Source organism: Podarcis pityusensis (assembly GCF_964106645.2).
Source record: "Podarcis pityusensis genome assembly, chromosome: 8".
NCBI classification, from domain to species: domain Eukaryota; kingdom Metazoa; phylum Chordata; class Lepidosauria; order Squamata; family Lacertidae; genus Podarcis; species Podarcis pityusensis.
In genome coordinates, this window is record NC_138033.1 from 86,664,559 (window position 1) to 86,952,062 (window position 287,504).

The 287,504-nt window shown below is 45.9% G+C and overlaps 6 protein-coding genes, 1 long non-coding RNA gene and 1 pseudogene across 20 annotated transcripts; 6 read left to right on the top strand and 2 right to left on the bottom strand.

Annotated features, from left to right (window-relative positions):
• Window positions 1–4,013: 4,013 nt before the first annotated feature.
• On the bottom strand, window positions 4,014–13,437 carry LOC308483577. Of its 2 annotated transcripts, none has more exons than XR_013989694.1 (2): window positions 13,096–13,437; window positions 4,014–9,043 (listed from the first exon to the last, which is right to left on the bottom strand). It is a non-coding gene; the product is annotated as an uncharacterized lncRNA (long non-coding RNA). The 2 variants fall into 2 exon arrangements; XR_013989695.1 differs by having other exon boundaries at window positions 12,902–13,437.
• Window positions 13,438–26,261: 12,824 nt separating this feature from the next.
• On the top strand, window positions 26,262–31,019 carry DUSP2 (dual specificity phosphatase 2). Its single transcript, XM_081017483.1, has 4 exons — window positions 26,262–26,664; window positions 27,945–28,087; window positions 29,177–29,396; window positions 30,098–31,019. Exons 1-4 carry the CDS (start codon window positions 26,277–26,279, stop codon window positions 30,310–30,312), a joined length of 966 nt encoding a protein of 321 aa, XP_080873609.1. The 5' UTR covers window positions 26,262–26,276; the 3' UTR covers window positions 30,313–31,019.
• Window positions 31,020–45,786: 14,767 nt separating this feature from the next.
• LOC308483150 (astacin-like metalloendopeptidase) lies at window positions 45,787–51,572 on the top strand (the record flags this gene model as incomplete). The annotated part of the gene is made up of 6 exons (XM_081016735.1): window positions 45,787–45,845; window positions 46,643–46,824; window positions 47,228–47,309; window positions 48,012–48,157; window positions 49,193–49,281; window positions 51,504–51,572. The coding sequence occupies 6 exons, from the start codon at window positions 45,787–45,789 to the stop codon at window positions 51,570–51,572; spliced, it is 627 nt and encodes a 208-aa protein (XP_080872861.1).
• Window positions 45,787–57,561, top strand: LOC308483149 (uncharacterized protein; the record flags this gene model as incomplete). The annotated part of the gene is made up of 8 exons (XM_081016734.1): window positions 45,787–45,845; window positions 46,643–46,824; window positions 47,228–47,309; window positions 48,012–48,157; window positions 49,193–52,822; window positions 53,848–53,970; window positions 55,628–55,755; window positions 57,436–57,561. The coding sequence occupies 8 exons, from the start codon at window positions 45,787–45,789 to the stop codon at window positions 57,559–57,561; spliced, it is 4,476 nt and encodes a 1,491-aa protein (XP_080872860.1).
• Window positions 55,830–56,708, top strand: LOC308483635 (large ribosomal subunit protein eL30-like; annotated as a pseudogene). The gene is made up of 2 exons: window positions 55,830–56,111; window positions 56,565–56,708. The product of its transcript is annotated as a large ribosomal subunit protein eL30-like (transcript).
• Window positions 57,562–75,115: 17,554 nt separating the features above from the next.
• Window positions 75,116–175,397, top strand: ADRA2B (adrenoceptor alpha 2B). Of its 4 annotated transcripts, XM_081017457.1 has the most exons (3): window positions 75,116–77,715; window positions 97,944–98,126; window positions 99,433–100,940. In XM_081017457.1, exon 1 carries the CDS (start codon window positions 75,818–75,820, stop codon window positions 77,150–77,152), a length of 1,335 nt encoding a protein of 444 aa, XP_080873583.1. In that variant the 5' UTR covers window positions 75,116–75,817; the 3' UTR covers window positions 77,153–77,715; window positions 97,944–98,126; window positions 99,433–100,940. The 4 variants fall into 4 exon arrangements, with proteins under 4 accessions (XP_080873583.1, XP_080873582.1, XP_080873585.1 ...); XM_081017456.1 differs by lacking the exons at window positions 97,944–98,126; window positions 99,433–100,940 and adding an exon at window positions 173,750–175,397; XM_081017459.1 differs by lacking the exon at window positions 97,944–98,126.
• A 19,832-nt stretch (window positions 175,398–195,229) lies between these two features.
• Window positions 195,230–267,985, top strand: GPAT2 (glycerol-3-phosphate acyltransferase 2, mitochondrial). Of its 8 annotated transcripts, none has more exons than XM_081017355.1 (21): window positions 195,230–195,284; window positions 213,869–213,982; window positions 215,427–215,500; window positions 218,734–218,844; window positions 224,799–224,939; window positions 228,268–228,367; window positions 230,738–230,874; window positions 233,609–233,708; window positions 244,073–244,282; window positions 245,953–246,063; window positions 246,231–246,316; window positions 250,014–250,132; window positions 254,894–254,964; window positions 255,833–256,094; window positions 257,022–257,170; window positions 258,054–258,131; window positions 258,796–258,927; window positions 260,391–260,511; window positions 264,962–265,027; window positions 266,503–266,558; window positions 267,518–267,985. In XM_081017355.1, the coding sequence occupies exons 2-21, from the start codon at window positions 213,869–213,871 to the stop codon at window positions 267,632–267,634; spliced, it is 2,355 nt and encodes a 784-aa protein (XP_080873481.1). In that variant the 5' UTR covers window positions 195,230–195,284; the 3' UTR covers window positions 267,635–267,985. The 8 variants fall into 8 exon arrangements, with proteins under 8 accessions (XP_080873481.1, XP_080873478.1, XP_080873476.1 ...); XM_081017352.1 differs by lacking the exon at window positions 195,230–195,284 and adding an exon at window positions 199,265–199,383; XM_081017350.1 differs by lacking the exon at window positions 195,230–195,284 and adding an exon at window positions 199,652–199,697.
• Window positions 267,986–268,557: 572 nt separating this feature from the next.
• Window positions 268,558–284,162, bottom strand: LOC308483499 (oxaloacetate tautomerase fahd2, mitochondrial). Of its 2 annotated transcripts, none has more exons than XM_081017512.1 (8): window positions 284,077–284,162; window positions 277,160–277,449; window positions 275,549–275,765; window positions 274,700–274,759; window positions 273,587–273,749; window positions 271,476–271,584; window positions 270,175–270,262; window positions 268,558–268,996 (listed from the first exon to the last, which is right to left on the bottom strand). In XM_081017512.1, exons 1-8 carry the CDS (start codon window positions 284,125–284,127, stop codon window positions 268,934–268,936), a joined length of 1,041 nt encoding a protein of 346 aa, XP_080873638.1. In that variant the 5' UTR covers window positions 284,128–284,162; the 3' UTR covers window positions 268,558–268,933. The 2 variants fall into 2 exon arrangements, with proteins under 2 accessions (XP_080873638.1, XP_080873637.1); XM_081017511.1 differs by lacking the exon at window positions 284,077–284,162 and adding an exon at window positions 278,940–279,044.
• Between the last annotated feature and the right edge of the window lie 3,342 nt (window positions 284,163–287,504).

The window sequence follows — 287,504 nt, forward strand, 5'->3', positions numbered from 1 at the left end:
TGCTTCCTCTCCTGCTCCCACTTTCCACTCTGTCAGCTGAACTTGTCCTTGCACTACAGCCCTTCTGTCTCCTCCAGAAGATGGCCCCCTCCCCACTTACAAAAGGGCTCTGGTAACTACGGCAACCAAGGTAAAGGTAAAGGTACCCCTGACTGTTAGGTCTAGGCACAAACGACTCTGGGGTTGAGGTGCTCATCTCGCTCTATAGGCCAAGGGAGCCGGCGTTTGTCCGCAGACAGCTTCTGGGTCATGTGGCCAGCATGACTAAGCCGCTTCTGGCGAACCAGAGCAGCACACAGAAACACCATTTACCTTCCCGCTGGAGCGGTACCTATTTATCTACTTGCACTGTGTGCTTTCGAACTGCTAGGTTGGCAGGAGCAGGGACCGAGCAACAGGAGCTCATCCTGTCGCAGGGATTCGAACCGCCGACCTTCCGATTGGCAAGCCCAAGGCTCAGTGGTTTAGAGCACAGCGCCACCCGCATCCCTTTACGGCAACCAAAGGGATACACTATTGATGAAGGGGCATTAGGATGCTTCACTTTACCTCAGAGTTCTTGGCTTCTTAGGGCACCATCAGACCTGGCTGCAAATGAAGCAGAAGGCTTTATTTCTTGTTGTTGTAGGCCTTCCTTCTCAGAAGTATTGCAATTTGGAAGGGCCTGAGGAGAGCCATAAGGAAATTGCCCATTAATATTGGGCACAATCCCCTGGGAAGTTTTCCTGCATGAGCTTTGTTGAAATGGAAGTAGCTTCCCTTCAGTGGGCTTTACACAGGAGAACTTCTCAATGTAGATGTGGATAGTGTCACTAGGGCTGCGTATGCACTATATATTTAAAGCAAATGACTCCCCCCAATATATATATATATATATATATATATATATATATATATATATCCTGGGAGCTGTAGCTTGTTAAGGGCACAAGCTCTTCCTTGTGTTTTAAATGTCTAGTGAATACGCAGCCCAGCTGGCCCTAGATGTAGATGTATCTGAATGGATTGGGGAGTTCCTAGAATCTGTTGTTATTGCAGGAGAAAGACAATAAAGCTGTTGTCTTGCTTCCTGTCTGGTATGTCATCTAAGCCAGGATAGGAAACCTGTGGCCCTTCCGTCATTGGATGCCAACTCCCATCAGCACCTGCTAACAAGTCAAATGTTCAGGGATGATGGGAGTTGGAGTTTAAGAACATATACAGTAGGCCACAGGTCCCCCATCCCTGTGGTAACCTTTCATGATAGCATCAGTTAAATCTTTTCGATTTCTCACTCTGCAAACATTTGGCTGGCCATCTGAAGGGCTGTCCAACCTAAGTCCAGTCTAAAGAATCATAAGAAGGGAGAGCAGTGGCCTTGAAATTGTCCATCAAAAGCACCTGGACAGCAGACAGGGCAACTGGTCACATTTACCCACTATGGAAAATTATTTTTAAATAACAGTAAATTTGAATCCATGCATGTAAATAATCATATGTGATTTTTATGCATATGTATCATTTTTTGTCCTTTTTTTCATGTGACATGTAAGTAGGAATGGTGGAGAACGTCACAATAAACAAACTTGGTTCCAAACTCTTCAAAGGTAGCTTGAGCAACCTGGTCAGTTTCCATATGAACCCTAGCAATCTTGAATGATTCCGACCCAACTCCACACCATGCCCACAGTTTGATAACATTAACAACCGTGTTTTTGAGCCCCCAAAATCCCTAACAATAATTCCTTATAATTCCTCTGTTTGTTGTCATTGCTTTGGATATACCATTAGATAAGATGCGCTGAAATATGTTTTCCATTGACTTCTGTTTTACTGTGGTGATGATGGTAGCCATTGACATTCATTGTTATGTTTCTTCTCCTGTCTTTATACGATCTGAAGAGAAGCCAGGTTATTCTTCTCCTGTCTCCCTCCCTACCTCTCCATTAGATAATTGTGTATTTGTGTGTAGGTTAAGGTAATAATGCTTAATGGTAGTAGCTTTTTAAATACATAAGCAAAAACAATTCTGAATGTCATACATATGTGATATAAAATGCTTACTTTAAATAAATGATTTATTGATTTCATTTTCCTTCTTTGGTATGTGTTTTCATAATCTTATGTTTTGGGTTCCTGCAGTAATTGCTAAAGTGAATTGTATTTTTTCCAAAGATAAGTAAATAAAGCAAGCTTTACAAACCTTTTTAGCAATTATGTCTGCATGTGTTGTGCCCTCCTTGGGTCTCTCTCCCATAATTCAAAATAGTGGTCATTTTTAAGAATACTTCTGCTCTCTCTGAATTTTGCAACTTGCCAACTTGTCTTCTGCATGAGTCCATTCACAGCTTTTCAAGGCGAAAGGGAAGGAAAGATGAGGCAGAATATTGGATTTATTGTTGTGCTTCAGTGGTTGTTTCCCATTGGGGATATTTTGATCTGTGTCATTTACACAAAGACCATGAATTTAAATCTTTCCTTTCCCCCTCTAATCAGGTGGCAGACCTGTAGTAAGAGGCAACCATGCCATTCATGCCATCCATTAGGTAAGAGGTGATAATGCCACAGTTAGCAGAACTGGAAAGAAATGTGTTGTTTTTGCAAAATGCCATACCAGGCTAAGATCATGCAAATTTAACAGAATGGAAACCACAACTGGACTGGGCTTGAGTATCAATAATGTGATAATAATGTGCTCAAAAGATTAACAGAGAACTTCATCCCAATGTCTAAGTGGCCGTTAAACCCACAATTAATTGTACTCTCTCATGCACAAACTCTATTAAGGTAGGCAGAAAAGTTGTCCTCAACACCAATGAAAACGGAAAGGTGGAGGGAGAATAGTTATCAAGTCTAATAATTCCAACACTCTCAAAATCTCTGTTACAGATTGGACAATGTGATTAACTGTTTTTGACTTTACTCATAGTACATTTCTTACTCATGGACTGTAGAGAAATGATCCTGACCTTCTCCCCCATGCTAAGCTCCCAGAGTCAAATATTTGTCTGGTCAGTCATGCCCCGAAGCTATTCTGCTTTACACCAGCAAGGAATCTTGTGTACCCGGCTTCTCCAAAGAAATACCAACACCAGTGTCAGATCTTTCACCCACAAGTTCCAGTCGGCTACCTTGGTTTTCCATAAGCTTTGTACTAGAACAGTCTTCCAGTCCTGAGGAGTAATGGCCAATATCTGCTACGATGGTGAGCAGGAGGGGAAGTGACTGGTGGCGAGTTACAGAGCTTTTTGAGGCAGGGTGGTCCAGTCCAAATGCACTATTTGTACACACATTTATGATCACACTGCTTGCATTCCCTCAAACTGGGTTTGCACCACCTAAAGAAATGGTCTCTCTTCACTGCCCCTCCTTGCGCAGACATATTTTAACATGTGCAGGAGCATAATCAAGGTAACATTTGAAAAGCTCCAAATCTGATGACTTTTAGGAGGGTATTCTGTACCGATTAATGTGGTGATCTAAAGCCTATCCTGAGCTATATATTATTCTTGCCATGTGGTGATGACAGGGCCTTGAGGCAAGGTTAGGCAGTTGCCCCAGGGCGCTAGGCTCTGGATTTCTGAGAGGCAGAAATCTGCCTCTTGTGCTTGTTAGCTGCTGGTACCACCTTCTCGTCTGCTGTGTGCCCGCTGCAAGCCAATGTGCCCACTGCCAGGTGGTGGTGGGCAGACAGGCATGCAGCAGAAGGGGGGCAGTATTCTCTGTTTTGCCTCTAGCCAGCCCTGGGTGGAGACCAGCTTGTTGTGGTCTCCCCACTGTAGCATTTTTCTATACATTGTTCTTCTGTTTTGACTAAAACACGGAGGTGCTCTATTCCAGAACAGGTCCACACACTCACAATCCTGTTGTCACTCCATCACCACCTCAAGATATTTACACTGCAACTTGCAGTCCAGGCCTAACAAGCTGCTGCTTAACATTTGTTGGTTTTTAGTTATCATCTTATGGTGCTTTGGTTAATTTTATATCATTTTGTTGTATCTTTTAAAGTTCCCATATTGAATTTGTAGAGAAGGTGTTTTGTTTTTTCAAAGCATACACAGGAAAATGCAGAAAAGACAGATGAAATCACCATGGCCTGTGTCAGTTTTGTCCAACTTGTAAAAACCTCTCAACAGTATCACACGCCACATGAGGCGAAACAGCCCTCACTCATGCAGATAAGAAAAATGTATGGTTTTGAAAACCCAGATGTTTCACTTGTAGGTTTCTGATTGATTCACTTATGTACACATTCTGGTAAATGTGAAAAACATTTACAGAATGTGTAACACAAGTACAAATTCATTTTCATCTGCTCAGTCTGCCAAGAAGTCCCCTTGTGCAAGTTTCTCTGCCTGAATAACCAAATGTTTGTTATACTGAAAAAGCATATAAATGGAAAAGATGGGTCATCTATTTCCTACGCTTAACAGGGGAGGCCAGAGTACAACCACGCACATGGAGGGTTCTGGGGTGTTTTGTGGAGGGGTGTGTGTGTATGCTGTGGGGCCATGCCAGAAAACAAGTGTGGGTCTGGCCCAATGGTAAAGCAGACATCTCAGAAACTGCGCTGACATGGGCAGCTACCTAATCTTCCAATATGACTGATCTGGCCTTGCTAGATTCTAGTAGGTTGACATATGGCAGCTTGATGGTGTTGCTTCTTTAAAGGGCAAGGGGTTTGATGCTAAGGTGTGCCTGGGAAGACAAATGCTGAGGTGATGGCGGCAGTCACATGGCGACTGGTCAGCTTTATCCTGCCAGTTGTTTCGCTACTCAGCTTCGCACACACTCTTCACCTCCCCTTTCTTTCTTACAAAAGCTCATGCTAAACCCTGAAGCTTAGTTCCTGGAGCCCCGGGGTTTGCTATTGTACATTAATCCTTTTGGATTTTTTTTTTTTAATTCACTTTAGTGTTTCATTAGTTTTCATCCCCAATCCCCTGTGTATTATTTCCTTCCAGATTCAATTAAACTGGCAGGCTGTGCCCTGAGCCAGCAGGGCTAAAACGGGAGCGTGTATTAGTGCTGCAGGCAAAACAGGCGGCTTCTGGGCACGGAGGTCTAGTTGGGTTTCATCTAATGAGCCTTTAAGCTACAAGGCACATGGGTGGACCACGGGATTGGCCATCTGCAATTGTCCTGCTTGACCCTCAGAGCTCCGTTCAGTGACCCACTTGAGGGAGGAGTGGGGGGGGGGGTTCTCTTTGAGCTTCAAATTGGCGTGATAGCAGTAATAGTAGGTCTGAATTCTAATGCTCTTCACAAGCAGTTCTGCCTGATATTCTCCCCTCCCCTCATATTCTTGTAGTTTTCAGCATAAGATTTCGTGTAAGAGGAACGTAGAATCGCATTATTTCCAAGAGGCCACATTTGCACCATATATTTAAAGCATTACAATACCACTTTAAACAGCCACGGTTTACCCCAAAGAATTCTGGGAGCTGTAGTTTGTTACAGGTGCTAAGAGTTGTTATGGGACCCCTATTCCCACCCCCTGAGCTACTATTCCCTGAGTTCCATGGAAGGGGGCTTGATTGTTACACAAATCTGAGAATTGTAGCTCTGGGAGGGGTCTCCAAAAATGATCAGCAGCCTCAACAAACTACAGCTCCCATAATTCTCTGGGAGAAGCCAGGTCAGTTTGAAGTGTTATGTGTGAATGTGAGAGACCTTCCCTGCTTCAGTGGACATTAGCAACATTAAGGGTTCTCTTGAGTTTCTGTATATCTTTTTTGTCTTTTGCCAGAGAACTCTATGATGAAAGACAGTTATCAATCTGTAACTAATATTCTGAGGGAGTTAAACCTTTATAGGGTTTTTCTTGTTCTGTCAATCTGGGCAGCAAAACAAGCTAATTCACTTTTCCCTCTCAGCACAAGGGTGGTGTAGAGAACAAGCAGCTTCTGCCTCTCCTCTTGGGCTGATGGACTAAGCAGAGAACTTCTCCTCTCCCATGTCTACTTGTGAGTCAGGCACAGTTGGGTGAACTACTTAGGGAAAGGTTTGGCTTGTCACAACAGAGTCATGAGTAAGCATAGGTATGAATCTTCCTGGTGTCAGTTTAGAGTTTATGTAAGCCGAATAAAGGTCTAAACAACAGCAAAGCTGGACAAGTTGATCTATAAGGAAACACTCTAAATTCCACGATTGGGCCATACCTGTATCAAAAAGAAGTCACTCAAAATGTGGTGATGCATGGTGTACATCTGTCCTTGGTGCTGCCACTGTAAAACTCAGCAAGGAGCAGGATGGGGGCAAAACCAGAATTAGTGGCTCCATCTGCCACTGATCCTGGCTCCACCAGCCATTTGCTCTGGCAGCCCTTACTTTTCATTCCTCTAACTTCTGCCCTAATCAGTCCCATGAGCACCAGCCTCTACCAAGAAGAATTTAACAGATGTGGTATTAAGCAGTTTCCTATATTCCTCATATTGTAAACCTGAACAGTGGCTGGCATACCATAACCTAAAATGCTTCCTGCATGTTATTCTGAGGGGACTTAGAAATGTGGCAGGCTGACTTGGCAACCTCTACCTTGCTGAGGCTCTTATTCCCATATGTTTATTCCTGATCTCCATTTATCTGTGGGAGAACTAGAGGCTTCAGATGATTTATCTCTATACTTGATGAGACATGACATCCTTCACATACGCCCATTGGTGAGCAAAAGCTGAACAAAGCCATGTAACTGTCTTAGGGAGTGTGTGAAGGGTAGGTCTGAAAACTGGCAGCAAAACACACAGAACAGGACAAGTTCCATGGAGACAGTTGATCCATGGAACGTAGTCATGCCTGCACATGAAGAGTCTGCAGTTTGAGGTTTGCCGCACCCTTTGAAGAAAAGATATTTCATATAGTCATCCATAGGCACCATATTGGTTTCTCTAACTCAGGGATAGCCAAGTTAGTGCTCTCTGGATGTTGTTGGACTACAACTCCCATAATCCCTGACCACTGGCCATGCTGGGTAGGGTTATTGGTATCTGGAGTCCAACACATCTGGAGGGTGCCATTTTGCCTTCCCCTGATGTAATGACTCAGCCAGATTACTTGCAAGTATTAGGGGTGCAGTTTCACTGCCAACTTGTGGTGAAGCATCAACTCACGATACTCCCCATAAATTTTCCACACAGCTAATAGAATCCAGCACTGGTGTCTGCAGTTTACATGGCTGATTTCCTGAGGTTACAGCATGTCTTTTTTTGTAGATCCATCTTATTCTCTCAGCAAAACCAGGAATGCAAAAGGCTATCAGATGTATGAAACCCTCCAGAGAAATTACCCAATTTCAGTAAAATGTTTGGCTTTCCCATTCCTCGAGGAACCTCCAGAGTCACTCCAGGGTATTTCTTGAGATAAAAAATTCAGTGCCAGTTGTAAGCAAGACAACATCCCTATCACTAGCTCTGTTTTCTTTGTGAGTGAGGAAGTTGATGAACACATTTCTTAACCTCCACCCTCAACCCCTCAAGAGACTGAAGTGAGACATTCTTTCCAGTGCCCTCTGGCTGACTTTCTCCCTTTGGGTGACATACACAATGTTCACATTGTGGTGTCAGGAAACGTGTTATGCAGTGTACTTGTTTTGCTCCATATGTGTGGTTTCAGTTCAGACGGCTTCCCCAGTCCCCTCACATGAGGAACCCAGGCCCATGGACCAAGATACGGCATGATGAGGAATGTGAACATATGAAAGTAGCAGCGTCATATCCTGTTTGCGCCCAGCTTCACGTTCACTGTCATGGCAATGTCTGAGCAAAGCCACAAAAACCACAGAATAACCGTCAGAAGCTGGGCCTCAGTTCAGGTACGAGAAGGTCAGGAATCAAGTGGTTGTGATGACACAACCGTTGCCCTCTCAGTAACCTCAGGAAACATTTACGACACCAGTTCTCCTTTGATGAAGCAAGGCAGGGGCTCTCCTCAGTGCAGGGCCTGAGGTGGAAGCATGGCCACCAGGTTAGCATAACTGCCCCTGCTTCCTTTACATTTCTGCTGCATGATGACAACGGAGTCAGTGGAGAAGGATGGCTGTCACTGACTGCAGCTGAACAATCAGAGCTGTGGTTTCACTCCTGTGGAAAGTGGCAATGATGTCACCACTTTCTGGTTTCTACATCAATATCTAGACTTACCTGATCAGAGTTCCTGGTCATGTGGCTGAACTGAGTCTCAGCACATCCACACTGTGCTATGTTAGGTTTTTTTAAAAGAAGTTTTCCCTTTAGATGAATAAAGTGTGTGGAACCATTCCAAGGTTTAGGTTTATCATTGATAGGGAGGTCATCTGAACCATCTTTATATTGATATAGGGATGCTTCCAGGACGCCAATCCTCATATATGTCTGCTGGCTGTGTGCATAGCTGTCTCCAACGTCTTACTTGTAAGCTTTCCAGGGTCATTGCTCTAGGAATGTGCAGGAACGCAGGTGGAACAAAGGGTCCCTATGTTCTTATTGCTGAGCCCAGGGCCAGCTCCAGGTTTGATGGGGCCCTGGACAATGTGTCCTTTTATGGCCTCTTTCCTCCATAGGTGGTCCTCCTCCTCCATTGCTGGGCCCTGTTGGGCTTTCTAGGTGGTGGTCAGTGATAAACAGTGCTCTGAGGAGCTCCAGGTAGCAGCATTTAGATTTCCCACAATGCCCCAAACAACTCTATGCTAGGGGTATTGTGGGAAATTGAAATAGTGACTTAACCCATCTACCTGGTGTGGTTTAGAGGACAGGGAAAATGCTTTAAAGGTGGACTGAGGGCAGGTGTCAGTGATGGCCCCAATAACTGTCCATAACTGTCCACTACTGGGTGCTGGTAGTGGCCCTAGCTGAACCTGACCCTCAGTTACAAGATGAGAGCAGCACTGGAAGCAAGGAGTTCTTACTTCTTACCATCCTTATGGCAAATGTCAAAAGGCTTAGAGACATTACATGGCAGGTAGCCCTTTTATGTCATCCAGAACTCTGCAGCAGCTGAAATCCTATTGTTGGTAATGATAGGCACCCACATATCCTATTTGACTTCAGGGAGCAACTTTCTGATATTGTATAATTCCAAACTGCAGCTGAAATGATATAATACATAAAACTGAATTTCACCAAATTTCGAAAAGTTTAAAGAAAAAGTAAGAAGTCGAAATGAGAGTTCCACTCCTAAAGCACACCCAGTACTTGCAGCATTTTTCAGATATATAGAGAAAATCCTGCTGTATTTTTTGGACGGTGGGGAAGTGGCAAGTACAGCTAGTTGCATAGGAAAGAGAAGTCCTTTCAGCCTCTCTGGTGGGCACCATTGCGGGCTGGCATTCCCCCATGCACCAGGATCCGATGTGGGAAGTACTGTTTCTTAGGCAGCAAAGGAAGCCTCTGGGTCAAGCTTGCTGCCGGGTAATTGGTCCCGCCCACTCACCTAATCAGCAAATTGTGAATGGGCATGGACCACCAGGGGCGGGCTCAACCAACCCCTCCAGAATATAACATAGGCCTTGCTCTGCAGCCACTTTTCACTAGATCTCCCACCCTTTATATATTGCTGTTGTTCTGCTTGACCCACCGTATCCGAGACCAGGCTGGAATTTTCCTAGCTGGCAAATTGGCTCCAGCCCTCTGGGTTTCACCATCCTTCTAGCAAGTGTCACAACTTTGGTGGTTTAGGCAATGGATAAGCCTAGCCTTGGTTGGAGAGGAGGTTGTGGTCTCTGCCTGGTCCCTCTGAAATGGGGTGTCATGTTAAAGGGGTACTGGGGAAATTCTTTGGTCCAGATGCCCAGGCAGGAGTGAGGGGCTACAGCACCCCCCAGGTGCAGTCCAGTGGTGCTGTTACTCCTTTATGTAGGTCAGCAATTCCTTCATTTTTGGTTGATCCCAAAACACAAAGTCTTCCAACAGGTTGGCTGGAAGGGGTGGGGTCTACCCAATGCCTGTGCCAAACCTCTTACATATGCTGTCAATAAAGTTGGGGCCTGATTTTGCCTAAATATTGGTTGTCATTTCTCTTATTCTTGGTATTGGGGAGGACCGAAGGGTAAGGGGGGATGCCTTGCTATGCAAAACCCGGACCCTTGAAAGCCTGCTTCTATGCAATCATTAAAATAAAGGAGCACTCCTTTGCATCAGAGCTCTCCAATGATTATTTTGTAGTTGGCTATTTAAAAAAAAAAAAGAGCTTTTTGGTGACAGGGCCCTGCCAGCTGCTCAGGTTGCTCACAAGCTTGCATTAGCCCCATTTTAGAAACCACTTAATAACAACAATAACAATACAAGCAACAACAACAAAGGAACTGCTTCCCCCAAAGTGTGCTGCATCTTGATTGGAAAGCACTTGTTTAGATGAAGCCAAAAGAGCAGCCCAGCTGAGCAGCAGCCCTCAATTTCCTCTGGTCCTCTGTACACCTACCTGCCTCGTGACTCTCCAGTGCTTCCAATCGCCAGGAATTTCAGGGACCTCAGCTGCTAGTATCAGGGAGGCGGAGGGGGAGGAGTGAGTCTGGTTTCATGAACAAGGGACGCTTTGTCCTGCAAGAGGCCCTTCCTGAGTCGTATGGCAGAACACGGTGCAGGATGCATTCCAAGAGGTTTTCACACAGACAGGTGTTTCAGGAAGATTCACAATGGCACACTGCCATCCTAGGAGCCCCTTGAATCAGTCCTAATCTTATAGTGAGCTCTGATCTTCATTACACAGTATAAGTTGTGATAGGGGAGAAATCTGATTCAGCTTGTATTTAAAGGCAAATCTACACAATTCACACTTTCCAAAACAATATGGGAACAGAAACACGGCCAGTCTTCGAAATTTGAACTTTCCAAAGTTAGCAATGCAGTTCTCCAGCCAAAATGCATACACCAGTGTAAAGTGTCCTTATTTTGAAAATAACACACAAAAATGCATTGTAATAGGGAAGACTGCCTTGCAAAAATGTGTGCACTGGGCAAAATTACATACAAAAATTGTATATTAGGAGAAATTCAGACCAAATTTCTGATGAACTTTCATGAGGCCATTTAAATCATTTTTAAAAATCACAAACTGATGTGCAAATGTGGAGAACTGATCTTGACTGGGAAAAATGAGGAACTGAGAGAAACCAAAATGGACAAATTCATCCATGACTTGTACAAGTACACTGTTCCTACCGATCGCTACATTGCTTTCAGACAGTAAAGAGTTCCTGTTCCCACAGAAGTTATGTAGAAAGGAGAATTCCCAACAGCACACTTTGTCTCAGAGATGAGATAAGCTGCCATAATCTCCCTTGCACAGAAATACTAAAGGCACTATTCCTAGTCAGCTTCCTGAAATCCAACCCCCTTAGCATCCCTGTCAAACTAGTGCTAACCAAACCAAGTCATGAACACGGAACAGGAGACTCCAAAACAACAAGCCAGGTAAAGGATCCAGTGTGGGAATGCTCATAGTGAAAGCCTTGCGGGGAAATGGTGACCGCCAGTCCCTTCTGCAAATGCAAGGTGGCATGATCCGTAAGGGTAGCAGACCCCAACATAGATCCTTATTCTCTCCCCCTCCTCTTCTTCCTGATGTATCTCTTCATTCACCCCTTTTCCCTGGCGGTGAGGGGAGTGCTATTTTGTGGTTTGCCTCAGATGCCAAAATGTCTTGGGCCAGCCCTGGGAACATGTAATCAGGATGGAAATAGTGGAAGTGGATCACCCGGCCCAGAAGACCTCAACTCATGACTAAAACAGAAGTGAAATGGACAAACATAACAAGGTGAGGGGGAAGGGCATTGGCAAAGGGTTGGCTCCACCTAAGCTATACTCAGAGTAGGCCCATAGAAAGCAATGATCTTATGTTAGTCATGTCCATTAATTTCAATGGGGCTAATGAAGAATTAAGTGTGGGTTTGGCTTCTCAATTCAGTAGGTGCTCAACTCACACACATCCAGAGAAGAACAAAAACGTGTACTCATATATATATATGAAAATATCCAATATACAAACACCTATATATGCACAACACATGTGCAAAGCGAGCACCTATATTTAGCCCAAAGTGTGTTTCATCTTTGCACACTTCTGTAGATATGCAAGCAATAATTAAAAAGGTTATGAAAGCACACGTAGATGTGCACACACAAACCCAGGCATGCATACTAACATACAAAATAGGCATGTGTGCAATGCTCACAGAGATATCTTATGTGCACACACACGTATGGCCAAGTACAAGGGCAAACACACAAACATTTGTGGACGTGCAGACACAAACACATCACATGTATGTATTCAAACCTGTAAATACGTACATGGATTTGCAAAGCACAGATCTAGATTTCTACTGCAAATGCATGCTAAAAGTTTTGTACATACATGTGCAGAAGTGAACTAAACACACAAACACATGAATGTTAAAACCTTCCGTGCATATATAAAGCACAGACATGCACAACACAAAAGAGAAAATAATAATTGCAAAGCCCATCTCTCTAAAGTCCTCTAAACTTTGGACATATGCAGGTATATATTGCACATAGCGCACCAGAATATATGTGTATGTATGAAACACATGCTAAAAGCATATATTCAGAAGGGCACACACGTGCAACACATACTTGGATTCACAAAAGTGCATCCCCACTATATACAATCATGTATATTTTGCATGCACAAAAGTGCACGCAAGTGCAAACACCTATGAGGATCCAAAAGCATGCAGAATCATACAGAATATATGTGTGCATAACATTTCACTCGTCTGCTCTGATAAATACATGCATGTGTGCAGAAGTAATCTTGAAAATCCTGCACTGATCTTAAGTCTGCTACAAATGGGAAGGTTTCTTTTTAACCTCCCACAGCTGACCCTTCTAGTGCATGCATTTGGCAGCTCCAAAATGTCACGCTGTTGCAGCTTCCATAGACTTTCATAATATAAATTAAACAAAATTGCAATTATCCTCACCATGGACAACCGTGTCCATCTGGTACCTCTTTCATTTGGGCACATCAGACAGACACACCTCGGTGGCAGCATAAAAAGCCAGAGCTCGTGGGTGCAGCAGGCATTGGTTTCCCCTTGCACTTGGAACCCAATTTTCCTGCAGCAAATTCACTTCTCCTTTTCCCTTGAATTCCCCGATCCTCCAGATGACGCACCTGCATTTAGCGAAGTGTCTGTTGTTTGCTCTTCCACATTGTCCCACCTCCGATGGACCGACAGCATTCCACTTGTGATTACGGCAGGCTGGGCTCAGCACCGACAAGAACCTCTCTCATTAGCTCACACCAGTTTCTGCAATTACCTGCTGAATTGTTTGCGAACTCGAATGTGGAAAGCAATTATATAACGACAGCATTTTCACTGGCACTGTAATTATAATTTCCAAGCTGGTGTTGTGCAATGCAAACTACAGACCCATCCGTGCATCTTGTGCAGTGCTGGGAGGTTTCATGTGACGTGCAGTAAGATCTGATAATAAACAGTATACCATTTCGCTTTGCATGGGGCAGCTTCTAAACACGTGAGTTCCTGACAAACTAAGCAGCCATTCCCAAACAGGTGCAGTGGTTGTTCCTACGCCAGCCTCTGTGCAGGATGGGTGAGTAAAGACCTTGGATGCTGTGAGGGGCAAATAAAGTGGCCAGCTTTTGATTTCAGGAGGACATCTAATCCAACCCATGATGGGGCGGCCAGCTGCTGCTTAAACATTCCCAGCAAAGGAGAACCCGCCACCTCCCAAGGTGGCCTGCGACACTGTTAAAAAAGTTCTTACCATTAGGAAGTTTCTCTTAATGTTTAGTTGAAACCCGCTCCTGTGCAGTTTACACTCGTTGGTTTCCCCACCCTAGGGGACAAAAGGAAACCAGAGTTGCTCCACCTTCTGTATGACCTCTGTCATGTGAGGCCACCATCACGTCTCTTCTCCAGGCAGAGTGTATCCATTTCTCATGTAGGGTTGCCATGTTTCAAAAAGTGAAAATCCAGACAGAAAAGCTACACTGCCGTTATCGGTTGACGTACGTCTGGATTTGCCTGGACGTTACTGCTTTCGGATGCAGTAATCTGTGTATGTCCAGTAACTTCCAGACGTTTGGCAACCAAGCCATAGAATGAACATCTCTCACAGGACTTGGCTTCCAAGCACCTCCTTGTCCTGGCCACTCTTCTCTGCACAAGTTCCCACTTGTCAATAGGCCTGAACAGGAAATACAGTATTAACCTGTATAGGAAACATGGGGTCATCCCCAGGGTTCTTGTATAAACCAGCAACTCTGCTTTACCAGGGTTCCTGAGTGAGTGGTGGTTTCTGCTCTTGTGAATGTGGATAAAGAGCCGTCTTTAGACTTTCCCCTTTTAACCTGGGAAGGTTGGGAATGCGCAAGTGGGGTGGGGGTTGCACAAGCAGACCCATGCCTCCTAAGCAGGTTGACATCACCTGTTCAGGTACAATGTCTAAGCAGGGCTTATTCCCATGATGTGGATTGCATTAGCCTTTTCAACAGCTGCACCACACTGCTGGCTCGTGTTGAATCTGTGACCCACTACAATGCCTAGAACCTTTTCACATGTCCTGCTGCTACGCCAGGTCTCCCCCCTTCTATACCTGGGCCTTGGATTTTTTGTACTGAAATGCTGAATTTCATTTTGTTGGTTTCAGCTCAATGTTCCACCACACTACAACTTCCTATACAGTGGGGAAGGAAGATGGCAACCCATATAGGAAGCTGCCTTATTCTGACTCAAGACCATTGGTCTAGATAGCTCAGTATTGTCTACACTGACTGACAGCAGCTACCTAGGGTTTCAGACAGGGGACACTGCCCCAGCTGCAATCTTATGCATGCAAAGCGGGTGCTCCACCATGGAGCTGTGGTCCTTCCACCCACCTGGAAGATGCAATTGGAAATGGAGTCCCCAAGGGTATACACTGAAACCCACATGGTTGCTTGTACCAGCAATATTTATACCATTGAAGCAAGAAGTGCATCCCAGGAGCTCTTGCAATCTTACAGAGAGATGAAGCACCAATAAAGGTTGTACCCCTAAGCACCAGTTGTGGTTATGACCCCTTCAGACTGGTGTTTCTGCAACAAGATCTAGACACAATAATAGTTGCATTTATGGTTCCCCAATGCAACTGCATTATTGTTGTCTGGAGGGGCTGCAATGCAGAAAAAAGTGGGACAAAAATAAAGCAGTTGCATTTATTTATTTATGAGATAAAAAATATGTGAGATTTCAGCAAGAAGTTATAGGGTGTGCACTTATAGGAAATGAAGCAGTGTGACTACACCAAAACCTTTTCAGGCACCAACAGTAATGAGAGTGGGATTGTGTCTAACTGACCCGATAGCATCATGAGCACAAATAATCATTAATGTGCAATAAAAAGGAGAGGCCTTATTTTATCTGTCAATCAATTTATTTATCTATCCATGTGGGTTGCACAATTAAGGTGAGCATGTTGCGTGATGTGCACGCATGGCCACTGTGGATTTTTTGGGGGCCCCAGACAATTCTTGACAATTTTGGGGGGACAGTCAGGCTAGATAGCGCCTATGAACCAAGGTTAGAGAGGCGGGGGTAGCGCAGGCAGGGTGGGCCAATCCTAGATAGATAGAGGGGATGCCCACCCTCTGTCTATTGTGTCTGTCTGTCTGTCTGTCTGCAGAACAGAGGATCTGTTTCGTCCAAACCTCTGAATCAAACTACTCATCACACTGGGTGCAAGGGAATAGAATGTGTGGCTTTCTTTTAGAATTTAAATAGCAACTGCAGGAGAAGCAGTCAGATTAGGACCTCAGGACATGGGGCTTTTTAAACTCTGCCCCTGTCATAATTTCAAATACCCCTGAAGCGGATATGAGCCCTGGGAAGGAAGTCTAATTGGGGAGAGAAATGGGCAGGGGAGGATTGGAGCAGGAGAAGCACACATACCAAAACCTAGACTCACTCCCCTGGGGAAGGCATAATGTTACCCCATCCACAGGGCTGGCACAGAGAACTTCTCTCTCACTGGACTCCATGGAAAGAAGGAATATATTTGATTTTTTAAAAAACCACAACAGGATATGGTGGAACTCTGCACACAGTCCCAGGACACCAGCAGCCATATATAAAACCCATTCTAGAAGGCTAGAACTCAGGTGCCAGGGTGCCTGGAACAGAACTGTGTCTTCCTAACCTCAAGTCATGCACACTTATGCCCTAAACCATGCGATGGAGGTGCTTTTTAAAAAACTTTTATTTATCTATTGAATTTATATACTGTCCTATACCCGCAGGTCTCAGGGCAGTTCACAGAATAAAATCAAAATATAAAACCACAAAATACATAATCAAAATAAAAACAAAAAGAACCCAGTAACACCCCCCCCCACACACACCAACTTTGCACCAACAGGTCACATTTAGGAGCTTGGCTGAGCACATCACCACTAAGACATCTCTTCTCAGATCCCCAGCAGGAAACTTGCCTTACTACTCCTGGCACAAACATCCAACACCAACTTCACCCCCAGGACCAGGGATTCAAGGGGGGTGAAAGGAAAGGGGGCAAGATGTGGTTGTCCCCCATCTGCCCCCCCCACTGTCATTTGACATATGTGGTTACTGAGTCTTGCTAAATTATATTGCTCCAACAGTGGGGGAGCAGACACAAGGCTGCCCCAGCCCATCTAGTTGAGCGGAGGACAACCAGTCAGGAAACCCCAGAGCACATCAGAAAAGCCTGTTGGATGAGGCCAATGGCCCATCTATTCCCACATCATGTTCCTGCAGGGGCCGACCAGATAAATGCCTGTGGGGAACCAGCAAACAGCGCCCAAGCACAAGAACTCTCCCTCCCACTTGTCGTTTCCAGTAACTGGCATACCACCCAGAACTGCTCTTTCATGTATACATGGTTTTATATTATTTCATATGTGATTTTATATTATTTTACTTTGCCTTGAGCTTTTAAATTTTGTAATGGTTTTTTGTTTTGATACTGGTTATTGACTGTAATACAATGCCTTGACTTGACAGCAACTGGTAGAAGCACGGCATGAGCACAATCGCCCTCTCCTGTTCTTTGTCCCTCCATCAGCCTTCCCCCACCAGGTGTCCTCCAGATGTTGTCTGACTGCAACACCCACCATCCCCAGCCAGCTTGGCCAATGGCCAGGGATAATAGGAGCTGTGCACCCCTCTGGTTTTCAGAGGCGCAATGCTTCTACATGCTTTAGCTCTCTTGGATAACCACCCCATGATCCGTGAACTTATCCAATCCTTAGACAATAATCTACAGAGGTGTTTTTTCGATGCATGCTCAGGACATAAAAAGGCTCCTTGCGCATTCTTAACCCGTTCAGTGCCCTGTGGCTACACATTCCCCCTTCCCTAATATTCCCTAACCAGAGTGGCATGCAGTGAAGTAAACACACCTCAAGCGAAGCCAGCACCGCCCAGGTCAGGGAGTTGCCCCCGACTTAATTGACTTGGAATGCTTTGCTTTTTGGCTAGGGAACAACACGGCAGCATCCTGGGAAGGCAGATGCAAAAGGGAAACAAAGCCGTCTGCCTGGCACCATTCTTGCCACAAGTGCCTATTAGTTTGTGGGCTTAAGCCAGCCTCCCTGGAGGAAAGCACCTCTCACGTGGAACTCAGCACGAGTCACCTCTCCGAGTTGGCCCTTCCAGGCTAGTGAGAGGCCCATTAAAGCAACATTTGGCTCCTTTGCTCATCACAGGGTAGGCTGCCTTCTGTTTCTGGGGAAATGATGCACAGTGGAGGAAAGAGACAACAACAACAACAAGATAAATAGAACACTGCCACCACAATACAGGAAGCCATGGCAGGCCTCTCTCTGTGCAGATGAGGAGGGGCCCAGAGGAGGCAGGGAAAACAGAGGAACAAGATGGAAACCTGTGCAATGAATGCAGAGGTCTCAGGATTTTACAGTGCAGTTGTCCAACCAAAAACTATGTACAAAAATGTGTATATGAAGGGGAAATGTGCATAAAAATAACATACAAATCCACATTATACTAGGGAGCATTGCTTGCAAACATATACATAAGGCAAAGGTGAATACCAAAGCGTGTATATTAGGAGGAGAAGCGTGCATTGAAATGCAGACAAATTTTAATGAGGAAAATTTGCAAATGCATGTGGAAACTTAAGGGTGGAAACATGAGAGTGAGAGAAGCTGAATTTGGCAGATTCACCCACCCTTAGCAGAGGCAGAACTAAAATAGCCCCTTATTTTCCAAACACGTATCCTCCAACATGGTCCTCCCTCCAAAGATCAACTGAATGGAGCTGAGGACTTTTGGGGCTCATCCACACGTCTCTTTGTACCGTGATTTCTAGTCACGGGTCTGAGAGGTTTTTCTTTTGTGTGCTGCCACTTTCCCCAGGAAAACTTGCATTCGGATTTCTGCGGATTGATGTTTGTTCAAATTCCGCAGTGAACATTAGGTTTTCCTGGGGGAACAGCAGAAAAACCTCTCAGATCCTTGCCTAGAGATCACAGGACAAACTTAAGTGTGGATGAGCCCTTGGTCCTGGCTGATTAACCAAATTATTAAAAACGTTGGACGTTTTCGTCTCTACTTGATGTCAGGGAACGTGCTGAGGGGGGCTGCACTGAGGAGGAACGGTGGGAGCCTCCCCCTCCCCTCCCCCTCCCCTCCCCCTCCCCCTGCTCCGGATCCTGAATCTTCCCAGGAGCAGGAGGACAGTATAGATTTGGAACACTGGTTTGCAGAGGGACATAGTTCAGAAGGCAGAAGCTGGGAAATACTGGATGGGGAACAACTAGGAGAAGAGACACTGGAAGAGAGAGGGTTAACAGATTCACCGCCTCTGGACAGCATTCAGCCCCCTTCTCCAAAGAAAGGAGAGCTCAGAAAGTGTTAGAACAGAAAGCGCAGTGGGTACAAGCTCAGATTACAAGACCTAGGAGTTACGTAGCTTCATAGGGATGGAAGCGGGTGTGATCCTTAACTGGGAGCACCGCCATTCTTTGTTCTATCACTGTGATTATTAAAGTTTCTAACTGGTAAGAAGACTCCTTTTCCTTTGTTCTGCTTATCTACTGCCATGGGGGGGGGGGGGAGCCAATTCCCTGAAGCCTGACACTTGCTAAGCAACCGTGTTCAATTTATGGTGTTTGGATTTGTTAAGCTATGCAGGAGGTTGTGGATTCTCCTTCATTGGAGGTATTTAAGCAGAGGTCATCTATCATGGATACTATAGAAGTTCTAGTTACAGGTAGGTAGCCGTGTTGGTCTGCCGTAGTCAAAACAAAATTTTAAAAATCCTTCCAATAGCACCTTAGAGACCAACTAAGTTTGTTATTGGTATGAGCTTTTGTGAAGAAGTGTGCTATAGAAGTTGATATTGCATTGCAGGGGGTTGGACTAGATGACCCTTCGGGTCCCTTCCAACTCCACAACTCTATGATTTTACACTCTCAGCATGAAGGGATCTAGCTTACATAAGACAATGGAACTTTCATAATGCTGAATTAGGCTGACTGTGCTGGGCATGAGGAAATCCAAATTAATGACAAGGATCAATTATTCCAATTCAGCTCAGAGGTAGAGTGGAGTTTGGAATCCCACATTTTGGAACCTTTTGCACTTTAAACGACACTTTGCTTCCAGAAAAAGTTGGTGAGCTTCTCTTGTAACACGGGGACATACACTTTGTGCAAAAAAAAGAAAGAAAAGAAAAGAAAAAAGGCCATCAGGTTGGCAAAGGTTGACATGTAGTTAATGGAAACCAAGGGGGTGGGGAGAACTATAAATGGCAGAAGGAATTTATTTAAAATTGGCAGTGGAAGTGCTGCTAGCAGGAAGCAGGTGGGTAAGATTAATCTGAAAGCTGCAGAGGCTGGAACTGGGTGGAAGTGCAAGAGAGTCACTGCGGCTGTGAAAGAAGGAGGGGACCGGAAGGAAACCACAAGCACAGGTGGTACCAGAGATGTATTTTAACTTGGCAGTGGGGGCGATGAGACGTCATCACTGGAGTTTTGCATTTGAGCTGCTGCTCTCTGCCCTTTATCTCTTCTCTCTGCTTTTGGGGGCAGTAGGATTGTTTTTCATGGCTGAAGTGTTAAAAAAAGGTGGAGCACAAATGTTTTAAACCATAAGTAAACAAGCAAGCAAATAGGAACAGAGACAGCCCCTGATATTTTCCAACCCTATCCGAGAACAACACCCCCCCACACCGCAACCCCACCTCATTCCTGCTCCTCTTACGAGTGTCATGGAGCTGGCTTTAGAGGGAACATAACTTTAAAAGAAGGGACATGGGTGGCACTGTGGTCTAAACCACAGAGCCTAGGACTTGCCGATCAGAAGGTTGGTGGTTCGAATCCCCGCGACGGGGTGAGCTCCCGTTGCTCGGTCCCTGCTCCTGCCAACCTAGCAGTTCAAAAGCATGTCAAACTGCAAGTAGATAAATAGGCATCACTCCAGCGGGATGGTAAACAGTGTTTCCGTGCGCTGCTCTGGTTCGCCAGAAGCGGCTTAGTCATGCTGGCCACATGACCCAGAAGCTGTACGCCGGCTCCCTCGGCCAATAAAGCGAGATGAGCACCGCAACCCCAGAGTCGGCCACGACTGGACCTAATGGTCAGGGGTCCCTTTACCTTTACTAACTCTAAAAGACTACTGGACAAATTCATGGGAGAGGGCTATTGACAGCTACTAGCCGTGAAGGCTCTGCTCTGCCTCCACTGTCCAAAGCAGAAATGCTTCTGGGTGCCATTTGTCCAGAAAACACAGGAGGGCAGAGAGTTCTTATGCTCATGTTCTGCTTGCTGGTTTTCCACAGGCATCTGGTTGGCCACTGTGAGAACAGGGTGCTGGACTAGAGGAGCCACTGGCCTGATCCAGGGGGCTCTTCTTAGACTCTTAGCATAACTAGGCAGTTCTGGGCCTGGGAGCCACATGTACACTTTCATGATTGAAGAAAGGCAGGATATAAATGTAAATGAATAATGAATAAATTAATCTAGTTGGCCATTGTTAAGAGAGTGGCGGCTGGACTGGATGGAATTTGCTTGGTCAGCTCCAGAAAGAAAGAAAAAACATTATTAGTCCTTCCAACGTTTCTGAGAGCATTGGCTTGTGCCATGTGGATCACATGCTTTCTCATTGGCACCCAGAAAAATATTGGTGCTCCAAGCAATGCCTTAGGTTGGCTTGTGCAACTGGAAAAGGCCCAGGTAGCTGGAATATTATAATAATAATAATAATAATAATAATAATAATAATAATAATAATTCATTTATACCCCGCCCATCTGGCTGGGCTTCCCCAGCCACTCTGGCCGGCTTCCAACAAACAGTTAAAATACCGTAATGCATCAAACATTAAAAGCTTCCCTAAACAGGGCTGCCTTCAGATGTCTTCTAAAAGTCTGGTAGTTGTTTATCTCTTTGACATCTGGAGGGAGTTCCACAGGGCGGGTGCCACCACCGAGAAGGCCCTATGCCTGGTTCCCTGTAACTTGGCTTTTCGCAGTGAAGGAACCGCCAGAAGGCCCTCGGAGCTGGACCTCAGTGTCCAGGCAGAATGATGGGTGTGGAGACGCTCCTTCAGGTCTACTGGAACAACTGGAGAAGGCCGGGTGCAGGGGGCCAGGAGAGAATGAAATTCCATTCATGTTTCATTTAAGCCAAATCGCTCAAATGTGCAGCACAGGCCTGAGCAACTTTTCACTTGTTCCCTGCTTTCTAGGCATGGGTCTGAGCCATTTTGTATTTGCCCTGCAGCTTTCCCCTAGAAAACACACTCTTTACAGCTGAATTGGAACAAACAGCAATCCTCGGAAAACCCGAATGACCTTTGCTCCAATTCAGTGTAAAGACTGGGAAAGTGTGCATAAAAATGAATGTATTGGTGAAAATAGCACACCAAAATGCATTAAGTTAGGGAAAGTTGCTTGCAAAAAATGTGTACATAAGTTAAAATTGTACATAAAATGTGTTTATTAGAAGAATTTGGTATTAGAAGAATGCTCATGAGTTTTCATGATTATTTTTTTTTAATAACAAAATGTGGAGAATGAATTTAGGACTGGAGCAATTAAAAACTGAGAGGACCAAAATTGACAGATTCTTCCATCCCTTGCCTGGACTGAAATGACTCAGGGTCAGATTAGAAGTGGCATTTTGACACACCATTTCCCCTTGTATGGTAGGTTTTGTTTTCTGTTTTTTAAGAAATAGGCACCAAGAGACCTTTTCTCCACATAGTGAATAGCTGGTGCTGAGCAGAGGGACTGTGGTAGAGACAAAGGTTTAAGCTTGCCCTCCCCAGGCCATGGTCCTTATCCTGCTCAATTTCCTAACTCCACCATGTGACAGCTTTTGTTTTTTTTGAGGGCAAACTATAAGACATTTCACCCCCTGAGGCAAAGGGCAAGATGACAACTTCCCATGTACAAAAGTCAACTGAACTGGTAACTGCATCTTCCTTCCGTCTCTGATGGAATAGCACCTCCCACCCCATCTATAGCAGCCACTGACAGCTGGTTTAGGGTGGCCAGGACAGGGGACAGCAGAGGGGGCCAACCAGGGAAGAAAAGCCATGGGGCTCTTGCCCTGGATAATGGTCGGGACAGTCCTAACTATATGGCAGATGTAACATAGTGTTTGGTCTTCAGGGGCATTCAAAATGACTCTGAATGGCCACTGGAAAACACAGATACAATCATAGCTCGGGTTAAAGACGCTTCAGGTTAAATCTTTTCAGGTTGTGTCCTGCAGCGACCCGGAAGTAACGGAACGGGTTACTTCCAGGTTTTGCCGCTTGCGCATGCGCAGATGCTCAAAATAACGTCACACGCATGTGCAGAAGCGGTGAATCATGACCCGCAGACGCAGGTTGCGTTCTGCTCAGGTTGCGAACTGGGCTCCGGAACGGATCCCGTTCACAACCAGAGGTACCACTGTGTGGCTTTATATTTGGCTCTAGGGTGGCCAGTTGAAAAGTGATTTGAATTTAGCCTCACAGGCTTGTTTTGAGTTGTGTGCATTTGCCCTTCCTTAGGCACCAGGTTCATGCTCTTCCTCAAAGGCCACTGTGTAGGCCTGTCTTGAGTGTTCATTCAGTGCATCACCAGCTTCTCAGGGAAATCAGCTGAGCATCCATTCACGTGACCTTGTGTGATTCCTCAAAATGCATTTTATTGTCCTTGCTTAGTCCGTATTGCGCAGACCAGGCAGACGTTTAAGAAGCAATATAAAAAGCAGCATCAGCACCTGATCTAAAAACACGGATCTGAAAATATTCCAGTTCATGATCCAGTTTTGCTCTATATCCTAATTGATTAAGAAAAATGAACAAGGAGTCTCCATTCTGCAGTTTCAAGTTGTGTTTCCAATATCCTAAATGCTACTGTGGAATTCCCTATAAAAGTCAGAGGCTGCTTATTAAATGGTACTCAATACGTACGATATTTATAACCCTCATCAAAACCAATAAAACATGTTGTTTATTGCCGTCAGTTTCCGGTATACAAGAGTTAAGAACTCCACACTGTAGCTACCAGTTTCACCTCCTTCTCTTCTCTGGGATGATGGAATTCACATTTGTTCATTAAGTCTTTAGCTTAAGCTTTTAGTTCTTATTCTCAGCTGAAACTCACCCTCAGGACCTGAATCTGCTCATATTCCTCCCTTCTATTCTGTCCCTTGTTGACTGAGCCCCACCTCCCAGCAGATTCGGAATAGGCTTCAATACAGCAATTTACAGTGGAATCTTGCACTTGTCTACTCAGAGCACCTTTGAGTTAACTGGGACTTACACCCAAGTTAATTGTGCCCAGGGCTGCAGTCCATTACTGTTTACTCAGACTCCAGTGTGCTCCCCCACTGGTGTTTGAAGCAGGGACGCGGGTGGCGCTGTGGGTTAAACCACAGAGCCTAGGACTTGCCGATCAGAAGGTCGGCGGTTCGAATCCCCTCAATGACGGGGTGAGCTCTCATTGCTCGGTCCCTGCTCCTGCCAACCTAGCAGTTCGAAAGCACGTCCAAGTTCAAGTAGATAAATAGGTACTGCTCTGGTGGGAAGGTAAACGGCGTTTCCGTGCACTGCTCTGGTTCGCCAGAAGCGGCTTAGTCATGCTGGCCACATGACCCAGAACCTGTACGCCGGCTCCCTCGGCCAATAAAGTGAGATGAACGCCGCAACCCCAGAGTCGGCCACAACTGGACCTAATGGTCAGGGGTCCCTTTACGTTTACCTTTACACGTAACATTTGCCACAATCCGTGTCTGTCCTGTAGTTTCTTATGGAATACAGTCATACCTTGGGATAAATACACTTCAGGTTGAGCGCTTTCGGGTTGCGCTCCACAGCGACCTGGAAGTAACGGAGCGTGTTACTTCCGGGTATCACTGCTTGCGCATGCGCATATGGTAAAAATGATATCACACGCATGCGCAGAAGGGACAAAACGCGACATGCGCAGATGTGCTGTCGCGTCTTATGTCCCGTTTGGGATGCGAATGGAGCTCCAGAATGGATCCCGTTCGCATCCTGAGGTACCACTGCACTGCTGTTGGATTCTTTTCACCTCAGACCAGCTTTTATCTGAAATAACAAAACATAAGAAGCCACATTCACTTTGCAGTTAAGCTGAGGTGTGTACATTTGGGACACAGCTGTTCTGTATGTTCAGATGGCACAGCTTCATTGAACAGGAGTTCAGGAGGGCTGCAGGTTGGGGAACACAAATCAGGTAATGCATCTCAGGAGAGAACATCCTGGATTACTTTGCGACACTGCTGTGTCTTAATCTCTCGAGAAGCATATCCTTGAATGACTGAATCACTTAATGACTGCAGCACTACCTGCTGGCAAGAGGAGAGGATGATCCTTTTTGCTGAATTCTTTCTTCCCATGGAGCCTGTACAGTGGTACCTCAGGTTAAGAACTTAATTCGTTCTGGAGGTCCGTTCTCAACCTGAAACTGTTCTTAACCTGAGGTAACACTTTAGCTAATGGGGCCTCCCGCTGCAGTCATGCAATTTCTGTTCTCATCCTGAAGCAAAGTTCTTAACCCAAGGTACTATTTCTGGGTTAGCGGAGTCTGTAACCTGAAGCATCTGTAACCTGAAGTGCCTGTAACCCGAGGTACCACTGTATGTGCTAATTTGTTATGGCAAAGCAGACAACTGGCGTAGGTGAGGAAGGGGAAATAATTCCCAAGCATAATTTTTAGATGATTGTGATATGATGGAATGGATGGAAATAAATTTGATGGACATCTCTCTCTCTCTCTCTCTCTCTCTCTCACACACACACACACACACACACTCCTTTTGTGTGATCAACTAGGCCCAGCACACCAAAAGGAGAAAAGAGACAAGACTTTATCAGATTTCTTGACAACAGTTCAGAATCAAGTAAATAAGTAAAAACTAACTATCCAAATATCTGAAGGGTTGTCCCATTGAAGACGGAGCAAATTTGCTTTCTGCTGTTCTGAAGGGTAGGACCCAAACCAATGGATTCAAATTGCAAAAAAGGAAATTCCAACTAAATATGAAGAATGTTCTGAGGCTAGGAGCGGTTTGACAGTGGAAGGGACTGCCTTGGGAAGCCGTGGACTGCCCTTCATTGGAGGTTTTTAACAGCGGTGGGGGTTTCTTAGCTGTGATTCCTGCGTTGCAAGGGGTTGGAACAGAGGACGCTCGGGTCTCTTCCAAGTCCACAGTTAATTGATTCCATGATTATTGGCTGCTAAATGCAGTTCACCGAAAAGAACCCTTTGAGCTGAAGGAAGGAAATATGCAAAATGTTTCTGTAGTGTATGATGCCTACAGTGGCTCATTCACACATACATGTAGTCCTTTAGAGTTTTAAGGGAAATATTAGGCGCAGATTCCCGTTCTCAGGGGCCAGGCTGATCCTCTTAGCAGGCGAGTCTCTAACTTCCATCTGCGGCTGCTTTGAGGTCTGGTGACGGAAGAGATTGGCACGGAAAGGAAACAGTTCCTCCCCAATATGGGCCAAGGCGGATAATCTCATTCCGTCTGGCTGCCTCCGGATCCACCGCCGCGGCCCGAGCGCGGCTCCACGTGAGGGGGAAGGGCCCGGCCTGGGAGTTCCTCGGTGACGCACACTTCCATATATGGCGGCCCGGGGAGGAGCACCACCCGCGACCGGCGCGGTACTTAAGCTCCCGCGCGGAACTGGGCTGCAGACTGGGACGAAAGTAGGATCCTCCGCGGGGTTGCAAGAGAGGCATCGCCGGGACTGTTGCGCAAAAGCTCGCCTCTGTCTTCCCCCTTTATTACTATTGTTTGCCAGGATTTCCTGGGCCGGCGCAAGGATGGTGATCGAGGAGGTGGTGCCCCTGGCGAGCTCCGGCCTGGCCGCGCTGCTGCGGGACCCCCGGGAGAGCGCGCGCACGCTGGCGCTGGACTGCCGGCCCTTCCTGGCCTTCTGCCAGGCGCACCTGCTGGACTCGCGGCCCGTGCACTGGAACGGGCTGCTGCGGCGCCGCTCCCGCGGCCGGAGCGCCGTCAGCCTGGACTGGCTGCTCCCCGACCGGGCGCTGCTGGCCCGGCTGCGCAAGGGCGAGCTCAGCCACCTGGTGGTGCTGGACGAGGCCAGCTGCTCGCCGGCCGCGCTGCGCCCCGACAGCCTGGCCCGCCTGCTGCTCAGCGCGCTGCTGCGGGAGGAGCGGGCCGGCACCTCGCACATCTACCTGCTGCAAGGTGAGCACCGCCGCCAGGGGGGCTTCCGGGGGAGGGGGGCGAGACACGACCCTCTCCCAGGAGAGGGAGGGGGGAGTCTTTGGGATGGGGCTTGAAGGAAGGCAGGGGCCCGTAGATGGTGGCCCCCGGAAGGGTTCAGATCCCCACCCAGGACTGAAGCTCGCTAGGTGACGGTGGGTCAGTCACAGCCTCTCTATTTGCCCACTCTACATGGACATACATGATAGGTTACATCAAATGCTAGGCCTACTCGGAGTAGACCCATTGGAATTAATGGACATTACTGTCTTAGGCCTATTAATTTCAGGAGGCCTGCTCTAAGTAGATCTTAGTCAAGAGGCAATCTATTTATACTTATTAAACTTTTATCCTGTGCTATTTTGGGATGGAGGGCGGGATAACATTAATAATTATAATTATTTTGGGCTGAAAGGAGTTGCTTCAAGTTCAAACACCCCGCTTTGACTTGATAGGGGGGAAAAAGCCTTGATGTATTACGGCAATCTCTCTAGAGGCTTAAACTTGCCAAGACAAGTTTACACTTAGCTGAGTTCCTCACCTTTCCCCAAAACCTTTGAGTCCAACTGCATCTTTAATTGGGAGAACTGAAGAAAATTCAGTTTTAGGGGGGATTTTTTTAAAAAATTTAATTAGGAGGCATTAACATAAAGCCAGGATAGCCCTGGAATAGAATTGCTATATCCCAAGCAGACTCATCCCAGCTGTTCCCAAGGTTACTTGCAGCTAAGTCTGGCTGCTGTAGTGGTAACTAAATTGGAATTAAAGCAGTGGATGTACAAATCCCTTCCGCAATGGCTGCCCCGGCACTAAAGTGTACAGGTCATTCGCTAATCTGATTAGCACCTTCAGTATTGTAACCATGTCTGCTTTTGATATTGCATGCAGCGCCATATCACTCCTGCTCTGTCCCATACTATAGCACCTTCATTAGGCTGCATGAACACCAAAAAACAACACCAGATACCAAATAAATACATTTGTTACTGACAGCAGTAAATCTGGGCCCATCCATGCATAAAATAATCAATCATACAAGATATCAGAAACACAAGTTGAAGTTTGTGGCCACAATAGTGGTGTAACTGCAGGTACTTTTTAATGAAAGTGTATTTTAAAGGCACTATTATGAATAGATCTGAATGAAATGTGTGGTCACTATAAACTATTCTAATCTGATATGTCCTTAGTGGTTGCATCTGTATAACATTCATCCCCAACTGGGATACACACTAAAAACTCTCCATTCGTCTGATGTTTAGGTGGCTTTGAGAATTTCCAAGCCAATTTTCCAGAACTGTGCTTGATGTCGCCAACACCGGCTACATCGCCTCCGTCTCCATCTCCTGCTCTCCAAAGCCCTGAAGACAACAGCACAGAAGCAATTACTCCCTTGTATGACCAGGTAAGCTCATGTGAATCTGGAGACCAAAGCAGCAAGAAGTCAAAATACCAATTCCCCCCTCCCCCATATATTACTCTAAGCAGATATTTTTTTAAAATTAATATTCTGGGCCATTTAATTGCACTGTCTAGACTTTGCTGTGTGAGTAATCTTAGTAAAATTACTGCTCACATGACAAAATACAGTTGAGACTGCATAAAGGTATATTTATTCAGGTGTTCTTGTCCACCCTCTCCCTGAGGCTTGGAGCTGGAACCACCAAGGCTGTCACCTACTTTAAGGATTTCACCTGATGCACTGTCTGTCTCAAGTGCGCTGCCTTGCCCCCGCAACTGAGGGGGCCGGTACCACGTGACGTACGCAAGTAACACCGGCATGTTGTGTGATGTGCTGATGTCAGTCGTGCGACATGTTAATGTGTTGTGCACAGGCTCCATGATTAAGGCAAGCATATCACACAGCAAGCGCACACGGCAACTGCAGATTTTTTTTTTAGGCCCAGCTCTTAAGCATTTTGGGGGGGCCTTCAGCCCCCCTTGTTGGTGCCTGTGGTTTGTCTAGTAACAGATAAATTAAAAAAAACCATAAATCAGTTATTCTTTTTTACGATTGCATATTACCAAAACCTCAATATAGATGGTTGTGAAGATATCCAAGGAAGTCCAAGAGTTTATAGTTTAATCAGCAAAAGTTTTGTTAGAAGGAAGGGCTATCTGTAATGTTTCTTTCTTTCCTCCCCTTTGCAGTAACATACAAGACTCAAATAACCTTTTTTAAAAAAGCCAAAGTGTCTTCATCTCAAAGCTCTTGCCCATTAACCAACTAAATGATAGAATCATAGAAATGTGGGGTTGGAAGGGACCCTGAGGGTCATCTAGTCCAACCCCCTGCAGTGCACGAATATGCAGCTGTGCCATACGGGGACTGAACCTGTAACCTTGGCATTATCAGCTTCGTTTATTAATCTGCTAATAAACCTTGATAGCATAATAGTAACAGTACTTGATTCATCCCTACAATATTCACCATCAATCCTATTTTGGCACAAAGGCTGATGGGCGCACTCTCCTTGTTCTTTCTCTTCTGCAGGGGGGCCCAGTGGAGATTCTGCCATTCCTCTACCTGGGCAGCTGCTACCACTCCTCCAACCGGGAGGTTCTGGAGTCCCTCGGAATCACTGCTGTGCTCAACGTCTCCTCCAGCTGCCCCAACTACTTCGAAGGCCAGTTCCTGTACAAGAGCATCCCAGTGGAAGACAGCCACATGGCTGAGATCAGCGTGTGGTTCCAGGAAGCCATTGACTTCATTGGTAAGTGCAGGCGGCCAGTCAGGCAAACCTTTTGTGCACAAAGAACTCTCGTTCTCTGATGGTGAACCTGGTTGTCTGCACCATCTTGCCACTTTGTAGGGAGGGTTTTGCCACAAACGGGGGCAGGCGTGTGGTAGAGAAACTGCCATCCATACCTGCCTCATATTCCAGAGGATTAAGTTATCCCTTGTGATAGTGGAAGAGATTTGCTATTCCCATGGCACACTGATACGCTTTGAACCTCTATTTTGCTTAATGTTGTGAGTGGCAAGATGGTTTTGTAGACGGTTGGGGGTTGACCTCCAAAGCTGTACCACACAGAATGCCAAGCAAACACACAGATGCACACACCCCCACCCTTCTTTTGAGAAGTAACTTGGTAGAAGATTCCCCTTCTTATAGATTAGGAAAACCAGCAAGCTGCCTCATGTTGGCCCATCTAGATCTATATTGTGTACACTGGCTGGCAGTGGCTGCAGCCCTCCCTGGAGATGCCAGGGATTGAACTTGGGACCGTCTGCATGCAGAGCAGATGCTCTACCACTAAGCTACATCCTCCTCCTACCATGCAGGCAACAAAAATGGCCCCCTTGCCCCATAAATGCACTTGCTCCTTGGATATGTCTGCTTCTGGCTCTAGGGCTGCACTGCTCTTGTGGGCTGTCTCTTATGTGGCTGTTCTTGCTTTTCTCCTCCTGCAGATTCGGTGAAGAACAGCAGTGGGCGTGTGCTGGTGCACTGCCAAGCTGGCATCTCCCGTTCGGCCACCATTTGCCTTGCCTACTTGATCCAGAGCCGCCGGGTGCGGCTGGAAGAGGCCTTCGACTTTGTCAAGCAGCGCCGTGGGGTGATCTCTCCCAACTTTGGCTTCATGGGGCAGCTCCTGCAGTTCGAGACGGAGGTGCTGTGTCATTAGCCCAGCCGCCCCACAGACCCAGCTGGGAGGGTGGGGCAACCTTCCTCTCTGCAGACAAAAAGACTGATAATGTGTGTTTCTGTTTACATCTCCAAGCGGGTGCTGCAGCAAAGGACAATGTTGTGGTTTTTGTTCATTTGTTTTCTATTGCACTAAATCCTGACTTCAATCTCATGACTACAAAAGCAAAACAAGAGTGTATCAGGAGTGAAGAAAAGAGGGTGGCTCCAACTGTGTGTTGGGAAGCTGTCCTGTCCCTTTGTTGGGGAAGAGCTTTAAGGCCAGATCTCTTCAGGTGATGCATTCTCACCTTCTCTGCTACAGTCCAAAGCCAGTGCTTATTGATCATTACTGTCTACACCCACCCCAAACGCAAATAATTGCAGCTTAACGCTGTGGCATCATATCCACGCAATGGTAATGCAGCTGTGCTGCAAACTCCTGATAGGATTATCAGAAGGTTTTCTTTTTGTGAGGTTGAAGCTACTTGGGGAAGTGGGAACTGATTATCGTAATGCAATGATATTGTGCTAATCCAGCCTTCAGCAGCCTGGTGTTCTCTAGATGTTTCGGACACTGTGGGAGTTGTAGATCTGGAGGACACCAAGTTAGCAAAGGCTGGGTTAAGCCATTGTACCCTATATGGTATGCTGATGTCAAAGTGAAGTATAAAATGTGAACAAGCCAGCGAGAGGCTTATAGTTGGATAGCCGTTGCCAGTGTATATCTCACCCTTCCTTTGTGGAGCTTAAGGTGGCATGAACAAGACTCTTCTCATTTGATCCTCGCAACAGCTTTTGAGAGAAAGGTTAACCAGAGAGGGTGACTGGCATCTAGACACCCTCTAAGTTCCATAGGCTGAGTTGGCCTTTCGGAACCTGAGTCTGCCTTGCTTGTGTCCCAACAGTCTGTTCACCATTGTGCCATCCCTTCAGCTGGTGCACTGGGAATCACTGCTGGGTTGTGGCTTGGCCAAAAGGACGAAACAAGTATGTCCCTCAATGCTTGTTTGGACTTAAGGTGAGTCCCAGGTTTGAAAAAGCTGAAGAAGACTTAACTGCGACTGGCCTAATTCTCCCTTCAGCCTGAGAATTCAGGTTGAATGGAGGTGACTTTATAGTCCTATGGCTAAGGCACTCCAGAATCCCTCCTTTTCTACATCTTGATCAGCTGGCCCTATGCAGGAATTGATAGCACACTTCCCCATTTAAAGGCTTCTCTCTGCCTTCTGTCAGAAAAAGTGAAGCTGTTTCACTGAAGCTTTAAAGACTGAGTAATATGTAAGTGAGAGGTCCCTTTTAAAAGAAGCTTGGTTGGCTATCTTCACCTGACTATCCTCAAGTCAACTGTAGATCAGGTTTTATTTTAAGCATAGGAAGTAAGATTATACACTTGAACTACTCTATCTCCATTGTCCAAGTGGTATGAGCTGCTTGCCTCTGGTCTCCAGCCTTATGCAGGTCAGCCATAGATCACCAAGCTCCATCCGTAACGGATTGCTCGTTATTCATATATGCTGTGAAACTGGGAGTCGATAAGCTTTATTAGGGTGAGAGTTGGGTTCCGCATCCCCAGATCAAGAGGGGAGAACTCACTGCCAATTGTACAGCTGCCCCCCCCCCCCAGCCCTGGAGAAGAACAGACAAGTATCCTGCCTTCTGGTATGGAGGGGCGGTAGGGGAAGAGAATGGACAACACCCACTGCAGCCAAATAAACCCCTCCTTCCCTTCCCCAGGGTGTTGTCGTAAACTCACTGGGCTGTCCTGTGTACCTCCCACTCATTTCAATGAGGCTTGCACAGGCAAACTTTCTGGGGGATTGTGCCCAGTGACCTCTTTCTGCCCCCTCCCCCGCAATATACAGTTTGTACATTTGTGGAAGAAAGAGAAGCACCTCTTTCTTGACTGACATTGATCGTAAATGTCTTTTGCACTTTATATTTATTATTACCTGTTGCAATAAACAACCAGTTTTTATATTGCTTCTTGAGTCTCTTTGAGACTGGCTCAGTCTTTTCCTTATTTATCATGGTATTGGTTTAATAGCACCTTGCATCCCAAGGATTGTTGATGTTGTTGTTGTTGTTTAGTCGTGTCTGACTCTTCGTGACCCCATGGACCAGAGCACGCCAGGCACTCCTGTCTTCCACTGCCTCCTGCAGCCTCCCACAGTTTGGTCAAAGGAACAGGAATCCTCGGTATCAGGAGATCATTTCAGCCCTCTGAGCCACAGCCAGGATGGAGAAGCTCATGCCTTTGGGACTTGGCTCGTTCCCAGCTTAGGTTCCTGGCTGCCTGCTGCTCCCCATCACCCTTCCCAGTCTGCTTCCAAGTATGCAGAGAGGTCACTCCCAGAGCAGACCAGCGCTTGCTCTGTCCCCTCTGTATGTTCCCTTGTTGCCAAGGATGACTGGCTTGAACAATTTCGATGTCTGCGCTGGAAAGTCAGTGAGCCAAGGCCAAGACATCTGTATAGGTGTAGCCCACTTTTATCTTCTGGAACACAAGTAAAACCAACAGAGGAAGAAGGTAAAACAAATACAAGTTTTTAGACATGTTGAACAAATATATAGCTTGATGTTGTACACACACACACACACACACATTTTGCCCAGCTGACACAACTTCTTGAACCCTGGAAGGCAAGGCCAACCTAACAGTCTGAAAGCACGTCAAAGTGCAAGTAGATAAATAGGTACCGCTCCAGCGGGAAGGTAAACAGCATTTCCATGTGCTGCTCTGGTTCGCCAGAAGCAGCTTAGTCATGCTGGCCACATGACCCGGAAGCTATCTGTGGACAAACGCCGGCTCCCTCGGCCAATAAAGCGAGATGAGTGCCGCAACCCCAGAGTCAGTCACGACTGGACCTAATGGTCAGGGCTCCCTTTACCTTTAAAGTAGGATGCATCCACACTACAAGTGGTCTCTTTTTTAAAAATAGGTAAAGGTAAAGGTACCCCTGCCCATACGGGTCAGTCATGACCGACTCTAGGGTTGTGCGCCCATCTCACTTAAGAGGCCGGGAGCCGTCGCCGTCCGAAGACACTTCCGGGTCACGTGGCCAGCGTGACGAAGCTGCACTGGTGAGCCAGCACCAGTGCCGCACACGGAAACGCCGTTTACCTTCCCGCTATAAAGCGGTACCTATTTATCTACGTGCACTTAAGGGTGCTTTTGAACTGCTAGGTGGGCAGGAGCTGGGACCAAACGACGGGACCTCACCCCGCCGCGGGGATTTGAACCGCTGACCATACGATCAGCAAGTCCTAGGCACTGAGGTTTAACCCACAGCGCCACCCGCGTCCCTTTTTAAAAATAAAACCCTTCAATTTGTAAAAAGTTCTCATCAGTCATGTCACCAGTCCTAAAGAGTTTATGGCTGCAGTGATGTAAGCTTTGAACCCAGGACTCTAGCTCAGATGCTTCATTGCTGTTCAGCGCTAGCTGCTTAAAATAATACTGGTGTTCCTTTGGTACAGAACTTTGATTTGATTACAGAATAAGCTCGTGGAAGCTTAGCTGTGGCCATGTGGCTTGACCTTACCTCTGATGTTTTTGTCAAGGCAGCTGGCGGAGAAAGATTGATGCCCCCTTCCTCGCAGAGGCCGAGAGCTGTAGTTGACCTCTGCTTGCCCTCAATCAGTCCATCTCTGGATCATGGCAAGTTGCCCTGTCTAGACCAGAGCCATCCCTCTGCGGGGGAGTCCAGGCTGTGTGTCAGCAGGAGGAATTAGCTGTGAGTGGCAGGTGGGATATTGAGATGGAGGGGAGGAGGGGGAAAGAGTACATTTTCTAATCCTTCCCTCTTCCAGGGGGGAAAAAAACTGATACAGGACCATGCGCATATCACAGACACCTGCCACTAGCTGATCAGCTGAGTCCAGCAGCTAAGGTCTGGTGCTTTGAAAACCCACTGACATCCTACCTTGTATAGAGGCAAAGCTACACCTGCAACCTCCATTAGTCTCTCAGACATGGTTTAAGATCTCCTTCCCAAATCTGGGAAAGCACTAACTAGGCTTTGGGAAGGAGGTGGTGTTATAGATAAAATAGGGGGATTGGCTTTTGCTGCCCAAGGGACTGAGTCCCCTAAGTCCATGATCAGTTAGAGACGAATGGATGGAGGCAAGATCCATAGAAAGCAAGGCAGAGCTTTATTTTTCTGTCACAACAGAGTTCCCTCCCCTCCTTACAAGGAGGTAGGAGAGACCCAGAACAATGGTGCACAAGCCCCTATAAAGACTTTTGAAATTGCTCACACCTCTAAACCAAGGCCACCCCCAAAAACATCATATATACATCACTGAAGGAGGCGGTCTCCAGCAGAAATCTGAGAGTGTTGCTTCTCTTAAATCTGCCAGGATACCTGATAATACCTTACAGTCATACCTCGGGTTGAATGTGCTTCAGGTTAAGCGCTTTCTGGTTGCGCTCTGTGGCAAACCGGAAGTAATGGAGCGCGTTACTTCTGGGTTTCGCTGCTCGCGCATGCATTCAAAAGGACGTAACACGCATGCGCGGAAGTGGCAAAACGCAACCTGCGCACGTGCAGATGCGCCATGGCGTCTTACGTTCCATTCAGGATGTGAATGGGGCTCCGGAACGGATCCCGTTCACATCCCGAGGTACCACTGTACTTGGTTGCATTTTCTGGGTAGCCTGGCCATTCCTTTGAGATGGTAAATACTTTAGTTCCTGAATCTCTTACCCATATTGATAGTTTTCTATCTTAACAGATACTTGCCAGACTGTATTTGCAGGGAGGTGTAAGCAGCCCCTACAGTCCAAAGACAACTGGAAAGCTTTTCCCATTTCCTTCCTCCTTGCAGAGAAATATTTGAGGTCAATTTGGGAGAGTCAAAATGGCTTCAGTGTTGGTCTTAAAGGTGCTACTGGAAGGATTTTTTTTATTTTGGCTTCAGGATTGCTCTCCTGTACTATTTCAGATATGTGATTTATATACTTACATGTCTGTTTGCTTTGTACATTTATGAACATTTATTCTATATTTGAGAACTTAGAATTCTTATATCAGCAGGATAACTCTAGGACCCTTGCGCCTCCTTCCCCAAGCCCCGTGCCTCACTGACTGGGCTTGGGGGGCATCAAATGTTACCAAAGGCCATCAAAAAAGGCACCTAGGGCCATGCCTTTGTCTATCCTGGGTTAGAGTGTCAAACTATGCCTCAGAGAACAACAGGGGCAGCACGTCCTGTTTCATCATCTGAGGTGAAATGGGAAGTGCCACATCTGCCACTGGTGGAAGAGCAGCACTACCATTGGCACCAATTTTGGGCAAGATTGTGCCAATTTGGGGTTTCCATTTCCTCCCCTGCTTTTTCCTCCCCTGTGCCTTTTTAGCAGCAGCATAAGTGAGAGAGAGATTAAGATTAAGTACCTGTGTGTGGTCTTTCACATATCTTGCCAGGAAGCGATTCACCCATTTAAATTCTGTATGTCAGATTATAAAGGCACAGGGTCAGGGGCAGTAAAAGAAAATAGTTAGCAACCCTTCTCAGATTTGGGAGATCAGAAGTTACAGTCAGGGTAAAGAAAAGGAAAGAGCACCCTAGAACCTTCTCAAGAACTTTCATTTATTGCTATTTCACCTCTATCAGAAATACCAATGGACTCTGTCTCTATGTCATAGGAGCCAGCTGTAGGGGCTGTGGGGGCTTCAGCCCCTGCAATAAAATATCTGAGGGGGCTGAGCCCCGACAAAGTTGATGGGCATTCTCATTCAAATGGTATGTGTACACCGTGTAATGTGATTGATTTTTGTGCAGGACTTACCTGGGCCCCCACAATATTTCATTCAAGTTGGCACCCCTGCTCTATGTGTCAGTTACTCCCTCCTCCCCCCCCCCCACAGCCAGAAACATTCTGTTTGCACTAAATTTACCCAGCAGCATTACTTCATCTCAGCCCACTCACCCAAAACAGCCACGTTCAGCTAGAAAATCCCAGTCACAGATGTTCACTCACTTGTGGGCACCAACACAGGCCCTAAAGATAGCCATGGCACATTCAGATATTCTTTCATGCTGGCCTGCTTATGCATGAATGCGTACACACAGTCCATTGCCCTCTTGTGTGCACCTGGCTCCTATTTCCCTTGAAGGCAGTAATAATATACAGTGGTACCTCAGGATACGAATGGGATCCGTTCCGGAGCCCCGTTCGCATCCAGAAGCAAACGTAACTAGCGATGGCACGTCTGCGCATGTGCTCGTCGCTTTTTGCCGCTTCTGCGCATGCACGCAACGTCATTTTGAGCGTCTGCACATGTGCAAGTGCGAAACCCGGAAGTAACGTGCTCCGTTACTTCTGGGTTGCCCCGGAGCGCAACTCGAACACGCTCAACCCAAAGCGCATTCAACCCGAGATATGACTGTATTTCAAAGAACGTTACATACCACATCGCGATCATTTTCTCAACCACACAAGGCCAGCATTATAAACCTCCATGAGGGTTTGAGACTGATACAACAAGGCACTCCCAAAGGCTACTGAGGCAAGTGAATAGCTTAGGCGAAATTTGAACCAGGGACTTGTGGGATATACAGTGGTACCTGGGAAGTTGAATGGAATCCCTTCCAGAAGTCTGTTCAACTTCCAAAATGTTCAGAAACCAAGGCGCAGCTTCTGATTGGCTGCAAAAAATTCTAGCCATGCCAAGTATAGATAATATCAGCTTCTTTAAATGTCTTACTTTTCTGATTTTGTCTAATCTCCTGTTAAAAACAATATTTGTTCTTCATCTCTTTGTAATATTTTTTAGCACATCAGAGAGGGAACAAGGACATTTGGGTTAGTATGGGGTATGTGTGTATGTGTCTGTCCATTTATATTAGCCTTTGCCAACCTGGTAACCTCCAGATGTTTTGTTTCAGACAGCTGTGCTGGCTGGGGCTGGTGGGAGTTGGAGCCCCAAACATGATGTATAGAAGCATCTGTTGCACATCCTCTTTGGTTTAGCTGAGTCTGACTGCCCCCTTGTGGCTAAATGCTGCTTATAAGAGCAGGAAAACAGCGACACGGTGCCTCCTTCTTTGGGCTGTTCAAAACCTTTGCACTGAAGCAGATGGACTTATGGCAGTGCAGCTTGGAAATGAGGAATGAGGGCTGGGGGTTGGCCTTGGGCAAAATGCCCATAGTGGACACTGAGTGGGCTCACTTCCTTGCCACTGTCGCCACTGGCCATCTGCTTGCCCTCTCCATCATGACCTAATCCCCATACTTCTCAGAAGGAGAGAGTAATGCCAGTGAAAACAGCTTCTCCTTCTCCTGGCTGTTGATGATGTGCTTGGATGAGGCCGGCAAGCAAGCAGCAAGGAGGAGAAATAAAGCAGACCCTCCAAGTGTCCCTATTTTCCAGGGACATCACTGATTTAGAGACGCTGTCCCAGTTTCTGAATTGATTCTAGATTTGATTCCACTTTTCCTTAGGACGTCCCTATTTTCATTGGAGAAATGTTGAAGTTATCAGACCCCGGAGCCATCTGAAGGCAGTCCTGTGCATAGGGAAGGTTTTTTATGTTTAATTTTTAAAAATGTTTTTATATATGTTGGAAGCTGCCCAGAGTGGCTGGGGCAACCCAGTAAGATGTGTGGGGTATAAATAATAAAATTATCATTATGGAATGGGACGTCCCTATTTTCTTCGGAGAAATGTTGGAGGGTATGAGAAATGGGGGAGTGAGCACCAGCAGGTCCCTGACAATGCCAGCCCCAGGCCCTGATCCCTAACCTCAAGTTGCACCTGCTGAAACGCTCCCTTTTACGCCCCCTACTATTTATTTCTATAAATAACTATATGTTTGTTTGTTTATTACATTGCTGTGTCAGTAATCCAAGCACATAATCTGGGATGTTTACATGAACAGTGAAATATAAATGCAATTCACAATAAGTACACTAAAACCAGAAGCGAAAAAAGCTGGGCTAGGGGGCCTGATCCAGCAAGGCAATTCCTGAATGGGCAAAACGTTTGCTATCAGTACATCTCTGTAATGTTTCTGGGCACCAGGAATGAGGAGCAGTTTTATAAAAGAGGCCTTATTCAGAGGAGCCTCTAAGACCCTCTGCTAGAACTGAAACTGAAGGCAGGCAGCTCAGTTGGCTAAAGCACGGTGCTGATAACCAGGTTCGATCCCCATATTGGCCGCCTGTATATTCCTGCATTGCAGGGGGATGAAGGGTCTCTTCCAACTAGAACTAAGAAACACAGGGCAAGTCCTCCAACTGCCAAGTCCTTAGCTTTAAGGGAGCATCACCAAATCACATGCTCTGTCATTACAATCCCCATGACAGGAAAAAGCTTCACCTGCTAATCTTCAAAGTGCCAGGCTGCTCTTAAAGGCCCAGGAGCAGATCCAGATGGGAAAAGGTGGCAATCTGATCTGTATTGGTTGAGTGAGCTCTTCAAGCTGTAGACTGTAAGAGGAAGCTGCAGAAGGGCTTCGTCACACAAGGGGTTAAACTGACCTCCTAATGAAGAGGCTTTTGCCAGGTGTTGCCTTTTCACTGCTGCTCTATATAAAAGATCCAGGGGTCCCCTTTGTGGCTTAAGTATTGTTTGCAGTTTGTTTAGGGGAGATTTATCATACTTATAAAAATACACACAGTAACAGTGGGCTTTTTCTTTCGCTATGGCTGTGTTCCTTCATGTTTGGACTGTGGTTATAAGTGTTTTTTTGCTGCTTTCAGGTAAGGGCTAATTCTTTTAACAATGAGGCATTCGTGCGTCTGCTTGTAGACCTTGTGGAAGAGGAAGGGCATTGGCTCAGGGCTAGCTAGCCGCATGCAGAAGCTCCTAAGTTCAGCCCCTGGTATCACCAGGAAGCGCTGGGAAAGACCCACCGCCCCTTGCTTGAAACCCAAGAGAGCTGCTGCCAGACAGACCAATGCTCTGACTCAACAAAACACGGATGCCTTTGTTCCTAACAGTTTGCAACGCCCCACCACTTGGCAATCCTGGGACCCACGCTGCTCCTCCTCGGTTGAACCACTTACTCACTGGGTGGGTGGGGTCTGCTGCTCTGGAAAGTAGCATGCTTTGGCCTCACTTGGCCAGGGGCTCTCTGTGGTATCGCTCTTAAACCTTTTGGTGGCCATATGTTTTAAGCAAGCTGCTATTAAAGTGGGGGGGCTATCCTGGGGTCTGTCTCGGTTAGGTAGCATGTTCAGCTAGGCTGCTTTCACACTCCCTGCCTTCTGTCTGCACAATGCTCTGCTTAAGGATGACTGCTGCAAAAATAGAGTAATGTAGGTACTTGAAGCAGCAAAAAGTATGATATAAAATGCTCAGTAATCTGTCTAATTCAACCAGTGTGTTATTTGCAAGTTTGCCATCGTGTGGTGAAGCCTAGTATTTATCTTCTTGACAAATCAAACTGAACAGCAAAGGTTCTTTTTTGGTCACCGGTGGCAAGAGTGATTAGTAGGGATACCGAATTAAATTTACATTATGTTTATTGTGCTATTCAGCGCTGGCTGTGGTGCAGATCTAAAACTGGTTTTAAAATGGTCACAGCTTCCCCTTAAGAACCGACTCCCATTAGCTCACCATTCTCAGGACTTGTTAGAAGCCCTGCCTGTCTTCAGAAGCCCTGAGAGTAGCCATAAATCTGTAATGCCTTGGTCACTTTCACACTATATGCTTAGAGCACATTTATACCACTTCAAAAAGTAATGGTTTCCACATCCCACAGCCCCAAAGAATCCTGGGAACTGTAGTTTGCCAAGAGTGCTGAGAGCTATTAGGGCCCAGTTCCCAGCACACACAGCAAACTATAGTTCCCAGGATTCTTTGAGGTGGGAATCTATGTACTTTAAATGTATGTTGGGGATGTGAGTAAAGCATCAACCTAGGCTGTTCTGCGTCCTGAAACAGCAGTAGGAGGCATAGCTCAGTGGCAGAGCACCTGATTTGTATTCAGAACGCCCCAGGTTCAATTGAATGGTTCAGGTAACAGGTGATGATGGGTGAGATTTGGGAAAGTCAGTGTGTAGAAGTTGGTAAGCTAAATGAATAAGAAGCCTGACCTAGTGTAAGGCAATTTCCAATATTTATTGAATTTATATCCCACTTTTTACTTCAAAGAGACCATGGTTCTCCCTCTCAGTTAATCCTCACTACAACCCTGTGAGGTATGTTGAGCTGAGAGGCTGTGACTGGCCCACCTAGTGAGTTTCATGGCTGAGTGGGGATTTGAACCCGGGCCTTCCAGGTCCTGGCCTTTCCACCACGCTGGCTTCCTATGTGGCTAGCCTCCTCTTGGGTCCTTCCAACAAGGTGTGGATGTTGATGCAATGGGTGTCCCTCTCTCTAGCGCTGCCCGCGCATGGCCGGGGAGACACCTTCTACATTGAGCATGCCCAAGGGAGTGACTGGGATGAGGCCAGGGATCCCCCTGATGACATCCTTGACATTAACCAAGGTAAGTACTTCTGCTGACTCTGAAGAGCACCTGCCCCCACCCCCTGCCTATAAATGATGAAACTCTTTAATATGCTGATTTATACATTTTTGCCCCCATTGCCCTGGTTCAGTCTCCTGTTTTTGTAAGTTGCAAGGTTTGGCTCACTTTCATGAGTAAATTGACCAAAAACTAATAATCACTATCATGTTTCCCACTATTCCGCCTTGTGTTTCTTTTAATGAACTGCCCCTTAAGCAGAGGCTGCCCTGCCTAAAGGGGGGCGGGTTCATGGCCATGCTATATGCAGGGGTGCACTGAAACCACTCACTCAGCCCTGGTGACTGGGAACCTTATTTGGCCACGCTTTGGGCTTGATACTGCCAGGCATGCATTCAAGGATAGCTGCCAGTCTTGAGGGCTGGCACAGCTGGTGACTGGGTGGAACTGCAGCACTAGGGTGTGCTGGATTTTTCAGCTTTCAAATTCCAGAAATTCTACTCGAGTGCAGATCCCTGCTGCATCCAGCACAGATGGTTATTGGGACACTGTGTGCAACTTTTGTTCTCTTGCAGTGGATCCCATTGCATAGCTGTGGTTACATCCACACCACACATTTGAAGCCCATGCCCCCCCAATCTGGGAACTGTAGTTTGTTAGTTCTGTGAGAAGCAAACTTTAGTTCCTGGGGTGCTTTTTGGGAAAGCCATGCTCTTCAAACATATGATGTGGGTGAGATCTATCAAATGCAGTGTTCACCATCTAAGACCTCTGACGCTGCCAAAATCAATCCAGAGATGGAAAAATGTGTATGAGAAACCTGAATTTTGTTGGAAAAAGTTGCATCCAAAATGTGAGTGATCAAAATGGCAGGTCTGAAGTTAAAAACTGCAGCAATTTGCTTTCAGCTCTAGTCTGTCGTATTAGGCTACTTGATCAGGTAAAGGCTTCTGCCAGGTACTGAGTCCATTTTTCTCTTCCCAGAGCTGATTTTTCCAGGGGCGCCAGAAAGCAGTTTTCTGATCGAGGGGGATATCGTCAAAGCGGTAGGTAATTATGGCAGAACTGGTGCAAGAGACAGACTCTTTCCTAAGATGACTTAGTGGAAGATCTGAGTGTGGTCAGGCCGGGACATAGCCAGGATTTATTTTAGGGGGCCAGCTTTATGTTGGGGGGTTCAGAACCGAGTTATCTGCAACACAGTTGGGCAGTTAAGTATTTTTATATATTTACTTGATTTACCCATGGGCCTCTACATCAGGAGTGGCTGCATGGTGCCCTTCAGATTACAATTCACATCAGCGCCAGCCAGCAATCGCAGTGATCAGGGGATGATAAGAGCTGCAGCTCATAAACATCTGAAGAACACTGCTCTTGCTATCCTTGCTCTCTACATCCTGTTGCATCCTGTTGAATCCGGGTAACGCGAGCAGCTTGCTTGCTTACCAAACTACCCGTATGGTATGATTGCCATATGTCCAGAATTTCCCAGACATAGCTGGGATTCGGTTGTCAGAAAATGTGTCCTGGCGGAAAAGCCTGAAATCTGTATGTAAGTGTAGATTTTGGCGAATTTCCTTAAAAATATATTCTTTAAAAACCTCCTTTCCCCCTCTCTCAACAACTTTTGTGTCCGGATTTTCACATATTGAAATATAACAACCCTACCGTGTGGGAGAGGAGGATGGCTAATAGTTTGCATGAATTCATCTGCTGCAGTCCTGAGAAAAACTCTGAGGCTGCTACGCATTTGCACTGCTGGGAAGCTCATTCTCGCCAGCCCAGGGGATTTTGTTAGCTTTGTGCCCCTAGAAGACTGGTGCCTAAAGCAACCCTTTTGCATTTCTGTCCTGCCTGTTTTCAACTTGGAACTGTGTTGGCAGCCTTTGGCCCACAATTTGGTATTGCCTGCTGGGTTGCTTCTGTAAACTAAAAGAGTAAAAGAACAAGCAGGGCATAAAAACTGCTGTCCAGAGACCAATGAGGTCACTGCATTCCTTGGTGTGACCTCAGGAGTGTCCCTAACAGGAGAACTTGGCATTCTGTTGATAGCAAAATGGTTTGTGGAGGGGCTTCTGCAGCTCAGTGGGCAGACAAGCTGAAGGTCCCAGGTTTAGTCCCTGGAAAAGCTCTTCCTTGGAACCCTGGAGAGCTGCTGCCAGCCAGTGCTGGCAACGGTCTGGCACATTACAATGCAGCTTCTGATGTGAAAGTGGTGCTGATTCTCTTCCATATAGAGTCCTTTCAGGCTGTTCCCATCTGCCAACCCAAGATGGCCAAAGAAGAGAGGGATTGTCCAAATTCCCTATGTAATCTCCTACAAATATGGTAAGTAACAAACTTTGGAACCTCTTCCAGTAGGAACAGGGCATAGATGTTATGAATAACTTAGGTTCTTTTATCTGTTTAGGTGTTTAGCATAAATGAGATTCAGTGCATTCCAGGAAGAACACAAGTAAGCAGTCAGACAACCAATATATTGGAATTTCTACGTAACATTTATTGATTAACGATCATAACACATAACAAGACAAGGGAGCATGCACTCAGTCACTCACGCAAACATACTCACCGCCTCTTTCCTGGAAGCGATTAAGTTCCAGTAAGAGTCCTGGGTGATCAGACAGTGAGGCCCCAGCTGCGTCTGACACACAGACTCATCTGAAAAATCTCAGTCTTACGTAGTATTTTTGGTGTTCATCTGAATCTTAGCATTTCTTACTGCCTTTGGCATGTTCTTGGCAGTCCTCCGTCCTTAGCATGTTCTTGGCAGTCCTTTGTCTTTAGCATGTTCTTGGCATATCACAACTCTCATTGTTTGCACCTGGTGTTCTGTAACTTTCGGCACAGTACGATACTCATTGTTTGCATCCAGCATTGCTTGGTCTTTACGCTTCCTTGCAGGTACAGTACTTTAGCCAGAACATGAACAGTCCATTAGCTCTTTGATCAACATAGTTCATCAATTGTTCATTAACAGCACCCATTTTGTGTGGTGTTCTTCTGCCATCTTGCGGCCCATTCAAACATGGCATTTGTTACATAGAGATAGGGTAGAAACCTGATTCAGGACTTGCCCACACATTACCTTTTGCCCTGCTCTTTCCAGGCACAGTTCCACACTTTAAAGCTCTCTGTTTGAGAACCCCCTTTTTTTTTGCCCCAGAGCTTTCCCTGTGAAAACCTCTTTAAAGCTGAATTGGAGCAAATTGGAGCAGTTGGGTTTTCTGCAGATCGCCATTTGCTCCGATTGAGTGCTAAAGAGTGGGGGTTTTCATGGAGAAAGCTCTGGAGCAATAGGGCGGGCGGGGGGGGGGGGATTCGGACATGGAGCTATAAAGCATGGACCAGGGAAAGGTAAGTGTGGATAAGCCCACAGTTTGCATTTATAGGCAAATTTTGCTCATTAGCACTTTCCAAAATACACAAGCACATGACCATCCTTCAAAATTAGCACTTCTCTGACTGTTCAGTGCAGTTTTGTAGGCTGGTAATACTTGCAAAAATGTGTATACAAGGTGGGTGTGCATAAAAACGTATGTGCTTGTGAAACTAACATACAGAAAGACATTAAGTTGGGCAAAAGTGCATACAAAGATGTGCATTTTGGGAGAAATTAGCAGTGAAATGCTGATGAATTTTCATGAGCAGTTTTTAAGTCATAAACTGATGTGGAGAATTGAACTTGGGATTGGGACAGTGAGAGAATAAAGATAAATGGATGGATTCACCCAGCCTTGCTGCTGAGGGAGAGGTGATGGAGGCTGGATGGAGTCCAGTTAAGGAGCAAGTAGATCCAACTTCCACCTTTCTGGCAAAACAGCCTTCTCTCCCCAAGCAAGTGCTCTCCAGATGTTTTGTACTTCAGTTCTCACCAGCCTCAACCAGACATAGCCCACAACATCTGGAGAGCACTGGGCCTGGGCAATTCCAGGGGGACAGAGGGGCAACCACCCCTCCCTAATTGCTGGACTCCTGTCATTAACATTTACTGTTATTTTTCTTTCAGAGCTCTTAACAGCTTGTCCATCTAGAAATATACTTTGCCCCTTCTGTGCCCCCCCTCCATTTTTTTTTTCTGGGGCTGCTACTAGTGTTGGGTTGGGAGGCCAAGTTTTGAATGACCAAGGTGCTGAATAACTTAGCCCCTCCCCCCAATCTGCGCTATGCATCCAAAGCCCTAGGAACTGTAGTATTTTAAGGGTGATGAGAGGTGTCAGGAGACCCCTATTTCCTTCACAGAGCTGCAGTTCCCAGAGTTCCCTGGGAAAAAGAGAATGGTTGCTAGAACTATAGTTCTCAAAGTAGATCATGGTGGGGATTCTGCTTCCAACAACCATCGTGGCTACTAGTCATTGTTAGCCTTATACTCCATGAACTTGTCAAATTATCTTTTAAAATTATCTAAGTTGGTGGCCAATATGACATCCTGTGGCAACAGATTTCATGACTTAACTCTGTGGCTCTTTGCCGCCACTACTGGCTCCAGGAAATCCTTGTTGGTTCTCATTGGAATGAGAGCAAGCTACCAGGATAGCTTTGACTCCCTTGGATGACTATGATGGGGGGGGGGGCAGGGACGAGGGAAGGAGCTGAGGGTGTGTTGATGTGTGCAACAGGAGGGGACAGGCCTACTTAAATGTCTTGCATTTGATTAATGGTGATGAAAATAAGCTGAACTTGCTAAGTGCTCTTATTCTGAGTAAAAGGATTCTGCTCTGAGCATTCTGACCCTGCTCTTGCCTGTATTCTTATTGTTCCTGCCAGACGAATCCAGCGTGAAGATACTCAAGGGAGCATTTGAAGACTTTTCAAAGTTCACGTGCATCAAGTTTGTCCCTTATTCCAACCAGAGAGATTTCATTGCCATTGCCCCGCTCTCTGGGTTAGTAGTGACTTACAAGATGTATCTTACTGGGGAGTAATGGGGTGGTCTCCTAGTGGATGACCCACCTCCTGCAAAAGCTAGATTCTCTTCCTTCCAGTGCCTCTGCTTCCTCCAGTTTTGTTCTGCAGCTCAACTTCCTGGCCTGATATACTAGTGCAGATAACCATGCTGGCTGCAGATGATGGAAGCCGTAGTCCCAAATCATTTGGAGAGCACCAGATTGGGCAAGCCTGTGCTAGAAAGGCAAAATCAAAATTTTGGGATGGGCCATGTGCTGAAGAGGATCTTGGAAATGTTGACTTTTGGATATTTGCAGTTATGCTAGACATGCAATGACATTCTTCAATAATAGCCAACTCTGGGTAGTATATGGGAGCTGCTTTTAACAACATGTAATACACTTCTGTAGAAAGATTTTAACCAGTTGGTAGAATTTCCCCTTGAACAGATGAGGAACAATCAAATTTTGAAGTCCTGGTTTCAAATTCAAAACTTCATTTGGGGGTGCATGTCAAAAGTTAGCAAATTTGAGTGTTGGCTTATAAAGTTTTCTGTACTTCATATGTATGGACCTAATTTGTGGATCAGAAGTTGGTTATTTGCTGGATGTTGTATTTATAAAATATTCTGATTCAGTTCATGGAATATTTTTTCAGTGGTGGCACCATGGTTGTAGAATTTCCTCTCCAGCGACATCCAAAAGGCCTACCGCACTGATGGGTTTGAAGATTACTTCTCAATGTTACTAGAACATTGTGCTTTTTGTGGCTCTTGGAGTTTACTGGAGGGTTGTTATCATTTCAGTATATTGCTTTTCCTTTTTATTGCTAGACCTTCCTGTAGATTTCCAATGAGATTTTATGTACTGTTGTGTTCCCTTGCTTTTTCTACCACAAAACGGCTATCTATATTTAAATAGGCAGGCTGGTACCCTATGAGCCTTGGCTCCTTAGGCATGGGATAGGTTGTTTGGTTGCAATACAACTTCTTAACGCGTCTCTTTCACTCTCTCTCTCTCCAGCTGCTTCTCCAGTGTTGGGCGCATTGGTGGGATGCAGGTGGTTTCCTTGGCGCCCGCTTGCCTCCGCAAGGGGAAGGGGGTGGCACTGCATGAGCTCATGCATGTCGTGGGCTTCTGGCATGAGCACTCCAGAGCAGACCGGGACAAGTACATCAGCATCTCCTGGGACGAAATCTTGACTGGTAATGGTTGCTTCGGCTTTTCTAGCTGGCTCTGTGTGGCCCCAGGTGTATTTTTTTGAGGGGGCACGACCGAGCACCCCCACAACAGGCTGCCCCATTGGACCCTGGCTCCAGCGCATGAGGGAGGGAATACCCCCTGCCTGAAACCTGGAGAGCTGCTGCCAGGCTGTGTTTGGGGACCTTGTGCTCAGTGACCAAATGCAGTTCTCTGGCCTCTCTGCTGAGCTGCCAGGACTAGGGGTGGGATGGGGGGAATTAAACCCAATCCGCTTTTAATGCCATATCTATCAAATTCACTTGGGACTTCCTCCCCTGTAGTGGGACCAGGGACTCTGAATGCTTGTTATCCACTGCTGCTGAGACCCTCCTGCTTGTAGGCCTAATCCCCTTCTTGGATTCACAGGCTTTGAAATAAACTTCATGAAGTCTTGGAATACCAACATGCTGGTGGATTATGACTACTCCTCTGTAATGCACTATGGCAGGTAAGCAAACCTACAAGAAGGCTCCTAGGTATTATAAAGAAAATGTTGGGGACATGTGAAGCACCCTGTGCTGCCTCTCGTTGGCAGTGGAGTGGGGCCAGGGCAGGTATGTCCACATTGCCAAAGGGGTGTTGCGTGTTCTGGGTGACTGTCTGCAAAAGCAGGGACATTTCTAGTAAGGGCAGAATTTTCCAACCTGTTTGGAGCCTGCCATTCGTGCTCCTTGTTCTTACATGCATATTCTTTGGTAAGCCATGGGACATGTCTGAGTCACTGTCTGAGGAACACGACCTACACTGGCTATCTGATGGGACGGCTGGTGATAGGGACCCTTGTGGTGGGACCATGACTTGGGAGCAAGAGTGCATTGTTTGCATGAAGAATCCTGGCTACGGGCGATTTCCAGTTTGGAGGCAGTAATGCTTCTGAATGCCAGTCACTGGCTGCCACTCACGGGATGTGCTCTTGGACGCCAGCAGGCTCTTCTTAGGTTCTTACATTCCAGTTCAAAGGGTTGAGTAGCAGGTAAGACCCTTCTGTACCTGAGACTCTGGGCTGCTGCTGCCGGTCAGAGTGGGTGGTACTAAGCTTGATGGAGCTAGATATAAAGCACCTTTCTATGTTAAGCAGAACCAGGATAGTCCACCTGTGTATGTACAAGAGTGGCTCACACTGCTTTATCTTGCTCTTTGCCTCCACTAGGAATGCCTTCAGCATGTCTGGCTCACCCACCATAACACCACTCTCCAGTTCCCTGACCTTTCTTGGACAAAGGTGGAACCTGAGCAATTCAGATGTTGCCAGAGTCAACAAGCTTTATAAATGTTCTCAGGCTGCAGCACAGCCAGGTAAGAAAATGAAGACTCAACAAAGCTTGGTTTCCCAAATCCTATATTTTGAACGCTTATGCGTGCGTGCAATTGAGTTTTCCATATGTTGACCATTTGCTTTGATTTAGTAGTAAAATGCGGGCTTTCCCAGGGAAGGCACTGGGACAAAAATAATAAAAAACCCCAGACACAGAGCTTTAAAAGAAGTCTGCATGAACCCTCAGTTTCTTGGTTTCTCTACCCCACAAAGCTAAGGTTGTTTCTCACCTTAAATATCAAGGGAGTCGTAGGTTGGCTCTTGAGTGTCCCCAACAGAAGCCAGCTATGATGCTCCAAATGTGTCTGGCATGATAAACATAATTGTGTTCATGTACACATCTCTTTTGATGCACACAACTTAACAATGGGTGAAGCAGTGCTGTGCTAAATTTCTTATGCCTTTTAAAAAGCCATTCTCCCTCAATTAATGAGAGAAGGAACTGCATGTGCAGGTTATTAAAAGAGACTGCATGTGCAGGTTATCCATGTAGCTTTTCCAGATCAGGAGGTTTGAGCAGCCAGGAAGGCTGCAGACTGCTGAAGAAAGGTTTATGGGAAGAAAAACATTAACCATAACAAAAGTTAAGCTCAAAAACACAATTTCTGCCAAAATTCTATAGTGGCCTGAGAATGAGGGAGAATAATTGAGGGTTGTATCCAACTGAAATTAATGGAACTGAGTTAGTCATGTCTATGCTGTGTACATGCTATACCTTGAAAGCATTTTCTTTCCCTCAAATTATTCTGGGCACTGTAGTTTAAGGGTTTCTGGGAATTGTAAACTCTACTGTGCCCAGAATTCTTTGAGGGAAAGAATGTGCTTTGAGTATGTTGCATACACAACCAATGACTTCAGTGGGTCTGCTTTGACTAACACAGAAGCATCTTTCAAAGGAGAAGAAAACTTTCAAGAAATTGGGAAGATTTTGACACAGGACATGTGACATGACACAGGAACATGTGGCTGGGAACATGTATGATAAATGACAGAAGTTCTAATTGCTTTGTTTTCAGAGGCATCTACCAAGGGAGTCATCAAAGAGAATGTAATGGACTTCATGCCAAGTGAACCTAAGCCCCATACAACGCAAAACAAACCCAAAGTATCTACTGCCTGGAATCTCAGTTCTATAGCGTCTTCCAAGGAAATGCCACATCCGGTCAGAGAGCCTCTGGGGACCATCACACCATCAAGCAAGGTTGCTGGTGAAAACATTAGTACCACAGAAGCCCAGACAAGGGAGGTTTGGTCACCTGGGCCAAAGATGCAAATGCAAAGGACAATGTCTCAACATACCCCTGGTAAAGCAGAAGGGAGTAAAAAATCTCTAGTGGTTACAGAAGAGATGCTGCATCAAACCGTATCTGGAGAAATGGCAGTGAGTGGTGTTGCCCAGAAGACTTCTGAACCGCAAACTCTGCAGAATCCCACCAGTAGTGCAAGGGAGTTGAGAAGCCAGCCTCCAAGCTATGAGGAGGTCTACATACCAAGTGACCAAAGCCCCATAGAAGTAACGACAAGCAGTGCTCCGGAGGTGGAGCTTTCGCTTTCCTTTCTGACCAAAAGCCCAGACGCTTTCCCAATGAAAACGGTCCAGGGATCTGCCACAAGACTTGGTAAGAAAGCTCTGGACTGGACACCTTCTAGAACAAGAGCCATGCATATAGAGCATAGAACAGAACTGCCTACTACTATGGTGAGAGGAGAACTGTCTACTGCTATGGAGATTGGAAGCTCCCCATTAATGAGAAGCAGTGAGGCCGAGGATAGACATGGTTCCCCAAGCCCAGCTGAGGACCGCCCTTTCTCTGCGATGGAAAACCAAACTGGGAAACAGCTGGCTCAGCTATTTCTTCAGACCATAAGCATCTTTAGAAATGAAACAGGTAGCACTGCTTCTACAACCCCCGTAGTCCAGGCTGAAGCAGGGTCTTCATACACAACAGCCTCTCCAAGAGCCTCTAGGAACTTGATCACAGCCTCCGGTGTGGTGGGACTGGAAGAAACCAAACACAGTGAAGTGGAAAGCCTGGGAAGCTTTGGCACAATTGAGAGCCAGAGTGAGATTATGAAAAAGGAAACGGAAAGCTTCCACACCAAGGAAGGGAGCAGGCCAACCGACGTGCTATCTTCTAGCGGCAAAGAACAGTATACAAGACATAGATTGGAACCTGGCATGTTTGCTACCCAGGGGCTTCCCTCTCTTGGAAGTTCAGAGGCTCAGGAAAGCCACCTTAGTCAGGCAACTGCTGGAGCCCCATCCCCTTGGGCTTCTGTCATAGGCCCTCTTGCCGTTTCCAAGCTAAATGTAGCAACTTACTCAAAGAGCAACCAGACCCAAGTGGAACAGTTTGATCGGTCAGCTGCTCAGCTGGCCAGGAAGGGCTACAGAAAAGAGGCACTTACAACACACATACCACCAGGGCCTCTCTTAGTGCAAGTTACTGAACCTGAGCTGGAGGCTGAGGAGCAGACCCTTGTCCATGCAGAACTGCCAAGCCAAACTCCCACTTTACAGGATTGGGCTTCACTGGCAATGGAAACCAACCAGGCTATACATCCTACAGAGGGAACATTTCCTCTTCCTCTGTCCCACACCCCTAGACCCGCTGAAACAAGACACAAAACTTCATGGTTGCAACAACCAAGCAACACCAAAGTCTATGGCCCTAGTGCCCACGTTCCAGGATGGGGCCCCTTTGCAGATCTACACGGGGAAGAATTTGAACACACTTTAGAAACAGCGTCCATTACAACAATGTGGCCATCTACAGCACAAGAATTCAGGGTGAGCCATGAAAAAGAAGTTAGAACTGGACACTCTGAAGAAGCCAAGACTCATTGGAAAGCACCTTTGCTTTCCCCTGAGCCGTTTGAGGACCAGATGCCCACCCAACCTAAATACCGGGTGGCAGGTACTCCATGGCAGCGTTCTTCTACCCCCTCAGTAACAACTGGCCTCCCTGGTGTGGTGCAGATCAGGAATCCTAATGGGCCAGGAGCAGCAGCACCCCAAAGACCATGCAATGGGGAATTGGCAGGCTCTTCACCTGGGACGGAATATGGACTAACATCCACACGCGTGTTGCCCAAATTGGAAACTACAAGCCAAGAACATTCAGGATCAGAAAAGAGAGATCATAGCCCTACCTCCAAAGGGGACTCTCTGCCAGTGAGAAGAACAAGTCCTCCTCCTAAAGACCACACTTCATCAGCAATGGTGAGTCAACTGATGCAGACAAGGACCCCAAAGAGGACTGTGGCAAGTGATGAAGGATCTGTTACTGCTGGCTCTTTCAATTTATCCACCATTTTGCTCTCTAGCAAACCAGCTTTAAAGGGACCCCAAAGCTCTTCTCCTTTGAGGAGAACAGAACCTGTGATGAAGACTGAGAGCCCACCTACACAATTCTTGGAAACAGCCATGGAAACAAAACCTTCCTCTAAGCTTAATGAAACCCTTGCAGAAGGGGAAATGACTGAACCAGCAAATGCCACAGAAGACATGTCCCTCCATGTGATGAACTTGGCAACAAATCCTACTTGGAAAGCCACAGCTGGCAGAAATGGGGCACAATCTCCCTCATTAGATATGGAACCAACAGGATTGCCCCAAGTTGCTGCTGAAGGGACGGCTCTGCTCCTGACTATTGGCTCGCTAAAGTCTCCCAAACACATAAACTTAAGAGGACAGCCTACCAGTAGCCAGCCCAGGAAAGAAACCATGACATCTATGGCAAAGATTCTTGCAGTGGACATGGTGTCAGCATCATCAGCATCCAGTACCAGTCCTCTAGACACAAGGGGAAACCAGGCGACCTTGTTGACAGGTGCAAAAGAGGCTACAAGGAGATCTTCCAAGAAAAGTGGAGAAACTGCTCTAGAGATCTATGCCAGCACACCAGCTCCTGAATCGCACAAGACAGCTACAATTGGAGTTTCCACCCTGGGATCCCGTGAGGAGCAAGCTGTAGCAACTAAAATCACACAATTCCAGCCTGAACATGGAACCCAAAGACCAGAGGTGGGGTATGAACACAGTAGGTTTCCTCTTGTAGGAATGGGAAATGGAGAGCTACAGGCTCCCTCTACAAAATTTCCCAGGCACTCCTCCAAGACCCAAATTGTAGTGAATCTGGAGGAAATGTCTGGAAACCATACAGAGAAAATGAAGTCCAAGGAAAATGGGGTGCCCCCTATAGACAACCCTAACTTCTCCCACCGTGTTGGCAAGAGGTCTTTAGCAGAGATAATGGCAACTCCAGCATCTCTGAGTGTTGCTCTACCAGAGGAAATTGATCATGAATTTATAGGCCACATGGATGAGCCTTCCCCAGCTGAAAATGTGGCAGACAAAATGGAGGCAGCAAAACCATTGCCATTTGGAATGTCCAGGTTGTCCACTCTTCTCCAAGGGCTGCCTTCTGCTCTGAAAAAGGCAGAAAATAACCAAGTGGCCCCCCCAAGAACTGTCAAAGCTCCACGGCCTCTGACCACTTTTTGTCCCTTTGAGAAGAATTTGTGTGGCTGGGAGCAAAGCAAGGAGGATGACCTGGACTGGGTGCTTGAAGAGGGGCAGGAGCAGCTCGTTAGGACTGGGGGAGGTGGAAGCCCCCCTGGAATGCCTTGCACAACCTCAGGTGGTAAGTGACTCCTGTGCTCTCAGGCAGCGTCTGCTCCACTTTGGGGTGTGCTGCAGGGTCTTCTGAGTGGTGGGAGTTCAGGACAGACAAAAAGAAATGCTTAAGGGATTCACTGTAGCAAGATTGTGGTAGTGACCGCCAATTTGGGCAGCTTTAAAAAAAGGATTGGACAAATCCACGGAGGATAAGACCATTACTAACTACCGGCCATAGAAGGGCTATACGTTACCTGCGCTCTCAGTAAGTCTCTGGGTCCCAATTGCTAGGAGAACTCAAGTGAGAGAGTGCTTTTCACACAAGTGGGACTGGGTGCTGGACTATATGCACCTTTTGGTCAGATCCAGCAGACTCTTAAATCAGGAGATGGTGGAGTTTCCATATCCATTTCCACTATGACAAACACAGTGGGGTTCCCCCCTGCACCTGACTCTGCAATCCTCTCTGGAGGGTCAGGAGAGCCCCATAACAGCATGTGGAGGGAGGATAGGAGAGGTTAATAATAATAATAATAATAATAGATACCTCGCCCTCCCCAGCCAAAACCGGGCTCAGAGCGGCTAACATCAAATGTATAACACATTAACATAAAACCAGGCAATCAATTAAAATACATCCTAAAATCAGATCAGGATCAGAATAAAATCCAATCACAGGCAACCCCCAGATTAGAGTTAGAGACCTTAAATGCTCACCAGGCCCACCTGTTTGTGCTGAACTTAGATGGGCCTGTGAGAAAAATTCTATACGGCAAGTAGAAATCTTCTGATGAAGCAACTGGAAGTGTGTGGTGTTGAGTTCCTCCCTCTGCTGTGAGAAGCAGTTACTTCATTTTGCTTCGTGGCAGTGACCTCTGCTTTTGGGAACATTTTAATGACTGATGTCTCATTCTTCCTCCCATCCCATTTACAGGTTGTCTTGGGTGGGGGGTGGGGTGGGTGGGGGCTTCCCAACATCAGCTCCAGATTGTTAGTCTTATGTGAAGGGTCATGATGGTCCAAATTATACCTGTTTCATCTCTTCACCAGGTGGCTACCTTTCACTGATGCCTTTGGCCCACAATTCTAGTCAAAAGGCTGTTCTGGTCAGCCCAGTTGTGCAGGGCATCAGGTGCCTCAAATTCTGGTACAGCCCAGGGGACCTTCTCATGAGTAAGTGGCTTCTGTATAAAAGGGAGTGTGTGTGGATGAGGCTGCCAGTAGGCGGCTGGCTTGTCTGTATGCAACAGTTCTGGACTGCCAGCTGAGACCCTAATTCCCAGTTTCCCAAAACTGGGTGACCCAGAGTTCTCTAAGGCCCTAGTGCTGATGAGGGATTTTATGTTTGGAATAAATGAAACAAAAGCACCTTAGTCTGTAGGTAACCTGTTGTTGGCATCTATCTGTCTCAACAAACAACGGAGTGTGCCTCAGGGAGAAAGTAAAACTGCTGCGTTATCAGCACCAAAGTGACCTCCCTGGGGCACCATCCTAGGCGGTGTGTATGGAGGTCCTGGGCTACCCAGACAACAAGGCCCTCATCTCGGCCTCACTGATGTGGCCCAAAGGAAAGGAGAGAAGTACGTTTGGCACCAGCTTGGCTGCAGGAGGTGCTGGAAGGAAGCATACAGCCATTCAACCATCTTAGGGACTCCATTCCGGATTGGAGTAGGGTTTGCTCCTGAGCCTTTGCTTCTTCCAAAGATGTCCCACAAGGCAGCAGAAGTTTAGGATCAGAGTTGTCCTTCTCTTAGATGGGCTGTAGGTAGGCCACCTACAGCAAAAGAAAGAGGTATATTTTGCATATTTGCCTTCAACCTCACCTTAGTTCCTGTGGTTGAGGGGATCCTGTCTGGAAGCCTCAGTTAGAGCCATAATACAATGGGTTGTTTCCTTCATAACAACCATCTTTTTAGAAAACAACATTGCTCCCTGTATCTTTAAGTGAGATGCCTACATAGGAAGCTGCCTTATAGGGAGTGAGGTCATTGGTTGCTCTTTCTTAGAACTGTATACAGTGGTATCTTCGTTCCCAAACGGCTTGGCTCCCAAACAAATTGGTTCCTGAACACTGCAAACCCGGAAGTGTTCAAGTTTGTGAACGTTTTTCAGAAGCCAAACGTCTGACGCAGTTTCCGCGGCTTCTGATTGAGTGTCAGGAAGCTACTACAGCCAATCGGAAGCTGCACCTTGTTTTTCAAATGGTTTCGGAAGTCGAATGGACTCCCGGAACGGATTAAGTTCGAGAACTAAGGTACCACTGTATAAAGACTGGCAGTGACTCTCCAGGGTTTCTGAAGGGGAACATCCCCAGACCTACCTGGAGGTGCCATCGGGGGCAAACCTGGGGTTTTTTGCATAATTATCCACTTACAGTGGTACCTCGGGTTACAGATGCTTCAGGTTACAGACTCAGCTAACCCAGAAATAGTACCTTGGGTTAAGAACTTGGCTTCAGGATGAGAACAGAAATCGTGCGGCAGCAGCATGGCAGCAGCGGGAGGCCCATTAGCTAAAGTGGTACCTCAGGTTATGAACAGTTTCAGTTTAAGAACAGACCTCCAGAACGAATTAAGTTCTTAACCTGAGGTACCACTGTACTCTCCTACCTTCCCCGCCCCGCGTGAGTGAGTGCAGTTTCCCATTTGACAATCCTGTTAGATTCCCCACTCCTAGTGTGCATTTTATCCAAAACTGGAAAAGACATTTATAGCTTAGTGTTGAACATTTTGTGCCAAATCTGTGTGTGTTTAACTTTTAAAAATACTATTTGGTAGCAGTTTATCATTCAGCGTGACGCCTGTTTCTGAGGCGGGTGAAATCTTTGCAGGTGAAATCAACGTCTACATAATGCTCTGGAATTCCTCTGAATGGCACAAAATGTGGTCTCTGAGGGGGAATCAAGGCACTGGCTGGCATCTGGCGGCTGTAGCCATTTCAAAGACTTGTGAGCTACAGGTAAGTATTTATGGTCTGCCTTCAAGACACAACTGGTTGGAATAGCTTAAGAAGACCCTTTATGGAAAGTGCATCTCTGGTAATGGCAGAGTCGATGTGAGCTGACAGGATGGTGGTCGCTAAGAAGACAAAAAGGTCCCAGAGTCCATAAATTCTAGACTTCAGCTGGTTAAGAAAAGTGGTAAATATGTACTGGGATACAAACTAACTCTGAAAATTATCTCGCAGGACAGCCAGCTCTGTCCAGCTGTCCAGCTCTAAGGAAATCAGAGACTGAGTACTATGCTAAGTTGGTGAAAACTGGTGTGCCCCACTGTAACAATACTGATTTGGGTACAACTTGTGGAAAGTTAAAGGTAAAAGTAAAGAATGCTTTAGCTGAGATTCCTGCTTTGCAGGGGGTTGGACTAGATGACACTTGGGTCCCTTCCAACGCTAAGATTCTATCATTCTATGACCCCTGGACAGTTAAGTCCAGTAAACTTGACCATGGAGTGTAGTGCTCAACTCTACTTTCAGGCCGGTGTTTGTCTGCAGACAGCTTTCTGGGTCATGTGGCCAGCATGACTAAACCGCTTCTGGTGCAACAGGACACCGTGACGAGTGCCAGAGCACATGGAAACACTGTTTACCTTCCCGCCACAGCAGTTCCTATTTACTTGCTCTGGTATGCTTTTAAACTGCTAGGTTGGCAGGAGTTGGAACAGAGCAATGGGAGCTCACTCCATCGCATGGACTCAAACTGCCAACCTTCTGATCGGCAAGCCCAAGAGGCTTTGTGGTTTAGACCACAGCGCCCTTGTGGAAAGTACTACAGAGTGTATACACTCACCATCATTGACCCAGGTGATTCTGACATCACTAGAAGCATGCCAGAGCAAACCAGCGAGAAGCAGACACTGCTGAACTTTAAATTTTGTGTAATAATACTGGCTACAAATAAAAATAAATAAACAAAACAAAACAAAAAACCTGTCAACCTAGCAGTTCGAAAGCACGTCAAAGTGCAAGTAGATAAATAGGTACCGCTCCGGCGGGAAGGTAAACGGTGTTTCCGTGTGCTGCTCTGGTTCTCCAGAAGCAGCTTAGTCATGCTGGCCACATGACCTGGAAGCTGTACCCCGGCTCCCTTGTAAAGCGAGATGAGCGCCGCAACCCCAGAGTCGGCCATGACTGGACCTAATGCTCAGGGGTCCCTTTACCTTTATGTTTACAAATAAAAATAAAGCCCTTTACCAAATCCTCAAAGCTCTTCTATGTATGCCCAGCAGATAAAACAGTTGGGGAAATGAGTAGATTTGAAAGGCAATCCCACTGGGAACATCTCCTGCTGAAGCTTCTGCAACAGAGCACTTTCTGGTGGCATCACACTCCTGGAGTGCTGTTAGCCCTGAATGAGATGAGAGGCTGCTACTGATAGTGATGGCAACTTTCCTCCAAAGACAAAAAGCAGGGTTGTTTTTTGGGGGAGGGGGTATTTTCTGCTGTTGTGTCAGGACTGTAGTCAGGGCAAGGGTCTCAAAGCCTGGGGAGTGAGAGATGCTGCTGCAGAACTTTACGCTTAAGACGCACATGTTGCTGCATGCTCTTTGGCTCTTAATTCTAGGACTTTGAAAAGCTGCAGGCAGCTGAGCTTCTTCAGGTGGCTGAATGAAACTACAGACTCTGCTCTCTCTGCAGGTGGTGCTGGAAGGTGTCACCGGCCCCAAAGCAAGGCATAGTGCTGGGATTGATGATCTGCTTCTCTGCAGGAAGCCGTGTGGCCAATGTTACAGCAATACGACACGTTCCTTGTGCAACAAGTGAACAAAATAAACCTAAGTATTCTCCAATGTTGTGTTGAACACCGTTTATTAAAATCAGTTCAAGATCAGAATACAATGAAAAAATACAGAGCACATAATAAAAATAAGTGAAATCTGGCAATCATGCCATATTGCATCACAGCACCATGGGAGTGACAAAACATTTACAGGCAACTTTATCAAATCTCTAAGTAAATAAATATGTCTGTACCAGAGGCCTAAAACCCATAAGGGTTGGCATCTATCAAATCTGTGTATTCCACAGTCAGAGTGCCACTGTAGAGAGTGCCTCTTGCTGCATATCGCACCATCGGCCACTGTGGGCATCTCCACTTGGTTGCAAATATGGGGTGGTGTATAGGAGAGGAGACAATCTATAAAATACCTAGGTGCTACATATAGGACATCTCCACATTGGCAGAACACTGATACAAAGTGAAAATGGGGTGGAGGAAAGAAATTTGATTCAGTTGGCATTTAAAGGCAACTCTATTGAATGAACATTTTTGAAGCAATATGCAAACCAAACACAGCTGTCCTTCAAAATTCACACTTTTGGAGTCTGCTGGGGGAAAATGCTCTGTTACCACCTGTAGCTCTTTACAAAGGTCCTCCAGGTAGTGCCTGGGTGGAGGTGTTGTGAGTCTGGCTCTTAGCCTGTGACGTGAAGCCTGTGGCATCAAACCATGATCTGCAGAGAAATGAGCAAGTTACCAGCTGGTGATTATTTGCTGCTGTCACTACATCCCTTTCCCACTTTACCAGAAACATTAGACTTGCTGTGTGTGCAGTTTGGGGCTCTCAAAGGAGTACACTGGAGCTGTGTCAGAAGTGATGCTTTTATTGGGAGCTGGATGGACTTACTGGTCTGTTTGTTTGCCCTGGTTTTGCTGCCTTGCCCCTTCTTGGCAACCATTCTCCTCAGCGTAGCAATGCCTGGAAGGAGCATGGAGGTTGGAACAGCACAGAGTGAGGTCCATGTGTCACAGAGGCCATTCTCTTGAGATCAACATTTCTGTGTAGCCTCAGCAAATGTGTGTGCAGCACCTTCCAAGCAGAGTTAGAGGGAGCTTTGTAGGCAATAGAAGCTGGTCCATGTGGGTAGATAGCCCCCCTGTCTGCCCTCAGCCAGACCTGACCTGCTTGCCTTTTTACCTACAACTAGGCCAGGGGGGCAGCACTGGTTGTGAGCTTCCTCTTCTTCCTCTGTCTCAGTGTAGCACCTTGTGGAACTTGGCAGGAAGGAAAGAGGTGGGTGACAAAAGTAGGAGGAGTTGGCTCTGGCGCCACCTGCTGCTGGGCTCCCTGCATTCTGCCCTAACAGTCCCAATAGGCACCAGCCACCACTGCTTGCTGGCCATGTAGTATTAGTAAATTTATCACTTGCCCTTTGCCAGCACGTCCCAGGATAGGTTACAACAATTTAAAATTAAAAACCTCCCCACTCCCTGAACAGTGCAAGAGATCCAGAGCAGCTCCAACAGATGGCTGTCCAGTGTGAGTCCAGCTGAAGCCTGGGACTGTTCCTGCAGTTTGCTGAGGAGCTGTTCATGAACAGTGTTCTTTGAGTACAGTTTTGCAAACAACTGTGAGTCTGCCGAGCAGTATTGCTCCTCTGCCAAAGTGTGTCCATTTGTCCTGTGGTTTCTAGTCAGGGGCCCAAGAGACTGGGTTTTTTGTCCCACCTCTTTCCACAGGAAAACCAGCAGTTTACTGCTGAATAGGAAGAAATGTCAAATGGCAGTGTGGGTGGGGAGAGGGTGTCCGTGCTGTTTGAAGGATGGTAAAGAGCCATGAGCTGGAGAGAGAGCCTTGGAGGAGGGGCCCAACAATAGTTAGCATGTAACAGCAGATAAGTTCACTGAGTCACTGTTCCCCACTGATGAGATTTAAATTATAGTAATTATTTCTAAATTTGCATCTAAGCATAGCAAATGCAACTTCTATGCAAATCTGTCCTCGTTCATCCTCTCTTTAGGTGATGCGTAAGTGGACACTCCGATGATGGTGGGCATATATGGATATTATTTTAATGTTTGCCACATTTAGCTGCCTGAGGCAAAGGACAAGATGGTGCCAAGACCCCAATTCTATGTAAAGGATCCAATTGGACCAGCAGCTGAATTCCACTACCAACACTGGTATTGGGATAACATCTTCCATCATACCTGAGAGCAAACAGGTTTAGGGGGCCCTGGGGAAATGATTGGGAGGCTTCTGGTGCTGCTCTTGCATTTGCTGCCCGAGGCAGCTGACTCCCACTGCCTAATGGTAGGACCACATCTGGGTGTTATCCTTACAATAATGTTTGGATGTGAGAGAGTGATTGGCTCCAAAAGTTGTTATTGATCACCATAGTGGAATGGAGATTTGAACTCCTGGGTCTTCTCCATTCAAGTCAAATGCTCTTTTTTGACTGGTTCACAGAGCAAGGACAGAAGAGGGTGGATTTAGTTGACAGAGTAACTGAATCTCTTTTCAGTGAGGCTCACACAGGACAATCCATCTTCCCGGGGAGTCAGGGCTGTTGTCAGCATCCAGCATCCTTGGGCGGTGGGCAGGGTTCTAGGGCTTGGGATCTGAGAGGCGTCCATTTTAATTGCCCACAATGCCCTGGACATCAGGGACATTTAGGGTAATTAAAATGGTGGGCAGCTGTCACCAACCTCCAGCACGGCTCCTGCCAGTACTTAAGTCCCCCTAAGGTATGGCTATCAGACTTCCCAGGGACAGTCCCCAGATTTACAAATCTGTCCCCAGACAAAATCCATCCCCGGAATGTCCCCGGATTTCATTTAATGTCCCCAGATTTATATTTTAAGTGTTGTAGATTTATTAGTAGGGAATGAATGTTGTGCGATTGGTTCAACGACACAAGACACATCATATGGGGACTTCTGGCGAGGCAAAATGGCGGGCGCCATGGCAGCGAGCAGCTCCTGAAGCCAGCCAGTGCCAACTCCACTACCAGGCTGGCTCTGGGCTGCTGAGATTGCCCTACCACTGCCAAGGGGGAACCGGGGATGCCCGATGCATCAACTGGGGGGACTGCTGACCCCCTCCCATGACCCAAATTGAGCCAGGAGCGAGAGCGCTCGGCCACCCGGCCAACTGCCCAGTGGCACTCTGGGGCCAGGAAAGCCCCGGAGCCGATGAAGAGAGAAGGAGGAGAGGAGAAGGAGAAGGAAGAGAGAGAAAGAAGAAGGAGAAAAAAGAGGGGAGCTGCTGCTGCTGCTCAGGAGGAGAGATGGAAGGCCAAGGATATGTGGCCGAGCCCAGACCCAACCCGAGCCTACTCCACGGCGGCTAGCACTCCAAGAGAGCAGGCTGGGGCCCAGAGGAAGGCCGTGCAACAGAGGAGACCACAGAAGAGAAGATATTACTTCTCTTTTAAAAAACAACTTTCCCCCCTCTTTTTTCTTTAAAAAAGTGTCCCCGGATTCTTTGGAAAAAATCTGGTAACCTTACCCTAAGGGGATTGCCAATGTAGAAGGGGACACCCCAGAGGACACTTGCTCAGGGTTCCCTCAAACCTAGAGCCAGCTCTGCGTGGCATGAATTCAAGGTGGGCTCCATCATTAGGCAGAGTGAAGCAGTCACTTCAGGCAGCAGATGGGGGGGGGAGAGAGAGACATGGTGGAGAACAGCTGTGTGCGCCATGAAGCCTGTCTGGCACATCCGAGAGCCTCCTGCCCAGAGTTTCAGTGGAAGACATTCAGCTGCCAACTTATGTGGAGCAGGAGGGAGATGCCATCTTGTCATACACCTCAGGCACGAAAATGGTCGTTGGGAAGGGTGCCATTTTGAGTTTCCCCCTCATGCTCAAACCACACGTGACATGTTGGAATTTCTTATTATTATTTTCAATTAATGTCTCCCCCCTCCCCCAAAGTTGGAATCTAGAGTGGAGGGAGGGGCAGGCGAACAGGAAGGGTTGCATACCCCCCCCCCCCGTTTCACTGCTACTGCTATTCCCCTCTCTTCTACCCTACCCAGAGGCAGATATAAGTCCCATATTCCTCCCTATCAAAGACAGAAAAGGAGCCGAGGGGGGTAATTTGAAGCATTAAAAGCACCTGGTGGGGAAAAGGTTAACCAGCCCTCCCACAAATTGAGTAGTGGTAGTGATTAAAGGGAACATATAGAGAGGTACAGTGGTACTTCGGGTTAAGAACTTAATTCGTTCCGGAGGTCCGTTCTTAACCTGAAACTGTACTCAACCTGAGGTACCACTTCAGCTAATGGGGCCTCCCGCTGCTGCCAGAGCACAATTTCTGTTCTCATCCTGAAGCAAAGTTCTTAACTCGGGGTACTATTTCTGGGTTAGCGGAGTCTGTAACCTGAAACATATGTAACCTGAGGTACCACTGTACATGCATGATGCACTTTGGCACTCATTCTGGCTAGTAAACTCCTCAGCCAGCAGAGGGCGCTCCTGGGCCATTCTTCCCAGCCCATCTTCACATAAACTTTTCTTTTAAAAACAAGTTATATCTGATATTTTACCACAGTCATAGGCCACATAGATTTGTGATGAGGACTTCCTGGGTTGCTTTTTTCCTTTTTAAATATGTTGGGATCCAGACGGGAGGGGTGGAGGCATTGTCAGGGTTGACTCACTGTCTTCTCCATCATTTCTTTTGAAGCTGTTCTTTGCTCCTTGAGGGTGAGTTTTAACTTGAAAAATGCACACCAAAGAACAAGGGATTCCTATTACGCCACAGGGCAGGGCCCAATACAGTTCTAGTATTTAACCTGACCTGAGAGTGAGTCCCATTGAACTCGGGGGGGGGGGTGTCTGGGGGCTGGCTTACCTCTGAGTAAACATGCGTAGGATTGCAGTGTTATCTCCATGGGGCAAAGCAGAAGCTTACCTCTCCCAGTTCCATGAATAGAAACCAACTGGCCTGGCAGTGCCCCACTAACCCGCCCCCTGCCCCGCTGTAGATTGCCCACAACAGAGCTCTCTGCAGGGGCTGGACTCCTGCCTAGAGTATGGCATTGCCATTTTGCGTACTGGGAGAGTAGTGTTGTCATGTCTTGCTGACTAGATTGGATAGGCCAGCCTTCCCCAACCTGATGCTCTGGACTACAGCTCCCATCATCTGCAGTTAGCATGGCCAATAGCCGAAGGTATTGGCAGCCGTAGGCCAAAGCACCTGGACAAATTAGGAATTGCTCTTCTTGTCTGCTTCTCTCCATGTTATTTCCTCAGGATTGTGGGAGGTAGCAGTCAAACACAGAGGTGTCTTACCCATAGAGGCTAGTGGCACGGGGCGCCAGGGTGCTAAGTTCTGGAGGGCGCCAGGGAAGAGGCGGAGGCTGGATGCGGCGCCTCCTGGCATCAGCTCTCCGCCCTAGCTCGCCTCCACCATGCCGCGCTGAAGCATTGCCACGCCTGGAGCCTCCGTCTGCCATGGCACGAAGCGGCCAGCTGAGACGGGAGGTAGAAACCTCTTCCCCGCCGGAGGAGCTGCCCTCCAGTCGCTGTCCGCCTCCTCCAGCCCCGCTGGCAGTGCCGTCCTCCCTAAAAAACCTCTGGGAAGCAGGGTGGAGGGAGCTTTGCACCACGGCGCCAGGTATGCTTAAGTCGGCCCTGGTCTGTAGGAGTGCAAATATCCAGAGTGTGGGGTCAGGTGGGATTACTATGAGGAATTATAAAATATGCATCAAGCCATTGTGTCCACGATGAATGCATTGTGTTGACTGGGTTTGATACATTGACAATAATTTCTGACCAAATCCCACAACCCTCTGCACCTCTGGCCATTTCCTCTACTGCCCATTTCTCTTGCTTGACAAGGCACGTACACAGCCCAGTTGCTTTGCCAGGCATGCATCCTGGGCCATAAAGATAGTGGGCAATCTTCTCTGATGTAGCTTTTCTGATATGTTAATCTTAGGGCCAGGAAAAAGGTTTCACATAAAGGTGATAATGATCGCTGTCCTCCTGGCCATCCTTCTTATCATGTGTATTGATTGTTTATGACCTCCGGGGTTGCTGAATGCACTCCTTTGTAGTTTTCATTCATTTACCCAAAAGTATGCATGCCTAACTAGTGTTTGTAGTTTAACTTTGTCCCCATGTGGGGTTTGTTGAAATGCTCAGAAGAAATCTGATTGGTTCTTACAAACACTCTGTAAAAGTTCTTTTGTGAATAAAAACGACCTGGGCCGGAGGGTGGAGACAGAGATTATTATACTCACCCTTCCCAGAGTCTTGCTGGTTCAAGCATCTGTGTGTATTCTTATTAATCAGAGTTCAATCCTTCCTTTGCTTTGAGAAGGCCTCACTGGTCAAACATAGCTATGCCTGAGTACTTGTTAGTGCATGAAGGGGGAAAGATCTAGACTCAACTAGGTCATCCCTTGTCTTCTCTGTGAGGGAGGAAGTGAAGCTGCCACGTAACTGACCAAGGAAGACGTGTCTAAGCAAGCAGCAAGCTTAGAGCAAGTGCTTGAAGCTATCTTTCTACCAAATAGTATTCTGCCTGTGTTCTCCTTGCTGCTGCTTGGATAAATGCATGAATCTGCCCTTTGGAATGTTTTGTAATTAATTCATTTTAAACTTACATAACTGCGTGTGGTCTGTTCATTGCAAAGGGGTAGATGAAGGGAGGCATAGAACTTTAATAAATAAATAATCTGGAGCACTTTAGAGCTTGAAATTAATAGCTGCAAATTTCTTCATGTGAATTTGTATCTTGGTGCTTTTAAATTGTGCTTCAATCCCTTTTTGGGCATTTGGGATTAGTCAGTAATATTAAGCACCTGAAAAGGACCATAGACTTGTTTGGCATCTTTTGCTTATTTTCTGATGCATCAAATCTGAAGCAGCATAACCTGTCAAATACTGAATGTCGTCGTATGTTATCTGTCAAGTGGAATCAATTCTTTTTTTGAACAAATTTTATTAGAGTTTATAAAGAGAACTACAAAACAATACCAAATATCTTTTTTTATCCAAGATTAATCTGAATAAAATAAAAACATAGAGGAAAAGAGGAAAAGGAGAGAAAAGAAAAGAGAGAAAACGAGGAGATAGAAAAGAACTTTAAAGAAGTTCCAATTCTTCACTACATATAAACAAAAGTCCATTCATCACAAGGTGATACCCAACAAAACTACTTTCTATGAACCAATATCAATCCCAAATCCATTGTTTCATTTTCTTTTTCACACAAACAGTCTATGAGAGGTTTCCAGTCTCTAGTAAATGTTTAATCAGAGAAAGGTCATTGTTAGCATGTCAATTTTGTCATCTCAGCTAAGCCCGTTAATTTTAACAACCATTTTTCCATTGCTGGTAATAATGAGTCTTTCCATCTTTGTGTATACAACAGTCTCGCCACTGTAATCATATACAGTGGTACCTCAGGTTAAGAACTTAATTTGTTCTGGAGGTCTCTTCTTAACCTGAAACTGTTCTTAACCTGAGGTAACACTTTAGCTAATGGGGCCTCCCGCTGCCGCCGCGCGATTTCTGTTCTCATCCTGAAGCAAAGTTCTTAGCCCGCGGTACTATTTCTGGGTTAGCGGAGTCTGTAACCTGAAGCGTATGTAACCTGAAGCGTATGTAACCCGAGGTACCACTGTATTGAAACAAAGTTCTTTTTCTAATTGTATATCCATGGTTGGATAGTGTCTTCGAAGCTACAAACATGAGTCTGACTAAACTGCGGGAGGCAGTGGAAGACAGAAGTGCCTGGCGTGCTCTGGTCCATGGGGTCACAAAGAGTCGGACACAACTAAACGACTAAACAACAACAACAAAGTCCAAGCAGGAAGAATTCTGGTTTCAGTTGGAAGTTAATCTTCATAATTTTCTGCATCAATCCTCTACACTTGATAGTAGCCAAAAGGCTGAGAAGCAATAATTCTCTACATCAATCTATGTATTTGTAGCCATTTTTTTTTCTTTTTTACATGTCCACCAAGCATGAGAAAATGTACCTTCTTGTTCTTTACATTTCCAACATGTATTTGGAATATTTTTATACATTCTGAATAATTTATTAGGAGTTAAATACCAACGGTATATCATTTTATTAAAAAATTTTTTAAGTCATAACAATGTATATTTTAACTCCTTTGTCCACATATGTTCCCATTGTTCCATTTGTATGTTAAATCCAACATTTCTTGCCCACTTTAAAATTATTAAATGTCACTACATGTTGGTAGTGCCCTTGCTGGGGTTAATCCATGACAGGGCCTTTTGGGTGGTGGTTCCCCATTTGTGGAGTTCTCTCCCTGGCAAGGCGTGCCGGTCTCCCTCACTATTAAAGTTCAGGAAGAATTTTAAAACATGCCTGTTCACCTAGGCATTGGGTGGCTGAAAGATGATGTTCCCTGCCACCTTGGTGAGGCTATGTGATGGTTTAAAAATGCTTTTAGATGTTCCCAATGCTTTAAATGTCTTTACTTGTTTTATTTTTAATTGTGTTGCAATCAAATATCCAGAGAATAATGGGAATAATATTTCACATTTTACATTTGTGGAAGAGAATTATGAGGAGAATTTTGGGGAGCAAACTTCCTTTAACTCTAAGCGAGCCCTTTTGGCTGTGAGGCAAACAGTGTGTTCCTGACGAGGAAGGCGGAGGCATAAGAGTTGGCAGACAAGCATCCTAACAGCTTCTTAATGGAAGTATTTAAACCTTGTTGTTTCTGCAAAAGACAGGCACTGCGCTCCAATCTGTTTGAAAGCCAATAATGGATGGGAATTTACCTCTTCGAATTCTCTGTCTCCAAAATATGAGGCAATGTGGTGAGATGAAGAGGATTTGGGTCTGGGAGACGAGCGGTTACTTTATCAATTTTGCAACCGCCAGCCTCCCAGCCCCCCATTTCCCTTTCTTCGGCCTTCCCTGTCCTCTTGGCTCCATTTATAATTGTAAGCTGTCTGGGGCAGAGACTGTCTGCCTTTCAGCGTCTGCACTTTACAGCACTTAGCACAAACAGGCTTCAGTATCCCTGGGGACCTTTAATGATTATTATTACCATATTTCTGCTGTTCCCCAAACACTTCCTTTCTGCTTGATGGGGGAGAAAGTGGCTCTGAGAAAAAGGTTGAGCCTGGCAGAATAATCCTGAGCTGTATCTAGAGGTTGTGGGCTCAGGTAATTTCCAATTCTCTTTATAATTCACTGTGAGGTAGGAAGAGGAATCACCTGCTTCTTCCCTCACTGCTGAAAAATTGTGATATCTGCTATGTAAATAAACATCCTCCTCTATTGTGCGTTTGATATCCACCAACTCAGAGAGAGTGCACAGGAATCTATTTGCCTTGTATATTTTCAACAGTTTAATTGCTCTTATCAGTCCAGCCTCCTCCTCTGAAATATACTCAGAGTCGCAAAGTGATTTCATGCTCTTTATTCAGCTCATAGTGGTGAGGAGGAATGAATAAATGTCCCCTCACAGTATCTGCTTTATATACATTATTTACACAATGGGCTGCACATGATTGGCTAATTCTGGAATTCTACTGTAAGCCAATCAGGTTGTGGATTCACTTCTATCTGGAGCAGGATTGGGTGGTTCCTGCCAACCAATCATACTGCTGCATTGTTCTAGGACCAATCAGACTGCTGCATTCTGAATCCTATTGTTCTAGGACCAATCAGACTGCTGCCTTTTGGATCCTATTGTTCTAGGACCAATCAGACTGCTACAGTTTGGATCCTATTCAACTCAGTACATAACACCCCTCCCCTCTAAGTTCCAGTCCTGCCCGGGAGGTCGCATTCATAGTCCTCAAGGTATGCCGGCGGCCTACGTGTGCGTTGTGGCCTGGGGTGTTCCCTGGTCCGGGCTCCGGGTTCTGGCTCGTGTTCCAAGGATGCTGGCTGTGATGCGGCTGTTTGGTCTGGTGCAACCGGCTCGCTCAGTCGTGGTTCTGGTTCCGGTGTCCTTTCGGCCTCACGGGTCCTTTCTGTATTTACTGATTCTGCCTCTCCTGCTGGCCCCTCCTGCTCTATGGGCCTCACTGCCCCGCTGTTCCCTTGGGACTCCTCTGACCTGTCCTCCTCCTGGTTTTCTCCCGGGAATCGTCGCCGTATCTGGTCGCAGTGGCGGCGCCAGCATTGCCCCCCATCCGTTAGCACCTCGTACGACACGGGGCCAGTGACCCTGGTGATTGTGGCGGGTACCCATGCTGGGCCTGCCCCAAAATTCTTTGCGTACACTGGGTCCTGGGCCTCGAAGGTCCGGGGGTTCCTGCCTTCCCCCACCACTACCTCATCCTGAGCTCTATCGGGGTGAAGGCGGTCCAATCTGATTGCAAGGCGCCGACCCATTAGTAGTTCAGCGGGGCTCCGGCCAGTCGTTGAGCTGGGGGTGCTGTGCTGTGCTAGAAGGAATGTGGCAAGGCGGTACTCCCAGTCCCCTTGCGTCATGCGGCGAAGGGTGTCCTTGGTGGTCCGCACCATGCGTTCTGCTTGGCCATTGGTGGCAGGGTGGAACGGCGCCGAACGGATGTGGCGGATGGCGTTCTGCGCTGTGAAGGTTTGGAATTCTCCTGACGTAAATGCAGTCCCGTTGTCTGAGACGAGAGTGTCAGGGAGCCCGTGGGTTGCAAACAGCCTGCGTAGTACCCGGATGGCTGCGGACGTGGAAGTGGACGGTACCAGTGCGACTTCCAGCCATTTGGTGTAGGAGTCCACCACTATGAAGAATGTTTTCCCCTGAAAGGGGCCAGCGAAATCCACATGCAGGCGTGACCATGGTGCTCGGGCGGACTCCCAGGACTGGACTGGGGCCCTTGGGGGGTCTGGGCGGGATTCTTGGCAGGCCTGGCAGTGTTTGACCCAGGCCTCTATCTCTCCATCGATCCCCGGCCACCACACATAACTCCTGGCAAGGGCCTTCATTCTTACTACCCCTGGATGTGTCTCGTGTAGGGCTGTGAGGACCCTTTTGCAGAGGGGCTGGGGAACAACGACTCTGCTTCCCCATAACAGGCACCCCTTGTGGGCCGACAGTTCATGTTTGCGGGTTGTGTAGCTGGCGAATTCTGGCCCGGGGCTGCTGCTGGGCCATCCCCTCCACACCCAGTCCAGGACCCGGGAGATGACCCTATCTTTCTTGGAATGGTGTGCAACTTCTTGTGCCTGAATGGGGCGGTCGGGAAGCAGCTCCAGGCTCATAACCTCTTGTGCAGGTGCTGGATCAGGGCCTGTTTCCGGTAGTGGTAGCCTGCTGAGGGCGTCCGCATGGCCCATCGCCTTCCCAGGTCGGTGAATCAGTGCATACTGGTAGCTGGCAAGGAAAATTGACCACCTGAGGACGCGAGGAGACAGCACTTGGGGGGTCTGCTTTTCGGGGGCAAACAAGCCAAGCAACGGCTTGTGGTCAGTCACCACGGTGAAGGGCCGCCCGTACAAGAAATCATGGAATTTTTTTACTCCCTTTACGATTGCCAGACCCTCCTTGTCGATTTGCGAGTAGTTCCGCTCGGTTGTGTTGAGTGTCTGGGAAAAGTACGCCACCGGTACCTCTCTTCCATCCGGGAGTTGGTGCCCCAGGACAGCTCCAATGCCATAGGGTGAGGCGTCGCATGCTAGCACCACCGGCAGCCTCTCGTCGAAGTGTGCCAAGACCGAGTTTGAGACAAGCAAGTCCTTGACTGCCTGGAATGCGGCCTCCTGGCGCTGGCCCCACACCCAAGGGGCCCGCTTGTCCAGGAGTCTGTGTAGGGGCTCCGCTACCGCCGCCTTGTGGGGAAGGAAGGAATGGTAAAAGTTCAATAGTCCCAAGAAGGCCTGAAGTTCAGTCTTGCTCTTGGGCGCTGGGGCATCACAAATGGCCCGTACCTTGTCCCCAGTCGGGTGGACCCCTTCTGCGTCCACCATAAATCCCAGAAAGTCCACCTGAGGCACTCCTAGTAGACATTTTTCCCGCTTCACCTTGAGACCCGCCGTCTGGAAACGGTGCAGAACGGTGCGGAGGCGGTCCTCAAACTCCTCTGGTGTGGGGCCGGCAATCAACACATCATCGAAGAAGGGGGTGACGCCAGGAATCCCTTTAAGGAGAGAGTCCATTATATTCTGGAATATGCCTGGTGCCACGCTGACACCGAATTGCAGCCGCTTTACCCTGAACGCTCCTCTGTGCGTCACAATCGTCTGTGCCTCTGCTGTGGCCTCATCTACTGGCAGCTGTTGATATGCTTGGGCCAAGTCCAGCTTGCCAAAAATTTTCGACCCAGCCAGGGTGGCAAGGACATGGCTGACCACGGGCACTGGGTATGCGTGGGCCGTGAGGGCCTTGTTTATGGTACATTTGTAGTCTGCGCAGATGCGGACCGAACCATTAGGCTTGACGGGTGTGACGATTGGGGTTTCCCAGGGAGCATTAGGCACCGGCTCCAGCACTCCTTGCTCTACGAGTCGGTCCAATTCCTCGTCTATACGGGGTTTCAAGGCGAACGGGACCCGGCGGGCCTTGAGCCTGACCGGTCGTACTGCGGGGTCAAGCTGTAGCGCAATGGGGGGGCCCGTATACTGTCCCAATTTCCCATCGAAAACCCCTGGAAATTCCTTGCATATGGCGTCCACGTCCACTTGTAAACTAGTGTGGTTCACCCCGGTGACAGCTAGCCCCAGTGGTCCAAACCATGCCAATCCCAGTAAGCTAATGTAGGGGCCCTTGACCACAAGCAAGTCCAGTTGCCGCGTCCGCCCTCGGTATTGCACCCTGAAGGTCCCCACCCCCATTGTGGGGACCTTACGTTTCTGGAAGTCCCGGAGGGTGAATGGGGCCGGCCTGAGTTTGGGACCCCCAGTGGGACACAGTTTCCTTAAGGTCCTTGCCGAGATTATGGATAGAGTTGAACCCGTGTCAAGCTCCATGCGGCATGGGGCCCCCTCTATCTGTACCTCTACATAAATTTTCTCTACGTTGGGGTGGGGCAACTGGTATACCTGGAAGTCCGTGAGCTCCGTCGAGTTGCCTTGGTGCGTTGGGCCCCGGGACCTGGGGCTCTTGGATTGGTCATCTGATGCCTGGTGTCGGGTGGGCCGAGCCCGACACACCCGGGCGATGTGTCCCGATTTTCTGCACTGCCTGCACTCTGCGTTGCGGAAACGGCAGGTCCTCCTCTCGTGACTCTCCCCGCAGCTTGCGCAGTTCCCTCCTTCTCGTCGAGGCAGCTGTGGTCTGTGCGCTGCTTGAGTGCGCTGCTGTACTCGGTGCACCTCCTCCCTGTCGGATCCTGAGTCGTCGGTGAGGTCTTCATGGTGGACCCTCGGTTGGGATGGCAGGCTCGGCCGTGCCTCTTGGGTCGACCTCTCGGCAGCTTCTGTTGCCAGGGCCTCCTCCAGAGCGACCTGGAACGTTAGGTCCTTCTTAGCGTAGAGGCGTCGTTGCAGCTTCTCATCCTTCAGGCCACCGACGAGGCGGTCACGAAGCATGTTCTCCAGCTCTGAGAAGTTGCAGAACCGGGCGGCTTGGCGGAGAGAGGTCACAAACCCAGTTATGGTTTCCCCAGGGGCTTGCCGCTTTGCGTAGAAGGCATTTCGACGAGCCACCACTGAGGGCTGCGGCGAAAAGTGCCCCTTCAGCTGTTCCATTATTGTTTTGTATGGAACAGTAGCGACGTCTTCAGGCGCAAGGAGAGCCCGGGCGATTTCAAACGTCTCCTCTCCGCAGACGCTGAAGAATATCGCCCTCTTCTTGGCGTCTTCTTCGTCGGTGACCCCTTTGGCTTCTAGGAGGAAGGTGAAACGGGAGGCGTACGCTTCCCAGTCTCCAGATGCTGGGTTGAATGGCGAGAAGCTGCTGTTGGCTGCCATTCTGAGTTCCTTGTGCCCCGGAGCTGAAGCCTGGATACACGGTGCGAGGCAGCGGTGCGGCAGTTGGCGGTGCTGCGGTGCTGTGTGTGGCAGTCAGCTCAGCGGGATCCCACCTTCGTCGCCAGTGAAATATACTCAGAGTCGCAAAGTGATTTCATGCTCTTTATTCAGCTCATAGTGGTGAGGAGGAATGAATAAATGTCCCCTCACAGTATCTGCTTTATATACATTATTTACACAATGGGCTGCACATGATTGGCTAATTCTGGAATTCTACTGTAAGCCAATCAGGTTGTGGATTCACTTCTATCTGGAGCAGGATTGGGTGGTTCCTGCCAACCAATCATACTGCTGCATTGTTCTAGGACCAATCAGACTGCTGCATTCTGAATCCTATTGTTCTAGGACCAATCAGACTGCTGCCTTTTGGATCCTATTGTTCTAGGACCAATCAGACTGCTACAGTTTGGATCCTATTCAACTCAGTACATAACATCCTCACATGTACAAATGTTGTGCAGTGGAGAAGCAAACATGGAAAATTCAACATCCCCCCCCCCAATGGTTACATTTCACAGGATTTGTATGCTTCTAGGGGCACATTTGTAACTAGAGTAAGCAATTAAAGGGAACACAAAAACAAAATGTGAGGCCTCCTGCAGTGTCCATCAAGTTAGTTTGTGGATTTCAGACTTCCTTGTTCCGCAGGTTCTGGAGATCTACTCTCACTCTTTGCTGGCCAGGTGTCCTACATCACAGAGGACAGCCCTCTGTTTGAAGGAGTAGGTAGATTGGCATCTAGAGGCAGTGTGGGGTAGTGATTAGAGAGTTTGACAAGGACCTGGGAGAGCAGGGTTCAAATCGCCACTCAGCCGTGAAGCTCGCTAGACAACCTTGGGCCAGTCACTGCCTCTCAGCCTAACCTAATTCACAGGGACTGAGGGCTCATCCATACTTCTGCTTGTCCTGTGCCTACAAAGAGCAAGTCTGAGAGGTTTCCCCTTTCTCCACTCATTTCCCAGGGAAACTTTAGCTCCAAAGTGCAGCAAAAACCATCCATGGAAAACCTGAATTGCTGTTTGCTCCAATTGAGCGCTAAAGAGCTGTTTTCCTCAGAGGAAAGTAGCAAGACAAGAGGAAGTGTGGATAGGCCCTAAATGACGATGGGGAGAGCCATGTATGTTTCCTTGGAGGATATAAATGCCATAAAATAAATAAATTATTATTAGTTCTCTAGCTGATTTCCGGTATTTCGGCAAAGCTTTATGTCTGCCAACAGTTTAACAATGGCAAGGGAAATTGCAAAGAAAGCCAACATCATGTGCCTTGAACCCACTAGGTCTCTATCATCCTTGGTGTTCCCTCACCTGTAAAATACGAGTATTATTGGCTGCCTGTGACCAGGCATTGACCAGTATTCCTGCAGCTTTGCTTAGAGAAGTGAGTGAGTTACTGGTTTGCTCTTCTATATTCAGGTTTATATTCACTTTGCATTTGGCTCTAGCTGATCCTATGCGTTCTAGCAAAAAGGCAAAATCAGGGTTCAAAAAGCAAAAAAACCGGACACATTTGTAGGTGGGAGGAAGAAAAATAGTAGTAATAAGTAGGCACTGCCATTTTTGGTCTCCACTGCACTCTGCCGCCAGCCTGCCGCCAGTGTCACCACCAGGCCCACACGCTTCTTTCCTGGCCCGGGCTGGCAGCAGCCGTGGCGTGCAAAGTGGCGGGAAACATGGACTGCTCGACCCCTCCCCCGATCGTGGGTAAGACGCTGGATGACTGCCCATGCCTTGTCTGGCCACCGTCCCCCTGCGGGCCTCCAGAGTTTCCCTCCGTTTAGCCGGTGCGCCCAAGAGAGCTTGGGTGGTGGATGGGGCCGTGCCCAGCACCGAGGGACCCGGCATGCCTTGCCCAGCAGAGAGAGAGGCCCCACATGTTGACCGGAGCTTGCACCCACCCGGGAACAGGACGCAAGAGACCCGGCAACAGTGTGGCACTCCCACCTGCTGAGTCGATACTGGGTGGCTTTCGCCACCCATGCAAGCCTGGGAGCTTCCTGCGCGTCAATGGGCGGATGCCACTGGCACCCCAGGAGATGTGAGGCAGGCACCAGTGACAGGTCACACAGCTCGGGGGCAGTGGAGGGCAGCACTCGCCCACCCTCTGCCTGCCCTGCCATTCTGGGCTCTGGCGCTTGCCTGCCCGACATCCTGCGTTGGCGGCACGGGCTGGGAGCAGCTCTGCATGGCATAGCTGCCGACCCCCCCCCCCCGACCCTACCGTATCTGATCTTCCAATGGCTCTCCCCCTTCCGATGGATGCTCTGCATGCCATGGCCTCCGCATGCTCTCCTGTGGCCAAAGCGACTGCTCCACACGGCACATCCGTTTCCAGGGCACAGGAAATGCCACTCCCCCCCCCCAAGAAACCCAACTCCCCCCCCCCCAAAACCCAAATATTTCCTTTAAAATGCAAAAATCTGCCCGGATGGCCATGTCAGCCCCCCAAAAGAGGGCATGTCCGGGGAAACCTGGATGTATGGCAACCCCAAGGCAAGATAGATTACACAAGTCTGGAGTTTGCTGCTCTGTGTTTTATTTGAATATCTGTCTGGTATCATGTTAACAATTCATAAGAAGGGAGACCTTGAAATTGCTCAGCAGCAGCAGGCTGAGCAGGTGCACAGGTCACCCAGTCCCTGGTAACATTAATTTCTATTATTATTTCTAAATCAGCCTCTATACATATAAATTAGCATCTGCAACTTTGATTGAAATCCATATCCCCACTGCCCCTGTTTTTGTGATGATGTGTACATTGTTACCCTAGACTCTTCTCTCTGGACTTCTTCTCCCCTTCTTTTCACGGGGCTATTGCCTGTGCTCACCAGGGGGGCCAACTTGAACAAAAGGGGGGGGGCAGATAAGCCCTGCCCCACATAATCGATCACATGACATGGTCACACACACCATTTGAATCAACTTTGGGGAGAGCATCAAATATTTGGGGGGGGGGCAAGACCCCTTGGCCCCTTGTCGTTGGCTCCTATGTTTCCCACTCTCCTTTCCCAGGACTCCTGCTCCCCTTGGCCCTCCCTCCATCCCCCTTGCCATCCCCAATGCCTCCATTCCTAGGGACCTCTTCTTCTCCAAGACAGTTCTGCCTTCCTGGCTCCTTTCCAATATCAGAGCAGGAACAGAGAATGTGCAGAGAGGAGGTGTGAGGTAAGCCAGCAGCTGGGGGTCTGAAGAGCTTGAAATTCCCCCCATTAATCTTAGAAGTCCTTATCATTGGCTGGACTGGGCCCTGTGGTGGTCCACAGGTTACAAGTTCCATTGAAATCTGTATTATAATTGCAAAAGTAGATGGCCATTTATTTGAGAAGCATTGTACTAAATTCTTGTCCTGTTTTGTAAAGAGCATCCTTCCTGCTCTCTCTGTTTTTGTTTCTTTAAATAATAATAATTATTATTAAACAACCAAGAGCTGCAGTTCTTCAAAGTCCAGATCTCCCCATATCAAAGTTTCCAGAAGGGTAGATGAAACGCAGCAGGGCTCAGATGGAAAGCCGGCTGGTCTGAGTCATCATATACACAGCAGCTATCAGAGTAATTTAGTTACAGAGCAACCTGCATTGTAAAAAACACACTCGCAGGCCATGGTGGGCTCTCCTGGCAGGAGGCTAGACAAAGACAGAAGAGTCAGCTGAGTAGCTGGAGGGACTCAGTTGAAAGGAGGTGAGTGGCTCTTGGAGATCCTAGGATAGTCCTGACGGTTGCTAGATTGTGATTGTATGTGTGTATGTTTGCATGTTCTGCACACCCCTCTCTTGATTCCTTTCTCTCCCCTCCTGGAGCCTGACAAAAAGCTGAAAGACTGCATGACATCACATGTCAGAGATTCCTCGTGGAGAGAAAAACCCAACTCCTCCTGCAGCTCGTTTCAAAAGGCACTGGGAGGCTTGGTCTGTCCACGTCAAGCGAAGAGAGAGAGAGAGAGGCAGAGTGCAGTTCAGTCGCCAGGCTGCACAGATCTCTCAACTTTTCCAGCAGCGAAGAGGAAGAGAAGGAATAAAACTTCTTGGGTTATTCCGAGCCGACAGTGCTACAGTGATCAGAAGTGCCTGGGCATTGGAGGAAAGAAGCAAATGACCCGGAGAGGGAGAGAAGGAGAGAGGCATCGCTGTTGTGGACTGGAGGGAGCGGTGCTGTGAATTAGCAAAGAATTAGCATCCAGAGCAGTTTAGCATTACAGCAAGAGAAGCCTATGCTCCGGCTGGAAGAATCCCAGTATGGAAGAAGTACCAGCAACTCTGCCCTGGCAACTCTCTCCCTGAACTGCTGCTTCTCCTCTGACTCAGGTAACAATGGGGGGCTTCTGATCTGTAGACCCTCGGGCACATGTGAAACTGAGAAGGTGGGCCCCACATCCCACCTGGACCTGTAGGGCCACTCCTTCTAAATGATCATGGCTACCATGGGCGGTCATGACGGCTACAATATCCAAGCCACCGCCGCCATTGCAGCTGTCACCACCTTCCTCATCATCTTCACCATCTTTGGCAACATTCTGGTGATCATTGCTGTGCTGACCAGCAGGTCTCTGAAAGCCCCACAGAACCTTTTCCTGGTGTCCCTTGCGGCCGCAGACATCCTAGTGGCCACCCTCATCATCCCCTTCTCTCTTGCCAATGAGTTGATGGGCTACTGGTATTTCAGCAGGACATGGTGTAAAGCCTACCTGGCCTTGGATGTTCTCTTCTGCACAGCCTCCATCGTGCATCTCTGTGCCATCAGTCTGGACCGGTACTGGTCGGTGAGCAGAGCCATTGAGTACAACTCCAAGAGGACGCCACGGAGAATCAAGTGCACCATCCTTGTGGTGTGGCTGATTGCGGCAGTCATCTCCTTGCCTCCGCTGGTCCTCAATGAAAACCCAAACAATGCCAAAGAGGATGCAAGGAGGTGTGAGCTGAATGAGGAGCCCTGGTACATCCTCTCCTCCAGCACCTGCTCTTTCTTTGCCCCCTGCGTCATTATGATCTTGGTGTATGTTAGGATCTACTTCATAGCCAAGCGTCGAAACAAGCAGAGGACTCAAGCTAAGAAGCCCAAGACAAAGGCGGAAGAAGGGGTGCCCCAAATCATCGCCGTTCCATCTGTCGAAACCTCTCCCAAGCAGGACCAATCCAAGCCTCAGGGAGAAGGGGAGCCAAATGGACATCAGGTACCCACTCAGGAAAGTGACCAACCAGAGACCCATTGCCTCTCTACTGAGAAGTTTTCTCTTGTAAGCCAGGAGGAGAAAGACCCAGAGCCAGCAACTGCCACCAGCCCTTCTCAGTCCTTGCCTGAGAAGAAGCCATCATCTTCAGAGTGCTTTCCCCCTAGCAGCATCAAGCAGGGCAATGGACCCCCCCAGAGCTCCCCTCAGGGCATGGACACCTTGGCCACTGCGAGAGGGGAGGTCCTGCTGGTGAGGAGGGTGAAGACCCTCAGTGCCAACCCCTGGAAGAGGAAGACACACCTCAACCGGGAGAAGAGGTTCACCTTTGTCCTGGCTGTGGTGATCGGGGTCTTTGTCATCTGTTGGTTCCCTTTCTTCTTCCTCTACAGCCTCCGGGCCATCTGTCCCCCAGAGCACTGTCCAATCCCAGATAGCACCTTTAAGTTTTTCTTCTGGATTGGCTACTGCAACAGCTCCTTGAACCCTGTCATATATACCATCTTCAATCAGGACTTTCGTAAGGCTTTTAGGAAGATTCTCTGCAGGCAGTGGACTCAGACTGCCTGGTAAGAGAGGCTGGGTGAGGGCAAGCAAGCAAGCAATTCAGAGTGCATGGGGACCCTTGTGGAAATGGAACTCATCATGCTATTTAAACTAAACAAAGAAAAATATATTTATTTGTTGGCTTTTGTGTTTGTAGAAAGGGGAGTGAGGTGAGTGCTGGATAGAAACTGGCTTTTCAGGCAGTCGATTTTAGTTCAGCTATCTCTGCCTGTGTGTGTATAACACAGACCCACACCCATATGTTCCGCCAACATATTTTTTTCCACCAAAAGATTATGTGCCAATGCCAAATATATTCTGATTAGTTGGGTCAAAGGAACCTTTTTTCCTAAATCCTGTGGCTGAATGAGAGTGTGCTCAAGGGTTGCCAGCTTTGCAAACTATCCCTGTTGCTGTGCCTTTAACAGCAGCTTGATCTGCAGGGATTAGCAGGTGATAATGTTTTTGTCTTCATGCTGCAAAAAGCTTCCTGCGAGATTCCTGCAGACTAAGATGCTGTCAAGGCAAAGGAGCAACCCTGGCAAATTTCCTCGCCTCCTGACCACTTGGCAGCCTCCTGTGCCATCCAGGTAAGCCACAAAAAAGTAATCAGTTAAACAGCCTAAAACTAATCCATTTATATCTGTAAATGATGAACATGCTTCAGAAGAAATCTGCAAAGTGTCTATTTCTCTGCTCAGGAATCTAGGACTGAAAATTCTCTTTCAGGGGCATGTTGGCAGCTATGAAGGCATGATAGTCAGGTTGCCAACTGGCCAAAATAAAATGGATGGGACTGCTCCTGTGCCTTTGACAGAAAATTTGTATACAGGTGTCGGCATGGAAATAGTGTTGCTTGCTAACGTCTGCACATTGAAATGCTGTTCTTAAAGGCACAGTGCAGGCAGGGCTGGAAGCAAAAGTTGGTGGTTGAAATGGTCTGATTTTTTTTTTAAAGGGTGATTTGAGCCAAATGTTGATGTTTGTTGTATTTGATTGCAGCCAGCTATTGGGAAATTCCCTGGACGGTGTTTTTTGACATGGTAGGCTTGTTAACTTCTAAAAATCAGCTCTTCTCCTGTGCCTTTAAAGGCAGAATGATTTTGGAGAAATTTAGAAAGGCAAGCTTTTGTAGCTCTTTCGGTTCCATATCAAGAAAAACTTCAGCTGTTACATTTATGCAAGTTAAGCTGCTGTTAAAAGCACAAAAGCAGCCCTGTTTAAAAATAGCAGCAGCAAAGTAGCAACTTGGGTTGTTTTTATCGTGTTTCCTATTCCTTTGCTTCTGGAGTCCTCACAGATAACATCAAATATTTCTGCATTGGAGGTGGTTGGACTAGATGATCCTTGGGGTTTCTTCCAACTCTATGATTCTAAATTCTTCCCATGGAACATGTGCATGGAAGGGTAGGCACTGACTTCTAAATCAGGAAAGCAAAGTCCTCTAAGACACCAGATGCTTTTTGCTACTATTTAGGGTTGGCAACTGACTAAGAAGAAAACTCCAGTCTGGTCTGTGTTTTGACCCTCAAGAGCAGCTTGATCTGTAGAAATCAACAGACGAAGTCCCCTTGAGCTATAGACTGCCTATTGTACACAGTTTAAAGGGCTATTGAAGGCACAGCTGAAGTGGCCCTTTGAAAATTTGGCAGCTAGGTTACTATGTTCGGAGGAAGGGTTCAGGTGTGCAAAATTGGCCTGAGCTGTGTTATTGTGGAAGGAGGAAACGCATTCACACGTGGAGGTGGGCAGAAGAGGTGGGTTCCCACAGCAGCACAAAGTCCAGTTTTGTTGGTATGGGTTTGTAGTAGTCCTATTGAAATTAATTGACATGTCTAACTTAGGTCCATTAATTTCAATGGGTCTACACTGAGTAGAAGTTAGTTGGATGCAGACCTACATCCCCAAGGACTGCAGCATTGAATGGAAGCCTTTGACTGACTACTGCCCCCCAGTTAAAGAAACCATAGTTGATTAACTTATGAGTTTTAGTTGATCGCTTAATGAAAGCTGCTATATGTATGAGAAAAGAACAAAGTGCTTTTTTTTTTTTTAATACTGTCTTTGAGTTTGGAGCAGGTTTTTGGAAAACTTGTGGTCTTTCAGAGTTTGTTGGCTCTCCATTATCCAGGCTCCTGGGAACTGGAGGCCAACAAACTCAGGATGGCCACAGGTTCATCAACTTTGGTTAGTGGATGCATGTGTGGATCACAGCAGACTCCCTCATAAAGAAGGCCTTCTCCCTCTTCTCCCACACAGCCAAGAGCCTATCTAGTCCAGGATTCCATTTTTACAGTGGCTGGCTAGATGCCTATGGGAAGCCTGCAAGCAGAACAAGAGTGTGAGATTCCTCTCCACACTTGTGAGTCTCAGCTTTAAGCTTTATTCAGAAGCATCTTACCTCTGATAATGGAGGCAGAATATAGCCTTATTCTCATGAATTTATCTAATCCTCTTTTAAGGCTGCCCTCTATGCCCTGGGTCTAGTCCTGGGTAGTTGATACCAGTTAAAGAGCATATATGTGAAAGAATGTTTTTTTGTCCTACCAAGCATTACTTCGCGCTGGCCTACTTTGAAGTGCATTTGCCATTTTGCTTTTTATGTTTTGCCTGTGCTGAGCAATTAGTTATCAGCAAACTTTTCTACCTCACTGATCACCCTTAATTCTTGATGGTTTATGAACAACTTAAGAAGCACAAGTCCCGGTTCCAGTTCTTGGGGTCTCCTTTCTATATCACTCCATAGGGAGAACAGTCCCTGTATTCCTGCTCGGCTTCCTGTTTTGTTCTGATCCAGAAGAGGTCCTCTCCTCCTTTTCTACTATTGCTAAGCTTGCTAAGGAATCTTTGGTGACAGACTTCACAAAAATCTTTAGCAAAACTACACAGTGTTGATGGCTCAAGCACCTCACCCTCTAAGCTTATTGACTCTCAAAGAACTCTGAAAGGTTAGTGAGACTATTGCAGAAATCGTGCTGGTTTTGCTTCAGCAAGACTTAACTCTTCTATATGCTTGCCAATTCTGTCTCTAGTAATGCTCTCCACCAGTTTTCCTGAAACAGATGTTAATCACCCAGATTCCCCCTGGATCCCTTTTGGAAAATTAGTGTTACATTCTGAAATGGTGCTTGACACCTGCAGTATTTTTAAGTACTTACATTTAAATAATGTTTAAAATGTTAAATCTGCTGATCAGTTACATGGGGGACTCTGATTAATTAGAACATTTTGATTGATTAAAAAATCTAATTTATTGGATGCCACAATCTGTCTTTAAAAAGTGCCGAGATCACTTGGGGAACAAAATGATGATTGCAACGAGATGTGTGTGTCTGTGTATAATACACACATTTGAAAAAATGAGGATGAAATTTCATTCTCTTTTCCCTCTTCTACTCTGGAGGACAGAATGCCTCTCCTCAGGGTTGACCCAAGACATTTTGCTGCCTGAGACAAAGGAGAAGATGGTATCCTCCCCACACTTCCACATGCAGAAGCCAAACAGCACTGGTAGCTGAATCTTACTTGAATATTGGCAAGACTATAGCCGGTTGTGTGGCTCACACAGCTCTTGTCTCGAAAGGGGGCTCAGGAGGAGCAGCCATGAGGCTGCCCCACTGCCCCCCAGTATCTGCCACCTGGGACAGTTTCCTAACTCTGCCTCATGGTCAGTCTCAATCTTGCCTGTCCTCAAGTGCTTTTAGTTGATTAATCAAGGTCGTAGTCCTGTGCTGCCAGCCACGGCAGAGCTCAGTGGAGGAAGAAGCCAGCCAAACCCGGGGGGACTTGTCTGAAGGCAGAGTCCATGTCCAAGGTCCGGTCTATCTCAGTTCACATAGTCAGACGATCCAGGGGTCAAGAAAGCTGAGGTTCTGAAGTCACGAGAAGCAAGAAGCAGCCCAGTCTGGCCAGGAACAACAAATGTTGTTTCCAGCAACTGGCTGAGGCTGGAAGTCCTGCTTAAGAAAGCTGGAGCCTGCTGGTTCTCATCAGGAGCAAGGAGGCTGATCAGCAGCAGGAGGAGTCACTTCACCTTCTGCTCATTCAGGCTGCTGCTCAGCAGGTGAAGCCAACTCCTGCCATGACAGTCAAGCATGGTTGAAAGCATAAGCACACTTTCCAGGGAATATATTCCACTCCAGGATGGCCCTACCATTAGGCCGAGTGAAGCAGCCACTTGAGGCAGCAAGATTTGGGGTGTCACGAAAAGGCAGCAAATTGTTAGCTAATTAATTTATTATAATTGTAACTATATTTCAGGGAGAGGAAGAGGGGCTTGTAGCATTTTCTACCTCATGCGCCAACATTCCAGTGGGGTGGGGTAAATTTTCTGCTGTTCCTCAGGCAGCAAAGTGCCTGGCCTGAACCCATTGAAACCAATGAAATTTACTTCTGAGTAATACTTGCAATTGTACTGGAATATTTATTTCATCAGCTGATAGCCCTAATTTCTAGCTTTCAGTTAACCCTGAACAGGTTGCTGCTGCTGTTTTTTCAAAATGAGTGTCCTATCTCATTCCTATTAGCTATCAACCATTTTGAATTAAAACTCTTTTCCCCTGGAGACTTTCCTCTTTCGCCAGCCAGTTCCATGAGGGGAAGAAGTTCAACAGGTGCCCCTTTCCCAAACTGTACTGACACAGAATAGCCGTGCAGAGTAGGGGGGGAAGCCCTCTTTCCCCTTAACAGCGTTGTCAACTTTTTAATGGTTTTGCTCCTGTGCCTCTAAGGGCAACTTGATGTGGAAAAGTGAAGCCGACAAAAGCTTTTCCTCAGCTGGAGAGAGTGGAGGAGAAAGCTTTGCCTGCTTAATTTTTGTCCTGAGGTACAGGACAAAAGGTCAGTAAAAACATAAAAGGGTGGAGACCAGGCCCTCCTGATGCAAATGTAGGTTTGCCAACCTTTTTGACAAGGTTCCTTTGTCTTTAACAGATATATAGCATACAGAATTCCCCCCATCACAACAGGTCAGCCAAAAAGTTTCTCCTTCAGAGTTTGGGGGTGGTGGTGACTGAATGAAGTCCCAATGCCAATATTTTGCAATCTGAATTCTAGAGATTTGTACTTTTGACCATTTTCATTAGTCTAAACTAGCCTTCCGCAACCTAGTGCATTTCTAGTCTTTTTTTTGGACAGCACAGCTGATGGCAATTGTAGTTCAAGACTTCTGGGGTGGGGCAGGGGGCACCAGGTTGGGGAAGACTGAGCATAAGAAAACTGGAAAGCTCTGCTGATGAAGCCTAGCTTCTCTCACATTGTTTTGTTCTTTCTATGGGTCATTAAGAAAAAATTGAGGAAACCAATTTCCTGAAATACTTCTCTCACATCTGAATATATAAATTTGCTAACCGTTTCTTTCCAAAATATGTGCCTCATTTGTATCTGCATGGTTATGTTCCACATGGGTCCTATTGATCTTTTTTCTGAGTCCTAAAAGCAAGATTTGTACTATGGATCTGTCCCAAATCTCCTCTCCCTCCACCCCAAAAATAAATGCAACATTATTATTTTTTTCAAAATGCATTTTACATCTCTGATATACGTCTCAGAATAATTCTCTGAATTCTGTGTAGGAGGCAAATATAAACGGATAAAGTGATTTCTATATTCTAAATTGGGACTTTTGTGATAAAAAAATAGCTAGCAGGAATTTTTTTTTACAATCAAGGCCCAGCAGAGTTGGCTACTGTTAGAAGTGGGTCCTGAGACCCACAAAATAAATTCTGAATGAAGTTGGTGAAGCAGCAAAAAGTTTATTGATTATAAAATGTTCTTGCAGGAGCAGGTGTCCAGTAGGCACGCTCCAAAATTGGCAAAACACAAGCTTATATCCGGAAGCCCAGGTTCCCTCCCTTGTTTCCCCATTGGCTGGGTATGTGCAGGGTTTACAGTCTATCACGACCTCCTAATTCAGGGGTCAGCAACCTTTTTCAGCAGGGGGCCGGTCCACTGTCCCTCAGACCTTGTGGGGGCCGGACTATATTTTGAAAAAATAAATAATGAACGAATTTCTATGCCTCACAAATAACCCAGAGATGCATTTTAAATAAAAGCACACATTCTACTCATGTAAAAACATGCTGATTCCCGGACCACCTGTGGGCCAGATTTAGAAGGCAATTGGGCTGGATCCGGCCCCCAGGCCTTAGTTTGCCTACCCATGGCCTAATTAGACTACTAATATCCCCGCCCTTGTTGATATCTCCCATTACTCTGAATTCGATAGCCATCACCCGTTTATCTTTCTCCTTATTTGGTCCATGTCTCTACGTTTTTACACATTGACTCAAACGATAAAGCCACGTCCGGACCACTAACGAGTTCTATATCTGCCGAAGCGTACAAATAAACCGTAATCCAGCTGCAAGCTGTCCTATCTATGAGCACCCGAACCACAAACCGTTATAAAGATAAGTACAGTGGTACCTCAGTTTTCGAATGTAATCCATTCTGGAAGACGGTTTAAGTTCCAAAACCAAAAACTCAAAGCGGAAGCCTCAAAATGGAAAACTCAAGGCGGAAAACTCAAAACAGAAGCTGTGTTTCATGTTTGGCTTCCAAGGTGTGTTCGAAAACAGAGGTACCACTGTATAAGCAGGTCTGTGCTATCTGCGGTCATCTAGCAGTTGTAACATCTGTGAAAAAGCAACATTATTATTCCTCAAAGCTACACACACCTCCACTGTTGGAGGCAGTACAGTAGGCTTCTCTGAATTTCAGTTAATGGGAATCACAAGTGAAGGGAGTGCTGTTATTGTGCCTGGCTTGCAGGCTTCTCACAGGCATCTGGTTAGGGTTGGGTTGCCACCTTTGTTCTGGCAAAATATAGGTTGGGGCAGGACAGTTGGTGGACAATTACCCCCCATCTGGCGCTGAAGTGACTTCTGACCATCCATTACAATCTATTGCAGCCTAACCGGACTCTGGAATTTGTCACACACGCACACATTTACATGAATGTGTGAATCTGTCTGTGCTTTGGCTACCCAGAGCTTAACTACATGACCTTTCACACACCCTTTCAAACACAGGCATTTGGAGAGGATTCCTAACTTGGAAGACCTGAAATACAAGACAAAACTGTTTCAATACAGTTTAAAATCCTCCAAGGAAAGAGACCACTGACCAGCTCTCACTGGTGTTTAGTCGGAATCTCCCTTCTTGTAACTTGAATCCATTGGTTCATGTTCTACCCCCCAGAGCAGGAGAAAACAAGCTTCCTCCATCCTCTATGTGACATAATAATAATAATAATTATTAATAATAATAATTTATACCCTGCCCATCTGGCTGGGTTTCCCCGGCTGCTCTGGGCAGCTTCCAACAAAATATTAAAAATACAATAAAATATCAAACATTAAAAACTTCCCGAAACAGGTTACCTCAGATGTCTTCTAAAAGTCAGATAGTTGTTTATTTCCTTGACATCTGGTGGGAGGGCGTTCCACAGGGCTGGCGCCACCACCAAGAAGGCCCTCTGCCTGGTTCCCTGTAACTTCACTTCTCGCAGTGAGGGAATCGCCAGCAGGCCCTTGGAGCTGGACCTCCCTTTATATATTTGAAGATGGCTATCATATCTCCTCTCAGTCTCTTTTCCAGGCTAAACATACCCAGCGCCCTCAACCGTTTCTAATAAGGTTTGGTTTCCAGACACTTTATCATCTTGGTCGCCCTCCCCTGCATACATTCCAGCTTGTCAATATCCATCTTCAATTGTGGTGCCCAGAACTGGACACAATTGTGGTCTGACCAAGACAGTGGTACTATTACTTCCCTTGATTGAGACACTAGCGCTGTGGTCTAAACCACTGAGCCTCAGTAGTTCAAATCCCCGCAATGGAGTGAGCTCCCATTGCTCTGTCCCAGCTCCTGCCAACCTAGCAGTTCAACAGCATACCAGTGCAAGTAGATAAATAGGCACTGCTGTAAATGGTGTTTCTGTGCGTTCTGGCACACACCACAGTGCGCCATCGCACCAGAAAGAGTTTAGTCATGCTGGACACATGACCCGAAAAGCTGTCTGCAGGCAAATGCCAGCTCCTTCGGCCTGAAACTGGAGATGAGCGCCACACCTCATAGTCAATTTCAACTGGACTTAACTGTCCAGGGTCCTTTATCTTTTGTTGTTGTTGTTAAGTCATTTAGTGGTGTCCGACTCTTCGTGACCCCCTGGACCAGAGCATGCCAGGCACTCCTGTCTTCCACTGCCTCCCGCAGTTTGGTCAGACTCATGTTTGTAGCTTCGAGAACACTGTCTAACCATCTCGTCCTCTGTCGTCCCCTTCTCCTTGTGCCCTCAGTCTTTCCCAACATCAGGGTCTTTTCCAGGGAGTCTTCTCTTCTCATGAGGTGGCCAAAGTCTTGGAGCCTCAGCTTCAGGATCTGTCCTTCCAGTGAGCACTCAGGGCTGATTTCCTTCAGAATGGATACGTTTGATATTCTTGCAGTCCATGGGACTCTCAAGAGTCTCCTCCAGCACCATAACTCAAAAGCATCCATTCTTCAGTGATCAGCCTTATTTATAGTCCAGCTCTCACTTCCATACAACACTACTGGGAAAACCAGAGCTTTAACTATACGGACCTTTGTTGGCAAGGTGATGTCTCTGCTTTATCTTTACCTACCACTTTAAACAGTCACGACTCGTTCCAAGCAATTCTGAGACCTGTAGTTTGTTAAGGATGCAGAGAGTCGTAAGGTAACTCCTATTCCCCTCCCAGAGCTGCAGTCCCCTGAGTGCCTTAGCAACCAATTCTTCTTCACAGGGAACTCTGGCCCAACAGCACCAGAGAGCCAAGTGGTTGTTTTGGGCAACAGCATTTTGGGCAAGACCAGTGAACGAGAGGAAGCAAGAGACTTAAGTAGCTTATCCCTTGCAGAGGATGGGTGCTGCTCAGGATGAGTGTGCTTCACCAGTATCCATCTAGGCTGGCAACTTGTGGGCCAGCAAGCTGCCTTTTGGCACCGGGATTGGAGAACCTGCAGCTCTCCAGCTGTCACTGGACTATTGTTCACATCGTCCCTGGCCATTGGTTGTGCCGGCTGGGGTTGATGGGAGATGGAGTCCTACAGTGCTCCATCCTTGCCTTAGTAGGTCCAGTTTGGCCCAGTGGACAACGGTTGCCAAACCCTAACAAAGGAGGCTGTTTGCGCTTGCTCTTAAGTGTGACACAGCCAGTTAATTGTGCTGAGGACGAGATCTGCTGTTAGGAGAGAGCACATTCATTGGGCATACAGAGTAGCTTGGCATATCTGTTTATTTCTCGTTTCCTGCCCTCATCTACCAAGCAAGATGGTGATATAAGATTGTATTGCTATAAACAGCAGGGAATTCATTTCCGTTCTGCATCCTCCATCATACTTGTAGCAAAATCAGAAGTGTTCCGTACAAATAATGGCTTTCAGAGCAGACTATAGTGGCTGCAGTGCTGTCCCTTTCCAAATCTGTAGAGTTCAATGCACTTTACAGAGCAACATTCCTTGTATAATAATGAGTGATTGTGGCAGAAGTGTTTTTCCCCATGTCAAGTGTCAAGCTGTATAATCATGGCAGTTCATGCTATGTGCCAAGACATATTCTGAACCAAAGAAGCCTCAAAATTCTCTGCTCAGAGTAAACAAGGCAGGTTTGCTTATTTTCTGCAAACTTTGCTTGGAATTAAGTGGAAAGATTTGCTCTGGAAGTGCCTCGCTCTTGCTCCTTGCTAATGGGATGAGGTTGCCAACTTCTCAAGTGACATCTGTAGCTGTGCCATAAACAGTGGCTTGAGATGCAAGAATTTGCAGGTGTTTTTTAGGGCCTAGAGCCTGCTAATTTCTGCCTTTCAAGCAGTTGTAGGTGGCAGTCAGGGGAGAGGGGTCCCTTAGGGCAAGTGGGGTACCACTGCCCCACGAAACACTGTCTGCCCTCAATCAGTCACCACCTGCCTGCCTTCTTACTTGCACCCATTCCAAAGCAATGGCACTGCTTGTCAGCTCTCTCCTCCTTAGTCTATGAGTCGGCTCTGCCTATCATTGGCTCTGGCTCCTCCTACTGTTGGTTCCCCTGTCTTCTACCCTCCAAGCCCAAACGGGCAGCACCCAGTTGAGCAAATCTCTTTATGGTGAAGACTTTGGACGTAGAAGAGTGAGAGGAAATGAGAGAGGAAAGAGGGAATGTCATCTCTGGCAACAGGACTTCAGCAGCCAGCATCTTTTAGGAAAACGATTTACTAATGAGCGGCCAAGGCTGATTTTTAGGGAATTTGTGGGTATTTGCCTTGATTCTATTAATTTTGCATGCTTTACTCTATACATAGAATTCAAGAGGTTTTAGCATTTATTTTTTAATGGCCAGTGTTGTGCAGGTCATGTGACACCTGCAATGGAAATGGAGGTTGCTTTTAACAAGGTGTATGCAGGTGGGGCTGAAAGACAGAAAAAGATAGTGAGTGTAATGAGCTACTCTGCCTCCTGCTTTATTTGTGCATTAAAAAGTAAATGCACACTGTCTAGGTTGTCACTTAGCAACCTTAGGAGGGGCAAAAAAACCCCTCTCTCTTGCTTTAGCAGACATGGGAAGCTATCTTTCTGTGGAGGCAGCCCGTTGGTCCATCTGGCTTACTACTGTCCATATCAGCCTTTGCCAGCCTGGTGCCCTGCAGGTGTAGCTGGACTGCAACTGCCATCGGGGGGCCATGGGACTGGCAAAGGCTGACCTGTGTTGAGTGGCAGTAGATCCCAAGGAGTTTCAGAAAGGAGGGGGAGTGGTGGGACTTTGGTGAGAATGAGGAAGCAGTGAAGTGGCAGCCATCTCTCTGCTGCATTTACTTGGTTACAGATCACAGGGTAATCTTTTGGTTATCGCCTGGCCAACCCCCAATGCTTTTCCAATCTGGTACCTTTTCAGATGTTAAGGACTACAACTCCCTTCAGGCCCAGCCAGTGAAGCTACATGATGCTGGAGTTGATGGGAGCATAGCCATGCTGGCTGGGGATTATGGGAGTTGTAGTCCAAAACATCTGGATGGTGCCAGGTTGGCAAGGGCTGTTCTCATGGGTAATGGCCAGCCTGTACTTAGTGTATCTGCACCACAAGCTTAAAATGCAACGACTTCGTTGCTCTGCCACTGTATTCAAGGCAGAGAGGGGGCAGGGGTGTCTTCACCTGATGTGCATGACCTTTCTGGTACACCCCCCCCCCCCGAAAATTCTATCCATGAAGCTGTTGTCTGCACACATGCACTCATCTGAGCATGCACAACAGCTGTCTCAAATGTACACACTATCCTTAAGTAGGAAGTGAAGGGGGGTTAATTTTTCTAGTTGGATCGAAGCTGGTTTGAGGGGGGAATGCATCAAGCAGTGGTACTTGTCAAGAAACCATTATGGGATTGATATAGATTGTGGCTGATATTGCAATATGTGGTGGTGTGAACATACCCACAGTCATACTCCTTTGTTGCTCAGAGGGGACATTTGGTCTCTGAACTAAACACACCTGGAAAAATTATGCTGCCATTCAGATCATCCAGCCAGATCACCAACCAAAAGTCAGATCACTGAAAATAAGAGGAGACTCAAATCACTGCACCAGCTTTTGCCTCCGTCTTCACCTGTGTGCTGGAGAATGCGTAACGGTGGGGTTCTCTTAGCCCTCGTATGTACTCCGTGAATGTGATTTTTCTCCCACCCCCTTGTATGTACAAAAAGAATACGGGGAGGGGGGAGTCCTACAAGCTATTTTAACAATAAAAGATATTTTGTAATAAGTAAGTGTTGAGTCTCATTATGGGAAGGTGGTGATATTTGTCTCTGTGCGGCCGTGAGTGGCTCAGCTGTTTGGTTTAATATGAGGTATAACGCTTTGTGCCCTCTAAAGAGGAGTTAATATGAAGGAAATGTTTTTTAAAGTTATCTTTCAAATTTTCTTGCACAAATTAGAGTTTATTTTCTCTGAATGGGAATTGCAGTTGACAACAAGGATGGACAGTGAAGGATTTAAGGATTCTGGGTAGCAAGTCTGAGAAGGGAGGTACAGAATTTGCTAGGCTACTTCTAAATAATAATACTTTGCATTTACGCACCACAATTTTTGCCAACCTCATGTTCTCCAGGTGGTTTGGACCACAACTCCTGCCAGCCCCAGCCAGCCTGGCTGTATGTTTCTGAGTGTCTGAAGTGGGTCAGGTTGTGGGTGGCTGCCTTTCTGACTAAGCAGGGCTACTATGAAGGAAGTGGGAACTAGAACTCCATGAGTGTTCTTAGAAAATAGTTCAAAGGGGCAGAGAGAGGACAAAGCTGCAGGCACCTGAGGGTGCAAATTCAGGTTGCGCAAGTATAGGTGATTGGGAGTTCTTGCACAACAAACGTGCTTCCCCCCCCAAAATCAATTTTTTTGCAAGGCAGAAAATGATGGGGAAATGCACTGGAAAGTGTGGGATAATAACCCTCGCTTTGACACAACTCTCTGTAAGCAAACTGGAATGAATGCTCAATAAACAGGTCACCAGGGAGCACCATTGGTCTCTGGGGTTGGGTTTGTTAAGAGGTTGCAAAGGATTGCTAACTGGAGTTTCTGAATCCACACCAAATTATAACCCCCAGTTCCTTGGGGGGAATCATGACAGCTAGTGGATTGAAAACCAAGATACGGTGGTAGAACAACTATGCCTGTTAAATGGGATTGCACCATCACTATTTGTTTTGCTGTCTCTCCTGGGGAGACATCTGTACCTTTAGGACAGGACAACAGAACTTGTGGCTGCTGCCCCGGGCTGATTTCAGTCTGGTGACTGGCAGAAATCCAACAGATGCAACACTCCCTTACAGTGATGGGGGAAAGTGTCATTTGTTTTATTTTTGCCTGTCATTAAGCTGCTGAAAGAGCTCCTGTGGATGATGTTGACCACAGTGTGACGTGTGATGACCGGTACATGACCTTGCTTGAAGTCAGCAATAGGCCATAACCTGATTCCTTCATTGACACCCCTCAGATACTTTCTGGAGACCTTTCTGTTTATTTAAAGATAAGCACACACATTTCAGTTTGCTGATAACACAGCTCTGCAATGTAACATGGGAAGAGAGCCGAGAAGAATGCTTGCAAAAATAATAATAATTATATATACACATTTTTTTAAAGAACAGAATGTTTCCATGGTCAAGATGAGTTATTTATAGAATTAACTACGAGCATCACATTCAAGGAGCCTCCAAGCCTTGGATAATCTCAGAATCCAAATTGTTCTCAAGGAGCCTTGCATGTCAGCAGCTTGAGACCCAAGTGCTAATTATCTCTATAATCAGCGCTGCTCATTATCAGGGGTGGAGAAGCTTGTGTGGAGTGTCTGATACAGCTTTTCAGCACTTGGCTTCCTTCCTTTCCTTTTAACAGGCAGGGCATCAAGTTTCTAGACCTCAGGATTCCCTGATATATTTGGGCTGCATTCCTACTGATAAATAAGGGGGTTGACTTTTGCTGCCAAACTCCCCAGGCGACTGAGTCCCCTGAGTCCATGATCAGTCAGAGATGGATGGATGGAGTCAAGGATCCAGAGAAAGCAAGGCAGATCTTTATTTTTCTGTTGGAACAGAGTTCCCTCCCCTCCTTGCAAGGGGGCATGAGAGACCAAGAGCAAAGCATGAAGGAACCTTTAAAGACTTTTGAAATTGCCCACCCTTTAGCCCAAGACAACCCAAAAAGCATACATACATCACAGAAGGAGGTGGTCTCCCACAAAAACTTGAGAGTGTTGCTTCTCTACTGTCTGCCAGGATACCTGATAACGGTATCTGAATGCATTACCTGGGTAGCTGGGCCATTCTTTTGAGATGGGAAATACTTCAGTTCCTGAATCTCTTATTTACAAATTCATACCTATTGATAGTCTGCTCAGCTTAACAGAAATTGGCCATTCTGCATTTGCAGGTAAACCCACTAGATTCCATGCAATATTGTTAATGGGATTTGCAAGTGAAAAGACAATTGGAAAGCTTTCCCCATTTACTCCTCCTGCAGAGGAACATTTTAGGTCACTTTGGGAGAGTCAAAATGGCTTCAGGATTGCTCTCCTGTAATATTTCAGACGTGAGGTTTATATACTTATGTATGAGTGTTTACCTTGTGCATTTATGAACATTTATTTTATATTTGATACCTTAGAATACTTATAACACTATATTATCACGGAGCTGCAGGGTGGAAAGCAAAATGGTCAGCAGAAATAGCAACACACAGTTCAGGAAAACATGGCCACTTTAAATAGCTTCCAATCCGAGCCATTCAATGCCTGTCCCAAATAGAAGCGTATCTGGTGAACTGCCAGGGGAAGCAACTTCCGTAAACATGAAGCAGCAACAGGAAATGCCCGGGGTGGGGGGAGAGGGGGGCAGGTTCACGCAGCTTGAAGTGTTAATAAAAAATATGTCTTTTCCTTTCAATCTGAAAGATCCTAGTGGGAGGGAGAAGAAGCCATGTAGTGGTTTAAGGCTGTCTTCGGCAACCTGGTGCCCTCCAGATGTTTCTGGACTCCTCCTCCCGTCAGCCCCATCCAGGAAACCTGTTTAACTGTGACTACTGCCGAATTGAAGAACTCTGGGATTTGTAGTCCTGTCCTGTGAAAGGGCCTACCAAAAATCCCTGCACTACAATTCCCAGGATTCTCTGGAGAGCATTGTGATGATTAAACTGGTTTGAAACTGTTTTAGATTTGCAGTGCAGTTTTTTCCCATGCATTCTCCCTCCATGCAGAAAGCTGTGGGGTGAGATTGAAGGACAGGCTGCAACTGTTATTTTCAAGTTTCTCAAAGCAGAGCATGCATCCCTCTCAGGGGTTAAATCCTGAAGCTTGGGGGCTGGTGCTTTCCAGCATGCAACAACAGGCGCTATGGGAATATGTGCTCTGAGCAAGCAACAACTTCCCACACAGCTTCCCCGTTTTGCAACTCTGAGGGTTCCCACAGATCCTTGAGGAATCCCTTCTCCACCCCAGAGCAAAAGAGCAGCTGGCAGCACCCACTAGCTCCTCCAAGTCACCTCACTGCCCCAAAGGTGGGTGCCACCACTTGAAACAGGCTAGGGGCTGTTTTCTTGGAAAGACCTGAAAACCTTGACTGTTGTCACTGGTTTTTCCTTGAAATTGGGTGGCCTTGTATATATTACAGAGTGGGGGGAGGACAGAATAAGATACAGATTAGCATTTGCAGATTTATATGTATTGGTGCAAATTTAGAAATAATTACTATACCTCTTCATTCTTATGTCTGTTAATTGTGGGTGGACAAATTCAAGGCCCAGCCCTCCGAACATCTCCCTTCTTAGGGTTTGTCTTTCCATAAAGGTAAAGGGACCCCTGAACATTAGGTCCAGTCGCAGACAACTCTGGGGTTGTGGCGCTCATCTCGCTTTACTGGCCGAGGGAGCCGGCGTACAGCTTCTGGGTCATGTGGCCAGCATGACTAAGCCGCTTCTGGCGAACCAGAGCAGCGCACGGAAACGCCGTTTACCTTCCCGCCGGGGAACTGCTTTCGAACTGCTAGGTTGGCAGGAGCTGGGACCGAGCAACGGGAGCTCACCCCATCACGGGGATTCAAACAGTCGACCTTCTGATCGGCAAGCCCTAGGCTCTGTGGTTTAACCCACAGCGCCACCCGCGTCCCTTTATCTTCCCACAGAGGACTATTATCTGATAGTCCCTCTAACAGTGTCCTTTTAAAAGAAGGATCTATAGCCACCCCTACATTGAAGGGTTTTTAAATATATATTTCCAGTGCTCTTTGCTGCTTTGTTTGTTTGTTACATTTATATCTCAAGTTTTCCCTGAGGAGCACAGGGTAAGTACATATTCCCCCCCCCCCCCATTTTGTCTTCACAACAACCCTGTGAGATAGGTCACCCAGTGAGCTTCATGGCTGAATGGGTGCATTTGAACCTTGGTCTCTCAGGTCCTAGTCCAACACTCTAACCACTACACCACACTGCATCTCTTTATGGTTTTTTTGTTCTGGGCTGGATAAGATCTGTTTGTTTTATCATTGCTGATTTATTAATTTTTGACCTGTGGTTGTATGGAACCCACTTGCAATAGCTTTGAAATATTGCAAAGCTTATAAATATTATGAATGAATGAATGAATGATGCTGTCCCTGGAATTAAAAATCAGGGTTTCCTGCTGTTAAAAGGCGAAGGGTTCTCTTAAGTCGAGGACTATCATCACCAGTGCATCCACAGATGATGATGATTTATTAAATTTATATGCCACCCTTTGCCTCCGACCACAAGGCAGTTTGCAACATGCAGCACAAATGTCAGTACATAATAATATAATATCTATACAACACTAACATCAAAACAAATATATAAATACAATTATACAGCTCAGAATTATGAAATAAAATACAGATTATCATAAGAGCAACAGCATTAAAAATAAGGGAAGAGAAAGTCAGCAGCAAAATACAAAAAAAAGTTCATGAATACAGAATATTCTCTCAAAGCTGGCTTTGAATCCTGGCTCCTCACAGAAAACGACAGACCCTCCAGCTGGCTTTCTTTGCCCACCTCCTCACCCTGGGAGTTCTTCACTTCCCTCTTACTCAGGGTCCTTCCACCAGATATCTACCTGCCACTTTCATGCGAGTGCAGCCTTTGGCCCTCAATGGTGTCCCAGAAGGGCCAACAAGAGAGGGGTCATTCTCTAGAGTGTCTTCTCCTTGATTTGACTTCCACAAGCATTGGCCCATCAATGGGCAGGTCGCCACCAGCTGCAACATGACCAGCCTTTCTCTTCTCATCCTAAAACACACCCTCAGGGCGGGTTGAGTCCAGTTTGCCCCTTTCTGTGCAGGGTGCAGAATACTCTGGTGCCCTCCAAGCTCTTGAAACACCTCCAGGCCAGAATGTACATGTGGTTCCAGTGTCTCTGCGCTCTGCCCCTGAGGACCTTCCCCTGGATCTGGGCAGCCCTGGCGGTGCAGAGGTGGTGCACCCAGTTTCCTTTTAATACTCCAGTTGGCATTCCCTTCACACCCCTCCAAAGGACAATACCACAGCATCCTGAGGAACTCCTGACATCCTCTGCCTCCCTGTGTTTTTCCAGCCCCTATAAATAGATGGGTGTGTCTGTAATAACGGCACTTCTGAGTCTTCACTTCATTAACTTCAGGAAACAAAAATGATCAAGGGACATAAAAGGACTACAATGCACTGGGCAGCAGAACAAACACGATATGTGTTTTTGTGTGTCTTAACTCATTTTAACTGGATTTTGCTTGCTGTAGTTGTTATCTTGGCAATTGAGGAAGCAAACTCCCCAGCACAGATGGGCCTTTGTGTTAGATCCTGGAGGGCATTCAATTTCACCAGCATGTAGGAGCCGGGTCAATCACGCCATCTTAGGTACCCCAGTCATTTACCATGGTCAGTCCCTGGTGTATCAGCACAGCACCCCTATTTGCCTTGGAGGGTTGGTGGCTTCTACAGCAGCCTTCTCCATGTGAATGCCCTCCAGCTGTCTAGGACTACCACTCCCCAGTAGGCTGGAGGGCACCAGATTGGCAAAGAGAAGTTGGCTCTCAGAGTCCAGAGAAGTTGCCATTGTCTCTAGGGGACAACGCATGAGAACTAAGATACCTCCAGTGCGCAGCCATTTTGCATACTGAAGTTGCTGCCAAGGTAGATTGCCAGCTTTTCAATTTAACCTGTTGTAGGCCAGTTAACATACACAGAGCAAACTGTCCTTGATGCCATAACGTTTAAATCTGTGAGAAACAGGCAACCACACAGAACAAATGCAGCACATTGAAAATGGGAGAACAGCCTTCTGCGATTTGCAGCAAGGAAAGGCCTCAGGACAGTGACTAAGAATTGGCATGCAAAAGTGTCCCCATGTGCTTCTTTGAAAAGTTGGAGGGCAGGTCAACTTTTCATGAGCAGATGGAAGCAGGAGGGGTGAGTGGATCAGAGCACAGGCCTTGGCAAAAGCCTTTTGCTATCCTCTTTCTAGCTCAGGTTTGCATGGGAGGAAGGGCTCCATCTGACCTCCCCCTGTTTTCTGCATGGCACAGTTTGTAAGGAGGGTGACCATCGCTAGTGGAGACATTTCCCTGCCTTTCCTATGACTCTGTTTTGTCCTCACTGACCCACATTCAGACAGATCGAGTTTACAAACAGGATAAAAACAATTTTGTACTTGATAAACAATATGTAATTAAATCCATGGAGTGTCACAATATATATGGGGTGTGTGAATGTCTGTGTATGCATGACAGCAACCAATTATGGCAAGGCAGGGGGATTTAAAATGTTTTTACGTATGAGCTACTTTGTCAGTAATATGCAATGGGAACACTTTTAACCAGGTGGCTGTAAAAGGGATTAATCCATATCAGGAACACCTTTTCACATTTTTAGTCTAACAAAAATAAGGTTGAGGTAATTGCAAAAGGTGTTTTTTTAATGTTAAAAAAGCAAAGCTGTTACGATAGAGTACTCAAATAGTTTGGATGAAACTTAATTAGTGCTACAGATATTAGTAAGTGAAAAAAGCCATATGCCCAACACCTGACTTTTACCATTTTTAGCAAAGAAGGAAGCCTGTTGGATCCTTGTGCCAAGGCAGATGAGCCAGGTGGGCTTGGTGAGGTGGAGGGCTGTGGAAGATTCCCCACCTCCTGTACTGCAGTGTTGGCATTTCTGCAGTCTGGGGATCCTTATCCAGCTCATCCTGCCCATCTTTCAAGGTGTGCAATCACAATTTTGGGAAGATTCCATTCCAAAGGCTGGGGGAGCCAAATAACCAGGGTGCAGGTCAGTACAGGGCTGGCCCACCCAAGTGGCGAGGGGAGGTGACCGCCTCAGGTGGCAGGATCCACATGGACAGCAAATCCCAATGTAGATCTTTATCCCACCCCCTTGTTTCTGATGTACATTTTCAATCACCCCTTCTTCCTCTGTGATTAGGGGTGTGTGTGTCACCATTTTGTGGTTCATCTCATGTACCAAAATGTATTTGGCCAGTAGCAGCAAAATGCAACAAATCCATCCTGCACTGTCATCATAATTCCAAGTGTTAAGTTGTGGGTGAACATATCAGACGACACAGCGATTCTCCAATCAGCTCTTGTTTATTCACAGGTCAGAACAGAACTGAACTGAAGGGTTCAGCCAGCCTGCTTATATAGAGCTCCAGTACAACGTAACTGTAACAACTTTCTGTAACTATCCAATCACTGAACGTCACTTTCGATCCCTTATTTGCATATGTGGACCTGAACTATCTACAGTATCCCCCTGCTGGCCCATGGTGAGAACTTCAGTACATAACACCAAGAGACTGTGTGGTTGCCAGGTTTGAAAAGCTAGCAGCGGGGCCTGATGCTGGCTCCTATTTCCCTCTTTATAGGGCAGTTTGGAAGCTGTTTTACAGTGAGCCAGTGCACTGCTCAACCTAGCTCCATGTTGACTTGCAGTGTCTCTCCAGGGCTTCACACTGGAGACTTTTGCAGCTGTATTAGAAATGCTGGAGAAGAACCTGGGGCCTTTTGCTTATGTGACCCCTTCAACACCTCCTCCTGCTGTTTTTCCAAGCAGTGCATTCTCTTTATTATTATTTCAAGTTTTTTTTTATCTTGCTCTTCAGCATAAAATAGAAATGCTCCCATAGAATCGTACAAATAAATAATGATTAGAAGAAATACATGTTATCTTTGTATATCTGATAATTTAAACTGTCTTAAGTGTTCATTACACTTATTTTTTATTATATTTTTATTCCTAGTTTTTTGCTTTTGCTTTTTTTATCTTTAGTCAATATGTTTGTATATTTTGCTTTGTATTTGCATGGCAACTCAAAAAAAAAAAAAAAAAAAAAGCTCCCAGAGAGCTAACAAATGATAAGGCAGTTCCGCCTTTCGGGATTACATTCCAAGAGACAGGGCATAAAAGGAAAAGGAACTGGGAGTGAGGAGGAAGGGAAAGAAAACCATTTCTTAGTTACAGTTCTTGTAATGACCACCCGGGATGGAAATGTTTTAAGGAGAGGTAGAAAAGCCAAAAGGAACAGACTCCAGATTGCCAGTATTTCAACTCAGCACATACTGGAGCTTTAGGTTACTGCAAATAAAGTGAATTAAAGGGCTCTGTCTCCCTGCCATGACAAATCCACTTTTTTATTTTAAAAATGCTTTTATTCAAGATTTTCTTGAACCTCGAAAGTACATACAGTGTCTCTGTTTTCTGTTCATAGACTCTTCTACAGATCAGTTATATTTGATGTGTGAGCCACTAATGTTATACTGTATAAGGTTGAGGAAGATGAGAGAGAGGGTTGGGGTAGCAAATCCACTTTTTAAAAAAAAAAAAAAAAAAACAGACTTCTTGTGGTTTGTAAAGTGATAGGGAATGCATTGGAAAGTGTAGGGCGCATGAATGACTAATTGGAATATGTGTATACACCACACCAAGAAAATCAAGACGAATGCTTATTGTTCTATAACCTATAATTTAACCTCTGTGTAAGCTTTGTGCAAGTAAATTAAGAAGTATCTTCATTAATAACTGGTTGTCTGGAGAAGCCCCTGGCCTTTCAGCAGAGCTGATGGAGAAGCCCTCTTTAAAGTCCGCTTCCTAAGCTGTTCCCAAGTTGTTCCCAAGTTCCTCATCTCCCTTCTTCTCCTGTAGTAGCCGAATGGCTGCAGATGACAATTGAGGGAGCTGGTCTTCCAGCCCAGCAAATGGAGAGGCCCTGCAGTCTTAATTTTATTTTTGCTTTGCTATTAAAAATATTTGTGTTTCCTAGTCGAGTTCATGCTGTGCTGCCCACCCTCCCTTCTTCTCCAGGAATGTTCCTCCTGCCCTATGAGGAAGGTGGTCAACGAACTTTGGAGAAGCACTTCCCTTTCCTGCTGCCCAGTGACTTGCAACCATCTGTCCGTTCTGTCACTGGTTCTCTCTCCTTGACCTTTCTGGAGACATGAACAAGCTGAAGAACTTGGAACTGGTTCCTCATTTTGAGGATCTGAGGTCTGATTATATGGAGAACATCTGCAATACATTCTGATTGCAACAGCTTAATGAGCTACCATTAACAGGGATGGTTCCAGGTTGCGGGGGGACGGGGGGGGGGACGGGACTTTCTTCCTCAAAGCAAAATACATTTTGACTGGAATGGCAACCCAATATTTCCAAAGAAAAGCACCAACTTTAGTTGCCTTCTTCATTTCTTTGCCAACAGTATCATTTCAGAGGTAATTTGCAGGGCAATCCTAACCATATGCACTCAGATATTATTTCTACTGAATTCAATAGAGTTTACTTCCAGGCTAAATGGATTTAGGATTGCAGCCCTAATCTGCTATAGTAGGCATACTTACCTGGGAGTAAGTGTCACTGAACTCATTGGGGCTTTTACTTCTGAGTAGATATATATGGTAAGATTGTGCTATCAGAGGTAGAATTTAAGAGAGATACCTTATAGGTAAACAGAAATTCAAAAATAACCCACCAAAATAAAGTTTGTATCCCCTTCTGCAATTTATATTTGTTGCAACGAAGAAAAAAGGTTGCTTGTGGAACCTAGTTAGACTAACTCATCTCCCTCATCATTTCAATTCAAACGTGCCCAGAAAACTGTATCTCTTAAACTCTGTGTCCAGCATTGCATTCCTGTTACATCTCCTCTTACTTCCCTTCTTTTCATACTAAAAAGCATCAAATGCTTTAACCTTTCCTCCAGATATTTTCTGGATATTCAAACTTGTATATTTAGAAAGCCATAGACTCAAAAACACCATAGCAAATCAATTTTCAAATACAGAATTCAAATATGAACTCAAATATGGAAGGCCTGGGTAGCTTTGGGAGGAAGGGCGGGATATAAATTTAAGAAAAGATATACATGTCTGTTAAATGCAGCTATTAAATACTGTATTCTTTGAGAAGCAGATTTTGGCTAAACATCCAAAGACACTTTCCTAATAATATGTTCCTAATAATCAGACCCTTCTTTAGGTGCTGTCAGTTTTTATACCTATTATTGACAACTTGCGTTCCAAGAATTGCTTGCTTGACTGATCCACTCCAGGTGCATGCAAGACAGCCCAGGACTTCTGCAGCTATACAACTCCTTACAGGTTGCATGCAAATGAATCATAACTCCCTTAATACCTTAATAAAGGTGCGTATGCATTGCTATACAATGCTTAAGGCAGTTTTGCATTTCTATGATATAATAGCTAGCAGTACTCTCTCTCTTCCTTCCTAACATTAAATCATTAAGGTTATATAAGCACTTTTAGTATTAATTATCTTTTCCCTATCCTTTTTTCAGCCTAAAGATTCCGGAGCAGGAGAAGAAAAACACCCATTTCTGTTAGCTGGAGAGTACATGGAGTCCTGTTCACAGAGCATCTTTCTCACTTGGGAAAAGTTCCAGGGTTACTCTGTGTGTAGCAGAGGGCATGTGAAAGGGAGCGGCAATGTTACTAATGACACACATATTTATTAACACGCCTGCCCTTTTGCAATCCCACTGAATCTGGTGCAAGAGACTGTGTGTGCAGGATCAAGTCTCCCGTCCCCATCCTGCCCTCAAGGGTCACAGCTACTGTGCTTGCCAGGGAATTTGAACTCTGTCTAGCAGCCTCATCTGCCTTCTTCTGTTCCCCCGCTCCCCATTCGTCACCTCACTCTCCAGTCTGTCTCCGCCCTCCCCATATCTCCTTCCTTCGCTTATATGTTCCCATATCAGAGTCACAGGGGGACATAGAAACAGATACAAACTACAGGTGAAAAGAAAAACACCCTAAGAAGCAGTAATGAAACTCTTTATATCTCAGCGTTCGCTCATCTTGGTGGGTCTTGGACTGTGTCAAGTGGCCGGGGGGCAGTGGGGAATCATAACCCATCCCAAAATAATCCAGGCTCACTGGGTTAATAGCCAGGCATTGAGTGGAGGCCTGGAAAAACAATTGAGTAGGTTCAAATTATTTCTGTCCATAATTGGCAGGGTTCCGCCACTTCTAGAGATGAAGGAGGGGGGAGTCTTTGGATGGAATGTCATGGTGACTTGCCAGCATTTGTCTGCTACAGACTGCTGCACAGCGCTATACTACAGTCATTGTCTGGATGTAGCCTTAGGGCCAGTGCTGACACTGCAATTTGTGGACTCATGTTTTTGCTTTAAGATGCAAATAGAGGGTTGAGTTAACAAATTGCAAGCCTTACAACTAATAGCTAGCCTCTTCTGCAAACGTGGAATAGTATTCAATGGAGATTGCTCCATTAGGATAAATGGGGCTCTGCCCCACCAGTCTCAGTTTGCCTCCAGCGATCCCCGATATGTCTGCCTTCTTACTTACATCCAGTCCAAGGGGATGGCACTACCTAACAGCTTCCTTCTTAGGCTCAGTGTTGCTGTTAAGAATGAAGGAAGAGCCTGCAGAATCAGGCCAATGGCCCGTCTAGTCCAGCATCTAGTCACAGTGGCCCACCAGATACCTGTGGGAAACCCCAAGCAGGACCCAAACACTCTCCCCTTTTGTGGTTAACAGCAACTTAACCATCAAATGGCTAGTCGTCATCAACAGCTCTTGTAGAACTCCATAGAGAAGATGGGGGACTTGAAGACCTTGAACTTTGCACTCCTGGACTGTGTGTATGGACTTTGTTAATGGACTTTGTTGTGAATTAGATGGGAATGGATATTTTTCTTGTATGTTGCTTTGAGGATTGTAGAGCTAATTTGTGAAGCCTGGTCTGTCTTGATCTGCTTAAATTGTGAAGGCAGTAGAACTCCATTGCAGATCTCGTGTGTAAGGGCATGAAAATCAAAAGCTCCAAACTTTGTAGTTTCTGAAACACCTTCAAAGGTAGCCCCATGTAGAATACATTGCAGTAGTCTAAGTGGGAGATAACCAGGGCATGTGCCACTCTTGTGAGAAAGTGCAGTGTGCAGGCAGGTAGGGTCTCAGCTGGCATACCAGATGGAGCTGGTAGACAGCTGCCCTGGACACAGAATGAAGCCTCTGTGGACAGCTGTGAGTCCAAAATGTCTCGCAGGCTGTGCACCTGGTCCTTCAGGGGCACAGTTACTGCATTCAGGACCAGGGAGACCCCCACACCTGCCCACCCCCATCCCCCAGGGACAGTACTTCTGTCTTGTCAGGATTCAACCTCAATCTGTTATCTGCCATCCATCCTACAACCACCTCCAGATACCCACTGAAGACATTCACCGCCGTCACTGGTTCCAATTTAAATGAGAGGTAGAGACGAGTCTCATCCACATACTGGTGAACACTCAGCCCAAACCCCCTGATGATCTCTCCCAGCAGCTTCATATAGATGTGAAAAAGCATAAGGGAGTTGACAGAGCCCTGAGGCACCCCACAAGTGAGTGCCAAGGGGTCTGAACACTCATCCCCCAACACCACTTTCTGGACACGGCTCAGGAGGAAGACGCGGAACCACAGCACTACAGTGGCCCCAGCTCCCAATGCCCTGGATGGTCCAGAAGGATACCATGGTCAATGGTAACAAAGGGCACTGAGAGATCCAGCAGAACTAGGAAACAGCTTCCACCTCTGTCCCTAGCCTGCTGGAGACCATTGACCAGTGTGATCAAGGCAGTTTCATGATGGGGCCTGAATCCCAATTGAAAGGGATCCAAATGGTCTGCATCCTCCAGACATGCCTGGAGGATGCAGGGAGCTGTAGTGACCTCCTGCTCAATCACCTTGCCTAAGAATGGAAGATTTGAGACTGAGATGGGTTTTAAAGAAGTGGTTTAATAACTGCTTCTTTAAGGGGGTCAGGGAAGACTCTCTCTCAGAGGGAAGTGTTCACCACCCCACAGACCCCATTGCCCAGCCCTGCCTGGCTTGTTTTTATAAGCCAGGATAAGCAAGGATCAAAGAAACAGGTGGTCAGTTTCACTTGTCCAAGCAGCCTGTCCACATCCTCAGAGGCTGACTAGACTAAAACTTGACTAGACAGAACTCTGGCACTCTCCCGCTCTGCTCCTACTACCATGGTAGAGTCTACGTCTTTCTGAATCTGAACGACTTTATCTGCAAAAAGACCTTTGCAAAATCATTGCAGGAGATCTTGGGGTCTTTACCAGACCCTGACAGCAAAGTTGGTTCTGTTACACTACAAACCACCTGATGGAGTTTCCTGGTTTGTTTTCTAAAGATGCAATAGAGATGACAAAGAAGGTCTTCTTCCTTGTCACTATTGTCACTTAGTAGGCTTGACGTTGGGTTCTAACTCGTGTTCGGTCTAATTTGGAATGAGTTTTCCATCACCAGCACTCTAGGCGCCTCTGATTGTTTCATCACCTTCAGCTCTGGGGAAACCATGGGGCCATCCAGGCTCCATGCAGTTGGAGAGGGTGCTTTGGAGCCAGACAGTCAATAGCCTTGGTTAACTCCACATTCCAGTGGGCCACCATGGAATCAGCTAGAAGGCTATCAACATGGGATAATACATCCTCTACCACCCTTTGGTAGCCATTTGGATCCATTAAGTGGCGGGGGCAGACCATTTGAATCGGTCCCACCTCCCTGCATAGGGGCATGTATATATGAAAAGGTGGCTAGTCTAGATGCAGGTAGATCCAAGGGCCCACTTGCTGGATCATCACCTTGTTGTGGTGAGTGGGCTTGCATGTTCCTATGACCCTTGTGAGTGAAGCCGTTGGGAATCTCGTACTCCCAGCTGGGTCACCCAAGGCAGTAAGGTCAAAGGGAAGGAGCTAGACAAAGAATGATCCAAGAAGTCCTCAACGGAAGAACAGGCGGATGATAACAAGCAGTACGTTACAACGGCTGTGAAGGCAGATGAAGGCTGCAGCAGATAGGAATCTACTGGTTTGTTGTGACTGCTTCATGCCATCAAATCAGAGCCCTACTGCGAAGACTGTGCGTTGGTCAGTGTGCACTGATCTACTCACATAAAACAAATTCATACACAGGTGTCTTCCAAAAACCCAACCCAAACCCCAAATGTCCCATGGTGATCGGCAAATGGTAACGGGGGCAGGATCGTGAAATCTGGAAGCCCCTAGTCATGAACCAGCACATGGGTGGTGGATACAGATTCAGTTATTCTGACTCAAGGAACGAGGCAGTTGAGCAGCTTGGCAGCTGTATCCATGGCTGAACGGCCCTTTTTAGGATCCATTCTGCTACCCCAAAAAGGGGGAGGGACTAGAAAAGGTGCCCTAAACATAGTCTGCCTCCCTTTTCCCCTGACTGGATTACCGCACCCAGTGGGGTCACCACCTAGCGGTCGTAAAAGACAATTGAACTTTGGAACATGGAATATACAGACTTTGTCAGATAACACAGACAGCAAGCAGACTTTAGGGATGCCAAACTTATCAATCTCTTTAAAAAAGGTGACAGAACTGATTGTGGAAACCAATGAGGCATCTCTCTATTAGCTGTGGCCGGCAAAATTCTTGCAAGGATCTTAGCAAACCATCTCTTAACAATATCCGAGGTGACCCTTCCTGAATCCCAAAATGGTTTTTGGCCTTCTAGGGGGGCAGTGGACATGATTTTCACCGCTCGACAGCTTCAAGAAAAATGCAGAGAGCAAAACCAGCCCCTGTATATGGCGTTTATTGACCTGACTAAGGCTTTCGATACTGTAAATCGTAATGCCCTGTGGACTGTTCTTCTGAAAATTAGCTGCCCAGATAAATTTGTAAACACCATTTGACTCCTCCATGATAATACGACAGCAACAATTGCAGATAACAATGGCTCTCAAAGTGAACCATTCACAGTGGGATCAGGTGTTAAACAGGGTTGTGTTATTGCCCCAACTCTATTCATTATTTTCATTGCCATGATCCTACACTTTGTCGAAGGGAAACTCCCCACCGGAGTAGAAATCATATATTGAACAGATGGAAAACTCTTCAATATGAGCAGGCTGAAAGCAAAGAGTAAGGTTACCGTAACTTCCGTTATAGAGCTTCAGTATGCCGATGACAACGTAGTGTGCACACACTCAGAGGAGGACCTCCAAACCATCCTAAATATCTTTGCAGAAGCTTACGAAAAGCTTGGCCTATCACTCAACATCCAAAAAACCAAAGTGCTGCACCAACAAGTACAAAATAACCCCTCTGCAGCACCACGAATCCAACTCAATGGTGTAACATTGGAAAATGTCGATCTCCTACCTGGGCAGTCATCTTTCCCCAAGGGCCAACAATGATGCCGAAATCCAGCATCGCCTGAGCTCTGTGAGTGCGGCTTTCTCCCGACTGAAGAGCAGAATGTTTGAGGACCAGGACATTCATAGGGAAACCAAAATGCTTGTTTAAAAAGCTATTGTACTACCAACCTTACTGTATGCTTGTGAAACATAGACCACTTATAAACGCCATCTCCAACTCCTCGAAAGATTCCATCAATGGTGTCTCCGAAAAATTTTACACATCACTAGGGAAGATAGGCGAATTAATATCAGTGTACTGGAAGAAGCAAAGATCACCAGTGTTGAAGCAATGATTCTTCAACATCAAATTCATTGGACTGGTCATGTTGTGCAGATGCCTGATGATCGTCTTCCAAAGCAACTACTCTATTCCCAACTTAAAAATGGAAAGCGTAATGCTGGTGGTCAACAAAAGAGGTTTAAAGACTGTCTCAAGTCAAATCTAAAAAAATGTAGTATGAACACTGACAATTGGGAAACACTGGCCTGTGAGCGCTCCAGTTGGAGAACAGCCTTTACCAAAGGTGGGCTTTGAAGGCACTCGAACTCAGGACGCAAGGGAGAAATGTGCTAAGAGGAAGGCACGCTTGGCACATCCACACCATGATCAACTCCCACCCGGAAACCAATGTCCCCACTGTGGAAGGACATGTGGATCCAGATTTGGCCTCCACAGTCACTTACGGACTCATTGTTAAAACCGTGTTTATGGAAGACAATCTTACTTGGCTAAGAGGGATCACCAAAGAAGAAAGAAAGAAGAAGAGATCCAAGGGGATCTCAGCATGATAAGAAAAAGCCTTGTGATCCTGCAAAAGAGGCAAAAGAAGAAAGGGCTGCTACTTGAGAGTAAGGTGCTTCTGAGAAGATGTTTAAGTTCAGGGGCAGCATTTCAGTCTATAGTACGGTACTTTATTTTGATACTTTGCTCGATTGGGAAATTTGCTGGCTTTCTGTAACTTTTGAGTAAACTCTTATCTTGTTTCATAAACCTTTGTGGTCTCAGTTTATTGGAAACACTCTCTTGCCTGGAAGTCATAACCTGAGTGGCTTCAGGGAGATTACCCGAAGAGGAATCCTGGTTGAAAGAATTTCCCCCTTTATCTGGTGGCAGGGAGTTTTTTAAAGGGGGAAGAGTGGGCTGAGGACACTCTGTGTTAGCTGGGAGCACCCTCCCTTCAGGAGGCGCAGGATCCGGGGGGCTGGGAGGCAGCCATCACAGGGACAAACTAGATTTAGCTTGCTCTGCCTGTCATTGGCCCTGGCTTTCCCTATGGCTGGTCTCCTGTTCTCCAACCCTGCCAGTTACAACGGGCGCGGGTCACCACTGATAATATTCCTAGCCTACCTTACAGGACTGTTGTAATGATCAGTGAGAAAGGGTCTGAAACTCTTCCAACTCTTTGAAATCCAAGTGTTATTACAGTGGTACCTGGGGTTAAGTACTTAATACATTCCGGAGGTCTGTTCTTAACCTGAAACTGTTCTTAACCTGAGATACCACTTTAGCTAATGGGGCCTCCCGCTGCTGCCGCGTGATTTCTGTTCTCATCCTGAAGCAAAGTTCTTAACCCAAGGTACTATTTCTGGGTTAGCCGAGTCTGTAACCTGAAGCATCTGTAACCTGAAGTGTATGTAACCACTGTGTATGTAACCACTGTGAAGTGTATGTACCACTGTATTAATAACAAGTGGGAGCTGCAGCAAGATGTTGCAGTGTGGAGTGTGGAGTGCTCCTGCTCACAGTCTTCCAGTAAGTCCTGCCCTTTCCATTTCATTTCCATTTCTGGCTTCCATTTTCCTCGTCCCCATCTTAGGGTTTCCCGCCCCTGTGCAAGAGATTCTTTTGATGGGAGAGTAGCTCCCTTGAGCATGCTAGTGCCTCTGTATTGATTCTTGCTTGTTAGCACTCACCAACTGAGTTAGCTGTTACTATATGTGGTGTCAAATGCAGCCCATTACCTCCAGCTATAATGATGATGTATGGGCAATCTATCCAGAAGATATTTGTATTTTGAGGAGTTCTGATCTGACTCAGTTGCTCTCTTCCTGCCTCCTGTTCCTTCCACCTACCTATCTCTTGTTAAGCTTTTTGATGACTGAGAACAGCCTTTAATGTCCTAATCTGTTGGAAGGAAGCAATAGTGATGAGCACCTTTTTTGATGTTGAACATTGTTTTGAGAAAGTGAGGCATTGGGAAGGGGTGGACAGGTTAGCTATCTATAAATCAGATGGTTGTGGGCAGAGTTTAGAGAGAAGCTTGTGCACGGACTGACGGCCTCAGAGCCGTGTAAACTGAGGCTACCTGGGGGAGTCACTTCGCCACTTCCTGAGGACTTCCAAGTGGCAGATTGAGGTGCTTGCTTGGTATGTATATATTGCTTGCTGTTTAGAATAAAATCTAAAATCTCACTTGTGTTTTGTATTACTTCTGAGTCTCGTTTTAAAAGAACCACCTTGCATTTGGCAAGACAGATGGTTTTATTGTTTTACCCTAACAGGACTGTTATGCTATGGGATAATAGGTTCCTGGTTTTAAGCCACATTCACACCATACATTCAAGGGGCTATGATTCCATTTCGCCTAAAGAATTCTGGGAGCTGTAGTTTGTTAAAGGTGCTGAGAGTTGTTAGGAGACACCTAGTGCCATCTTAGAGCTACAATTCTCAGACTAGTTCAACAACCAGTCCCTTTTGACTGGGAATTCTGGGAATTGTATCTCTGGAAGGGGAATAGGAGCCTCCTAACAACTCTCAGCCCCTTTAATAAACTACAGATCTCAGACTTCTTTGGTTGTTTAAGGTGGTATCATAGAGCTTAAATGTACAGTGTAAATGCAGCCCTAGAAGCAGTCAGTTTTTAAATGCAGAGTAAGAAGGAACACAACAGTCTTATTTCCTTGGGTGGGTGTTGTATTTCTACCAGACATCTTGTCTTTTTTGCACTTTTCTTCACATTTCATGGTCGAACAAATTCTGTGTCTGTCATCTTTTAATTAATGCTATCAGCTGATAAATAAAGCTACTAATAATGGCATACCAGCAGCACAAACACAGCTTTGAGTCCCGGTTAAAGGCTTTGCTTTCACTCCTGCATGTGCTAAGTCGTACAGGCTCAGTGGCACAGCACACACGTGTTGCATGCAGAAGGTTCCATCTCCGGCATCTCCAGCTAGAAAGTCAGGTAGCAGCTGTTTGGAAAGCCTGTTCTCTTGCTCGGACCTTGCGGAGCCGTTGCAATTCAGAGTAAGGTTAGATCGGGGAAAGGAACCTTTTTTGGCCCGAGGGCTGCAGCCCTTTGCGTAGAACCTTCTGGTGGCCACATAACAGTGGTGGATGTGGATGGAGGCAAATCAGAGCAGAGCAATGCATGTGACTCTGACCTACTATCAAAGACAAATGAAACTGGAGAATGAAGGCATAATGCCTTTTGGAGCAGGGGGCACCTATCGAATCCCTCTTCTCAGCCATTTACTCCTACCAGAAAGGGTTCTGAGAGCCCCACACTTAGAAGCACTGCACCCTCCTCCTGTTCCTGTAAGAAGAAGGCAAGAATCCCTTGATGTACAGCTTCTTCCTCTACAGTTTTGCACCGAAGAGGAATCTGCATCTTGCCCAATTGTATGGTGTGGTTGATCTGAGATGGGCTCGCTCTAGCACATGGACTTCTCAAAAGGTGACTCAAGAGGGTTGCTAGGAGGAGAGAGCTAACTCTTCTGTCCCTAGCTGTGACTCCCCCTGCCCCACTGAAAACTCCCCTGGGCAGGGCTGGCCCACTCATAAGGCAAGGTGAGGCGGTGGCCTCAGGCAGAAGATTTGGGCCCGTGCCATTCACTGCCTTCTACATGGCTGCACGGCTGCCTTATTCTCTGTGGGCTCCCTCCCCCCAATGCCCCCTCTGAAGCCACAGGTGCCCCCCACAGCTGCCACACCCCCGCCTCCTCTGTGGGTGTTACTGCTGCAGGCCCCTGCCACTGCCTCACCCACTCCCAGCAGTGGGGGCATACCTGCAGAGGCGGGGGTAGGGGCAAGGGAGTGAGGGTGGTGGAGAATGCCTGTGCCTGCCGCAGGCCACAGGGGCAGCAGGAGCATAGCTGTCAACTTACAGATTTGAAAATAAGGGACCAGCAGCCTCGAAAATAAGGGATCAGCAGCCAAAATAAGGGATTTTCCGGGCACAGGTATGTTCAGCTTCTGAGCCCCTCCGAGCCAAAGGCAGAAAGCCCAGCCAGGAGCCAATCGAAGCCTCATCTGTAAGGGACAGCAGCGGGACATGGCGCTGGGATAAGGGACTGTCCCACCAAATAAGGGACGCTTGACAGCTATGAGCAGGAGGGGTGCCTCTAGTGGCCAAATGTCTCTGAGCTGCCATTAGGCTTCAGAGAAGAAGAAGAAGAAGAAGAAGAAGAAGAAGAAGAAGAAGAAGAAGAAGAAGAAGAAGAAGAAGAAGAAGAGTAGTTTGGATTTGATATCCTGCTTTATCACTACCCGAAGGAGTCTCAAAGCGGCTAACATTCTCCTTTCCCTTCCTCCCCCACAACAAACACTCTGTGAGGTGAGTGAGGCTGAGAGACTTCAAAGAAGTGTGACTGGCCCAAGGTCACCCAGCAGCTGCATGTGGAAGAGCAGAGACGTGAACCTGGTTCACCAGATTACGAGTCCACCGCTCTTAACCACTACACCACACTGGCTCTCTTCTGGGTATTTTCTGGCACCCACTCCCCTAACCTTATTCATTCTCTTGATATGCAGAGGCGTACTGCCTCTGACAGTGGATGGAGAACAGAGCCACTGGTATTTACTTCAAAAGGTAAAAACCAGGACACCCTGAAAGTAGTTGAGCTTTTTACAAAAACTCAACAAGGCTCCGTCTTTGAAATCCTGGGGCTAGTGGCCACTGTCCACCTTTGTCTCATCCCCTTTCGAAGTCATCCAAGTTGGTGGCCATCCGTGCTTCTTGATCATATTGAGGCAGTTATCAGCGATCCCACTTTCCATACAATTTGCTCCCGTTTGGGCCCAATATAAATCCAGCACTAATGCACCATTACTGTATCCATGACATGTTGCTGAATACAAACACACATGCAAGAACCCCAAGTCTGGGTCAGTGTCCTCACTGCTGCTTGGATATGGAAACATAACATGTTCTTCCCATAGAAGGATCTGGCAACTTCTGTTTCAGTGTATCTGAAGAAGTGTGCTTGCACACGAAAGCTCATACCAAGAACTAACTTAGTTGGTCTTAAAGGTGCTACTGGAAAGATTTTTTTTATGTTCTTCCCAGGTTTACTTCTGACCTGACAAATCCACATTCCGTGGCGCTAAAAGAGAACCTCACTAAACTCCACAACTTTGAGTCTTATTCAACACTTGAGGGATCCTTCTAGGTCAATTGTTTTCAACCAGCCTCTGTCCCTCTTTCCTTCCCTCCTTCCTTGGATGCCATCTCATGTTTCTGCCTCCCAAAGGCTTATGCGACTGTTGGTTGCAGCAGCCCTGGCTACAAGCTCCCCAGGCGAATGGTGTCTCTGGGGCTGGCCAGGGGGTGCTGGTTGCCGGGAGCTGAGGCAGCCTTGGAGCAAGCAAGCAAGCAAGCAAGCAAGCAAGCAAGCAAGCGGGTGAGGGAGCCCAGTCCTCCAGCTCTTGCTGTTGGGAATGGACAGAAAAGTGGGAGGCCAGGCAGGCAGGCAGGCAAGCAGGCAGGCAGCCAGGGACACACTGCACTAGCCTTTCTTGTGCTTGCTGTGTGCAATGCCTGCCTGGGAGCTGAGTGTCTGGCACCAAAGGAGAGCCTTTCCACCGTGCAGGCCTGGTGGCGCCTGCTGCTGCCATAGCTGCCTCCCACATGGCATCCTCTTTCCAGGCCCCTGTGGGACCACATGAGGAGGCTCCTTGCTGTGGAGCAGAGGGGTAACTCAGAGACCAGGGGTGGTGGCAACTGCTGCCTGGAGGACTCCCATGGACAGGGGAGGGGAGGGGAGGCTGAGGGAACACCACAAGGGAGGGGGCTAAAAAGGGGTGAGGGGCTGCCGGCTCTGCAGACAAGGGGGGACATAGCTGGGCTTCTGAGGCTTGAAGTGCGTTTCCACACAGGGGAGCCTTATAAGAAATGTAGTTGGTCAAGGGAGCCATGGTCTCAAAAAGGTTGAAAACCTCTCTTCTAGGTGAACTATGATGAGTTGAATGAAGCCATTTTCTCACCACCCAAACTCAAGATTATTTTTCCTTTGCTGCCCCTTCTTAGTAATGCTGACTGAAAACCGACATGTTTAATTCAAAAAGCGCTTTAGCTGTGAATAACAATGTCTCACTAGCCTTTTATCTCTCATCGCTTGTGGTTGTTTTGTTATTCACCAATAATTACTCTAAATGGTACATCTGTTGTCATGACAACATATTAACAAACCATTGTAAAAATTCTGGAACTGGAAGCCCATTTCCCTCATCTGTCTGCTTGTCTGTCTGTCTGTCAGCCTGTCTACAGTTCTCTCATTAATGTATTCCCATCAGTGCAGGGCATATTTTTCTCACTGAGCCATGCACCCACTCCCATGGCCAGACACAGCAGCGGCCCTATCATTGGGCAAAGGGGAAGTGGCCAGCTCTAGTCATGGGTTATAGGCGCCATTAAAGCTAGCCCAGTGTAAGCCATGGATGTGCAGCACACATTCAATCAGGAAGTTCTTTTCTGCCACCTCTACTGAAAGGAATAAGAGCTGTGCAAAACACGAATGTTCATTTCAGTGAAGTTTTCACAGGACAACTTCCCAGTTAATTGTGGTCAGTGTTAATAAATTTCAGTGGTTGAAGGTGATGGAATCATTGAGCTTTCATTTGAAAAGAAAACCACTGCTGTAATATGTTCCTTCCTGCTCACTGGAGATTCCAGTCACAGCATCTGTTATGATAGTTCACTTTCAGTCGTTAGTGAGAGGCAAAAGAGAGGCTGGTAGAAAAGATTTTCTTTCCTTTTAACCAACTCACAGAAAAATAAAACAAAACTTTTTTTTTTTTTTGCAAGATTTGGATCAGAGACTAACTAAGAAACAGTGGAACTGGATTTGGGACAACTTCCATTCCAATATAATTTCGGTAGCCCTAATGGAGAGGTGGTGGGCTCCCTTACAGGTTTTTAAGTAGAAGTTGCGTGGCCGTTGTCATGGCAGTGGCATGACAACATGGGGCCCACATGTGATAAGAGTTTGGCCTCATTATTGTGGTAGTAGTTCCAAAATTCTCTCATTCTCACAGCAGTTTGGAGGCAGAGGGCTTGGGCCAAATCAATAGAGAGATTGCTGAAATAAAAGCTATGAAACAGGTGTAGTCATCATGTGAGGAGGAATGAAAGCCTGGTGGGGTTTGTATGTGCTTGACTGCTAACAGCAATACTATACCGGGATAGGAAATGTCAGACTTAATGAGGGGAAATTATCTGGCGGTGTGAAAGCCTTCTCCTGGAGAGAAATCACTTTAATCCCTGTGGCTGTTATTGGTTGCAACCTACAACAACATTGGCTCCATTACAGTTTTGATTGCAGCGGGAGGAATATTGTGCCAGAGAAGCAGTGTGGTGTAGTGGTTAGAGTGTCAGACCGGGACCTGGCAGACTAGGCTTCACATCGCCACTCGGCCATGAAGCTCGATAGGTGACCTTTGGCCAGTCACTCCCTCTCAGCCTAACCTGCCTCCCAGGGTTGTTGGGGAGATGAAATGAGAAGAGGGGAACTATGTCTGCCACCTGGAGCTCCTTGGAGACCTCTCTTTGCTCGGCAACTGTGGCGAGATTTGTAACCTGTTTAGGCCACCCTTGGAAGTGCAGGATAAAAAGTGGGGGTTAAGATTTTGGTAACATGATAAAACAAGGGACGCGGGTGGCGCTGTGGGTTAAACCACAGAACCTAGGACTTGCCGATCAGAAGGTCAGCGGTTCGAATCCCCACAATGGGGTGAGCTCCCGTTGCTCGGTCCCTGCTCCTGCCAACCTAGCAGTTCAAAAGCACCTCAAAGTGCAAGTAGATAAATAGGTACTGCTCTGGCGGGAAGGTAAACGGCATTTCCATGCGCTGCTCTGGTTTGCCAGAAGCGGCTTAGTCATGCTGGACACATGACCTGGAAGCTGTACGCCGGCTCCCTTGGCCAATAAAGTGAGATGAGTGCCGCAACCCCAGAGTCGGTCGCGACTGGACCTGATGGTCAGGGGTCCCTATACCTCTAACATGATAAAACAGTATGTTGGATCCAGACTTGGCCATGCTTAAAGCAGACCCATTGATCTGGACTCTCCTGTGTGAGTGTCTGAGGGCCCTGCTCCTTCCTGCCACTCACCACCTGGCCCAGGGCGGGGCCTGAAGGACTCACAGGGACTGCTGCGTTCTGCTGCCCAGGAGGACTCTCCTGTGTGGGTGTCTGAGGGCCCTGCTCCTTCCTGCCACTCACCACCTGGCCCAGGGCGGGGCCTGACAGGCCTCACAGGGACGGTTGTTGTCACTGCTGCTGCGACCCAGGGGGATCCGGAGGGGCGCAGAGTTTGTTTTAAAATGTTCCTTTTCCTTTCATTTTTTTGTATATGCGGGGACGGGGATGGGGGTGGGATGGATGTTTAGTTGGGAATTTGTTTGATTTTAATGGATTTGTAATTTTTATAGTTTTTCATTTGTATTGTTTTTTGTTTTCTGGGGTTTTTTATTGTTTTAAGGTCTTATTTTGTTCTTAAGGGGAAGGGTCAGGGCTGCCGGGGAATGGGTCCCAGCCAACAAAATGGCTGGGGTATGTTCCACGGAGGGGGATGCGCTGGGACAACCGATCTCAGTGATCACGGGTAGGAGGAGGAGTTACGCTAAGACCAGACCATGTCATTACAGAGGAGGCAGGTTTAGTCGTTGTCTGAGGACTATCCCTGCCTCCGGGTCTGGTCCTGTCCGGACGGATACTAGAATCAGCAAGGGATACCCACATAGCCTGAAGGTGCTGCTGTGCAATGCCAGGTCAATGATTCATAAGACCACTGCCATCCATGACGTGATCATGGATGGAGGATTTGACCTGGCTTGTGTAACAGAGACTTGGTTGGATGAAGCAGGTGGGCCTGTTCTTGCCGCTGCTTGTCCACCAGGTTTCTCTTACGCACAGCAACCCAGGCCCTGTGGGCGGGGAGGGGGGGTTGCAGTGATTTTTAGGAAGTCATTAGTTTGCACCAGGCATCCTATTGGGAAGACCCAGTTCTCTGAGTGCATGTTCTGGAAGTTGGGCAATAGGGGCAGTACAGGATTCCTTTTGGTGTACCGACCTCCCCGCTGCACCAAGGATTCCCTGCCCGAGCTGCTTCAGGTCGTGGCGGATGTTCTCCTGGAGACACCTAGTTTGGTTGTCCTAGGGGATTTTAACATCCATGCCGACACGACCTTACAAGGGGCCGCTCGGGACTTCGTGGAAAGCATGGCCTCCATGGGGCTGTCCCTGAATAAGTTTGGCCCAACCCATAGCCACGGACATGCCTTGGACCTGGTGTTTACCTCCATGGATGTTGGTGTTCTGACACTAAGTAAAAGCGAAACAAAAGAAGTGCCATGGTCAGACCACTTCCTGGTGCAACTTGACTTCTCCGCGACCCTTCCCCTCTGCAGGGAGGTGGGACCGATTCGGATGGTCCGCCCCCGCCACTTAATGGATCCAAATGGTTTCCAGAGAGCGGTAGGGGATGCTTTATCCCATGTTGATGGCCTTTCAGCTGATTCCCTGGTGGCCCGCTGGAATGTGGAGTTAACCAGGGCTATTGACTGTTTGGCTCCGAAGCGCCCTCTCCGATTGCATGGAGCCCGGATGGCCCCGTGGTTTTCCACGAATCTGAGGGCAATGAAACAATCGTTGAGACGGCTAGAGCGCCGGTGGCGGATGACCCATTCTGAAGCTGACCGGACACAGGTTAGAGCTCAGTGTCGAGCCTACCAAGTGGCGGTAGCGACGGCGAAGAAGGCTTTCTTCGCCGCCTCTATTGCATCTGCAGAAAACAGCAGCAGGAGACTTTTTCAGGTGGTCCGCAATTTAGCGGAACCACCTGCTACATCGGGGCCCAATACGGGCCACATGATCTCCTGCAATGATTTTGCAAAGTTTTTTGCAGATAAAGTCGCTCAGATTCGGGAAGAGGTAGACGCCACCGTGGGAGCAGGGCCGGGGCGGGGGAGTGCTAGAGTCCTGTCTAGTCAAATTGTGTGGGATCAATTCCAATCTGTTACCTCCGAGGATGTGGACAGGCTGCTTGGAAGAGTGAAACCAACCACCTGTCTCCTGGATCCTTGCCCATCCTGGCTTATAAAAGCTAGCCGGGAAGGGCTGGGCGATGGGCTTCGTGGGGTGGTGAATGCTTCCCTCCGTGAGGGAGCCTTCCCAGACCCGCTGAAAGAGGCGGTTATTAAACCGCTTCTTAAAAAACCATCTTTAGATGCGGCCACGATGGCCAACTATCGCCCAGTCTCAAATCTTCCATTCTTGGGCAAGGTGATTGAGCGAGTGGTTGCTGAACAACTCCAGGCACGCCTGGAAGAAGCGGACCATTTGGATCCCTTCCAATCGGGATTCAGGCCTCATCACGGGACTGAAACTGCCTTGGTCGCACTGGTTGATGATCTCCGGCGGGCTAGGGACAAAGGTGAGAGCTGTTTCCTAGTTCTGCTGGATCTCTCAGCGGCGTTTGATACCATCGACCATAACATCCTTCTGGACCGTCTTGAGGGGCTGGGAGCTGGGGGCACTGTCATACAGTGGTTCCGCTCCTTCCTCCTGGGCCGTGTTCAGAAAGTGGTGGTGGGGGATGAGTGTTCAGACCCTTGGGCTCTCACTTGTGGGGTGCCTCAGGGTTCTGTCCTCTCCCCCATGCTTTTTAATATCTATATGAAGCCGCTGGGAGAGATCATCAGGGGGTTTGGACTGGGTGTTCATCAGTATGCAGATGACACCCAGCTCTACCTCTCCTTTAAATCAGAACCAGTGAAGGCGGTGAAGGTCCTGTGTGAGTGTCTGGAGGCGGTTGGAGGATGGATGGAGGCAAACAGATTGAGGTTGAATCCTGACAAGACAGAAGTACTGTTTCTGGGGGACAGGAGGCGGGCAGGTGTGGGGGATTCCCTGGTCCTGAATGGGGTAACCGTGCCCCTGAAGGACCAGGTGCGCAGCCTGGGAGTCATTTTGGACTCACAGCTGTCCATGGAGGCACAGGTTAAATCCGTGTCCAGGGCAGCTGTGTACCAGCTCCATCTGGTACGTAGGTTGAGACCCTATCTGCCCGCGGACTGCCTCGCCAGAGTGGTGCATGCTCTGGTTATCTCCCGCTTGGACTACTGCAATGCGCTCTACGTGGGGCTACCTTTGAAGGTGACCCGGAAACTACAACTAATCCAGAATGCAGTAGCCAGACTGGTGACTGGGAACAGCCGCCGAGACCATATAACACCGGTCTTGAAAGACCTACATTGGCTCCCAGTACGTTTCCGAGCACAATTCAAAGTGTTGGTGCTGACCTTTAAAGCCCTAAACGGCCTCGGTCCAGTATACCTGAAGGAGCGTCTCCACCTCCATCGTTCTACCCGGACACTGAGGTCCAGCACCGAGGGCCTTCTGGCGGTTCCCTCACTGCGAGAAGCCAAGTTACAGGGAACCAGGCAGAGGGCCTTCTCGGTAGTGGCGCCCTCCCTGTGGAACGCCCTCCCACCAGATGTCAAAGAGAACAACAACTACCAGACTTTTAGAAGACATCTGAAGGCAGCCCTGTTTAGGGAAGCTTTTAATGTTTGATGTATCATAGTATTTTAATATTCTTTTGGAAGCTGCCCAGAGTGGCTGGGGAAACCCAGCCAGATGGGCGGGGTATAAATAATAAATTATTATTATTATTATTATTATTATTACTCAAGGCATGACTGAAGCTGCGTACATCATTCAATAAATAAAATTTAAAGCACATTCCCCACCACACACACAACACAATCTTGAAACCTGCAGTTTGTTAAGGGTTAGATTCTTGTGGCAGAGAGGAAAAGTGCTTTAAATGTATGGTGTGTACACAGCCTAAGTCTGGAGCAAATCCTGAGTGTTTAGTATTATTTTGTTAAGCCGGGTTTGCCAAACAAAGCCTTCATTGGTGCCTCCAGACAGTGGGCCCAGACTCTGAGCTGTCATTTAAAAAATAAAGAAATAAAGTTGTGAAGCAAAATATGTATGTGCCTTTCTAAGCATACAGTGGTACCTTGGGTTAAGAACTTAATTCGTTCTGGAGGTCCATTCTTAACCTGAAACTGTTCTTGACCTGAAGCATCACTTTAGCTAATGGGGCCTCCTGCTGCTGCCGCCACGCCGCCACTGTGCAGTTTCTGTTCTCATCCTGAAGCAAAGTTCTTAACCCGAGGTACTATTTCTGGGTTAGCAGAGTCTGTAACCTGGAGCGTCTGTAACCTGAGGTACCACTGTATTCTGTGAAATGAAGCAGCCTGACTGCTCCTGTCTATCAGTGTTTTTTGCCAATGTGTGAAGTCAGAGCTGTGATATAAGTGAGTTGTTTGAACACCAGGCAATAGGATCCTAAAGGGCTGTCTCTTCCAGCAGACTTTTCTTGCTTTGCTCTCACATTCTAGTGCTTGGATCCTCCTGATTGCTGCTCTGTTTTGTTCTCTGCCTGCCAGGCACATGGAGCAGGAGGCAGGCAGCTACTTGAGAGCCATTTTTTTAAAAATTAAAAAAAGGTGTATTGGGGTAGGGGGAAAAGTGTGGGAATTGCTCGTTTTGCTGCCTGCTGGCCATGCAGAACAGCCATAAGGAAGCTGCTTGAGAAACATTTTTGAAAATGTGGGATGGGGAAAGAAACACAGGAATCCTCCCATTGCTACTGTCTTTGTTTTGCTGCCTGCCGGCACTTGGAGCAAGCAGCCTCAGTTGAGTACAGGTGGTAGCTAAGGGGTTGCTCTTCCAGAATAGTACAAACATTACGGATGTTGGACTCAAGCTGTTATGGCAACTCACAACTTGAGCAACTAAGGTGGAGTGTGTGTGGTGGGATGGGTGTGTGTACCATTTATATTATGCTGTCTTTCCTTATACAGTGGTACCTCGGGTTACAGATGCTTCAGGTTACAGACTCCGCTAACCCAGAAATAGTACCTCGAGTTAAGAACTTTGCTTCAGGATGAGAAAAGAAATCATGCAGTGGCAGCGCGGTGGCAGCGGGAGGCCCCATTAGCTAAAGTGGTACCTCAGGTTATGAACAGTTTCAGGTTAAGAACGGACCTCCAGAACGAATCAAGTTCTTAACCAGAGGTACCACTGTATTCCATGTTGCGTTGCATCGAGGTTGCATTGAGTTTGCTCTGAAGCAAACAATAATGAGGATGAAGCTTGCTTTGACTTGCCTGAGGCCCTTGGAGGTAATATGGTTATCTCTAAGCATGCTACTAAAGTGCCTGGGAAGATATAAATATCCCCAAGAGTCCTGTTTAATTTCAGGATCAATCTGCAGCACAGCCACTGAGAAAGGAAGTTGGTTGGGGGAGCAGGGAAGAGAACACCATGTTTTCATACTCTTCCTTGCCTTCCATAGAAGACGTTAGAATTTCATTCCCCTAGGATCCATCTACATACAATAGAATGTCCTTAATGTTTAATAACTTTGTCACAGTCTATTTGGTACCCAGTTCCAAAGGTTCATATTTCTTTATCTGACTTTAGCAACATCATTCTGAAGCAGGGATGTTGCCAGACTGCTGTTTCCATCATCTCTTACCATTGGCCAAGCTGGCTGTGGCTGCTACTGATGGCAACATCTGGCGGGTCACAGGTTCCTTATCCCTGTTCTAAACCACAGTTGAGTAACGTGTTTGGGCAGTAACCCTTTGCTCCATTCCCTTCTTCCAATCCAGTCCTTGGGTTGGGATAGCCCCTGCACCCAATTCAAGAACTGGGCTCGGGACAGCAGCAGAGCATCTGATTTGAATACAGAAGGTCCTCCCAGGTTCAGTCCCCAGCATCTGCACCTAGAGCTGGAAGAGACCCCTGCCTGAATCCCTGGAGAGTTTCTGCCAGCCAGTGGCAACAATACTGGGCTGGGTGGACCACTATAAGGCAAATTCGCATGTAAGCCATGCATGTAGTAGCCAGTGCCAGATTTTGGGCAGCGAGGGCAGTTCCCCCGTACAGGGGGCCAAGCAGAGGGGTACAAAACAATAACAATAAAAGTAACAGCCTATATTTATATGGGTACCTACTGAGAAGATCCATTAAAAGCAACTTTAGAAAAAGGAATTTCTGTGAAAATAAGAAAAGGGGCGTTGTCCATATTACTAAAGTTTGATCCTGCTTTGGCTAAGTACATAGGCAGAGTCTGCTGGATCAAACCAAAAGCCCACCTAGACCAGCCTCCTGTTCTCATAGGGGCCTGTGAGAAGCCCGCAAGCAACTGTGGCTTCCAGCAACTGGGATTCAGAAGCATTGCTCAGACATTGTTGCTAGTAGCCATCAGTGGCCTCCTCCTCCTCCATGAATCTGTCCAGTCCTCTTTTTAAACCTTCGAAGTGGGTGGCCATGACTGCCTCCTGTGGAAATGAGTCCCATAGTTAAAGATGTGCTGTGTGGAAAAGTACTTTCTTTTATCTGTCTGTGATTTCTAGTGTTATGAGAAAGAGAGAAGAAGTATTCTCTTTCTATTCCCTCCATGCCTTGCATAATTTTATGAACTTCTGTCATGTTGAAGCCTTATTTACCTAGGGATCCATCAGCCACGCCATCCCCGGACCTTGGAGGGAACAAAAGTACCAGGAAAGCAAAATCTTCTTTGGAGAAAAAGTTTATTGAAATCTGTGCACAGAGACAATATCTGTACACAGAGACAACCAGTTGGATAGCTCCTGAAAATATACTGGCTGTAAAGCAAGACACTTCAGCAAACTTTCTTATACTCTCTGAGCACTCTTCCCCCCTCCCATACCTTCTCAAATTATTCCCTTACGTGGCACATCTATATTGCTTGCTAAACACATTTTATTGCTTGCTAAACATTCCTCCCCTTTCCTTCGTACACGTGTCTTTTCTCATCTTTGCATTAGTAAGCATAAGACAGGAAGAGGGGCCTCTTTAGCAGGCCTGGTTAAATCTGCACTTTTGACCCGCCAGCCAAATTTAGTAGGTCTGGTTAGTTATTGCTAACAGCAGCGGTTTCTTGCTAGCTGGCTAGGCAGGAAACGAACTTTTGACCTGTCAGCCAAATTTTGCAAGCAGTCACTGGCGGTGTGCTAACTGTCTGGCCAAAATTTGCAGAAGTAAGATTAGCACAGGATTAGCACAGGAATTTACTGCAGATAGTATTTGAGAGCAACCTTTCTTAGGTACAGAGTTCTAAGCACAGAAAATATTGAGAGAAACCTTTTCCATCTCCCTTTACTCCCTCCTCTTCTTTTGAACAATCTATTACTTAGATTCGTTCTGGGGTAGGGGTCTATATTCTCTCATTACAGCAATCACGCGAGGTCCCATCATGCGAGACATCATCTTTCCCATCATATTCTGCAAGCATTGCATCAAGCAGGGAATACAAAAGCAAAAAAGCAATAGAAGCATTATTGGGCCTATCACCATACTAACCCTGTTGGGTGGATTGAACTCTCGTGCTGCCTCCCTACTGACCAGAGCATATGGAAGCTGAAATCCTGGGGTGGCAATTCTTACTGGCACTTGTTTAGCAATTTCAATGCACACCTGGTTAAGGCTCCCACCCCTGCAATATTTGCATTAAGATAGGTTCCGTCCCATCTAACGCCTGGATTAAGATTAGAACCTGGTCCATCAGATGAGGTTGGTATAGTAACCTCATCAAACCCCTGTTTCCAGTAGTCAATGAGCACGCCATCTCTTACCACCGGCAAGATGAACCAGTCGTAGCAGAGGCCAGCAGGCCAGTAAGGGCGGTATGGCTCGGTAGGGTCAGGGCTGTGGGGCATAGAGCAAATCAATACAGAATATAACAGAATAAAAGGAAAAGAGAAAGTCCTTATGAAAGTATTAAATGTCCTGGTGGACTTCCTGGATCAGTCCCGGCACGGGTTTTCACGTTGGGGACGCTGCCCGCGGGCGTCCCTCCCATCCATTTCTTCAGCTGTGCGTTGAGATATATCAGCAGAGCGGTCATCAGCGGAGGGTCTGGAGATGGTCAGCCGAAGGGGTTAATCAGGATTTAACTGCACAGTTCAATCTATAGTGGTCACTCTGGTGTGGTGGACCCAAGGGGTGATGCCGGCGAATTTCACGGCGGTGGGTGTGGAGAGCAGGACGGTATAAGGTTCCAGCACGGTTGTAGCTGCGTCCGTGCCCAATCGTTTACCCACACTTCATCACCTGGCTCGAACTGATGCAGCCAACACACAGGGGTTGCGAGCCTGGGTCCACCTGTCGAGACAAAAGAAAACTCGGAAGAATATCTGGACTTAATTATTCAATTGCATATCCTGACCAGCATGTGGGGACAACATTCTGACATATGGGACCGGTCTCCCAAGCACAATTTCAAAGGGTGACAGGTGGGTTCGCTTTGACGGGAGACTGCGGACCCTGAGTAATGCCAAGGGCAACATGGTCACCCAATTAGACCCGGTTTCCTGTGTCAGCTTGGACAGCTGATTCTTTAGAGTCCTGTTCATTCTCTCTACCTTTCCAGAACTCTGGGGTCTATAAGCAGTATGCAGCTTCCAGTTGATCTGGAGCGCTTTTGCCAGTCCCTGTAGGACTGCATGAACAAATGCTGGTCCATTGTCAGATCCTATGGACCTTGGCAATCCATAGCGAGGGATGATTTCCCTAAGCAGGCACCTGGTTACTTCAAATGCCTTTTCAGTCTTTGTTGGCCATGCTTCGGCCCATCCGGTGTAGGTGCACACTGCCACCAGCAGGTAGCGGTGTAGTCCACAACGGGGTAATTCAGTAAAGTCCACGACAAGATCTTCCATAGGTGCAGTTCCACTGTGCTGAACTCCTGGGGGAGCTAGTGGTCCGGCTCTGGGATTATTCTTTTGACATAGCAGGCATTTCCTGGAAACCTGGGCTGCCAGTTGGTAGAGGTGGGCTATATAGAAGCATTTCTCCAGCTGCTTGGTTGTAGCATCTGGTCCTATGTGGGTTGAATCATGGTATCTCTGAGTAACCTGCCGAGAAAGGGACTCTGGAATCCATATCCTGTCATCAGGGGTAAGGTACCATCCTTCTTTGGACAATGTCAGCTCCTGAGCGTCTGCAGTGTCCCTTTCCTGCTTCGTATAAGCTGGCTTGTCAGTGGTGCTTAAAATTTCTTCTGGGACCAGTGCTCCAATAACCGAGGCGGGGGCCAGTTCTTGGGCTGCTTCCTTGGCCACTCTGTCTGCCAATCGGTTTCTTCTGGCCACTTCTCCTGGTCCAGTCTTGTGTCCATAACAATGGATAACTGCCACTGCCTCGGGCTCCCATACAGCATCCAGAAGGTTCAACAAGGCTTGTGGGTGGGCCACCTGGCTTCCTCTGGAGGTAAGCAAACCTCTTTCTTTCCATAAGGCTCCATGGGCATGTAAAGTCAGGAATGCATACTTAGAATCTGTATAAATGTTTATCTTCTGTCCCTTTGCCAGGCTCAGGGCTCTGGTAAGCGCAGTTAGCTCTGCCAGCTGGGCCGATGTTCCAGGCGGGAGTGACTTTGCTTCGATCACCTGGTCTTCCAGGGCTACCACTGCATAACCTGCTTTCCGCTGTCCAGTCTCAACAAAGCTGCTTCCATCTACAAACCATGATGGCCACTGGGGGTCTGCTTCATCTTTAAGGTCAGGCCTGCTAGAATACACCTCATCCATTACTTCAATGCAATCATGCGTGGGCTCCTCACCTACTCCTACCGGTAATAGGGCAGCTGGGTTGAGGGTTGTGGTGACTTGGAATTTCTAACGCGGATGTAGTAGCATCTGACATTTCCTCATTTTAGCCTGGGAGAGGAAATAGGTGCCTTTCGGCAGATGGCACGCTGACTCTTTCCTAAGCAGCCTCGCCCTCCTCTTCTTCTTCTAACGGTGGACCTCCCGTCTTCAGGGCCATCAACTTCTTTGCCTGGTACTTCTCCTTTTTTCTTCTGGGCCTCTTCCTCTCTCTGATTATAAGTGGTTTGGGCTATTTTCTAACATCCATTTCAGGGTGTGGCCCATCTGGATTTTTCGGCAAATATCGGGCGCTGCTTGGGCTACAAAGGCAGTTTTTATGATAGGGGCATGGATATACTGGTGGTAGGCTTCCTTCAGCTTCTTTAAGTAGGCTCCAGGGGCCTCCTCTGTTCCTTGCACTATTTCTCTGGCCTCCACAAAGTTGGTGAGTTTTCTGGCTGCCCTCCTCATGCCATTTAAAACATTCTGGCGATAAGTGGTGAGGGTATTTTACCCTTCAATGGTCTGATAATCCCAATTCAGTGTAGTTTCAGGATATCCAGTTGCAACAGCTTGATCTCCTGCCCCCTGCGCTCTCATGTGTGCTCGGGCTTCAGCATGAATTCGCCTATCCTCCTCTGTAGCTAGCAGGGCATCCATCAAATATTGCACATCATAAAAAGTGGGGTTGTATGTTTTAAAAAATAAAATTCCCTCAAACAGCTTAATTATTTTTGGCAGGGTTTCCTTCAAATGAAGGGTTTTGGTTCTTCCAATTACAAACATCTGCACTAGAGAAGGGGACATGTTGAACTGTATAAGTTCTATTGGGCACCACCCCGTTAGGTCCCGTGGGGGCCGGAGGGTCATACACTCTATGGAGAGGCATCACTCTGGCCGCGCCCTCCTCCTGTGTTTCATGTGCCCTATGGAGGGTCACTCTTTTCACTGCCTTCCCCACTCTTTCTGCCACTTTCTTCTCTGTTCCCCTACACATCCCGCTGTTTTTAACATATGGGGACTGACGTCCACTTCTCCTGCATAAGGTTCCACATACTTTCTCAAACGTTCTGCCTGTTCTTATTATCACCTATCAACTTAACTAATCTTTTTACAAATTCCTCATCCTCACCATCCTCTTCTCGTTCCTCCCTTTCTCCATCCTCGCCCAGGTCTACCAATGCATTGTCCACGGGATTGGGGGCTGGGCCATCTGTTCCCTGTGGCGGGGGTGGTGCCAGGGCTGTTGCCGGGGCATGAGGTGGTGGGGCATCAAAACTTTTATCTTCTTCCCTCTCTGAATCCTGGAGGACTGGGGGGTTGTCCTCCTGTCTTCCTGACTGAGCAGATACGGCTGCCTGAGACTTTTTGGCAGCATGACTTCAGCCAGGGGGGGGGGGGGGTTCTGTTCCACATTGGTCTTCCATGTGGAAATGTAGGGGATTTGATCAGGGTGGACATTCAAAATGTTCTGATATAATGGATTAATGAGTTGCAAATCAAGGGTCCTGATGGACGGCCAATTTGTTATTTTGGGGTGGGCCAATCTAATTTACACAATGTCCTCATCCTCCCCTCTCATCAGCTTGAATCCCCAAAAGCATTTCAAAGGGGTACTTTTACTTTGGCCAAAACCCATTTCTTCCAGATACTTCACACACAACAGACCTACAATCGCTCGGCCAAGGGGACACTAAGCCCTGGCCCACACTTGACAATTCAGCCACTAGAGTATCTTGACATGCAACATACAACATACAAAACACACCAATATAATTTCAACATGTAACACACTAAACACACCAAAATAATTTCAGCATGCAATACACAAAACACACCAAAATAATTTTCCCTCCTTCTTCTGTTCCAAATTTTTGCTGGTGGCACTTTACTGCACAACCAATCCCCTTATTCCTGGTGGCTGGCACTCTACTGCCCAACCAATCCCCTTATTCCTGGTGGCTGGCACTCTACTGCCCAACCAGGTGAGGCTGATCAGACCTCGCCCCCCTTTTCCTTGGGGCCCATGCCCTTTCCCTTGGGCTTACCTTTTTTTCCGCTGCGGACCTGTCCCCTCGGCGCCGTCCTCTTTGTTTTTCTCCCTCAACAAGATGTCTCCACTGCAGGACAGTGTGGCTGGCTCCCCCCACGAAACAGGTGGGGTGCGCACGGGAGCCTGCAAACGCTGCTGAGCTGTTCACCTTGGTTGAGCCTGGCCCTCCGGTCCGTATTGGGGAGAGGGCTTATCCCGGACGAGCCCCCAAAGAAATGAAGCCTTATTTACCTAGGGATCCATCAGCCACGCCATCCCCGGACCTTGGAGGGAACAAAAGTACCAGGAAAGCAAAATCTTCTTTGGAGAAAAAGTTTATTGAAATCTGTGCACAGAGACAATATCTGTACACAGAGACAACCAGTTGGATAGCTCCTGAAAATATACTGGCTGTAAAGCAAGACACTTCAGCAAACTTTCTTATACTCTCTGAGCACTCTTCCCCCCTCCCATACCTTCTCAAATTATTCCCTTACGTGGCACATCTATATTGCTTGCTAAACACATTTTATTGCTTGCTAAACATTCCTCCCCTTTCCTTCGTACACGTGTCTTTTCTCATCTTTGCATTAGTAAGCATAAGACAGGAAGAGGGGCCTCTTTAGCAGGCCTGGTTAAATCTGCACTTTTGACCCGCCAGCCAAATTTAGTAGGTCTGGTTAGTTATTGCTAACAGCAGCGGTTTCTTGCTAGCTGGCTAGGCAGGAAACGAACTTTTGACCTGTCAGCCAAATTTTGCAAGCAGTCACTGGCGGTGTGCTAACTGTCTGGCCAAAATTTGCAGAAGTAAGATTAGCACAGGATTAGCACAGGAATTTACTGCAGATAGTATTTGAGAGCAACCTTTCTTAGGTACAGAGTTCTAAGCACAGAAAATATTGAGAGAAACCTTTTCCATCTCCCTTTAATGTCACCTCTTACTTGTTTTTTCTCGAAACTAAACTGAGGAGATCTGGGAATGGTAAAGCACCATTTCTCAAGAGACATCTTGTCCATGTTGCTGATGGGGCCCTCCCTTCTCTCCCCGCCGCCCTTTCTTGAGAGCGTTGAAGGAGAGCAATGAAGAGGTCAAGTCGGCTGGGGAGAGGGGCAGGAGTTAAGGAGGGGGCTGATCAGGAGCCAGGAAGAAACATGACCCAGGAGCAACACAATTTCTCCCTCCTGCCTAGAAAAACACACCCGCAGTTCCAGATGTGAGATTTCACAGGCAATTACCTAGTTCTTTTATTTTTAAAAGAAGTTGGTTGGTTGGTTTCCTCCACTGAATGATTATAATTGCAAGTAGCGACATAGGGTCGCAATTGCAAATTTGAAACATCTTGTGTGTGGATGTCTGAGAGAGATCTGATTAGGGTCAGGGCCTGAATATGCTACCATCCTTTTCTGTTGATTTTTTAAAATAAAGGTGCTAATTGCCTGCTTTTAATGCCCTCCTCCCAGTTCGACTTAAAGGAAGTTTTAAGAAAGAGTTGCAGATGGAAAGTCAGAAAACCATTAACTTTTTACACAACAGAATTAAACCAGAACTTGAGCTTTTCATCTTCCCCACCCCTCCCCCAGTTTAATTACGATATTTCACATTTATAGAGATCTTGGAGGGGGCTCAAAGTGCTTCCTTACAGAGATTGCCAAGAAATGAATGTCTTTTTTAACCATTTACAGCAGCCCTCTAAGGCAGGTGGATTGCTGCTGTTGCCCTCATATTGCAAATGAGAGGTTGAGCCACAGAGACTCAGCTACGGTATATCACAAAGACCACAGAGGCTGTTGTTGAGCAGCCCCTCTGTCTGCCACCAACCCAACCCAATGTAGCTCCTTCCTCCACTCTGTATCATTAGCTGCAAGGGAACTGCAGAACATTGTCAAGTTGGAATACGGACTTTGCTGATAGTTGTTTTGGGCAACTGCAAAGGGCAACTGCAAAACCTACTTCTAATTCTTCCATTTGAAAGCCTGGTGGTCATTGCAGACTAAAGTAAAAACAAAACGATTGTTTTTAATTGCTTCTTTTATTTGTTATTTCATTTATATCCTGCCTTTCCTCCAAGGGACTCAAGGGGGCATACCTCGTCTCCCCCCCCCCCCCCATATTCTTATCCTCATTTCAACCCTGAGGAATAGGTTAGAACTGTTAGGTTGAGAAACCTTGGACAATTTTTTTTAAATTTTCTTATATATTTCAAGGGCACCCAGTGAGCTTCATGGCTGTGTGGGGATTTTAACATATTCCTGTCCACTTCTGGAACATTCTAACAACTATACCACAATTATTTATATCCTGGAAGGAGACCTTTGGCTAGGTTTTTAACAGAATTTACAGTACATCATCATCATCATCATCATCATCATCATCTCTCTCTCTCTCTCTCTCTCTCTCTCTCTCTCTCTCTCTCATCCGAATCATATCAGACTTTCAAGCAGCCCCTGATCTCTGTGGGGGATTTAGCCTACAATTGATAGACTGTCCATGTGGTTTTTGGCAGAGCCAGCTGGCGTCAGAGAAGATAGACATCAGTTACCTGCTTCCCCAGCCCACTGTCTAGCGTAAACACACAGAGATATTAAACTCTGTTTCAGCCAACCAATAAATATATTGGTTTCATTTGTAGAGCCCCTAGTTCCTTCCTTTATTGTCTGTGCTGTTGCTATAATTAGTTTAATCTTTACTGGAAGGAGGACTGACAATGCAGGAGAAGGAAACTCTTTGTATATTCCCAAGAGAACAGAGCAGGTGATGTTGTTTGCCACTGCGGGAGAAAGGATGAATTGATGGGGCTATGAGGATGGATGGATGATAACAGATCTCCCCAGAATCAGGGCGGGGAAAATGGGAGGCTGAGCAAGGCGTTTTAGGACTATGTTGGGAGCTACAGTACATGGGGGGAGGGAGAACCCTGCAAGTCAAAATTAGCACCACTTACTCAGGTAAAATATTATTTCCCCCTCAATTCCTGATAGTATTCTGAAAATTTGGGGAGCATTGTGAAAAGTTGATGGTGCTTTCGTCAAAGCATTTTGCTCAGCCCTGTTTTCAGTGCGTTCTTTGCTCACACAACAGCAGCTGCCCTGCAGCATTCATGTAAAGTTTGCAGCTGACTTTTCTTCTATGGGGGACACGGGTGGCGCTGTGGGTAAAACCTCAGTGCCTAGGACTTGCTGATCGCAAGGTCGGCGGTTCGAATCCCCGCGGCGGGGTGAGCTCCCGCCGCCCGGTCCCAGCTCCTGCCCACCTAGCAGTTCGAAAGCACCCCTAGGTGCAAGTAGATAAATAGGGACCGCTTACCTAGCGGGAAGGTAAACGGCGTTTCCGTGTGCGGCGCAGGTTCTGGCTCGCCAGAGCAGCTTCGTCACGCTGGCCACGTGACCCGGAAGTGTCTCCGGACAGCGCTGGCCCCCGGCCTCTTAAGTGAGATGGGCGCACAACCCTAGAGTCGGACACGACTGGCCCGTACGGGCAGGGGTACCTTTACCTTTACCTTTTCTTCTATGCTTTGAACTAGCCATGATGAGCTAGTAATGATGCTTCCTCATTGGGTCACAAGTACCTAGAAGATGCTTGCTTGATGATGGCTGGATCTTTGGAGACACCATCCCTGCTTTCTTGGTGTGCTGATGATTCTTGCTTCAGGAGTAAAAAGCAATTAACATCATTCTACAATCATTAATTGATGTCTGTTTTAAACTTTTTTATATGGGTTTTTTCCCTTCACTATATAGTATTATGGATTTTTGTTGTAAGCCACTTTGAGCAGTGTCCACATAACAGCATATTTTTTAATAAGTAAATAAAAAGTTGCAGGAAACCAGCCACAGGACATGCACCCTTTGCAAATGAAGCAACACAGCCATTCCCCAAACCTTGCAGGCACAAGTGATGAAAGCCCGTTTGTGTATAACCACCCTAATCACATAGTGAGCAAAAATCATGATTCATGCTCAATAAAAAGGACATTTGGAGGGACTGCCAATGCTCTATTCTCTCAAGGAAACTTAAAAATATTGCCCCTCAAATTTCCCTCTCCTCAGGGCAGGACCCCCAAGAAAGACATTTTGCCACCTGAAGCAGCTTGCAAGTGGGGCTTCGCATTCACAAGTATTCATAAGATGCATTCATAAGATGCATTTTAGTCCTCAGGGATGGCCAAGTTATTTTGGCAGCTGAGGCAGAAAATCCCAGAAGCACTTCTCCCCTTTCCTGGCTTAAAAAAAATATTGTAATAATAAATTAAATAAGCAACAACTTGCTGCTGCTGTTTCATGACACCCAGATTACATTGCCTGGTGGGGACTGCTTCACCCTGTCAGCCCTGGCTAAGGGAAGTAGAGAACCTAATTTGGAATAATCCGTTTACTGAAGCATTGACTGTATTAGACAAGCAGAAATGAGGAAAACGTAACCAGCTCAGCAGAGCTGGCCTTTGCTCTGAATCCACCCATAACCAAGATGTAATTTCTATCTTGCCTTTCCTCCAAGGAGATCAAGCTGACATGCGTGATTTCTGCCCCGACCCCCGTTTTATCCCCCAATGACCCTCTGGGGTTAGGCTAGGCTTAGAGATGGCGACTGATGCAAGGTCACCCACGTGAGCTTATGGCCAAGTCTGGATCCCAGCCCTGGTCTCCCAGGGCCACACTGGCTCTCTGGGGATGTGGCAAAGGCTGAGAGTTAAGGAGGTGGAAATGAAGGCTGGGCGTCGTCAACTTTTGGGTGAAGTCTCCGTCATTTTTCTCTGCCTCCCAGTAAAAGAGCTAAGTAGCTACAACAGATCTAATTACATCAACATGTCTTACAAGGAAACAATCATCTGGGGGTGTGAATAAAATGCTGATGTTTTGTTTTCCATGGCAACGCTTTCTGGAATATTTTCCACTTGCTGAGCATCCCCTGAGATTGACTGGAGCACACAGGAAGTGGTGGCTTGAGTCCAGTCCATCATAAGGGACATGCCAGCTTCTGGGACGCACAGCTGCAGACGAGAGTGATGGACAGAGGCTGCAGAGTCAGCGTGAGAACTGCCAGGCACACAGCGACATGTATTCAGGAAGGGGTGAGCCAGAACTGAAATAAATGTCTCTCTATCAACCCCTCACAGCCCAATTCTCTTTTGTGAATATTTAACATTTAGCACCAGTAGATTTTGCATTCAGTTTTTTATTCGTAGCATCTAATCGGGTGGAATGCAGCAGCAAGCAGTGTTTGACAGCTGACATGCAACGGTGGTCAGTATTCCACAGTATCTGACAGCTGGCTTGCAATAGCATTTAATACTATTCATGTAATTCATTCACTTAAAAGCTGACTTTTAACCAATCAGGAAATAATGCCACTGAAAATGGGATAAACCCCAAGCTGTTATATTTTGAAATCTAATTTCAGTTAGAGCTTCTGAATATTGAATTTTGATGTCAGATTTTGAAAAGCAAAATCTGATTTGTAAAACTGGTCCATTTTTATCCAGATTCAGTAACATCCTGATTTGGGTAGGGCAAGCATTAAAGGACAGTCTGTGTACTTTGCACCACATCCAGTCCCAGAAACCCCATCACTTCTACCAGAAATAAAGCTGCACCTCCACCATTTATTCTGCTCCAACAGTTTCCCTATTCTTCTACTGCATCAATGCCATTTTCGCCTTTGTCTACTGGGTGGTCTTCCTGGATATAGTTGCAGGGTCAATCTCAGCCAGTTGGGGATCCCATGCTGGATGGATAATAATGTCGTGACTCTTGGGTAAACAGAACTCTAAGAAGACACAGTCTCAGCCCAATTTGGACAAACATGCCTTGTGTTGCATGGAATGAGCATGTTGTCCTCCACAACAGACCACTATTGAACTGAACTAGAAAGCACTTCCCTCGTTTTTTTACAATATACAAGCTAAGAGGACAAGGGGGAAAGATCAAGTCACCAAAAGAAATGCAAACCAAAGCTTCACATTTAGCAGGCTACATTTTTCTGATGAAATATATCGCCTGCAGTTGGAGTGCTTCCCTCCTCCTCCCTCAATTGCAAACTGTTCTCTTATAAGTGAATGTCATGGGCCTACTTTCCACAACTTTAATGGAAAAAATTGGCTGTTCAAAACTCTGTGGGCTCCCTGCCCCCCAAGGAAAGAACAGTTATTGTGAAATTACCCTAAAATCAACTTTATTGAATTTGGAAAGAAAAGAAAAAACCCTCAGATTAAATTGGAACTGTTGATATAGAACAGGTCTGGCTGTTTAAATATATTGGTGCCCCATTTCATAAGCAACGTTCTTGGGAAGGGCCACTGTGAGTCCAGAAGGCTCCAGGCTCTCAAAGCCACGAACGTTATTAAGGACTTTGCAATGTCTAACGGAGGTAATTATGCAAGTGCTTTCAGCTGTAAAGATTTTTTGAAACTAAACTACTTGCTCAAATGATTTATGGTGGAGACATATGGGGACTGGCAAATGTCAACAGCAACCCATTTATTTATTTTTATTTGAAATAGTTAACTATTTACATACTGCTCTTGAGGAGACTCTCAAAAAACTTTACGGTTTTACCTTTTTTAAACATAGGACTGCGCCCCCCTGCTTGCTCTGCAGACACCTAGTCATTCGCTTCTTGCCAGAGGAGTAGTGAAGGGGGCACCGGGGGGACTGTGGCCTTGGGCACACAATTTTTGAGGTGCACAAATTAGGTGTCCCCCTCACAGGCATCCCCAGCGCAGCCCGGCCTGGCGCTCCCCTCTGCCCTCCAAGGACCACGTCAGCCAGCCAGACTCCCCCCTGCGTGGGCAAGAAGGTGGCTTGGCGTGGCCCCGCTTTGCTTTGGTGAGGGTGGGGGTCACTCTAGTGGCATCAGCGATGAGGGCTGGGCTGATGTACCCCTACACAGCGCATGCGTGCGTGCGTGCACACCCCGGGCACCAGCAACCAATGCTACGCTGCTTCTTCTTGCTGAGTACGGCCTTTGGTGCTTCCTCCGGCCATTCAGGAGCCCAAACAAAGACATGAAGACACCAGGGTGAGCAAACCTCACTAGGCCAGCCCACCCAAAGGAGTGCCCACTCACTCCAGCCGCTTGCTGTACGAAGGCTGTGCCCACCCACCTGCCTGCTCTTAACAAGGAAGGTTCAGGAGGGGGGTGTTGTTCGTTGGATCCAGGTCTTAGCTCACACTTAACCATGCATTTAATCTGGTGCACCTGCTAATTATTGCAAACTGTAATGTGCAACATGCACCAATCTAATCTGAAAATAAAAATCTTTGGCAGAACCGGAGTTGTGATTTCAAGTTCTACAGTGGATGGGGAGGGTCAGGAGAAAAAGGAGCTTAGGGTGGCTTAACAACAGTTAAAATTACAGAAATGCTCACAAACTGTTACCAAGCCGTTACAACCCGGGAGACCAGCTTTCAAATTCCCACTTGGCAGTGAAGCTCACTTGGGCCAGTGATGGACTCTTAGCCTAACCCACCTCATATTATTGTTGTGGGAATTAAATGATGCTTTTCTTCTTATCTATAAGCAGTCCATGGTGTCATCCTGGCTACCAGCTTCCTCCTCCTCCTCCTCCGTCTCCATGTTGTCCCATAGAACACAGCAGAGAGGCGGATGGACACAAAACTAGCATGAGTTGGCTCTGCCTGTTATTCCCTCTGGCTCCTCCACCTCCTGTTGGGACTCCCTGCTTTCCACCCCTGGAGTCCCAATGGGCCCCAGCCCCCACTGATCCCCAGAGCAGCAGATGATCAGCTTAAAAACAGAGTTAGAGTCAGCAACATCTTTAGGGCCACAGGTTAGCCACCCCAGCAGCCCTTAATTATAATAAAACGTAGGTTACCAGAAGAGTGCTATTTGCAGCAGATGATGCATTTGGGCTTCAAGAACTGCAATGTATTAATAATGTGCATGGTTTTGCCCTGGGTGAGTTGAAGGATGCCAACTGAACTGATACAGAGCCAGTTAAATTCTGGATTACAGAAATCACCATAGCAAAATATGATGAGATTTATCCTATGAACTTGTACTCAAGATAGACTCAGTGAAATGAATGGATCTAAGTTATGTTCATTAATGTCAATAGGTCCACATTGAATATGAATAAAGTTGCTACAATCCTGTATTAATAAGATTCTCTCAAGGAGAAAATCAGATTGGGAAGTTGCAATATATCTATTTGAACTGAATTTTCCATTTGAGAAGGGATTGATTGATTGATTGATGATTGATTGATTGATTGATTGATTGATTGATTGATTTAACTAACTAACTAACTAACTAACTAACTAACTAACTAACTAACATATCCCACTGTTGTCTCAAAGGGTGGCGAATCAGTGATTTAAAAAATCTGGAAAAACAATTCCAGTACAGATGCGATTGTGACTATCAGGAGGTACATGAACTTGTCCAGCACCTGTTTCCCTGCTCATTATGCACTACCCTTTAACAAAAAATTTGGCAAAATTTCAAGATGGAAAGCCTAAAATAGGAGGGCTATGAAAATGTTTATCATCTTCCTCCTGGGGATAAATATGTGACTCATATGGCATCTAATATTTGCATTTGGAAGTGCAAAAGGTTAGAAACAAGTTTGCTCCACAAAATATGATTATATGGATTATGGGGACCATATTGACTCAGAGGTTTAAAGGCCAGCTTGTCATTTGATTCTTTTATTGTTCAATTATTCATTTTGCACCATGAATTTTATACCTGGTTTTATGTTTAAATCTGTATAGTGTTTTGTGGTGATATTATCCCTTTAAGATTGGTTTGTGGGGTGTGTGGGAATTTGCTAGAATTCCTGTGAGCTTACACACAGCTGTCTGCCATTAAGGCTTCAAGACCAATGTCGAAAGGTAATTAGAGAAGACTCCCTGGAAAAGACCCTGGTGTTGGGAAAGATGGAGGGGGCAAGGAGAAGGGGACGACAGAGGACAAGATGGTGGGACAGTGTTCTCAAAGCTACTAAGATGAGTTTGACCAAACTGTGGGAGGCAGTGGAAGACAGGAGTGCCTGGCGTGCTCTGGTCCAGGGGGTCACGAAGAGTCGGACATGACTAAACAACAATATGAAGGGAGCAGGCGCTAATTTCGTTGGGTGGAAGGGATGGGTGCCCATGGTCAGTGTTACCTTAAAACCTGGATTGGAGGGAACTCTGGTCAGCCAAGGCCAGCACCTACTCGGACCTTTGAAGATATCTTGCTTCTTTGCTTAGCCTGGTAAGATTTATGTCTAAGTTTTTCTGTTAACTAGCTAGATAAGGCAGTTTTTGTTATTTTTAGCCTCTGAACAGTTTTAATCTGTGTAATTATTTGAAGTTTCTCTTGTAGAGTCTTGTTTTAATAAAGTTTGTGTATGGTTTTATAGAAATTGGTCTTGCCTGAGTTTCTAAACCTTCCAATCTTGACTACACTTTTTGAAGCAGGGTAATCCATCACATGTTTATTATCTGTGACACTGCAAATCTAAACTGTGTTTCCCTGTTTTGCAATTGCCAGTGATCACAAGGAAGTAAATGATAGTGGATACTAATCTCAGGATGGTACATAGCCAGGCAGATTTGACCACACAAATGAAGTAGCCAGGTTTCTGCAACACACAATTTGGATTCATGAATGTTTTGCAACAATATCTTTATTGTTAGATACAGATTTTGCTGAGTTATTTTATTGTACTGAACCTTTCAGAAGTTTGTCTGTATGCCAATAAACGTTTGAGATTGACTGAAGTAGTTTTTAGGAGTCACTGCCCTCACCCTCAGAAATTCCTGCTCCCACGAAGAGCTACACAACACCAAATGAGTGGTGCTGTTTGGTGGTGGTGCTGAGAATGGTTATGAAAACTAAGCACTCCTTTCAAGTCATCCTGAACAATTCAGCTCTTCCCTTTAAGAGAGCTGCTCTGAAAGTTATTTGGGTCCCGAGCTATACATAACTTTATAGGTCAAAGCCAGCACTTGGAATTGGGCTTGCAAACAGAATTAAGAATGGTTTCATCCTTGCCACCCAAGGTGTGTTGAGCAAATTTCAACGCCATTTTAATCCCTCCCAGTGGCTGCTCCAGAGCAAAGCTGTGCCATGGGGGCATTGTGTTTGCTTATATTCGGGCCAAAACAGTACTGCTTTTTGTGTTTTTATTGTTGCTACGATAATTGCTTTTATTCTAATGTTTTTGATCTGTTGCATATTTGTTTATGGTTCTCCTTTGTAAGCTAACTTGAAAATCTAGATTTAAATTTTCAAATAAAAAATATTTTTAAAAAGGAAAAGAAGAAGAAAGTTTTTCCAAGTTATAGAGCACTTGAAGCAGCTGTAGGCTGATAAAGGAAAGTGTGATGTCTATTCCCAATGGAGCGCCTCATTTTCCAAGTTGTGCATTTTCAGCTGACCTATTTTCATATGCTTTTTGTTTATTAGTTAAAGTAGGAGAGTTTACTTCTCTCTCTCTTGCAGCAAAGGCCTTCAGGCAAAAGCCCTTCATTGCTGACACCGTGTCTTTGGCAACAAAGGCCTTCGGAGCCACTGTCTTGTTCTTCAAGGCCAGTCCCAGCGCAGGGGAGGCCAGAGCCAGCTAGGAGGTGTGTTGCCTTTTGAACACTGGCTAAACCCAAAGAAACAATCTTTTCCCATGACTAGATTTTGTATATATGGGAGAGGGGGTTACTGGGTTGTTTTGGGTTTTATTATGTATTTTGGGTTTTGATGTTGTGATAAAAACTGAGACCTGTGGGCAGTGTTTGTTTTTTTTAGAAAAATAGGTGAACTTTTCTTTAGGAGCAGCAAATGTTTGAAAATTTGGGAATTAGAGGAGGTTTAAAAAACAATGATTCCGTTTTAGTTTTTCTGCCCTCAGGGGCTTTGCCTCTTTATTTTTCTGTTGTAATCTGCCTGCTGCATTTTGGGCCAGTTGAAATCATCAAGGGCAGCTCTATCACTGCTAGCTTGTCAGTGAGGTGAGGTGAGGCATTTGCCTCGGGGCAGCTGTGAGGTGTGGCAGATCTAGCCTCTGAGAAGCTTAGCTCCTCTGGTGCTGCCAGAGCCTGCCTGCCTGCTGCTGTCCACTCACCTCCCCCTCTTCTGCTGGGCACCTGCTGTCACCTGCTCCTCTTTGGCCTCCTTTGACCACCAGACCTGCCAGTGGGCAGGTAGCAGCAGCTGCATGGCAGTGGGAATGCAGCAGAGGAGCCTCCAGGGGCCCTGAGCCCCATGTGCAGCACATTGCAATAATCCACTCTGGAAGCTACCAGAGCATTGAGTAAAGGGGCCAAATAATTTCTGTCCGAAGCGAGCTGTAGCTGGTGAAGCAGCCAGAGTTGGGAAAAGGCACTCCTAAGCTGAGCCTCCAATGACAATGTGGAATCCAGGAGCATCCCCAAACTATAGACTTGCTCCTTCCAGGGGAGAGAAACCGCACCCAGGGCAGGTTGTCTCCCCCAACTGTTGGACCTGAGAACACAGGCCACATAACATCTCTGTCTTTTCAGGCCTGACCTGGCAGCCAGGCTCTGATGCTCTGTTTCAGAAAAGCAGCTCCCAGGCTGAGTTGCCTGGAGACAAGAAAAAGCTAATGAAAGCTCAGAGTACAAAGACGAGACAGCTCTGAACTTTCCAGTGTCAACAGGGAGATACACTTGACTCTTTTCACCTTTGCTTCCTCTTTAAGCACAATCACTATCCATTAAGAGCGTTCAGTGTAAGTCAACTGGCAGCTACACCCTCAAGCAATGCTATAGCTCCACCTGCGTCAAAGGGAGGGGTGCAAGAGGTCTGGGCCAACAGTTCAGTGACTCACGCAGCTTGCTGGAACGGGGACCCAGCAATGAATTGTCCCAGGTTGAGCCCCTGAGCACCCCCATGTTTATTCCCAGATACCCAAAAGTCTTCCACTGGGGCAAGCTCTTAAAGAGGCCCTTTTTGAGGTCTCTCTTCCTGCAGGCTCTGATTCACCACTACAGTAATAGCCCCCAGGGTCTAACTGGAGTAACGTCATTGATGTCTGAAGAAAACAAAATATCATTATCTTGGAAGGTAATTTCCCACATTTTCCCTCACTTAGGCAATACTGCTCTCCCTTACTCCCTCTTTCTGCTATTGTCTGGAAATTGAATTACCCTGCTTCATATACTCCCCTTGTCTTGGTCATGAGGACCTCAGGGTGGCATCCTGCTCATGCATTTCTATATATTTGACAAGTCCCATCATGGAGCATATTAGGTAGGAGAAAGGGGGACGACGACTCGTGAGGTTTTTAATTCTTAAGAGCATGTTGTGGAAGAATGGCAGTTAGGAAGGAATGTTGTTGGTGAAAGACTGTTGGAGCTCAGTTATAATGGTGCACCACCTTTGGGTGTTGTCACCCAGATGGCTGACCCCTCTGAGAGTGGCTGATCTAGGCCCAGGATCATCGGCCCAGGAACACTCACAGCCCCAGAACTGGCCAGGCCAGAGTCGTCAGGTGAATTCTTCAGGGGCCTCTCTGAGGAGGAGGAGGAGGAGGAGGAGGAGGAGGAGGAGGAGGAGTTTACCAGATTTCAAAATCCTAAGCAGTAGAATTGCACCACCCACCACCCAAGGCTGCCCATTCTCCTAGAGGTCTGTGTTGCAGAAGGCAAAGGGCACAGTCCGAGGCCGTTCAACACCACAGTGCATGACTCCATGATGAAGAGCTTCCTCTTTGAATTCCCCAGTTTTGGACTTTGATGGATCAACGTTTGCTTTCCCTTGGAGCTCTCCCAGATATTACAGAGTCTGCTATTTTTCTGCTCAGACAGGCCTTTGAAAACTAAGGTGCAGATGATGGTCACTGGGCTGCTGCCTTGAAAAGGTGGGATTTTTAAAAAACCCTGTTAGTTTAATTAATTGATATTAATTTTTCAGATTTGTAAATGGCTTCAACAACAAGAAGCCTCCAAATCTGTGTGCAATAAAAATATAAAATACAACAATATGATCTCCTTGTCCTGGAACCAATAAAGAAACAGCTGCTGTTTGCCTCCCAGTCAGGCCACGACAAACACAAGCAGAGCTGGCAGATGGTCCTTGTGTTCTAGCCACAGTTCAGCTGTCTGCAGTTGCTTTATGTGTCTTGAGCTCCATGCACATGAAGGCGGTTCTGGAGAACAGTGCTTAGGAGTTATTAAACTGTGGGTTGATGGAGACAGCTGGATCCTGTGCTTCAGGAGACGTGGACCTCCTGGCAACACGTCTGGGAATGAGGCTGAAAGGTGACAGACCTCCTTTTTCCACTTGCCAATCACACTGGTTACCAGGAAGGTTAATATTCTCCCTCTGTCAAATGGCAGCCGACCAGGACACCAATATTGATCCAGGGAAGGATGGTGATGAAAACTCAATTAACTTTTAAGGTTCGTTGCAATTGGGGTAAACACAGAGATGTGACCTGCTCACTGCAATACAATTAAAATGAAATGCAATTCATCTTAACAAGCCTGAGTGTGATAGACCAAATTCTAGAGGAAATGGCTGTCTTCTTAAATTATGTGCTTTATCTTTTAACAGCCTAGACCTAGTTTGCTTTGGGGGAACCCAAATGTTCTGAATTGTTATTCTTCTCTGGCTGGTTTGTACAATCAGCAGCATCAAGGGCTAAATATCTTCTTAGGACCATACCAATTTGGATTGTAGGTTGAGGGTGACGTGCTTCACTGTTTGAACCATGGATAAAACTCCCTCCAGGAATGAAAAGGGGGCATCAGCGGAAGGGTTCACCTTTCAAGAAATGGTAAGTCCCTCCCCAACAGTAGGCATTTAGAGCAGCCATCTCCACCCCCCCCCACACACACATGCAAGTAGATCATCGGCCTCCTGCCATCAAAAGCCACAATGCTAGATTTCAGCAAGTTTCTTCCACCAATCAATATCCATTGAGAAGACATCTTCAGACAATAGCTAAGATATCTCCAAATCAGTTTGGAGAGATGAGGCGACTGCATCCAGGCCAGCACACATGCAATATGGATCCGGGCCCAGGAAAATGCCCCCAGTCAATGTACATTTACTGGCTTTCTTGCATAATTGTAAGTCTCCTCTTACTCATCTGGACAAGGTTCACAATGCCTTTGTCTTTCAAAATAATTTCTTAGCAACCCCCTACTCCCCTGCCATCTCACTTGCCGTCTGGAATCTCAATAATAAATGAATACTGGCAAACTTTTCAGGAGCTGAGACAGTACAGAACAGTGTTCCAAACACACTTTTGTCTTATTTGGATCATGTTTTTAATTGGTAGTTTTACAATGGCTTCCACCTGCTCTCTGACTTGCTAATCTGAAGGCATCCCACAAATTATCGATGGGGCCCTCGCAGGTGCTGGGCCATTTCCCCTGGTTTTTCGCAGTCTCCAGAAAGAAGATGGGAGGTTTATTGAGTCCTCCCCAGAGCGGCTACTTATGCATTGCCAAAAAAGACAGAAAATAAGATGCTGGTCTGCATGTGCTAATTAATATGTATAGATGCAAATTTAGAAACCATAGCTATAATTGAAATAGAAATGCAATCCATCTGGCCATCATGGGCAAGACTGTGTGACCAGGTGACCTCAGTGTGCCTGCTCAGTCTGCTGTCCAGGTGCTGCTAACTTTAGATGGGAAACATCAGCACACATTACCTGCTCTCCTCCTTTAGGTTAGTTTAAACCAGACTTGGGCCAGATTCACAGCATACATCTGAAACATTATTTAAACAAGCATGGCTTCCTGCAAAGAATGCTGGGAGCTGTAGTTTGTTAAGGCTGCTGAGAGTTGTTAGGAGATCCCCCTAATCCCTTCCTAGGACTACAATTTTCATAGTGGTTTAACAGTCAATCTCTCTTCCCAGGGAACCGTGGCAATTGTAGCTCTGTGAGAGGAAGAGGGCCCCAAAATTGTTGGGAAAAGAAGGCACTTTGGATGCTGCTGAAAATGTTCACACAAAAATCACTAAATGGTTTCCATACCCTCCAACATTACTTTTTTTTTTTTTAAATAAAAAAAATCCTTCCAGTAGCACCTTTAAGACCAACTAAGTTAGTTCTTGGTATGAGCTTTCGTGTGCAAGCACACTTCTTCAGATACACTGAAACAGAAGTTGCCAGATCCTTCTATATAGTGAGAAGGTGGGGAGGGGTATTACTCAGAAGGGTGGTGGGAATTGGAGATTGGCAGATAGCTGGGATGAGCCTGCTGACGACTCTTAACGACTGTAATAGGTCTTACAGGAAAAGGCAAGGGGTGAAAAGGTGAGAAATGGCTTAGTCATGTATAATGGGATAAGAATCCAATGTCTTTGTTCAAACCAGGTCTCTCTATGGTTTTAAGTTTGGTAATGAGTTGCAATTCAGCAGCTTCTCTTTCCAGTCTATTTCTGAAATTCCTTTGTAGTAAAACAGTTACTTTGAGATCTTGTATAGAATGTCCTGGGAGATTGAAGTGTTCTCCTACTGGTTTCTCTGTTTTGTGATTCTTGATGTCAGATTTATGTCCATTTATTCTTTGGCGTAAGGTTTGGCCTGTTTGTCCAATATAGAGAGCTGAAGGACACTGTTGGCATTTGATGCCATACACAATGTTAGATGATGAGCAATTGAATAGTCCCGAGATGGTATGTGTGATGTTGTTGGGGCCAGTAATGGTGTTGTCCGGTTTTTTTTTTTAATATTTTATTAAGGATTTTCTTGTTTTACAGAAGTGTAGTGCCTCGTATTTTTTTTTCATGTAACATTTTTACAAATCCGTTTCATTTGTTGAGGCATTCATTTCGTTCATCCGTTTCATTTGTTGAGAAAAAGAAAAACGAAAGGGGGGGGTGGAGAGAGGGAAGATGGATAGGGGTGGGGTCGGGTGGCGGTGTTTCTATTATGTTTAATGTATGTAGAGTTTGGTGTCAGCGTTGCTTGTGTTGTTCACTTGTGTTCCTTTGGTGGTGAGAGAAGTTGGGGTTGGCCTAGGGTGTGATTGTTTGCTTGTGATTGGCTGTGGTGATCTTTGTTTTCGTGTGTGAGTGAGGTGGGTGGGTGTTTTGGATCAGGTTAGCCATATTGATTTGTATGCTGTTGGTGGATTATTGTCATTGTCCTGTTGGGCTGTGTATGTGATAAAGGGGAGCCATACCGGGGTGAAGGCGTCTTCTTCTGTTTGTCCCCGTGTCAGTTTCAGTTTATTAGTTAATTTTTCTAGTAGGGCTGTTTCCCATACTATTTGGTACCATTGGTCCATGCTTACTCCTGACAGGTCTCTCCAGTGTCTGGTTATGGTGTTTCTGGCTGCTGAGAGCAGGTGGGTTATGAGTTCTTTGTGGTGTAAATGGGCATTGTTGTCTTGGAAGATGTTTAGTAGGGCCAATTCTGGGGTGATGTCTATTACTTGCTTAGTTATTTTACATATTTCTTGTATGGCTGTTGTCCAGAATAGTTGGATTTTGGGACACTCCCACCACATGTGGAGGTATGTGCCTGTGGAGGTGCACCCTCTCCAGCATTTTGGTGAGGTTCCTGGGTGTATTAGCGCTAGTTTCCTTGGTGTTAGGTACCACCTGTAGATGAGTTTCAGTGTGAGTTCTTTTCTTTTCGTTGATATGGATTTAAAGGGGGGTTTAGACCACATTCTGGTCCATTGAGTGGGGTTAATCTCATAGCCTATGTCATTCTCCCATTGTTTTTTGATTGCATCTAGGGGATTTGCGGGATTTTGGAGTAGTATTTTGTATACTGCGGATACCGTCCCTTTACCGTTTCCCTTTGTTGTTAGGAGGAGGTTTTCGAAGGTTGTCAGGGGCCTAGTTGCTGCTGATTTTACTGTTGGGTTGTTTAAGAGGGCATGTAGTTGGTGTTGTGTTAACCAGGGCATTTGGGTGTCTTCTAGTTTGTCTTGTATTTCTTGTGTTGACAAGGGTTTGTTATTTTTATAAAAGTCTATTAGGCGATATAAGCCTTTGGTTCGCCAGGTTTTTATCTTGAGGTTTTGTGCTGCATGGTGGAATAATGGGTGGTACGCCAGGGGGATTAGTGGGGATGGGGTTGGGGATAGTTTGCCTATTTGTGTTTTCCATGCTTTGAGCATGGTCTGTGTGTACCTGTTAAGTGTTGTGGGAATTTTCTTTAGTTTGTTTGGGAGGAGTGGGTATGTTGTGGTGCAGGTGTTTTCAATTGTGTCCCTCTCTAGGTGTACCCATTGTTTTGTCTCATCTTCTAGTATATATGGGATTATATGGCATATTTGGTTGGCATTGTGATATGCTTCTATGTTGGGGATTCCCCATCCTCCTTCTGAGGTGGGGAGGTGCAGGTATTTGGGGCTTATTCTTGGTTTTTTATGTGAGAAGATGAAAGAGTGTAGTTTTCTCTGCCAACTGCGAAGTTGGGTTGAGGGGATCCAGATTGGGAGGGTTTGGAATAGGTAGGTTAGTTTTGGGAGTGTGATCATTTTGATCATGGCTATTTTGTCTGAGAGAGTGAAGTTCATGTTATTCCATCTCTTTAGGTCTTTGTTAATTTGTCGCCACAGGGGCTTGTAGTTGTGGAGGTACAATTTATTGAGGTTTCTGGTTATTTGTACCCCTAGGTATCTGAACTTGGTGTGGCAAAGTTTTATTTTGGTGACCTTCGTGAGTTCTTTTTGGGTGTGAGGAGGGGTGTTGAAGCACATAGCTTCTGACTTTGTAAAATTTACCTGTAGGCCCGACACCATTGCAAATGTGTTGAGTTCTCTGATTAGGGAGGTTGCTGTGCTTATGGGGTCTGGTGTTGTGACCATTAGGTCATCTGCAAAGAGCCCTAATTTATAGGTTCTGCCTTTTATTTCCACTCCCTTGATGTCTGTGGCTGCTCGGATGCGGATTGCTAGGGGTTCCAGAGCCAGGATAAATAAGAAGGGAGACAGTGGGCATCCTTGTTTCGTGCCTCTTTGGATAGCTATAGTGTTAGAATCCATATTGTTAGTTCTGCATTTTGCTGAGGCTTGGGAGTATATTTGTTTGAGGATTTGTAGGAAGTTGGGGCCAAATTTCATGTTAGTTAGTACTGCTAATATGTATTTCCACTCCAAGCAATCAAAGGCTTTGAGGATGTCTAGGGACATAATTGTCAATGGGAGTTTGGTTGCCTTGCTGTGTTCGATCAGGTTCAGTAGTTTCCTGATGGGGTCTGTTATATTGCGGCCAGGGACAAAGCCAGTCTGGTCTGGGGCTATTAACTTGTGTAGGAAGATTTTTAGGCGGTTGGCCAAGATTGATGTGAATATCTTGTAGTCTTGGTTTATTAATGAGATTGGGCGGTATGATTCTACTTTGAGGCTGTCTTTTAGTGGTTTTGGGATGGAGACTATTTTGGAGTGGGTCCAGGTTTTGGGGATGGGGCCCCCTTTTATGATGTCGTTGAATAGGCGGGTCATGTAGGGCATCAAGGGTTCTTTGAATTTCCTATAGAATTCTGCTGTGAAGCCGTCTGGGCCTGGGGCTTTGTGTGGTTTCAGGTTTTTGAGGACCGCATCTATTTCCTCTGGGGTGATAGGGCTGTCCATGAATTCCTGTTCCTCATCAGTTAGGGTAGGCATGGTCAGTCCTGCTAGAAATGTTCTGATTTCCTTCTCTGGTGGGTTATGGGAGGTGTATAGGTTGGAGTAGAATTCTGCAAATTCTGAGGTTATTTCTTCGGGGGAGAATGTTATGTTGCCGTCTTTTTTGGTGATGCAGTGTATTCTTGTTTTGAGTGCTTTTTTCCTACATCTATTTGCTAGTAATCTGGAGTTTTTCCCTCCATACTCGTAGAAACGTTGTTTAGAGTATAGAATGTTGATCATTGTTTTGTTAATTTCTAGGGACTCTAGTTCTCTCCTTTTTTGTTCTATAAGTTTGAGGAGTTTTTTAGATCCTGTTTGTTTGTAGCGTGATGAGAGGGCTGTGATGTCTTGTTCTATTTTGCTAATTTTTGAGGAGGTTTGTTTTTTAAGGAATGTTTTCTCTTTTATGCAAGCTCCTCTGGTGACCGCTTTCATTGCGTCCCATAGGAGGGGGGTTGTTATATTGTTTACATCATTTTCTTTGAAGTAGTTTTGGGGGGGGTTTGTGAGACTCTCTCTAATTTGTTTGTTTGTAGTTAGGATGGGACTGAAGGACCATGATGGGGTGGTTTGTGTTCCTTCTCCTATTTTAACAATGACTTCTACTGGGGCATGATCTGTGATTTTAATTACAGATAGGTAGCCGTGTTGGACTGCCATAGTCAAAACAAAAAAATTCCTTCCAGTAGCACCTTAAAGACCAACTAAGTTAGTTCTTGGTATGAGCTTTCGTGTGCAAGCACACTTCTTCAGAAGAAGTGTGCTTGCACACGAAAGCTCATACCAAGAACTAACTTAGTTGGTCTTTAAGGTGCTACTGGAAGGAATTTTTTTGTTGTGATTTTAATGTTACCTATGTTTGTTGATTCTACTGAGGGGATCAGACCCTGTGTGAGTAGAATGCTGTCCAGTCTGGGCACTGTATCATGGCGTCACGATTGGAATGTATGGCTGATGTCTCCCAGGTTTTGCTCACCCCAAATGTCGTAGAGACCCCTGTTTTTTAGCATTTTTAGTAACTTGTAAGAGTTCCTAGTTGTTGGGGGTTTCCTTCGGAGGAAGGTTGCCCATGGGGTTGTGGGGTGGATATCTTTCAGGGATATACCTTTCATATTTAGATTGAGGTCCCCTCCTAGGATTGCTTCCCCTTCAGAGAAGGAGAGGAATTTGTTTAGTGTCTTCTGGAAGAATTCTAATTGTTTCGTGTTTGGGGCATATATGGAGCCGATTGTCAGTTTGATTTTGCCATCTAGTGTCCCTTTAGCGAAAATGAATCTGCCTTTTTTGTCCTTGAGGACTGTTGTGGCAGTGAAGTTCAGGTCTCTACTGAGTATTATGGCTACACCGTGAGCTTTCTCTGAGCCTTGTGCGACCCACTGTTGACTGAAGCGGGGGTCGCTCAGGAGTTTGCTGCCTTTGGGTGGGTTGTGTATTTCTTGTAGGAAAGTGATGTGTGGTTTCATGGTGTTTATGTATGAGGGTGGCTGCAGCAGCAGTGGCCCCTCTTTTAAAAAGAAAAATGATATAAGTAGGTATATGGGGGGGGGAATAAAAAAGATTTGTTTTTTAAAAAAAAAGGGAGAGGGGGAGGAAGGGGTTAAAAAAAGGATTAAAAAAAAAAAGGAAAAAAGAAGGGGGTAGTTTCTTCCTTTCTGTGATCGATCTCCTTTGTCCTGCGGCTTTCCTCTGTTTTCCTTGCCGCTGGAGGCCACGTGTTTTTCCGGAGCCTCTTTTGCCTTCCCATGCTCACCTACCTCCCCTCTTCTTTCCCGTCGGCAGAGATGGGGGCAGCAGCGGTAAAGTTGGGGCTCCTTTTTCTTTCTTTTTCTTCTTCTTTCCCCCTTTTCTTTTTCTCCCTCTCTGCGTTAGCTCCACTGTCCTCCTGGTTTTGGAGCTCCTCTCGGCTGTTGGGGGGGGGTGGTCGGGTGCCTTTCCAGCTCAATCTCAGTTGTGGTGGGGGTGTTTTGGCTCCTTTGATAGATGCCCGGGCACCCCCGATTCCTCTCCGCTGGCGGTGCTGGCGGCAGCAGTCCTGGGGGTCCGGGAATCGGCCAGACAGAGCCTTTTACTCTGGCTGGCTTCAGGAGCTCTTTTCTGCTGTTGCAGCCGCCATGCTGCCTCGCCGGAAGTCCCCCCTCCAACATTTCTTGAATGAAAATAGGGGCACCCTATTTAATGATGATGATGGTTTATTTATTTATTTATACCCCACCCATCTGAATGAGTTACCCCAGCCACTCTGGGCGGCTTTCGACATACAGTATATAAAAACATAATAAAATGTTAAACGTTAAAAAAACCTTCCCTACACAGGGCCTTCTAAAGGTTGTATAGTTACTTATTTCCTTGGCTCGGGGATCACATAACTTCAAATAGGGACACCCTGCCATATCCTCCAACATTTCTCTGATAAAATAGGAATGCCCTAAGGAAAAGCGAGACATTCTGGGATCAAATCAGAAACTGGGATGACTTCTGTAAATCCAGGACTGTCTCCCGAAAATAGGGACACGGAGGGTCTGGGGTTCAGGTCAGCCCCACAGCTGATTAAAAAGAATGCCTAAGGTAGACTTAAATGGAAGAGGGGATGGGGGGCAGTCCTATGCTGCGTGCTGGCTTCACGGCTGCTCTGTTCAGATATTCTCCTTGCGTGTCCTAAAGGTGACATCTGCAAAGGGTCACCCACTTCCCTGCAGTTGTGTGTGCCTGGGCACCCCACAGGACCAGGAGCCCTGAGTTCATGAAGCCCCTGTGTGCATCCAGCTACATGAGTAGGTGCCCTTTGAAGGCATTGTGCTGAATGCAGGGATGTTGAGGAGGTGGGGATTGTGGGGATTGTGGCCTGGACAATGCTGAGGGCGGGGCCAGTGGCGTGATCACATTTTCATTCTTATCCAAATGTTTATTATATGCATAGAAAAGGTCTGCATAGGGCTCGCCTTTCTCTGTATTCCACTCTGGGGATTTCTCTCTCTCAAAATCACCAGCAAAAAGCACCATTTGGCTAATACAGTACAGTGGTACCTCGGGTTACAGATGCTTCAGGTTACACACTCCGCTAACCCAGAAATAGTGCTTCAGGTTAAGAACTTTGCTTCAGGATAAGAACAGAAATCGGGCTCCGGCGGCGCGGCGGCAGCAGGAGGCCCCATTAGCTAAAGTGGTGCTTCAGGTTAAGAACAGTTTCAGGTTAAGAACGGACCTCTGGAACGAATTAAGTACTTAACCCGAGGTACCACTATATGTTGCTTTCTCTTTCTGTTGCTGCTTTTCACTTCTTTAAAAAACCTACACAGGCGCACGTAGGGAATAGGTAATTCAATACAGCGAAAATAATCAACAATTAAAGCTGTGCATCAAGATGAGGCTGATGCTGTGATTAAATGCATCACAATCATCTTTATAAATAAGATTCTATTCTATTCTGTATTCTATTCTTCATTTATTTATTGCTTTCTCAGTTATTTATTTACCTATTCAGCCTTTCCCATTGGAGACAGATTATCCTGCTTGTTGTGCTTTGGGTAGAAGGTGAGCAGAAGGAATTATGTTGTTTCTGATTCAAAAAGCTCAGATTAAGAGTTCTTTCTCGTGTTCAGAAATGTAAGAACAGGAGAGCTCAGTTCTCTGCTAGTGAGAGGGAACTGTTGCCTTCCTGTTGCCTTTCAGATGTCTGGCAGATCAGCTCACATCAGCTCCAAGCATGTATTCATTCTAATTTGTTTGCGGGGAGGTTAGATGCTGCTGCTGCTGCATCAATGCAAGGGTTATTCTACACTTTTCCTGCGCATTTTCTTATCACTGATCTTTGGGAAGTTGGTTTGTTGCACAAGGCCTCCCAATCAACTATAGTTGTGCAATCTGAATTTGCCATTATTTGCCTGAATCCCACTCAAAAACAGTGACCAAAAATGCCCCAAGTCTTCAGGAGTTGCTGATATTTCACACTGCAAGGAGCAATTGCTTCTCCATACAAGGAGCAACCTCTGCATAGCCTGCCAGGGAGAATTGTAGCCTAACCATTCCCTTGACATGCCAGTTTTCTATATATGGGGCATTTTATTTTGTACGAGCATTTGGTTCATACAGCAATGGCACAGATTTACTCCCTTCAATGAGAATTAGGCCGCAGCCTGAAAGGCAAAGGAGCAGAGCGAAGAGGGATCCACACAGCAGATGGCTGGCTGTTGGACAGAGGGAACACAAGGCACTGTTTACGATCCCTGTTTCCAGGAAAATGCCTTCCCTCTAGTTTTGCATTGTTAATATGGAGGAGACTGCACAGTTCTGTTCTGTATCCATCTCACGTCTTTGGATTACCTCCATAACCACAACAACTTTTACTAGAGACACTATATTATTTTGACCCTCTGGCATTTGTATATTCAAGACATGGATCTTTGAGAGGAGACTGGAAGCAGCACGTTGGAGACATGAAGGCAGATGGCAGGAGGAGCATGACTTTCCTGAACAGGGAGTTCCTAGCCCTGAATGATTTGCTTCTTGGGGGAAAGACAAATGCAGAGCTTTTAGAGGAACAAGGTGGTTTGATACCACCCTCATGACATGCATGCCGTTTGTTCTGCCCTGGTGCAAGCTCTGGAAATTAAAGATTTGTTAGGGCAACTTTCTCCAACCTGGTGCCAGTTAGGATCGCCACGTGTCCTCTTTTTCCAGGACACACCCTCTTTTTCAGGAGTAAAATTCAAGACAAATTGCATTTATTTGCTTTGAGTGCTGTCAAAGTGTCCTCTTTTTTGCTCTTCAAAATATGGCAACCCTACTACAGATGTTTTGGACGATAACTCCCATCAGCCTCAGATAGCACGGCCATTTGCTCATAGCTGTCAAGTGTCCCTTATTTGGCGGGACAGTCCCTTATCCCAGCGCCATGTCCCGTTGCTGTCCCTTATTGATGAGGCTTCATTTGGCTGCTAGCTGGGCTTTCTGCCTTTGGCTCAGAGGGGCTCAGAAGCTGAACATACCTGTGCCCGGAAAATCCCTTATTTTGGCTGCTGATCCCTTATTTTCAAATCTGTAAGTTGACAGCTATGCATTTGCTGCTAGGAATTATGGGACCAGCTGTGCTAACTGAAGCTGATGGGTGGTGGCCCAAAACATATGGAGGACACCAGGATTGCAAAAGCTGCTTTATGGTTTCAGAGACAATTGGCACCAAGGTTCCAAGTTGAACTAGGGAAGACTAGTGCCTGTGATTACACTCAAAACACTCCTCAATTTGTGCCCCCTCCCCTCCCCTTTGCAAGGCACTGTGCCCAGGGTGACCCTGACTCAGAGTCCCTTGCTGAAGGCAAGAAGAGGAATCATAGCAGCAGGACCCACAGGACATCTCTTACCTGACAGCACTGACAAAGCATTCCCCCGCCCCTTTTCTGTAACAGTTTTCAGAATAAAAACAAGGTTGTATGTACTGAAGATTTAAAACCAGCAAAGCATAACAAAGCGAGCGAACTAAAAGAAAGCTCAGCTTGAGGCTTAAACACAGCATGAGAAAGGTATTGCTGACATGTTACAAAGTTCCCCAAATAGTTCTGTGGTGTATCTTTGTTTTAATGATACTGTTTATTGTTGTTATGTTGTACATACACCATTTAGATGAACAACGTAAATGATTTATAAATAAATGTTTTTCAATAGTTTTCATCATTCCAGCCTTAGAAATGCAAGGCAGATGCTCTACCACTGAGCAAAATTCATGAGCTCCCTGCTGGGTCTCTAGCTTTGCACCCCTGGATCCTTGCCCCGTCTTCAGGTTTCAGGCAGGACATAAAGAGTGGTAACAATTCTCCCTTTTCTTCTTGAAATCTCTCTTTCTATGTTCTTCTAAGTTTGACTGTAAAGCCCACTCCTTCTGTCTCCTCTACCCCAGAAGCCAACGTTCCACTGCAAAACTGCACCATGATTTGCCCTATATTTTTCTTTGTTCCTTCCAGGGAAGCCCTCAATGTTAATCTTTTAAAATATTTTCTCAATAAAACATCATTTAGAATAAGCTTTTATTTCCGCTCCTTACCATTGCACCCTAGAGTATCTTACATGAGCACTCCACTAACTTGACTAAGCATTCCCAACTACTCACACTTGGCTCTCTTGTGTGTTGGTTGATACTTGCTAGCAGGGGTACCATTCCTAGGGGGCCCCAGAGAACCGAGCGCCCACAAAATTTTTGTTGTGGGTGCTCAGTACCCGCACCACAGGGCCCCCAATGCAATTTCTGGTGCCTTGCGAAGCACCAGAAGTCACATCTGAGGCCTTGCGAGACCTTGGAACCTGACTTCTGGTACTTCTGAGGCTGCGGGGTGCATGACGTCATGATGTCACGTTGCAATGTGACATCATGACATCATGTCATGTGCCCTGGGGACCCATAGCTTGGGGCCCAAGTCAATGCCCCTGCTTGCTAGCTATGGGCCATATTTTCCTTCAGAAGGCCTTCTTCGCTGATCACATCTGAGAATAATTCAGGAAAAGGTATCTGAAGACCCACAGAGGCCCAGCATTGTGTGGTCTGGTGAGTGCATCTTTAAGAGAAGAGCCTGGTCATGGAAAATTTGTGGGTGTGAAAAGTTCTTCAGCATTTTTAATTTCTCCATCAGTTAAAGAGGAAAGATAGAGCATTTGAAAATGATCAAAGCATGGCCATTAGTCAGAAGTGATAGAAGTTGTAATTCACCAATGTCTGGAGGGCCACAGGTGAGCCACCACTTTCTTGATCTGTGTTTGCCTAAGTGGGTGATACCCCCCCCGGGGGGCGCTGTAATGATCCAGGGGGGTGGTATTAGCCTCGGGTACAATGGGGGGGGGGGCGTTGAGTAAAAATAAGGGGGGGGGGTTGGAAGCATAAAGAAAGAAGAAAAAATGGAAAAACTATTCGTAATGTTTCATCTGTTGTGTAATGATGTTTCCCGCCAGTTTGTTTTTTTTTAAAAAAAATATTTATTGAGGTTTACAATAAAGATAAATATAGTAAACAATATAACATGTATCTTAACATAATTTCACATTTTCTTTGGACTTCCTCACATCTCCCGCTCCCACTTTCATCATTGTAACTTATTGCCAGCAATTTATTATCTTATTTGCATTCTTATGTCCCGTCTGTGTATTTATAATCTTATAATTCTCAAAAAAGTTTATATTTTCTCAATCTCACTTATTTATCTTAAATATCTAATTTAGTGGTGCTCAATTATTTATGATCTAGCATCCTGCTTAACATTCACTCAAATTACAATGTTTTTGTAAATAATTCTTAAATTTCTTCCAGTCCTCCTCCATCTTCTCTTCTCCCAGGTCACGAATTCTGCCGGTCATCTCGGCCAGTTCCATATAGTCTATCAGTTGCATCTGCCATTCTTCCAGTGTGGGTAGATCTTGAGTTTTCCAGTGCTTTGCAAGTAGTATCCTTGCTGCTGTTGTTGCATACATAAAAAATGTCCAGTCCTTCTTTACCACCCCTTGGCCGACAATACCCAAAAGAAAGGCCTCTGGTTTCTTTGTGAAGGTATACTTAAATACCTTTTTCAGTTCATTATAAATCATTTCCCAGAACGCCTTCACTTTAGGGCAGGTCCACCAGAGGTGGAAGAATGTTCCTTCACTCTCTTTACATTTCCAACACTTATTATCAGGCAGGTGGTATATTTTTGCAAGTTTGACTGGGGTCATATACCATCTATATATCATTTTCATTACATTTTCTTTCAAGGCATTACATGCAGTAAATTTCAACCCAGTGCTCCACAACCTTTCCCAGTCCTCAAACATGATATTATACCCAATGTCCTGCGCCCACCTTATCATAGCCGATTTAACGATTTCATCTTGTGTATTCCATTTTAACAGCAAGTTATACATCCTTGAAAGTACCTTAGACTTTGGTTCTAACAGTTCTGTTTCTAGTTTCGATTTCTCCACCTGGAACCCTAGTTTCATATCATTTTTAAAGACTTCTTTAATCTGAGCGTAATGTAACCAGTCTCGCACTTTATCCTTCATTTTCTCCAAACTCTGCAATTTCCAGTTATCTCCATCTTTTTCTAGTATTTCCCAATATTTTGGCCACTTAGCCTCCATATTGGGTCTTTTTCGGGCCTTAGCTTCCAAAGGTGAAAGCCACCTTGGAGTTTTATTTTCCAGCAAGTCTTTATATTTTGTCCAGACATTAAACAGTGATTTTCTGACAATATGGTTCTTAAAGGCCTTATTTGCTTTAACCTTGTCATACCATAAGTATGCATGCCATCCAAAAGTATTGTTAAACCCTTCCAGATCCAACACGTCAGTGTCCTCAAGAAGTAGCCAGTCTTTTAGCCAGCAGAACGCTGCGGCCTCATAGTACAACTTTAAGTCTGGCAGGGCAAAGCCCCCTCTTTCTTTCGCATCAGTTAATATCTTAAACTTAATTCTGGGCTTTTTGCCCTGCCAGACAAATTTAGAAATATCTCTCTGCCACTTCTGAAAGCACTCCGTCCTTTCCAAGACCTGAAGTGTTTGAAACAAAAACAACATCTTTGGCAATACATTCATCTTGATAGCAGCAATTCGGCCTAACAAAGAAAGTTTCAATTTTGTCCAACTATCTAAGTCTCTCTTAATTTCTGCCCAACACTTTTCATAATTATCCTTAAATAGACTTAGGTTTTTTGCTGTTATGTTTACCCCTAGGTATTTTACTTTTTTTAACCACATTAAGTTCTGTCTCTTTCTGAAACCGTTCTGACTCTGTATCTGTCAGTTTCCCGCCAGTTTGGGTGCCGTTGCGGGATGGTGACAACGCCTCCCCTGAATCCAGTGGTTGTCCTGGATGTGAGGGGTATTCCTGGGCTTGGGTAAACCCTTTTCGCTTCACCCAGCCCCAGGAAGTGGATCACAGTTTGCTTGCTTATTCGGCCAATGGCAGGTGGGCTGCGGTGCTGGCCCTGCCCCTGGGGTGGATTGGACTGAGCTGGCAGGCTTCACTCTGGTCCACCCCATGGGTTTTTAACCCGGGGCCTAGTCCACCTCCACGTCCAGTTTTGAAAAACCATTCATACATGTTTCATCTGTTGGGTAAATAGCTAATCACACTGATTTAAGAATGCTGCTGACAAAAATAGAGCCAAACATTAATAAATTGATAGCAGCACACCAGGTTCATCATTTTCATTAGGATTATTTTTAATGTTATTCATGATTTTTATTTTAATATTATCCTTTGTTATCTTAATTTTCTGTGTGTAATGCGAATATTACTTATGGTTGATTCTAATAAATAATTTTATAATTGCAAGCTTCAACGTGTCTTTCTGACAACATCTTTCTTTACTCCGTTGTGGGAGGTAGGGAGAAATACAGATACATAAAAGAACATAAATTTGTCACTGTTTGCTCACTTAAAGAAGGCAGATTTCCAGGGGGCACTGAGCATAGCTGTCAACTTACAGATTTGAAAATAAGGGACCAGCAGCCTCGAAAATAAGGGATCAGCAGCCAAAATAAGGGATAAACAATTACTTTGATAAAATACATATTTTGTTGCATGCAAATGGCTTTAGATCCATAAGGTCCATTAGATCCATAAATTACCATATAGCATATATTCAACACAAAAAAACAGCAACAATTTGTTGTTGACAAAGGACAGCTGGACATAGAAAGGGCCCCATTACCTTCAGTAGCTTATTTAAGGGACATCATCAATAAGGGACAGCAGCGGGACATGGCGCTGGGATAAGGGACTGTCCCGCCAAATAAGGGATGCTTGACAGCTATGGCACAGAGTAATTTTTTTTCTGAAAAGGGGACGGTAGGTCTAATAAGTTTGGGAACCTTTGTTCCTGAATCCTCAAGACAGCTCTTCACATTACAAGGGGCATATATCAATTCTATAGGCCGTCACTTTTCCTTGATAAAGCTAATGCATGTGATGTCAAACTAATTTTATGGGGATTAACCCCCAATTTTTCTCTTACACATAGAAGGGGCAATTGAATGGGAGACATGGTGGGTGGAAGAAGGATGAGTAACTTCTGGCTCTCTCCTGCCATTCCCCATTCCCTCTCAGGCATTTCAGAGCTTTCCTTGGCTGAGCTCCAAAAACAGGGTTGTTTAGCCCAGCTTAGGTGGGGGGAACCAGCCTTGGTGTTATTTGCAGGAGACTTGGCAAACATGGAAAGTGCCAAGCACTTCTCTCCTTCATCCCCATTAGCTCCTCCCCCCCCCCCCCAAAAAATGTGTATGTTACCTCAGCAAATGCAGATTTGGAAAGTTGCAGCTGCTGATATCTAGCAAGTCCTTCTGCCCTTCAGAGATAGCTGGGAAAGATGGAGGGTGCATCATTCAGCATATGAGGAAATATATATTTTTATTTAAGCTGATCTGATATCAACAGGAAATAAATCTCTGGGTTTGTTCAAACAAGGAAAATAAATTAAAATACATGGAATGGTCTGAGTCAGACTTCTACCTCAGTTGCCAACTGATTAAAGTAAAATCAAAACTGGGACATCCAGTGGTGTCAGGCATAATTCCTTACATAAAGCCCAAAGGGAAACAAAAAGCAGAAATGAAGGGCTATTTAAAGAACAATGATAATAATTCATCTCCACCCTGTGGAACTCAGCCAAAAGCAACAGAGAGTCTTGCCTTGGTACCTTAGTGGGAGTTTAAGGCAGGCCAGGGATGGTTATCCTTAGAACAGGGATTTGACCCTTCAGATGGTGCTGGCCTCCAGCTCCCATGAGCACCAGCTAATATGGTCAGTGGTTATGGGAGTTCAACAACATCTTGAGGATCACACTTTCCTCATCCCTGCCTCAGATATCACAGGGCAGGAATGGTTTTCTCATTTCTTACTGCCACAGATTAATTGCCCCTCTGGAAATTGCATCCTAGAGCAGGGGTAGTCAACATGGTGCTCTCAAGATGTTGTTGGACCATGACTTCCATCCTCCATGACCACTGTACATCTGAAGAGCACCACGTTGACTACTCCTGGCTCAAAGCTAGTTAATAATTCAGCCCAGTTGCACAATTCAGCTTTCTCCAAGATGGTGTCTACACTTCCCATCAGCCCTAAGCAGCACGGTCAGGGATGATGAGAGTTGTAGCCCAAAAAATCTAGAGGGCACCAGGTTGGTGAAGGTTGTGCTAGAGGACACAGAGTCAGAGTGTCACATTAGAAGGGAATCACAGACTTCCTGATCACATCTTTCCTTCATAAGGCTAATACATGGAAGCAGTAGCACTGTGGTCTAAACCACCGAGCCTCTTGGGCTTGCTGATCAGAAGTTCGGCAGTTTGATGGGGTGAGCTCCTGTTCCTTTGTCCCCGCTCCTGCCAACCTAGCAGTTTGAATGCACAGCAGTGCAAGTAGATAAATAGATACTGCTGTGACGGGAAGGTAAATGGTGTTTCCGTGCGTGGTGGTTTCCGTCAGTGTCCCGTTGTGCCAGAAGCAGTTTAGTCATGCTGGCCACATGACCTGAAAAGCTGTCTGTGGACAAATGCTGGCTCCCTCGGCCTGAAAGCGAGATGAGCGCCGCACCCCATAGTCACCTCTGACTGGACTGAACCCAGAACAATGAGGTGCAAGCGCTTATATAGATTTTTGAAATTGCCACCCTGTAGCTCAAGACCACCACCCCCAATACATCATACATACATCACAGAAGGGGCAGTCTACAGCCGAATCCTGTCTGCCCGGATACCTGATAATGACCACTGATTGCTTTTACCTGGGCATCCTGGCTATTCTTTTGTGATGGTAAATGCTCAGTTCCTGAATCCAGGTCACAGTCTCACCTCATTCATACACAGATATGTCCTTAAGACAGCAAAGAGACAATGGGGAGGCTTTCCCATTTCCTTCCTCCTTGCAGAGAAATATCTGAGGTCAATTTGGGAGAGTCAAAATGGCTTCGCGATTGTTCTCCTATACTATTTCAGACATGTGGTTTATATACTTCTGTACGTGTTTGCCTCGTACATTTATGAACATTTAATTTCTATATTTGAGACCTTAAATTCTTATAACAATGGCACCAAAAAGCTGTTGCCTCACTTCACAAATGGGGGGGGGACACCCTCACCAGGACTGTTTTTGTTTTTCAATGCACGCAACTGACGGAGGGCCTTTGCTGCTTAAATAATTTGTCAAGAATGACGTCCCTCCATCACTCAGGTTTAGCACAGTCCAAAGTATGGCCTTAAAGCTATTTTAAAATAAAATAATCTCTTCTGGGGTGGGATGATAGTCACTTCCAGTTCAGGAGGCACACCCAGCCTTGGAAGAAAGTGCATGGATCTCTTTGTTTTGTTTTATCTTGCCTGTAATACTATTTCTGGTGCTAACTAAGACGTGATTAATCATTGCAAAACTGCCAGGGTTAAGCAGTCACTTATCTGTTGTTAAGTCTCTGACAAATCGCTGGCTGCAGAATTGTCTGTCTTGAGCAACTGCTCTCATTAGCTGGAGAGACAAGTTGAGGATTTTGTTTTCTCTCTGGCCTTGACATAAACAGCCCTGCTGCTAACAGCCCCTGAGACTGAGTTCAGCTGACCTCCAGTTTAAGCAGCCAATATATTTTTTCTGACCTGGGGTTATCTCCTTCCTCTTCTTGTATATTATTTATATCTTGGCATACAAAATTGGGGACTGTAAGTGCTTGTGAGAGGTTAATTAAGAGGAAATATTAATCACACATTGTTTGAATCTGGCAGTGCAGATCGTCCGAACAACTTCACGTTCCCCCCAAATCAGTGGAAACCCTTTGGTTCATTTTATGATTGCATCAATCAGACCCTCCAAGTATCCCTGTTTTCCAGGGACGTCCCTGTTTTAGGGAAGCCGTCCTGGTTTCTGATTTGATCCCACTTTTCCTTAGGATATCCCTATTTTCAATGGAGAAATATTGGAGGGTATGGAGATTTGCAACCCCGAAGTTTTCTGAAGGCAATCCTGTACAGTCATACCTCGGGTTGAAGTAGCTTCAGGATAAGTATTTTTGGGTTGTGCGCTGCGGCGACCTGGAAGTAACAGAGTGTGTTACTTCCGGGTTTCGCTGCTCGCGCATGCGCAGACAGTCAAAATGACGTCACACACATGCACGGAAGTGGCAAATTGCAACCCGTGTGGACGTGGGTTGTGTTCGCTTCTGGATGCAAACGGGGCTCCGGAACGTATAGGGAAGGTTTTTTATGTTTAATGTTTTATTACATTTTTACATATGTTAGGAGCTGCTTAGGGTGGCTGGGGCAGCCCAGTAAGTTTTGTGGGGTATACATAGTAAAATTATCTTTATGGAATTGGATGTCCCTTTTTTCATTGGAGAAATATTGGAGGGTCTGTGTCCATTTGTGCCCTTTATACCTCACCTCCATATACTGTAAAACAACAACACCACTCAAGGCAACTAACAGAAGGAAAGGTCACAGCAGAAAATAATCTGCACGGTCTCATAAGCATTAATATAATAAAACTGTCTGAAAATCTGATAAGTTTTTAAAAGTTTAAAGACATGAGTAAATTAAAAACACTGATTAAAAAGCAGAGCAGCAGCAGCAGAGAAGACCCCATAAATATATTTCTGATTAGCTTCTGTGGTGGAGACCAGCAACTGGAAGCCACTATGCCAAATCCAGCTCACTGAACCCAGAGGCCCAAGGAGTGCCATTTACTCACAGCCCATGGTGGAATATAATAATAATAATAATAATAATAATAATAATAATAATAATAATAATTTATTTATTTATACCCCACCCTCCCCAGCCAAGACCGGGCTCAGGGCAGCTAACAACCAATAAAAAACAAATTGATTGAAATATAACCTAAAAAACAAGATTAAAATACAACATTAAAATGCAGCCTCATCACAGGAGGAGAAAGGAAAAAGAAAGAATATATGGGTGTTGGGCACTGCAAAGCATGAAGCAGGAACCTTAAACCCCTGACACCAGTTCCTTGCTCCCTGCACTAGAAGGAGGAAACAGCCTGGAGCGTCATGTAAGCTGCTTTATGAAGGGCAGTCATGCATTTGAAGGCAGGCTTGGACCGAAGGGATCTCTCTTTCAAGTCCATGTTCAATAGAAGTAACCCTATGAAGGGCTAACAGGAGAGGCCTTCAACAGGATTGGAACAGCAGACCAGCACAGGGATCCTTGTTGTCACCTGGTCAGAGCCTTTCCACTACGGTGGGTGTTTTGTAGTTCTATCATAGCAACTACTGCTAAACTTGCATCTCAGCATATGCAACTTTTATACAATTCTGTGTCTTCTCTGCCCCTCCTGCCCCTCTTTTGGGTGATGTGTCAGGGGCGACTGCAGACTTGCAGGCAGTTCAAGAGAGACTCTCAAAAGAATCATCTTGTTCTCAGGACCAAGGTTAGGTGATTCCAGGGAGCCACTAGCAGACTACATAGCTCCATGCCTATGCCACATGTTTCCCGCTTTCACCAACCTGGTGCCCTCTAGATGTTTTGGACTACAACTCCCATCAGCCCCAGGCAGTGCCGATGTGCTCCCATCAGCCCTCTGACCACACACACAAATTAAATCCCTGTCCCCTGATCTGCCTTTTGAGGTTTTAAGAAGCAACGGGAATATGCAAAAAGCATAAGGAGTGTGATAGACACCAGGAAGGTTCTAGAAGCTAGTTTGACTTTAGATGCCAAATGAAAATTGCAATTGATGGCTAATGTTTAGATGTCTTTCCATGGGACTGAGCTGAGGGTAAGGAACTGGAGGTGCTCCTGATGTTGCTGAACTCCAAATCCCATTGTGCAGCCAGCACAGCATTTGGATGGCCACAGGTTATCCACAAAGGAAAGAAACTTATTGCTACCATTGACCAATTTGTTTTCTATACTGAGTCTTTCATTATTGAAATGAATGTGCATCTGGAGGCTTATAGAATGATAACACTTTGTGCCTGGAGGACACTGCAGTCATGCATAATTTTTTGCAAATGAATTCCCAGATGCCAAGATCCAAGTACATTGGAACCTTGGTTTTCAAGCATATCAGAAGCCGAACAATTCGGAACCTGAAAGCCGAAAACCCGGAGTTTTCGAATGTGCCTTGGAAGTCACACGGCTTCTGCTGCATGTTTTTCCATTTTTCCAATGGATTTTGCCAACTGCCCATTGATCCTTGGTTTTCAAACGTTTCATAAGTCGAACGGTCTTCTGGAACGGATTACGTTTGAAAACTGAGGTTCCACTGTACTCTTTGGTGAGAGAACCCCAGCACAAATTTAAAGTCACAAAATATGCAGCAAAGTAAAATGTGGAAATATAGGCTGCTAGATCTTTAAATGTGCTCTTCCAAGTGAGTTCCAAAATTTCCCCTTAAAAAGTTTCTGTCTTCCCCAAGCATAGAAAAAGACCACACATTTGGGAAGCTAAAAATTGTTTACTTACAAACGCTCCAAAGGTCAGATTCATATGCTTTCCCATACATCGGTCAGAAAAGTTGCACAGGCAATAAAACCTAGCTTAGTTACAAAGTGGTTAAAGTTCCTAGAATATTGGTATAGGAACTCCAGAGTAGCTGGTGAGAGCCCTGTGGTGGAGCTGGAGCGAGCAACCAGCTCAAACCTCTCCACATGCTGCATCAAAGTGCAAGTAGATAAATAGGTACCACTCCGGTGGGAAGGTAAATTGCGTTTCCGTGCGCTCCTGTAGTTCGCCAGAAGCGGCTTAGTCATGCTGGCCACATGACCCGGAAGCTGTACGCTGGCTCCCTTGGCCAATAAAGCGAGATGAGTGCCGCAACCCCAGAGTCGGTCACGACTGGACCTGATGGTCAGGGGTCCCTTTACCTTTTTATACTAACTTGAGGTTTGAAGGGGAGCATTTAGCATGCTGGTGTGCAGGGCTAAAATCAAGGCGCTTTGCTATTTCCCTGCTTCTGCTCTGCTGCCATGAAACAAGACATGGTCCAAATGCCAGTTGCTGGGAACTGCAAGGTGGGAGAATGCTGCTGTTGCACTCAGGTCCTGCTTGCTGGCTTCCCATCTAGTTGGCCTCTGTGAGGACAGGATGCTGAGCTGGACGGGCCATTGACCTGACCCAGCAGGATCTTCTCATGTTCTTAGCATAAAGTTCCAACCTGAGCTCTCTCCAAGCAAGCCATTTGTTATTGGCTTGCCAAGAGGGGAGCCACCATTTTCTGTCCAGATGTGATACTCAGTCAGGTTAAGCTCCCAGCAGAAGCAGAAGCAAGCAGAGGAGCAAAGCCCCTGTGATTTCCCCATGCAGCCTTAAACACTGGCAAAATCATCCTGACGGCCTCTGCCAATGTGAGTCATGGCAGAACTCAGCGAAAAGGATGTGATTGTCAAGGCAGATCCACACCATGCATTCAAAGTACGTCTGACACATATTTAAAACACATTACTCTACATCCCAAAGAATCCTGAAAGCTGTAGTTTGTTAAGAACACTGCAATGGGGAACTACAGCTCCCAGAATTCTTTGAGGGATGCCATGTGCTTTAAAAGTGTGTTGGGTATGCTTTAAATGCATGATGTGAATCTGCCCTCGAGCTGGGGCTCACATGAAGGGGAACAGCTTGTGAAAAGGGGCTATAGAACAGTGTGTCTCAGACTCCCACCATCCCTGATGGCTGGTCCTGCTAGCTAAGGATGATGGGAGTTTTAGTACAACAGCTGGCAACCCAAATTTGATAAACACTGCTCTGTAGGAGCTCCCCCCCCCCCCTTGCCCAGGCTGTCCTAGCGGCAGTCATACCAATGACGCAGCAAGGCACTCTGGAGATCCCTGAGATGGCTTTGCTGGGGGCTGCTAATAGCTGGATTTATGGACCATTGTTCTTGTCCAAGAGAGGTAATCAGGTCCTTGTTTAGCTTCCTTTCTGGTGTCTTCTCTCAGCCCTCTGTGACATTGGCCACCAGGGGCTTCTTATTAAGCAACTCGCTCAGTTAAGCTTTGCAAGGCGATTGAACTTTTGCGCCAGGGAGCATTGCGGGGGCCCTAGCAAGCCCCCTGCTTGACTCCCACACTCCTGGAGTTGTTCTTTCTCATTCTGTTCCTCTGGCTTAATAAGTGTTATTTCATAAGCAATAAATGGGACAAAGCCGGCAAATAATGAAGCTGATTATGGTGCTGTGGATGCCGTGCGAATTTAATCAGCTTCAGTACAACAAAGTGTCACTGAGGACAAGACACGTGTGCTAATTGTGTAATTATCTCACACCAGTGAAACTGAAAGAGCAGGGAGGCTCAGGGCTAATTCCCTTCCACCCGCGTTTGCCTTTCTTCTCTGCACAGCACCCTTCTGTCACATGCAAGCACCTTTCTCTCTGCCCCCTGGGAGTCTCACAAGGCCGTGACCCTCTCTGCCTCTGCTCTGCCCCCTGGCTGGGGGTTAGTCATTGAACTGTGGTAATGTCTTTTGGTAGCCTAGTTGAATGTGGGGCGGAGGCCTTTTTTGGCTCAAGAGCAGGATAAAGATATATTAAATGCTTGTCTTTGGGAAAGTGATGCCAATAACCTCTCAACCTTCCTATTCTTCTCAGCATGAACATGTCAGTCTCCAAATCACTCTGCGCTTCCAGTAAATGAAGGATCTTCTTTTTAATGATTGCCAAGTCATGTGAGAATTAAAGAAACTTCCAACTGAGAACTCTTAAGGAGCTGTTAAATAGAAACAGTGAAAGAAATGGCAGCCACTTGTGTCTTCTATGTGAGCAGTTTTGCCTCTTTGATCATGGCTACTGAGTGGAGTTTCTCCAAAGGGAGAAAGAGATGGAGGGGTGTGGGACAAACCTGATTCTTAAAAGACCTTTCAAGGTTACGCTTCATCCATTGCAGAGAAGGGGGACAGGCAGAATGAAAGTCATGTGGACATCGGGTTCATCTAGGTTGCTTCCCCTGGTTCCTCTTTTTCTCTCCTTTCTCCTTAAGAAATCTTTTTAAAGATTCTTACAGGATCTGTGCCCCCCATCAGGCAGAACAATGTTTAGATACCAGGTGACCTAAGATAATGTAAAGCGTTTTCCAATAGTGGTGAATCTGAAGGCTTCAGCAAACATGGGAAGTCTTTGTTTGTTCTCTAAAGCTCTCTGACATTTTTAACAAGTGCCTTTTGTGTGAGAGATTGAATTGCAGATTAAAGTGGAGGAACATTTGCAAAGGAAAATACTTTTTAAAACACTTTGCTAGGCATATATTACCATTTCTCCTGATGAACCAAACTTTCCAACTGAAGCTACTCCTTAACGTGGACTCGCACAATACCAGTTTCATTTCCGCAGGAAGGCGGGCCTTTATACGCACCCCAGGTATGTAAGGTTCCCCAAGGGCATCATAAACCCTGTAAAGCATTTAAGACGCTGTGCAATTGACAGGCACTTTGGGCAGCTCTGGATGGGGATCTCTCGGTTTTGAGGCAGGGGTTTTTCCCAGCTGGAGATACCAAGGACTGAACCTGAAACCTTCTACAAGCGCAGCAGGTGCTCTGCAACAGACCTTCAACCTTTCACCGTATGTGGCCATTCCCCACCCCAGCACCACGCAAGCTATGGGCCTACCATGGATATGTTATACCAAAGGTGGGCAGACTTCAGATTTGATTAATCTACTCTTTTTTCTTTTCTTTTCTTTTCTTTTCTTTTTTTGTAATTGTAACCATGTGGTCTATGTCTCAGGTGCAAACTAATGGCTGGTGTGGGAGATGCCATTTCCTAGGCAGGGTTAGCTGACATGGTGCTCCACATCAGCTCTAACCACTGGTCATGCCCAGGGGCACAGCATGGGTTGCTGGCACCCAGGGCGGGGCAGGTGTTGCGCACACCCACCCACCCACACACCCGTGGACTGGGCAGCAGGTGTCTAATCAAGGGAGTCTCTCCGTGCAAACTAACCCCAACTTTGGGAATGGATAAGGCAGAGAAATGCGAAGCCAGGAGACCACTGTGTCACCTCACCCTCCTGTCCTTGCAGCGAGGCACTTTGGGCACTGCACGTGGCTCTGGCAGTGCTTTCCCTCCTTCCTTGGTGGGCAGCAGCGGCAGCACCCTCCTCCCTCCCTCCCTCCCTCTCGGCTGGCCCAGGGGCGTGCACAGGCACCCCTTCTCTGGCCATGAGGAGAAGGAGGCGGTGGCAGCGCCCCAGCCCCAAAGGTGCGGCATGAGGGCGGCTCTGGCCTCAGTGAGGGAGCCTGTCAAGGGGCGCTTGGTTGAGCCCCCTCAGAATTTTGTGCCCAGGGCCATGCCCCTGCTACGCCATACCAGCTGGGGCTGTAGGTCATCTGTGGGGTACCCCATTGGCTACCGCCGGGCTACTCAGGGACCATCTTACTGAGGGAGGACAGAGGTAGAGAGAGGAGACGTAACAGCCAGTAGAACTGCCCAACATCTCATTTCCCTGAGCTGTTCTCTCTCTGCAGTATGTCACCAAAGAACTCTCTGAGAAACACCATACCCAGAGTGGAGGACAGATCTGGGTTTCAAAAAAGATATTTCTTTCATAAATTGACTTGATCTTTTTTCATTTAGTTTTAACTTATGCCTATTGTTTACTATTTCTATGTAAACTGCTTTGTGAGGTTTGCCGAAAAATAGGATGTGACTCAGTTTGCACATAGCACTGAGCTGAACCATGGTTTAGTGCAGCAACTGGGGAACCTCTGACCCGGGAGACAAGTGTGGCCCTCCAAGACTCACTGTCTGGCCCTCAGGCCTCTCCCTGGGCCATTTCCCTCTCACCAAGCCTGCTTCTAACTCTTCTCAAGTCCCTGGCTGGAGTGATGTCCTGCGTGGCCAGGGGCAAACTTGGGTAGTCTTTAGTAACATGGCCCTCTAAGCAATGCCAAAATTTGGCGCTCCCAATTGGATCTTCTCAATTGTGGATCTTCTCAATCCCCCCCCCCAGCTTATGCCCTGTGCAGGTGAATCACCTGCATGACCCTAAATCTGGTGGTGCCCCCACCTCACAGGAACACCCATGTGAAAGCCTAGGCTCAAAGAGGCCTGCTTTGGTGATGAATCAGGATATCCCTCTCTGCATACTTTCCCACAATATAAGGGCAGAGGGCCCCTAACACCCCTCCTGGGAACAAAACCCTAGGTTGTAGACTTCTGGGGTGACGTTTTTCCTGCTCTCAGTTCTTTGAAGAATTGCACAGAATGGTTAATTCATTAACATTAAGAAATTCAGTGGGGGTGGGGAATTGGTTTGTACGCTGAATCTCATGCAGAGATTCCTAGTGTTATTTGCCTGTCTTTTGTTCAGGTAGAATAGAATCACATTCGTTATTGAAGGGGGTGGGGGGCGGGGAGAAAAGGAATGAGTTTTTCTTTCAGCTAGGCAGGGGAACAATAAATCCCCACCCACTTTGTTGTGATCCCAGATAATCAGTTAAATGGCAGTCCTTTCGGGCATTCCTGTAGGGTAACTACTAAAAACCAATACTGGGAGAGTTTTGTTATCAAATGGCTTATTAGCAAGCGATGTGGTGGGTTGTCGTTATGCATTCTTGACAAATCTTTTCCTCTCTCCCACTTGTGCAAAATCCATTCTCGCTTTTCATACTGCTATGAGGACCCCAACCTCCAAGTGGTGGGAGACTTCAGGAGTGCCTGCTCTTACTTCAGTTTCAGTTTTCTTGGAATGAAGGTCACGGGAGACTGTGGTGTCCTTTTGATATATGGTCTTATTTGCACATATATACAACCTGAGCATAAGGTGGGAGGGCTCACAGCATTAAAAGCTCCCAAGATTTCTAGGGGAGGAAGGCAGACTCCCCCAAACCTTTGGTTTCAGTACAGAGAGCAAGTCTTTGTGCCTTCCCGGCTACCATCTCCAGATGAGACCAGCTCAGACTAGTCCCTGGCCCATTGTGCTTCTATCTATACGATGATGTGAGGATCATCCAGGTCGTTGGGAGGGAAAGGAGGTGTCCTTAACTTAGTTGTTGCTATGGCAACACACCTGAAGTACAAGGACGTGCCCTCCAACATTCCTCCTATTCCATAATAGATAATCATTTTATTATTTATACCCCGCTCATTTGACCAGGTTGCCCCAGCCACTCTGGGCGACTTCCAACATATATAAAACATAATAAAACATTAAACATTTAAAAACTTCCCTATACAGGGCTGCCTTCAGATGTCTTCTAAAGGTTGCATAGCTACTTATCTCCTTGGCTTGGGGGTCGCATAGGAAGAGGACACTGTTAAATGGACATTTTATATCCAGCTTCCAAACTGGAATAACTTTTAATTATATATATTTTTTCACTTGTACTTCCTTGCAGTTTAGGCTTGACCAACTCTTTAGACATGTGAAAAGGGTCTCTCTCTCACGTCAATGACAACTGCTCAAAAGTGAGGCAGAGATGAGGATTGATCAAGATATGTGTACTTGAGTAAATGATTCCCCCCTTCTTAGAAGCTACTATCTGTCTCCTGCCTATGTTCCTTATTCTCAACTGAGAGCTTTCCATACCGGAGGAAAAACAGACCACATTCCTCCGTTGTTCTGGACCTTTCTCCCTTAAATGTGGGTTTTTCAAATCCTGGCCATTTTGGATTTTCCTAGGATTTAAAAAAACCCTACATTTAAAGAGGGAAAGGTCTCACCACTGGAACTAGAGAGGCCATAATGTGGATACTCCTACACTTATATGTTTGTTTGTTTGTTTGTTTGTTGGATTTATATACCCCTCCCTTCCTCCCCAAGGAGTCCAGGGCAGCACACAGATATACAACTTAAAAACAAAAACAGAGCAAAAACATTCTGAAACAGTTACAACATTCTAAAAACAATTACACTTAAAAACATTTAAAATCAGTTTCAATTAAAAACATTGTTCTATCCCAGGGGTCAGCAAACATTTTCAGCAGGGGGCCAGTCCACTGTCCCTCGGACCTTGTGGGGGGCCGGACTATATTTTGGGGAAAGAAATGAACAAAATCCTATGCCCCACAAATAACCCAGAGATGCATTTTAAATAAAATCACACATTCTACTCATGTAAAAACACGCTGATTCCCAGACCGCCCCCAGGCTGGATTTAGAAGGCGATTGGGCTGGATCCGGCCCCCGGGCCTTAGTTTGCTTATCCATGTTCTATCCGATGATCCCAGGGTTAGCAGGAACAGTATTTTTAAGGCACCAAATGGGGAGATAGGCTGGTACAGATCCAGATTTTGGTCTGGTGTGGGCCAGCCCCTGTTGTGACATCAATTCAGGCTGCATACTGCCCCGCCCCCACTCTCTGGATCCAGCTGCAAGCACATTCTCTTCTATTGCTTCCACGAAGGGTCATATATCAAGGTCCCGATATTTGCTGGTGATGCTCAAGTCTTTAACAAGAGTGCCGTCAGCAGCTGATTTTTCGGTTGTGTACACAGGCAATTTACTCAGCAGCAGACTCTGTTATTACAACCAATTAGTACTGGCCAACAGCTGTTCAGCCGGGCCAGTGGCTCTCTGAGCACTGTCACATATACCACTTCCTAACAAGGCGCATAGCTGTTAATTATCATGAGTGGCTATAAGTGAGGAATATTGGATGCTAGAGATGGCAGCTTCCAGCCTAATCTGTAGGATGAGGCATCTCATTCCAACCCTTTTTTCCTCCCCCGCCACCATCCATTTTATTTACTCTATTGCTCTTGAACTCCGGGTTAACTAGAATCGCTAAAATTAAATCTGGAATTGGAACAAGCACCAATTTCAGATCCCTTATTTCATTTGTATCTCCCTTCTTCCTGCTCATCAATACACATGAGATGTTTGCATCAATGAAAGATTGCCAAAGAAAAAGAAAAAGCCCAGTCTTGATGGAATAGCAAATACGATACTCTCACACACTTGTGTGCATTAGAATCTTAATAAACTTTATGTACAATCACATCACTGCTTTGGGCTACGATGGTTTTGTCAGTGCGCCCATATGCATAGGTCAAAGTCTGCACAGAAAGCATCTTGATATATCAATGCATCTGAGCACACCAATATATTTTGGGATCCCCACCCCCGGCAGTATACGGGTTGCACGCAGTAGCATTTTTCACATATTAAAGAACTGAATATTTTAGTCCATGCACAAGGAGAAGTCCTTCAAATAGATGCATCATTTGGAATACAGTTTTTGTAACCATTATTCATCCTAGAGTTCAACGCTTTCGATGGTAACACCTTTCTCTCCTATTGTGCTGTGGCATTTAAAGACATATTTAGCCACCACAGCTAGAGCTCAGAACCAATTTCTGTGAAAACACATGCTGTAGTTGTACTAAAACATTGCAGCGTCACATAACGTCATCTGGTAATCATTGTATATGCTATTGGCTACTAGCCATCGATCTAATTTTGGTACAGTTTTTAAATTCTTCAAACACATGATGAATAAGTCTGTTCATCTAGACCTATTAAAGAACTGAATATTTTAGTCCATGCACAAGGAGAAGCCCTTCAAATAGATGCATCATTTGGAATACAGTTTTTGTAACCATTATTCATCCTAGAGTTCAAAGCTTTCGATGGTAACACCTTTCTCTCCTATTGTGCTGTGGCATTTAAAGACATATTTAGCCACCACAGCTAGAGCTCAGAACCAATTTCTGTGAAAACACATGCTGTCGTTGTACTAAAACATTGCAGCGTCACATAAGGTCATCTGGTAATCATTGCATATTCTATTGGCTACTAGCCATAGATCTAATTTTGGCAGAGTTTTTAAATTCTTCAAACATATGATGAAGAAGTCGGTTCATCTAGACCTTGACTTCATCTGTTCATTTGTATTCAGCGATTCGTCAGGGATTTCACTCTCTAGTTTTGGTTTTCTGGCACAGGGGGCATGGCGGCACACTGGTCAGGCAGACAGACAAGGTTGTGTACAGACCCTGGTGCCTCTCCACTGGGTGGGCGTCTGCTGACCAGCTTTGCCTAGAGGGCGCCCTTGCAGCAACACAGTAGTACCTAGCCCAGGCATGGTGAACTTTTTTCAGCCAGAGGACCATCTTCTGGGCAGAACAAGGCAGTGAACCTTCTTCCCCTCACGGCCCAAATAATTGCTAAGGGAAAAGATATTAGATCTCAGTTTAGAGCTCAGTGGAAACAGTTATTCCAATTTTCACTGAACACTTGGATCTCCAAACAGGCATTTAGATTTGATTGAAAATAATTTTGAAAACAGAGTGCAACCCCCGCCCCCAATATTGCATACAAAAAATTGGGTGTGAGTTCACAACCTGCTTCTTCAAATCTAAAGAAAGCATTGTTTTGAATATTTCCATTGAGTCGGTTACAGGACTGTCTCATGCTACTGTTCCCCCAAAGAATAATCTTTTGTAAAGAGCCTTTTGATTAAAGAGGGAATTTAAAGAAGAGAGACTCCAGATATAGGACTTGTCTACCCTAAATTTAGGGACACGGGTGGCACTGTGGTCTAAACCACTGAGCCTAGGGCTTAACAATCGGAAGGTCGGCAGTTCAAATCCCCACGACAGGGTGAGCTCCCGTTGCTCAGTCCCAGCTCCTGCCCATCTAGCAGTTCGAAAGCACCACAAAAAGTGCAAGTAGATAAATACCGTATTTTTCGTTCTATAGGGCGCACCGGCCCATAGGATGCACCTCGTTTTTTGGGGAGGGGAAATGAATAAAAAAAATTTATTCCCCCCCCCCCCCGCCACGGCTGCTGCCCCAAGCCTTGCAGACACTCGCCCGAAGCACGGGGAGCCCTCCGGAGGCTGCCGCCCCAAGCCTCGCGCGCAAGGCTTGCGGATAGCTTCCTGAAGCCTGGAGAGCGAGAGGGGTCGGTGCGCACCGATGCCTCTCGCTCTCCAGGCTTCAGCGAAAGCCTGCATTCGCCCCATAGGACGCACACACATTTCCCCTTCATTTTTGGAGGGGAAAAAGTGCGTCCTATGGGGCGAAAAATACGGTAGGTACCGCTCCAGCGGAAGGTAAACGGCATTTCCGTGCGCTGCTCTGGTTCGCCAGAAGAGGTTTAGTCATGCTGGCCACATGACCTGGAAGTTGTATGCCGGCTCCCTCGGCCTACAGAGCGAGATGAGTTCCCCAACCCCAGAGTCGTCCGTGACTGGACCTAACGATCAGGGGTACCTTTACCTTTACACTAAATCTGAGTTTATTTTGGTTGATTTGGCTACCAAAGCTACAGAGGATTTTTGATCCCATCTGCATAATAATGGATCAGGTGCAAAGCCCTGATTCTAATAGGGAGCTTCCCTCGTTATTGTAACATACTGTTCATAAAAGAAATACAGCAATACAATTGCTTCCATACGTTTGGACACTGTATTGATAGCATTAGCAAAGCCATTGCAAGTTTGCACTTAATGCAGTTTTCCACTGGGGTTAGGAATTTTACCTTTGTTTGCCAACACCACTCTATATCCCCATCACCTGTAGTACAATCCTCACCCATACAATGTAGATAGCTTTTTTCATGCAGAAGCAAGAAGAACACAGGTAGAAAATCTTGGGATACAAAATATAGGGAAAGATCTCCAAACATGTGATCTGATCTCAGGCACATCCTATCTGGGTGGGTTCACATGGTGGGAAAGAGTAAACAAAGGAGGAAACTAACTAACTAACTTACTAACTTCCTTCCTTCCTTCCTGGTGAGGGGTGGGAGTAAGCTGAATCTAGGAATACAGTTTTGTGTCCTTACCCCTGCATGCATTAACTAGCCCTAAGCTTGCTAGCTATATTTCCAACAGATGATTCATTACTTTTATTGGAGCTTCAAGAAATGCAAAGTGTTTGTCAGTCATCCCAGCACATCCTTTTGTTCTCAATGGCCAGAAAGGAAGGTTAGAGCAAGTTTGGTTCTCACAGAGCAACTGATTGGAACTGAGGCCAGCGCCGGAATTTGGTTAGCATGCTTTTCACAGCAGACTGATGGAAAATGTAGTCTCAAATACCTGGAGGGCACCAGGTAGGGAAAGGCAGCTGTATTAGACCAGACCGCCAGTGTGGTGTAGTGGTTAAGAGCAGTGGACTCGTAATCCCCCACTCCTCCACATGCAGCTGCTGGGTGATCTTGGGCCAGTCACACTTCTCTGAAGTCTCTCAGCCCCACTCACCTCACAGAGTGTTTGTTGTGGGGGAGGAAGGGAAAGGAGAATGTTAGCCACTTTGAGACTCCTTCGGGTAGTGAGAAAGCGGGATATCAAACCCAAACTCTTCTTCTTCTTCTTCTTCTTCTTTTTCCTCCTCCTATTGTGCTGCCTGTTTTATGGATTTTACAGCTAGGATGCAAATATGCAACAACATTCTGAAAATAAAGGCAAAAGCAGAGTGTTTTCTATTTCTGAAAGGCACTTTATCTTTCTTGGCTGGTGTGTTATTACTGATGCACATTCTAGCTGAGTGTTTTCCTTGTAGATTAGAAATGAGCCAGCTGTGATTTTGATGTAAGATTTAATTTTTCAATGTTCATATTTTTTCATCAGGTATACAAAGGAATGTTTCCAAAGTTACGTTTCCAAAGGAAAACAAAAACCTACATTTTGCTGCAACAACATTTGCCAGAAAAAATATACTTATTTATAGCTCTCTTTTGCCCTGTGCAAAGAGTAACTGAAAATTTACACAGTCTACGTATTGGATAATAAAATGCTCGCTGAGAGGGGTGGGGACTGCTGGCATTAGCCAAAGGAATAAGCAACACCCTCCCTCCCATTTTGTTCTCAATCCTTGAAAATGTATGCAAATGTCTTCCCTTTCTTCATTCCTAACCAGCACAGGCGCAGATAACATTCATTGGAGATGTTTCTGCTAATAGATCTATATCTGTATATCTCACTGCATGATAAGAGCTAATTAATTCTCCAATCTGGCCAATTTTACACATTTATTTTTAAATATATTTAGGGATATAGGAAGCTGCCTTTTACTGAGTCAGAACATTAGTCCACCTAACTCAATATTGTTGCACGCACCCTAATCTCTAAACATTCTAATACAGTGGTTCCCAATTAGCTAAGGACTGTTTTTCAAAAGCCAAGCCATGAACCCCCTACTTTTAATTTTTTTTATATCTCTATGGTAGTTTTTGTTATGTGAATAGCGTCACAGATCCCCGGATGGGTCACATTAACTTCCTTGGGTCCATTGACTACCAATTGGGAACTACTGTTCTAGCAGATCTTGTCTTCCCATCAGGCTTCAAGAAGGGTTCCCAAAGCCAGGGCTCTGGATTCAGCACACAGATCAAGTCAAGGCTCTGCAGTGCTTCCCAAGTTCCAGCATCAACTCAGTCTAAAAACAAAGGAGAAGCCTTCAGTGACTTGCTTTCCCAGCCCTAGGATGGTGGAGCATTTGGTCTGGTGATTGGGGGCAGGGAGGGTCCTGGATGAGCTTCACAACCCAGCTGCGTCTATGGGAACACACCTGTTCTTTACCAGCTGTTCTCTGCATTTCACAAAGTAAAAACCGACACCCTGAAGACCCCAGATTTGAAGTCACGATAATGTCTGGTCAAATCTTTTCTTACAAGTTCTCTTTGTGTATTTTTTATGACAACTCAGGTTTTTTGTGTGCGCGCAAGGGGTCTGGTTTAGCCCAATAAAATAATCTTGCAGGTGTTTGTGGCCAAGTGTTAGCCATGTGTTTGTCCGCCATCAAAACTCACTTTTGAATCAAGAGGAAAGCCCACCTATAAAGGTGGTGGTGGAACTCATGAACTTGTCAGTGGGAGATTAAGAGGCAAATAGATTAGGCCTGAGTGACGGGTGCTGGACTCGCAAAAAAATGAAGAAAAAATGCATCTTTGTAGAACTCTGCAGAGCAGCACAAGGCTTTAAACGCTTTGCTACTTGCCGCAACTTTGAATGAGATGAGAGCCTGAATGTGACCAGCATTCCCTGGTGGACATCAGGCATCCTTTCCCTCATCAGGCCAGACACACCCAGAAAATGCAAATATTTTGCAAGATGTGCATTAAATATTAAGGGTGCAATTAGGAAATTTGAGAGAGAGGAGCTGATGCTCTGTCCAGACTACCTTTCATCTCTCAAACAGGGGCAGAATACAGGCATAGTGTTAAAGGGGCTTCCAAGGATGCTGTTTGCACAGCTGAAGTGACAGACAACCATGCCAGCAAATCAAATGCTTGTTTGAACAGTCGGACCCACCCTACACAACCTCCTCCTCCAGCACCTTCTGAGGGAAAATAACAAAGTGCCCTGCAGCCAAGTGCATCCGAACTGGGCGTGTGTCTAGCTGCAGGGAGCTTGTTCGTTTTTGCCACCTACAGTAGGCAAAACTGCTCGTGTGAACAGTTGTGGGGGGTGGGGAAGCACAGGCTGGGTCCACATTACCGCCTTAAAGGGCAGTTCTGCCCCTTCCCCCTGTCAGCCTGTGTTTCATAGTATTCCCTGCCCCCCACAACTGTTCACATGAGCAGCGCTTCATTCGCAGGGCTGGCCCAATACAATCTGGAACCTGAGGTGAGCCACAAAATGGCACCTCCCCAGACAGGGAAACGGGGAAATAAAGATCTACAGCAGGAACAGCTGGGTATGTTTAGCCAGGAAAGAAGGAGACTGAGGGGAGATATGATAGCCATTGTCAATATCTCAAGGGCTGTCACATGGAAGAGGGAGCAAGCTTGTTTTCTCCTGCTCTGGAGGGGAAGACCTGAGCTTCAAATTACAAGAAGGGAGATTCCAATTAAACATCAGGAAGAACTTTCTGAAAGTAAGAGCTGTTTGACAGTGGAACGGTCTCCCTCGGGAGGTTGTGGGCTCTCCTTCCTTGGAGGTTGAATGGCCATCTGTCATGGATGCTTTAGCTGAGATTCCGGCATTGAAGGAGGTTGGAACAGATGATCCTTGGGTTCCCTTCCAACTCTACGATTCTATGATTCTAAGAGGCAGCTGTAGAGACAGGATGGAGAAGGCACTGCTGAGGAGGTAGCAGATCCAGTGTTCAAGGACTGCACTGCAGCTGTAGGTGCTACCACAGCAGAGGCATGATCAGTGTTGGTGTATTCCTTGGAGGTCAGATCTGCTGCCTCTGTGGATTCTGCCACCCGAGGCAGCAGGAGTGGTGTGTCCCATTTCACCGCTTGAGGAGAAATGGGAAGTGCTGCTCTGCCACTGCTCCCACCAGCGCCATACTTGCTTCTGCCACCGCCTGCTCCACACTGTCTGCCGCATCCACCATTGGTGCAGAAGCCGCTCCGCCATCAGCACCAATTTTTGGGAAGATCACATGATCGCCAAAGAATTGATGCTTTTGAATTCTGGTGCTGGAGGAGACTCTTGAGAGTCCCATGGACTGCAAGAAGATCAAACCTGTCCATTCTTAAGGAAATCAGCCCTGAGTGCTCACTGGAAGGACAGATCCTGAAGCTGAGGCTCCAAGACTTTGGCCACCGCAGGAGAAGAGAAGACTCCCTGGAAAAGACCCTGATGTTGGGAAAGATGGAGGGCACAAGGAGAAGGGGACGACAGAGGACGAGATGGTTGGACAGTGTTCTCGAAGCTACCAGCATGAGTTTGACCAAACTGTGGGAGGCAGTGGAAGACAGGAGTGCCTGGAGTGTTCTGGTCCAGGGGGTCACAAAGAGTCGGACACGACTAAACAACAACAACAAATTTTCTCTGGAGAAATGTTGGAGGGCAGGGGAATGCAGAAGGTGCAGAGGAAATGGGAGTGTGAAGGCAGCCACAGACTTGCCTGCTCGTCCGTCCAGTTCAGTTGCACCGAAGTATTTATGGTGCAGTTTAGGCTACTGCTGCGTTCTCCCCTTGCTAGAGCACGTCAAGAGGAAAGCACCTAAAACCTCCTTACAGCTGCTTTCACAGGATCAGAGCCAAAGCCATGTCTGCACCCACCATTCTCCTGATAACTCTCCCCTGCAGATGATGATGTCCAGTGGTACTGAAATCTCTGCTGAATATGTGATGTCCAGATTTGACAGCCTGTCAATGGTTGATACTGTCAGTACCGGTATTTGATAGATGGCATGTAATGATGTCTGATGTTTTTTAATAGTTGACATTCAATGCTATTTAATAGCTGGCAGCATCTGATAGTTAACATGCAATGTTTGGCTGCATTGGATTGATGACACATAGTGATGTTTTGTATTTAACAATATTTGATGACCATCAGCTTATGAAGCTCCCATGTCATGCCTATGGAAGCTAGGAACAGTTGCTGCCAGGCACTTACATTTCAAATGCTGAAATGTTTTTAATTTTTTAAAAAAATAAATGCTCATTTGAGCATTGCTCATACCTTTGGCCAAGATCACGTGTAAACATTATCTTGGCAATCAAAATGCTCATTTTATTTTGAATGCAGGTTTTTACTTTCAAAAATTGAGATGGAATGTCAGAAAATTAGGCAACTTTTATATATTTGCAAATGGCCATTTCAGCTCTATACAAAGACTCCCCCCACCATGCACACTTTTGTTTTTAAATATTATGTTTCTGTGTGATGGCATTAACCAATTAACCAAAAGGCAATGACTTCAGGCCCTTCAAAATACAATTTTCTCTTGCAGAAGGGGGAACAAAAACTGCCACTCCTGAATTACTGAAAGGTCAATATGACTTGTGTGCCTGTGACTTATTCACAAGCAAGAACAGCTTCCTGCTGATTTGAATGAAATTAAAAATAAATTTTAAAAATAGCTTTATTTATATAAAAAATTCAATACCACCCATCTAGGGCCTATGCCATAAGCAGGACAGCTTAGTGAAACTCATAATCACAATGTCATGCAAAACTATTAAAAAGTAATTTTAATTGCAGTAAAGACAGAGACCAAATAAATTGTGGTGTTCTGTCTTTTGCATTGAATAAGTATCACCTTTTCCATTTGAGCCCCAACACTGGTGGAGGCAGAAGACGTGTGGAAATTTATTCTCTCTCTTCTTTCCTGTTTTTAGGAGAACAGAAGGAGCCCTTCTCACATCTTCAAGACAGTTTATGCAAAGCTGGTAGTTAAAAATAAATTACAAGCCAGTTGTTGAAACGCTTAAGGGTCCTCTCTCTGTTACTTACAAACATTGGCATGGAGGGCTGAAACTGGAAAAGCACGAACTCTGCCCTGTAAACTCTCCAGCTTGCTTTTGGCACGCATTTTTGCAGCAATGAAATTGTTTTGACTGATGAACGCAGTCTCCGTTTCTGGTCAGAGTGGCGCGTGGTTTCTTGCAGGGCTGCAGACTCTGCCTGTGTGATATTGGAATAACGGAGGAATAAAAGACAAGAAGGCCTAGAAAGTTTTATCTTCTTCAATACAGTCAACTGGCAACTTGCACTCATTTAACCCGCATGATCATAGAGCCTATGCAAGATCCTCCCAGAGCCCAGTAAGGAAGGCCCACTCAGGGCACCAGATCTGGAAACGTAGAAGTGGTTGTGCGGTGAGTTTGGGGGTTGTTTTGACTGTATGCAATTTTGGGTTAATGTTTGTTGCCCAGCACCCCAATCTCCCAGTGGTGCAAGATTCCAGGGATTCCAGGTGTGTTTCCTTTCGGATGAGGGACAGCAGAGACTGTCCTGTGTTTATGGTCCATGGTTTATTAACATACCACCTGAGCCTATAATGGACAGCATTAACACCCCATTCTCCCTTAGCTGCAGCCTTGGGTTCAAACAAAAATCAAGCATTGCTCTGTCTCTCTGGCTTCCCAGCCTGCTGCTGCCACCTTCTAGCTCACATAACTCCCCTCTCGCCTGTCTTTCTAACTACCAGCCCATTGAGGGAGGGTCACCCATTTGCTATCTAGCACAGAGCCACTCCCTTTGTTTCCTTAATGGCCCATTACCTCACCAGGAAGCTAACCTGGCTAATCCAGGAATTAGACAGGTCTTGGCATCCAGCCTATGCCCCCTCAACCAGCTTCACATATTGCGCAATCCCTCGGAATGTGCACAAGTTGAGAGTTGATTGTATTTAGCCCAAAGAGTTGACCATGAGTGGTAGGAAATTGGTGCAGATGATGCCTATGTTAGAAGCTCTTCATAGCAGCTATTTCATAAAGAAGCGACCTCTTTTCAAGTGCAGCTACTTGAAGCCCTGTAATATCTTAAGAGGTAAAAATCCAGACACCAAAACTTGTTGAGCCAAGCCAGATCTGACCACACCAGAGCCAGAGCCCAGGTCACCCGTGCCAGAACCAGAACCGCCCACCTGCGCACACACACAAATTGAAACCTCAAATCTGGGACATTCACTTTAAAATGTAAAATTCCCCCCGGATGGGCATGTAGGACCCCCAAAAGAGGACATGTCCGGGAATTCCAGGACCTACAGCCACTCTCCCCTACCAAGAAATGCCTGTCACTTCCCAGGCTGCATCCCCACCAGTGGCGTCATGCCTACCAGAATAGAGTCCAAGCCACTGACAGCTTTCAAAAGGGGGCCATCTGTGGCAATTCAGCGGCTCCTTGGTTCCCAGGCCTGGGTCATCCATTGCTCCCTCCAACTCCAGTTAGGATTCAGGGGTCTTTTTTATTTTAAATAATTTTATTGATTCTCTTTTCTCATAACAATTATTCAATATCATCATTTAGCATCCATTTTGTAGTTTCCCCCCTCCCTGTTGACTTCCCTCAACTTAAATGTTACATTCTGCTGTTTATACATAATGTTCTGTTATCACTAATTATATTTCTTGTTCTCTGTAAATAAAGTTGTAAATGTTTATTTAAATCCTGCCAACGAATCCATGTTTTTTGGGGGGCTTTTTTCTGCAAGTATGTTGTAAAGGGTTCCCATTCTTTTCCAAAGTCACTATTGTCCTTTTCACGCAATTTGTCCATTAATTTTGCCAGTTCTGCATAGTTCTTCAATTTTTCTTGCCATTGTTCTTTAGATGGTATTTCTCCAGTCTTCCAGTTTTGAGCTATTAGGATTCTTGCTGCCGTAGTAGCGTACATTAATAATGTCCTGTTTTTTTCCGGCATTTCTTATCTTAGAATACTTAACAAAAAGGCTTCTGGTTTTCCCACAAATGTTATTTTAAACATTTTTTTCAATTATATATCATTTCCCAAATTTTTAAAATAATCTTACAATCCTACCACTGGGATTCAGGGGTCCTTCCTCTCTGAAGGGCAACTCCGGTGCTGCTGGAAAGTTGGGTTTCCATCAGTTCCATGCAGCTCTCATAAGCCCCTGCATGCAGCAGTTTATCTTTACTGAACGGGGGCTTCTTTTTCACTTAAATTGAACGTTGGCTTGTTTATAATGGTACACATTTACATATTACCCACAGAGATATAGGTATATTGGCAGATAGTTGCTGTAATATTATCATGGAGGAGCCGCAGGATGTTTACAAATTTATCCAGGCAACTGATTTTCAGAAGGACAGGTCACAGGGCAGTGTGATTTACAGTGTTGAAGGCCTTAGTCAGATCAATAAATGCCATGTACAAAGGCTGGTTTTGCTCCCTGCATTTTTCTTGAAGCTGTCAAGCAGTAAATATCATGTCCACTGTCCCCCTAGAAGGTCGGAAACCATTTTGGGATTCAGGGAGAATATCCTTGGATATACCGTATTTTTCGCACCATAGGATGCACCGGACAATAGGACACACTTTGTTTTAGAGGGGGGAGAACAAGAAAAAAAAATTCTCCCCCTCTCTGCCCAGCGCCCCTTCAGCGAAGTGGCAGGAGGCGCTGTGCAGAGAGGGGGAGAACTTTCCCCCTCTTGTTTTCCCGCTCTAAAACAAGGTGCCGTTTAAGGTGCGTTCAGGCGGCTACCTTGGAAGCCTGGAGAGCGAGAGGGGTCGGTGTGCACTGACCCCTCTCGCTCTCCAGGCTTCAGGTTCCTTTCGACCTGCTCTTTGGGGCTGGCGGGGGGAAGCCCACCACCAGCCCCAAAGAGCAGTTCAGGGAGCAGTGGAAAGGCGCAGCAGAGAGGCTCCTGCCATAGCCGTGCGTCACCTCTCCAGCCGGGAGAGGGTCACGGGGGGCTGCTTTAGCCCCGCGCGCGCTCTCCCGGCTGGAGAGGTGACGGGCGGCTATGGCGCGTCACCTCTCCAGCTGGGAGAGGGTCACGGGGGGCTGCTTTAGCCCCGCGCGTGCTCTCCCGGCTGGAGAGGTGACGGGCGGCTATGGCAAGAGCCTCAATAGCCGCCCGTCACCTCTCCAGCCGGGAGAGGGTCACGGGGGGCTGCTTTAGCCCCGCGCGCGCTCTCCCGGCTGGAGAGGTGACGGGGGGCTATGGCGCGTCACCTCTCCAGCCGGGAGAGGGTCACGGGGGGCTGCTTTAGCCCCGCGGGCGCTCTCCCGGCTGGAGAGGTGACGCGCGGCTATAGAAGCTCCTGCCATAGCCGCCCGTCACCTCTCCAGCCGGGAGAGGGTCGCGGGGCTATGGCGTCTTCGCTCCATAGGACGCACACACATTTTCCCTTCATTTTTGAAGGGAAAAAAGTGCGTCCTATAGAGCGAAAAATACGGTAGTTAGGAGATGGTTTGCTAAACTCCTTGCAAGGATTTTGCCTGTCACAGCTAATAAAGAGATCCCTTGATAGTTTCCACAATCTGTATTATCACCATTTTTGAAAAGGTTGATAATTATGGCATGTCTAAAGTCTGCTGGGATATCCTCTCTCAAAGAATAACGGAGAATAATGGCTCTCAAAGTGAATCATTCACCATGGGATCAGGCGTTAAACAGGGATGTGTTATCACCTCAACCTTATTCATTATTTTCATCGCCATGATCCTACACCTCATCAGAGGAAACTCCCCACCGGGGTAAAAATTAAATATCGAACAGATGGAAAGCTATTTAACTTGAGTAGGCTGAAAGCAAAGAGTAAGGTTACCATAACTTCCGTCATAGAGCTTCAGTATGCTGATGACAACGTAGTGTGCGCACACTCAAGGGATGACCTTCAAACCATTCTAAATATTTTCACAGAAGCTTACGGAAAGCTTGGCCTATTGCTCAGTACCCCAAAAACCAAAGTGCTGCACCAACAAGCACAAAACAACCCCACAAATCCAACTTAATGGTGCAACGTTGGAATATGTTGATCATTTTTCTTACCTGGGCAGTTATCTTTCCACAAGGGCTGACATCAGTACCTAAATCCAGCATCGCCTGAGCTCTGCGAGTGCAGCTTTCTCCCGACTGAAGTGCAAAGTGTTTGAGGACTGGGACATTCACAGGGAAGCCAAAATGCTTGTTTACAAAGCCATTGTACTACCAACCTCACTATATGCTTGTGAAACATGGACCACTTATAAACGCCATCTCCAACTCCTGGAAAGATTCCACCAACAGTGTTTCTGAAAAATTAAATATTACTTGGGAAGAAGCAAAGATCACAGGTGTCAAAGCAATGATTCTTCAACATCAACTTTGTTGGACTGGTAATGTTGTTTGGATGCCTGATTATCATCTTCCAAAGCAACTACTCTATTCCCAACATAGTACCCTCCAACTGTCTGCAGCTACAACTCCTAACAGCCCGAGCCAGCATGGCCAGTCTCCCATCAGCCCTAGCACCATACGGCCATGCTGGCTGGGACAGATGGGAGTTGTGATCCAAAAGGTCTGCAGGGCACCAGGTTGGGAAAGTCTGCTTCAGGTTGTGTTTTGAGCCTGCTGGATCCTGAACTCCATTGGAAAACTGAAATAAACAGAACATGTATCTGTTTTCTTGTGAAGCAAATTCATCACAAGCAGAGTATGCAAAGCCCTTCCTACTGTGGGCTGCTCTCAAAAGTTGTCACCAACCAAGCAAAGCTGGGTGCTCCACACACAGAGAGAGGCTTCATTTCAGCCAGTGTTTTTATGGCCCAGATGTGAAGCAAGTAGCAACCTAGAACAGGTACGTAATAATGAACAGAGAAATTTCAGAGTGTTTCCTTCACTGATCTCTGAGTAAGCAGCGAGTCCTGCTCCCTCCCACACATTTTGGATTCATTCCTGTGTCTTCATCTTATAACTTGAACAAGTCATCCTTAAAAATCCCATCTACGACTCACTCATCTGGTGATAATGAGAGATTGACAACATCTTTGTATTCCAGACCAGTGGTAAAGAAAGACTGGAACAATTCAAGAACAATAGGAACTTTATCCATTCTGTGATAACTTTTATATGCAATAGCCCTGCAAAAGCAAACCCTATGCTCATGCATCCCTTTCCAATATATTTCCATCACCCCTGGATTTTTACAGAATGCCCATAGTAATGGAAAGAGGAATTTGCCAGCTAACACAAATCAGCCAAAACACCTTCTGCAGACTTTGACCCTCAGGATGAGACGAGCATTTGCAGCAGCCGAGAAAATGACCTCAGTGGTGTAAGAAGGTAATTTCTGCTGCTTGTTATATCTGTGATTGTTACTGCATGATGATCATCCCTCAATTCCTTCATCCAAATCATTTATAATGATGCTGATCAGCAACGTGTCCAGGACAGAACCCTGTGGCACCCTACTTGTGGCACCCTACTTGTCACTTTTTCCCAGGATGACGACGATCCATTAATGAACACTCTTTGGGTTCTGTCATTCAACCAGCTACATATCCACCTAACAGTTACCTCATTCAACCCACGTTTTACCAGCTTCCTCGCGGGAATATTATGGGGGACTTTGTCAAAAGCCTTACTGAAATCAAGATACACTATGTCCACAATATTCCCGTTGTAACTCCATCAAAAGAAGAAATGAGTTTCGTCTGGCGTGACTTTTTTTTTAGAAACCACACTCGGTTTTAGTAATCACAGCATCCTTTTCTAAGTGCTCACAGACCAACTGTTGAATTATCTGATCTAGGACCTTTCCTGGTATCGATGTCAAGCTCACAGGATGATAGTTACCTGGTCATATTAGCTACCATCAGACCAGACATCCCATGACATTCACATGTTCATTTGAACATCTGACAAGATCCTTTACACAGTTACAGCTTTCTCTTTAAATCAAAACCCCTTTAGAATTTCACTAAAGATCCGACTGTGCTTATCAACAGGTGGAACCCAAGTTATTCAGCAGTCTTTACAATCTGGGATGAACTGTGGTTACAGGAGCATGGAAAGGAAGGTAACAATGCGTACATTTTGTGCCCAACATGGGCAGTAGAGCCAATAAGATGCTTAGGCTACATCTGCACTATATGTTTAAAATGCTTTCACACCACTTTAACAGTCATGGCTTCCCCATATGAATCCTGGGAAGTGTAGATTGTTAAGGGTGCTACTCTGCTCACAGAGCAACAATTCTCAGAGAGGTTGAACCATCCATCCCTCTTCCCAGGGAACTCGGAGGATTGTAGCGCTGCCTACTCACACAGGGTGGTGGCAGCAGCGGCGGCAGCAGCAGCAGCAGCACAGATGGCATGCGGTTTTGGACCTCTGCACTTCCACACCTTATTGTTTCCTACACCAGCACAGCTTCACAATTCATGCATTGGCTGCAACCACACTTTACATTTTTAGGTGTATCTTAAATAAAACCTCCACAGTATTCAAAATGATTTGTGGGAGTGTTGCATAAAGGGGCGAAAAATGCAGATTAGGCACATTCTGTTCAGGTTGCCCTCTAGCTGTCAGCCAGAGAGACACAAAAAAGACTTCGCAATGCACCAAATCACCCCTTTTCCAAACCACCCCTTCCCACCCGCTGTGCCCCTCTCCCTTTCTGCCAAGTAAATAAGCCAGGTTGACGTGTGATTTATTTATTTTCCTTACAAGGTAACTATTAAGAATGCTCCCAGCAGCACTTAGCAAAGGCATTTCAATCCCATCATCCCACGAGATGGTTAAAACGCCTCTGTAACTCAGGTGGTAAATTGCTGCCTGGTTTTGATGGCATTACATCCCAGAATGTGAACCAGTTGCATTTAAAGAAGAAAAAGTAAAACCCCAACACTTTTTAAAAATTGCTCCAATTTTGTTTTTAAGATTCCCTCATCCACCCACCCCACACATATATTTAAAAATTCAATTTCTCAACTTTATTTTGGTGACTTCCTCACTTTTTAAGGAGCAAGATTTTTTATATAATGTATTTTTTAAATAATCTTGTCACAGCCAGCCATTTACTTTAAATGTGACCATTAATAAATACCCCTGAAATGCTTACAGGTTGGAACAGCGATGTATCACTTCCCTCCTTGACCTGAGGAAGGCAGCTATGGGGCAGGGGGTGGGGGCTTCAATGGCTGTTCCTTCCCCCCACCTGCACTCCTCTTTAACAAGCCTCTGCTTAGAATGGCAGGGCACACTCAGGAACCTGCTATTCAGGGCACAGTCCTATACTTGAGACACACTGGGCAAGGGCTCTGGGATGTGGTGAAGCTGGAACTTATATGCCACCATCATAACAGATACTTAAGAAAGATGCCCTCAACACGCCAGAGCCTTTCTGCCAATGAAGGTAAGCCAGAAGAGTGCCTGAAATGGGATGGCGAGGTGGGCAGCGTGCGGAAGGAGCACACTTATGGCACATATACCTCTAGTGACAAAGGTGGAGCACACACTGGCTCTTTCAGGAAACACAATTTCACACACAACAGCTGAGTGCCAATTCCTGCACACAAGAACTACCACCAGCCCCCTCTGTCTTATCAGGATTCCGGAAGCCCTTTATGCTCCTTTCCTGCTCAGAAACACCCAGTGGTCAGTTTGGGTAGGTGGAGTTGATCCAGGACTGGGATAATAATAATAATAATAATAATAATAATAATAATAATAATAATAATAATAGAGCACCTTCTGTGTAAAGGTTGATGAGGCAACTGCACACAGATTTTAGACCGTCTCTCTGACATGCGGACTACAAGAGGAGAGGGCTTTTGGGGTGCCAGGTGGGGGTGGGGCTGTGGCCGGGATAGATGAAGGATGATGGAAGAGGAAGCATTGTAGTCTTGTGGGCCCCAGCAGGCAGGGCTGACCATAACAGGAGGGTATGGTCACACTGGTTGCAGGGAGAGCTATGTGGTGCCTCTGTTGTGTGGCTTAGGGGTGGCTATTCAATAAATAACAACAACAGCAGCAGCAGCAGCAGTATGAAGTTGTACCCTGGATTCAGTACAACTTCAGTGACCAGTGACTTCTCTGGAAGGAGAACATGGGTGGTGGCAGTTATTATTGTTATTATTGTTATCCATCTGGCTGGGGCTGCCTCTACAACCCCTGCAATTTTTTGGCATTGATGGCCACATTCACACCTGACCTTTAAAGCACTGGACAGTGGTACCTTGGTTTACAACCATATTCCGTTCCGAAGGTCTGTTTGTAAACCAAACCAGGTTGTAACCCAAGGCACGCTTTCTCCAATGGGGCCTCCAAAACAAATTTGTTCGTAACCCAAAAAAAATGGGTTGTAATCCAAAAAAAAAGGTTGCAAACTGGGACACGCACTTCAAGGTTTGCCGTGTGTGTAATCCAAAACGTATGCAAACCAAGATGTATACAAACCAAGGTACCACTGTACTACATTACTTGACTTCCCCCAAAGAATCCTGGGAGATGTAGTTTTTAAGGGTCCAGAGAATAACTAGGAAATCACTTTTTTCCTCCCAGAGCTAAAACTCCCAGAGTTCCATGGTAAGAGGGATTATTAAGACACTCTGGGAGGGGAACCGGGGTCCCCTAACAACTCACAGCACCCTTAACAAACTACAGCTCTCAGAATTCTTTGGGGACAGCCTTGACTGTTTGAAGTGGCATCCTAGCGCTTTAGATGTAAGGTGCACCCTGTGGCTGAGTCTTGGGTGTGACTGGGGAGCTGCTCTGTGAAGTTTTGCCGTGTAGCTTTGAGACCTAGGAGCTTCCTCCCTCTTTACAGCTTTCAAAGATCTGGTATGCAAATGGTATGCAAAAGATATGTGTGGAGGGGGGCTTCCTCCCTGTCCCTAGTGGGGCCTGAACTCCCATCTCCTGCTTCTCGTCTCCCTGTGCACTGAGCCCCCGCTAGGCTGCTGTTGTGTGTCCTCCTGACATCTCTGCTTGGCAAGAGAGCATTTTCCTTCCTGGCTGGGTCTTGAACCCTTGCCCTGGGGTGGCAGTATATGTGCTCTCTGCAGTCCCAGGAGATGTGTAGGTGCTGTGCTGTGTGCTTTCTCATTTCTCCCCCTATGTGTTGTGCTCCTAAAACTGTGGTTTGTGAGGCTCCTAATGGGAGTCCAATCCCTTGCCTGTGAGGGTGCTTGGAGACTGACAGTACTAGGTCATTGGTTGTGGTGATGGGGTGTGTGTATGTTCTGATGTCATCTTGGGTGCTATATACATGGTCATGAAATCATGGAATTGTAGAGTTGGTGGGGTCCCAAGCATCATCTAATCCAACCCTCCCCACCCCGGAAGGCAAGAAGGAAAGGATGATGCAAAGGGTAGGCTAGGGTTGTGTTTGTATCATTGTCTCTTTAGAAATCTGGTTTGCTTTTCTTTTATTAAGACAATTAAGACAATGAACTGTATTTTTATTTTGCAGTACATCCAGATCTATAATTATTTTTATTAATTTTGGTAGCAAAGAGAGTTTGATTTGTGATGTTGTCATGTATCCATGACAAGCTGTGTGAAGTTGTGAGTTCTTCACTGTAATCATGATTTTTTTAAATTCATGCCTTGTTGGACTTAAATCATGTTAATTATACTTTTCCTTATTTGTTATATAAAATGAAAGACTCCCCCCCCCCGCACATTCTTTCTTTCAAAGAAATGCAGGCACAATTTGCTGTTTCTTAAGAATTACAAGTGAAAATAAAAGGAAAGCCTGCTGAGGTAGATCTTACATGTTCCACACCAGGAAAAAAACATGACTATTCATTGTTTGTCTTTCAACAGGTTTCTGGTCAGCTCTGCTAGCTTGTTTTATTTTTTGAAAATCTGATGTACAATCATTCACGTGTAGATTTGTGATGGGCCATGCACATGGCAATAAGTACCTGTCTGGCTCCTTCCCCTGAGCCACTATAGTTCCTCCCGCAGCCAGTATTTTGCAATCAGCTGTGAGGGCCTAGTAAGACAAAACAAGCAGGCCCCACAAGCCCCATGTCTGCCCATCTCAGTGTCTCGTGCCTCCATAAATCCTCCCTCTAATAAATGATGGCGATGATAACCAGGCAGCTGTTCTTGTTCCGCTATCAAAGCAACTGTGTGGGAAGCTTGCTTTGCAGTCGCCCGTGAGAGATAAGTGGAGGACCTCATTAGCCAGTCCATTTCCATCGGTCAAAGAATCTGGCAGCATTCAATTGCCTGCCGCTTCTTTAATTAAATAGGACACGTTTTTAGTTAATGTTTTCTAGGGGGGAAAGTTGATTTTATACATGAGCAAGCAAGCCTCACGTCCTCATACCCCCACCTGTCTTTAATATATTATATTACATTGTACAGTCATACCTCTGGTTGTGTTCTCTTCGTGTTGCAGATTTTTGGGTTGCGAATGCGGCAAACCCAGAAGCGATCTGTGTGCTTCAGGCTTAGCGCACGCGCAGTAGCACCACTCTATTTACAGACTTTTTGGGGTGTGAACGGCACGCCAAAATGGATCGGGTTCGTAAGTAGAGGTACCACTGTACTAGGGACTGTGCCCCCTGCTTGCTTTGCTTGCCCCCTTGTCACCCCCACATTAAGTCCCTCCTCGCCCCATGACAACTACTAAGCATGCTTTTCACCTTCCTAAACCCATTGCTGAAGCCACTGCTCTCTTCTATTCTGCAGTCCCACTTTGCACCCGTTTTCACCCCATGCCTCCCTCCTCCTTTTTGTGCTCCCTCCGCCATACACAGACCACCTCCATGGTTATCTCCTGCAATTTTCTTCTCCCACACATTGCAAATCCTAAGCACCATTTTCACCAACCAGTTATGAAGCCACCATCTCCTCCTATTTTGTAATCCCTTTTCATCTTCATCCTCAAGCCTCCTCCTCTGCTCATTTTCTCCCTTCTCTTCCTTTCCCACCCCTTTCCCACCACTGCCTTGCACACAGACCACCTCCCTTTCCACTCCTCCTCCTCTCTCCTATTCTGCACCCTGCTTTGTACACCCCCCCATGATGATATATGTTACTGACCTTTAAGGTGAATATAATCATAAGAGGAAACCTGCCAGTTAGCTTGTTCAGTTAAAGTTCAGTTCAGTCGGTGGATGGCCCCACTGTGGAAGGACGTGTGGTTCCAGAATTGGCCTCCACAGTAACTTACGGACTCATTGTTAAAACTGTGTTTGTGGAAGACAATCTTACTCGGCTAGAAGTGATCACCAAAGAAAGAAGAAAAAGAAGAAGTAGTATAGGGGTGTTTGCTCATTAATAAAATACCTGTTCTAAATTGCTACATTGAATTTGGAACCTGGTGTTGAAGACCACATGGTGCCAGGAATGAAATACGTTTGTGAAGGAGGTTTTCCTTGCTTCCTCTAGAGTTGGTCCGGCCACTCTGTATTCCAGAGATGAGGAATCTGTTACCTTCTAGAAGTTGTTGTGCTAAAATCCTCATTATCCCTGACCACAGCCTACCCACACCTGCTGTATTCTTGTGGACCTCTCTATTCTCCAATTTGGGTCTGAAAATGTTTTTTTTTGGCAAACAAAGAAGCCCCTTCATGAATGGTCAAGCTCAGTAATGTTATCAAGTCAGTTTGTTGCTCCATCTAACTCCATCTGCCCCATTGTGTGACTGGCAGGGGCTTCCTACGATTTCTGACTGGGGTCTAGAGATGCCAGCCAGGGACTGACCCTGGGAACTTTTGAATGTTAAAAAGGACATAGTCTCACTTAGCTGCAGTCCTTCCCCTCAACCCATCTTGGCTCCTAGGATAAAATGGAAATAAATAACTATTTGGACACTTGTTTCCTAACAAATGGCATGAGTAGTCCCCATTCCTTTCAGTTTTTCATTTGTTAGGAAATGAATGCACACAGTCCTGTTATGCACATGTGTAGGCTTGTTTCAGATATTGAAATAAAGCACAATGGATCAGGGAGGGTTTTGCTGTCACTGTGCATTCGCTATAACCACTCTGGATGTCTGAAAAGAGCTATAATCTGTGCAGCTTTCCTGACGATAAAAACCATTCATCAAATGCTAGTTGGGTTAAAGGGCAAGGGCTGAGTTGCCGGTAGGAGTTTCATGAAGAGCTGTTCCAAAGTACTGGCCATGTTCAGCTCTCCCATTGATTGTGCGAGTTATTACTGGAATGAACCTGCAATCAATGCTTTCTGTTCTTCAGTTCTTCTGCATCCAGCTATATGGAGGGGGCTCCTTGGTTTTTCCCCCTGCTGCTGTTCTTCGAATCAAATAGAGGTTTGCCTGTGGTGGAAATCCATTGTAAGCAGAGGTTTTTCACCACATCCTCCCCACTCATAGACTCAGAAGGAAAAGGCGCTGTTCTACGTCATGGTTGGAGGCAGTATACCACTGAATACCAGTTGCTGGGAATCACAAAGGGGGAGAGTGCTTTTGGGCTCAGGTCTGGCTTGTGGGCTTCCCAGAGACATCTGGTTGGCCACTTTGGGAACAGGATGCTGCACTAGATGGGATTTTATGGCTTGATCTAGCAGGGTTCTTCTTATGTTCTTCGGACACAGGGGATATGCAGCTTTTCCTACCTGGTCTGGACAGCAGAAACAAAATGCATTATCTGTTCACTCCAAGGCTGTTGAAAAACACCTGAGATGGAGGTAAGGACACCTATCCTGGGGGTAAGGGCAGATGGAGAAGCTGAGCTGACTTCCCACTAGAACCAATGTTCTAAAAATATATATTAAAAAATTACTCCAAAAACATTTCTGAGTGGTGGTTCCCCCCACCCCCCAATCACAGAAGAAAAGGCATCCTTGAATAATTTTTTCCTAAATATTCTCCACCATTTTGTGTTGGCTGCTGCTGTCCCCCCCCCCGCCCAGTGATGCCTAGGAATGATGCTATGTCTTGGGAAGATGCGAAATGATGACCCAGGTTACCAACTCAGCTGCTATTGTCACTTGCAGCCACAAACCCCCAACAACTAGTTCTGCATGCACCCCAATATTTGAACAGTGAGAAACTTCTGTTTTTTTTTTAAATGATATTTATTAAAGTTACAAAAAATAGAAGAAATACAAAATACAGAAAAAAGAGTAAACTTCTGGGATGCCTTTGCCCATCCAAAGTTCGGATTCCTTGGAATAAAGAATCATAGAATCATAGAGTTGGAAGAGACCACAAGGGCCATCGAGTCCAACCCCCTGCCAAGCAGGAAACACCATCAGAGCACTCCTGACATATGGTTGTCAAGCCTCTGCTTAAAGACCTCCAAAGAAGGAGACTCCACCACACTCCTTGGCAGCAAATTCCTCTGTCGAACAGCTCTTACTGTCAGGAAGTTCTTCCTAATGTTTAGGTGGAATCTTCTTTCTTGTAGTTTGGATCCATTGCTCCGTGTCCGCTTCTCTGGAACAGCAGAAAACAATCTTTCTCCCTCCTCTATGTGACATCCTTTTATATATTTGAACATGGCTATCATATCACCCCTTAACCGCCTCTTCTCCAGGCTAAACATGCCCAGCTCCCTTAGCCGTTCCTCATAAGGCATCGTTTCCAGGCCTTTGACCATTTTGGTTGCCCTCCTCTGGACACGTTCCAGTTTGTCAGTGTCCTTCTTGAACTGTGGTGCCCAGAACTGGACACAGTACTCCAGGTGAGGTCTGACCAGAGCAGAATACAGTGGCATTATTACTTCCCTTGATGTAGATGCTATACTCCTATTGATGCAGCCCAGAATTGCATTGGCTTTTTTAGCTGCCGCGTCACACTGTTGGCTCATGTCAAGATTGTGGTCAACCAAGACTCCTAGATCCTTTTCACATGTGCTGCTCTCAAGCCAGGTGTCACCCATCTTGTATTTGTGCCTCTCATTTTTTTTGCCCAAGTGCAATACTTTACATTTCTCCCTGTTAAAATTCATCTTGTTTGTTTTGGCCCAGTTCTCTAATCTGTCAAGGTCGTTTTGAAGTGTGATCCTGTCCTCTGGGGTGTTAGCCACCCCTCCCAGTTTGGTGTCATCTGCAAATTTGATCAGGATGCCCTTGAGTCATCCAAGTCGTTGATAAAGATGTTGAATAAGACCGGGCCCAAGACAGAACCCTGTGGCACCCCACTAGTCACTCTTCTCCAGGATGAAGAGGAACCATTGATGAGCACCCTTTGGGTTCGGTCAGTCAGCCAGTTACAAATCCACTGAGTGGTAGCATAGTCAAGACCGCATTTTACCAGCTTCTTTACAAGAATATCATGGGGCACCTTGTCAAATGCCTTGCTGAAATCAAGGTAGGCTACATCCACTGCGTTCCCTTCATCTACCAAGGTTGTAATTCTGTCAAAAAACGAGATCAGGTTAGTCTGACACGACTTATTTTTCAGAAATCCATGCTGACTATTGGTGATCACAGCATTCCTTTCTAGGTGCTCACAGACTGTTTGCTTAATGATCTGCTCCAGAATCTTCCCTGGTATTGATGTCAGACTGACTGGGCGGTAATTATTTGGGTCCTCTCTTTTCCCCTTTTTGAAAATAGGGACAACATTTGCCCTCCTCCAGTCTGCCGGGACTTCGCCTGTTCTCTAGGAATTCTCAAAGATGACTGCCAGTGGTTCTGAGATCACATCTGCCAGTTCTTTTAATACTCTTGGATGCAGTTCATCTGGCCCTGGAGACTTGAATACATCTAAACTAGCCAAGTATTCTTGTACTATCTCCTTAGTTATTCTGGGCTGTGTTTCCTTTGCTGAATCATTTGCTCCAAATTCTTCAGGTCGGGCATTGTTTTCTTTATCGGAGAAGACTGCGGCAAAGAAGGCATTGAGGAGTTCAGCCCTTTCTGTGTCCCCTGTTTGCATTTCACCATCTTCTCCTCTGAGTGACCCCACTGTTTCTTTGTTCTTCCTTTTGCTACGAACATACCCATAAAAGCCTTTTTTGTTGCTTTTAACCTCTCTAGCAAGCCTGAGTTCATTCTGTGCTTTAGCTTTTCTGACTTTGTGTCTACACGTGCTGGCTATTTGTTTGAATTCCTCTTTGGTGGTTTCCCCCCTTTTCCATTTTTTGTACACATCCTTTTTTAATCTTAACTCAGTTAAAAGTTCTTTAGATAGCCACCCTGGCTTCTTTAGGCACCTTCCATGTTTCCGTCTCATTGGTATTGCCTGAAGTTGTGCTTTTACTATCTCCCTCTTACTGTCTATGGAGGCTGTGGTGTCTTTAAGATATATGGATTTATTTACACTTATAGACAACCTGAGTGTGAGATGGAGGGGCTCACAGCATTAACACTCCAACAGTTCTTGTCAAAACTTTGGGTCCAGTACAAAGCAAGACATGTCCATCTCTCCAGCTTCCAGCATCACCCCAAACTCACAGACACACAGTCCTCCACAGTCTATTGTTCCCCATCATAGGATGATGTGGCTTCTAGCCTGATGAGATGGGGAAAGGCCCACCCACCTGTCCCTATGGCAGCCTCTCAAGGACATGTAAAATGCAGCACTTAAGGTAATGGCCTTGGCTGGTTTCACTGGTTCAGCAGGTTTCCTCCTAAATATTTAGCCTCACATACACTGGACCCTAAGAACTCAAAGGGACCCATGTATATCAGCCAGACTAACCCCCCAAACCTGTAACGGTAGGAAAAAAGAAAGAAGGCATGCTCCTGCCACTGTTAAGACACCGTTGGAGAGTTTCTCCTTTGTCTGAAGAAATCTGGTGGTAGCTTCTCTCCCCCACCTCTATTTCTTCATCCACAAACAGGATAAGAGAACTTTGAGAGAATTTGTACACAGCTCTAGTTTCTGCAGAAGAGAATTCCTGCAACTCTTCACATTAATCCACCAGCTCCACTGCATGTGGGGTGTTTTGCCCCAAAGTTTTGCATTCTTCCGTCTTTCTGCCATGGAGTTCTTTCCTTGGGAAAATCAGATGAGGTTTGGGAATGGACATAAACAATAGCTGGAAGCTGGGTGAGGGATCTTAAAGGGGTGGCGAACAGAGATAGTGACTAGTGTTGATATTTCCCAGAGCGGTGTCTGTATTTCTAAACTTGCAGACGACCCTGTGCCTCAGTGTTTATCCTTGGCCACCATCCTCCTTTGTGTGTTGGGCAGGGAAACTGGAATCCCATTAGCCACTTTGAGTGGGGACCAGGAGGGTATTTATTTCTTTGGGTACCTCCTCCTCCTGCTGTCAGCAATGCTTTTTTTAATCCCGCCCACCCCACAAGCAAGTCGTAGTTGCCGAAGTCCACGTCGGACATGTTTTGGGTTTCAACAACTGCTCAGCAATTGGCAGGCCGCTTCAGCCTCTAGTGAGTCAGTCTGTTACCCCCATAATACTATCCTTGAGACAGCAGCATCGTGTTGCAGTTATATTGGCTGGGAAATGAAGGCTGCTGTCCTGTGACTATTTTCCACACAAATGTGCTTGGAACAGAGCTGCAAATGGGGGAATGTGAATATCAGACTGAGCCATGCAGGCGTTCCATGTGGATATCAGGACACGGCTGCAAGCCAAGAGTGTAGAAATTAATGGCCCGCATCAATCTCAGCAGAGACGAGCACTGTACTCAGGAAGTTACTGCACCCTTGAGAGACCACATCGGATGATCGGAATGCTTGAGAATAAGGACAAAGGGGAACCTCTTGGCTTGAGTGCAAGGCAAGAGGCCCAGGGGGCCATACAATGGCAAAAGTGTCCATTACAAGGGCCTTTTTGAAGGGAGGGAACTGATAGAGAAGGGACTCAAGAATTGTGCGTTTGGGCAAGTAGCTTCCTTGGCCCGAGGAAAAGTTAGAGGAAGGAGGTAAATGGCCCATCTGCAGCATTATACCACTTGTAACAGTCATATCTTTCTCTCAAAGAATCCTGGGAACTGTAGTTTGTTGAGGGCAGGGCCTGCCTGCCCATGAAGCGGGCTGAGGCTGCAACCTTGCGTGGCACAACCCCGATGCAGTGCCCGGTGGCACCCGCCCCCTCCCCGCTGCCAGAAGAGAAGCAGTGCTGGCTTCTGGCGATATCTGGTGAGATCTCATATGCACACCCTCCAACATTTCCTCAATGAAAATAGGGATGTCCCATTCCATAACAATAATTTATGCCCCACACATCTTACTGGGTTGCCCCAGCCACTCTGGGCAGCTTCCAAGATGTATAAAAACATAATAAGGTTTTTCGGTTTCCCTCGCATCCCTCCCGCTTTCCTTCTCCCTTCACGTTCTTTTCCGGGCGCGTCCTCTCCCTTTGGCAAGAATGCCACCGTCTTGCCCACATGGGACCGGGGTGGCCGGTGTCCTCCCTCCCTCATGACCCCCCACCTGGTGGGACCGAGCTGCCCGTAAGCTGCCAGAGCCCAAACAAAGCAGTCAAGAGCTCAAGGCCCTGTCACAGCGGCCTTGGACGTACCAGCTGCCATGAGTGGGATGTGGCGGTGCGAAGTCGTTGTGTAAGTGTCAGTTTGGGGGGTCACGCAATTCCCAGAGCTGTGAGAACAGGGGGCTTGGCCATGCGGGCCGTTGCCCTGATCCCCTCAGGTCCCCCTTCTAGAGGGTCGTTTTGTGTGGCATCCTTGCCCTTTAGCGCAAAGTGGTAAGCATCAAAAGTGAAACAGCTGGACTTGAATTTATTTAGCTGCAAAATTTAAAGGACTGTCTACATTTTTAAAATGTATTTTTTATTAAAGATTTCTTGGTTTACCAAAGTATGTGCAATGTCTCTTTTTTCAAGTTACTATTTTCCACACGTCAGTTTCATTTGTAACACATTAGGAAGAAAAAGGGGGGAGAAGAGGTGGCGGGGGCCATGGGGGGTGGGGGTGGGGTCAGGTGGCAATGTTTCTATTTCACTTAATGTATGTGTAGGTTTTTGTGTCAGTGTCGTTTGTGCAGGTTCTCTTTGCTATTCGCTGGTGTTCCTTTGGTGGTGGGAGAAGTTGGGGTTGGTCTACTCTAGTGTGTGGTTTCTTGTTTGTGATTGGCTGTGGTGAACCTTGTTTTCATGTGTGAGTGGGGTGGGTGTTTTTGACTCAGGATTGCCATATTGATTTGTACTGTCTACATTTGAAAGCAGTAACGAATAACATTGTTGATCTGATGTTATTCACCACTACTTTGGTGAGTAACAAAGGAATTTTGAAGTAGTAATGAATGCTATTCATTTACTACTTTAAAATGAATAACATTCATTACTACTTTAAAATTACTTAAAATTTAAAATTACAGCACGGGTGGCGCTGTGGTCTAAACCACAGAGCCTAGGGCTTGCTGATCAGAAGGTTGGCAGTTCGAATCCCCGTGACGGGGTGAGCTCCCATTGGTCAGTCCCTGCTCCTGCCAACCTAGCAGTTCGAAAGCACGTCAAAGTGCAAGTAGATAAATAGGTACTGCTCTAGCGAGAAGGTAAACGGTGTTACGTGCGCTGCTCTGGTTCGCCAGAAGCGTCTTAGTCATGCTGGCCACCATGACCCGGAAGCTGTACGCCGGCTCCCTCGGCCAATAAAGTGAGATGAGCGCCGCAACCCCAGAGTCGGTCACGACTGGACCTAATGGTCAGGGGTCCCTTTACCTTTTACCTGGACCACACATCAGAAAAAGCCTAATTGACACATATTGCCTCAAATGTTTGGACTCTAACTGGGAATTCAAAGCTTAGTTGTAGATTCTTAACTGGGAATTCATAATTCATTTATGGAATCTATTTCAAAATATTTAAAGAAACGAAGCAGAGGATGTGCCTAGTTCCATTAAAAGCAGAGCTGGTACACAGGATGTGGCTTGCAGGCAAGCTTGCGCACGTTGTCTTAGGCATGCTCATTATTGCACCCTCTAATAATGTTTAAAATAGCAATTGGCATTATGTTACCAAAAAAGCCTACTTCAAGTTAAAAGTACCTGAAACTGGAAGGTTTGTATTTCAAGTGTAATGTCCCAATGCCTCATAAGAATTGTGGTTCGTGTGTGTGATACCTAAATAAAAAAAAAAAACATAATAAAGTAAAAACATAATAAAACATTAAACATTTTTTTTAAAAAAACTTCCCTATGCAGGATCGCCTTCAGATGACTTGGGGGTCGGATAACTTCATACCCTCCAACATTTCTCTAATGAAAATAGGGACATCCTAAGGAAAAGGGGGACATTCCGGGATCAAATCAGGAACCCTGGAAAATAGGGACACTCAGAGGGTCTGCATATATATGATCTGCAAGAGCTTGTAAGAACTTGGGAAGATCCTACTGGAATCCATTGTTGCTTTGTGCGCATCACTGCAACAACCACACAAGGCCAGCAGTGGGCATTTGGGTGGTGGGCTGGCACCTTCCTGTTTTGCCTCGGGCAGTGAAATGGAACATGATGCCCCTGGTTGAGGCTGCTGCTAAGAGAGTTGTTGGAAGACCTCTTCCCAGAGTTTTCCCTCAACCCACCAATTATTACAAGCAGAGGCTTAAGCAAAAGGGTCTTTATACTCCTCCTCTTCAGTGTGAATAGCAACTGGGATTTGAACACAGTTTAAACTCCCCTTTGCATGGGTGCAGAAGGGGAGATTTGTCTGAGGCTGTACTGATTACTTGGAGAACAGGGTGTCAAAAGAAGTCTTTCTTTGCGTCTTGGGTTGGGGATAAGTGGCTGAGATCAGCAATAGGTGTGCAAATGTGTGTGTGTGTGTTCCTGAGACTGTTCTGGGGGTTGAGATGGGCCCCAGAGTGCCCACTTACCTACTTCTACTCCAGACCATTGCAGTTTCTCCTGCATTTCAAACCTACAGAAGTATATAATTCCCCCTTCACACTCACATTTCCCCACCATTTCACTGCATCCGAGAATGAAGAAATCTTCTCCTGTCAGTTATTCAGAGGATTTGATGCCAGCACCAGTCCAGAACTGCTGTTTGCTGTGCAGGCAACTGCATCAGCACTTTCAACATCCTGTTTTCAAGCATCCTTTGACTTGGCCATAATAGATTTGTTCCTTAGAAATTGGCATGGAAAATGCTGCCTGTGTCTTTATAAGGCCTTGTTGCAGAAAGGGGAGGTGGGTTAGCTGTTGCATTTCAGGACACGTTTGTGACAGTTTCAAGATTGGTTGCTCTGTCAGTAATTTCCAAATATTCCTGGTTTGTGCTGGTTTTGCTGTTTTTCGATTAAAAGAACTGCATTCACCCACTTTTTAAAAACTTTGTGGACCAAACCAATTGATAAAATGTTGTTGAAGATCTTTAAAAGGGTCACTGCACAAACTTGTTGTTTATTCCAAGAGTTCTAACAACTGCTTTTATCCTTAAAATGCTTGCTTGCAGGGCCAGCGAGCCAATCTGGTACAGAGCTTGATCTAGCATTTGCTAAAGTCAATAACTTTTCTGTTGACTTCAAAAGGAAATGGAACTGTGATGCTAACACCCTGATCCGAAATGCCTTTGCTTGAAAGCAGGAGCTATTGATTGCCCTGGAATTAGCTCCCAAGCAAATGTGCTTAGTAGAACAACCTAGTGTCACTTATAAATCCCATTGAACTCAACAGTAAGTATCTATATTGTAATGTGCTGCAGAACTTTGAGGTGGTGGTCGTGGGGCTTCTGGTGGCAATTGCCTAAGCTGCCCTTATGGCACAGACAGCTAGCAGAGGCAGAAGGGTCTATGCCTCCCATTGGATAAACTGCTGTGATCTGTAGTAAAGCCCTCCTGATGCTGCTGGACTACAACCCCCATCACCCCTGACCATTGGCTGTGTTGGCTTGGAGATGATGGGAGTTGGAGTCCGGAAGGCACTATGTTGGCTTTATAGGCATGGACCTTGGCAGCTAGAAATGCCCCAATACAGCTTTGTCTGTTGCAACCTATCCTGTCCCCTTGGGTGAGCCTGTGGGCTGAATATCTAGGAATTCATCAGCATGCAATACATTAACCAGCGTTTCTCCAATTTGGGTCCCCAGCTGTTGTTAGACTACAACTCCCATCATCCCTAGCTAGCAGGACTAGTGGTCAGGAATGATGGGAGTTGTAGTCCAACAGCAGGTGGAGACCCCAGTTTGAGAAACATGGCCAGAGGTGGATGTCCTAAACCATGGCTGGGGAACTCCTAGTCCTGTTGGGCTCCCAATTCCAGTCATCCCTGACTACTGGCCAGGCTGGGGCTGATGGAGCCCTGCTGTGTCTGGAGGGCCATGGGTCCCTTGCCCCTGTTCTAAACAATGCTTTTTATATCTTGCGGAATAAAGAATAATATGATACTTTATCATATTACTTGAGCTGGGTGTCAAGAAGACCTCCCAGGCCTATGGTTTTACAGGTGTTAAGATTAGAGCCTGCAGATGAGAAGCATCAAAAAGAAAATGGTCAAACCAGTTTCTTTTGTTAATACCCTGGCATATTTCCTTTGGTTTTTATTTACTGCATTTCTACCCCTCATTTTCTCCATATAGCTCAATGATGGAACCTGCATTTTCAAAACTCCCCCGCTGTCTGCAATTCTAAAAGGTAAACAGAAAATTGAACATCTCATTATGGTTGACTCTTGATATTTCAGAAATCCTTACTGAAAGTGAAACTTATCAAAACTCTAGAAGTGAACGTGCTGCCTTGTAGTTCTTTAGAAATATTATTAAATTGGCTTAATATAATTTCCTTGGGGCAGAGAATTAATTTAAGCTTTAGGACAAGTGTGGCTGATGATTTAAGTGGGACCTCTAAAGGCTGAAGCATTGGAAATAATAATTACTAGCAGCCTCAATTAATATTTGCAAGAGACTTAGCAGATACCTGAAATGAAATTGATTGTGAACAAAGTTGATAGTGAAAGTAAGATATGGTATTAGATGCATATGTTAATTTGTGGGTTTGCAAGCAATCTCTGTGAGTTGTTCTCTGGCATTTAAGACAGTTTTTCCCAGGCTACTGTGGATTGGTGGTCTCCAGGGAAGGGGTAATCAGCAGTAATTAAAAAGGCAAGGGAAAAGAGGATGAAATAAAGAAGCAAAAGGATAGTGGGAAGAAACAAAGTAAGCCAAACAGGACCTTAAAAATCAGAAAAAGAAATGACTCTTCTCCCCATTAAGATGAGCCAGTGGGAAGTGACTTATGAAAAGCAGGGACATAGGAAGCAGGGACAAAGTCAAACATGGGTCGACTTAACTCAGTCTTGTATACACTGACTGGCAGCAGCCCTACCTGGAGTTACTGGGAATGGAACCTGGGACCGTCTGCCTACAAAGCGGGTGTTTTGCCACTGAGCCATGGTCTTTCCCCTCTGTATCTACCATGTTAGGTTGGTTGGTGCATCACTATTCAGCTGGTAGGTAAAATACCTGATCTTTCATGGTTCATCCTCGTGGGAGGGGAGAGACTCGCTCCAGATGCAAAAGGAGGACAGGAGGGGTTCCTTACTCCTTATTAAATAGTTACATTGTGGAGGTGATCAGAGGAAGGTTTGCTTTCCACATTCCTGTGTGGCAAGAAGCACATGCTGAAATTTCTTCTTCTGTTTGTTAAAAGATGCAGGACCTCTGCTATCCTCCCTTGCACTTGATTTGGCCATCTTAAAATGGGGAAGGTGGGGAAAGGAAAAGGATAAAAATGCACACACAAAGAAAATATTGATGGCATCATCTGCAACAACACCCATTGTATTCCACATAGGACAAACAGGCCCATCTCTAAGCAACTGAACAAGTGGGCATCAGAAGGGGCAATATAGATTTGTTAAAATGGGGAGAACATTTCAGCCTCTCACAATGCTCTGTACCTGACTTTTAAGATGGCCAAACTAAAACACAGAAACTAATGAATTACATTTTGAATTACACTTGCGGATTGAATCTGCCACTATAGATATACTTAAATCACATTGTATGTGGTATTGGTGTTCCAATGCTAGAATGCCTGTGTTATTTACATACAGGGGTGCCATCATAATTTTATAGGGCTCTTTCTCTCTCTGTGCCTTTATACTGGTGAATGCTAAAATACATTGATGATGCTTAATAGATGTTAGGAACATAGGAAGCTGCTTCATGAGCCAGACCATTGGTTCACTAGCTCTGCATTGGCAGAAGGTCCCAGGGTTTCAGGCAGGGTTCTTTCACAGCTCTACCAAGAGATGTCAGGATTGAACCTAGGACTTTCTGAGTGCAAAGCAATGGCCTTTGGCCTTAAATGGGCTGTGCTGTCCATAAAAGCCATCACTATGCTGAGAATCTCTCACCTGGTACAGTCTCAGTTCAAATAAGGCAAGTGTGCAGCAGGATAATTCTGTCAATAGTGTCAGACTTGAACAAAAACACACACATTCCAGCCAGGAAGTCACTGGACGGCCTCAGGCAAGACAGCCTTTAAGTTCCCTATTTGTAATGTTCAAATTACAGTGACCTCATAGGCTTATTTTTGGCATGAATGAAATAGAGATTGCCTAGTGCTTTGTTCTAGATACATTAAAAAACTACTATGCACACAGTCTTGCAAAATCTTTCATGCATATTCATAAGCATAATGATTTCAAAAGCTTCCAGCCATAAGATGAAATAACTGGCTTCTGGCAAAAAGTTAACTAAAGTTAACTTTTTGCCAGAGGCCAGTTATTTCATCTTATGACTGTGGTGTGGTGTAAAAAACTTTAGTTCATCCCACCTTATTAACAGTGCATGAACATTATTCATAACTTTGATTTTGTCTTTTTTTAAAAAGATGCTCAGGCGATTGGTGAAAATATGTCCCATTATAAATGTAAAGAAAACACCTTAAGAGACTACTCTTAAGCCCTGTGCAGAAGGGTAATGAGTGCAGAAATGAAGAGGAGGGAGGGGGGAGTCTTGGGGGCTCCCACCAGTGGCCGGTAGGAAGGCAGGGAGCCCAACATTAGGTGGCGCCGGAGAGCCAGTGGCAGGCAGAGCCAACTCAGTCTGGTTTTGTCCCCACCCTCTCCGTTTAAAATATAATAATTTTATTAAAGATGTTCTTGGGTTACAAAAGCACATGCATTGTCTCTATTTTCAGGTTGAAGACCCTTTTCTACAGATCAGCTACATTCAATGTGAGACATTAATGTTGTACACAGTGTAAGGTTGCATTAGAAAAGGGGGGGGGGAGAGAAGGGGTGGTAAATTTATATTCTTTTACTTAGTGTGTGAGGTTTTTGTGTCCGCGTTACTTGGGGAGGCTCTCTTTCTATTCACTTATTATTTTTCCTTGGCAGTGAGAGAACTTGGGAGGGGGCAGACTGCAGTGAGATTTGTTTGAGTGTATGGGCGGGGGGAAGGACGCGGGTGGCGCTGTGGGTTAAACCACAGAGCCTAGGACTTGCCGATCAGAAGATTAGCGGTTCGAATCTCCGTGAGGGGGTGAGCTCCCATTGCTTGGTCCCTGCTCCTGCCAACCTAGCAGTTCGAAAGCACGTCAAAGTGCAAGTAGATAAATAGGTATCGCTCCAGCGGGAAGGTAAATGGCGTTTCCGTGCGCTGCTCTGGTTCGCCAGAAGCGGCTTAGTCATGCTAGCCACATGACCCGGAAGCTGTACGCTGGCTCCCTCGGCCAGTAAAGCGAGATGGAAAGGATGCAGGACTGGACAGGACACTGGCCTTGCATATCTTTGGCCCATCTACCTGCGCCCAGGCCGCCTACTTGCAACTCCCATCCTGTGCTACATCTTCCCTCTGGACCTTTGGAACATGTTGGAAATTGGGTGTAGGGTCAGCAGGAGATCGCCCACCCCCCTTCATTATCACCCTACTACATGATCATCCCTTGAGAGCTGCAACACCCACATGGGCGTAGCCGGGGGGGGCAGGGGAGCACGTCGGTTCTGCCCCCCTAACAAAAGTCCTGACCCCCCCCATCAAAAGTCCTGGCCGTGCCCATCCAGCCACTGTCAGAGGTGGGCAATCTCATTCTATAGAATGGCGAGGTGCAGGAACCCACCTGAGAGGCACGGGAACTGAGTTCCTGTGAGTTCCCCCAGAAAAAGCCCCTCTTAGAAGTGTTGGCTCCGAGGTCAGACCCACCGAGTCCTGCGGGGCTTATTCCAAGGAAGGAGGTGCAGGCTGCAGATGTGCGCAGCTTTCACCAGAAATCTAGTCCCCCGGGAGCGTGCACTGGAATACGGCCTGATCGTGTGCACGCTTACTCGGAAGGAAGCCAAAGCCCCAGTCGAGCATTTCACCCACTGAATGCAGTCGATTCCACCGCCGTGGGGCTAAGCGATCGAAAGGCGGCAACCTCATCCTACGCGCGTTTTTCATCAGCGGTAACGTCTACTCAGCTCAGTGAGATTTACTCCTAAGTAGGCGAGCACAGGCGTCCAGCCCAATTCTACGCACGCTTACTTGGAAGTAAAGCAGGCCTTCCACCTCCAAGGTGGCGGCTCAGCCCCCGCTCTCCTTCCTATCCTATCCTATCCGGAAGCCGAGCCCTGCGCTGGGCGTGCGGCGTGGGGCTGCCTCCGACCCCTCGGGGCTGCTGAGGATCCTCCCAGGGGCGGGGGGTCTCTGGTCTTCCTTCGGGCGCGGATCGCACGAGAGCGGGCGCCAAGTGGCCGGGAGTCGCGCGGCCCGAAGCGCGCCCGCCTTTTGCAAGCAGAAAGCGAAGGGTAATTCTTGCGCGCGGCGTCATTGGCCCCTTGACTTCACAGGGGCGGAAAAGCTGCCTTCACCTTTGAGGTCCACGCGGGAGCCAGGAAGTTTTTAAATTTGTAGTTGATGTTTGGAGATTTTGCCAAAAAAAGCTCAACAGCCACAAAGCTCAACTCAGCTTTTGCGTCCGGATTATCAGGTGCCAGCCCCCCCCGCCCCCCGGAGAGTTACACGGACCCCCAATTGCAAAGCACTTGACTAGCTGGCGAAGGTGGAGGAAAGGAACTTTTGTTCTTAAAAGGGAATGTGGGAGGAGGCAGCAGATATTGAGGTGAGGCTCCTTTTAGGTTCTGTGCAGGCCTGCTGGGAATAAGAAACACAACGATGGCTGATTCCTCATCTTCGGAAATAACAAAAAACCTCTGGAAATAATAATAATAAAAAAACTGGCTGTTACTCTAGTCTGTCTCCATCCCTGGGCAAAACTCAGAGCCCTTGAAAAGTAAAGAGAAACAAGGCAGTCTTAGCATTAACAATGGCTGAAAATAATTTTAGGTGCTGTACTAGATATATAAAAAAGCCAAATTGGGTAACTTTACCTGGCAGCTGGAGGGAATGTTGCTAGAGAGAGAGAGAGAGAGAGAGAGAGAGGAAGAAGTCCCATCTTCAGGTGGTAAATATCCTTTTCCTCCAGTTTAGACTCTTGCCGTTGAGTGGCTAAATTCATTATTTTCCAAAACATACAAAAAGTATAAACATCTGAAGATGAGATGTTGGAATGTTTGCGGCTTTCTCTCACATTCCATTTTAAGACTGTCTAGATGCAGACTCCAGATGTTGCCATATGCCAAAATTTTATTTCGCACCTGCTGCTTTATTTACCAGCTGGCCTGATGAAGAATTCTGGAGAACTGCAAACACAGTTTTGTGATATTTTTGTTTTCCGAATGAATATATTGTTCTAACTTAGTTTTTGGGGTCCCCCCCTTGGGGCTAACATGGCTGCTTTTTTACTTTTGATGTGATGAAAGTAAGGACAAGCTTATTAATAAGCACAATCCTTTGCTATTTAAATTGATGGGCCTTAAAATGTGCTTACCTTTGTCTGGTTCACTGTTTTCTGGTTTGAGGCCTGGAAGGGGTTGGTTGCAGATGATACCAAATATTTTTCCATATTGCCATAAAAACCCATTGGTTTATATGGTTGGTCCCCTTGACATTTTTTATTTTAATGGGTAGACAAGACCTCTTTTGAGCAGGAACAGCCTGCTCTCTATTCAAAGGAAGAGGCCTCTGAAAGGAAGTTTTGAAGCCCCAGAGTCTTAAATATTCCAAACAATATAGATTTTTGAAGCAGCTACTGGAGTAGGTGAGGCATTGGACAAAACTGGAATCCTTAACAAGGAAGATCAGTGGGATGGTAATGAGAAGCCCCTCCTTGCTGTCTGCATGGCATTCTTTGTGTTGCCCCTTAAGAGACAAAAAATCGGTTCAGGAGGAGATGATGGTGCTTCCCTGCCCCCACCCTCTGCAAGGGTAGAAGGAGGGGCATGTTTAATTTCAGCTCTTTAGACATTTAAATTTTTGAGGCAGTGATAGAATAGAGTTAAAGTAACAATAGAAATGGCAAAGAGCATATGAAAGAGTTGAGGATTTTGGAATGTCTCTGTTAACTTGAATGTGATTTAATATTTGTATTCTGCTTTTCCAACAACAAATGTTGATCTCAAAGCAGCTCACGGTAAGAACAATAGTATTAAAAAATAACAAACATTGCAATCACTATAATAATATCAAAATCACAGTAGCATATGGAGCAATAAACAAACAAATCCATCATGACAATTAATACAATATAAACTCTCAGTGATTCGAAATAGCTGTTGAGTTCCCAGGCAGCAGGATCTCTCATAGTTTTTAGCTTTGACTTCTTTTTCACCTTCAAAGAGAGAAATTGATGACTTCTGTGTTGTTCCTTCCAAGCATATAGCGCATGCATGCATGCATGCATGCATGTCTAAGTGGGGTTGTGCCTTTGGTCTTGCCACTAATGCTTTACCTTTGGTTTCTTGTCTGAAAGGAGAGTCTGCATGCATTCAGTTTTGTATGGGGTGGGCAGCCTTTGCCAGCCCGGTGCCATCTGGGTACTCTGCTGCTGGGTTTGATGAGAGCTGCAATCCCACAACATCTGGAGGCTACTAGGTTGGTGAAGTCTGGGGTGGGCCTTCCATTGCTTTGCAGAGGCTCCCCTTACAGTCTATTAAATGTAGTGGCCCCCAAAGCTATCTCTTTGTCTTCCTCCAGAAGTTCACTGTGTACAGGGTGGGTGGAGGGGAAGGGAACAAGTGAAGTGGGCTTATGAACTCTTCAGTTTTCAGCTGAGTAAGAAGAGAAATGTTTTCCCTGTCCAATTTCTACAGTAGAAGGAGATAATAGCATAAGAATGCTTAGCCATGATCACAGCTTTGTGAGGGAAAGCATAAGAGGTCAAAATTCATGTTGGTACTTGCGAAGAACAAAGAGCTTTTCATTTGAGTCTCTCGGCAAACAGGGCTTCAAGAAAGAAAGAAGGTCCTACACAAGGTGACTTCACTCAGAATGATGCATCGTCCTGCTGTGTAGATCTGACCTGATTTGCACATAATGCTAAGTCAAAGCAGGACTTAACACAAACAAGCACATTTTCATCTTCCCAGACAGAGATTGTGGCCACAGTGTTCCTGTCGCAGTGTGCACTGCCATTGTGCTTTAACATAATGTTATGTCTGGACCTGAGCTTGTGGTTTGTCTACTGGAGGAGTCCCTTTCTATGCTGTGGGAAGTGGGGAACTTTGGAAATAATTTAAAGGGGATATTTTAAAGAACTTTGAATCTTTAAAAGCTTTACTTTGCTGCATGTTTTGTAACTTTAAATCTCTGCTGGGGCTTTCTCCCCAAAGAGTACTTGCCCCACAACTGGATCCAGGCATCCAGGGAATTCTCCTTTTATTCTTACCCCAAATTTGGTATTTACTCCAAATACCAAAAACCAACAGTATCATAGGCACATGGAAGCTATTGATTGATTGATTGATTGATTGATTGATTGTGTTAGTGTTAGTGTAGTGTTAGTGTTAGGAAAAAAGAAGAGTTTGTAGGCAGAGACTACCCTTCTGAGCTGGTAATTGTTGAGGCTCTGAGATTAGAATTTTGAATTGGTAATTTAGCAACACTGTCTAAAAGACATTGGAAGTCTTTTTGGGGGGAAGGCAGGACTTGCTTTCTCATTTTAACAGTCCTGGGACAGCAAATTCTGAAGCTTGACTGAGTTTATTACCGTACATCTGTCTGTGACCTTTTATCTGTAAAAGATTAGCTGATGTACATGGGGAGGATGTGCTAATCCCATGTTATGATCCCCACATCCTTCTGAAGTGGGCTAGTAACAGCCAAGGCTATCTCATTTCCTTGATGGGTGACTGAAGATTTCAACTCAGAACCTGAACCTCCCATTCTTATCTAGATCTTTTCTGCTATACCACACTGATACTTGCATTTTTTAAAAAATAGCAATTTGTATTTTTTCAAAAAAGACAAGGCTACGAATAATAAATAACAGGGACATGATAAAAATATCCAGAATTACAACAAAACAATATATAACAAGATATAAAACAAATGATGGCATTTAGTCTGATTATTTTCTTTCTCTTCAGAAACACACTTTCAAATCTTGATTCCTGCTTCACAGTGAAAAGGATTGTAGTGACTTCTCCCCCAGAATTCATAGAACCTGGCTTGGATTGTCTCTTTCATTTAAAAAGTTTAATTTCTGGAAACAGTAATCCAGTTTTTTTCAGGACATGTCTCTTTGTTACATCAATGAGCACAGGAACATCTGGTATGCAGGTGATCAGCTTAGAATGTATTACGGCTGTTCTACACAATCATCCCCCTTTGGTTAGGAAAAGATTTTGGAGTGGTCAGTGGGCAAGGAAGCTGCATCTGATGTGCATGGACCTGACTCTAGACTCTAGAGACTATCTGAACATGCAGCAGGTTTGAGAAAATACTGTATTTGACAACGGCTTGGGAGAATACTGTTATGCTGAGATAGGCACTTATGGCGCTTAGTAAATCGGATCTCCCAGAGTGTGTTTTCTGCTTGTCTCCCACCTTATGCCAGAAGAATAGTTAGTTGCATTTTGATAGAGGATACAAATTGATGGACTTTTAAAGAAATTGCTTTAAAAAACAACTACTGAAGAATTTTCCCATATTAAAATTTGCCTTCGAACATCTTTCAGTTTCTAGTGCTTTGTACCATGCTTAACTGCAATTCACATTAAGTAAAAATGAAACAAACAAATCCAGATTTATTGGGACTTCCAATTTAGCGAGCTACAACTTGCTTCATGCAGCCGTTAGTAACAGATACCACTAAAAGAGTGGACAGGTGACCCATACCTTGGAAAAATTAAAACTCAATTACTGTTACATGCTGTATGTTTGCCTACTGTAACTGTGGTTTGGAAGCTGCAGCTAGTGCAGAATTGTGTGGCGGTGTTACTAAGTAGTGTACCTATACCTGCAGACATGCAATACCTTTGGTTACCAGCCCAGGTTTAAGGTCCTAGCCATTTGCAACCAGGTTACCCGAGAATGACTTTTCCTGTACAGACTTGCACAGTGACTGAGATCATAATTGGGGGCACGCCTGGTTGTGTCACTAGTGCCTGTAGATAATATATCTTGCAGCAGCCAGGAGTACAGCATTTTCTGTGGTGGCCTTCATACTCTGGAATGGCCTCCCCCAGAAATAACTTTGATGCAATTTTGGCACAAGCTAAAAACTTTTGTGCTCACCTCGGCATTTGCAGCCTTTTAATGCTAGCCACTGTAGAACTTCCTGCCTGCTTGATTGAACCTGATTTTAATTATATTCTTATATGCAAGGAAATGCCAGCTGGGGTGTGTGTGTGTGCTCTGCTCTTCCTCCGGCATGTGGGGGGATGCAAAGCAAAACTCAACGTACAAGTGAGAGCAGCTGACCTTGAAGACTAAAGATGGTAGGACTCTGTAGCATATTAGATTCACAAACCATTACTGAAAGCAGGACTGACTGCAGGAAAAGTGGGGAATTGACTTATCTGATAAGCAGATTGAAGTTGGCTCCCTGAATAAAGGGACAGGATTTTGAGGGGTTCTGTAACTAAAAAGGGACAGATGAACAGATTAGTTGATAAGGGTAGGTCCTCCAGGATGGGAATCATAGAATCTTAGAGTTGGAAGGGACCAAGGGTCATCTAGTCCAACCCCCTGCAATGCAGGAATCCCAGCTAAAGCATCCATGACAGATGGCCATCCAACCTCTACTACCAAACAGCTCTTACTGTCATAAAGTTTTTCTGAATATTTAGTTGGAATCTGCTTTCTTGTAACATGAAGCCATTGCCTCGAGTCCTCCCCTCCAGAGCAGGAGAAAACAAGCATGCTCCCTCTTCCATGTGACAGCCCTTAAGATATTTGAAGATGTCTATTGTATCTCCTCTCAGTCTCCTATTTTCTAGGCTAAACATCCCCAGCTCCTTCAAGTGCTGCTCGCAAGGCTTAGTTTCCAGACCCTTGATCTTCTTAGTTGCCCTCTGCACACCTTCCAGCTTGTCAACATCCTTCTTAAATTGTGTGCCCAGAATTGGACAAGGTATTCCAGGTGTGGTCTGACCCAGGCAGAATACACTAGACTTCTGTTGATGTAGAAGAGTCCTGGACTTTTTTTCTGGAAGAATGAAGGGCTCACCAGAAGTCCTCAGTGACTGAAAAGGGGGTTTGGGGGCCCTGAGAGCACATTGGTCCTAAAACAAAACTGAGAGGAAAGCAGTGAGTAATCTCACAACATATTTTTTATTTTATTTTATTATACCTCTGCACAGTGCCTTGAAATGTCTGCATAACAGGAGATACATAAATATCTTAATAGCAGCAGTAAATACCGTATTTTTTGCACCATAACTCTCACTTTTTTCCTCCTAGAAAGTAAGGGGAAATGTCTGTGCGTGTTACGGAGTGAATGCCTGCGGGTGGCGGGGGGGATCTGCTGCAGTCGTGAGCAGAGGATCCATGGTTCCCCTTCCTTCCCTCCTCCGTGGTTACAAAGCATGGATCCTCAGGATTTTTGCATTGGGCTACTCCAAACTCACTGTCAGATCACATGTCTGTGGCCACAGCATGAACCACAAAAATCATATATCCACTATTTCGTTTAGAATATTTTTTTTCTTGTTTTCCTCCTCTAAAAACTACGTGCGTGTTATGGTCTGGTGCGTGTTATAGAGTGAAAAATACGGTAACTTTGCTTAGCATGTGGATAGGTAGAGAATTCCTCATTATTTTATTCTTTGACTATTCCCAACTAGTTTTTGTAGTTGCTGCTCAGAGGAATGGTAATGCAGTAAATTCAGATATGGAAGATATAATAGGTAGCCTGTGAATATGGAAACAGGAAAATTTTCCAAGACGTGCTCCAAATTCTGTACCCTGCGATTTGAACTAGTAGCCGGGAGAGTTAAGAATAGTTGTGGTCCTCTCTGTATATGCTGCTAATGAAATGTAGGTTTCTGATGATTTGAGTTTCTCCTCTTCAGAAGCTGTTGTGTAAAATACCTGCAGCCTGTTCTTCTGTGACTGAATATAGAGACCTGAGTGGGAGAAAGAAAACACTGCAGATAGGATTTTAGCTTTATGCGAGCAAAAAAGGGGAGATAAGGAATGCTGCTGTTGCAGGTTTATGCAAATAGGTAGCACGTTTTCTGGACATGGATGCACATTAACTTATACTGCAATGTGGCAAAATTTTAGTGTGAATGCTGAAATATTTATTTTTCAAGTGCTGTGATTGTAGCTGGAAGTATGTTTTAAAGAAATAAAGAAATTCATAGAATCATAGAATCATAGAATCATAGAGTTGGAAGAGACCACAAGGGCCATCGAGTCCAACCCCCTGCCAAGCAGGAAACACCATCAGAGCACTCCTGACATATGGTTGTCAAGCCTCTGCTTAAAGACCTCCAAAGAAGGAGACTCCACCACACTCCTTGGCAGCAAATTCCACTGTCGAACAGCTCTTACTGTCAGGAAGTTCTTCCTAATGTTTAGGTGGAATCTTCTTTCTTGTAGTTTGGATCCATTGCTCCGTGTCCGCTTCTCTGGAGCAGCAGAAAACAACCTTTCTCCCTCCTCTATGTGACATCCTTTTATATATTTGAACATGGCTATCATATCACCCCTTAACCTCCTCTTCTCCAGGCTAAACATGCCCAGCTCCCTTAGCCGTTCCTCATAAGGCATTGTTTCCAGGCCTTTGACCATTTTGGTTGCCCTCCATTTGGTTGCCCTCCTCTGGACACGTTCCAGTTTGTCAGTGTCCTTCTTGAACTGTGGTGCCCAGAACTGGACACAGTACTCCAGGTGAGGTCTGACCAGAGCAGAATACAGTGGCACTATTACTTCCCTTGATCTAGATGCTATACTCCTATTGATGCAGCCCAGAATTGCATTGGCTTTTTTAGCTGCCGCGTCACACTGTTGGCTCATGTCAAGTTTGTGGTCAACCAAGACTCCTAGATCCTTTTCACATGTACTGCTCTCAAGCCAGGTGTCCCCCATCTTTTATTTGTGCCTCTCATTTTTTTTGCCCAAGTGCACTACTTTACATTTCTCCCTGTTAAAATTCATCTTGTTTGTTTTGGCCCAGTTCTCTAATCTGTCAAGGTCGTTTTGAAGTGTGATCCTGTCCTCTGGGGTGTTAGCCACCCCTCCCAGTTTGGTGTCATCTGCAAATTTGATCAGGATGCCCTTGAGTCCATCATCCAAGTCGTTGATAAAGATGTTGAATAAGACCAGGCCCAAGACAGAACCCTGTGGCACCCCACTAGTCACTCTTCTCCAGGATGAAGAGGAACCATTGATGAGCACCCTTTGGGTTCGGTCAGTCAGCCAGTTACAAATCCACTGATCCACAAATCTCAGTTTTAGCTCTAAACAACTCTTGATTGTTTTGCTAAAGATCAATTATATGGAACAATGCTTTTAAAAGAACCTACTTTAAAATGGATTAAACAGTTTTAGAACATGTTAAAGCACATTTCTAAGACTTCCCATCATTGAGAAACACTGTTTTTGATTCCTAACTACAGTCCTTCGCCTATAGAAAATGCTGGATGCCTAGCAAGCAGGCATAGCTTTCCAAACTTTTCATGTTAATGACACACTTTTTAGACATGCATCATTTTGCGACACAGTAATTCAGTTTTACTAGCAAACCAAAGATTAAACTAACCCCTTTCCAGCCCCCGGAGGAGTGACACATCTACACACTTACTAATGTGTTTCAACACACAGAAAGCTCTGAAGTAAGGAAACTTGCTTGGTATCCTTGTGTGTGTATGGAGGGATCCAAATGAACAACTATGTTGTTGTTGTTATGGTTATGCAGTACATGTGATCTGTGTGACTAAAAGTTTTGCATTATTCACGTTGGATGCATCAACACTCTTATTTAGTTGGAGATCAGCCTGTTTTAATTGTTAGAGCAACCAGGTAGTGTACATGGTTCCTCAGGAAACAAACAGATTTCAAAATGGCAAATGTGATTTAAATTGATTTTTTTTTTGCTTGGTGAAATGCAGCACAGTCCTGCGTATGTTTACTCATTAGTAAATCCCATTAAGGGAACTGAAACTTAATCCCAGGTAAGTGTCCAGAGATGAGAGCCTTGCATCATATTTTGGTTAAATTAAGGCACTCCTGTGTCAGAGGCAAGGGTGTCCTTTCTAATCTGCCTAGCCATGTTGCATTTCTCCTCACATAGTTGTGACACCTGTCCTCTCTCTCTCTCTCTCTCTCTCTCACACACACAGAGGGAGAGAGAGAAGTTTGTCGACTCTTATTTCATGGGACATTTTTCAAAGGTTGGATGGTCATCTGTCAGGGATTCTTGAGCTGTGGTTCCTGCATTGCAGGGGGTTGAATTATCCCAAAATTCAGGCCCCGTGGATGGACTAGAGGCTCAGAGCAGAGACGAAGCAGGACCTCAGGAGGCCTGTGGAGGCCCTGAAGGGAGAGGAGTGCCATCACTATAGAAACGGTAGAGAAATTGATGAGTTTGATCCTGCTAGAAATCTTGTATATGTGTGAGTTTCTCTAGAAGGCTTCACTTGAGGCCATCATGCGTTGAACTCACTGGCCACATAAAACACTGCCGCTGCCCTAAACATGTTTTTATTTTATTACAATTTGGTTGCCTGCTTTTCATGACAGAATGTTCCCCAAGTGGGGAACAATGCCAGCAAAGCACAGGAAAATGATACGTACAGTCATTTTGAGTCAGTGTGGATGCATGCACCATAGATAGGGGCCCATCCGCACAGGATCTGAACGCGCCACCCCAAACAAATAGATAAGGATTCAGGCTTGCTCTCATTTTGGTGTGAACTGTGCGTTGTGGCTGCAGTGCCCGCCCTTGCCAGGGCATCTCCAGCTAGTGTGAGAGAGTAGGCTGGATGTCTGGAAATGGGGCCCTGGGGGTGGCACCCCTTTAAGTGTGGAGGGAGACAGATCTCCCGGGTGCCAGGACTTCCTGAACTAAGAAACATGGCAGCTGTGTTTTTCCTCAGCACTTTCTGAAGGAGAATCGCAGAATCATGGAAGTGGCTTATGGCGCTGCTGTGAGAGAAAGGGAAGGGGCAAAGGAACAGCTTTGAGTTTTTTCATCCACTTTGCCCTATGTAAGAGTACTGTTTTAAAATGAGACGCTTGAGGCTTTGGTTATAAGAAGGATTTGAAATCAATTAAGGCGGCAACAGTCCTGAGGGTCTTAATTGCAAATGAGCCATTGAGATAATCACAAATATGTTCTTGGCAAGAGGCTTGGGGGGGGGTTGATTTAGGAGAATTTCTTTGGAAAGGGGAAATCTGGTTTAAAGGGAAAAAATAAGGGCTGCCATTTTGATGGAATTGGCGTTGGTGCCCCCCCCCCCAAAAAAGCTCAACAACTCTGGGCAATGCCCCCCCCCCATTTTTGTTGTGCTTCCATAAAATAGGGGTTGTCTTATACATGGGGGCGTGTTATACACGGAAAAATACGGTACATCATGTGGCTGGTGCGTGCATGGAGGAGCAGCAATCTTCCATAAATGCCCCCTGAGATACTTTGATACTTCACAGGGAAATCTGGGAATTGTAGCTCTGTGAGGGGAATAAGGAGTCTCATAACAACTCTTAGCACCCTTAACAAACTACATCTCCCAGGATCCTTTGGGGGAAGCCATGACAGTGCTTTAATGTATGGTGTGAATGTGGCCTTAGTGGGAATTTGGCCCTGTTCCCAGGCGGTGGCTCTCCCAGCTACAGCCTGGTCTGCTGTTAGCGCAATTTCAGGGGCCTGGTTCACACGCATGTACATCTCACTCAGTTAGCACAGCATCCACTGCAAATGGACCACTGCGGACACAACTTCCATTGAATGGCAGGCTGTGCATTCACTTGGGTGTCAGTTGTGTAGAGTAATCCATGGTGCACGAACATGTGTGAACATTTGCAGGGTGACATTCATTTGGGTACTCAGAGTATTGCTGGTTTTGGGTGCCTGTGTGTGCTGGCAGGTGGGCGGGTGGGCGTCTACATGTGCCCCTGAGTATAGTATATTCAAGGGCGCTTGGTTTGAGCTGCTGTTTCCTTTTAAGGGACTGGCTTGTCTCTTTGAGCCGGAGGAGGGTGTGGGAGGGAAAAGTCAATTGTAATGATATTGGAGCTGTATTACAAAGAGAATAAATTCTTCTCCCCGGAGGGCTTTGGCTGATGGTTCCCCCCCCCTCGCTTTCTTCTCTCTTTCTCCCCCCCCCCACCCTTTGTGCTGGATACAGCTGTAGAACAATTGATTTCTCTGGCAAGGAGTTAAGCCTTGCACTTTGAAATGCCTCAAGTTGTGAGAGGAGTTTTCTTCTTGCTGAGGCTGCCATGAGAACAGTTCAGAGGCCTTGCCCTCTTCTTTTGACTTAACTCTGGCTTCTGTTGCCTCTGGGTGGTAAATACAGGGGATTGCACCAATATATTCCATTGCTTGCTTGCTTTGTGGGTGTGTGTTTGGGAAACGCTAATGGTGTGTAGGTGGCACTGTGCAAGTAGTTGCCCGCAGCTATTGTGAATAGTAGGGCTACCCCCACTTTTCTCCTTCTAACAAATAATACTGTGGCCTCTGCTCTCTTACAGATTTACACAGCAAATGTAAAACAGGGGTAGGCAGATTAATATAAAGGGGTATGTGGGTGGGTGGAATGGTAACATTTTTCTTCCCCAAAGCTGGAATAAAAGTGGCCTACCAACAGCTCACTAGCCAATTTCTGGTGGGTCACCCAGGGCCTGTGGGTTGCTAGGGTCCTTGCACAGAATCAATGCCTTAATTGTATTGGGATCCTGACTATCCACTGTTGCTTTGTACATTAAAAAACTGATTAGTAGACCATGGGTTCTCTTTTTTTAATCTTAAAAAGGCTCAGGTCAGAGATCTATGTTGTGGAACTGGTATTGGAGGTAAGATATACAAAAATGGATAAAAGCTTTTAAGGCCCCTCCAGACCTCCTTTTTATTATGCATTTGTGGTGTTTTAAGGTCATGATGGTATTGGGCAGCTTATATGTGATCCCAGCTTTCAATACTGTTCGCACCTGCAAAGTTCTGGAGTGGACGTACTGCTTTGCTTCTAATTGGTGACTGTCCAATAACTTCCTGCTGAAATCCTGTAACACCTTGTACTGCAAATGTTCTGGGGAGCTTGGTCCCATTTTTGTTGTACTATACTCCTGACAGTAATAACAGTAACATTGGGGAAGCATCGCAGAAGAACTAGTAAGCTAGAATGATGTGTGGACAGTTCAGTATGAATCCACCACTAACGCACTATAATTGCACCAATGACATGTTGCAGACTACACCTGCCAACCCCTCTTGCTAATTTGAAGAGGCCCCAACATTTTTCATGTAGTGGCTTCTCTTCCATACAATGTTGACTGGGCTGTGACATGGGGGTGGTGCGATGCCCAGGACTTCACCTGAGTGGCCAAACAGCTCCTGACGTGGCGTGGGTGGGAGAGGTGGCTTGCTGTGAAGATAATATGTATGCTTGGTGGATTTTCCAGTATGGTCAAGGCCTTTCTCTAATTTTCTGGTCTTATGGACTGTGTTCTGATTGACACTTGCAAGAACTCTGTTTCACTATCTTCCTTTACACCTCTGTTGGGTCATTTCCCCCTTGGAATCCTAAGATTTTTTTTGTTCAGCTGATTCTTGTGCCTGAGTCTGCTTGATTTAATCTCATGACCATGTTGTCTATCTTGTATGAACCCAGGAACACAGAAGAGAGCTTTCAGCTATTTTTGACCAAGCCTCTAGCTGAGCCATGGCTCTAGCTTATGAAGGCTTGCCTGGATATACCCTTCGGAGTGAGAGCACTTTACAACACCAGAGAAATGTACATGAGTCTCCCAAGTTGAACCAAAGGTTTTTGGTCTCCTGTTCTGTGCACTTGAGGTTAATGGTCCACTTAGGATAGTAGTGTGGAATCTCTGGGCCTCATTGAAGTTGGCCTGCCAGGTGGTTTTGGGTAAACCCTAGACTGAGCCTTGTTGAGATGGCAGCACTTTTCAATGTGATTCCAAGGCTGGAATAAAGTGTGCATATAAACCTTATTGCCTGGGTTGTATGCAGTGGGGACGCCGCTGACGCAGAGGTATGCATACCCCTAAACATTTTGTGAATCTTTGTACTTTTGTCCATTTACTGTATTTATTTTTCGTGATTTGAGATATAAAATGGTGATTTTCTTGAGACAAAATCAGAGTACTCCTAAACATTTTTTAAAGAAAAAAGCACTGGTTGTATGTATGTATGTATGTATGTACATACCACCCCAATCTCCAAGCAGTGCAAGATTCTGTGGGTTTCAGGCACTAACCCAGTATTTGTGTTTCCTTTTTGGAGTAAAGCACAGCAGAGACTGTGGTGTTTTTAAGCTGTATAATTTTATTTACACGTATATACAACCTGTACCTAGATGGAGGGATTGCTGAGCATTCACATCCTATGAAAGTCTGGCTTCCCCCATAAGGGCAGCACTGGATTCAAAGGATGACAAAAAGGCCATCCTCTGTGTCTCTTTGTTTCAGCCTGTCATCTCTGCTCATTTGGAGTTCTGCCCCTGCTTCTCCTTTTTGCTGCTAACTGACTCCAAGGACGTCCCTCCAGCCTACATCATTCAAACCCTAAAGCTGGCCTCTGCCTCCGCCCCTGCCTAGTAGCACCCAGCAAAGAAGGGGCCCTATTTCTCCTTGCCTGGTGACTTGCCTTCCGATGGTTTCCCTGCTGGGCCATCACTGGCCTTTGTCCCCTGCTAATGGCCATCCATCTAGCTCAGCTGATCCAAGTTAGCACAACTAACTCCACGGGTTTTTGTGTTGGGCAGTTTAATCAAACCTTGATTATTCGAACCTTTACTAAATCATAACACCTTTAGGAGGATCTAGCACCCCCACACCCCCAGCTCATAACACTATTCTTGTGCATAAACAAACAGTAAAATCCGACACAAAGAAAATCCAAGTTACCGTATGTACCTAGAAAGGTTCAATTTGTGGTGAACGCATTTTGGAAATGAAGCAAATAGGTTCAATTTTCCTCATTGTGGTGCATCCTCCTCTGCTGGTTGCAGTGTTAGAAATTGGGACAGGAATGCTAGGAGCCATGTGGCTCCTGGGACCTAGGTTGGGGGCACAAAAACAAAATGTCTAGGCACATTTTCCCCCCTGCCTCGCTACCAGACCAGGCAGCACTGGAGAAAAAAATAAGTAAAAATTCTGCTGGGTGAATTGCGGTCTGCAAAGTAGCACCATGCTACCCCACCATACACCTGATTCACCCAGCAGTGCCATAGCGGCGGGTGTGTGTGTGTATGTTTGTCTTTGGTGCTGCATCAGGTGTTTGGCTGGGGTAGTGCCGCAGCAAAAGACCTGCATCTCTTGCTACTGCAGACCAACTTACTGTAGCCAGGCAGTTGGAGATGCTAGACATCTCAATCCCATTGCAAAAGGCTGGTTGCCAGTCACAAAACGCAACTGGCGCCCAGCTAATTTTGAATGCTGGCTGGTTGTGGAGAAGGTACTGGAGCAATGCAGGACGCAGAATCTCAGAATACTGCAAATGGTGTGTGTTTGAATAGCCCACAATTAATTGCTGGTCACTTAAGGCTACAAAAGAATCCTTCTTTTCCATATCCCCTCAAGGGCTTTGATTCAATTAAGCATAACGGCTTAAAATGAATATGGAAATCTTGTCTGCTGGAATCTTGTGTGCTTGATTTCTATTAAAGAGTGTCTGCTTAAGGGAAATGCTGTTCTGCCAAATATTACTTCAAAAGCCATAAAGCTAATTTGTTTGCAGGTGGATCGTTAAGATACTTTTTTCCTCCTCAGATGAAAACCTTGGACTTGGACTCAGAGTGGAAGCTGGGAACTGTGGTGCCCTTTCTGGGCAAATGCCGGCCATTTGTGGGCTATTGCTGCCAAAGGTGCACACCAAAGAGCTGGGTAAGAAGTTGATTTATTTCAGTTCGTATATTTATACCCTTCCTTCCGTCCCTCCAAAGAGCTCAGGGTGGTGCACATGGTTCCCCCCATGCCTCATTTGATCCTCACAACCACCTGTGTGGTAGGTTATAGAGAGAGAGATAGGAAATGGCCCCAGGAACTCCCAGTGAGGTTCCCGGCTGACTGGGGATCTGAACCTGGTCTCCCAGACCCTAGTGCAGGGAAATGCTGAAAAAGAAGGGTTGATTGCCAGTCATGGGTCAGTCTGCTTTTGGTTTGGCCTGCCAGCCCACATGACTTCCCTTACCTTGGGCAACTATTGTGTAGTTCGGTACCACTTTAAGGTGGAAAATGTGCTAACAGGTGGTCTCTAAGCTAGGAGTAGCAACGAAAAGGCCATGGATTTGACTCCAGCCACTGTTCAACTTGAGCTATTTAAATAGTGGGCTCTGTTCATCTACCCATCTGCCTGCTGCCTTGTAAAACTTCCACATACACCCACATTTTTATTAGTTGCATTCCACTTATGAATCACTTTCAACAATGAAAACAGCTGTAAAAACAGCTATGCAATGTTGTATATAAAACAATTAGAACAATTTCACATACAAAAACGACTTGAGAGCCAATACAGGCACAGGATGGGATAAACACCATGCATGCGCTTTTAATTTCAGTCTCACTTCACGCTGCCTGGCTGTGACCCAATAGGTTGCTGATTGAAAGGAACTGAAAATAAAACAGCAGTCATCATGATACCGAACTTCATGGTGTAGCCACAGTCAGAAAACACTGTATGCTTCTGATTACTCCAACTTAAAAAAGTTATCAAAAAGAGCTGCTAAATTAAACTAAAGCTTGGAGCACTTTCACCTTAAAGCTAAATGGGACAGAGCTTTAAGTTTAGGGGAAGAAATGACATAAGTCGGGGAGGACAGGACTTGTGATGTGTAAAAGGATGAGCAGTGAAGGCGGAAAGTCTTTTCTCCTGTTATAACAGAATTCAGGATCATCTAAAGAAGTTGGCAGGCAGTAGGTTCAGGAAAGGCAAAAGGACATACTTCTTCACACAATGCATCATTAACTAATAAAGTTCATCACCACAAAATGCTGGTTGGATGGTTTTCTTAATTAATTGGGCAAATATGATCAGGAAATGTCCACATTTAGAAGCAATATAGGGTGTGAATCATCTTAGAGCTGGGCACTTCTGGAGGCAGAAGGATGGCTTACCTTGGTCTCTATCTGATCAAGCAAGTTCAGACCAATGAGAGAGAGAGAGAGAGAGAGAGAGAGAGAGAGAGCTGGTGTTGTTAAGTACTGCTTGGTAAGTACTAAGTTGCTAGTACTGCTCTTCACCTCCAAGCTGGGGGGTAGGTTGCTGAGTTATGGTGGAAGATTGAAAAGTCAATGGACCTGAATCTTGTCCTCTTTTTGCCTTCAGGAATTCTTTTTCCACAAGAACATGATCTCTCTTGGATTTTGCAATGTAATTAAAATATCAGAAGGAAACACCAGGTAAGATCTGGAGTGGATGGGAAGGTGGCCTGGGAAAAATGTCTATATACTCCCCTGGCTTTTCCCACATATTTTGTATAACTTACAATGCCACCTGTGCTCTGTTTCCATTGTCTTATCCTTATCTCACATTGTTTATGCTTATACTGGGGTTTAAAGACATCATATGCTGCTGTGGTCTGCATAACATTCTTAAGAAGTTGCAGGTGCATGAATTATTAGGAATAGCACAATGTTAGAAATTCCACAATGTTAGAAATTACAGCAGTGATTATACTTGGTTGTGTGACTTCTGCTCTGCACCTTCTTCTCCCTGGGTCAGTGTTTCCTCCTGGTGCATTCCAGTTTTGGCCTAGCATTGTACCTTCTAGACATTGGAAGTGCAACCCAAAAATCCACACTGCTAGTGCAGAAAGTAGAAATTTGAATATTCAGTGTTTGCATTGTATAAAAAGAGGCAAAAACAGTAGAGCAAACCTTTGCTTGGTGTAGCTGGGTGTTTTAGGGCTGTGGTTCACTGCAGCTTACCTGACCTCCTTGGTCACATGCTGCCCCACCTAGTCCAAGGTCTACCAGCTGCCTCTTGTCCTATGCAGTACTACCCACCAGGAGGTTGATTCTCCTTTGTCAGCCCTGTTTAAATTAACAGTATTGCTATTTTGTAGTTCCTCTTTTATTTCAAGAGGGTTTGTCCAGGTGAACACCCTGATGGACTATGCCTTGTGTTAATTAGGGTGGGTGGGGGCCGTTTGACATCAAAAGTATTGGACCAGCTATTCAAAGAGTGCTGTGTTTGGGTTAGTCATTTATTCTCTGTGTTTCTTGATTTCCCCTTACTTCCTCTCCCCTCCCCTCTCTCCATCGCCTCCAAATTAAAATGTAGATAACAAAGCTTTCTACCTCATAGGATTTGTGTGAGGATTAAAGACTTTATTCTCATTAGCCTGATTCCTAATTACTTTAATTGTAGTTTGTGAAGTTCTTTGAAAACTGAAATCCCCAAAGTGCTAAGTGTTATTAACAGCAGGGAGGAGAGAAAGTACTTGATTGATATCAGAGCAAAAGCAAAGATTTTTTTAAGGGAGGTGGGTCTAGTAGAGTGAAGCCCTTTGCTTTATGCTCTGGATAACATGGGCCAGTTTCCACCCTACTGTGTAACTCCTTTTCAAAGTGGGAAGAACTCTGGAACAAGGATAAATGAATTTTGCTCCAAGGAAATCGTCATTAGTTAACCACATTTTGTAATCTAAAGCTAAATTATGCAAATGTGTTTTCCTTAATAATGGACATTTTGAATGCTGTTTTAGCACCTTAAAATCAGAATAATTGTGTTTGACTAGTAGTAAAGCAAACATCGCTCTCAAGATTCTAAAGATCAAGAAAGTTAAGGTTCTAGAGTTACTTCCCCCCACCACAAACCACCCTTTGGCTCTAAAACCCTCCAAGGCAGTTTACCAAAAAGACCTTGACGCAATTGCAAGAGGGCATTCATGTGGTCTCCTCCGTATGTTGTTGGACTGCAACACCCATTGTTTCTGAACAGCCCTGCTGGCTAGGGCTGATGGGGTTATAGGCCAACAATATCTGGAGGGTACCACACCGGGTGAGCTAGATAGGATTAAAAGTCAAGCTGGGAGACCGTCTCCCCTGCCCTGGCTTGAAACAACAAGAGTTAAAGGCTCATATATAACACTAAACTATGGTTAATCTAAAACAGAAGCAGTAGCTTTTGCTCCCTTGTGGCTGTGCTGAAGCAGGAGGAGTGAATGCATCCTTTAAAAGCCTGACTGAATAAAAATATATATTTTGTCCTAAAAGAGGGCGGTAGTTTAACCTCCATTGGAGCACTGCCATCAAGAATGCCCAGTCCAGCATCCTCATCCTTGGGGCAGTTCCTCCAAAGATGATTCTAATTGATGAAACAGGGATCAGGCCAATGGTCCATCTAGTCCCATATTCTGTTCTTGTGGTGGCTAACCAGATGCCCCAATGGGAAGCCCATAAGCAGAACATGAGCACAACAGCTCTTTGCCCACCTGCAATTCCCAAAAACTGGTATTCAGAGGTATTCCTTCAGACCTCCTTTTTTGTTACATTTCTAGGCACAGGTCCATGTCTGAGTGTTTTTATGGGGTGGTGGTGCTTTCCCCAGGAATACCCCATGTTTTACTGCCAAATCGGGACAAATGGTAGTCGGGTTTTCTACAGATTGCCATTTGCTCCGATTCAGCAGTAAAATGCAGATTTTCCTGGGGAAAGCGCCAGGACAAAAGAAACCCACCGACAGAGAGCTTTAGAGGTTAGCCCTGTGCCTCGAAAGTGAGACACAAAAGGAGGTATGGATGAGCCCTTTGTGCCAGTTGAAAGCCAGTGCAATTTTAACAGCTGGGGAAGCAATATTCCAGAACTATTCTGGTTCCAGCATTTTGCAGCAGCAGGTATAGATTCCAAACCCTTTTTAATGGCAATTCAACATTGGTAAATTAGATACTATAAAGTACATGTATAGATTTTGCAAGACAAACGGGGGGTGGTCATTGCCTTCTTGGCCTTGCTTCTGAGGTTTCTGGCTGGAATTTTTTGCTACCTGTTGTGGTGATGGTCACTACTTTATTTGCCTTTAAAAATGAGTTGCGCTACTACAGTGAGGTCAGGTCTATCCAGAAACAGCATATATTTGATACCAGGTACTATGAAAGACAACAGGGGATGGCTGTAACATTCAGTTTGGCAAGGAACTGTTAGATACTGAACACTGGATTAGATTGGCCTTGCTGTCATTTAGCAAGATGGTTCCTAGATACTGAAGAGGAGCTGTGACATCTTGTACTTAGTTTAGAGCAGGGTGAGAAAAAAATGAGCAAGCAATAGTTATAAATATTAACCATTGTTCAGCAGGTTCTGCATGCCTTCACATACTGTCCTTATCCTATTTATGGACAAGCAAGAGGCATTATCAGAGTTGAAGGACACACTCCAAAACCTACTGAAGAAGAGTGTGAATCAGTGATGGGTGAAGCAAGGGGAGAGGTTCAAGGGCCAGGTAGACACACCTGAGGGACCAGCTTTGACTCCCCATTCTGAGGTTCCTTACCCTGCTTTAGAGATTGGGAATGGACCTTGGTTTGACTGCCATATTCTGGGCAGTTGGGGGGCATTTTCAGCTCTTAGGAATGTCACAGATACGGGCATCCCATTATTAATCTCTTATATATGAACTTTCTCTCTCTCAGATTCAGAGGCTGGCTGGTAAGAAGACTCTGCTGCTTCTTCACAGTGTGTGATTGGAAAATTTGTGCTGATACCCCCAGTGATCTCCAAAAAAGAATCTTCCACAGCAAGAGGTATTGTTGGCCCATTTGAGCAAACGGGGCGCTATCTCATCCTCAGCCTGCCCTCATTCAGCCCCCACCTGCTTGTCTTTTATTTACATCCAGTCTAAGGGATGACACTCATTGCTTGTTAGTTTTCTCTCTTCAGTCTCAGTGTTGCCCTTGTAGAATTCAGCAGGGAAGATGGTCACAAAACTAGAATGAGTTGGCTCTGCCTGTTATTGGCTCTGGCTCCTGGCCTTCTGCCCTACCAGTCCCAATGGCCACCAGTCACCTCTGCTGCTGTTAACTTGGGGCACTCTGGAGGTTGAGCAGCCTTTCTGCCTTCTGATGTTAGGTTTGGTAGCATTTTGGGGGGGGGGATAATTTTTATTCATTTTCCAATAATAATGAAAAAAACACATTCATATTAATAACAAATCGAGCCAAATCTTACCACATTCTAAAACAAAAAACAATACAGCCAATTATAGAGTCTGAATTAAATCATTTCAATGAGACTTCCCATGTTCTGGATTTCAAGAACCAATGTCCATCATTTATTTTCTCTTTCTTCTTTGTTACTTCCCGATTTTCCAATCCTGATACTGACCATCCTCCTTTCTCAGTCAGTCGCTGGTATAACTATCTTGTTTTGTTTAACGATTCCATATTTCTGTACTCACGGAGGAGGCAATTTTTTTCCATATTGTTCTCAGTTATAACATTTTGAAGCACAGTCCACTTTCGATGACCCCTCCTTTCTCTGCTGATGTTCTGCTGATTCTTGCTGTAAAAGGCTCTGGGCTTCCATCCAAGGTTTATTTCTAAATAAGCTGATGTTTCCAATGTACTATAGGGGTGTACTTCGCAATCAGTAAGTTACCCAAAGATTGTTTCCGGTTTCCCCATAAAAACCCACGGCAGCTCCCCAGGGCCCTCGGACAGCTGGCAGGCATCCAGAGTTTACCATCACTCTCTTTTCAAACCGTATGTGATAATATTCCATGCAAGCAAATGCATCTTTTGTAAAGTACATCGCTTTTGTAGTTCAAATAAAAAATATCGCCAACCTCCCTCTAGTAAGGGAGACTGCTTTTCATTTCCTTTTTCTTTTTGCATCACAACTGCTGCCGTCGCCATCTTCCCTCCTCGGCCCGAGCCCCTTTCATATCTGATCTTACTCTGCCAAATTTGATTAGGGCTCTCCACCAAGGACTGTGAAGCTATTACATCCAATTAGTTTTGCGCCTCCTTCGTTTCCTTTGGATAATTAATTCTTTCTTGGTGAGGTTCACCAAATCATGAAATAGCAGCTATAACAAATACAAAAATATGGCAGCCACTCACCTCATTCATCAAAATGCCAAGATGAGAGTCTTTTTGAAGTCCGGAACTTGGCCTCCAGAGATTGTGTAATTTAGCAGATTTTTCTTTTACCTCTTTCCATCCAGAACATGCCTGGTTGTTTTGTCCAAATCTTTTTAATTTTTTTAAAAACAACAACAGTTGGAAGAAAAGGACAAGTCCTGAGATCTTGCGTTTGACTTGTGAGGCGAACGTGATAACCACTACACTACGGAAACAACGTTTGACTTGTAAGACATTTGCACATAGAGGTTTGCAAAGCCAGGCTCAAGTGTGCATGAACAGCCTGCTGTGACATCACATCTATTTTTACCCTAACGTGCAAAATTGTGTTCTGTCTTCCCAGTTTTTAGAGTATGGGGCTTCCAGAACATTCCATCCACCACACAGCGAAAATACTTAAGTTCATGTCCACACACTTTATGTTAATTAATGCAGAATAATGGCCATCTGGTATACACTTTTCACATAACCCCTAATATAGATGCTAAAATCATAGGAATATCAGAAGAGCCTCACTGCTAGACCAGACCAAAGCCCTATCTAGTCCAGCCTCCTGTTTCCCACAGTGGCCAAACAGGTGCCTCTGTGAAGCCCACAAGCAGGGCAGCTGGAAGTGGCTTATAGCTATCATGGCCAGTAGCCTTCATAATTCTGTTTTCCACCATTTGAATCTTACCATCTGTTCCCACTGCCCTTCACCACCACATTGTGGCTGTGAATCCATAGGCTAGCTGTGTGCTGTGTGAAGAAGTTCTCCACCCCACTTTCTTCACACACAGCCCAATTTTCATACCTAGATCATGTCCCCTTCATTTTTATGTTGTGAACAGCCCTGAGATCTACGGATGAAAGGTTGTATACAAATTACTACTACTACTACTACTACTACTACTTCTACTACTTACTTTTTTTCTAAATTAGGAAGCCCCAAATGTAACCTTTCCTTATAGGGTAGATGCTCCAATCCACTAATCCAGAGGTTTTCAACCTTTTTGAGTCCACGGTTTCCTTGACTAACTACATTTTTTGTGGCTTCCCTGTGGGGAAACATGCTCTGAGCCTGAGAAGCCCAGTTGTGTTGCCCCTTGCCTGCAGAGCCGGCAGCCCCCCTCCCTTTTTCGAATAACCTCCCTTGTGGAGTGTTCCCTCAGCCTCCTCTCCTCTCCCCTCTCCTTAGGAGTCCTTTCAGCAGCTGTGCCTGGTCTCTGAGCCACCCCCTGCCCCAAAGAGAGGTGCCTCCTCATGCCTGTCCACAGGGGCCTGGGAAGAAGATGCCCCCAACCTTAGCAGCCCACTGGAGACTGGCCAAAGGTGAACATGAAGCCAGTACCTTACTCACCTTGGCTTGGCAGCAGTGGGCGCTGCTGGGCTGCCAGGCGGAAAGGCTACCCTTCAGTGTTGGGCACTCTGCTCCCAGGCAGGCATGACACACACCAAACACAAGAAAGGCCGGTGCGGTGCCTGCCCAGCCTCCCACTTGTCTGTCTGTTCCCAAAGTAAAGGGCTGGTGGACTGGCTGATTAGGCTCCCTCACCTACTTGAGACTGCTTCAGCTCCTGGCAACCAGCACCCCCGGCCAGCCCCAGAGTCACCATTCACCTGGGGAGCTTGTAGCCAGGGCTGCTGCAACAAACAGCTGTGCAACCCTTTGGGAGGCAGATAATGCGAGAGTGCATCAGAGGAGGAAGGGAAGGAAAGAGGGACAGAGGCCAGTGTTGCCCGTGGCACCCCAGGGCGCCAAGGCACACTGGTTGAAAACCACTCCACTAATCCTTTCATTCATAAGCATGCATTGAAGTGGGAGGGAAATCTACCCCTCTGACCACTCTTAAATCCCTCTCTTTGTGAGGACAAAAGACCGCTGAGAAATAACTCCTGCTTATGCTTATAAGGCAGCCCTTCAAAGTTCCAGTCCCCCTTTCCTGTCTCGTGTGCATACTCAAGATTGCTTAATCCACGTTAGTTACCTTTTGGGAACATTTTAGCTATCCAGGCAGTTTCTGATTTTCTTAAAGCCCCAAACATTCTTCCTAGCTTACAGACCTCTCTACATGTTTGCATGTGCACAAACACAGCTGGACCATCCTCTCATTCAGTTTTGAAAAATCCTGCTGTAGTGCTTCTTGTCTCTCGGGATAAAGACAGAGGAACTCTATTTGGAAACCAGGTATTATTCACCTTCAGTTTGCTTTGTGATCTCAAAGCGCTGGATGTAAATACACACACTTCCCCATCTGTTTTTTGAGGCTGGGTGGGCCATGCCTTCCTCTGGGGTCAAATAAAGAATTGCACCAAGCAGTGGTTTGTCTGCAGTGGTTCTGAGTTACTGTGGTACAACCAGGCAAGCACTCTTGTCTAGATCCTTCAATCTGTACCTACATGGCGCTTCAGCTCTCCTTTCCCCCTCCCTCCCCCTGGGTCCCTGCCCCTTACTCTTCTGTAAACTACCTGCAAGTCTCTCTTTGATGTCAGGCTGCTGAGTTGGGATGACCAAAGCACTTTGGTGTGCAGAGCTGTTGGAGGTGTATAAGGCTACAACCCAAGACTTGCCAGTAATGACAGAAAAGCATATATAAAAATGGCTTGCTTCCAGTAGAGTTTTTTCAGGCAAAGCTGCTGGGATTCCTTGGAGTCTGAGGGCGTTTTTTGACAAGTGATGCTGAAAACGCTTTTAAATAAGGATTGTGTCCCTTGTGAATGGTTAATGTACCACAGAGGGTGGGGGAGAGTACATTCTAACTTGTATAGGTTTTACTAATGTAAGAAATGTAAAGGGGGGAAACCCTAAATGGTTTGAGAGTTGCTTGTGGAAATGGCACAACTGTGAACCTCTGAAAACAGCAGCCTGTTTCAGTGGGTTCAAGTTGTGGACCTCCCTCGGGCAAATGGGCTGGATCAAAAGGAAGTAAAGAAGCCAGCAACACGAGATCCCTTGGGGCAGAGATAGCTATAGTGTGCCTTACAGTACTTCCCATGTAGCTATAGAATCATAATTTGGAAATATATATATTTCTTCATTTGGGGAAATAAATCTACATTAACAAGTAGAATTTTTGTTATGCAGATTACTCTGCCAAATTAGAATAGGAGGTGGCAAAATTCTGAAGGTCCAGAAAAAAGAAGGAAAGTAATAAAAATCTTACAGTGGTATACTGGGTGCGCTGAGTTTAGAATACTATATATCAAGATATTTTTTAAAAAATTCATATTTTATCACAAGCCTTTTTGAACCAGAATTCACAGCGTAAAAGTTGCACAGTCTTTGTGAACTTACATATGCAAAAGAAAAATGTCCAACAAAATACTGTACAACATTAGTATAAAAAAACTTTGCAACAAGTGCATTCAGTGTTATATAAATTACAATGCCTGATTCAGAAATTGAACAAAGGAATGCCATAATACATCACAAAGCATTGTGCACATAGATAGTATTGGCCTTATGTCTTCCTTTATTAAAGCTGATACTCCATTTTGTAGGACATTGAAATATTTCTGGTTATCAAGGTCTTTCCAGCCCTGACTTTTCAGTTTGTGGAGTCCTCCCAGCAAAGTCCACAACACGTTAATAATAATGTACCTTATTTTTTTTTAATTGTTCCGAGGCACAATATTGTTTTATTGGCAGAGGCACAGTATTGCAGAGGCAGAATTTCAGTAAGTTCCTGAGAAATCAGAGTGGACGGGACTGTTACCTCTCTTTTTTGGTTGGCAACAGGATTCTGTAAGGCAGCCAAGAATATACCGTATTTTAAAATACAGCTTAGGTCCAGGCTATTTGGAAGACCCATATATGAGCCTGCCCCGGTTTTGAAATCTTGGAGCGGGGGGGGGGGGGGCCTTCTGTTGTTTCCACCACACTCCCAGGCACACATGGAGGGCTGCAGAAGGAGGCCTTCTTGGTGGTGCCTTCCAGACTCTGGAACTCCTTCCTTTGGAACTCTGGCTCCCTCCTAGTTGTCCTTCTGCTAGCAGGTGAAGATCTTTTTACTCCAACAGGGTTTTAGGAACTGACTGCTTTTAATGAAAGGGCTGGTGCCATGCTGCTTTTATTGTGATTATCTGTATGTTTTTTTTAAAGGAAAGATAGATAGTTTTAATTTTATCTGTAAGCCACCTTGATTCCCTGTTAGGAAAAAAGGCAGGATATAAATAAATAAATACATATGTAACATAATAATAATTACAGCAATAATAATAAAGGTTGTATACACAGAGATAGATTGGGATTTGTATGGCACATACATGGGAATTATCCTTCCCATAACTGTTCGCAAGGCAATTCTGTATCTTGCTCTTTCATTCACTTGATATTGTTTGCATTAATATTATTTGTATCCTGTTGTCCTGCCCAGAGCAGTTAATGAGAAAGAACTGATATCTTAATTTGTAATTTCATGAACGTGACCAAGAGCTGGGCTCGCAAAACAACAATCAAACATAATGCTGACACATTCTTGTATCCAAATTTCAGTTTATCATCAAGTTTTAGAGAGATGTATTTGTGTTCTAAAATTTGTTCATCGTCTTCAAGTGTCCTTTTTGACTGCCTAAATCCTTCATCAAGTGCTCATAGGAAGAAACATATGTTTTTATTCTCCTTTTTGTCTTTCAAGGGTACAGGACATTGTGTGTCAGAAAGTGCCTCAGAGCAAGGGGGATGCGCCGGAGACCAGCATGCCAGTCCCACAGTGGATGCAGAGAATTCACAGCATTCTCTGCCAGATACAGTCCTCTGTTTCACCTCTCCTACTGAGGTATGGGATTGCAAAGGAGGGGGTTAAATGGGGGGGGGGGTGCGTATGCTTACAGAGATTGCATTTCAAGGACATTTCCCCTCTCTCCTGGGAAATGTAGTATGCCCCTCACAGAGTTAAAATTACCAGTACCATTAACATGCTACAGTTCCCAGGTTTCTTTGAGGGTGTGTGTGTGTTTTAAATGTGTGGTGTGTATGCAATCAAATATGGAGTTGTGGAACATCATCTGTGGCTTTGAACCACCTCTCTTTTATTTTAAAAAAGCTCAAGACAGGTAACAACAAAATTGAAATGAATTTAAAAACTAAAGCTCAATTACAAAAACATTAAAACAGCAAAAACAAGAAATATAATACAGCAGGAGATGCAGTTCAGTGCACTGAAACCAACAAGCTTAAATAATCGTGCCATCAAAAAGCTGCCTTAAAAAGGAAGGTTTGACTAGCTTCCAAAAGACTATTAGAGAGGGGTTAGACATGACTCCCTGTTGTTCCCTTCCCCTCCTTCCCCAGCACAGTGAAAATATCCAGGGCTTGCATTGTCATTGGGCAGACTGAGGCACTTGCCTCCGGTGGCAGATACTAGGGCAGCAGAAGTGACAGCTTTCCAGCCATTCTTCTTGTCACCCCTGGATGTTTGCCTCTGTTGGAAGTCAGAGGTATGCGTGCCAGGGGCCTGTGTACCACCCTGCAAATTAACCTGCTACCCTCATGTGGCCAGAGGACACTGTAAAGTTGCCAGTTTTGCAGGAAGATTAACCTGCAACTCCAGTAAGTTTCTGTACATGGAATGTGAGGGAGTCATCTTGTCCATTGCCTCAGGCAGCAAAATGACTTGGGCTGGCCCTGTATCCATCTTTCACATATCAGCTGGCTTGCTGAGATTCTATGGTAACATTTCTAGACAGCCAGTTCCTGTGGACTGCTGACTCAGGCTTGTTACTGCCCCTTGTGACCTAAATAATGCACAGTAGAAGCCACCCAACAATCCAGCATGGCTGCAAAATGCAGAGGGCAATTGGTAGTGGCACGCAAGAGGGTTTTCAGGATAGCTTGTCTGCCACCACTGTGCTCATGGAGAGTGCACTTGCTGCTAAACTTCTAAGGGACCCCACACTTCCCCACTTTGCTAGAGGTTTTAATTTGCTGAGTTTGGGAGATTTGTCAGTGATACCTTTTTTGCACTGGCTCTTGATTCTCATTCAGTTCTTGTTGGGAGTATAATGCTAATATTTTCCGCTGAACCCATATTTTGTAGCTTTTAAAAGAATGTACCCCTCTTAGATGTCCCCTCACCCCCCAAAAAACCACATGGCGAAAATAATATATTTCAATAATTCAAATGCATAGTTCTATCTTACTCACCATGCAGGAGTGTGTTCACTACTAAATCTGCGGAGATAATTTCTTGCTGCCTGTTACTTCTAGCATTTTCCCTAGTCTAAAGAGCAAGGAGGCCACCCTGTTGCTGTCTGAGGTTAGCTGTCCTGGTAAGCTCCTGGGCTGAACTGCAGCAGGATCTCACTTTGAGATTGTAGGATTTTGATCCCAGGTTTTCATTTTGCACGTTGCTGAGGGTACATGGGAGCAATATTGCCAGTAGGTGCCTGTTTGCATTGTCCTTTCTTTGCTTATGGATTGACTCTACACCAGCATGTGGCTGCCTTTCCAGATTGCCTAATTAAATCTGCACTGTGGCGTTGAGCTCAGTGGAAGGATCTAAAGAGCCCGATGTCAACAACAACATCATCACCACCACTCTTTATTATGGTTAAAGATCAGAAAACAGAAATAATAATAATGACATGTATAACTACATCAGCACCAAGGGGCTGACCTCATGGCCCTGAAGTTATTAAAAAAAAATATTAAAAAATGGATTATGACACTGTGATTATGTAAATATATTTTGTAATGCTGTATAGGATATAGTTTATCAGCTCATTGGCCAGCAGTTACTGTTTGACCTTGCAGTGGTGCTGCTGAATGACTTTGATACTTGTTTTAAGGAAGAGAGGGAATCTTTTGGTGACTGTGAAAACCTCTAGCAAGAGATTAGAGGAAAGGGGGGGTTCCTATATTTTATTTATTTATTTAAATGATTTATAGCCATCTCTTCATCAGTACTGATGCCAGGGTGGATTACAACATAAAGTAAAAAACAACAACAACCAGAACAACAACCACATTGATACATAAACCACAATGAAATGCAAAAAAATAAAAAATAAAAGAATATACTGTAGATAAGCACAGTTAAGAGATGGCTAAAAACAAATCACAATACAACCACAGCAACCGGGCTATATAGCCCCTGTATATATATGGTAAAGAAATCAGCTCCATGTAACTCTACAGTACTTTGATTTAGTACCCTTGAGTGTATTTAAAAATGGCTGGGAGATTCTGGGAAAGGATTGATGCAAGATCTCCCCCCCCCCATATCAATGATCTTTTGGTAAATCTTTGCTCGTTGGCTTGTGGTTTTTAAAAAGAAAGTGAGGGGGTGAGAGAGAGGCAGCGAACTTCCTTCAGGAAGTCCTTTGAAACCTACAGATGAAAACCGCAGTGTATAAGAGGCTTCTTATTAACTCAGCACCTTTCATCAGCTTCAAATTAACACAAGTTAGGGACTAATAGGAAAAGCAGCGGCAGTGAGTGCATGCAGTTAACTCAGAGAAAGGGCTGATTAGCTCAGAAGTTCTCTTTCCCCATTTGGACGGGGTAGGAGTGATGATGGGGAATGAGCTGTCTGGCATGATTGTAGGTGGGGGTGCTGCCAACCGTCGTGCTTTGCGGGGGGAAGGTAGTCTTTGATGCGAGAGAGAGTAGCTGCTCAGCTTAATGGGAATAGTCAAAGTTTTTTTGGGTGGGCGGAGTTTTAGATTTCCTGTTGCAGTTATGAAATGCATAAAACATAGACAATATAACTTTTCAATAGCCTTGACCATCTTTGGGACCTTGCCAAATCCCTCCTTGTTTAAATCAGATCAGAAAGCAGAAACTTGTACCATTTGAGATAATTTCATTTTTCTTATTTTTGTGTGTCAAAGAAATCATAGATTCTTGGCTTGTATTTTTAATCTCTATACATTGTTAGGTGCTCTAAGGGTTGAATAGTGGCAATCTGTCCCAGAAACCAGTAAAGTACCCTGGAAGAAGGCAACAGAGCTGTGGTTGCCTTTCTCACCTCTCCCCCCAAAGGCTTTCATTTTATGTTCCCATGCCACTTGGAGCCTCTTAAGAGTTGTAGTGATGCTTGCATGCTTTCTTGTTGCTTTGCGGGTTGTTTTTTAACCTTACTCCCACTTCTCTTCTACCTTCAGGCTCAGCCACTGGGTTTTGCTAAAACTTCTGAATCAAATGTTCCTTGGCGTCATAATCCACAACGGGCAACTGGAGATGGTGCGCAGGGCTGCTGAGGTGGTAAGGGCTGCTGTTTCCTGGGTGGATGCAAGAGGGTTTCCAATTCCCAACAGTATTGATAGCTTCATTAACGTGTCACTCCAAAATTCCAGACCCTCACCCAAACTGATGGCAAAATTTAGTGCTAGTTTTGTGTGGTGTAGTGGTTAAGAGCAGTGGACTCGTAATCTGGGGAACCGGGTTCACGTCTCCGCTCCTCCACATGCATCTGCTGGGTGACCTTGGGCCAGTCACACTTCTTTGAAGTCTCTCAGCCCCACTCACCTCACAGAGTGTTTGTTGTGGGGGAGGAAGGGGAAAAGGAGATTGTTAGCTGCTTTGAGACTCCTTCGGGTATTGATAAAGCGGGATATCAAATCCAAACGCCCTGATTCTTCTTCTTCTCCTCCCAAATTGAGTAAGTTAATGAAGCTCGTATAACTGACCTTGCAGGGGGGAAATTATAATGTGGGAACCATATTTTGGGAATGCAAATGGGGTTGGTAGGATGCTAGAACAACATGGGAGTGAGTGCCTGGTTTTTATTCCCATGTTGCCTCTTGCTCTGAAAACTCCTGTTCATGTGCATTCCTTTTTCTTTTTCTTTTGTTGTTCATCTGCGTGCAATCTCATTAACTCAGAGTAGATGATAAAAGCAAGAGCAAAGCAAAAAATAAAATAAAATATGGAAATAATGAGTGGGGAAGTAGAAACAAAAAGAAGAAAGAGAAAGAGAAAAATAAGATAAAAGAAAAGAAAAGAAAACCTTAGCAAAAAAAAATACATGCAAGCATCTTTCTTCTCTACTTTTTGTTAAACATTTTTTTTTATGTTAAGGTGTCTCAATCATTCATTTCCATTCCCATGAAAAGCCCAAGATAGGTTCCCTATTATTGATAAATGTTAACCATATTCTTTCTTTTAACTTTACCTCTATTAATTCCCACCACCACTGCTCCATATTGAATAATACTAATTTTTTCCATCCATGTCTATATTAAAGCTTCTTCACTGTGATCACACATTGAGTCCATATTATTTTTATTTTTCAGTATATGTCCACTTGCTCAAGTCCAGTTCTGTATGTTCAGTTCCATTTCTTGTTGTATTCCACTTTTTGTATTCCATTTTTATTTCTCATTATATGTCTGCTAAGTTCATGTCCAGTTCCATGTTTTCAGTTCCATTTCCTGTTCAGCTTACAATGGTATCCCAATCTCTTTCTCTAGGACTGGGTTTCTCAGACTTGGGTCTCCAGCTGTTTTTGGACTTCAGTTCCCATCATCCCTGACCACTAGTCCTGCTAGCTAGGGATGATGGGAGTTGTAGTCCAAAAACAGTTGTAGACCCAAGTTTGGGAAACCCTGCTCTAGGACCTTCCATTTTCCTCCCCCCCCCCCCAATATTTTTCCAGAGGCAGTACCATAATTCTAATAGCAACATTCTTTGAATTTGCTCTAGATTGTATGCAGTCCTTTCTCTCTGCTAACACTAAAGAAATCCCAAAGCTGCTCATGTGCATTCCTGAGTTTCTTGATCATTGAGTACCTAACCTTTGAGTCCAGCTAAATGTGGGCTTTATTGCTCTTGCTTTTATGTTGGAGGTTTCATTGCAGGTATTGCTGGCCAGGTGCCAGTCACAGCCTTTCAGCCTCACATCTGCGGTATGAGGGTCATGATGCTGACCTGCAAAGCTTCTTTAGGGTTTGCTAAGAGAATGTCTGGGAGGAGCCAACCAGGTGCCCTCTAGATCAGGGGTCAGCAACCTTTTTCAGTCGTGGGCCGGTCTGCCGTCCCTCCGACCATGTTGTGGGCCAGACTATATATATATATTTTTTTTGGGGGGGGATGAACGAATTCCTATGCCCCCCAAATAACCCAGAGATGCATTTTAAATAAAAGGACACATTCTACTCATGTAAAAACACGCTGATTCCTGGACTGTCTGCGGGCCAGATTGAGAAGGCAATTGGACCTCATCTGGCCCACGGGCCTTAGTTTGCCTATCCCTGCTAGATGTTTTGGAGCGCAACTGCCATCAGTGCCAGCCAGCTCAGAAGTTGTAGTTCAAAATGTCTGCAGGGCAACAGGTTGGCTAAGGCTGCTATAGAAATCTGTTTAAGTGCTAAGTATTGGGGTTTTGTTTTTTTTTGTTTTTTTACACTGTTAAGCATACTTTCGGCTTTTCAGAAGAAAAGGAAGCTTTTATTTTGCTATCCCTACTTATGCTATTTTAACTGTTCATGAGCCATGTGTGGTTCCTGAGCCAGACCCCCCCCCCAGCCTTTCGGGTGCTCTGATGCCTCTTTTGTTACATGAAGCTTTTGCACTCTTTGGTATATTGTGTATGTTTGCTGTTGCTTAGGACTGTTGTTTTTCTCTTGCCTCCAGCCTGATGTTCCTGTGGTCTTTTTATCAACCCACAAATCTCAGCTGGACAGGCTGTTGCTTCAGCTCCTTCTCATCTCACAGGGCCTAGGCACACCCAGGGTCACTTGTGAATACAAAACCTATCCTTCAAAGTGCAGGTAAGATTTCAATCTGGAGTGCATTTTGAGATATGAGAACACGTTTTTTCACACATTTTTCTGGGATTCTCCCCCATCCCCTTTCACTTTCAATCTGCTTGAGGGTATATTTCAGGATGGTTGTTAGGGTTATTGGTGTTATATATTTGAATTGTTTTGAATCCTGAAAAAACGACATCAGCCTTTGCCATCCTGGTGTCCTCCACCTGGGAAGTCATAATCCAACATCTGGGAGGAGGCAGCAGGTTGGGGAAGCCTGCAAACTCCCAGGAGAGACGTGTGGCTCAGGCCCCACGGTAAGTGCTAACCCCAGCAGCATGCCATTTTGTCACCCTCCTCAAGGATGATACCCGGGGCGGGCCGCACTCCCCTTACTACGCCCCTGGATGTGCCTAGAAAGCATGGGTGCGCACGGTTTTCCCTTTGCCCTGCTCCTTTCCAGGGGAAAGCCCACTTCTTAGCAATAGGTCGGAACACATGGCAATCCCTGGAAAACCTGAGTTGCCTTTTTGCTCTGAGCACCAAAGAGCAGTTTTTCCTGGGGAAAAGCAGCAGGACAAGAGGAAGTGTGGATCAGCCCAAAATTTCTATGCCTTGTGCTTAAACTAGTATAAACTAGTCGAAGGAAGTATTGCCATAGATGGACATAGCTGCCCCTTTGCTTCCATTTGCTTGCTTGTGCTTTTCCTCAAATTTGGGTGCCACCCCTCAGCTACTTGTTGGTTGAGGTTGTGTTGCATCAGCATTGCAAGGCCTAAAAACGCGCCCTGATAACTGTTGTCTAGTTTCTATTTGGCCATTCCAGGCTGAACCCACAAGGTATTGAGTATTGAACCCCAATATTTTCCCAATAAAGGCAACTTCTGAATCTGACCAATACAGTGGTGCCTCGCAAGACGAAATTAATCCGTTCCGCGAGTGTCTTCGTCTAGCGGTTTTTTCGTCTTGCGAAGCAACCCTATTAGCGGATTAGCAGATTAGCGCTATTAGCGGTTTAGTGGCTATTAAAGGCTTAGCGGATTAGCTGCTAAAAGGCTATTAAAGGCTTAGCGGCTTAGAAAAGGGGGGGGGAGCGGAAAAAAAATCTCAAGACTCGCAAGACATTTTCGTCTTGCGAAGCAAGCCCATAGGGAAATTCGTCCTGCGAAGCAACTCAAAAACGGAAAACCCTTTCGTCTAGCGGGTTTTCCGTCTTGCGAGGCATTCGTCTTGTGGGGCACCACTGTATGTTGTTATGCTCGAAACACAAACTCCCTCTTGGTCTGGAAAGGCAATTTCCCTTTCCTCTTCACCCAGGTGGCCTCCTGCCTTTGTTGCCATCTGACAGGGCTCCTTTCCAGAAAGAGTTTAGGTGGTGGAGAGAGAGAGAGAGAGAGATACTCTATTAAGAAAAGAAAAGTCCGTGGTGGGAGAATGGAGGGAGAGAGTCCGCTTCGCCACCTCACCCTGAGGTTTAACCCAGAAAGGAGCCCACTCCCCCCTCAGTGCAGTTTCCCCCATGCAGCTACAGAGGCTTGGCTTTCAAGGCTGCAACTGTATAGTTGCCAACCTAGTGCCCTCCATCTCTTTTGTACTACAACTCCCATCATCCCCAGCAAGCCATGGAGGGAACAAGAAGTGGCATCAGGGTGGTGAAGAAAGGTTTGAAGAGTCTGACGCTGGCAGTGGTTGTGAGCAAGGCCTTTCCCACTTCTGATTATCTCCCCTTTCCCCGCCCCTCAGTTTGATTCCTTATGGAAGTTTCCCTTCCACTTCTTCTCAGTTTTGCAATTAGTGTGGGTGGTTCTGTCTTGAAAAGGCTTTTACCACTTCTGCTGATGCTGAGTGCCGTTTGGGTCTAATAAATCAGATTTCTTAAGTCTTATTAAATGAAATAACAATATTTTAATAATTTGTGGAATTTGCATAATTTGTTCTGCCCACAATGAACTTGCGGAATTAAGTTTTCCAGCTGGATAGATTTGGATATATGATTCTTTCCACCCAGACCTTTGCGTCCCCCCACCCCATCACGAATCTATTAATAACATTAGAAAATTGAAAAAATCTGCATAAAGATATTCTTTATTCTGTTTCTCTAAAAAGGCCCTGCAAACTTATTTAAAACATATACATGTTCTTATTTTCACACATATTTTTCTTCATCATGCAGAGTATTAAAGCTGCTGGAAGACCTCCTTGCTGTCATATTTTTCAGGTCACATCCTCACCATACGTTTAAAGCACCCTTATACCACATTAACAATCATGACTTCCCCTAAAGAATGCTAGGAACTGCGGTTTATTAATGGTGCTGGGGGGCTTCTCCTCACAACTCTTAGCATACTTAAACTATGGTTGCCAGGATGGGGAAAGTGGTAAAAAAAAGTGCTTTGAATGTAAATGTGACCAAAGCTTATTTCCAAAGCTAGAATTTTGTTTGCATTCTTTTAAAAAAAGAAAAGAAAAAAGATGACTGTGGTTGACAGGATCATAATAACAATTTATTGTTTATACCCCACCCATCTGTCTGGGTTTCCCTAGCCACTCTGGGCGGCTCCCAACAGAATTAATGATGATGACGACGATAACAACAACAACAACAACAACACTACGATAAAATATCAGACATTAAAAACTTCCCTAAACATCCTAAGTTGCATCCCACAGACCAAATCCTGTTCCTACACAGTAGGATGTGTGGAGGACCCTGGCTCTTAATAAACCAGCCCTGCTCTTGCTCCTCTTTGTACAGAACCCTGCTGGCGCTCCTAGGAGGGGTATTCCTGCCGCAAGGAGTGGAACAGGCCCGGGACAGTGAGCAAGGAGTCCTCTCCAGAGCTGTTTTGGCTTCAGTAAGTTTAGTGTTTGATCTTTGGAAGGACGGGAAGTTCTGATTGCTATGGGCTGTGAGCACTGGGGGTGGGTGTTGGTCCTGAGGGAAGGAGGAGGAGGAGGGAGGAGGAGAAGGAGGAAGAGACTTGGCTGAGAGTTTTGAAGTTGCTTCTAAGAACACTTGACCAACAGCCACTTAATGTGACAATTTGTCATATTGCATTGACTTTCTCACGGGCTCCACAACAGCATTTCATCTTGTGAATGACCAGGTGATGTTTCCTCACATTCTGGCTTTGAGGTTTTGCTACATATTGCCACATCAAAAGTGGCCATGTATGGCTGAGGCAACCCAGTCAGGTGGGTGGCATATAAATAATAACAACTACAACAACTATTAGTAAGCTAAATGTGATGTAGGAGATGCTAGTGTAGATCTCCTGGTATCCTTCTCTTTGCTTGAATAGCTGCCTGGAGAGTTCAGGGATTTTAACCTGCGAACTGGAAAATTGCTAGTTGACGCTCCATATCGAGAAGTGTTCAGCTCATTCTCCTTTGAGTCCCTGTATGCCAAAACCTTGTTGTGGACATGTAGTATTGGGAGACATTCCTTAGGGTGTTCCAAAGTAATCAGCCAATCTCCAGGGTATGAATTACAAAAGGCTTGATTTTTAATAAATGAGGAAGGAAGGTTGAGTGAGAGAAATACACAGAGTACAAGACAAAATAAAAGCACAGAGGAAACTAGCTAACTAGCCTAGCAAGCTACATTTTCCACATAAGTGCCAGAATTGCATTGAGTCTTCAATATGCTCGTCGGAAGACCAAAGTAGCACAATGCATCCCATCTTCATTTTGGGTGATGTGAAGGGTGGATAATTTGCAGCCCAGAGGGACCCAGCTACTGGAGGGTAGCATGGAACAGTAGGTGTGAACGTCGGGTAGTATTTTGAGCACTTACGCGATGGGCAGTCAGGGTGCTTATGGCAGATATTTGGGAGGGAGGTGGGGACCAGTTTCTTAACTGTTGTACTAGATGTTTGTTGAGCATCTCAGCCTCACCTTTGTGTGTACAGGTGAAGCATGCTGTCTCTGGGGCAGTGTCTTCCTTCCTCAGTGAGTGTGTGGGTTTAACACACGTACACAAAGTGTGCAGGTTACCTGGGTTTCAGTGCTGCCTTCTGGTGCTGATATTAGCTGGAGTTGGGGCAGAGGAGAGAATAATCCCTTAAGCTCCTCCCTGAAGCTAATTTCAACTTGGAAGGGGTCATTTAAATGGGGGTGGGAAATGGTATGTGTATGGGGGGTTTTTTAAAGCTCTAACCTAATGGTTGCATTTAACTAAAGGAGGTGCGACATGGAAGATCCATGATCAGATCTACTTTAGTCCTAAGGCAGGTTCTGATGGTTCAGTATTCTGAATCTTCCCCAGAGACAGGCAGAGAAAACTGGAGGTTTATCTCTGCTTATTTCTCCTTTAGCAGCCAATTGTCCCCAGGGGTTGGAGCTGGGACATTGAGCTGCTAAAGCAGAGAAAGGCGGCCAGTGGTTCTGCTTCTCTATTTCCCTAGGATGCTCTCCAGCCTTCTCTGCTTGTCTCTGAGGGAGCTCTAGAATTTTCAGTGGTTGAGGCAGAATGCACCCATGCAGGAAGCCCTCGTTCAAGTAGGACTGACACAGGGAAAGCGCTTAATGCATGTCCTGGACCATTCGCTTGTTACTGTTGGAATGTCTGCAATCAGTGGTCCGTATGTGCGTGTGTGAGCATGCTGTTGTAATGCTAGCATTACAAATGAATGGGCATGTGGTTAAGTTTATTTTAAATGTGACCAGGCGTGTCTGGGAATATTACACAGGTTCCGGTATCCTGTGTGGCCTAGGCCATTAAGAGCCTGGCTGAAATGTGATCACCCCATAATGAATGTAGCTAGGGTATAGCCAGTCAATTCACACAACTATGCTGGCTTTGTAAGGATGTGGGTTGAGTGGATCCATTAAAATGTTGGTATGTGCTGAATATTACATCTTCGGTCAAATATTTAATGATTTGTAGAATGGTTTAATTCCATCTGCCTACAATGACCTTGCAGAATTTAGATTTCATTATAGTCAGATTTGGGGGCCTTACTCAAGCAAATTGTGCTGTCTTAGAGCTCTTTGTGCCTTCAATTTGTAGGCTTTTTTAATTGCTATGGTTAAATAGTTTCTGTTCTGAAACCAGAACATCACAAATCTATTGATCTTACTTTTTCTTCTCCTAAATGCCTGATGAAAACCCATTTTTGCCCACAAGCTGTTTCTCCAAAATATATAGTTAAAAAGAGGACTACTGGAGGAACTTTGAAGTGTATAGATGCAGAGCTGCAAACTCACCCCCCCCCCCGGGAATATGATATGGGGAGGGACAATCCTGATGCTGTGGCTGAGCTATCAGAAGTTAGCTCCAAATGGAATAGGTAGTCCTCTCTCGAGAATCAAAAAGAATACTAATACTGTTGAATGAGTTCCCACTGATTGGAAGCAGTTTTTTAGATGAAATTGGGAAGCGACAGGACAGAGCTTTAAAGGAATTCAGGCTAAAACTGATGTCATGGAACATAGCTGGTTGGCATTCAAAGCAGAATAATAAAAGCTGATGAACTATTTTGAGTAATTTGATATTATTCTGCTACAAGAAACAAGGCACAATGACTCTGTAATGCTTAACGGATACAAATATCACTCATTGACAGCCACTCCCTCAACAAAAGGCGGTAGGGCCAGTGAGGGTCTAGCCGCTGGCGGAGGAAGAGGAGTGCGGGGGGAGCACACTGCCCCGGCAGCGTGATCCCCAGGGTGCCATCACGACTGCCCCCCTGCCTGCGCTGGGCGCCTCGCCCCCAGGACATGCGCCAGCCCTGCCCCCGCCTGCTCTCCCCCCCCCCCCCCGGTGCCCAAGCATGAAGCTCCGCCACTGGGCCTAGCATGTTTCATCTCCACAAAGTTGAATGCAACTACAACAGCCATGATTCCATGCAAACCGTTTGCAACTGCTGTCTTGGTTATAGTTTTGAAAGTATGTTTAATTCTGATTAACGTCTACATACCACCTTGTCAAAAAAAAAAACTACTACTGTAAATACTATCTGGACAGAACTAGAGAATTATATAGAATCCCTATATCCTACTGCAGTGTTTTATCATTGCAGGGGATTTTAATGCACGTATTGAAGCCAACAATGTAAATTTGTACACCCATTACAAACAGAGTTTGAAACCAGATATTTACTTAGCCGGAGGTACCTCCTGTTTGTCTAAAGATCATAGATATAATTATTCAGGGCTTTATTTAGCCCAAGTTGTAAGGTGGAGGGACTTGCTAATATTAAACAGTATGATAGAGGGAGATCAGCCTGGGGAATATACCCACTTTGCAAAGCATGGAGATAGTGTGATAGATTATATTGGGATCTGATCTCACGATTTGCATATAGGTTTGTCATGGAGTTTGAGGTGGGCCATAATATTGAAAGCGATCATTTACCTCTAACAATGGTACTAGTAGGTCCAGTATTTAACAATTCTTCCCCAAAAACTCAGTTTATCTCTAATGCAAACTTAGGTGTAACTGCAGTCAATAGAATTAAGTGGACACCAGTATTCAATCTAGCACTGACTCACCTTCTTCATGCAGATGATTTAAGGACTATTCATACTGCTATCATCTCAGCTATCTCTGCTGCTGAGGTTATGAATTTGTTTAAGATCTTGACTGACAGGTGACAAGATCACTTGAGAACTGAGATCAAGAACAGTGGCTCAAGAAGAACAATCAGATCTTCCAGCTGGTTTGACAAAGAGTGCAAGCAGGCTAAAAGCCAGCTGAAGAGAGTTTACCGCAAATATAGGAACTCTAATTTACCCCTCTTAATTACTGAATATGTTTCCCTCAGACAAGTATAAACTTTTGCTAAGATGGAAGAAACAGAAAGCAGAAAAATGTGTTTGGCATACAGGTTATTTCCTGAAGTTTTGGGCCACAGCAGTAGCCGTCTCTATATTCAAAAAGGGCCTTACATCTGATCTGGCTAATTTTAGACTAATTAGCTTGCTACCTGTAATTAGAAAATTATATGCAAAGCATCTTTATAATAAGCTAATTGATTGGATAACTGAAGCTATTCTTGCCAAAGAGCAAGCAGGATTTAGACAAGGCAGATCCGCTGTAGACCATTGCTTTGTACTTGCCCATTTTATAGATATGTTAAGAAACCAGGTGGTGTGCTATATGCAGCTTTCATTGATCTGAAAGCTGCATTCGATTCAGTCTCTCAAGTAAGATCATGGGTTAAGTTGAACTCTTACAGTGTAGTTAAAAGATTATTGTTCTTGATTAAATATCTACAGTGGTGCCCCGCAAGACGAACGCCTCGCAAGACGGAAAACCCGCTAGACGAAAGGGTTTTCCGTTTTGGAGGCGCTTCGCAAAACGAATTTCCCTATGGGCTTGCTTCGCAAGACGAAAGCCCATAGGGAAATCTCCGGGACAGCGGGGAAGCGCAGCGCGTCTTCCCCACTGTCCTCGGACCTCCTCCCCCCGCCCGGCATCGGAACGAAGCTCCGATGCCGGGGGGGGGGGAACGCTTCCTCCCCCCCCGCCCGGCATCGGAACGAAGCTCCGATGCCGGGCGGGGGGGGGGAAATGCCTCCTCCCGCCGCCCGGCATTGGAACGAAGCTCCGATGCCGGGCGGGGGGGGGGGAGAACGCCTCCTCCCCCCCCGCCCGGCATCGGAACAAAGCTCCGATGCCGGGCGGGGGGGGAACGCCTCCTCCCCCCCGCCCGGCATCGGAACGAAGCTCCGATGCCGGGCGGGGGGGGGGGAAACGCCTCCTCCCGCCGCCCGGCATCGGAACGAAGCTCCGATGCGGGGGGGACACCTTCTCCCGCCGCCCGGCATCGGATGGCTTTCCTGAAGACTTGGGGTGGGAGGAGGGTTTTCCTTCCCACCGCCAACATTCAGAATGCTGTTCTGAATGTTGGCGGTGGGGAGGAAAAACCCTCCTCCCACGCAAGCCCCGGGAACAGAGGGAAAGCGCTGCGCGCCTTCCCCTCTGTTCCCGTACCTGTCCTGAAGGCTTGCGGTGGGGAGAAAAGCCCTTCTCCGCACCGCCAGCCTGGCAAGCGGTTTCCCTAGGAACGCATTAATTGATTTTCAATGCATTCCTATGGGAAACTGTGCATCGCAAGACGAAAAACTCGTAAGAAGAAAAAACTTGCGGAACGAATTAATTTCGTCTTGCGAGGCACCACTGTATATAAAAACACTGTGCTGATAGTGCGCTGCTCTACAATTGCTCACAGAATCCATACCAGTGACAAAGGGAGTTAAGCAGGGTTGTATCCTAGCTCCCGCACTGTTTAATTTATATATAAATGATATTGTCCAGAGTTTAACATCCCCAGAGTATCATGCTCCTAAATTGGCCACAAAAGCCATCTCTGTATTATTATATGCAGATGATGCAGTACTTCTATCTTAAACAAAAGTGGGCCTAAAAAGATTGATGAGGGCATTCTCAGGCTACTGCCAAAGAGGACAGCTGGCTGTGAATTACAAGAAAACTGAAGTCATGGTGTTTTCAAGAAACTATAGGACCCATAGATGGTATATGGCTAATCAGTTGCTCAAACAAGTTAAAGTCTTTAAATACCTCCGCCTTATTTTTCAGTCAACAGGGTCATGGGGAGCACATCAGAACTATGTGTCTCAAAGCACCAAGCGTCTCAAAGCACCAAAATTCTGACACGCTTCTTCCATACGAAAGGTGGCAATCACATACCATCAGCACCTGAAGTTTTTAAACCCCTAGCACAGTTATTATATGGGGCTCAGATTTGGACAGACGTTCACCTTGGAACTACAGAAGCTGTTCAATCTAAGTTCCTAAGGCAATTTTTTTCCTGTTCCATCTTGTTTTCCAAATGTTTCATTACTCTTGGAGGCTAATCTTCTCTCTGTGGAATTACAGATTTGGTGTAGGTTAGGACATTCAATTATTGGCTTCGGCTAAATTTAAACCCCAGCGATCTACTACCCTTAGTATCGCAAGATTGTCATGAGAGCGCTTGGACTAAAATGATCAACCAAAAGCTTTAATTTTCTGGTTTATAACCACAACAGTTATTAACACTGGGCTTCAGTAAAGCAAATAATTTAATTAGACAGGGCCTATATGTTATTGAGTGAGAGAATAATTTGGCCACGAGAAGGAAATTTTGTCCATAGTATGATTATTTTCCACCAAGTCATATTGACACATTGGCACCCTATTTGGAAAATTTAACAATTCCAAAATACAGATGCACTTTCACATATGCAAGAAGATTAAATATACTGCCTTTAGCTGTACTTGAGGGTCAATTTCAAAAAAATTCCACTGGAAAAATGGTTGTGTCCCTGTGGAGATGGCAGTATTAGCTTGCACTGTTTATAAAGATTTGAGGAGTGAGGTTATTACCCCTCCACTACTACCCATACCAGGTCACTCAACATTTGTTACTGTGTGCTTTCTTCTAGCAGATCAAGATAATCAGGTGACAGTAAAAACTGCAAATTTTTGGAAACCTCCAGAATGTATTTTGTATAGTTAAGTTTTTACCTCTATCTTCAGTACATTTTATTTTATTTTATTTTATTTTATTTTATTTTATTTTATTTTATTTTATTTTATGGCTATGGCTATGGCTATGGCTATGGCTATGGCTATGGCTAGTGGCTGATGCAAATAAAGAGTCTTCTTCTTCAAATGATGGATCTAGCTACAGTATTATGCTTCATTAGAGCTGAAATGAGACTTGGTGAATCTGAATCTCTGCTGTGGGTGGGTGGGGGAGTCAATTTTTCTTTGCTCATGTTTGCCTGGTGAGGGAACACAGAATAGCCTTTAGTGTCTAAGAGACTAGTGATATTCATGCATGGTCTCTTCAGAAAAGCACAAAAGACAATTTGATCTTTTCGTTCAGTGGGGAAGCAGGTTTAAAAACCTGCACAGCTTGCTTCCTCAGCCAGAAAGTGACAATTGCATTTGCAAATTGTCGTTATAATTTCCTCCTCTGCCAGACACCTTTGGGGAAAGTACAAACATCGCTTCCCACTCACAGCAGCCCCAGCAGCCGCAGCCCCATTGCACAGCCTATCTTCTACTGCAGTTTCATTCGCCCCGGAGCCATGTGGATGTTGGCACTTCCATGTGGCAACAGGCTCATCTGTTTCATTAATGATGTATCAGCTGAACCCCTGGATTGTGTGTTCATGTCATGGGCTTTGAACTGCTTTGTGTTGTTTTTTTTTGAAATGGGTGTTTTTCCTATTTGCTTGGCGTGAAGACTTATTTGTAAAGTTGGTTGGAGCATAAGGTCAGGCAGATGGCCCATCTAATTGAGGGTTCATCTCCAAATGGTGAGTGTTGAGGTCAGTGCTTTTTTCAAGAAAAATAGGTGCTGGAACACACCATGCAGTTGTTACAGAAAGTCACTAGGCGACTTGCGACAGCCCAGAGCAGATGCTGGTGCCCCTGGTTCTGGTGCAAGACAAAGAAATGTGCCCCCGCCTCCCTCCCTCTCTTAGATTCAGGTAGATGATATGGGCATCTTGGAAGGGCCCTCATGCAAATGCCCGTGGCTGCAATGGTAGAGGCCTGACTGGAAAGCTCAAAGCCCACGTGGGAGGCTAGGAGTGGCTAGGAGCTAGGTGGAGTCGTAGTTCTTTAAGAAAAAAGTGTGGACTCGCACATGCTCACTCACATCTTCTGTTTTGATTTGAAATGTTCATTTTGGGCTTCTTAGAAGTAGGTAGAGGCAAAAAGTGTGTGTGGGGAGCACTGGCCCACAATGACGCCCACTTGAGAGGTGCTGAAACTGCTCTGGCACACTCTGACTGAAAAGCACTGTTTGAGATGCCCTCAAGAAGCTCACAAGCAGAACAAGATAGAGATAGCTCTGTCCTGATGCTTGCCCCAGCTGCTAATAATTGGAAGTATACTGGAGATTTAGCTGTTGCAGTGGCTGTCACTATGTTTAAGTCATGAAGTTCTATTGTCAGGCTGAACCTTCTGCCAGTTTGTTGTGTGTTTTTAGTAGCTCTTAAATTCTTCTTCTTTGGCGATCACTCGTAGCCAAAGCCATGTCTTCCATGAACACAATCTTAACAGTGTGTCTGTAAGTGACTGTGGAGGCCATTTCCGGATCTGCACATCCTGCCACAGTGGGGACATAGGTTTCCGGGCAGGAGTAGATCACAATGAGGATTTGCCAAATGTGCCTCCCTCTTAGCTCATTTCTCCCAGTGTGGTGTAGTGGTTAAGAGCGGTAGACTCGTAATCTGGTGAACCAGGTTCGCGTCTCCGCTCCTCCACATGCAGCTGCTGGGTGACCTTGGGCCAGTCACACTTCTCTGAAGTATCTCAGCCCCACTCACCTCAGTATTTGTTGTGGGGGAGGAAGGGAAAGGAGAATGTTAGCCGCTTTGAGACTCCTTCGGGTAGTGATAAAGCGGAATATCAAATCCAAACTCTTCTTCCCTTTCATCCTGAGTTTGTGCTGCTTCAAAATCCATGATGCCTTTGGTAAATCTCCAATTGGAGCGCTCACAGGCCAGTGTTTCCCTATAGAATCATAGAATCATAGAGTTGGAAGAGACCACAAGGGCCATCGAGTCCAACCCCCTGCCAAGCAGGAAACACCATCAGAGCACTCCTGACATATGGTTGTCAAGCCTCTGCTTAAAGACCTCCAAAGAAGGAGACTCCACCACACTCCTTGGCAGCAAATTCCACTGTCAAACAGCTCTTACTGTCAGGAAGTTCTTCCTAATGTTTAGGTGGAATCTTCTTTCTTGTAGTTTGGATCCATTGCTCCGTGTCCGCTTCTCTGGAGCAGCAGAAAACAACCTTTCTCCCTCCTCTATGTGACATCCATTTATATATTTGAACATGGCTATCATATCACCCCTTAACCTCCTCTTCTCCAGGCTAAACATGCCCAGCTCCCTTAGCCGTTCCTCAGAAGGCATCGTTTCCAGGCCTTTGACCATTTTGGTTGCCCTCCTCTGGACACGTTCCAGTTGGTCAGTGTCCTTCTTGAACTGTGGTGCCCAGAACTGGACACAGTACTCCAGGTGAGGTCTGACCAGAGCAGAATACAGTGGCACTATTACTTACCTTGATCTAGATGCTATACTCCTATTGATGAGGCCCAGAATTACATTGGCTTTTTTAGCTGCCGCGTCACACTCTTGGCTCATGTTTCCCTGTTGTCAGTGTTTATACTACATTTTTAAAGATTTGCCTTGAGAGTGTCTTTAAACCTCTTTTGTTGTCCACTGGCATTGCACTTTCCATTCTTAAGTTAGGAATAGAGAAGTTGCTTTGGAAGACGATAATCAGGCATCCGAACAACATGACCAGTCCAACAAAGTTGATGTTGAAGAATCTTTGCTTCAACACAGATGATCTTTGCTTCCTCCAATACACTGGCATTAGTCTTCCCAATTGATATGTAAAAAATTTTTGAAGACACTGTTGATGGAATTTTTTGAGGAGTTGGAGATGGTGTTTGTAAGTGGTCCATGTTTCACAAGCATACGGTAAAGTTGGTAGTACAATAGCTTTGTAAACAAACATTTTGGTTTCTGTGTGAATGTTCTCAAACACTCTGTGCTACAGTCAGGAGAAAGCTGCACTTGCAGAGCTCGGGTGATGCTACATTTCAGCATCAATGTCGGCCCTTGTAGGAAAAATGTTATTGCAGTAGAGAGAGAATATTTCTCAGTTTATTATTCAACAGACTTGCATGATGTCATTCTCCTGCTTTTTCATTGTCTCCCTACACCATTACCCCAAGTGAAAAAGTCTCATCTGCTCCAGCCTGGACTTTGCAGCCTCTATAAATTATGCAAATTGAAAGAATACACAGAATTGCTTCTGCAGTTTTTATTATCCTGCCTGTTTTTAGGATTTTGCTGGTCATGGGGGAGAGTGAAGAGCTATGAAGAAGAGTACTGACACCCTGCCCCTACCCACTGGAAATCTTATTGCACTATCTCTCTAGCATGTGATATTTTGGCAGATGTTGCCCACACAGTTTCAATAATATATTCACAAGCATAAGGGCTTTTTTTTTTTTTTACAGGAAAGCTTATACTATATTCTCAGACAGCTGAATTTTGTGTCCAATACCACTTGCTGTACAATTTTTGCATGCCAATAGAATTTTATTTATATTTAAAATATATATTCATCAAAAATTGATTTTGTTCTGGCATGCATCATCAACTAAAATTTATCAGTAAACATGTTTCTGTTAATTTAGGGCTTGAGATCAGGGATTTCTCTCTCCCCCCACAGTATGTTGAGGAAGTTCTCCGGAGTAGACAACCACTTCTGATCTTCCTGGAAGAGGCCTTCGCTGGTGCACCACAGGTCTCTGCCTCCAGCAGGGAGTGGCTGAGCTTGGTGTTCAGTGCGTTCCATTCAGGCACTGTCCCTGACATCATGATTGTGCCCATTGGAATCTCCTATGATGTGGCTCCTGACTCTGGTTACAGGGGGAAAGTGGTAAGAACTGCTGTGGTTGGGTCTGGAGGAGCTGAGAATCCATACTTGAGAGTGGCTGGGGCAACCCAGTCAGACGGGCAGGATAATCATCATCATCATCATTTACAGCGAACAAGTGGGACCTGCAGTAAAATATTCCATGTGGACTACTCCTGTTTGGGGTGCATGTAAGCCAGATGGCATTCCATGACCAATGAGCATACTCAGTCCTCCTTGTTTTTGTTTTGTACTATTGCAAGCCCTGGGGTTTCTTCAGGTCTGCTGATACTGCCCCTTACCTCTTTCTGTGTGTTTGGCACCATTTTGGCTACAAAAGGATCAGCACTGGAAGAATGAGTTTGCTGTTTTATTCCATGCCCACTGAGCCATGCTCAGTCATCATTCATGGGGGGTGGGGATGGGGAGGTGAGGTGTGCGGAGTCACTGGTGCCCAATCCCTGCTACATAAAAGTACTGGATTTCTCCATTTATTTCTAAGGGTACTTTTCATGTCTGTCCATTCCTGTGAACCAGACCATGAGATGGTTCTCTCTCTCCTTTGTATATCTGCATCTCTCTCCTTTTCCAGACCTGCCTACAACCCCAGCTGCCTGCTTTCTCTTAGTATGGGCAACTTGTCACTGCGGGAGGCCACTTTTACGAAATGTCCCCATCAGTGCCTGGAGCTACCCAGTTACCTCCTACCAAGGAAGGGAATATTGAGGAGGAGCTGATAGTTGTTACAATCTTCCGAGTGGACTTCTTTAAATACTTCTCCAAGTACTTTGTCTATATCTTCAGGCAGCAAAATTGGAAATTAACCCAGCCAAATAGAACTGGAAGGTGCTCTGGATATATCTGTGGAACAAGCTGTCATGGCTATGGCATCCAGCATGAAGTGACTTTGAGTGATTTCTCTCTCTTTCTCTCTCTCTCTCTCTCTCTCTCTCTCTCTCACTCACACACACACACACACACACACGGACATATATATAATATTGCTACAAGTAGAAAACTAGTATATCTGGAAGTCAAGTACAGTGGTACCTCTGGTTACGTATTTAATTTGTTCCGGAGGTCTGTTCTTAACCTGAAACTGTTCTTAACCTGAAGCACCACTTTAGCTAATGGGGCCGCCACGCCGCCGCAGCACAATTTCTGTTCTCATCCTGAAGCAAAGTTCTTAACCCGAGGTACTATTTCTGGGTTGGCGGAGTCTGTAACCTGAAGCGTATGTAACCCGAGGTACCACTGTAGTCTGGAACCTCTCTCTTTACTTGCACAGTCTTTGTTTTACTTAAGGAGTATTAAAAATAATTGATCACACACCTGAAGGTTCACACAGAATTCTACTCCTTTAGGATTCTGCTGCATTAGGATTCTGAGAGCCAGTGGGGTGTAGTGGTTAAGAGTGATAGACTCGTAATCTGGTGAACCGGGTTCGCTTTCCCGCTCCTCCACATGCAGCTGCTGGGTGACCTTGGGCCAGTCACACTTCTCTGAAGTCTCTCAGCCCCACTCACCTCACAGAGTGTTTGTTGTGGGGGAGGAAGGGAAAGGAGAATGTTAGCCGCTTTGAGACTCCTTCGGGTAGTGATAAAGCGGGATATCAAATCCAAATTCTTCTTCTTCTTCTGCATATGTTAACCAAGTCTGAATTAATATTTTTAACACTTGTTCTGTTTTCCCAGAGCCCCACCCAGACCCTCAGCCTCTGGACATCCCTGTGGACCATCTGCAGAGCTGCTTGTAGAGGACTGGGCTGTGTCCGGGTTGATTTTGCGCAGCCCTTCTCTTTGCAGGTAGACCCCTGTTACATTCAACCCAGACTTATGGGAATAAGAAAGAGAATTGCTGGGGAGTGACAAATCTTCCCAAACCTCTGGTGGAGAAGGTTGAGCTGACTTTAATATGGATCCTCTGGTGGGATGGCTGGCATTTTAATTGGCTTCTGTTCCTTTCTGCCTAGGAGTATGTAGCAAACAGCCTCTTCAGGCAGAGCACTTCTGGAAAGTGTCTGGAGGAACTCCTCTTACCGGAAATACTTGGAAAACGGTAACTCAGCTCTGGAGTTGTGTTGGCCGACAAAGGTTAGGCCTACGAAGTGTAATCAACGTGTGGCAAAAACTTGACTCTCAATGTCACTTGTAAGACAAGTGAAATTCTTTTGAGCAGTGGTGGTAGTGGGGTGTCTGAGAAAAGTCAATAACATGCACTGTTCCATGTCATCATGTGCTGTCTGTGCCTCAGCACACGTGTCCCATTACTGAGAAGGTTGGGCTGACTTTAATATGGATCCTGAAGAGATCGAAGGTCATGTGGCAAAATACACAGAGGAGAATAAAGTGGTCCCCAAGGAGAAAGAAATTGACCTTTCCTGCTGGGGGTGGGAATTTGGGGCAGGGCTGGGAGCTGTCTTACCATGGGATGAGTTGGTAAACAAGAAATCCAAAAAAGCCCACACAGTCAGCAAACTGTTTGAAAATCCAAACTAGGAGACACAAAAAGCCCTTGGGAGGGGTCCTTCCAATTGAGTCCGTCTAAATATAGTGTTGGGACGTGGGTGGCGCTGTGGTCTAAACCACAGATCCTAGGGCTTGCTGGTCAGAAGGTTGGTGGTTCGAATATCTGCGACGGTGTGAGCTCCCGTTGCTTGGTCCCAGCTCCTGCCAACCTAGCAGTTCGAAAGCACCGCAAAAAGTGCAAGTAGATAAATAGTTACTGCTCCTGCGGGAAGGTAAATGGCGTTTCCGTGCGCTGCTCTGGTTCGCCAGAAGCAGCTTAGTCATGCTGGCCACATGACCCGGAAGCTGTCTGCGGACAAACGCCGGCTTCTCAGCCTCTAGAGCGAGATGAGTGCCGCAGCCCCAGAGTCATCCGCGACTGGACCTAACAGTCAGGGGTACCTTTACCTTTACCTATAAATATAGTGCTGTCATCCTGCTACATTGTGCATTTAAAGCACCTGGCTTCCTCTGAAGAATCCTGGGAACCGTGGTTTACCACTCACAGTTTCCAGCACCCTCAACAAACTACAGTTCTCAGGATTCTTGGGGGAAGTAGTGTGCTTTAAATGTATGGTGTGGATGCGACCTTTTTCACCAAACTAAACAGACTGTTCGAAAAAACAGACTGCTTTGCAGTGTTATGTACATTTAATCCTGATCACATGCTCTTTGGTGTGTGGGTATATGGGGCAGGGTCAGAAATAAAGGGGTGATGTTTGTGGGCATAACAGCCTATGGGGAGAGGAGGGTTAAACCTTCGCACCCCAGCTACCATACTGACAAAAAACACCCCTCTGTGGAGCAATTAAGCTTAGGAAGAAAGCTCCCACTGGGGTCAGTAGGATCTCTTCCTGCTTCCTAGTGGGATCTCCCCACCCCATAGCTTAATTGCTGGGTGGTGGTGGGGGGTGTACAGGTCAGGTCTTAAGGTGCTCCAGGCCAGAGTTTCGCTTTGGTCTAGACTCTAGAGTCTTCTGGCTGCTCATTTTACAGTGATGAGGTTCCCTCCTTTTAGATGGGAAAGAGAATCAGAAACTTACTCAGAGATCTTAAGGGAATGAAGATGAGACAAGTATGAGCCATTTTTTTACAGACCCATAAGTCTGCTTCTAAGATACATGTTGAAATGGTATGTAAAAGCTTACAGGAAGCCAACAATAAACTCAAAAGTCACAAATTTGCACGTGACAAATAATAAGCTGCTTCTGAGTCAGAAGCTGAGCAATGCTTTCTGCTGACCAGGGTCTTCACATATTTATGTGAGGATGTAGTGGAAGAATCCTGAACTGTTTAACTAAAAATAGCTCAACAAGGATACTATAGCTTCATATTGTCTCTTGATACCTTTGATCAATGCATGACCCCAGGAAAATTTTAGATTGCTTCATAACAATAGCTTCTGCAAGAACAGCTAGAATAATATCTCTTTAGCATCCAAATTCACAGCAGAAGTAAACTTTGATTGCAACCAACAGCAGGTCTTACGTACTTGTCAGAAATTACAGCTTCAGCATCCTGTAAGCCTTTTAGCAAGCAAGATGGAAAACCTCTGGCTTCTTGTCAGACTCTGGACAGCTAAGATCACAGGCCTTTAATATAAACTATAATTAGGTTGGCTTGCCGGTCAGCTGGCTAGTTAAAAATTGGCAGTTGTCCACCAATGGTTTGACTGGGGTCAAATATTCCAAGAACGCTCTTGTGTGGATGGCAGGCTTAATAACTTAATGTTATTATGGTGTCATCTGCTAGAATGGGAGGCTTTGCCCCCTCAGCCTGCAGCAATCAGGAGCAAATGTGGGAGCAGAACAAAGTTACTCCCATTTATCAGTGGCAAAGGCAACTGCATAGAAGGGTGGGAGGCTCAGGAGGAGCCAGTTACTTATATGCAGGCATACCCTACATATGCAAATCTACAGGTGAATTGCTGCAGATAAAGAGATTTGAATAGCCTAATTTAAGAGTCAGTTAAACTGCTGGGAGACAGAAACTTTTGCCAGTCTACAGTAAATCATCCAACAATTTTCCCGTAGATCCCTGCCCACCTTCTGCCCACCCTGGCAGTTTACTAAACTAGATGGACCAATGGTTTGACTTGGTAAAGGCAGCCCCTCATGATCCTTTCTGACAATGTCTGCTTTAGTTGGTGGTGTGTGCCAGCTGAAAACAATGCTGAAAGCCTGTAATGGGAGCGCTGGTATAAGCCTTAGCAGTAAGGGCCTCTGTAAGCTTTACAATAGGAGTGAGGAACCTTTCTCGTGCCAAGGGCTGCATTATCTCAGGGGCAACCTTCTGGGGGCTGCATGCCAGTGGGCCAAGCAACAGATTCATTTCTTAACTTTTGTACTGTAGGCTATGACCCAGTCATGAAAAACCAGAAGTTTCTATGGCACCCCTCTCCATCCTCTAAGCCTTGCCACAGTGAAGGGATGTGTCAGGCAAAAGTGGTTGTGGAGGCCGCGGGAAAGGTCTGCTGAGGGGTTGTGGCCTGGGAGGAATCCTGAAAGCCACATCCATGCCCCTGGCCTTAGCTTCGCCAGCCCTGCTTTAAAAGCTTCAGAAGCTACTGTGGAATGTATGGCTTAATTTCTAAAAAACGGCACAGGTCTTGGAACCGTCTGTTTATTCAAGAGGTACTGCTGAATCTGTTTAAAAGAAGGGGCATGGCCAAAATTGGTGGTGTTAAGTGGGTGTGGCTAAGGAATACAAGGCAAGTGTTGCTAGAGGGAGCTCCCAGTGCTCTGTCCCAGCTCCTGCCAACCTAGCAGTTTGAAAGCACACCAGTGCAAGTATATAAATAGGTACCACTGCGGCGGGAAGGTAAACAGCGTCACTGTGTTCCGTTGCGCCATAAGTGGTTTAGTCATGCTGGCCACACGACTGAAAGTCTGTCCTGAACTTAGCCTTCCAGGGGTCCTTCCCTTTCACTTCTACCTAGAGTGTCAGAGTGGGACCATGAAGATCCAGGTTCAAAACTCCACTTCATCATGAAGTTCACTGGGTGTCATCACCTTTTAGCCTACTCTACTGCATTTGGTTGTTGAGAGGATGAAGTGTGTGCAACTGCTTATGCCTTTCTGAACTCCTTTGGAGGAAGAGTGAGATAAAAAAATATATGTTAATAAATAGATAAAGGATTAACACTGCTAGCCCAGGGTGTGTGGGGAAGCAACAACATCTGTACTTGTGATATTGTTTTTGTAAAAACTGTTCATTCCCCATCATCCTTCCCTTGCCCACCTTCCTAGCTGTAGCATTTTGGATTGTGAGAAACTGGAACAATGGTCACCAGGGTCTAAAGGCATCATAGCTCTGAACACAGAACAGGAAATACTGGTGTACAATTTGGGCCTACACACACTGAGCGGTGAGTAGTAATTTTGTCTGGGATGGTTGTTTTATTGAGAAGGCAGATGCCTAGCCATTCTTGCACAGCTTTTGCAGTGATTGATAATTTCTGCTTTGGACTACGTGAGTCTAAGGTGCCCATCCTGATAGGAGGTGGTTTGCTGTGGCTCTGAATGTTTCTGTGCTCGGGGCTGGTCTTCCAGTTAAGCTTAGCAGGGTGGCTGGGCATCATTCTGCTGCATTTGTGCATCAGATGCAATTTAATGATAATTCCTGCTGTGAACACAGCAGAATGCCCTCCTCTTCCCCAAAAGAGGCAGCCCTTCATGTTGCTGCGTGAGTTTTGCCAGGCTTGCCATCTCATTCAGAAGAAAGGCCTAGAAAGATAACATGAGAAGTGGGCACTCCTCCAAGGGCAGGAAATGCTTACTTCTGCACACTTCGGAGCCAACATGATGCAGTAATTAGAAGGCTGGCCTATGATGGGGAGACCAAGATTCAAATCCCCACTCAGTCAAAAAGCTTCCTTGAGAGACTTTGGGCCTGTCATTCCCTGTTACCAGCTCCACCTGTGAGGAGAAAATGGGGAGAGAAGGACCACATGAGCTGCCTTGGCTCGTTCAATATATATTTTTAAATAGGTTACAGAAATACAGTGTACAGTAATTTTTAAAAGGGGAAGTTGGAAAACCATTCCAGCAAAAAGGACAGTATAGATTCAGCATGAGAGGTGGATCCCACAAAATGAAATACCTTAACTGTCCTATGACAGATGCAAAGGCAATGGGCCTGCCACACTGTAGGAAGGGTGATAGTTTAGGACAGGCTTCCTCAACCTCGGCCCTCCAGATGTTTTTGGCCTACAACTCCCATGAACCCTAGCTAGCAGGACCAGTGGTCAGGGATGATGAGAATTGTAGTCTGAAAACATCTGGAGGGCTGAGGCTGAGGAAGCCTGGTTTAGGAGCTGCCACTGAGAGAGGGGATTGAATGTAAAAAGTGATGCTATTTTTGCAAGGGTGCACCATGTTTCCAGTTTTAACTTGGGAGGGGGAGTGTTGGATATAAAAAGTTTGGGAAATGCTGTTCTAGGCTTTTGAAGGAACTCCCAGTTTCTGTTTGCACAGAGATCTTTATTTAAATAAGTGCAGCTTCCAGGTGATGGCTTTAAAATTTCAAGTCAGTGCTGAAGGTGCTGCCAAAAACCAGAGGCTGAGGAAGCACAAGTAAGTGGCTAGCCGAGGTGTTCTGCTTAGCCTAGCTCTGGTACATTATTTCGAGGATCTCCGTGTAGTGTTCCTGGCGCAAGTGGCTGGCTGTATGTGCTGCTCATTTGGCAGATGTGCCATCTGTCCCTGTCTGCATGGCAGAAGCAGAGAGAAGGAAGTGGCTTCTTCATCAGGGCCACAGATGGCCCTGCAGGCAGATGCCTACATGCAAGCTGCTAGCTTCCGCCTCAGACTGGTCGAGAAGCGGCACAAACTGTGGATGCAGCTGAGGCCGTGAGCACTTTGTGGCAGCAGTAGAAAAAGGGGCTTGTTTTGGAGGCTGAAGAATAATATTTGGAAATATGGGGACAGATCAAAGGCATTGAAGCAAAATAAGAATATTTTAAGAAGTGCCTCTTTTCCCTTGGCATAGGGAGGCCCTTGGTCATCATCCAGAATTGGTGGGGATTCCGTGACTCTCCTCTGCTTCTCAGTTGGGGAGGACGTGCTTGTGTCATGCTGAGCTTCAGGGATGCCCTGAGGACTTGGCAAAGTGCAGTGCAAGAACACTTCCCAGCTTTGAGGCCAGGAGAAGGTCAGGAACTCCTCTCAGTGGCACTGTCCTCCAAGAAGGCACTCAGAGCACCCCCTGAAGTTCAGTGTGACCCCAGTGGTGGCCCATGGGGCTCCTCCGTGGCCCCAGGCTCACGAGGGCAGGGGCCTGCCTAATCCAAAAGAATGTGAAGGGACAAGTGAACTTGTGTCAATTCGGGTAGCCTTCTGTCTGTGTGTTGGGTAACCGAAAGGTTCTGCCGAGCAGCAAATCACATTAGGTTGCTCTGAGCTGCAGTCACAGCCTTCCCAGTTACATAAAATATTCAACTCACGTGTCAAGTTGTGTTTTTTTTTAGTTTATTGCTCGTCTCCCAGAGTGTGGATGTAACTTTCCAATTATTGGTTATTTTAGTATAATACCTGAACTGCTCTGTCTTCGCTAATGCACAGGCTGCGTGACTTTCTGCAAATGGCTCACAAGCGTGTGTGTCTGTTCCCCCCGCCCTCGCTTTATGATTTGGAAAAAGAGCGCTTTGCCCGGGAAAAACCTGTCTTGCTGAGGCGCTTCCCTCAGCCAAGGGGGTGGGCAGCCAAGAACAGAAACTGGCCCATTGCAATCAGTTTCTTCAGCTCAGGCACCCCACCAAGTGCAATCTTCCTGTACGTCTTCTCGTAATGCAGAATTTTGCCCTGCAATCATAACCCCCCTTCAGGAAGCACATTGTGGAGTTGGGAGAGGTGCAGAAAAGCACAACCAAAATTGTTAAGAGGATTGAGCGGCTCCCCTGCGAGGAAAAATAGTTACAGTGTTCAAAAATTAGGGTGATTAAACAAACTGTGAAAGAAAAGAATATGACGATTCCTCTTTTGAATCAACTAAAGAGAATAACAACAAGCTACACTTGCTTTGTTCTGTCTCTTTGCAGATGATCTTTTAACAAAAGATAGTTACCTTGATTTGTTCTTCTCTTCTCCCTAAATGTTAGGAGCAGCCTGAGGGCCCCATCACTGATTTTTCTCTCTGACCCTTTTGAAGCCCCCCTCATGCCCTCCCCCATATGCCCCCCCTAGTCTTGCCATTTGGACACAAGGTTGGAGGAAATCTGGGTGACAGGAACACGTGCACAATTAGCGGGCAATGAAAGGCCTCTCTTCTGAGCTGTGAACTTTCCTGCAGAGGAAGCAGCCCTTTCAAGTTCCTCTCTGCTAGCCAGAGCTCCTGCAGAGCTCAATTTCCATCTTCATCTCGTTCATGACTTCTGTTTTATCCTTGGCTGCAGGATCCAGTTGGATCAACCCCCACTCTCCTTCCACCAGCCAGACTTGGCCACCTGCCTTATTGTGCACATTTGCAGAAGGGAGGATGGGCTGAGGCAGACTGTGGCTCTGGACTTCGTGGGCTTGAATGGTGGGCTTATGGCAGGACATCGTTTAGGGACAAGGAAAACTTCCATGCCTTTGAGCTCTCATTATGAGATGCAGAGTGAGGGGCTACCTCAGGTAGCAGAGTTTTGGCCAGCATGAAGGATTGGATGGATGCTTTGAAAGGATGACATATTCATGGAGGAGAAGGCTATCAATACCTGCTAGCCACAATGGCTATGCTTTGCCTGCACAGTTGGAGGCAGAAATGCTTCTGAATACTACTTGCTTGGAAGCTACAGGAGGGGAGGTTGCATTTGTGGTTGAATTCAGCATGCAGGTTTCCTATTGGGGCATCTGGGTGGCCACTGTGAGAACAGAATGATGGACTTAATGGTACAGTCAAACCTCAGCTCCCAAACGGCTCCATTTTGGAACATTTCGGCTCCTGAATGCCCAAAACCTGGAAGTAAATGCTCCAGTTTTTGAATGTTTTTCAGAAGCCGAACGTCGGACGCAGCTTCCGCTTGAGTGCAGGAAGCTTTTGCAGCCAGTCGGAAGCCGCGCCTTGGTTGTTGAACGTTTCGGAAGCTGAACGGGTTTCCAGAATGAATTGCGTTCGACAACCGAGGTTTGACTGTACATTGGCCTGATCTAGCAGGCTCTTCTTATGGGAGGCAAGCAGATCCATGTGGACTGGGTGCAATCTGCCATGGAATTGTCCTACATGAATTGAAACGAGTGGGTGCTACACAAGAGCCTCCTGCTCATCTGTGCACAACATTCTCTTCATTTCAAATAGGTTTGCACAGGAGATCTTCCCAGTTGATTGTGCCCCATGGTAATTGGTGGGAGCCCAAGATATTTTGAAATGGCAACCTGCCTCATTTTAAAAACAAAATCCTATCCATGGCTTAGTTGGGTGATTTTCCTGATACAAGGCTTTCCCCCAAGTTATCTTGGGTGGGAAGTGTTTCTGTATGGATATTCCATCTCTGCATGTGAGCATATGCTCTCTGGTGTCATTTCTGATATTCACTGAGTAAGCAGGTGCCTTTTCTCTTCTCAGAAGCAAAATAACTCAAAAAAGACAATTATCTGTAAAAAGGATCTGCAGTGATACAGAGAGCCATTAGAGTTGCGGGGATATAATTGAATGAAAAAATAATAAACATTTTCATATTATATTATGGAGAATAGATTGTGCAGATGTGTTTAATTTTAATACTTTATGCAAGAGACAGAATTTGGCTTCCTTTTTTATAATGAGAGAGTTAATATAATGCTATGTGTAGCACTCCCCCCCCTCCCCGCAACCTCTTTCCAGTGTTTTATCTTGTTGTTAAGCAGGTGCAGGTTCTTTTGTACAAACGGTGAGTGCTTTATGCTCCTTTGTATTGCAGCCTGGAGTGAAGGGTTACAGGCTGACCACTGGCTAGAATTGCCCAAGTCTCCTTGTCTTTTCTGACAACCTGACCCACAAGGTTCCACTAAGTAGATGTGGTTTGGCAACAGTAAATGCAGTATGCTGTGTGACCCCATTTTACTGGCTCACCAGCCCACCGTATTTTCAACATGCAGCATTTTCCACATGGAATCATAGGCACTAGCAGTTAGCCATATGGTTTCTTCTCTCTTTCTCTCTCCTCCTCTAGCTGGCGTATCCTGTTCTGCCATCATGGCTGTACAGATCATGTCTGCACTCTTTCTGCACAAACACAAAGAGGTAAGAATGTGAAAAGGAGCTGGATCCAGGATTTCCTTTTCTTAAGTATCCCTGAAGCAACGGGGGACTTTTGACCCTTTTTAGTGGCACCTCTGGGGATGATGGGAAACTGGACTTGGTTCTGCCAAACTTCAGGTTCTGCTTACCTCAAAGACCCCAGGGATAAGGGTCTTAGAGATCCAAAGATCTTGCAAGGAGAGGCTGTGGTTATTCCTTATTTTATAAATGGGGTAACAGAGATGGGGGAGAGCATGAGGAACCTTTACCAGTCTAGGTTTTGCACACACATGTAAAATCTTAAAATGCAGTGTGTGCATGTAATAAAACACACAATCACAAAGCAGCTCTTTGAGAAACTGTCTTTCTGTCTCATTCGTACAGTCAGTAGCCTTATTAGGTGTGCTGCCATACAGTGTGTCAATGGATCCTTGTTTACAGGGCCACAGCTGAGATATTGCTGTTCTGTTATCTGCATAAAACCAACTTTCTGGTGTTGGCAATGGTAGCTGCAGTGCTTGGTTCCCATAATTGAATATGGGAGTAGACAGCAGTGTTTTTCCCCCTTTGTTCTGTTCCCATTTAGGATGCAGAGAGGGGTAAAAACTTTTATCCAATATGCACGTGTTCTAAAGCAGCCTTCTCTAACCCTGGTACCCTCCAGATGTTGTACACCACAACTCCTATCATGCCTGGCAACCTTTGGCTGGGATGAATGGAAGTTGAGGTCCACATACTTGAAGGCATCAGGTTGGGGAAGGCTGTTCTGAAGCAATCTGTGCCTTCTAAAGAGCATGCTTGAAGGATGGTGCTCACTGGGATTTTCCTTACCTCATCACAATAACATCTTCTTTCTTCTGTACTCTGCTAGGGCGTCTTCCTTTCCCAGCTGATGCAGGACTTTGTTTGGCTCACTGAGGAGATCCTGCTGCGCAGCTATGATGTGGGCTTTTCTGGGCAGGTGCGTGATGTGGTGTTGCATGCTCTGTTCCTGCTGCGGCACTGCATCTCCCTCTACCACCTTTCCCTGGGGGATGTCCTGGTGGTTCCCAAGAAGACAGACGAAGCCATGACAGAGTTGAGCCAGCACAGCACTGCCCTCTTGCCTGTTTTCATCCAGGAAGCGGTCGGAGGTGAGTTTAGAGGTTCCTCAGGCTCACAGGAAGCCTGATTGAGTGATTCCTTTCTAATTAGCTGAGATAGTTTGGGAGGAGGGGTCTAGAGGGGGCTCAGCGTTTAGGGATAAGTTCACCAAGAGTACATGAGAAAAAGGCTCACAGTGCTGCAGATTGTAAGATAACAGAAGTTTCTCTTGATGCCTCAACTCCCCTTCTCTCAAGTCTCTACTGCAGGCCTGGCCCTGCTTGTGCAAGGTCATTGGTGGGTCCCCCACCCAGTGCCAAATTTTGCAAGGCTGCACAGCTTAGGAAAAAAGATGTGGGTGGCCTTGGTCAAGGCTAGCAATAGCATTTTGGGGGATTTCCCAGTGCAAACCTGAGATTTTCCAGGAGATCAAGAGCCAAAGGAATTGGGGCTATATCTCAGCTTTGCCAATACATCCACAGAAGTTAATTTACTGCAGAAATTATTAGAAACCCATTCACCCATCCATGCGTAGCTATCAAAGTAATTGCCATGTGTGACTTAAAAGGGGGGAAAGGACTTGCTGTGTTCTCCATACTGTGCACACTTTCATGCCTGCTATATCTTGCTTTTTAATAAACAAGTGTTTCACCAAAGATGACACTTTGGTAACTTGGGTAATAAGGACAGGTCTTTCCCAAGGAGTTTCACCTACTTCTTTAAACAAGCGTTTGAAAACCACAGGCATATCACTGTCTCTAAGCAAACAGGTAAATTTTTACCAGACCTGAATTCTCAAGCACCTCTCTCTGGGAACAATACAGGTACAATACAATACAATTAAGGTACATCCTGCACAAGGCCTTCCGCTTCTTCCAAATCACAAATCTTCTTCTAAATCACTAAATTTAACTGCTGTGGAATGAGACAAACATAGCAAGTAAATGCTAAATGGTTTTCCTGACTCCTCTCTGCAGTCTGTGCTGCCAGTGCCCTCCTGGTGGAGCTGCTGCCCTACCTGGGAAGCCCTGAGCAGCTCAGGGATGTGGTCCTGGTCCAGGAAGAGCTCCACAACAAGACTGTCTTGCTCGTCCAGCTGCTGCCCAGGGATTTCCTCCTATGCCAGGTAGGGAGCCCCTCTGTGATTTCGAAAGGGCCATTCTCTGCCTGCCGAGCCCCACCTGCAAAGCCTGCAGAGCTATGGAGCAGGATGCTTCACCTAGATAACCTTCTTGCCTGCTGTGATCTTCCTCAAAGGCTCTTCTCTGTGTCCCACCAACACCTGAGTTGTGCTTGGTGAAGAGGGCTTTTTCCCATAGCCACACCCAGGCTCTGGACCTCTCTGCCAAGCGGCCTGCCTTGCCCTGCTCTGATGGCCTACTGCCACTGTGCAAAGGCCTTTCTTTCTTGGCAGGTGTTGATTGGTTCTCTTGAGCTGCTGGTTTTCATGCACTACACCTCCTTCAGTGACTTTTACCTGGGCTGGAATGTGTGTCCTTAAACTGTGATGACTCCTCACATTCCTTGCTTGGCTGGAGAATGGAAAGGGAGGGAAGTGTGTGTGTGAGCGTCTTGCTTTTGCATAGCTGGAATGTAGCCTACAGTAAGAGTAGCATTCATTGCTCTTCCCATTTTTGTCCCTGGAACATCTCCTGCAGGCCATTGCTGGAAAATCTTATACACTCCTGCTCCATACTATACAAGGGTCACTTGGTTGTATGAATTCTCCATTGCAGATACAGAATGCCCCCATATTTAAAGGTGCTTTGCTATAATTGGATGGGACCCTGTGCATCACCACTAATTAGTAACAAAAAAAGGTGGAGCGGGGGGGGGGGGGGGGAGAAGAGAAATGCAGGATCATGGAAACACTTCAGAGAGGCAGCGGACACTCTTGAATATAGTAATACCTGCCCAGGATGGAGGTGTGTGCTGCGCCCCATCTCTCGTCTCTCCTTTGGGCTAGTAGAGAGTGAAGGTCCTGCTGATTTGCTTTTGCTTCCCCCTAGCCTTGCCAGTCTCTGTATAACTACTGCCAGGTTGCTGTCGACAAGTTGATCCAGTGTGGACTGTTGGTTGCTGAGGAGGTAAGAGAAGCTCGCAGGATAGGTGTGTGGGGAAGTGAGGAAATTGGAGGAGTGTGTCATTTAAACACCATATGAGTTCAGCCTTGTGGAATGATAATATTTTGCCTGGGTTTCCCAAACTTCTGATCACTGGGGTACACTTATTTTCCTCTCTTGAATTAAAACTGTGGGCATGTTCCTCTTTTGCATGCAAAAAGGATTATTCTTGGAATACGTAAGAGCCACAGTTCTATGCCCACAAAGGGCTCTTCCTGCATGAGACACTGATATGATAATGCCTCCTCTTGGGGAGGACAGCCCAGTGCTGTAACTCATGCAGAGATGCAACAAGCAGGCTCTCTAAAGGTGGGTAATTTTGCTTTGGGAAGGACTGAAGAACTTGCATGCACAAACACACACACAGAGGCAGCAAAATGGTGGCAGCCTCTTCCAATAGAGGCTGATGGGGCAAACGTGAGGCTAGAGCAAGGAATCATGAAGAGAGACGGTAGGCAGCCTTTTTGTGTGTCGCCACTTTGGGCTCACAGCAGTTCTCTGATGACACACGACTTGGTCCCAGCTTGGCATTTGGCAACGGCTGGCCCAGGCGCCTGTGGTTGCAGCAGAGCCTCATATCTCTTATTCCCAAGGTTTTCAAAAATTGGTTTCTTGCCTTTCCTCCCAGATGCCCAGTGATGTCTTGGTGTGTGACACAGCCCAAAAGCGCTTCACGAAGAGGTTGCTGTGGAAGGCAACAGATGACTTTGCGGACAGCGACAGCGATTACAGCGACGAGACTGGAAACTGCTGCTTCAAAGTACCGTGAACCCCATTCTGAAAAAAACTTCCCCTGGAGTTCCCTTTCTCCTGCAGTTGCCTCTGAGGCAGAAATACTGCCCACCCTTTGCCCTTCTCTCTCCCTGTCCCAGTTGCCTGCATCTCTCACCTGAAGGCAGCTATGGCCAGGCAGCCCAGTGTTGTTTTTTAAAGTTTGCTGCAAGGAAATTTGATACTCTGCACACAATATTTTACCCTTCCCATGCTCATCCCCTTCATAGGACTTTTCATGCCATATGAAATTTTGTGTGGTAGGATTTTCAGCCTTTTTGGGGGGGCAGGGAGATGAAGTACAAACACGATGTTCAGGGTATGTGCTTGATATCTTTTCAGTATGAGGTGTGGCCGAGGGATTTTCTTTACACCCACACTCAATAAATTGGTCTCACTGCAGCCACATTTGGAGCAGGGACCTTGCACCCAAACCCCGATGTGTTCCTCTTGGGGGAAAGATGCCTGCTTTTCCCAACCAGGCTTGCTAGTGGGGTGGGAAAGGTGAGCTCCTTTGCTGTCTGTTGTGCTTCCCTGCTGCTCTGAGGATCCTTGAAATCCTCCTGCTGGGTCTGGCTTCATGTGGGAAGGGCGTCACAGCTCTGGAGGCCACCCTCCTTCCTCATCCTCATTGTCAGAGGGAACATCAAATTACCATATAAATTCCAACTTCTTTTGTTTCCCAGCACCCATATGACACATCCCGAGTTCACAACCTGTCTCTTCAAATGCCAGCTGTGTGGGCTGAGGCTCTGAAACCTTCCTCTGTGTTCTTTCAAGAAGGGAGCGAAGTTCCCTGTAATTAACTGGCTGGTGCTGAGGATGGGGAGCTAACTGAGCTCATCTCTACTTGCTGCACCGCCTGGGAGAGACTTTCTGCAGTTCCAAAACATCTGGATGCACAGCACCACCTCCCGGGCACACAGAGGCTGCTTTCAGACCTCTGTCTATGCATATAGTTTCTTACAGAGATGCTGTTTCTGTAGATATTTCCACTCTGCTGAAAATGTGACATGGTGTGTACAAGGCAGTTTTGTCCATGATAATAGAACTGTACCCACTGACATTAATGGGCCTAGGTTAGTTTTAGCCATTCATTTCAATGCTTCTACTGTGGGTAGGACCAGCATTGGATACAACCCATGCAATTTTCACAAGGGTGGTTTATTGATAGAGATTGTGTTTGTATCATAGCACGAGCGCTTATGTTGTTCCCCACTGGTGTTGCCTAGCTTCTGTGACATGCAGGCTGTTACTCAAAAGAATAGTGTGTTGCACATGTTCCCAAGGGAGTTCCATTGGCTTCGGGTACTTCCAGATGGGTTATATTGTGGGATCGATGCTTATCACGCATGTAAGTTTTTGCAGTGTCTACACAAAGCAGTCGGGATCAATATGTGAACCTTCGTCTTATCAGAGTCCCTGTGTCTCTTTTCATTTTTTCTGCCCTAGATAAGCCAGGTGGAAAACTGCTCCAACTTTTTTGTGTTCCTCTGCTGTCTTCTGAGCCCTTTGCTGAAGACCTTGGAAAGAGCCACTGTCTTCCTCTGGGAAATGGAGTCTCCTCAATCAGGTATATGCCCCACAGCCAGGTTCCTCTTCCCTTGAGTGGCTTCCAACAGCCTTAATTTTCCCTGGGAAGGTGCTTCCAAGCATTTGGAGAAGTTCTGCTCAGTGGGAGGGCATCTGTTCTACATGCAAAAGGCCCCACCACTGAGCAAAGCTTCTCCAAATGCTAGAAGCACCCAGCATTCTCTCTTTACAAAAATATTCGCAGTTATTTTTTAAATTTTTTTTAAATGATATTTATTAAAATTTCAAAAACAAAAAATTACATAGTTAAAGAGAAAAGAAACAAGGAAAAATATATATAAAAAAGAGAAAAAAACATACAAAGTACAGAAAAAAAATAAAAAAGAAACACTTAAAAACAAATTAATCCTTCCGTATCTTACATTTCATTTCCTTGCTTCTCTGACCTCCTCTCACCTCCCTTTTTTGTATTCCAGTTCAATTGGTTAATTCAGCAGTTCCTTTCCCTCTTTGTTTATATCTTAGTCCTTTAACTTAATATTTTATAACTTTAGATTCTCACCTATTAACCTCATTTTTACATACACCTTTATGACATTGCTACTAGAACCACTTAATTTCATTCTAGCATCATCTAACATTCATTAATTTTACAATATTTTTGTAAATAGTCTTTAAATTTCTTCCAATCTTCTTCCACCGACTCTTCTCCCTGGTCTCGGATCCTGCCAGTCATTTCCGCCAATTCCATGTAGTCCATCACCTTCATCTGCCATTCTTCCAGAGTGGGTAGATCTTGTGTCTTCCAATACTTTGCAATAAGTATTCTTGCTGCTGTTGTGGCATACATAAAGAAAGTTCTATCCTTCTTTAACACCAATTGGCCGACTATGCCCAGGAGAAAGGCCTCTGGTTTCTTCAAGAAGGTATATTTAAATACCTTTTTCAATTCATTATAGATCATCTCCCAGAAAGCCTTAATCCTTGGGCACGTCCACCAAAGGTGAAAGAATGTACCTTCAGTTTCTTTACATTTCCAACATTTATTATCGGGCAAATGATAGATTTTTGCAAGCTTGACTGGTGTCATGTACCACCTGTATATCATTTTCATAATATTCTCTCTTAAGGCATTGCATGCCGTAAACTTCATACCTGTGGTCCATAACTGTTCCCAGTCAGCCATCATTATGTTATGTCCAACGTCTTGTGCCCATTTAATCATAGCAGATTTCACCGTTTCATCCTGAGTATTCCATTTCAGCAGCAAGTTGTACATCTTTGATAAAGTCTTAGTTTTGGGTTCTAACAGTTCTGTTTCTAATTTTGATTTTTTCACCTGGAAGCCTATTTTCTTATCCAAATTGTATGCCTCCATTATCTGATAATAATGAAGCCAATCTCACACTTTGTTTTTTAGTTTCTCAAAGCTCTGCAATTTCAGTCTATCTCCCTCTTGTTCCAGAATTTCCCAATATTTCAGCCATTTGGCCTCCATATTGAGCTTTTTCAGTGCTTTCGCTTCCATCGGTGACAACCACCTTGGGGTTTTATTTTCCAATAAATCCTTATATCTTATCCAGACATTAAACAATGCTTTCCTGACAATATGATTCTTAAATGCTTTATGTGCTTTGACTTTGTCATACCACAAATATGCATGCCATCCAAATACATTATTGAAACCTTCTAAGTCCAAAATGTCTGTGTTTTCAAGAAGCAGCCATTCTTTCAGCCAGCAAAAAGCTGCTGATTCATAATAAAGTTTAAGGTCTGGCAGGGCAAATCCACCTCTTTCCTTTGCATCCTTTAATATTTTAAATTTTATTCTGGGCTTCTTGCCCTGCCAGACAAATCTAGAAATATCTCTCTGCCACTTCTTGAAGCAATCCATTTTATCCAAAACTTGCAATGTTTGTAACAAAAACAACATTCTAGGCAATACATTCATTTTTATCACAGCAATACGGCCTAGCAGTGAAAGCTTCAAGTTTGACCAAATTTCTAAATCTTTTTTCACTTCAGCCCAACATTTTTCATAATTGTCTTTAAATAGATTCCCATTTTTAGCTGTCATGTTAATCCCCAGGTATTTCACTTTCTTAACCACTGTTAAACCTGTCTCATTCTGAAACCTCTCTCTCTCCATCGTAGTTAAATTTTTCTCTAAGACCTTTGTTTTTGACTTATTCAGTTTAAATCCTGCAACCTGACCAAATTCTTGAATCAGTTCCAAAACCCTTTTAGTACTAGAGTCTGGCTCCTGTAACGTCAATACTAAGTCATCTGCAAATGCTCTCAACTTGTACTGTTTAGCTCCGACTTGTATACCTTTAACCAACTGGTCCGTTCTAATCATATTCAGCAGGACCTCCAGGACCGATATAAAAAGCAATGGGGAGATTGGGCAACCTTGTCGTGTCCCTTTTTCTATCTTAAATTCTTCCATCACCACATTATTTACAATTAATTTAGCCTTTTGTTCTGAATAAATTGCACTTATACCATTTTCAAAACCTTGGCCTACCCTCATCCCCTGTAGGTTCTTCTTCATAAAACTCCAAGAAATGTTGTCAAAAGCTTTCTCCGCGTCCACAAATATCAGAACTGCCTTAGTATTTATGTTCACTTGTAATTTTTCTAGAATATTATGTTTCTCACATTATCAGATAGATGTCTACCCGGGAGAAAGCCTGCTTGGTCTTTATGTATCTCTTCCACTAGCCGCAGTTATTACAGGATTAAGCTTCCTTTGAATAGCTCACCAGTAAAAGTCCTTGGATTCATTTTGGCACACCTTAAGCAACTGCTGCATGGTAACAATTGATGGGTTGTTACTGTCAGGATTTGACTTTCCCTAGGTGAAATTAGCCTTGTGCTGATTTGATTCATTAGCAAAGCCCAGGTGCTGTTAGTTAGGTTCTGCACCCACTAACTTGGGTATACAACACAAAAACTACTGTCCTCTGCTTTTCTTCAGGTTCCTGTGTCCATTGTGTTCCATGAACAGCCTTTTGCTTGCTACGTTCATGAGCAAGGAGGTGCCCAAACTGGTAACAGCCTAGCAGTGTCCCATTTTCCCGGAGCCACCTTTGCCAGCCTGGTGTCCTCCAAATGTTTTGGACAACATCTCCCATCAGCCCCAGCATCAGTAAAGCTGGTTGGCTGAGCTGATGAAGCCTAAAGCCACTGAAGGGCCCCAGAATGGTGAAGGCTGCCCTTGAGCACTGCTTTTCAAACTTCCTGCCTGCCTTGTCAGCTGTGCTCCCTGTGTGTTGCTGAGGATTCTGGGGCATGTTCTAGGGCTTTTCCTTGCCCTGAGTGAACTGAGTGTGCAGCCTGGAGGATAACCCAGCTCTCCCTTGCAGTGACATGTTACCAAGGAAGATCAGCAGTATTGCGGAAGCGTGTTTGTTGGGGAAGGTTGCCCATCATTCTTGATCTGGGACAGCTCACTTGGTAGAGTGTGAGACTCTTAATCTCTTATGCTCTCCCCCTTGGCAAGCCCTTGAGAAGCTTCTGGGGGAATCCTAGGATGCCTGGAACAGTTTGAAAAACACAGCCTTGAACATACAAGTGAACCAGAAGAATTGTAGAATTGGGAGGGACCACGAGGGTCATCAAGTCCAACCCCCTGCAATGCAGGAATCCTTTGCCCAACATGGGGCTCGAACCTATGACCCTGAGGTTAAGAGTCTCATGTTTTACCAGATGAGCTATCCCCAACTCTGATCAGTATCTAAACAAAGCTGTCTTGGTTCACCAGTGTTTGTTCTGAACCACTGTCTCTCGGTTCCTTCATAACAGCAGGCCAGGATTCATTGAAATGGAAGGTTGAAGGAGAGGGGAGAGCTTGCAAGCCAAAGGTTTTCCTTGAGTTTGCAGCACTCACACCATGTTTTGACACAGCCTTCACCAGTCTGGTTGTGCTGGGCAAGGCTGGTGGGAGCAGTAGTCCAAAAACATCTGGAGGGCACCAGGTTGGCAAAGGCTTGTTGTAGCATGTGTGGATCAGTCCAATATACAACTGCATCATATTGGTAATGGGTACATAAAGCAAGTACATAAAGCTGTTGCTGGTTGTGTGATTAGGTTTTTTTCCTGGTGTACATTGTTTTATAATCTTGCATCTCAGTGTACTATTCTGTTAGTTAAGCCCTGTACTGCTTCTTAGGAAAAGTGGATGCCATTAATCAACTGTGTTTGGTTTTTGTTTATTGACAAACTATACGGAAACTGTGATTGCACATGATTTATTCTGGATTTTTTTAAAAAAAGAAACCAAATATATTGTTGAGTTTCTTTCTACCTTTGGATGCAACCTCTGACCCTGCAGATTCATATTTAGAATTTGAGCTGCTGCGACCCTTAGACATTTGTCATGGTGCAGAGATCCCTCTCCCAGTGCTAATGGTGCAGCTGAGGCTAGTGACCTCCCTTTGCTTTCTGCTTTGTGTCCTTCTGACCACCAGCACTGCTGTCCCCTACAGAGTCCCAGTATGTGGAGAAGCTGCACTGTTTTTTGGCAAGGAAGGCAAAAGAAGACTCTTCCTTTGGTGAGTGCAGAGGCCCAGAGAGGGCCAGGTGGTAGCCAAGCGAATAAGTGTGGAGCTGGTGTGATGCAGTGGCTACAGGACAGCTCTGCAAACTGGGGCTTTCCCAGTTTGAATCTCACCTCGGCTGCCATCAATTCCATGCACCAACCAGCAAGATGGTGAGATAATATTGTTGACTTAAACAGTATTGTTGTTAGGCTCACCGCTAGATAATACACTTTGCAAAGCACTTTGAACACTTGAAAGGGCTATAGAAATGTTATGTGTATATAAATATGCTAAGCAGCTAAGGTTTGTCATCATGTGGCCCTGCCCCCATCAAGGTTGGCCTGTGAAGTGGAAGCCACAAAGGTTCCCCACACAATCTAATGGGCTAGTGGAGGCAGGGTGGGGGTGGTGAGGTTTAGGGGGTGGGGGGATTGGTTGGGAGGCAGAGCAAGCAGGAGTGGAGCCCCTAGTCGCTTGTTGATACTGCTAATAGCTTTGATGACCAGCTGAGCATTCTTCTCATGTTAGCATTTCTGTATCTTTCTGGGTATGTTGCCTCCTTGCTGGTTCCCTGGTGACAAGACTTGAGCCTCTGCAGTTAAGCAAGCTGTGGGTCAGTCAGCAGCCTTGAACTCCACTTTAAGAGAGAAATCTGAGCCTTTCACAGTCCTACAGCTGCCAGAGATACTTTAGTGAAGCCACTATAGACGGAAGAGTCAGTTTTCTTGGTAGTCTAGAGCTACTCCTAAGTAACTTTATACCAAACTGCCCTTGTTGATGGACAAGGATTTTGTGACCTCATAAAATGGGAAATTACCTAAAACCCTTTTATTTTAAGCACCCCGTTTTCTTATGCTGAGGCCTGTGGCAGTGGTGAACCACAGCTGTTAGCCTAGATACATGAAGGCCATTTCCCATCACTGAAAAGGCCCCAGTTCCGTAAACTCTTCCTCCTCCTCACAGGCTTTCCCAACACCCTCTTCTTTTTCTGCCCATAAATCTCTCCAGGTTTGTTTTACATCCTTCTTAAAATGTAGCAAGTAAAACACTTATCAATACTTAGCTTTTGCACAGTGTGTTTTGAATGTTCAATGTGCTTATTGTATCCTATATTCTAATCCTCCCAGTGGTGGGCGATTATCCAAAACTGCAGTTGAGGGGGGAAGGCTTTGGCTCCACGAAGACCACCAAGTGAGCTGATGACAGAAACAATGTTTGAGCCGAAGGTTTCATGATCCGATGTTCAGTCTCTTAGTTACAACAGCTCTGACATGGCATTTCCTTTATTGTTTTAACCAGCACAACATAACCCCCTGGGTCTAGATTAGAAGCTAGTTTTTACAAGCCAACTTTGCCCCCTAGTGCTTGATGACATTACCTCACTGCAATTGTGCCACCACTAGACTCGAAACCTGCCTGGAGGGTAGGGGGCCTCTGTCCTCTCTCCCACATTGAACCTTTCTGTCCATTTCATTTTACTTTTTCAGAATGTGTCTGCAGAACTCTGACTACTATCTCTGTCCGAATCTACAAGGAACTGGGGGTGAGTGCCTTGCCTTGCCTGCCCCTTCAATGTGCAAAGTCTTTGATCGCATTCCAGAATCTTCCTTTTCATGCCCTCCACAATCCATTTTCAGGTGTTCCTGCTTCTCCAAACACATCTCTATTGCTATATTCAGTTCTTAATCTGAGATAATTTTGCCACCTGTATTTCATCTTGCAGCACTCCTGAGCATCTCGGAAGTGTTGCTTTATTTAAGAAGCAAAAGCAGTTTCCTAGCCCCTATGGTCACAGTACAAAAAATGTGGGTTGTTTCTTATCTCTTTGTGCTGCTTTTTATACTCCCCCAGAGTTTCAGGTCCTGCTTGTCCTGGATCCCACCCAGCAATGGTCTACTGATTGGGAGGCCATGTTCAAATTCCATCCCTGAGGGACTTTGCATGCCTCTGTTGCCTCCCTCACTCCTGGTGTTCCATCTAGCCAAATGCAGGCAGTTGCATGGGTGACTCTTTGCCATACAGCTATGTGGCCAAAGCACTGTATACTTTTGCAGCCACTCCACCTACACAGCTTGAGTGCATTTTTTGTGTGTTTTCAAATCCCGTGGAGTCTAGCAGTGATTTCTCCTTTGCTGGATTACTGAGGATATGATATATGTATATCTATGTACCCCCTGCACATGTACAGCCAGTGTTGGCTTGTCACTCTCAGGCAGAGGCTGAGGGCGTAGAGCCCCCCCACAGCAGCAGCTCCTTGCCTTCATCTTCCACCTGTCTTGGTGGGTTTCTATACAGCTTGCCTTTGAGAGCTGCAACAGCCAGTATCAGGGGAAACCTTGCTGTTTCTGAAAAGAGCTGCTCAGTGTCTATTCTCCTCTTCTCTCCACAGTAATCTCACACAATAAGATGTGTGAGGTGACAGTAAAGAATTTCCCCACCCACTTCATTGCCTTCAGTGGGGTATGGGGTTGCTAAACCCCCCTCTTTTAATTTCCACTCTAGGTGCTGAGAGAAGCAGCAGGGCAAGGGGAGCCCATTCTCCACCTCTCTGAGACCTTCCGTGCCAAAGAGAACCAAGAGAAGCTGGAGAAATTTATCCAGCAGTTTATCTACAGCTAGTGTCTCCAAGAGGCCTTGTATGGTATCCAGGTGTAGGTTCTGCTTCCTAGGGGTATATGTTGGGGTGGGGTATAACTAAAATCTGCCTTCTAACTTTATTTTGAAAGTTGTCTTCACACAGGTGTGTGACCCTTTTGAAATCCCAGTTGAAAAGTTGCCTCTCTTGTCAGGACTTCAGTGAGCCAGTGTTGAGGCCAATTAGTAAAGAACTAAAATCCATTTGTTGTTAAGCATTATGAGTGTAGTTCGTATGATTTTGTGTTTTATTTATAAAATAATTTAGATTGCACCCCACCCCTGGGAGCCATTGTTGCTGACTTTGAAAGTAATAAACAATATTTTCTGACTGCATTTTTAACTGTGCCTGCTCTGTCCTTCCCCAACCTGGTGCCCCTTAGGTATTTTGGACTAAAACTCCCATTATCTCCTGCATCTTACAACAGCAAGTTAGAGAGGCTTGAGTGAAAACTCAAGCACACCACCAGTGCATGTTGCTAGTAACTTAAATGTTGTTTTGGACATATGCTAGTGAAGGTTGACAAAATAGGGAAATTGCTATGCATTCCAAATCCATTTGAAATTGCCAGTATTCAGATGTGATTACCAACAGTTACCAAACTTTAGGTATTCCAAGGACTCTACAGCAAGTCTTCCTCAGGCTTCCCTGCCCGCCTCGTAGCTGGGAACCCTTTTTGCTCTTCAGGCAGAGGGGCTGTGAAGAATTACAGCACCTGCAGCTGCTTCTGCCAGAACCATACTGTGCACAGAAAAGCTGTATCTACTTGTGAAGAAGGACCCTTCCTTGCACAGCTATTGGTCAAACACCTCCAAGCCCTTTGTGAGATATTTCAACCTGTGGCCCATGAATCAAAATTCCATGCTTTAAAAAAAAAGTTGTATGTCTAGTTAGTCCAAACCCCCAATTAGTTTAATAGAAGCTGCTTTATTGTGAGTGAACAATCTAGAGAGTTCTGTAATACAAAGGGGAAACCCACCACTGTAGCCTGTTCTGTACCAGAGACGATGAATGACCTCCCTCTTACTGGTTGGCAGAGGAAAGGCAAGACTCAGGCTCACCTTCATGTCTCTTCATTGAGATGGTGCCCAGGAATTGCAGTGCTGTTGAACCAGTTTTTCCAGGCTGTGTCTTCTTGAGACTCCCGGGAGGAGTCATCCCCGTTCCCTTAATTCCAGAAATCCCTTAATCTATTCTCGTGATTGGATTTGATTAGGAGACTCAAGTAGAGCTGTTGCGGCTGTGCAGGGCCAGGGGACCTGAAGGGATGCAGCAGGAGGCCATCATGCCACCTTGTTTCGGATAGTTCCCAACTCATCGATCTCACACTGCACTTCATCTCCCCTCTGTGGTACAAGAGAATTACAGCAGCTCTTACATTAAGTTGCAATAACAATTTAACACTGACACAGGAGACCATAGCAGACTTCCAGCTTGTGCAGCACCCCATCTCCAAAGCTTATGTTCCCATTTTTTCTTTACAAATCAAAATGCATGTTTCTGTATCATAAACATGCAATTTTAAATGCATATTATAAAAAAACCCCAACCCCCCCACAAAGTATTTGATATGGCTACATTTCCTTATAAAAACCAACTTTATTTAAGTTTATTTGGGTTTTCAGCCCTTAATAGGGGCTTTGACTGCCGTCTCTAAATGCTGTTGCCAATTGCTAATAGAGCATCTGTAGGGTAAAGATGCATTATTTTGTTAAGGGTGGGGAGGTGAAGTTGGATGAACCACCACATACTCTGCTGGGCACTTGCCAGCAGGGCACAAGTGGAGGCAGATGAACTTTGCATCCATTCCTGCCCCAGCCCCACCTGCAGTACAGTTATTTCCCTCTCACTGAGAATAAGGGGGGATTCACTACACCCCAAAGGGGCCCCATCTAGTCGAGAATCTTGTCCTCACAGGACCCAAGTGCAACAGCAGCACTCGCCCCACTTGTGAGGCAAACTTTCTCCAACAGTGGACACAGAACATAGCCGTCATGGCCACTAGCCCTTGATAAATTGTTGGCTATCACTGCCTCTTGGGAGTGAGTCCCATCATTTAACTCTGCGCTGTGCAAAGGAGGACATTATTTTCTTTGTGCTGAATCTTCCAACATACAACTGAGTTTTCTCTCCAGTGTTGAGAGAACAGGAGGTGCTGGATCCACCCTGTGATAAGCATTATGCCCCACGGTGGAGGCATCTGCTCCCCAAACAATGCACAGGGGTGGGGGGGGGGTCCCATGGTGGCAGAGGGAACTGCCTCTCCAAGGTCAAACATCTCTTGGCCCTCAGAGAGGAAGGTCTGGTGCCTTCCTGTGGCCCTTGCAATGCCCAGCCAGAGGCCATAGGACTGAAGGGCCAGTCTATTGGCTTTATGGGATGACCTCACAGCTGCTGCCTTGTTCAGAATGTCAAAATGCTACAAAGGGAAAATAAGCATTTTGCTGCCAATCCTCCAATCAAAAGAGCGCAAACCAGGGAAGATGCTGGCAGAGCCTACAAATTAATTGGGAACAGGGCTCACCTTGAGAAAGATGGGGGGCTTCCGGAAAACTCCAACACCCGGGGGAGTCCCCGTGAGGAAGACGTCTCCTGGGTACAGGGTGACGAACCTGCCAAAAACAGGCCAGAGCAAGATTTATTACTAAAAATTAATTTTTTTATACCCCACCCATCTGGGCGGCTTCCAGCACATATAAAAACATACTAAAACGTCAAACATTAAAAAGTTCCTGATACAAGGCTGCCTTCAGATATCTTCTAAAAGTTGTGTAGTTCCTTCTCTTGACATCTGATGGGAGGGAATTCCACAGGGAAGGTGCCACTGCTGAGAAGGCCCTCTGCCTGGTTCCCCAGAACTTCACTTTTCACAATGAGGGAACTGCCAGAAGATCCTCGGAGGTGGACCTCAGTGTCCAGGCTCAACAATGGGGGGGGGGGAGAGGTTGGAGACGTTCTAGGGATACTGAAGGCATACTTAACGTATTTTTTGATGTATAACACGCCCCCGTGTATAACACAACCCCTATGTTTTGAGACTCCAAATAAAGAAATCCCCCATATGCACTATCCGTGTATAAGATGATCCCCAATTTTAAACTAGAAAAAATAGGGGGGGGAAATATAGTCTTATACATGGAAAAATGCAGTCATTAATTTGGTACAGTATACCACCTGTAGATCTCAGGGCAGTTCACAATATAAAAATACTGGATAAAAGCCCAAAATGCATATTAAGAACAAGTATAAGAACAAAACAAACCAATAGCCACCCCTCCCCGTCCCATAACACATTTAAAATGACATTGGTTGTCAATCAGTCAAAGGCCCAGTTAAAGAAACATTTCTGCCCAACGCCTAAAGGTGTATAATGAAGGCGTCAGGCGAACTTCCCTGGGGAGAGCATTTCACAAGCAGGGGGCCACTGCAGAAAAGGTCTGTTCTCGTGTTGCCACCCTCTGGACCTCTTTTGGAGGAGGCACGCGAAGAAGGGCCTCGGAGGATGAATGCAGGGTCTGGGTAGGTTCATATGGAGAAAGGCGGTCCTTGAGATATTGTGGTCCTGAGCCATTTAAGGCTTATGGGTCAAAGCCAGCACTTTGAATTAGGCCTGGAAACAAATTGGCAGCTAGGATTGATGTAATAGACTCACAACGTCTTGCCCCAGTGAGCAACCCAGCTGCTGAATTCTATACCAGTTGAAGTTTCTGAACTGTCATCAGAGGCCGCCCTACATATAACGCATTGCAGTAATCTAACCTCGAGGTTACCAGAGCATAGTCAACAGTAGTTGAGGAGGAGACGGGGGTCATGGAGAGCACCTACTTGGAAACCCATGCAACAAGTGCCTCCGTCTTGAATATCAACTGGCTGGTGCTGCTGTTCTGGACAAGCTCCCCATTCACTCGACAACGGATGCCCAGGTTGTGGGGGTCTGTTGGTAGCAACAAGAGGAGAGCAACATGAAATCACACACAAAAGAGAAGGTACAGCATTTATGAAAATGGGGCATCCTTCTGGAAACACAGGAATCATAGAATTGCAGAGTTGGCAGGAACCACAGGGGTCATCTAGTCTAGTGCTTTTCAACCAGTGTGCCGTGGCACCCTGGGGTGCCTTGAATGATGGTCAGGGGTGCCGCGGGCAACACTGGCCTCTGTCCCTCTTTCTTTCCCTCCTTCTTCTGATGCCCTTTTGCATCTCTGCCTCCCAAAGGCTTGCACAGCTGTTTATTGCAGCAGTCCTGGCTATAAGCTCCGCAGGCAAATGGTGCTTCTGGGCGGCACCTCTCTTTGGGGCAGGGGGGGCAGCTCAGAGATCAGGGGCAGCAGCAGCAGCTGCCTGGAGCACTCCCAAGGAGAGGGAAGAGGGGAGGAGGCTGAGGGAACACTCCACAAGGGAGGGTGTTTGGAAAAATGGTGAAGGGCTGCCAGTTCTGCAGGCAAGGGGTGACATAACTGGGCTCCTGAGTTCCACAGGGGTGCCTCAGAAAGAATGTAGTTGGTTAAGGGAACCATGGACTCAAAAAGGTTGAAAACCTCTGATCTAGTCCAACTCCTTGCAATGCAAGAATCTTTTTGCCTAGAGTGGGGCTTGAACACCATGACCCTGTAATTGAGCGTCTCATGCTCTACCGACATGAGACATCCCACAGAAGTTTCCCTATGTCCACCTAGCTCAGTACTGCCTATCCTGACCAGCAGGGGCTCTCCAGGGGTTCAGAGGGGGTCATTCCCACCCTTACCTAGAGATGTTGAGGACTGAACCTGGGACCTTCTGTATGCAAAGCAGATGCTCTACCACTTCCTCTTAAGGCCCTTATGGATTTGCTCTAACAAAAGTATTCTGTGATAAATCAGGGAAGAACGATGGAACCCTGCAGTCTTATCTGTTCAACTGCGGGGTCCCCGGGGCACTTGTGTTATTAATGTACATCGTAACTGCACAGACCTTACTGCAAGCACTTTAGAAACCTCTGGCTGCAATGCAGCGGCAGTCCAGTAGGAACTAGTGGGTCCAGATGTGTGTTCCCATGGCAGCATCCCCTTTACATCAAAGAGATGCATCCAGCTAACAAACCTGCCGGCTGTGTGTCCAGAGGCCTGGGAAGCTGCTGAGACTTAGACTGTTCTTGCTGAAGTGAGGCAATGTGGAAAACTGCCCTTACAAACTGCCCTTATTTCACATGGGCTGTTTATTCACACAAAATGTGGTTATTATCCTGCACTTTGCAATGCAATCATCCCATCACTTCTTTTTTTTTAAAAAAAGTTTTATACAGTTTTATTGAGAATAAAAGAATGTACAGAAATACAAAAACAAGCAGGCAGCATAGATAAAAGGCTAAGCCTTCCCACCACTTTTCTAAACTGCACTGGAAAGTGCAAGAGAAGCACCGCTGGCCGCCAATGTTGTACCACCTCCGTGTGAACGTTATCAGGATGAACACTCAACAAGTGATACTGTGGAACCCCTGGGCATGCTTGACCCACCTCCACTGAAGTACTGCAGCAATTAAAAAAAATTCAGTGTAGTTGAGTCAGCACAACTGATGACTTATTCAGACTATGGATGCAGGCATGTGATACACACGTGACCCTGGATGTTTTCCCCTCTGTACTTCTATTGTAAGGACATTACATTTCTGCAACCTCAAACCAAAAAAATGCATCTCTGCACAGATGGATACACCATGAAGAGTAGGCCAAGAAATCAAGGCAGGCAGGAGCAACAGTGATTAAAGAAGAAGGAAGAGGACAGAGCTTGGTCAGAGAGCCTTGATGGTCCTCAGGTGACTCAAAGGTTACCCAAGAGGATTCTAGGAGATGCAAAATTTACTCTCGAGCAGCTGGGAAGGGGTCCTGAGACAGGCTTGTCCTCTCCTCAAACCCTGGAGGCAAAAAGAAAAAGGGGCGATGTCATTGCTGGTTCCAAACCTGAGATGGAATCCTTGGTGACAAGGGCTGGTCCCAGGGGGCAGAAGGTGTCGAAGGTCTTCCCCAGAAGCCACTGCTTTCCATTTTTCTGCATCTGCCAGTCTCTGGCACTCACATCATGGGCAACGGTGAACCCGGCTACATGGCTCATGGCATCTGACTCCTGGAGGAGAGAAGCAAGATGCAACAATATTGCTGTGAAACTGGGGGCTGGAGAAGAAAAGGTTAATGGGCACTTCCTTTATTAGGTAAACTTCAAGCGATATTGCCATGGGAACTAACAGACTATTTTGTGTTTGCTAATGGTATGGCTTTATTCTCCTCCTCCTCCTCCCCACTTCTGCACTGGCATATTCCTTTTCTACCCTTTCTTCACTCTCCCCTGTGCTTAACAATATTTTATACATCAAACCTGGTTATCGTATGCACAAGAATAAAATGAGGAGACCCATGAACACCACCTTGAGCTCCTTGGAGGAAAGGTTGGCTATAAATGTAATACTAAACTAATAAATACCACTGAAGGAATCTTTGGAAATTCCTGAATGGGGGCAGGCCTTACTTCCCGCTCGGGATGTAATCTAGGGCTGCATTCAGACGTAGTGTTTATTGTGTTAGTTTTAATGGTTATAATGCTGATGCTTCAGTCCCAATTTATGGCATTCCTTTCACACTGCAAGACCAGATGATTTATGGAACTGTGGTGTTTTGATTGATGCACTATCAGGTTGTGCTAAATTTTAAATGGCAGGAAGGAACTGGATGCTCAGGACATAGACCCAAATTTTGTCACGTGAGCAGTAGTTATGCGATTATGAACACCTTGGTAAAATTACAAGGCAATTTTTATTATTTATGAAACTGCAAAGCATTGAAGACATGGATGGTGCTAGATACCGACAACACAGCCATTTTAGCCTACAATCCTGCACCCACTAACTTGGCTATACCACAGAAAACAATGGAACTTACTTCTGAGTAGATATGCGCAGACCTGCAGTGCAGTGTTAATTCTGCAGCTCCCTGCCCTGGGCACCCGGGAAAGGGAGAGCTATAAGACCAAAACAAAACCACAGGTCCCTATGTGGTGCAAATTGCTGACATCTGGCTTACCTGGATGTGTTTTCCTTTCTTCCCAATGATGAAGGCCAGCTCCACCTCCCAGTCCACTTGCTAGAAGAGGGAACAGGCAAGGTCAGTCTTGGCACCTGAGAGATCAGTGCTGGACTAGCAAGGCCAGCAAGGAGAAGAAACACAGGAACCTGACGGACTATTCTCCCAATGTTCCATGCTGCCTTCAGGAGGCCACCCATGGCATTTATCGGAGTTGGTGGGAATTGCCCATGGGGAAAGTGCTGCTATGGTCCTCAGGTCCTGCTTGCAAGCTTCCCAGAGGCATCTGGCTGGGCAATGTGAGAAGATGATGCTGGACTAGATGGGTCTTTGGTCTGATCCAGCAGCCAAGCTTTTCTTGTGGTACAACTGGTAGCACTGGGGCCACAAGTACCATGCTGGCTTCCCATACCTTCTCTTGTGCAAGCCATCCCCCTAGTGAAATTAGGACACCACTAAGCTTGTGTGCTTCCCATGGGCATACGTCTGGCCACTGTAAGACCAGGATGGTGGACTAAAGATGAGCCATTGGCCTGATCTAGCAAGCTCTTCTTATGTCAAGGCTATCAAAGGCACCAGCCATGATGGCTAAGCTCTGCCTCCACAGCTGGACATCAGAAACAACGGAGGGGAGAGCAGTCTTGCTGTTGGGTCCTGCTTGTGGGCTTCTCACAGACATGTGGCTGGCCACAGTGAGAACAGCATGATGGACTAGATGAGTCCCCTTTGGCCTGATGCAACAGGCTCTTATGTTCTTAACCCATCAGGATTCTAGGCTAAGGAAGGGTCACGGCAGTATTCTTCAACCTTGGGTCCCCAGATATTCTTGGAAAACCCAGCCCCATTTACTTCGCTCTCTGCTGGGTGGATGATGTTGTCGTAGGGACCCACGATGGAGCTGCTGAACTTGCTGAAGATTATGGGCTCCTTGGGGATCTTGACATTCTGCTCCAGGCAATGATCCACATAGTTCATCCCAACGCAGATCACCTTGTCTGGGTTCGTGACAGGAGCCAACAGGGTCACCTTGGATCGGGGAAGGACATGCTGGCCAGACTCCTGCGCTCTGTGGGCAGAAGACGGAGACAGAGGCATCTCAAGTGGGGACCCCAGACAGTGTCAAGCAAGGTGGCAGAGAGCGAGAGCTTGCTGCAGCTTCAGCATTGCAAGCAGGTTTTGAAATCTCCTTTGTTGTTTCCAAAGCCTGGCAAGCCTTTTTCACAGACTAGCCACCCCTACCGTTAGGCAGAGTGAGGAGATGCTGGGTGGCCGACAGCCCTGCTAGTTATTCCTCCTCAACCCCCTGCCTGTAACCTCCTGTTAGATGGCTTGCCAACCTTTTTATGCCTGTGAGCAGATTTGGATTTCTAAGTAAAAGCTATGGATACCACCCTCTCTGTTCCATCCCTACCACCCTTGCCCAGGATCAGTGCACACTTCTCTGAGAAAGTGTGTGCGCCCCTGCTTTGCTTTCCCAAGAGATCTGGGTAAAAGTTGGATCCAACAGATTTAATCTGAGCCTTGAAAAGCACATAGAGCTGAAAGCAGAAGTGGGAAAATGTTGCTCTTCCTTCAGCTCTACATACCAAAGGGAGGAAAATATAATCACCACCTCACAACCAAGGGGGAGGGGAGAGAATCAGAGGCTTTGTGGGTGCCAGGAGAAAACCTCAAGGGTGCCAATGCGCCCATGGGTGTCATGCTGGCAACCCCAAAGTTAAAGATCAGAGCTGTGTGTGCCATGCAGCCTGCCTGCACCCCATGGCTAGCCTACTTCCTCAGGTGTGGTACAGGACACACTGCCCTGTTGCCAGGATTGTAACAGGAGGCACCAGCCCAGTCAGCTTCGAGGCAGGAAAGGTGGGGGCACCATCTTGTTCTTTGTCTCAGGTAGATACAGCAACCCAGTCGCTGGATACTACTCTTAAGACCCTGGGCATGGGCCTTGTTTGTACAGCAGGGGTGGGGGCCTTTTTCTGCCTCAGGACCACATTCCCTTCTCAACAACCTTGGGGAGCCACCTGCCAGTCGCAGATGGGGCCAGCGGCAAAAGTGGGTGCAGCAATGAATACAAATGCAACCTTTGTACATTAAGCAAGTTTCTGCATGCACTCACGCGCGCCTCTCAATCCTGCACCCAGGCGAGCACAAGCAATGACCAGAGTTCATTTCAAGACAAAGGCACCTTCTAGGCAGGCAAAAACACTCCCTGAGGGTGTGAAGCAAGGCCACCGAGGGCGTTGCCTGGGCCTGAGGGTCTGCGATGCTGGTGTGGAGGCTTCAGTGAACCCTTCACAAAACCACCCTGCTTGGCCCTATCCCATTCCACTTATTCTGAAAGCTCTCCGCCACCTCCTCCTCCACCCCCCCCCAGCTCTAATGACCCAGATCTTGCTCCTCTTGGCTTCCTCCCTCCACCAGCCAGCAGGTCCTTTTATGACCCTGAAGACCTCCAGATACCTTTTAGCAACAGCGAGGGCTGCATCTCCTCCTTCCAAGAAGGCGCGCATGTTGCTGGGCAGAGAGGGGTCAAAGGCGTTCAAGTCCACCACGTCCCCTCCATCCTTCTCCAGCCCAATCCGGGGCTCTGCCGCAGACTCCTTAGGATGGAACTGGACCAGCCTCATGGCCCCGCTCAGGTGGGACACACACCTGGACCCTAACTTCTTCCAGCGGTGGCTCCCCAGCTGTGGCCAGCTTGGCCTGAGACCCACCAGAAGGGGTATTTGCAGCTGGCACAGCATCCACACCTGCAGGGGGGTGGAGAAAGCAGGCTCAGAGAAAGCAGCCCAAGGGGCACTGTTGGAAGAGCTGCCAGAAGAGGAAGAGCAGCCACTAGGAAATACTGCAATGCAATTCCCCTTTGTGGGGAAGGGAGCTGCTCAAGAGGCACAGCACTGCATTTGAGAGGCAGTGAGAGATCTGTTGAGTCCAGCTGCTGAAGGCCAAGGAAGGGGAGTCCTGCTGAATATTCTTCTTCAAATACCTTGAATACAAATACTTTTCAACAGTGGCAGTTCACACGGAACTACAGCAAAGGCACCTGGGTGCCATCAGAAGTCGGACAACGGAGGATTTCACTCAAAAGATCAATGGCTAGAAATGATGTGCAAGGACCTGGCAAGAAAATGCAGCAGGAGGAGGAGGAGGAGGAGGAGGGGCAAGGCAGAGATCTGGTGGAGCCCTGCCCCATATTATGAAGGTGCCTCTATGCAAAGAGTGACTGGAAGTACAAAAACAGAAGCTTCACCTCAGGGATCCACAGCCTAAGCTCATCCAGGAGAAGGAAAACTCTGGTGAGAAAATCCAGACCGAGGGAGGGAGGGGAAAGTGTGGGAAGACCGTAATTCAGAGGAGAATGTTGTATGTTTCTTTTGATATTAGAAGTATTATGTAGAAAGATAAGAGAAAGTACAGAGGTACAGGATGTCCAATTAGAGCAACAAAATTATAAATTAAGGGCATTTGCAGGTGATGTAGTTCTTTTTCTGGACAAATGTAATGGAGGTATTAAAATGTAATGTGGAAAATGTAATGAAGGTATTAAAAATGATAAAGCAGTATGGTGATCTTGTAGGTTTTTATATAAATAAGGATAAAACAAAAATGTTGGTTAAAAATATAGATTAACAAATAAAATATTACAAGCAAAGAGTGGCTTAAAGGTAGAAAGGTATTTGGATAACAAGTAAAAATGCAATGTTGTGTGAAAATAACTACATTAAAGTGTGGAACAGCATGAAATTTGACTTGTGTAGATGGGTAAGAATAGAGTTTTGGGAAGAAATTCTGCCATAAAAATGAATGCATTGCTTGAGATGAGTTTTCTTTTTCAGACAATCCCAGTAATACATAAAATGAGTTGTCTTAAACAATGGCAAAAAGAACTCTCTATCTGGCAAGGGAAAAAAACAAGAATTAAATATAAAATATTAATAGATGCAGGGGGAAGAGGTGGATTCTTGATGTCGGATCTGAAATTGTATTATGAAGCTTCATGTTTAACCTGGTTGGAGGAATGGCTAACAATGAATAACACTAGACAGTTGAATTTAGAAGGTTATGGGTGGTACGCCAACTTATGGTATGAAAAGAATTTTAAAATCATGTTATAAGAAGCCTATATGGTGTTTGGACCCAATATAGAGATATTTTGGAAAGGAAAACACCATGGTGGTTATCTCCATTGGAGGCAAGTGCCCAACAGGAATTAAATATGAGAGCAGGATGGGATACTTACGGGATGTATTAAAATTCTCTCGTGGGGGGTTGCAAACTGAAAAAACAAGAAGAATTCCAGGAGTGGGTAATGGGGTGGTTTCAGTACCATCAGCTAAATGAACTATTTAAGAAAGATAAGAAACTTGGTTTTGCAAAACAAAGAAGGCAAAGAAAAATTGATTTCAAAAATGTACAAGCTCTTGTTACAATGGGAAACAAAACATAAGCTGGTTAAGTCAACAATGATGCAATAAGCGGGACTTCCGGGGGAGGCGCCTCCAGCAAAGGCAGAATTCCTCTGACCGGGAGGAATCTGCTCCGTGGAAATCTGGGTCTGGCCGCCACGGCGAAGGCGGAGACCCGTTAAAATCACAGGCAGGAGAAGCCTGTGAACGTGGGATTCGGCGGGCACCTTTTGCGCCTCCCCCACTCGCGCGGAACCCCGGTTTTTGGGGCTCCGGAGCGACGTGGGGTGAGCGGCGCGGTGCATCAAATCGTCTGCTTCTTCCACGGAGCGAAGCCGCATAGCTGTTGCTGGAGAGCGCTGACCTTTTCCTGTGGACAATTTGACTTTAAAGTAATTACCCGTGAGTAGAGCTGAAACAGAAGAATTGGATCTCTAAAAGTTTAATTTGGTATCGCAACGGGGAGGTTCAAAACAGGAAGTCTGGCTTCCCTTTTTGTAAATAGACTGAGGCAACAAAGTTGCAAGCTGGAGTCCTGGAAGGTCTTTTGTAAAAGATCAAATTTCCAACGGTAAAGAACATTAAACCCCCTCTTGGAGGCAGGAGAAGAGAGGGGGAAGTTGCGGATTGAGTATGCCTGTGGGAGAGAGCGAAGAGGCTTAAAACACCGCTGCTCTGACCCTGGAAACGGGCTGCTAGTAAGACTGATGGTTTTTTTGTTGTTGTTTTTTGGAATGTTCATTGACAGCGCTTAGAACGTTCATTGACAGTTAGCTAAATAAGAGAAATACATTGTTTCTACTGTTTCCGGTTGTTTTTAAAAAAGGAGGAAAGTAACTGAAAATTGAAACTAACTTCGGATTATTGAAACTGTGTTTAAAAGAGGACATATTGACCGATACAAATACAACCTGTTTTCCCCTAGTGGAAGCTTTTGAAATTGGTTACTTTATAGGAGCTGGGCTAGGGGAATTTCCAGCTGCAAGATAAGAAAAGTGTGAGACTTTGGAATTGACCTTGAATCTCTTAAGTGTTATGACAAACGGAAAGGAAAAAACAGACGGGATGTTGACAGAGGAGGCCTTAGTGGCTGCATTATTGAAAATAAACGATTCGCTGGAACAACTCCATAAGAAAACAGATGTGATAAATGTGAAATTGGATGTTGCAAATATTGAAACTGATTTAATTGTAGAAAGTTTAAATAATTTGGGACAAAAGGTGAATACCAATTCAGAAACCACCCAGAAACTGATACAGGAATCTACTCTGATACAGCAAACTGCAGATGAAGTCAGGGGAAAAAACCTTGCTGCTGAATTTAAAGTAATACAACTGGAGAGTCCCATCCATACAAAGACAACTTGATGAACATAAGCTGACATTCATTATGATTGAACTTAAAGAAGAACGGATGAATTTGAGGACCAGAGCCCTATCTGAATTGGAAAAGGAAAGCCTGACAGAGTTTCAGGAGGCGACAGGACTAACATTGGTTGAGAAAGAGAGGTATTTGGGGGTTAGTATGACCGCCAAAAATGTGAATCTGCTTAAGGACAACTGTGAAGGATGTTGGATTGAAGAGAAGGGGGATTTGGAAATATGGACAAATCAGAAGTTGTTACTGTTGGGCCGAGTCATTGTGGTGGGGATGAGGGCTGCTGTGTTGCTGGGGATGTTGCTTTTGTTTCAAACATTGCAAGCTCTGGATGGGATGGAAGGTCTCAGGAGGTGGCAGAGGGATGCTCCTAGAGTTATTTGGCAGGGCAGGAAGCCTCGAGTTAAGCTTAAGATATTGATGGATGCTAAAGAAGGAGGTGGACCTGCCCTGCCAGACCTTTAAACTTCTTTGTGAACCATCTGCCTTTTGCTGGTTGAGAGAATGGTTGCTTCTTGAAAACACTGAAGTGTTGGACAATGGCAGACGAAGTTGATGGACTATAGGGAATTGGCGGAAATGACTGGCAAGATCTGAGACCAGGGTGAAGAGTCGGTGGAAGAAGATTGGAAAAAGTTTAAAGACTATTTATAGAAATATTGTAAAATTAAGGAATGTTAGAAAAATGTTGGAATGAAATTACATGGCTTTAGTAGAAATGTCATAAGGAATTAAGTATAAATAGATTAATAGAAAATTAAAGGAAAAGTATGGTAAGAATGTGTTAAGATAATTATAGAACAGAAAACAGAGTAAGATGGAAAGGAATTGCTGAAACAAATAATAGAAGTGGAATACAAAAAGGGAGGTGTGAGGAAGTCACTGGAAATAAGTGAATGAAATATAAGATATTTAAAATGTTTGAGGTGTTTTTAAATTGTTTTTGTTTGTTTTTGCTTGATTTGTTAGTCCATGTAGCGTTTTTGTATTGTATTCGTATTGTTTTTTCTTTTTTTTCTTTCTCTCTTTGTTTGTAGTGCTGTGTTGGAAATTTTGAAAAAGTAATAAATATCATTTAAAAAAACAACAACAATGATGCAATAAGCTAAAGACTTGGGTCATAATATTGATATAGCAGCATGGGAAAAATTATGGAAAGTAGATATGAAATTCATAGCATGTTATACATTAAATGAAAATTAATGAAAATGATATACAGGTGGTACCTAACACTGAGTAAGTGAGCCAAGATGTACAAGACTGTGTTGAGCAAATGTTGGAAGTGCCAGCAGGCAGAAGGGACTTTTTCCCATATGTGATGGACTTGTAAAAAAGCAACAGGCTTCTGGAAAACGAAACATAATGAATTAAAAAAAAAATTTAAATCACTATTCCCAAGAAGCCTGAAGCAGTCTTATTAGGAATAACAGGATTAGAAGTCCTAAAAAAAAGATGGTCAATTTGTTTATATCTGCAACCACAGCAGACAGAGTTCTGTACACACAGAAATGGAAAGAAGGCAAGGTACCAATAAAAGAGGAATGGCTTTTGAAGTTAATAGGCTATGTGGAGATGGAAAGATTGATGGCAAAAATAAAAGACCAAAATGAAGAAAAGTATATGGAAGAATGGAAATTCCTTTCATGGGGGAAATACTCTAGCCAAATGAAATCATGAGCAGGTCTTGAAGTATAAGCAATGGAAGGATAGTAAGAAAAAAAGTAGATAAAGAAATGTATAGTAATAAGTATTGAGTATAACGCAGCAAGTAATTTTTTTGTGGGGAGTGGGAATAATGAATGTAAGAATAGAAAGTTGAATTGTTAAGAGAAGTGTATAAATTGGATTTTATGTTAAGTCTATAAAACCAATAAAAAATTAAATATAAAATAATAATAATAATAACAATAAATTTTATTTATATCCCGCCCTCCCCAGCTGAAGCCGGGCTCAGGGCGGCTAACAACAATAAAACAGTACAAAAGTACAGCACAAACAACACTCTAAAATCATTCATTATAAAATTAATTTTAAAAAAGAATGTTGTATGGACAACAGAGTAGAGGCAGTTCACTATGCACATGAAATGACAGCATGGATGAGGCCAAAATCTTCCAGCTGCAAAAAGGCAGCAATAATTGAAGAGTTGGGAGTGGCAGACCGCCCCCCCTTTGCCAAACCCCACCGCAGCTATCAGCTCTCTCTTTTCCTCAAGGAAAAGATTGGTCTTGGCACAGATAGCCTGAAACCCACAGTGGAAGTGAATCCTTATACCAGAACCTTCTCCCTACCCCACCCTCCACTGCTATAATGCAGAAATGAGCAAGTGGCGCTTTTCCTAGCATGGAGATTAAGTGCTGGGGGGCGGGATGGGGCCTTCCCCCATTGGGGTAACCTGCTGCAGCAAAGAGTGCTAGGCTCCAAGAGAACAGGCAGACTTTCTGAAGGGAATAAAATGGGGCCACTTGCAGATCTAGGACAGTCTTCACCAACCTGTTCCCCGCCCCCCCCCTGATGTTGCTGGAACAGAGCATCCGTCTGGAATGGCAGCAATCTGGAGCTGAGCCCCTAACACCGTATCTGAGAGCCAGTGTGGCACTGTGACCAGGAGCCATGAGATACAGCCCTGCCCTAAAGGGGGCTGGACTAGATGTCCCTCAGGGTGTCTCCCAACTCTACCATTCTGATTCTACGGGCCAATCTCCATTCAGCCATGAAGTTCACCGGGTGACCTTGGGCCAGCCGGCCACTGGCTCCCTCTTGGCCTAGCCCAGGTCTTGGGGGCCGGATCGGGCTCAACTGCCTTCTCAATCCAGGAATCGGTCCGGGAATCAGTGTATTTTTACATGAGTAGAATGTGTCCTTTTATTTAAAATGCATCTCTGGGTTATTTGTGGGGCAGAGGAATTCGTTCATATTTTTTTCCAAAATATAGTCCGGCCCCCCACCAGGCCTGAGGGGCTGTGGTCCGGCCCCCTGCTGAAAGTGTTTTCTGACCCCTGATCTAACCCGGCCTACTGCGCAGGGCTGCTGCGAGGATCAAGGAGGGAGAGAGCTCGATGCGGCGCCTCCTCGGAGGAAAGGCAAGAGGACGAGCACATTCCCCGTCCGGGCTGACGGGAGGGCGCCCCAGGGCCGAGGCTGCGGGGGGCGGTCAGGCGCGTGGCAGACCTTCGCCCTCCGCCGGGCGGCCTCTCGCCCAGGTAGGCGCGCGGACTACAGCTCCCAGGGGGCAGCGCGGCGGCGGGGGCCTCAGCAGGTGCGCGTGGCCGTAGAGGTATGAAAAGCGGAGAGTGCGCGGCCGCGGAGGGGCGCCGAGCCTTCCTGCCGCGAGTTTTCTGCCGCGAAACACGCTGCCCTCCGTCTTGCGCGCGGGCTGAGGAGGAGCGCCTTTTCCCACAGCCCCTCGCTCGCTGCTGCTGCTGCTTCCCCCGGTCTCGCCAGGCGGGCGCTGCGCGAGGGGCGGCCGGAGTGGAGGTCCCGAAACCCGCGCCTGCGGACGAGGAGCCCCGCCCGGGACAAAAGGCTTCTGGCCCCTTGGCCGCCCCCGCCGCGGAGCCCCCTTGGCCGCTGCAGCAACTGCGGACCCTCACCTGTCCCGCTGCGCGCAGCCACCTCCGGCCAGGGCTTCCTGGTCGGCGCATGCGCCACAGTCCTCCTTCCGCATGAACTGCAACTCCCAGCATGCATCTCGCTCGCACAGATAAGCGGGGGGGGGGGCAAAGTAGGCGGGGCGGGGAAGCGCCCAATGGCGCTTTAAGCGTTGTTGTTTTTTGCTGAGGTAGGTTTATGGGAGAAGCCGCGGGCAGCCCATGGCCCCCTCTGACGCGGAGGGTAGCATGACGCAGTGTTACTGCGAGCCCCCACAGACATGCAGATATGCCTACTTTTATTTGTCTGCCGCCTTTCACCGGTCAAAGCATGCTCAAGGCGGCTCACAACATGAAAATATGCATAACTGCAGCATAATGAAAGTTGTCATTAGCAATAAATAAAACATCAAAATATGTGCAACCAAACTGAACAATTTCCACATAAATCACAACATCCAATAGAAAGACAAAAAAAGCAACACCCCCTGCAGCGAAACAAAAACCCAAAAACCAAACAACAGCCCAGTCCACCTGACCTTGCAGAGCCAGAGCAAAATAAACAAACAGCGGAAGGCATCTTCTTTCCTAATGACGGGGTGAACTTTGTTCTACATGTTAGATTTCTGAAAAAAAGAGAAAAGATGAGATGGGCCGGAGGGGTGGGGGATGGGGAAAACCTTGTGGGGAGCTACTTTCTCCCGCCCCCCCTCAAATGTCATGCGGATAACAATGTTCAGAATGGGGGCTTCTGGGCTTCTTGTTTAGTCCTGTCCGCCTCTTCGTGACCCCCCTGGACCAGAGCACGCCAGGCCCTCCTGTCTTCCACTGCTTCCCGCAGTTTGGTCAGACTCGTGTTGAGGCATCTGATCAAGACCTGTATTTTAAAATGAGCTTAAAGATATATTTGCAAATGTTTGTATGTTTCATGCCAGGCATAAAGCAGCTGGCTAAGTACTTTGGCAGTTGTTTATCTTCCTGCTCTCCTGGAAAGGGCCCCCCTGATTTATAGCAGTAACAGGAGACACATTTCTCAAAGTTGTAAAAGGGAAATACAGGCTGGGAGCAAAGGTTACATTGACCCTACATATTACAGAATAATCAAGCTGCAAAAACACTAATTAAGAGTTGGTAAATAGTAAGATTTATTGTTTAACAGAAAATAATACCATGTGCCTCCCATTAGACTCGAGCCATATTTTCCTAAGGTTAAAGGGCAAGAGCTAATGGGAAAAGCAGCTGGCTGGGGAAAGGGGGGTGTAAACTGAAGAAGCTGTTTTACTGAGTTCCTTTTTATTTTGCAAAGGCCTTTTCTTCTAAAAAGCTATCTATGTTAATGTATGAGATTTATTGGCTTAAATGTAATTATGCAAAGGATTTAGAAAGTAAGAAATGTTAGATTCTTATGTTGGATTCTTATTTCATTGATGGTGTGTGAGAATGTGAACCCAATATCTATGTTTAGATAGAATGTAAAACCATGAGCCATCTGTTTTAGCCATTTGCCCCTGTTGCCAGGGGCAACAGGGCAAAAGGTGATCTGGTAATTAAGGTGCCTTGTCGAGGCAAATGTGAGATATATGGCTACTTGTCTGCCATTTATGGATAGAAGGAAATATAGCTCTTTGTCTCCCATAAAAGGTAATAGGAAGTGGGTGTATCTTTTATGATTGGTTCTAGCAAACAGCCAATAGGAATTTCAACCAGGCTGATTGGACAGAGGCAGCCAAAGGAGGAGCAAGGGGGCTGGGCTGAGGAAATATAAGTGCTGGCCATCCGGGCTGGAGGGGGCAGAGCTTTGGTAACCATATACCACTGTGTCTCTCATTTATTTGTCTGACAAATAAATTATTATTTTAATTTCTCTATTGCTGCGTTGAATATTTCATTCCAGCTAAGCGTTAACCACAAGCAGGGTGCTACAGTGTTAGTAGCTTCGAGAACACTGTCCCACCATCTCCTCCTCCGTCGTCCCCTTCTCCTTGTGCCCTCCATCTTTCCCAATATCAGGGTCTTTTCCAGGGAGTCTTCTCTTCTCATGAGGTGGCCAAAGTCTTGGAGCCTCAGCTTCACGATCTGTCCTTCCAGTGAGCACTCAGGGCTGATTTCCAGGAAGCAGCAGCATGAAAGCCTTGCCCTGGTTTGCTCCTCCTTGGTGGCGAGATGAGGAGAGAGTGTGAGGAGGGAAAAGAAAAAGAAAAAGCAAGAGGCAGTTTCTCCAACCAAGCCAGCAATGTCTTCCATGTAGGAGCAGAGGGAGACATTTGGCGAGGATCCATAACTTGGCAGAGAGAGAGAGACAGAGAGAGCAGCAGCAGCAGCATAGCAGAAATATGGGGAATACAGGACAAACTACAATACAGGACACAGCATTTTACTTTGAAATATGAGACAATCCTGTGTCATACAGGACAGGTGGCAACCCTAAGCCCCACCCAACTCTCACAGTGCACACCATTCTGATGAGCTGTTTGGGGATGTTAACAGTGGGCCACCCTGCAGCAGGGGTGGGAGCGTCTTCCTCAGATGTGGTGCCCTCATGCGCTTACTGCCCCCCCCGATATGGAGATAATAACAATGCCCAAATCACAATATAAGCACGGCAGGGGCGGTCAGGTGGCCTACTCAGGCCATCTCCATCAATGGGGACAGTACAGTAATATTAGTTTCTCCATAGTACAGAAAGTACTTGCAGGACAAGAGTCATTCTAGCCATGAAGAAAGGTTGCAGTGACTTCTTAGTACAGAGAAAAGGCAAATAAGAGGTGACATGGCAGAAGTTCAAAAAATGATTCATGGCATGGAGAAAGCAGAGAAAAGTTTATCTCCCTCTCTCATAACACTAGAACCTCCAATGAAGCAAGCAGGCATCAGGGGTGGCCACCAGTCTGGATGACTTTAAAAAGAAGACTGGATAAAGTCATGGAGGAGAAGGCTATTGATGGGTTCACAGCCAGGATGTCTCTGCTCTGCCTCCACAACTGGAGGCAATAACGCTTCTGAATACCAGTTGCTGGAAACCACAGGCGGAGGATGAGTGCTCTTGTGCTCAGGTCCCGTCTGCAGGTTTCTTGGTCCCTAAGAATCCAGCTGCTTCACCAGGTTTAATGTTTAATTTAAAAATTAAAGTAAAATGGACGATTGCTAGAGTGTGCAATGGCCCCAACCAGGTGCAGTTACGTGCATTTATGACTTCAATCCCATACTGTTACAAGGCCTACGCCTGAACCCCAAATGAGTACCGTATTTTTCGCTCTATAAGACGCACCAGACCACAAGACGCACCTAGTTTTTGGAGGCGGAAAACAAGAAAAAAATTATTCTGAATCTCAGAAGCCAGAACAGCAAGAGGGGTCGCTGCGCAGTGAAAGCAGCAATCCCTCTTGCTGTTCTGGCTTCTGGGATAGCTGCGCAGCCTGCATTCGCTCCAT

Excerpts from the sequence above, each read along its gene's own strand:
- ADRA2B (XM_081017456.1), top strand. The coding sequence starts at position 75,818 with ATGATCATGGCTACCATGGGCGGTCATGACGGCTACAATATCCAAGCC.
- GPAT2 (XM_081017350.1), top strand. The coding sequence starts at position 199,671 with ATGTGGGAGGAGGCAGCAGATATTGAG. Across the intron at positions 213,983-215,426 it reads GGTGCACACCAAAGAGCTGG|GAATTCTTTTTCCACAAGAA; the intron begins GTAAGAAGTTGA and ends TTTTGCCTTCAG. Across the intron at positions 230,875-233,608 it reads ACCTATCCTTCAAAGTGCAG|AACCCTGCTGGCGCTCCTAG; the intron begins GTAAGATTTCAA and ends CTCTTTGTACAG.
- DUSP2 (XM_081017483.1), top strand. The coding sequence starts at position 26,277 with ATGGTGATCGAGGAGGTGGTGCCCCTGGCGAGCTCCGGCCTGGCCGCG. Across the intron at positions 26,665-27,944 it reads GCACATCTACCTGCTGCAAG|GTGGCTTTGAGAATTTCCAA; the intron begins GTGAGCACCGCC and ends TCTGATGTTTAG. Across the intron at positions 29,397-30,097 it reads GGAAGCCATTGACTTCATTG|ATTCGGTGAAGAACAGCAGT; the intron begins GTAAGTGCAGGC and ends CTCCTCCTGCAG.
- LOC308483499 (XM_081017511.1), bottom strand. The coding sequence starts at position 279,029 with ATGGTACTGAAACCACCCCATTACCCACTCCTGGAATTCTTCTTGTTT. Across the intron at positions 274,760-275,548 it reads TCCACCCAGCAGAGAGCGAA|CAAGTGGACTGGGAGGTGGA; the intron begins GTAAATGGGGCT and ends TCCCTCTTCTAG. Across the intron at positions 270,263-271,475 it reads CTTGTTGCATGGGTTTCCAA|GTTCGTCACCCTGTACCCAG; the intron begins GTAGGTGCTCTC and ends TGTTTTTGGCAG.